This window comes from Schistocerca gregaria, chromosome 2 (assembly GCF_023897955.1).
Source record: "Schistocerca gregaria isolate iqSchGreg1 chromosome 2, iqSchGreg1.2, whole genome shotgun sequence".
Taxonomy (NCBI): Eukaryota; Metazoa; Arthropoda; class Insecta; order Orthoptera; family Acrididae; genus Schistocerca; species Schistocerca gregaria.
Window position 1 is genome coordinate 603,615,569 of NC_064921.1, and position 276,378 is coordinate 603,891,946.

At 40.4% G+C, this 276,378-nt stretch overlaps 1 protein-coding gene across 3 annotated transcripts; it reads left to right on the forward strand.

Annotated features, from left to right (window-relative positions):
* The first annotated feature begins 622 nt into the window (after nt 1-622).
* LOC126334548 (leucine-rich repeat protein soc-2 homolog) lies at nt 623-139,200 on the forward strand. Of its 3 annotated transcripts, XM_049996916.1 has the most exons (11): nt 623-794; nt 49,110-49,343; nt 66,317-67,182; nt 74,134-74,434; nt 81,294-81,458; nt 81,638-81,746; nt 90,129-90,168; nt 106,755-106,807; nt 109,482-109,533; nt 110,417-110,490; nt 138,228-139,200. In XM_049996916.1, exons 2-11 carry the CDS (start codon nt 49,146-49,148, stop codon nt 138,398-138,400), a joined length of 2,031 nt encoding a protein of 676 aa, XP_049852873.1. In that variant the 5' UTR covers nt 623-794; nt 49,110-49,145; the 3' UTR covers nt 138,401-139,200. The 3 variants fall into 3 exon arrangements, with proteins under 3 accessions (XP_049852873.1, XP_049852874.1, XP_049852875.1); XM_049996918.1 differs by lacking the exon at nt 66,317-67,182 and having other exon boundaries at nt 670-794; nt 138,228-139,019; XM_049996917.1 differs by lacking the exons at nt 109,482-109,533; nt 110,417-110,490; nt 138,228-139,200 and adding an exon at nt 109,084-109,475 and having other exon boundaries at nt 641-794.
* Nucleotides 139,201-276,378: the final 137,178 nt, after the last annotated feature.

Consider the following 276,378-nt stretch of genomic DNA (forward strand, 5'->3'; position numbering starts at 1 on the left):
AACTTAGCATAAAATATTGACTGCACTCTTATGTACAATAAAAACTTATTTTAGTTTAGCTACAGTGTCAGAAATGATTATGCCATAGGACAGAACTGGGTGAAAGTAAACTAGCATTCCCTTATTCTGTTCGCGTAATGAGTGAGATTAGATTAGATTAGTTTTTCGTTCCATAGATCCATGCTGAGGAGATCATTGTGTATGTGGAACATGTCAATTAAATTTCCAAACACAAAATAGGTAGAAATAAACATTTCAGTTAAGTCCACGACGATGTTTTCTAACTATTACAGTTCTATGTTTGACCTAGCGTCAACTGCTCTTATTTTCTATATTAAAGAATTATGAGTAGCTGCTACTTATATCGATCGTCGTATTCCTCGACCGTAACTTTCAACGGATATATACGGCCCATCTATATTTCAAAAGCAGTTGTTTCAAATATGTTTAACATGACTCATTGGTGGTGCTCGTCGGTCCAAATCTTCCGATTTGTCTGCGTGCATGAAAATCTATGCTCAAAAATTTGATTAATATTGCTCCAACTCCAACGCTGCAATTACGTTTGTGCACTCTAATACATGCGCAAACGTAGAGTACGCGCAGATAACCTTCTGGAGATATTACCCATGGTGACTGCACCGTTGCGGCTACAATCTTTGACTAAGATTAAACACATATCAGATGTGTATTCATTTGTTACATTGTTTGAAAACGTTGTAAATGTGGATATTATTTTGTGTTTTATATCTGACGTATAATTACGTTATTTGTGTTAACTTCATGTATTAGAAGTAAGTAGTTAATATAGATTATGGCGTAGTGTAAATGGTAGCTTTAGCGGCTTTTACAGTTTTCCGAAATGCATACAAACTGAAATTGAAGACCAACTTTTTAAATCGTCTGTTTATTTATAATACAACAGATCGCTCTCGTGCTCGCTTAATTAAATCATCATAAATGTAGGTGTCACAAACTTGAGTGCGGTGTTGCCGCATGCTAAGCATTTTCATATCCCAAGTATGTTTTACTGGGTGAAAGAGGTCTTACCGAGAGAAATTCTAACAGTTAAAGATACTAATATCTACACAGGAACCATTTTAAACGTGGCCATTAGAACTTATCATTGATAACAAACATCTTTTACTTTTCGGTAGACGGCTTCTGAAATTACATATCACAGAAAAGTACTTTCGCCCGAACTGTAGAATGGTGTATGGGCGACCATCATTATTTGAGGAAAAAATTTAGCATTTTTTAAATGCTCATTGGTTGACAGCACTATAAACATTGGGGTAGTTCACATTTGGAGGGAATTTCACATCAGTTAAGAGAGATGGAGGATTTTACATGTTTTCACACCGGTAAATCAAAATTTTCTGTCTTCTGAATTTTTTCTTAAGTAAGCACTATAAATTTTTCCAGTGTGTACCACTCAACTTAGAAATGTATTGTTTATTCATGTATTGTGCTTTTAAGTAGTCCAGGAATTTGATGTCATTACAATCATATTTGCATGACATTGTAAACATCTTTACCCTGCCTATGTCACTTTCTCAAGACTGTACTCAGTGCCATAGGTGTGAGTACAACAACAGTGTAAAACTTGTTGAGGCAGTGCATACCTTCCACAGCAATTGTAGGTCATTAAAAATAAACTTTCAGTTGATAAGAAATCACAGCCAAAAAATCTGATCAGGTCTAAAATGCTAAATCATGGTTCAATTACTGTCCGCATTATTTAGTTTTGCAGTGTCACACTAATAAATCTATGGACGACTAGTCATTTCAGTTTCTCTCAATTGTAAATGAAGATGTACATAAAACTAGGATTTAAAACTTTATCTTCAGATGCCATGAAGTGAGGAGGATAACAAGAGGTCAGTACATGACACAGCTGCAATAATCAAAACGGCCAGAAGAGTGTAGATGAGTGGCAAAACTTCAGCTTGAACAGTTTTCTTACATTCTAGCAAAATTCACTGTGGGCTATTAAGTGAAGAAGTTAGGAAACCTGCTTTTGAAATGGCCAAAGTAGTTCACCCCACATCCTCGGAAATAAACACTCAAGCTGCTGAGCAGCGATACACAGACTTCATGAAGTGAAACTAATCTGCTCTTAGTGTAAGCAAAATCACGAGCAATAAATCTTGCAAGAGCTACTATTTTTTTTAATCTATTCTTTGGCAAATAGTGTGAAGTTATGGAGGAAAGGATATTCCCTCCTGAGAGATCATTTACAACATTGATGAACCGTGCAATGATTCACATTATTGTGAAAGTGGTTGCTTGGAGAGAACCAAGCAAGCGAGGTGTGTGGCATCGGTAAGGAGGGGGGCAGCTAAATATGACCATCATTTGTGGTATTCACATAGTTGGAAATTATATTCCACCCATGAAAAACTTTTGGAGGGTTCATTCTAAGCCCAACAGGTTGAAAGGCTCTTCTACTCCAGGATCAGTGGAAGTGGTTGATCCAAAACTGGAAAGTTTCTTTATTATTTAAGTCATTTTATTTGTCACATTCTGCCCAGCTTTGAGAAGAAAGTCTTGGTGATGATAGCATATTGCGGTGGACTTGATCAAAAGAGAGAGAGAGAGAGGAGGAGTAGTAGTAGTAGAAGAAGAAGAAGAAGAAGAAGCCTTGCATGCTGTTATATGAATATCTATTATTGCAGAAAACTTTGGCAAAGCTTACAGAAAGGTATTTACACCTGCTAATGTAGTGTCTCATTTTAGAGCAACAGGCATCTGACTGGTAGAAACAGCTTCTGTGAAGAGTTCTTAAGTTTGAGTGTTACTGACAGGCCATCTGGTGGCTCAGCTCACCAGAGAGTATGCATAACATGTGGTGTAGATTTCTTAAATTTTAATATTGAATAAATTGTGAAATTATTACAGTAATTCTGTGTTTGTTTTACTACAGTATGAGGAGTATATTGTAAATTTATAGATACAAGGTACAACAAGGCACTAGTGAGATATATGAGAGTTCTTTTCTTCTTTGCCACTACAATAGTTTTAAGCTAACTTCTAGAAGCTGTAATAGAAAATTTTCTTTCCATTGTGTGACTAGAAATCATCTTTGTTTGGAAAGTAACTTTGTTACATTTTATAAAATTCCTGGGAAGTGGAGTTTCAGATGAGTATAAATTATTAAATGTAGTAACTGCAATGATAGTTATAAAAATGTTATGCTATTTATTTTTATAACAGATCACAGAAAAGTGGTCATAGATACACTGGTGTCCCCCACATTGATCCCAGTAGATGTAATTATTTGGCTTCCCATTCTAATCATGCACATATTTAATCCAGTATTCATCGACCCTATGGTATAATGTGTGTGAGGAATGTCTATTTCTCAAATAACTTGGATTATTAAAGAATTAAAATTTTAGTTCTGATCGCCTTGCAATAACAAGGCAGTGGCAGCCTTCTCTCCTCCAGTGCTTCTAATATTCCATTTTACTATATCATTTTTTGTTGCCTTTGCTCTTTCTTGCCTTCTGCACTTACCTTCGCAAGGAATCTTTTGAAATTCATTGGTTGTATCCAAACCATTTCAGCTATAGCTAGTTGATAGAAATTGATAACATTCTCTCGTGACTTTGCATTTTAATTGTTCCAAATAACTGTGTTTTGGATCCTGTAACCCCCTTCCCCCATTTTCTTCTGTTGTCCTGAGCTATCTTGACTTTACTACTGGGTCCTGAGTTTGAGTAGAGCATGATAGAACTCTCCCCCCTCCACTCTCCTGTAGACTAGGTTAGAAACAGATAATTTGGTTGTGTTGGCAAAGTGCTTAGTAAAAGTTATGTACTGGACCCCTCCCACCCTTGCATTATTATTTGCAAAGTACTATAACAGCAAAGATAAAGCAAATAGAAATCCGTTGCCCATGTAAAGTTTGTGAAAGGAAAAACCACTTTTCCTAGTTAGTGATAATTGCTCCATTGGACATCTGAGGCACTTCGCCCATTAATCTGACCAAAGGACACTTAATAATCATGTTCGTGGTATTCTTCTCTTCTCAGTATATTAACAGATATATGCATACAGCTGTCATGTTGGGCACGTTACCAGTGGTATATTAAGGATAATAAAACAGTTCATTTTGTTAATATGCCCATGGCAGACTAAGTGTGAACCGTATTTTCGCCACAGAACTCACTAGAACAAGTAGTAATGTATACAAATACATTGGTTAAATAAACTGTATTTAGGGGTCTAACAAAAATGTACCGTAGGCCTTAGGTACACCCAACTATTTAACTCGTATTTAGCAGATTACTTTACTTTAACTTAAAATGAAAGACTCTAAGGTAGAAAGCCACTCGTAATATTCATGACACATAATCAACTCTAAATTGATGGGATTGATAGATAATTGAAAACCAAGCAGATTTCTTCATCATTTGGTGTTTGCAAATGCATACTTTTCAACATACAAGGAAAGAAGCTTTTACAATAGTTGTATACATAACGTAAACTCTGTTCAATGATAATGGCACTGGCATAGTGTGCAAGGCATCTGACTGAAGAGGAGAGAACCAATGTTAGGTTCCCAAATGCGTTCTGTACTTCCGTTTTCCACACCCCAGTGTTGAAGTATCTAAAAATAAGCGGATTAATAAAGTAAGAAATTCACTAAGCAATAATAAGTTAGACAAATACATTTCTAAAATCATTTGGATTAGTAAAGAATTAAAATTTTTATCCACATTGGATTAAATTAATTCAAAGTAAGACTGCTACAAATTTGTCAAGAGGGACCACAGAACACACTGTATATCAATTGGGAAGAGTTGTTCTCCATCTGGTGTGAACTATGAGTGTACTCATAGTAAATGTTTATTGTATATCAGCAGAATAAAATTGTGAAACAATCCTGTGATCTTCATTCCACCTGTTTGCCAACTGTGTGATGCTTATTTTTAATCACCAAGTTAAAAAATTTTATTTCAAGACTTTAGAATTGCATTATGCTTTCAAAACCCAGTGGGAATTGTACAATCACAGGATTCAATAACAATTCATAGCATAATGAATTATAAGCTTTCACCATTATCATATGCATGGTATGGATAAAATTTAATTCCTGAAAAAGAAAAATGTTAAATGTAAACAAAGTCTGTTTTCCACTGAATTCTTCTAAGAAATGCTACAGTTGTGTAAAGATCGGATTCATTAGATGTTCTTGGTGCTGTAAGTATAATTGCTTCGACTGTTAATATGGCATATTCTAGGTGTCCATGTAGTTGTTTGAAGGAAAGTGAGTACATGTAGCAGATTGAGTGAAAGAGCTATTGCGAGGATTAAGATTTTAATTCTTTACAAAACCAAGTCATTTGAGAAATTGATTTGCCTATCTTGTTATTATTCCTTATTCTTTTACCTCCCTTTGTATTAACCCCCATACAGAAAAAATATGAAAAATAAAATGCAGAATGCATTTGGGAATCGAACAGAGGTTCTATACTCTCCAACTGTATGGTATGCTCGCTATGCCAATGACACTTTTGTTGAACAAGGTTTGCCTGCAGGTGCATAAGTGGCTGTTGTAAAAGTTTGTTTCTGCAATTTGTAGGAAAAAGTACATTTGTGGGCCCCATGTATGACAATGAAAAATGATCAGTTTTCAATTCGTTGTTGGCCTCGCCAATTTTTAGTTGATTGCGCATCACAAATTTTAGGGGTGGTTTTCTCAAAAATTGGGGATATTGAGTCAAAATATTATATTCTTCCATTTCAGGTTGTACACAAGCAACATGCCAAGTACAAGCTGAATCGGTTGGCCATGTATGAGGCCTTCCTCTTGTTACCAAGGTGCTGAATACAACTTAATTTTCCTGTAAAGCATAATAATTACATTTAATTACAAAGTTTAAATTACTGTAAAAATTCCACACAACTTTTGTACATGCAACAGAAGTAACATTTCTTAAGATAAATTGCATTTATAATGTTTTAGTGGCTGTAATGACTTGGCCAGTGTTACTGGCTGTTAGGACAAATATGGAGTGATAGTCTTTGATCACTGTAAGTTTCTGTAGGCTGATGTAAGAAAAAAGAATGAAAGTACACAATTTAACTTAGTTTTCAGCCTGGAAAACAAAAACAAAAATGCTCACAGTTACTCTTTTTCTTCATGTACAGGGTGAGTAAATCAGGCCTTACGTAATATAGCCAGAACTAGAAAATGTATCAAGGTGTAGTTTTCACATGATTATAGCTGACAATTTGGCAGATGTTATGACCTGTGCAAGTAATTTTTAATACTTACAGCTGTCAGATTGTGACACCAAACTACTAGCTCTCTCTCTCTCTCTCTCTCTCTCTCTCTCTCTCTCTCTCTCTCTCTCTCTCTCTCTCTCTCTCTGTGTCTGTCTGTCTGGTCTCTGTCTACCTTCCTGTGGCTTAGAGCCTTTGAAGAGGACTTAAACAGAATATATGAAAGTCACTCAAGTAGTAACAGGATGGCAGCACTGTAAACCATTGTTGCATCATCATGAGACAAGGTCTTACAAACTTCTGCTTTACCCTACCAAAAGTAAACAGAAAAATAACTCAAGTGCAGTTTGTGTGATTAACTGTAAGTTTGAAGCCCATCAGTTTGTTTTCTGCTGTTTCCACAATCAGATAACTAGCTTATGAAGTTATCCACACGTCCATAATGGATATGACAGTCGAGAAAGTAGAAATGGTTTTCGTTGCTGGTGAATGTATCCAACTGTTAGGAGAGCAGTGATGCGGTAACATGCTGAAACGTGCCCTAATCATGCTAGACCCTCATGTTCTATCTCTGTAAACATTAAGAAAATACAAGAAGCTAGAAATGTGAATAATAAAATGCACCAATGAAAAAGAGCAGCAACATATGTGAGAAACTTAACTAAAATTATAACATCATTGTAATACCTGAGGGGCACGAATTATATTGAGTAGCAGTTGAGGACAGGTCGAGGTAGATGCTGTTGGACCACCACCCCAGGACATGGTTGAGTAATGGCTTGGTAAGTGGATGTTTGATTAGTAAAACAGCATTAAAGAACCAAACATTTATTGTTCAACAATACACAAATGATGTGATGCCATTCCAGGTTGCCTATGGCAGCAGGACAGTAGCAGCGTACAGCCCACCAGAAATGCATCAGAGCAAATCTGTGTGTGTGTGTGTGTGTGTGTGTGTGTGTGTGTGTGTGTGTGTGTGTGTGTGTGTGTGTTGCATCCTGACATCAGCTATGCAGCCAGTTGCCCTTTGCGAAGATACTGGAGATGAGCTGAGTCTCGCTGCAGCCTCTGAACAGGAGAGCGGCTAGCAGCAGCGGAGTCTGCCCACAGGAACCTGGGGTGACTGGGGAGACAGCACATCCCCCTGATGGCAGCAGAGCAGCCACACATCTGGGCCCGTAACATAGGCCACCAAGAGTTCCGCTGATTAAAGCCACCTAAGTACTTTCCATTGGACTCGGCTTGGAGGAACTCCTTGTTCCATAGAATCTTGTAAGCAGCTGATGCGCAGATTGTAGATCAGTAGAGGTCCCTGCTCCAAGCTGGTTGGCTGCAGACTAAGTTATTTCCACTGAACAATGAACAATATTTATATGGGAGTTACCCACCCTTGTTACGCTACTGAGCTTTTTTTTATAAAAAAAAAAAAAAAAAAAAAAAAAACCACTCGTAACATCACTGCAGCCTGTACATAGAGAAATCAGGTGTTTCGAGTTATGTGTAATTTGGCATCTTGGGCTGCCCAGCCTCACTATGGTTTAAAGAAACGGCTCAGTGGTGTGTCCATTGTAATGCGATATCAGCATACTCTCCTTGATGAACTGCCACCTGGCTATTATTGCTTGATCAACTTTTCTCTGCTTCTTGCATTGCCAGGGAAAATGTCTGATTTTTTACTTGGCTGCACAAAATACACTGTTTCATGGTGCAACTGCATTTAATACACAATCTGCATGTCACTAAGAGACAGCGCGAATTTGCAAGCGGGATTAACAAAAGGAGTTATCTGTGTGTACTGCATTCCAACACACATCGTTCTCTTTATATTTGGCACTGTCAACAATTGCATGGCAATGACTTTCAGAATTCTGTACAGTTTTCTGAATGGTGTCTGCAGACTCAGCAAAGTTACATGGCATTGAGCAGATAAAGCTCCACAGTTTGCACTAATTGTCAAGTGAAAACTGCGCTAGCCGAATGAAATAAACAATTATCCTGGCCTATTAGTTTGTGGTGCAGGATTTTTGAGAATTTAAGTGTTGCTCCCTATTTTGGGGGGGGGGGGGGGGGGGAACTCTAAATAGCCAGTAATATCTGCCACAACTAACAGATACACTGCTGCATTTAATGAAAGATTTCCCATTAGGCACCCAGAAACCCATGTGGTACCAATGTGCTGGCCAATTCCACAAAAATAACAAGAGATCTACTTGGAATGACATTTGGAGTGCACTGACTCAAACATTTGAGAAGCACAAACTAGTCCACATGTTCACTACACATCTGGATTTTTATTTGTATAGATATTAAAACCAGATGTTTACAAGCAAATGGTGAGTTCCAAAGACGTGGCATGCCATATTAACATGGGCCTGTGCTGCAATAAGTCCAGAAGAAATTCAGTGTGCTTTATTGACTGTCGGGAACCACGTTATAGCATTTGAAATTGTACCTTCAGGTGTAACAACTAGCTCAGTCTTTAATAGAGTAGCTTTATTCTTTTTTTTTTCAGGTGTGAGGTAACATTTAAAGGCATCCAACACTAGCATAGTTCTCTCACTGAGCAGTACATCACTGTGTGATTGCAAACAGTAGCTAACATGTAAATCATTAATTCTGTAGCCATCCCGCCTCTTAGTTGGCTATGAATCACTAACCCTCTTAAGAAATTTTCTTGGACAAAGTTTAAAACTTCAGAATTGCGTAGGGTGTCAGCTTTCCTTCTCCTCTAACAACTAACATCACGGCCCTTTTATATATATGATACTTTTTGCCCCTTTATAGTCTACTGTAGTATTCATATACCATCTATGTCTGACAAGCCAACTTATGGTGCCACTATCATTCTCCCTGTTCTCTGTTCCACTATTCCATTTTCGAATGGTGGAAAGGAGGACTATCAATAAACTTCTGTATGAGCTCTAATATCTCTGTTATATATGTGGGAGGAAATAATGTTGCCCCAACTTTTTAGGACATATGCTCCCTGCATCCTGGTACATAACGCCTCTCCAGTCACTGAAGTTTGTTGAACATCTCTGTAATGCTTTCATTTGTACTAATCAGTTCTGTGGCGAAATAGTTACTTTTCTTTGTGCTCTTCTCTTTTACGGGAGGCTTCCCATGTTAAATAATATTGTCAGTGTCTGTTTGAGACTGCATATTGAGTGTATTATCAATGCTAAAAAAAACCACCTTACAATGTTGATGGCCTCCCAGAATATTCTCAGTACATAAGAAGTGTATGTGGTTAAGTATTAAAGATGTGGCAATATATTTTACATTAAGATTTTGACAGAGTTTCAATAACCAGTCTTTGATACAGTAAGCTTTATTCTCTCTCTCTATCTCTATCTTTTTTTCAGGTGTGTGGTAACATTTAAAAGGCATCCAACACTAGCAAAGCTCTCTCATTGAGCAGTACATCACTGTGTGATTGCAAACACTGTTTGTGTTTTCCCTTCATCTTGTACATATTGTACCTCAGATTCAATTTTCCAAGTAGTCTTTCAACACAAAATAGTTTTAATAGGTCAGTGCAAGGATAGTCATTGAATTTACCACTTTAGGATGTTCACCAGAGGATTCATTATTTCTTAAGTAATTTGAAAACCTAGTATTTTATTGTTGAATACCTTCTCATCCCATGCAGTAAGTCTCCTCTGACCTGTAGTGCTGGGTGACATTCCCCGAAATGTACCCCATTTCCTAGATCTCTCCAGTCCTTTTCCTTCACCCCTCTTCCTTCACCCCTCTTCCTTCCCCTTCAACCATTCTGCCTGAAGAAGGCTCCAAAAGCTTGCCTAGTTACAACCTTCTTTTATGCGTTTTCTGCCACTGCTTGATGAGTAGACATATGAAAAATCACAAAAAATATTTGTTAACTTACATTAATATATCACCGAGCGAGACGGCGCAGTTGTTAGCACACTGGACTCACATTCGGGAGGACGACGGTTCAATCCCCGGTCCGGCCATCCTGATATAGGTTTTCTGTGATTTCCTTAAATCGGCTCAGGCAAATGTCAGGATGGTTCCTTTGAAATGGCATGACCGAGTTCCTTCCCTAATCCGATGGGACCGATGACTTACCTGTTTGGTTCCCTCTCCCAAATCAGCCAGATATGAATTTATTTTTGCAGGGCTAATATAACTGCTTCACAGGTTTCCATATCAATTTTGATATTTGCCTTTGCTGATATTACACTATTAAACTTCAAGAATTCTTTGAACTGCCTGTTGCCAGGAATCTCAGTTTTACTCCTAATCTCTCATCGACTACAATTTGCTCCTTTGAAAATGGCATGGCCGATTTGCTTCCCCATCCTTTTGTAATTCGAGCTTGTGCTCAGTCCCTAATAATATGCTGTCAACAGGACATTAAACTATAATCTTCCTTTGACTATAGTTGCCTCTCTCACAATGTACATTGCTTCTCTCATCATATAAACATTAATCATTTCTTGTATGATGTGGGACTCACCCACATCCACAATTCTGATTTCTCTCAATAAGTTAACGTGCATCAAATCACTAGCCATTCTCCGATCCATTTCCTCTTTTTGTTGTTTCTTGTTAATATAATTGTGACAGATGGTTTCTGTTGGGCGTTCATGATCTTACCCATATGTAAAATTGCATTGCCAACCGAAGTCTGACAATATTGACAGAATTATTTATGGTGCAAGAGTTATGTCAATATATTGAATGTTTGACATAGTAGTATTGTCCTACACAGACACCATTAATGCTACTTGATACAGGTCTCAGAGTGATGAGCAGTACTCAAGAATCAGACAGACAGCTGTTTGTAAGCCACTTCTTTCGTGAATGATTTTCTTTTCTTTTGTAAATGACTTTCTTTTCTTTTGTGAATGACTTTCTTTTCCTTCAAGTTTTTCCAGTGAATCTCAGCCTTCCATATTTCTTTCCTATTATTTGTTTTATTTAGACACTTCACTTCAGGTTCTGCAGAAGGTTACTCCCAGTTATTTTATGGTTGTTACTGTTTGCAGTGATTTTTCACTATTGTCGTAATTGAACAGCAGTGGTTTCCTTCGCTTTGGCACGCATGTTATGTTAAGTATATTTTCATTCAGTATCACCTGTGATTCTGTGTATCAACCATTGATCTATGGGTCATTTTACACTTCACTAGTTTTCTTATTATGCAGCCTCCCTATAGACAACAGCATCATCTCCAAAAAACCTCACAGAGCATCCATCGTTATCAGCTGGATCATTTACATATACTGTAAACAGTAAGGGCCTTGTAACACTCCTTTGAGCCACCCCACAAATTACCTAGCTACATCTGTTGATTTCATCCCGTAAAAAATAACAGAGTTCTGATCATTAGGAAGTCCTGAATTCATCCATAAATCTGGTCTGACACTCGGTAAGCTGGTAATTTCTTCATTTAATGACAGTACGGAAGTGATCTTAATGCAGTATCAGTCTGGGCCAATTCGTCTACCGCACTCTGGCTTTCATGGGCAAATGTTGCTCAGCATGTCCCAAAAGATGGGTGAATGGTCAGTATTGTTGACCTAGTGTAGTGGGTAAAAGTCCTGCAACTACGTTTAGATTACATTCCCCTGAAAGCTGAAGAGTTTCTCTTTACATCTTTTGTCAGTCTTTGTTCTTGTGAAGGATGTCATAAAATAGAGGAGCCATTTCTGTGCATAAACCTGTGAACTGACTCATACTCCTACAGAATCCTGACTGTGGTATGGTTAATGTCTTCAAAATTTTCAATGTCTTTAAATCCATTAGTTGTTGAGAGGTATGTATCCCATATTCCCTTTTTTTCTTATGTGAAGGAAGGAACCGTAGCTTCAAATTAAAGAAACTTACCAGCTTTTGGCCCTCAGTAGGATTTCATTGATGAAGCTGCATTTTGTAGTTTATTCTCCAATGAGATCAAACACTACACATCAGATTTGTCCAAGCCATGCTTTTTGTGAGTTTATCATACAGATGTAGTATTCTTGTAATGAATATTCAAGTTTGAGTTCCAGAGTTAGTAGGTGATTTTTTTTAGCATGGTTACTCATTGATGAAAATGAAATTTTACTCTTCACGCAGAGAAAAACTGTACCTGCACAGTTGTGTAAAATAACAGAACTGTGAGCATGATGATAATCAGTACCATAATGAAACATCAACATTCAAAAATGGGTCAATAACTACACCATATACAATGACAATTTTCCAAACACTAGTGGTATTCTTGCTCCACTTCAGACTAAGAAATTAACACTTATAGTTTTTATGGTGCAAAAATTGTCTGGTATTTGTGGGGTTGTGCAGATAATATTCACTCTAATTTTTCTTTCCTTATTTCGGTCAAAGAGTGCAGCATAATTCTTGGGTCAATATACTAGTTGTTATATCTCAATGACCCATCTCATTGTGGTCCATCTTTGTGGGATGCTCTGATGTGGAGTGAGAGCGTCACTTTTTTGTCAAAGAGAGTAGTGTCCCACAAAGAAGAGTGCCTTTGGTGTGCTGCAGTCATACTCCCAGACTACATCATTTCTCATGCTTTGTATCTAGAACAGATTATTTGCTCACAACCTAGCATAGTTGCAAGATTTGATTATTGCTTTCTGAATTTGTTTTACACCACCTATGTTGGTTATGTCATATTTGGTCCTCACATTTGGCTTTGACCTCCATCTTCCCAAAATTTTAGAGAAGTGTGTACCATTCCAGCATGATAGATGGTCCACAGCAGGGTGGCAGTTCTTTGAAAACTAGGAATTCTCAGAGAATTAGATTTTACCTGGTAAATTGACAGAATTTCAGGGATTTCATAAAATCTCGGGGTGTTCTGAATCAAGCATTGGAATTTTATTGAGCTGTATAAACCACAAATTTTAAAATACATAATATTTCAAAGTATCAATACAACGAAAGGGACAGTTGCTTCTCACCATATAGCATAGATGCTGTGCAGAAAGGCACAATAAAAAGACTATCGGATAGTTGGCTTTCATCCAACAAGGCCTTTGTCAAAAATAGAACAAACAAGCGCGCGCGCATGCGCACGCACACACACAAAACAACGAACGCAACTCACACACCCATGACCACTCCCCCTGTGGGTTCAGGGATGCACCATGTATCCACTGTGCGATTAGATTAGATCTACTGCATCTTTTATTGTCATGGCTTTGGATCTCCACCTGCCATTCAACTATTTGGGCAAGGATACATACCTGGATACATTATCTCATCTTCCATTGTCTACTGTCCTCTTTCCCCACTATTGAAACTATTGGATCTCTCCGCACCCAATATTCAGCATGGTAGCCAGTCTGTTGCGGTGGGGCTGTCATGTACCCATTTGGTGGTAGCCCCCTGACAACACAAAGATCGCATAGCTGATGCCTGAGCTGCAAACTCCCGATGTATGCCAAGGAGCAGATGCCCGTCATCTAGGGGCATCAGGACTCCTGGCAATGGCCATCATCCAGATGGCCATTGCTGTGTGTGGGTGGCACCTATGGGGAGAGCACCTGATCAGAATGGGTGCAGATGACATGCAATGGAGCAGACCAAGTCATCTTTTGCGGGGGTCCGAATGACACCAGCAGTCTCCAAGAAGGGAAAGGTTGATTACAATGCAGACAGGTATGACCCTAAATCATTTCCCTCCCCAGCAACACCATGGGAGAAACATAGGGCTACAGAGTGAAGAGAGCCATATTCTCCTCATTATTTAGTGTGCAGGAGAACTGATGGGAAGTCCTTTCTGGAACGAAGCGTCTGTTTTTTGTTGAGCACCTGGAGGATAAGTTTGGGGAAGTGAGGGTGCTGTCCAAAATGTGCAACGAGTCGGTTTTGATTCAGGCGGCATCCCCAACCCAGTCCCAGCCATTACTCACTTGTGACAAGGTGGGTGATGTTCCTGTTTAGGTGACTCCCCATAAAAGTCTCAACATGGTCCAGGAAATTATTTTGCATGGTGACCTCCTGTTGCAGTCCAATGATGAGCTACGTGTCAGTTTGGAACAACAGGACATTCACTATGTCTGGTGCATCTATAGGGGGCCTAAAGACAATAGGGTTGCCACTGGTGTCTTCATCTTGGCCTTTTAGGGTGATTTGTCACCTGAAAAGGTCAAGGTGATTGTATAACAATGTGACATCAAACCTTACATCCCTCCCCCTATGCGATGCTTTAAGTGTTGAAAATTCAGGCACATGTGTTCCCTGTGCAGTTCCAGCACCACATGTAGGGACTGTGGACGTTCACTGTGCATCTCCATCCACCTGTGTTAGCCCTGGAGATAACCACTCCCCCTGCTCACCAGACTGCACAGTACTCCAAAAGGAGCAGAACATTATGGAGTACAAGGCCCAGGACAGGCTGTCTTACCGCGAGTCTAAACTAAAATACGAAAGATCGAACCCTGTTGAAATGCTCTTGTATATGCTACCACTATGAAGTTGTTGCCCACCATGGCACGGTTACACTCCTCATCTAAGTGTACTCCAGTGGACCTCAGGGCCGCCCATCTTCATCCACCCTCCTGCTGGCTGGGAGCACGTCTTCTTCTGTTGCTCCCAAAGCTTCTACCTTCCACTGGTCCCCTCCCCCTGTGGTCAAGTGGAGCCACTAGCTGCTGGTTGAAGGGCTTCACGATCTTCCTCTGCCCCTGAAGCTACTTCCGAGAAGCTCTCCCAGTGTGCACCTAAGGAGCAGCTAGAGGGCAAATAAACAAACAAAGAAGTAGTCCATTAGGAAACGGGATACTCTGGTGGCCCCCACACCACCACAACCTAACAGTTCTGTGTCCGAGGATGAGGTGGAGATTCTGGCATCCCCTGAGGACCCAGATCTTGCAGACACCTCGGATGCAATGGTAGTGGCTGTGAATGCTCAACCAGAGGTGGCAGGTGATCCTGAGGTGTAATCTTCTTCCTTGGTCACTTCATGCCATCCCAGGCAAGGGAAGTGTCATTCTCCAATGGAATTGCAGCAGTTTTTTCTCCCACCTGGCTGCATTACAACTCTTAAGTGTTAGATTTGCTTTTTGCGTTGCCCTTCAGGAAACCTGGTTTCCTGTGATGCAGACCCCTGCTCTTTGTGGCTGTCGGGGGTACTACAAAAATGGTACTGACTGTGACAGAGTGTCAGGAGGCATTTGTATCTATGTCCTTACTTCTTATCTGTAATGAAACTGTATCCCTTCAAACACCTTTAGAAGCTATGGCTGTCAGGGTGAGGGCAACACAGGAAATTATCATCTGTAACATCTACCTCCCTCCAGATAGTGAAGTGCCGCTCCATGTATTGGCTGCACTAGTTTCCCAACTCCCCCCACCTTTTCATTCTACTTCTGGGTGATTTTGATGCCCATAACACTTTATGGGGTGGAACCCTGATTACTGGCTTTGGTAAAGATGTCAAGGACCTGCTAACTCAACTCTACATCTACATGGATACTCTGCAAATCACATTTAAGTGTCTGGCAGAGGGTTCATTGAACCGCCTTCACAATTCTCTATTATTCCAGTCTCGTATAGAGTGCGGAAAGAATGAACACCCCCTGTGGGTTCAGGGGTAAGAATAGGCCCACGGTATTCCTGCCTGTCGTAAGAGGCGACTAAAAGGAGTCTCAAACGTTTTGGCCTTGTGAGATGGTCCCCTAACGGGTTTGACCTCCATCCTTCTAAATTTTCCGAAGAGTGAGCCGATTGGGGAAGGGCGCCTTACAAGGAGCGATGTGTCCATCATGCATTACCATCTCTAGCCAGGTTTGTCGTCATCGCTTAGCAGTCCCGCTCACCTACCATCTCTTGGGCGTGGATTTGTTCTTGGGTGCAGTTTATTGCAGTCTGCTATGCTGTGTCGCTTTATGCGCCAATGACGATATTGGACTACATCACCTGAAATCCAGCACGGTAGCCAGTCCGTTGTGGTGGGGCCGCCATGTACCCTGTTGGTTGTAGCCCCCTGACTACACAGGGATCGCTCTGCTGATGCCAGCGCCGTTAACTCCCCACGTATGCCAAGGAGTAGATGCCTATCTCCTTGGGGCATTGGGACTCCCGGCAATGGCCATCCTGCCAGGTGGTCGTTGCGGAGGCTGGGTGGCGCCCGTGGGGAGGGCCCTTGGTCGGAGTAGGTGGCATCAGGGCGGATGACCCGCAATGAAGCGTGGTGCATCATCTCTTACTGGCGGCCAGCCGCCAGCAGTCTCTAAGCATTCCAGGGCTCAATACAACGCAACTACATATGACCCCAAATCGTTCCCCTCCCTGGCTACACCATATGAGGAACGAAAGACTAAGGATGCCAGCGAAACATACTCGCCCCGCTACCTGGTGTGTACGAGAGCTGATGGTGAATCCTTTACATCCATGAAGCCTCAGTTCTTCGTCGAGCACTTAGAGGACAAGTTCGGGGAGGTGGAGGGCTTGTCCAAAATGCGCTCGGGCTCGGTTTTGATCAAATCGGCGTCCTCCGCCCAGTCCCGCCGGTTACTCGATTGTAACAAGCTGGGGGATGTTCCGGTTACAATCACGCCCCATAAGAGTCTTAATATGGTCCAGGGCATAATATTCCATCGGGACCTTCTATTGCAGTCCGATGACGAGCTTCGCGCCAATTTAGAGCGGCGAGGTGTTCACTTCGTCCGGCGCGTACGTCGTGGTCCAAGGGATAAGCAGGTTGCCACCGGTGCCTTCATCTTGGCCTTCGAGGGTGATACTTTACCTGAGAAGGTCAAGGTGATGGTCTATTGTTGTGACGTCAAGCCATATATCCCTCCCCCGATGCGGTGCTTTAAGTGCTGGAAGTTCGGGCATATGTCTTCCCGCTGTACTTCCAGCCTCACATGTCGAGATTGTGGACGCCCATCACATCCCAATACTCCATGTGCTCCGCCTCCCATCTGTGTAAACTGCGGAGAGCACCACTTGCCTTGCTCGCCGGACTGCAGGATCTTCCAGAAAGAGCGCAAAATCATGGAGTATAAGACCCTGGACCGCCTGACATACACTGAGGCCAGGCAGAAGTTCGAACGTCTCCATCCTGTTCGAATGACTGTCTCTTACGCCGCAGCTACTACTGTTATGGCCCCATTAGCTCTCCCTCAGACTGCCACCTCTCAGAGCCGGAATGCTACACCTGCCCCCTTGATGGTGGGGGGCACTTCACTCCCTGCTGCTCCTGCACTACCTGCCTCAGGAGCAGCAACCCCCCAACCATCGGGGACATCAGTCCCCACTTCTAAGCTGGGGAAGCCTCAAACTTCCCCGGCTCGAATAGCACGGAAAGGGTCCCTTGGGTCCCTTCCTTCCCAGGTTTCCGCCTCTGGGAAGGGTGACGTCAGCCAATGGAAGAAAAGCCGACCAGCGGCTGGTCGCAGGACTTCCCGCTCCTCCTCCGTCCCGGAGACTGACTCGCTGGAGCCCTCCCAGCCAATGAAACCCAAGGACCAGAGAGACAAGACGAAGAAGAAGTCCTCTAAGGCCAAGGCACACGCGGTGGCATCCACCCCACTGCTCCCTACAGGCCCTGCGTCCGAGGATAAGGTGGAGATCCGGGCGTCCGCTGAGGACCTGGATCTCGCCGGACCCTCAGACACCATGGAAGCAGATTGTACTGGTCCTCCATCGGTGGCAGCAGGTGACCCAGTGGCGTGATCTGCCTCCTCGGTCCCTTCATGCCTTTTTCGGACATGGACAAAGCGATACTCCAGTGGAACTGCAGCGCTTTTTTCCACCACCTTGCTGAGCTTCGCCGACTCATCAGCAGTCACCCTTTCCTCTGCATTGCCCTACAGGAAACTTGGTTTCCGGCAATGCGGACCCCTGCCCTACGTGGGTATCGGGGTTATTACAAGAACCGGGCAGCTTATGAGAGGGTATCTGGTGGAGTCTGCATCTACATCCTTAACTCTGTCTACCTCTTCACACACCTTTAGAGGCTGTCGCTGTAAGGATGTGGACGCCTCAGCCTATTACTGTCTGCAGTTTGTATCTTCCGCCAGATGGTGATGTCTCGCGTCATGTGTTGGCTGCATTGATAGCACAACTGCCTCCTCCTTTTGTGTTACTGGGCGACTTTAACACCCATAACCCCCTGTGGGGTAGCGCCGAGATTACTGGCCGGGGTAGAGATGTCGAGACTCTTCTCTCGCAGCTTGACCTCTGCCTCTTAAACATGGGAGAGCCGACACATTTCAGCGTAGTCCATGGCACATTTTCGGCCATCGACCTTTCTATCTGCAGCCCCGGACTTTCACCATCCATCCACTGGAGTGTCCATGACGACTTGTGTGGTAGTGACCATTTCCCCACCTTTCTGTCACTACCACAGCGTCACTCTTCTGAACGCCCCTCTAGATGGGCTCTGAATAAGGCTGATTGGGGCTTGTTCTCCTCTCTTGCCACTATCGCACCTCCTTCCCATGACACCATTGATGCTGTGGTTCAGTCAGTCACCACCGGCATCGTTTCTGCGGCGGCATCTGTGATTCCCTGTTCATCCGGGTCCCCTCGGCGGAGGACTGTGCCTTGGTGGGCGCCCGAGATCGCAGAGGCGATTAAAGATCGCCGGCGGGCTCTTAAACGCCATAAGCGGCACCCGTCCTTGGAGAACCTCATCGTTTTTAAACAGCTCCATGCCCGTGCCCGACGCCTTATTCGCCAACAGAAGCAGGAGTGCTGGGAACGGTATGTTTCCACCATTGGCGTCCGTACCTCTGCATCGCAGGTTTGGGCTAAGATTAGGCGACTCCATGGCTATCGGCCACCTGTCTCTGTCCCTGGGCTTTCGCTGAATGGAGTGGTGTGTCCTGACTCCGACACGATTGCGGACCGGTTAGCAGCGCATTTTGCTCAGTGTTCCGCATCTTCGAATTACCCACTGGCCTTCCGCTCCCGGAAAGAGCGGTTGGAAAGTTGGAGGCTTTCCTTTCACACGCGCCACGCGGAGTCGTACAATGCTCCTTTCAGCGACTGGGAATTCCAGAGTGCACTATCTGCTTGCCCTGATACGGCTCCTGGGCCAGACCACATCCACAGCCAGATGCTGAAACACCTCTCTGTGAATTGCCAGCGACGCCTCCTAGATGTTTTCAACCGCATCTGTGTTGAGGGTGTGTTCCCGTCTCAATGGTGAGAAAGCATCATCCTCCCTGTGTTGAAACCTGGCAAGAACCCGCTGGAGGTGGACAGCTACCGCCCCATAAGCCTCACCAACATTCTTTGCAAGTTGCTAGAACGTATGGTGAGCCGGAGGTTGAGTTGGCTCCTCGAGTCTCGAGGCCTTCTGGCTCTGTCTCAGGGTGGGTTCCGTAAAGGCCGCTCTGCCGTCGATAATCTGGTCTCCCTAGAGTCTGCCATCCGTACAGCCTTTGCACGCCGCCAACATCTGGTTGCCGTCTTCTTCGACATGCGGAAGGCGTACGATACGACTTGGCGATATCACATCCTGGCCACACTTCATGGGTGGGGTCTTAGGGGCCCGCTTCCGATTTTTATTCAGAATTTTCTGTCGTATCGTTCCTTCCGCGTGCAAGTTGCTGCGTCCCATAGTTCCTCCCGGGTCCAGGAGAACGGGGTTCCACAGAGGTCTGTCCTCAGTGTCTCCCTGTTTTTAATTGCGATCAATGGGCTCGCTGAGGCGGTGGGATCGTCCGTCGCAGCTTCGTTGTATGCAGACGACTTCTGCCTCTACTACAGCTCCGCTGGCATTGCAGTTGCTGAGCGCCAGCTGCAGGGCGCTATCCGCAAGGCGCAGTCGTGGGTTGTAGCGCACGGCTTCCAGTTTTCGGCCGCTAAGACCTGCGTTATGCATTTCTGCCGGCGTCGCACGGTTCACCCTGAGCCACGCCTTTACCTTGACGGTGAACCTCTTGCTGTGGTAGAGACGCATCGGTTCTGGGGACTGGTATTTGATGCCCGGTTGACTTGGCTGCCTCATATTAGGCAGCTTAAACAAACATGCTGGCGGCATTTAAACGCTCTCCGTTGCCTTAGCCACACCGGATGGGGTGCCGATCGGTCCACCCTTCTCCGGCTGTATCAAGCGCTGATCCAGTCCCGCCTTGATTATGGGTGTGTGGCTTATGGTTCGGCATCGCCATCGGCATTGCAATTGCTGGATCCCATCCATCACTGCGGGATCCGACTCGCCACAGGAGCATTTCGGACAAGCCCTGTTGACAGCTTACTTGTGGAGGCTGGTGTTCCTCCATTGCGGATCCGGCGCGACCGACTTCTGGCCGCTTATGCTGCCCACGTTTGTAGTTTGCCAGGGCATCCCAACTACCGTCTCCTGTTCCCGCACTCGATCGTCCATCTTCCAGACAGGCGGCCCCGGTCAGGGTGTACGATCGCGGTTCGCATCCGGGCTCTACTGTGTGGGATTGAGTTTTTTCCTCTCCCGCCTGTTTTCCGGGTCAATCTCCGTCTGCCCCCTTGGTGTGTGCGCCGACCATGCATTCGGCTGGATTTGGCACAGGGTCCGAAAGACTCGGTCCCTCCTCCGGCCCTCCGCCGCCGCTTTGTTTCTCTCCTTGCCGAGTTTCCCGGATCTGCCGTGGCCTATACCGACGGTTCGATGGTCTCTGGTCGCACTGGTTACGCTCTTACTCTAGAGGATCATTGTGAGCAACGGTCGCTGGCACCCGGGAACAGTGTATACACTGCCGAGTTAGTTGCCATCTATCGCGCCCTACAGTATATCCGCTCCCGCTCAGGTGAGTCCTTTGTCATCTGTAGTGACTCCCTGAGTGGTTTACGAGCTCTTGACCAGTGCTTTCCTCGTTCCCGTCTGGTGATGGCCATCCACGAGTCGCTCCATGCTCTTGCCCGTTGCGGCCGCTCCGTGGTCTTTGTTTGGACCCCAGGTCATGTCGGCATCCCGGGCAATGAGCGGGTTGACACGCTGGCTAAACAGGCAGTGAGTTCACTGGCTCTGGAACTCGGCCTTATGGAGTGTGATCTCCTGTCGCTTTTGCGCCAGAAAGTGCTTGGTACCTGGGGTGACGAGTGGCGCACCCTGCCCACGCCCAACAAACTTCGGGCGGTGAAGGAGACGACCGGTGTGTGGCGCTCCTCCATGCGGGCCTCTCGGAAGGACTCTGTCGTCCTCTGCCGGCTGCGCGTTGGCCACACGTGGCTGACGCACGGCCATTTGTTGCGCCGGGAGGACCCACCGCTATGTCGCTGCGGGGCAGCTCTGACGGTGGTCCACATTTTGGTGGACTGCCCGCTTTTAACAGGACTCAGGCAGACGTTTGCGCTGCCTGATACCCTCCCTGCCCTTTTATGTGATGACTTTGCTATGGCGGACCTCGTGTTGAGTTTTATTCGGGCAGGGGGTTTTTATCGTATGATTTGAGTGTTTGTCCTTTTATTTCCTGTATTGACTTGGGCCTTTGGCCTGTGGTTTTAAACTGTGGGTTTTAATGTCATTTGGTGGTTGGCTTTTCCTTATTTTCATGGTCGGCCAACCACCTTCACACTCGGTGTGATTTTAGTTCCGTTTGTCTGGTCTTTGTCTGTCTTTCTTGTATTGTGTCGTCCCTTGTCTCAGTTCTCCGTTTTTAACGACTGACAGCTTTTATTTCGTGTGATTTTATCGTGGAACAAGGGACCGATGACCTTAGCAGTCTGGTCCCTTCAATCCCACACCCAACCAACCAAGAATGAACACCTATATCTTTCTGTACAAGCTCTGATTTCCCTTATTTTATCGTGGTGATCATTCCTTTCGATGTAGGTCGGTGTCAACAAAATATTTTTGCTATTCATGTGGCTGCACACACTTCAGTGGCACATGGCACATACTCAGTCGTTGATCTCTCGATCTGCAGTTCTGGCCTTCTCCCGTATATCCACTGGAGAGCTCATCACGACATGTGTTTTAGTGACAACTTTCCGCTCTTCCTGTTCCTCTCCCAGTGTCACTTATCTGAACACTTGCCCAGTCAGGCTCTTACGAAGACTGATTGGGCTGCTTTCACTGCCACCACCACCACTGAATCTCCTTTGCATGGCAACATCGACAAAGTGATCCACAGTGTCGCTACTACAATTGTTGCCACAGCTGAATCGGCAATCCCTTATTCCTCAGGTTACCTGTGGCGGAAGTTAGTGCCTTGGTGGTCATGAGAAATTGCTGTGGCCATTTAAGACTGTAGTGGATTCTCCAGTGTCATAAATGCCACCAGTCTCTGGAGAACCTCATTGCCTTCAAACAGTTCTGTCCAGATCTGCCTACTCATCAAAAATGGAAGCAAGAGCATTGGGAATTATACATCTCTACCATTGGAACACGAACCACTCCTTCCCAGGTTTGGACCAAGCTCCGACAACTTTATGGGTATCAAACCCCTACAGCTGTACCTGGAACTTCCACACATGGAGTTGTGTGTGCTGATACAGATGCAATCGCAGAGTGTCTTGCCCGAGCATTATGCTCGCACCTTCGCATTTGAGAATTACTGACCTGTCTTTTGTTTCCTCAAACAGCAGGTAGAACGGCAACACCCATCTTTTGCTCCTTGCCACTCTGAGGCATGAAATGCTCCCTTCAGTGAGTGGGAATTTTTCGGTGCTGTTGCAGACTTCACTGATACATCCCCTGGCCCAGACCATATCCATTCTCAAATGATTAAGCACCCTTGAGCGGATTACCTGCGCCACCTCCTTGCCGTCTTCAAATTGCATCTGGAATGCCCTTATCATCATCATTTCATCCCCATCAACACACAAATCACCAAAGTAGTGTCAATTTGAAAGACTTGCACCAGGTGAACAGTCCACCCGACGGGAGGCCCTAGCCACACAGCATTTCCATTTCATCATGGTTCCAGTGCTAAAGCCTGGCAAGAACCTATTAGATGTGGATAGCTATCGTCCTATCAGCCTCACCAATGTTCTGTGCAAGCTGCTCAGATGTATGGTGAGCCGGCGGTTGTGTTGGCTTCTTGAGTTTCGGGGACTTCTGGCTCCGTCCCAGGGCAGTTTTCACCAAGGGCACCCCACCACCAACAACTTGGTCCACCTGGAGTCTGTCACTCGATCACTGTTTTCCTAGCAACACCACCTTGTTGTCGTTCTTTTTGACCTGTCAAAGGCCTATGATACCACTTGGCGACACAACATCCTGACTACTCTGCATGAGTGGCTCTCCGGGGCCCACTCCCGATTTTTATATGTAACTTCTTGTTGCTCTGCACTTTCTAAGTCTGTGTCAGTGCTTCTCACATTTTGCCCCACATCCAAGAGAATGGGGTCCTGCAGGGCTCTGTCCTGAGTGCCCCACTCTTTTTAATTACTGTTAACGATCTCTCACTAGCAGAAGGGTCCTCAGTATTTCCCCTCCTATATGCTGACAGTTTTTGTATTTTTTTCTGCTCCTCTTCCATTGGTGCGGGTGAATGCTTATTGCAGAGAGCCATATGAAAGGCACACTCACTCACAGCTTTCAGTATTCAGCCACCAAGGCTTGCATCATGCACTTCTGTCATTGTCGTATTGTCCACCCCATCCAGAACTGTACCTCAATGACCAACTACTTGATGTAGTTGAGACTTACCGCTTTTTGGAACTGGTGTGTGTTGCAGAGTGGCTGGGTTTTTTGGAACTGGTGTGTGTTGCAGATTGACTGGCTTTCCCTTTTTATTCTCGTGGTTGGCCAGCCACTGTAATCTGCTTTCATGTTTTACTCTCTTCTGTTTCTAGTGTCTCTCTGTTTTCTTGTCCTCCTTTGTTTCTTTTAGTGTTTGTTGCCTTTCCTTTGTTCTTGTGGCTTTTCCTTTCTTTCCTTTTTGTGTGATATGTTTCGTTTGTTTTGCTCTCACACTTGTGGCATTGTTTTATTAGGAACAAGGGACCGATGACCTTGTAGTTTGGTCCCTTCTCCCGCCTTTAAACCAACCAACCGGTCTGTGATACCTACTTAACTTGGCTTTTGCATTCTCTACATCGATGGATCAGTGACCGGCAGTCTTGTTGGTTTTGCTTACACCCACGTTGGATACACTGAATTGAGTTCCTTGCCTGTTGGCTGCACTGTTTTCACTGCAGAGTTGGTAACCATCTATCAAGCTCTTGAGCATATCCACTCTTGAACTGGGGAGTCTTTTGTCATTTGTAGACTTCTTAAGCAGCCTACAAGCTCTTGACCAGTACTTCCCTTGCCCTCCTTTGGTATTGACTATCCAGTAGTCTCTTTATGCCCTCGGCAGCAATGGACTTTCAGTGACCTTCATTTGGACCCCAGGACATGCAGGGATCCTGTGCAATGAACTTGCTGACCACCTGGCCTATCAGGCAACCAGGAAACTAGCTCTGGAGATTGGCCTGCCAGAGACTGATCTTCAATCAGTCTTCTGCCACAGAGTTTTCGTGATTGGGATACTGAATGGTGCACCCTTAGTGCACCAAATAAGGTATGAATTCTCAAGGAGACAACAAATGTGTGGCGGTCATCCACGCAAAACCACTTGCAGGGACTCCATTGTCGTTTGCTGGCTCTGTATCAGCCATATTTGGCCAACACATGGTCACCTTCTCCATTGTGAGGACCTACATCAGTGTTGCTGTGGCTCCCACATGACTGTCGTCCACATCTTGTTGGACTGTCCTGATTTAGCTGCTCTGTGATGGACTTTTAACCTTACAAGCACCTTGCCTCTGGTGTTGGGTGACAGTGCTTCAATGGTTGGGGTTGTTTTACGTTTTATTCATTAGAGGGTTTCTATCACTCAATCTAAGGGTGGGAGTGTGGCCGTCTCTCCCAGGCCTTCACCCTCCCTCCTTTTTAACTCTCCCTCACTTTTTCTTTGCATTTTGTTTGCCCTGGTGTTTTGTCTTTTCCTTATGTATGTTCATCTTTCCATGTCTTTTAGGCTGGAGATTTTAATATATTGCAGAGTGGCTGGCTCATCCTTTTTTATACTTGTGGTCATCCAGCACAAGCCTCTACTATTCCTTTTAGTTTACATTTTCCTCTTTGGTTCGCTTCTTTCATTTTCTCTTTCGGTGTGGTTCTCCATTAGTTTAACGACCTTCTACTTTCCCAACTTCTTTTTTTAAATTGTTTTACCTTGATACATGTTTGCTTTAGGAAAAAAGGGACTGATGACATTGTAGTTTAGTCCCTTTACACCCCAAACTTTTTTTTGGCAAAGGCCTTGGCCAAAAGCTAACTTTTCGAAAGTCTTTTTCCTTTGCCTTTCTGTGACTCAGCATCTCTGATATATGATAAGTAACAACTATCGTTTTTGTTGTATTGTTGCATTCCTTCCTGGATTTTCCATTGTTTGATATTTCATAGTATGTTAATTACATGAATCTTATTCAATATAAATTATCATTGTTTAAAAACTGCAGTCAAACTACCTTGCCGATAGGAAAGAAAAGTATTTATTGTGAGAGAGCCCCTCCCTACCATTAATTATCAGGAACTTCTTATAATCCCATCTTGCTCCCAAACTTTGAATTCTGTGGTATTTTTCCCCACATTTAAGTAGTTGACCTGATCAGTTACCCGTAATTGGCTGGAAGGTGTTTGTTTTCCCGTATACAGCATAGATGTCCATAGGAAGAGGTGGGGGCGGGGGACACGAGGGGTATTTGCCCAATTCTAGAATCATCACGTAACATGCCGCCAGTGCAGATGGTATTTGCTTTGTGATACATTACCTGTGTTAAAATGGACTGTTTACCAATTGCGGAAAACGTCGAAATTGTGTAGCTGTATGGCTATTGTGATCAAAATGCCCAACAGGTGTGTGCTATGTATGCTGCTCGGTATCCTGGACATATAATCATCCTAGTGTCCGGACCATTCACCAGATAGTTATGTTATTTAAGGAAACAGGAAGTATTCAGCCACATGTGAAATGTCAACCACGACCTGCAACAAATGATGATGCCCAAGTAGGTGTTTTAGGTGCTGTCACGGCTAATCCGCACATCAGTAGCAGACAAATTGCGCGAGAATCGGGAATCTCAAAAGCGTTGGCGTTGAGAATGCCATATCTACAATGATTGCACCCATACCATATTTCTGTGCACCAGGAATTGCATGGCGACGCCTTTGAACGTCATGTACAGTTCTGCCACTGGACACAAAAAATTACAGAACGATGACAGATTTTTTGCTTGCGTTCTATTTAGTGACGAAGCATCATTCGCCAACACCGTAACATAAACTGGCATAATATGCTCTATTGGGCAACGGAAAATCCACGATGGCTTCGACAAGTGTAACATCAGCGACCTTGGCTGGTTAATGTATGGTGCGGCATTATGGGAGGAAGGATAATTGGCCCCCATTTTATCAGTGGCAATCTAAATGGCGCAATGTATGCTGATTTCCTACGTCATAGTCTACCGACGTTACTACAAGATGTTTCACTGCATGACAGAATGGCGATGTACTTCCAACATAATGGATGTCCGGCACATAGGTCGCATGCGGTTGAAGCGGTATTGAATAGTGTATTTCATGACAGGTGAATTGGTCATCGAAGCACCATATCATGGCCCGCACGTTCACCGGATCTGACGTCCCCAGATTTCTTTCTGTGGGGAAAGTTGAAGGATATTTGCTATTGTGATCCACCGACAACGCCTGACAACATGTGTCAGCGCATTGTCAATGCATGTGCGAGCATTACGGAAGGCGAACTGCTCGCTGTTGAGAGGAATGTCGTTACACATATTGCCTAATGCATTGAGGTTGACGGACATTATTTTGAGCATTTATTGCATTATTGTGGTATTTACAGGTAATCACACTGTAACAAGCCGGCCGCTGGTGACCGAGCGGTTCTAAGCACTTCAGTCTGGAACCGCGCGACCGCTACGGTCGCAGGTTTGAATCCTGCCTCTGGCATTGATGAGTGTGATGTCCTTAGGTTAGTTAGGTTTAAGTAGTTCTAAGTTCTAGGGGACTGATGACCTGAGATGTTAAGACCCATAGTGCTCAGAGCTATTTGAACACTGTTACAGCATGCATTCTCAGAAATGATAAGTTCACAAAGGTACATGTATCGCATTGGAACAACCAAAATAAAATGTTCAAACGTACCTATGTTCTGTATTTTAATTTAAAAAAACGTATCTGTTCGTCTACAATTGTGAGCCATATGTTTGTGACTATTACAGTGTCATTTATCGCAAAGCGAAAGAAGTGCTCCAACTAAAACATTCATATTTCGTTACGTACTACACGAATATGTAATAAAATGGGGGTTCCTATTTTAAAAAATGTAGATGGTATCCATTTGACCTATGGCAGCGCCATCTAGCGGGCCAACCATAGCACCATCTGGTTTCCCTCTTCAAGGTAGACAAGTTTTGTTCTTTGTAATTTTTTCGTTTGACGCTTATTTCGTGAGACATTTGGCCCGTCACGATCATTGGACCAGTGCGGCGGTGTTTTCAGCGCTGTTCTGCATCAAGATGGGTGTGAAACTATTCAGAAGTCTATTGAAATAGCGTCCTCAGTCTTTCCCTTTGTTATTTTCTCAAGGCCCTTATCAAATTTCAGATTGCTTGCTGGAATCACAACAGTAGTTCGCAGTTTTCTGTGGACGAATAAGCCACATGATGACTTGCTGAATGTACATCAAATTTTACACAATGTACCTACTGTAGTGCTCTCGGAAGTTACTATGCTGTGCTGTAGGTATGTACATTTATAAAACTACATACACATTCATAAGGGAAACAATCATGGTCACTATAACACCTCTCAGGACTGTAAACCACACACCACTTCAGAAACATATTCCTCCTGCAAACAACAAGCCACTTTGCGAACATACTCCTCCTGGAAATAAATGTCCAAGGAGAATGGCAGAAAGCACAAGACAAAGATGCACAAGCACTTCTGAGAACAATAGACATTCAGAAAGTGGAAGCAAAATCAGTTGATATTCACCAAACTGAAATGCTAATACAGGGTGTATACGACGCGGGACAACCGGGAATTATTTAGAATTCCGGGAATTTTTCATTGTTTTAGTTTACAGTTAAATTTTTGTGATTTTGACTGGTAAGAACCAATGCTCTAACAAAGGATATTATTGTATCCTGCTACTGCAGAATAATACTGCAGCAACAAAACACGAACGGGAGAAAAAAAAAAGTAAAACTTAAGTTGCAAAGGAAGTGCGCTGTATACGAGATGCATTCAAGTTCTAAGGCCTCCGATTTTTTTTTCTAATTAGCTACTCACCCGAAATCGATGAAACTGGCGTTATTTCTCGACGTAATCGCCCTGCAGACGTACACATTTTTCACAACACTGACACCATGATTCCATGGCAGCGGAGAAGGCTTCTTTAGGAGTCTGTTTTGACCACTGGAAAATCGCTGAGGCAATAGCAGCACGGCTGGTGAATGTGCGGCCACGGAGAGTGTCTTTCATTGTTAGAAAAGGCAAAAGTCACTAGGAGCGAGGTCAGGTGAGTAGGGAGCATGAGGAATCAATTCAAAGTTGTTTTCACGAAGAAACTGTTGCGTAAAGTTAGCTCGATGTGCGGGTGCATTGTCTTGGTGAAACAGCACATGCGCAGCCCTTCCCGGACGTTTTTGTTGCAGTGCAGGAAGGAATTTGTTCTCCAAAACATTTTCGTAGGATGCACCTGTTACCGTAGTGCCCTTTGGGACGCAATGGGTAAGGATTACGCCCTCGCTGTCCCAGAACATGGACACCATCATTTTTTCAGCACTGGTGGTTACCCGAAATTTTTTTGGTGGCGGTGAATCTGTGTGCTTCCATTGAGCTGACTGGCTGGATTGAAAAATGGCATCCACGTCTCATCCATTGTCACAATCGATGAAAAGAAAGTCCCATTCATGCTGTCGTTGCGCGTCAACATTGCTTGGCAACATGCCTCATGGGCAGCCATGTGGTCATTCATCAGCATTCGTGGCACCCACCTGGATGACACTGCTCGCATTTTCAGGTCGTCATGCAGGATTGTGTACACAGAACTCACAAAAATGCCAACTCTGGAGGCAATCTGTTCAACAGTCATTCGGCGATTCCCCAAAACAATTCTCTTCACTTTCTCGATCATGTCATCAGACCGGCTTGTGCGAGCCTGAGGTTGTTTCGGTTTGTTGTCACACAGTGTTCTGCCTTCATTAAACTGTCGCACCCACGAACGCACTTTCGACACATCCATAACTCCATCACCACATGTCTCCTTCAACGGTCGGTGAATTTCAATTGGTTTTACACTACGCAAATTCAGAAAACAAATGATTGCACACTGTTCAAGTAAGGAAAACATCGCCAATTTAAGTAATTATAACAGTTCTCATTCTCGCTGCTGGTGGTAAAATTCCATCTGCCGTACGGTGGTGCCATCTCTGGGACGTATTGACAATAAACGCGACCTCGTTTTAAAACAATGCGCATGTTTCTATCTCTTTCCAGTCCGGAGAAAAAAAAAAAAAAAAATCGGAGGCCTTAGAACTTGAATGCACCTCTTACAACAAACAGTGCTCATACAAGCGTCTGCCAACAATAAACTGTGTCAAAGGTTTTAGGAACACTATGCAATGCCTTAGAACAACAAATTGCCTCCTATGAGCATGGCGTGACAACTGTTTAAATTAGATTCGTTTAAGCAGTTGCGGGCTGGCTCCAGCGCATGCGCAGTTGAATCGCATATGAGTAGTACCATCTCGCACTTCTGGTTACGGAAGTGTGGCTGGACGCCGCTACTTAATATTGCCCCTGTTCGGAAATATCGTAGATCCGGGGCTGATGCACAGAGCAGTCCGAGATGTGGTGGGGAAGTGGGTCGTCTCCACGTAACCTGTGTTTACGTTCAGTGATTTTGTTGTTTCCTCTTCGTTTATAAAGCTGTCACGTTAAATGATAACAAAACGGATTTTTGTGGCCGAGAGGTACCAAATTAAGTAAAATACTTTCACATAATTACGGCAGGCTAAAATATGTTAATAGATTCAGATTTTAGTTCCACCTTTGATATCATCATCATTTAAGACTGATTATGCCTTTCAGTGTTCAATCTGGAGCATAGCCCCCTTATAAAATTCCTCCATGATCCCCTATTCAGTGCTAACACTGGTGCCTCTTCTGATGTTAAACCTATTACTTCAAAATCATTCTTAACCGAATCCAGGTACCTTCTCCTTGGTCTGCCCCGACTCCTCCTATACCCTCTACTGCTGAACCCATGAGTCTCTTGGGTAACCTTGCTTCTCCCATGCGTGTAACATGACCCCACCATCTAAGCCTGTTCGTCCTGACTGCTACATCTATAGAGTTCATTCCCAGTTTTTCTTTGATTTCCTCATTGTGGACACCCTCCTGCCATTGTTCCCATCTACTAGTACCTGCAATCATCCTAGCTACTTTCATATCCGTAACCTCAACCTTGTTGATAAGGTAACCTGAATCCACCCAGCTTTCGCTCCCATACAACAAAGTTGGTCGAAAGATTGAACGGTGCACAGATAACTTAGTCTTGGTACTGACTTCCTTCTTGCAGAAGAGAGTAGATCGTAGCTGAGCGCTCACTGCATTAGCTTTGCTACACCTCACTTCCAGTTCTTTCACTATGTTGCCATCCTGTGAGAATATGCATCCTAAGTACTTGAAACTATCCACCTGTTCTAACTTTGTTCCTCCTATTTGACACTCAATCCGTTTATATTTCTTTCCCACTGACATTACTTTCGTTTTGGAGATGCTAATCTTCATACCATAGTCCTTACATTTCTGATCTAGCTCTGAAATATTACTTTGCAAACGTTCAATCGAATGTGCCATCACAACTAAGTCATCTGCATATGCAAGACTGCTTATTTTGTGTTCACATATCTTGATCTCACCCAGTCAGTCTATTGTTTTCAACATATGATCCATAAATAATATGAACAACAGTGGAGACAGGTTGCAGCCTTGTCTTACCCCTGAAACTACTCTGAACCATGAACTCAATTTACCGTCAACTCTAACTGCTGCCTGACTATCCATGTAAAGACCTTTAATTGCTTGCAAAAGTTTGCCTTCTATTCCATAATCTCGTAGAACAGACAATAACTTCCTCCTAGCAACCCGGTCATATGCCTTTCCTAGATCTATAAAGCATAGGTACAGTTCCCTGTTCCACTCATAACACTTCTCCATTATTTGCCGTAAGCTAAAGATCTGGTCCTGACAACCTCTAAGAGGCCTAAACCCACACTGATTTTCGTCCAACTTGTCCTCAACTAATACTCGCACTTTCCTTTCAACAATACCTGAGAAGATTTTACCCACAACGCTGATTAAAGAGATACCTCTGTAGTCGTTACAATCTTTTCTGTTTCCATGTTTAAAGATAGGTGTGATTACTGCTTTTGTCCAGTCTGATGGAACCTGTCCCGACTCCCAGGCCATTTCAGTTATCATGTGTAGCCATTTAAGACCCGACGTTCCACTCTATTTGATGAGTTCCGACTTAATTTCATCCACCCCAGCTGCTTTATTGCACTGCAATCTATTGACCATTTTCTCCACTTCCTCAAATGTGATCCTATTTGCATCATCATTCCTATCCCATTGTACATCGAAATCTGAAACATTGCTGATCTATTTTCACCTACATTGAGCAACTCTTCAAAATATTCCCTCCATCTGCCCAAGGCATCCACAGGATTCACCAGCAGTTTTCCTGACCTGTCCAAAATACTTGTCATTTCCTTCTTACCTCCCTTTCGAAGACTGCTAATTGCACTCCAGAATGGTTTTCCAGCAGCTTGACCCATAGTCTCCAACCTGTTTCCAAAGTCTTCCCAAGATTTCTTCTTGGATGCTGCTATTATCTGTTTGGCTTTGTTTCTTTCTTCAACATAACTTTCTCTGTCTACCTGAGTTCTAGTATGTAGCCATTTTTGATACGCCTTCTTTTTTCCTTTTACAGGCTGCCTTGACTGTGTCATTCCACCAAGCTGTTTGCTTCATCCTACTTTTACACACTACTGTTCCAAGACATTCTTTAGCCACTTCTAGCACTGTGTCCCTGTACCTTGTCCATTCCTTTTCCAATGACTGTAATTGACTACATTCAACTAACTGGTACCTTTCTGAGATCGCTGTTATGTACTTGAGCCTGATTTCCTTATCCTGAAGTTTCTCCACTCTTATCCTTCTACATATGGACCTGACCTCCTGCACTTTCGGCCTCACAATCCCAATTTCACTGCAGATTAAATAATGATCAGTGTCATCAAAGAATCCCCTGAATACACGTGTGTCCCTCACAGCCTTCCTGAATTCCTGATCTGTTATTATATAGTCAATGACAGATCTGGTTCCCCTGCCTTCCCAAGTATACCGGTGAATGTTCTTATGTTTAAAAAAGGAGTTTGTGATTACTAAGCCCATACTGGCACAGAAATCCAAGAGTTGTTTCCAGTTCCTGTTGGCCTCCATATCCTCTCTTAAATATGATGCTGGCAACAATCAGAGCAAAATACCTCCACCTTTGATAGTCAAGCATTAATCGGCTTACAGAACAATGAAGTTATTTTCGCCGGTTTTCTAAAGAGATTTGGCTTTTATTAATCCTTTCTACTGAGGCAGTCAATTAATTTGAAACGAAGTGTTTAATTTCACACTATTGGCTAGTTTCAGTTGTTCGCTGCATTTCAAGTCCACGTATGGCATTATGCTATAATAAAGAACCCAACATGAGTACTGGTACTCCAGAAAATTTACATATGTATGTGCATTTTAAGCCGAATTATGCATTTTAGTATGGTTCGCGAAATCCCGACGCTCTTGAAATATTTTATGATGTCTTGTTTCTTTTATGACAATGTAAGATCTTTTAATGTTTTACACGTACGAATATATGGACTTCCTGCGTCATCGTAGCTGCGCAAGCGCAGTGACGTCAGTTATCTGGCGCTTTGTTGCAACTGCTGAAACGAACCTATTTCTAACAGGTCACGGCAAAATATTGCGAATGGTGGTTTGAACAGCGTTACATTCAAAGCAGATTTCCTTTTACGCAAGATGAACTATGTGCGAGAATGTATGATGAATTTCTTAAATCACAAAGCGTTTGACTCTCATTTAAAAATCAACTCTTTGAGGACGACCATTTGGAAGAATTTCGAGCCCAGATGAGACATTTGCGTCATTATTAAAAATTGTACTGGCACATTTGTGTGATGTATCTTAAAGTGTAACATGCGCAGAAAAGATCAACATTGTATATGGAAGCTTAGCTTCTCTTCCAACTTATTAATGTTCGAGACCAGTATTATATGTGAATGCTATGTATATTAATTTAAGCCATTAACTTCTCTTATTTGTGTATTCGCGCTACTTAAGAGTGATCTTGCTATTGGCTGACTACATCACGTGTGCTATTGCTGTCATCAGCTGGCGAGATCACGTGAATGAGCTATGATGCTTACAAAAGTGCATCGCAAACTCGATTTCAATGCTTCGGAAAGTGACATGCGTTGTTTGGTGGAATTCAAGAATATACCTTTGTAATATGAAAATATGCAGCGTACATGTTGCTCCACATCAAAGGGCTTTCAAAATGTGTTTTTCTGGCTGAGTTTCGTTTTCTAAGGTGCCGGGAAATTCTACATCGGTATATAAAACCATAAACTTTCAAAGGATTGATGACTTTTGCAGTGCCGAAGAAGAGTATACTGTCACTTAACACGGCAAAAGTGTATTTTCACCTGGGAGAAAGTGTATTTTTAACCGGGAAATCCGGGAATTTTTTTTCCTTGTCCACGTGTACACCCTGTAATAGACAATTTGTGACTGGAGGAAGCAACAGAAGCGAAAGGAGAACTCCTAAGACAATCTGCCAATCCAGGTACAAAAGACGAGCGAAAAAATGGTTTCACACAGAGTGTTACAGGCTAAGAAAAGATGCACTAGAACGCCTAAACCAACTAAAAACGTGTGCAGAGAACCCCTGACATCTTATGACTTGTGTCAAAAAACAATATATGTATAAGAAAAGGAGGGAGACGTATGAGGCCCATATATTGCAGTGCACCACAGAAAATATGCAGAACACGTACTGAACAAAGACTAAAAGGCAGACTGGAGAAGAGACAGGAGACAATGCCACAAACATGAAATGGGTCCTGCAGGTTCTGACAGACTATATAGCGAATAGTTAAAACACACTGCCAAATACTAATGCAAATTGGACAATCTCTACAATAAGTGCTTAGAAACAGCCTCCATTCTAGAACAGTGGAGACAATCGATAGCAAAAGTGCTATATAAAGGGAAAGTAGACCTCAAGACCCTAGCAAAAACAAAGCCATGACACTAGAAAACTAATCTTTCAAAGTATTCACAAAAAGAATAAAAGAAACAAATCAACTACACCTTCCCAAAAGCCAAATGGGAGTCAGGAAAGAAAGATCAGTTCTGGCCATGATAGATAGCCTTGGAAAGAGTGTATGGGAAGACCTTGAAGACAGCTCTAAGTTTTATGTAGTGTTTGTAGACTTCATAAAAGCCTTTGATTTTATAAACAGAAACCTAGTGACAAAAAACTAGAGGAAACCCTAAGTGAAAACAACACGGGCATGAATCGTAAGTGCGCCCCCAGGTGGCTCGCTACTCTTTGGGGGCTTCATGCTTGGTTATCACAGGGCCTCAGCCTTTGCAGCATCTTTTCCCGTCCACGCTGCATGCCTATCTTCTTTCTGTTCTTTTTCCCCTCACTTGGCGAACATGTCTGGGATGTTGAAACTGTGGTCTGAATATTCAGTCACCGATATCAGAACAGTCTCTCCACTGTCTTTCTTTCCTTCTTTCTTTTTTTGTTCCCTTTCTCCTATCTTTTCTGTGCTTTGGTGTTTGAAAAGGTTTGTCTTTTCCTTCTTCCTCTCCTGAAGGCCAGCCCACGCATCTGATATGTAACAGGTGACTGGGTAACGCATAATTCCCAGCCCCAGGTTGACAGGTAGGTTTCGCGTGTATCCCCTGACAAAGGCCAGGCCCAGGGAGGGATGATTGCCTGAGGTGCTACATTCCTAAATTGCTGATTGGTCCCTCTGTCAGGTGTTTTGGAGGTATGACCTGAAGTGTGAACAACCACCTAAGTCGGGTGTGCCCCCTTCTGAGAAGGGCCCCCAGTTGGAAAGAGCGCACCATCGGAGACACTAGCAGTCATGGGGGGGGGGGGGGGGGGCTTTCTTGCATTGAGCCAATTATCTTTTTTACTATCAATGTCTACCAAACAGAGAGAGAATGAAGCTAATAATTCAAAGACCCTCCCAGCTGCACCACAGTTCCTCGTGGTTTCACATACTGAAGACAGTCAGTGCTTTGCTATGGTATCTCCATTTATTATTCAGAAAGGTGTTGATGCAATTACTGGCCCTGTGAAATCCTGTTATGTCGAGGCCCATCGAACACTGATTTCTTCCCATGGTGTTATTTACACTGGGCTGCTTGATGGTTTGACTGAGGCAGAAATCCAAACTTACTTCTCTGATCAGGGTTTTTTTCAAGTCCATCAGGTAATGGAAAAAGTAGATGCATCCTCAGTGCCCAAAGACACTCTTTTTCTCACTTTTGACAGAATGGTTCTTCGTCAGAGATGAAAGCAGGCTGTCAAGTTATCATAGTATGACCATACATCCCAAACCAGATACACTGCTACCAGTGTTATCCCTACAACCACACTTGAGAGTCCTGTCGACACCCAGCTAAATGTGTAACTTGTGATAGGGATGCTCACAAGGGCAATTAAGCACGTCCTTCTCCCCCCTGTATCAACTGCAATGGTGACCACGCCACCTTCTCCCAGGATTGTCCCATGTATCTCAATGAGTGGACTTTCCAGGAGATCCGAGTGAAGAAAAATTGGCTAGTCGGAAACCCTACATTCTACCATCTGTCACCTACAGTACTCTTCTTGCTACATCTCACTCCATGAAGGACATGTCCATGCAGACATGTGACCTCAGATTTAGCATTGCAGTTGTGAAATTGTCCATTGTCATGTTAGCATCGTCATCTCCTTGTCTAGCTGTGCAACAATCACCAAACTTTCATCTCACAGGCGAAGTCACCTCTACACAACTGGCAGGCCAGAAAGGACAGAAAGAATACTCCAGTGAAGACTTCCTACATCCCTCCAGTGAGTAAACATCAGAGTCTATGTCTGCCAATCAGAAAGGCTCCAAGAGGTCAAGTCCTTTGCAAACTTGGAGATCCTCTTCGACGGTGTTACCACATGATACCCTCGCTCGGTCGACCTCCGTGTTGCCGGTGCGCACCACCAACTGTTTTTCTGCCCTGGACTCCACAGATCGACAGAGGGAGAATGCCAACACCTCTGTCGATCTCATGGAGCAGGATCCTCCAGCATCTGCACCCTGTAGCAGTGAGTCTTTGAAGGCTGGCTTCTTGCAGCCTCCGAGGTGACCACACTTCATTTTTCCACTCCTCCTCTTTCCTTGTAATGACTCTTTTCCAAAGGAATGTTTGCATCCTTTGATCCAAAAAGAGGACTTATGACTCTCATAGAATCGCAGTGTCCACTTGTTATCTGCCTCCAGGAAACGAAATTGCAGCCTCACAACCGCTTTGAGCTCTCACATTTCTTCCTGGTTCACTTTGACCTTTGTATAAAAATGAAATTTATTGGACTCGGATGGCTTGTGGTGATAGTTTGCACGTTAGAGGAGGAGGACAGAAGCATAAAACAACGTAAAAAAAGTGTCAGTCGTAAACATGTGATTATGTGATACAGAAGGGGAATTTCACACACTGTACAAGCAACTCACAGAAGACGACTCTGCATTTTATACAGTATTTTATGGAGTATAAGACGCACCTTAATTTTAAGCAGTTTTTAAAAAAATAACATTTTTACTAATTTTGTTATTAGATTGCAAAGTCAGACTAAAAAAAAAAAAACTTTGTTTATGAAACCGAATTGATCTTTAAATCCCTGATAATCATCGTCTGAACTTTCTCCTCCTCTTCCTCCTCTTTGACATCATCATTGTCCTCTTCATATATAAGATGGTCTTCAGTGTCATTGAGAGTGTTCTTTATGTTGAAAGATTTAATAATATTTTCTCTCACTCCAGACCATGACTGTTTCATCCTCTGTCACATTTGTTTTATTGTTGGTCATTTTAAAGCTCCCTTCAGTCTGAATTCATGTTGGATTTCATCCATCATCCATTTGTTCCATATCTCTGTCATATACATTTTAAATGGTTTATTTATCGGGGCATTAAAAGATTGCAATTGTGAAGTCAGTCCTCCCAGAATAACAGCAAGCTCTGTATTCCCATGCCTCAGTTTCTCTTTCACAGATTTTTTTCTAATGACTGCTAAACTGATCTAGCACAAGAAGAGAACTTTTCTTCAATAAAATATCTTTCCTTCTCTCCCACACTCTGTTATTTCATAATTTCATGCCAGTCTCATCCACCCAACCCTCATCATGTATATGAACTACAACTCATGGGAGTATTTCAGAAGGTATTTTTTTTTTTTTCCACTTGAAAATTATCATTGGATTAAGTTTAGTAATGTCAGCACAACATGAAAGGACAGTGGTGTAGTGCATCTTTTATTTCATGTCCACTTTTTTTTTACAGTTGTAGCACCTTTCGTGACGACGGTTCTGTTACTTGGTACATTAAATGTTGGAGCAGTATAATCTATATTCACTATGTGGCTTAGTTCCACCTGGGTTTTCTTTCGATGTTGAATAATAAAACAGTGGAAAGATAAAATATTATCTTCATACTCTTATGGAATTTTCTGAGATATTTTGGGTTTAGTTTGCACAATAAGTCAATGATGCTTCATAAACCTGTAGCACCAGCCAACTCTCCCCTTAAAGTCAATTAAGTTCCACTGTAGCATATAGCTTATGAGCATGTATTTGAATCATTTTTGTATTAATTCCAGTGCCATTTTGATGGTGTTCTTCAATACATTTCAGCACATCATCTTCTATTTTTGGCTATTACGCATTCTGTTCTCTATTTGCACATTTTGTCAATGTCATTGTTTTTTTTTTCCCCCTCCAGTTTTTCTTTACTAGCCCACCTGTTGCAAATAGTTTTTTTCTGTTCGTGGAGGGCCGAAAGGCTCTCTGCTGCTCTGTTTCCATGCTCTTCTGCATATGCTATTACCTTCAATTCATAGCCCACATCACATGAATAACTTTTTTTTTTTCATTACAAAACTAGCTGCTAACAAAAATATTGTCCTGTTACTGATAACATACATCACTGTCAGTTCAAGTTCACTGGAACCATAGACTGCAATGGTGTTCTGAGTTTGTGTATGGTGGGGTAGATGGGAGACAGTGTTAGCAAGCTTGTAATGTTTGTCGTGTCAGTACACTGCTGCTGCCAGTTAAATCTAGTATCGTCAAAAAGAGAGAGGTTTCCTAAGGCATTGAATATATGGCCATTTTTAAGACTGGCAGGAATTTTAAATCAGACATAGGACATTTTTATATTAATTTTGAGTATAAGACACACCTGAATTTTGGAGGCAATATTTCAAATAAAAATTGTCACGTAGTCCATAAAATATGGTAGAAAATCGAAGAATCAGTTTTTGCACTTGTTACGTCAAATTGCGTCCAGAATTAGTAAAAGGAACACAGTGTTATAAGCTCCCTTCACATGCCATGAAAAACTGGTTTGTTTAAAGTTAAGTTTAGTGCCAGTTCAGTGCATATTTTTATGCAATAGCCATATCTTCATCAATACTTTTCCCTTTAAAATTTATAGGTTTTCTTTACGTCTTGTATTTGACTTTTAATAGCTCAAGTGCTGTATTTGTTTTGGAGTTAATGAAACCACATAAATGTTGGCCACTGACACTTGCAAAACTGCTTCACGCACAATGAAGAGAGCTACTTAACAATAAATAAGCATGCCACAAACATATTTAAACAAACAGCTCTAATACTTGATATGTACTTCACAAAAAAAGCATTTTACCTCTGTTGCATTGTCTGAAGAGTTCAGTCCATTTCTTTCCGAAACATTACAAAGCCCTGACAGGTTACAAATAAATTCCTGTTTCTGATCAATGTGATTCTACCCACAGTAATTTTTTCACTTCTAGTTGCAGCCATATTGCAATTCATTTCATTGTAAAATATTAAATACTGTACCAGTATGTATAAAAATGCAGTTATAAATGTAGTAGATGGCAAGTAATGCATTACTGCTGCCTCTTTGCTTCAGTAATCTTTCATCATTTATTGTAAACTTACAAATGTTAACAAAGTGAATCAAATTAGAACAAATAACAAACAACTAATATCAGCCAAAAAAAAAAAAGACACTAAGAAATGAAATGTGGAAATCCACATAGCCGTGGATCAGGAGAAAATGAGCTTGGTGGCCATACGATCAACAATGGTCAGATAACGCCAACCTTCAAAATTTTCTTCCTGGAAACTGATGGAGATGCGATGGGGCTGGACAGGACAGCCAATGTGGATGCCGCCATATAAAAGTCATTGCAGAATATTTTTACAGGATGTGACATGATGGCCAGTGTGAATTGGCCTTACTTCTGAGGGTATTGGTAGCTCACTGTTAAGGTATTAGTTTGAATGGGTTGGCAGTTCTTTTGCCTCCATGTCCAAAAATGTTAATGTATCATTGTTTTCGGCTTCTTGCATGAGTTGTTTGTAGGCTGTTTAAATGCCAATGGAAGTTTCCTGACTCTGTTTCCCATACGGCCAGGTAACAAATGTGTCATGTATGTGCCATAGCCAACAATAGGGCATAATGGTACAGAATGATTATGACAACAACATTAAAAGAAATGCAGCTAAGATCAAAAAGAATAAAACAAGAGAAGGAGGTAAGGAAGAGAAGCTTCCGCTACTGCACATAAGGTATGTGAAGGGTGCCATTGGACAGCTAGGCCATGTCCTCTGCCAACCAGGTATCAACAAATTTTCCATAACTGCCACAGACCTTAATGCTGCAAGAGAGTTTGAGTAACAATGCGAGTGTGGAGCTGCCTTTATCGGGGAGACAAGGAGGCCAGTCAGAACACAAGTACCAGAACAACTCTACATGTGATTAGCACAGCACAAATTTAGTGAGAGCAGAACACCAACATGGCTGTGGGCAACCCATAATGTTCCTGGAAGCCCTATACTTGCAAAAGAGTTGTGGATAAGCCAACACAAAATACGAGAGGTGATTGAAATTATTTAGTAGTCTGACAACATTAAGAGAGAAGATGGCTACAAACCTCCAGCACCCTGGCTGCCAACCATCATAGGCCGACAGGCTGGGAGTGGTCATGGGGTAGAAACTCACTGGGCACAGATGAACATCCTAAAGAAACAGCTATATAGCAACTAACAGGTTATTTCCACACCCAGCAGAAAGAAAACCTGCCCATCAGAATCCAAATGCGGATTTGCAGGCAGGTGCCTATCATCGACAAGCAAGATAGTCCACAAATGGCCTCCTCGTGCCCCCTCCCTCATCATGACTAACCTGTTGTATTCTAAGGCCAATCAAGTTCCAGAAATTTTGTATATTAATACCGATTGTTAGCAATAAATCAGTAAAACCAGTCTTGCCCTGAAGAAAACACTTATAATGTGGCCAAAATGTCAGTTTTGTTGTAAAGTATTTTATTTTGTACAGTGATTTGGTAGAACACCCAGAAGAATTTTAATCATACTGAACATTTATGCTTAATCAAAACAGGTAAATACATCAGCATGCATTTTACTCCCTTGAGAGGATGTGTGAAATATCTAGGCCTTCAAATAAACAGTATACTCTGATGAATCTACCATAAAGTCCATGTCAAAGATAAGTGTGAGAGCTCTCTGAACATAGTTCGTGCCACAAAGTGAAACACATGGGATGTGGATCCTTACATATGTATCATGCACTGCTGCAACCTCATCTAGATTATGCCTGCATGTTTTACAGGATGGCCTCTAGAAAGCTGCTGCAGGTGCTTCATAGATACTAATACAAAGCTCAATGATTATGCCTAGTAGTTCTGGGATACAGCCCAATGAACACACTGTTATTCAAAACAGTGGAAACACTCTTATCACTACATAGACAATACCTCAGCAGAAAATTTATTCAGAAACAGCTACAACACTTTGCGGATGTGCTGACAAACAAAGTCTGTGACCTTATAGAGCTACACTGCACCAACCGTTACTGGATATGCAAATCAATATGACCACTTGTGGAGGCGCTTTCATCACTGAGCATTACCAACACCTAGTTCCAAGAACGCAACTGCTACCAAGAGTATGAACTTATCATCCAGGTACTAGACATACACAGCAATCTGAACTACTCTGAGGACCCAATAATGAATAACAGCAATTTAGAAAGCCTTCATCATGTGTGTGTATACTGACAGATCTAAAGGCAAGGCCTGCATTGGCTGTGCCTATGTTGATATTAAAAATAACAAGAGTGAACTACTTCGTCTACCAAAGAAGTTTCAATATTCACAGCTGAACTCTCAGCCATTGACAGACCAATAATTTATGGCATGATCTTAGTGGCTGACCATTTTGTCGTTTTGAAGGACAGCTGTTCTTAGAGAAAACTTATTTGGTAAGTACAAGGGGAAGTGTTACCTTACATACAGAAGAGGTGCTGCTCTATCAGAGTTGTACGAAACTGGTAAGGGTGTCTCATTTGTGTGGATCAGGGGCCATGATGGGATTGTGGGACATCAAAAAGCTGACAAGTTGGCTAAGGCTGCAACAACAACTGGCATACAAGAGCAATGCATCCTTGTGGAAAATCTCGTGGCTGTGGTTAGAGGCTTGACCAAAAGTGACAGAAACAAGGATTGGGAAACTGAAGATTAACTCAAAGGCACCTGGTACATGCGAATATATCTGCATTTACCAAAGACCCAGTAGTATGCTGTGAATGGGGCTCTGAACTGCAGTTTATCTGGCATAGGACCCGTGAGATAGTTTGTGAGGATCATTGACAGGTTGAAATTCATCATAGCTACCATCAACAACATTTTTATATTTTGGAAAAAGTACATTTGTTACATCAGCTGTACAGTTGTATGTTGTATTCTTACCAGTTCCAGTCATTAAAACCATCTTCACAGAAGAAAAGCAGTGTACATCAATGGATCAAAAGTTTTTTTTCAGCAAATACAAGCCAACCAAATGTAGAACATATGTAACTGCTGTAGGGCACAGATTGAATATTTGCATAGCTGCCTCATGTCCCTGACTGTAGAGCAACACTTGTCTTCCACCAAAGAACAGGCTGCCTCCTGTCTGTTCCTGTTGACTGGGACATCTGCAGTATTGTGAATCATGGCTGTAATGTGATCTATGCAGTCCTGGATGCTGTCACACAGCTCAAAAACATCAGACTGTTTAAAATGAGTCTCTTGGAAGATCTGTCCTGTATGAGGAGTCTCAGTTCCTCCAGATCAGTCCTGTATCCATTCGTATGGAGTATGGGAGCCGTTTCAGCTGGTTTGTTTTGATGTATCCCTATCCTGGGAATGGTGAAGCACTTATGAAGTGGAGGGGCTGCCTGGGCATGGTGATCAGGCATTGACATCCATGAAGTCCTCCTCATCAGTCAAACATACCAGAATGACGTCTGATAGTGCCCAGGACAGCTTTTGACTTGAACATCGTGACCCTTCCCCTACTTCCATTACCTTCACTTACGATGGGGAAAGGGGCTGTTGAAAGGCCCTCTGCTTTCGGAGTCCCTTCTCAACACTCACTGCAAAATGTTACTGGTCTCTTTGTAATAGCTTATATGTCTTCACAGCTGCTATGTCTTCACTCATTTTGCTTTGGCATCTACAGGTGCTCGTTAGGGATAGTAATAAGCTAGATATAGTTTGTTTCAACCTTGGGAACAGGTTTCTGCACCAAGGAAGCTAAGAATGGCAAAGACGAGTGCTTTGTTGTCTTATATTCATTTTTGGCACCTGCTTATGGGATCTGCTTGGTCACTTTGATTTCTTGCATTTTGCATTCCCCAACCAGAACAGGACAGTCTCGGCTCCAGACTGGGTGAATGCCAGAGCATTTGAAGTGTCAGCCAGAGCATTTGATGCAGATTGCTGGAAATGAGTAATTGGTCCCAGCTTCATGGGTTGCCTTTCCACACTTCATACTTCTCAATTTCTCCATTATTCCTTCACATCCTATCCACTATCTCCTGTGATGCCCATTCTTCTTTAAGTCTTGCAATGTCAATGTCCATATCGTCACGGCATGTGACCTACTCTTGCTTGAGCTGATGGAATTAAGCAAATCAGTAATTATGTCATAAGTCACACAATTTTTTGTGACTTCCTAAAAATTTCTATTTGCTTTTCCCTGTTAGTCTCGACAGATAAAGGACAATTAGTAACTGCTTAACAGATTTAATGTATCAGCAAACCCTTCAAAGCATTAACGAATTAAGCCCTAATTCAGATGTCCTCCTCCTTCCTCTTGATCACAACAAACACATTCTGATTTACAATTCCTTAAGCCCAATTACTAAATACAGTTTGGTTATTAAGAGGACTAGATTGCGTCATTTGTTTGGATGAGTGGGTGTGGGTACTCCCAGACAATACACCTATCATGCTGGAAGTTGATAAGTTTGAATTTCATCTCAGTCCCATGAGCAGCTTGAGTCATTCCACGCCAAGTACTGTAGAAGTTCCCACATCATCATCACAGATTTTGTGTGAACATTCATATATGTTCCCAATAAATATTGGTAAAGTTTTGCAATCACCAGTTTAATACTTGCAGAGATATAGTAATTTTTTTGGCCCCATGGTGCACCTATCATCAGTGCACCCGTGAGTTTTCGTCAACTTTGAGACATAAGATATCTTGAAAGAAACAAAACTTGTACCACTTTTGTGCTCTGTTAAGTGAAATAATGAAAAAAGTTTTCCGTTTAGCTTTTTATATCTCTAGAAGTAATTATGGGATAAACCTGGATGCACACATGTAATAACTTACCAATACCAGGTCTTAGAATATAAAATTTCATTCTCCTACTCCATTTAAGTGATTTACAAATTAAGGGCAAAGTTGACGATTTTTCTAAAAATGCCAGGAATGGTTACTTTTACAAACAAGTCTCCTGAAAATTTTTAAATCATTTTTATTAAATCATGTTCTAAATCATGAAAATCTAGATTTTGTTTTGCAGTGTGAGTATCTAAGGCCCTAAAAAACGACGACAGGATGGAGGTGCATTGAAGATGGGCCAGTATTGTACTGGTATTGAAATTAAATCTGACGTTGTTCACTAGGTTATTCAGTCATTCAGTACTTTTTGGGGAAGGCAGTATCAAAACTATTGAGGACTAGGAAGTGAGATAAAGTCTGAATAATTCGAGTGACTTGATAAGAGGAGTGTCTTTTGTCATGACTTGTTGGGATATATTTCAGCCTGTTTTTCTGCTGTAACTGCAGAATCTCACTGGTTACAAACCTTACAGTTTAACTGTGCACTACCGAGGCAGTGGGAATCATGGTAGGAAAACTATTGCGTGAGAGCTGCAGCACACATCGTACAAATAGCCTTCAGGTTTTAGACCATTGTCACATTGTGTAGTTTTAAGTTCACAGCAGACATTTTTGGAATATTTTAATATTATAGAAAATTATTTATATGTCATTTTATTGTTTAATGCTATTGATGTACTAGTCGAATTACACCTTAAGGTATAGCATACTTTGTGTTAGTAGTTTATGTGCAATATAAATGTACTGGTGAATTTGTTTTCCTTTAAGCTTAGTACTCCTTTGAAGGCTGTAAGGATACTTTATTCTTGATATTGGCTGTTGACAAAAGAACAATTGAACAGATTTATGCTTTCTCTGTGAGAGGGTGTTCTGCTCCAAACTTCAAAACTTTGACTATAACGGATTGAAGGTGCGACAGTTCAGGAGACAGCCCCTTGCTGATCTGACTATTTCTCACCTTATTCCTACTGATATTCATTACAGTTTTGGTCTTGGTCTTCTCATCTTTACTATTGCAATTGTTCCAGCTTGAAGGCATGAAGGCATTATTTATTTCACTACAATCTTAGCCCTTCATAGGGTTGAAAGAGGGACAGATGACACTGCCCCTCTCCCCCTCCCCCCCTTCCTACATGCCCTTCCCTCCCCCCCTTCCAACCAAACAAAATTTGTCCTGTTAGATGTGACTCATTTATCTCACAAATACAACTTCTTGGTACATGCTCTAATAATTAAATTTTATACAGTAATCCATATTAGTTCTTGAATCTTTCTGTGATTAAGTATGCCGTCAGGTATAAGAATGTTACATCCCAAAGAAATGTGAAGAAAGCACAGGTGTGTAGCCAATCTCCTTTCTGTTAAGAGAACATCATCTCCCTTTCTTATTATACCACTTCATTTTCAGCATGTCTTTGTAACATTACATCTCACTTTCCAGTTTCCCCATAATCTGTGATGTGAATGCATACAGTGCTATAGTGCAGAAGTACATTATTAGAAATTTCTTCCTCAAATTCAGGCATATGTTAAATATTATTAGATTTATTGATGGCAAAAATTCTTTCTTTGCCTGTCGCATGCCCACTCCCTTCCGCCCCCATATTGTTGCTTAATACAGTACATTGAAAATAAAGGGAAAAAAAATGAGACTGAGTTATACGTGGCACAAGAATAGGTGTTTTGGTTCAGTCCAGAACACTTCATGGCAACTGCCTCATTTTCCCATTACCGCTGCTACCTAGCAGTAGTTGTATCATAATTAAGTGGTGAAGCTAAATGTTGCTAGTTGTGTTGGCAACACTGATCCTGGATTATGTCAGCATTTCCTCTCCCACATCTCCCCCCTCCACAATGGCCTAGAACACTCCCTTAATTTTGCCACCACCTATGGTACAAACCACCTGTCTGTTAAGCCACTTATAACTTGTTTAGTCACATCAAGTGGTAATGGGAAGAAAACGGGACAAAGTCAAGTGAGATGTCGAGTAAGAACTTAGAATTGAGGTAAACCTTAATAGGAAGAAATATAAAATAGGGGAATTTTGAGCATTGATCTTATGGGCTTTTCACAGGGGCTACAAATTTATGGCGCAGAATCATGAAAAATATAAAATCAGAGAATGTAAAATTGAAGTTCCGCTATATATAACAAAAACTATGAACTGAAATGTAAGTTGTTTGAAGTATGTTCGCACCATAAACTACAGCACCCTTTTCTCATGTATACTGGAGAACGTTGAACACACTTGTAATGCCATAGAACAATTAAAACCAAGAAAAAGAAGCAAAAATGCTTACAGGGGAGCGAATATACTTAAAATGCCCCATAAAAGCATAAACACACACATCAATTCTGCCATGTCTTGTAAATCTCACAGATACTAAATTTAATCATGAAGAAACACAGCTACTATGGAAAGGTTTAAAACAGAATTTAAACACAGAAGTAAATGAACATTGCATAGAAAATTTGATCATACAATCTGAGAACATAAAGTATCAAGAGCACAGGAAGGACACAAGCACCATGAATGTAGATCTAGCAGCAGAATTAATAGGCAAAGAAATTAAAAACATCATAGATACCAGACATGAACACGATGTAACAACAGAGACAGCCACAGAGTGTAAGAAACTGAAAACCCTTAGAGTAAAAGCACTTAGAGAAAACATGATCATGATGAAGATGGGCTAGGAAAATACAGTAGTTCTCATGTGTAAACAAGAGTACGTCAAGAATTCACTACACATAGTAAAATCACAGAAGTAAAGTCAAATCTTACAGGTTCCACACAAAAATGAAAAATGCACCGAAGACTCTAATAGGCCGCAACTAGAAGATATACAAGTAGCATATATGGCACATATGAACCCAATTACTCCAAAACTGTGGAGCCAACAAAAAATCCTTAAAGTAAACACGCCCTCTAAGCCAGTTGTACATTACAAAAAAAGCATCTACATACCCCTCACCATTGCTATGTTTAACACATTCACATGACAGTGCAGAACACAAGATGACAGAACAATGGAAAATGGAAGAACCAATAAAAGACATTTATTCCTGATTATACACATGTGTTGACATCCTTTGTTGTATAAAATAAGCACACCACAATTCCAGTCAAGGAAACACTCAAGTAATAGAACAAGACTTAGATCCTTCCAGTCAATTACCACAGGAACATGTTTCGCGATAAGCACACTCCTACACCTTATTACTGTCCAAAACTTCTTTGAACTTAATAAAGCACTACTCTTATAAGAGGAAGGATTGCCAAAGGCGTTCCCCATTTCCGGTCAGTTAACAAATATTTTCATAGAGCAAAACAGAGGAAAGACTATTTTAGCAAATAGCACTAGGCAAATACGTACAATCTGCTATACTGTGATGATACATGGATGGCATTGTGTGCATACTAGACGAACCAGAAACGAAGGTTCATTCAGTATTCACAGAACATCTCTGACAATAAAGGCCCCACCCTGCCGCAATATAAAAAGACCAGATTCAGTACCTAAAGACATCTAACACTAAACAAAAACTTTCAAATTTGAAAGGCAAGAACACCGAGTGACCAAAGAAATATTAGCAACCAAATGCTCTTTAAGCCAATAAAACACGGAAGATAAATAACAAACCCTGTAGCCAGCAATGAAACAGTATCACATAAATCAGCATACCCACTTACGACCCCTCCCCACAGTACCGTAAAAGTAAAATAAGCCTCTCCCTCCGCCCCTCTCCCCTTCTAATAAAAAATAATTGTTTACTGTCTTGGCAAACATAACTGTAAGAAAAGCCACAGTGTTATAGTTACCGCTGAAAGTACTTTAAAATAAGGCAAAAGATGCTGCTCTAAATAAGTCTTGTATTACAGTTGCGAAAGACTGTATATATCATGTTACACGTAAAACTGCAGCTGCGGATCCAACGTCCGATATACGATATGTTCTGACATTCTATGGTCTGGCTCATTGAATGTTACCCTTTCATTGGTTGTGCAATATTTTTCTTACGGCTACCTCCTGTTTGGCAACCTCTTCCCATAGACCATAACAGGAGACTAATATGACATCTTTATCTGTGGAATTACAAGCCACATTTTGTGTGAATACAACTTATGTGTCTGTGTTGTAGAGGTTGATCAATGCCTTTGGTATCATCACGCTGTTGATCATTTCCAATTCTTGTATTTGCTCCTCTGCTGTTTCACCAAGGCTGTTGATAGGGTGAATCAATAAACCAAATCTAACCACTGGCTGGGATTGAATTTGAGCTCAAAGACCTTTGAATTAGTGCTCATACATAGTCATTGACATAGAACGTAAGTGGAGGGATGTACCTGTGTGTGTTTTATGGTGTGTACAGGGGAGGGGAAGTAGGGAGGTTTCTGCATGAGAAGTCAAAGTCCGATTGTAACAGCGTTTCAGATATTTCCACAAGTCTTTAAAGATGGTTAGTTTGATCATTTTTAATTATGTTTGTATAGAGATTAATTGTGTACCGTAGTGTTTTAAGTGTAAGACCACAAATATTTAACCCTCAATCTTCAAGTTTTTTCCCACATTTTGCTTCTTTCACCCCTGGTAGTGATTTTTATATGTGAAAAGTCACAAGTTGTACCATGGTTTGGAGGTCCTACCAAAATGTAGGTACTCGTGCAACTACCTTGATTAGCCAATTCAAAAGTATGAGGAGACCACACCCAGTAAAGTTCAGTGAATGCAGCTGTTAATATTAAGTTCATTAGTTTCATATCATGTTTTTATTGCGGAACTAATTTGTTAGCAGTGCACTCCTAATTAATAATTTATCTTTGTATTATCTTCCTTCTACAGGTGATTGATGTGACAGTTTGGGATATACGAGGCGTAATGGGTCCATCAGAAGATGGTGTTCACAGGATACATGAAGATAATGAAGTTGAAAACGACACACTATCAACAGATTGTTCTGTGAACTGCGTTCTCACACTTGACCCCAAATATTCAGATATTATTTCCGATAATTTTTTTGAATCCTCATCTCTTGAGAATGCCAAAGAAGTCAGCATTATTGATACAGAACTTGAAGTAAGTTATCATTTTGTTAACGTGATTCTTCAATAAATTGCACTGTGTTAAGAGATGGTTGTTCTACAGGCCTTTGTGCAATTTTCATATCTGTATGAAAATTAATACAGAGGTATTTGTTGTTCACAGTGTAGCAACAGGTACTTACCTGTGTGTTCCATCAAGTGTTCAGTACACATGCAAAACCAGCGGGTGTTTTCGTGCATGTGTCCCATTTTAAAACATATAGAAATTTAATAAAACACTAATAAATCGATAGTCGCAGGTTCGAATCCTGCCTCGGGCATGGATGTGTGTGATGTCCTTAGGTTAGTTAGGTTTAAGTAGTTCTAAGTTCTAGGGGACTGATGACCTCAGAAGTTAAGTCCCATAGTGCTCAGAGCCATTTGAACCGCTAATAAATTTGCTAATTGTATTAACATAAGCTTCACAAAAAGGAACCTTTCATCAAGTATTTGCTAATATATATATTTATTTTCAAGCTTTGTTGAACTATAATATTTTGATTTCCATTTGGCTAGAAATAGATGAGATTTTTTTTCAGTGATGGAATTAATTGTTAGCACAACTACATCTGGTATCTGTCACTAACACGTGAAGTGAGTTGTGGAGGTAAAGAAGGGAATATCAAATCTACTGCTAAAGACGTATACAGGGTGTGCATAAAGTCTGGGAACACTTTCAGTTATTTATTCCACAAGAACCAAACATGTAGAGGTATCATTCAGATGTCATTTTGCTGTGACTTACCAAACAAGAAAGCACTGGTAGAAAGACACAATAAAAAACACACAAACACACACACAGATTTCAAGCTTTCGCAACCCACGTTGCTTCATCAGGAAAGAGGGTAGGAGAGGGAAAGACGGAAGGATGTGGGTTTTAAGGGAGAGGGTAAGGAGTCATTCCAATCCCAGGAGCGGAAAGACTTACCTTAGGGGGAAAAAAGGACAGGTATACACTCGATGCGCGCGCGCGCGCGCGCGCGCGCGCGCACACACACGCACACACACGCACACACACACACACACACACACACACACACTCACACACACCTGTCCATCCTCACATATACAGACATAGGCAGACATACAGATGTCAGTTTGAGGCTGAAGTACAGAGGCAAAGATGTTGTGGAATGATGTACGAGGGGCAGCAACTTGGAATTAGCGGAGGTTGAGGCCTGGTGGGTAATGGGGATGAGAGGATATATTGAAGGGCAAGTTCCCATCTCCGGAGTTCTGATAGGTTGATGTCAGTGGGAAGTGTCCAGATAACCCGGACAGTGTAACACTGTGCCAAGATGTGCTGCCCATGCACCAAGACATGTTTAGCCACAGGGTGATCCTCATTACCAACAAACACTGTCTGCTGCCCCTCGTACATCACTTGTCATTCAACAACATCTTTGCCTCTGTACTTCCGCCTCGACTGACATCTTTGTCTAACCTCTTTGCTTTACATATACATAATGAGGTATCTCGAACAGAATGACCTCCTCCTTGTCAACTGCATGGATTCAAAAATTATCCATTATGTGGAACCGTCTTGCACCTTCCTCACATGACCTATTGAAAGCTTTGGATCAAGGCAGGCAGGTAGATGGAGTATTTCTTGATTTCCGAGAAAGCATTTGATTCGGTACTACAGCTACACTTGTTATCAAAAATACGATTATATGAGGTATCAAGTGAAATTTGTGACTGTGTTGAGGACTTTTTGGTAGGGAAGATGCAACATGTTATCTTGGATGGAGAGTCATTGTCAGTTGTAGAAGTAACTTCAGGTGAGACCTTTGCTGTTCATGTTGTATATTAATGACGTTGCAGACAATATTAATAGAAGCCTTTGACTGTTTCCATATAATGCGGTTATCTATAATGAAGTACTGTCTGAAAGAAGCTGCTACGTATTGTCACATATTTCTAAGATTTCAGAGTGGTGGAAAGAGTTACAACTTGCTTTAGATGTTCCGAAATGTAAAATTTTGCACTTCACGAAAAGAAAAAATGTATCTTATAACTATAATATCAGTGAGTCACAGTTGGAATGTCCGACCCAGTAGCTGAGTGGTCTGCACGACAGACTGTCAATCCTAAGGGCCCTGGTTCGATTCCCGGCTGGGTCGGAGATTTTCTCCACTCAGGGACTGGGTGTTGTGTTGTCCTAATCGTCATCATTTCATCCGCATCGACGCACAAGGCGCTGAAGTGGTGTCAAATTGAAAGACTTGCACCAGGCGAGCGGTCTACCCGACTGGAGGCCCTCGTCACATGCCATTATACTGTTGGAATCGGGCATTCGTACAAATACTTGGGTGTAACACTTCGTAGGCATATGAAATGGAATCATCACATAGTCTCAGTCATGGCTAAGCAGGTAGTAGGTTTCGGTTTCTTGGTAGAGTACTGGGGAAGTGCAGTCAGTTTACAAAGAAGATTGCTTACAAATCACTCATGTGACCAGTTCTAGAATATTGCTCACGTGTGTGGGACCCATACCAGATAGGATTAATAGGGGATATTGAATGTGTACAGAGAAGGGCAGTATGAATGCTCACAGACTTATTTGATCTGCTCGAGAGTGTCATAAGATACTGAAGGAACTGAACTGGTAAGCTCTTTAAGATAGATATAGACTATCCCGAGAAGGTCTATTAACAAAGTTTCAAGAACTGGTTTTAAATGTGACTCTAGGAATATACTACAATCTCCTATGTGTTGCTCAAATAGGGATTGTGAGAAGAAATCAGAATAATTGCTGCATGCACAGAGGCATTCAGACAATCATTCTTCTCACACTTCATATATGAATGGAATGGGAAGAAACCCTAATAACTGGTACAATGAGATGTTCCCTTTGCCCTGTACCTCACGGTTGTTTTCAGAATGTAGGTGTAGATGTAGATTCATCATCTAATGCTCATAAAGTTACTTGGATTCCTGCAACAGGGAGAATGAGACAAGCCCGCTCAGGCATGGCACATGTTGATAACTTAACTGGCGCCAATTCCTTGTTGTCTTGTTCTCTCTGTTGTGGGAATTTTGCATTAAGTGATGAATGATATGGACTACGGAATAAGGCTGTAGACAGGATAATGTGGAGGTTTGGGTCAGTCGAGGAAGTGTGCACGGCTAGCTGAAATGTTGGCTCCAGATAAGTGGGAAATTTAGATTCGAGTCCCAGTCCAGCAAAAATTTTCATGTCACTATTTGGCAGCAAATCTGGTCCTAATACAGCTGATGTTGAGGAATTCGCAGGAAATGAATTTCAAAAAATTCATTTATTAGTTTCTCCGTGTTATGAGTGTGTCCTTGATTGTGCAACTGTTCATTTAATTAATGAAAACTGCTTCAATTGCTGTTAGCTTTGTGTCCACTACTACAGGTTTTGGCCATTACATTAGGCCATTTTCAATATGTTCTGCAAACTGCCATAAATATGATAAATACAAAAATATTGTACTTGTATATAATAGAAGGGGATAAAACAAGGCCTATGTACTTACAGCATAAGTGCATATAGAATATAGAAACCTACATTGTGCTGTACAAGAGCAATGTCAAGTGATTAAAAAAAAATTACAAGTCTGGTGGCTTTAAAAAGTTATATGCCTGATAACATCATAAGAAAAATTAGTGTGTCAGCATCATAAAGCAATCCATTTTATTACATTAAAAGTATGGGCGTGTCCAGACAAATTCAAAAATATCAAATTGCAGATTTTACCAATAGAAGCTTAAGAATAATTTTAGAATTAATAAAAATGTAAAATAATTGCAGTGGACTGGGGATCCAAGTAGAGTGTAGGGTTATGTCCTCTAGCATGCAAAAATTGAACTGCAGGGAAGTTTCAAGGGCGTTAATGAATGTAGCTTAACTGCATTGTGGGCTGCTTCAAAGCATGTTTAAAAACATCTGGATACAATTACGAACTTGCAGAGTAAGCTTGAAGGAAGTTATCATTAATAGTGTGGTAGATGTCCAAGAAACTGGTGTTTCTAGTTGTGCATTGATCATTAATTGTTGTTTCCTTGGATTTTTTCAGGTGGATGTGGATTTCTAATTCTACATAAATGTCCATAAGGTTCCCTTCTTCATCAGAATACTGAGATTGTTTTCAATTCTGTGCACAAGAGAGGCACATAGTGTACAGTATCAAAAACATTCTTAATTCATCAGTCCTTTCTTCATACAGTGAAGAAGAGATACTTTATAGACATATACGAAGAAACAGAAATCTATGTCTACCTGAAAAATTCCAAGGAAAAGACGCATAACAAGCAATGCACACTTAAAAGCATCAGTTTCTTGGACATCTGCTGCTCCATTATTAGTAACTTCCTTTAAAGTTCCTCCACAAGTCCATAACTGTATCCAGATATTTGTAAAAATGCTTTGTAAGCAGTCCAAACTATGCTAGTGCTTCCTATGGTTCCCTGTGGTTTTACTTTTGTGCTCGACTTGAGTGCGCTGCAAGTGCAACTATTTTAGACTTCTATTAATTCTAAAATTATTTAATTATTTTTAGTCTTTTTATTGGTAAAAAAAGCAATTTGGAATTTTTGAATACCTCTGGAAACAAACCCTCAAAATTAAAGCATGTCAATACTTTTAAAGTAATCAAATGGAGTGCTTTGTGATGCTGACACTAATTTTTCTCATGATGTTATTGGGCACATAACTTTTTAAAGCCACCAGACAAGCATAATGACTCTAACCCAGATTTCCGACTCACCATTAGGCTATCTGTGCACGCCTCCTAGACTGACCCCAAACTCCCACATGACACTCTGTCTTGATAGCTTAATGGTAAGGTGATGGCTTGTAATAAGTGGGAAATCCATATTCGAGTCCTGGTCTGGTGCCAGTTTTCACATGTCAGCAACAGGTAGAACATATACCTAATACATCTGATGCCATGTTATTCGCATTCAGTGAATTTATTTCAATCTAACTTAAGCAGCGGTCAATCATCATCAATGTAAATATCTAGAATAAGTCCCACAATTAGGCTGGTTATATAAGGTTTGGTCTCTTGCCAATGTGGATACTAGTTTTTTTACTATCTTATTAACTAGTATTGGTAGAAGCCAACACAGGCTAACACAAGTTGTTAATGACATTGCGATAGAAGGAAAGTTGCCACTCACCATATAGCAAAGATGCTGAGCTGCGATAGGCACAACAAAAAGATTGTGGTTCCAGTTGTCTGAGACTGCAGACGTGTGTGTGTGTGTGTGTGTGTGTGTGTGTGTGTGTGTGTGTGTGTGTGTGTGTGTGTGTTTTGCTGACAAAGGCCTTAATGGCCAAAAGCTATTATTGAGTGAATCTTTTTGTTGTGCCTATCGAGACTCAACATCTCTGCTATATGGTGAGTGGCAGCTTTGCTTCTCTAATATTGTTACATTAGATCCTGGATTTTCCATTGTTTAATGACATTGTGAATGAGAAACATGTTAAAAATCTAATGTTTTGTGATGCTTGTTAACACTGAATTGAATGACTAACTTTAATGAACAATTGTAAACATGGTATCCCTTCTGAGATACTAGGGTTAAAAAATAACCTACTTTAGCAGCAATTTTTTTCTGACAAACTTCACCCTCATCTACTTCAAAAACTATTAACTCAAAAGATATAAAACTTGCAGGTTTTATATACAAGCTACTAGGCAACTAGCTCAGAAAACAGAGTACTTCATAAACTAAAAACAAGAGATGTAGCTTCTTCACCAAGGGAGAAATGCTGTTGAGACAATATGTATTTTACACTTAAAGTGTCCTTGGGGTAAACAGAGTGAGCTAAAATAACATAAATCCTATATAACACACACACACTGCTAATTCTTCAACTATTTTGGAAAGTTCTGCAACTTTATCCCAGTTCTTCGCTGAATTACAACACTTTGGAATGCTATGACATTGTGCTCCCTTCACTTAAAGACTCTACTCTTCATGAAGTATACAAATTTATATATAGGCTATAACACATGCTTCAGAAAAAAAAACCGTCTGACCAGCCTGTTGCTCTATCAGGCAACAGCATTTACCAATAACCACAAGGTGTTGACTGCATCACATCTTTACTTGTGTCAATAACCACTAGATGCCACTCATTTTTGTGAAATATCACATCTTTACTTGTGTCAATAACCACTAGATGCCACTCATTTTTGTGAAATGTGTGGCAGCTTTGCCCTAGCACAAGCAGCCCAAAATGGCTTTTCATTGTTTGACACCTGAAGTACAGCTGTTTCTGTGATAAGTGTCACAAGTAAATTGAGTCATCATGCTGAATGTCTGACTAAAACTATTGAAGAAGAGGATGAAGAAGTTGAACTAAATTCATGATATTTTCTGTCAAAGATAAAGAAAAGTAACATAAGTGAATCTTCAATTCAGGTGAATGAATACTCCAGTTACTAATAAGAACTAAAAAAGAGCTTGAAGCACTTGTGCCTTTCCAGTTCCTGTTGATCTTACATACTGACATTGTGGCATCTGCGCGTTCTCTGAACGAACCGTATAATTTCATTTCCATGATGTAAAGTCTGGCCAATAAAAGTGTGAACTTAAGTAAACAAGAGTGAACGAAAACATGTGAACAATTTGTTAGGGCTATCCTCAGTTAATTTATATTACTTTTTGCCTGTTCCACGAGCATTTTCACTTAGCAAATGGAAGGAAACATTGAGATTATGTGTTCAATTCTATACTGTTACTATAAAACTGCTAAGCACTAAAGAGCAGATATAAGGCATTATGAGGTTCGTATCCTTGGCTGACTGTCTCCCTTGGTATTTGTCAGGATTATTGTGGGCATTCTATCCATGAAGTACAGAAATACATGAACTATGAGTTATTAGCCAACACCACTTTATTTTTATGAATACATTTATAATAACGTCCTTGCTATGCCGACCCATCATAACTGTGTCTGATGTTCCGCCACGAACAAATACGGGTTTGTCAATGCTCCATTGTGAGTTGAAAAAGATATAAATCTGCATCGGAACCGCGGGCGTTGGAAACTGTTCTGCCTGTGCAGGTGACTAGCAACACGATGCAACTACTTTGTGTGTGAGGTGCTGTGGGTCTGTCGTATACTGACACCACAGGTCGTCAGCATTCCACAATAATATCAGCTTGCACTCATACCCACGTGTGGCAGCTGCATCCAAGTCTGTGGCCCTTACACAGACAACATTAATATGTATAGACTGATTTGTTTCACTTACGAAACAATGCCTGAGCATGTCTGCGTTATGTCATTTTTGGTCGAAATTCAACAATTCAGAGCAAAATTTGCTGCTACATGTGTTTGTTTCACTTATGAAACAAGTACTCATGCTGAATAAGAGGGTAAATGAATCTTGTATGTGCCCTGCAGTTGAAACATCAAAGAAACGATGGGAACAAGTGAGCAACCTGTGAACCAAACATGACTGAATTAATGAACTAATGAAAACTGCTCCAGTTGCTGTTGAGAAATTTATTGTGTCCGCTGTCAATTTCAGCCTTAACATTAGGTTATTTTCAAGCGACTCAGAAAGTTGCCATAAATATAATAGATAAATCTTTGTATGAAAATGGATGCTGGTACATCTGTTTGAAACTAATAGCCTTTGACACCAGTGAAAGTTGTCACATGCAAGGTATGATCAGAAAGTAACAGGGGAGCTTTTTAATTTTTTGGGCTCTATAAATCTAATTTTCAATTATTTTTTTTACCTTATTGTTATGCCTGTTCTTGATGGACATTTGAATTTTCAGCTGTTTTGAATATGTAGTTCATAGTTGAAAGTTGAAAAGGTTATATGTGTTTTCAGCAGTGAATTTTTACTTTTGAAAAAGATAGATAAAAAATTTGCATTACATTTTGTGTGAAAAATGGAATAAAGTGCAACCCTGCATTTGAAATGTTAACTGTGGCTTTTGGAAAATATACTACGAACTATGAGTAAGGCAAGAGTTAACAAGTAATATAAACATTTCAAAGAGGGCCGAGAAGACACTGAAGATGATAACAGCTCTGGACACTCCAGCACATCAGTTACTGGCGACAATGTGGAAAAATCAAGAAAATGATTTTGGAAAATGCCAGATCACTATCAGAGGGGTTGCTGATGACGTTGGCATATTCTTTTGCTCATGCCAGATTTTTTTCCCATGAATTTGGACATGAAACATGTAGCAGCGAAGTTTGTTCTGAAATGGTTGAATTTTGACCAAAATGATATCACGTAGACATGCTCAGGCATTGTTGAATGAAGTTGAAAATGATCAAGAACTTCTAAAGAAGGTTATTAACAAGTGACAGACCATGAGTGTACGCGTTTGACGTCAAAACCAAGGCCCAATTATCCCAGTGCAAAACTACCTGAAGAGCCAAGAAAGAAAAAAATTTCAAGAAATTCTTCTGACTGTTTTCTTTGATTACAATGGGATAGTGCGTCATATGAGTCCCTACTTTATAGCCGTACAGTCAATAAGGAATACTACGTGGAAGTTACGTGCTGTCTTCATGAAGCAATCTGAGAAAAACAACCAGAAATGTGGCAAAACCGCTCATGGAAATTGCGTCATGATTATGCGCCCACTCGCTTCTGCATGATTTTTTTCGCAAACAACAGGCTCATTATGTTGACTCAACCACTGTGTCCACTGGACATGGCTCCTGTGACTTCCTTCTATTCCCAAGGCTGAAGAGAACCATGAAAGGATGCCATTTTGACACCATTGTTGACATAAAAACAGATTTGCTGAGGAGCTGAACACAATAATGACAATGGGTTCCAAAAGTGATCGAAAAAAGTGATCACACAAGTGTGTGTTACTTGAGGGGTGATGATTACTTTGAAGGGGACAAAGTTGATGCTGATGGATAAATAAAAATTCTTTTGAAAAACAAAAATTCATGTTACTTTTTGACCACACCTCATACACTTTTTTTAGACAGCTTTTATGTTATCTACTTTGCTGTAACTTGCCACTGGATGCTACTGGAGCATATCAACACCACTACACAAGCTGAATGCATGCCTGAAGAATTCGGCTCCCTAGAGGTGTGAAGAAAATAACATTGTTGGCTAATATGAATGCGCATTTACTTGGAGATGTTTCTGCAAAAACATTTGCCAAGCAACTTATGGATACGAGCAATGACAAACTTCCAGTTCTTTGTGAAACACAGGAGATATCATTTCCACTGAACTTCTGTCAACTTCAGTCACCATCTAGAAAAGAAAGTTTTTCCAAACTCCTAGAATGACAATTGCCTATGCGAGCAGCTATCTAAACTCCAAAGAATGACAAAGTCAAATAGACTTCCCTTGAAAAAACAAATGCTGGATGTGATTACGGTAACAATAATTAATGGCGAATGTAAAGTAGAAGATATCCTGGATCCACACATTCCAATGAATCGTACCGATTTGCCTCCACTTCCAGTTGATGACAGTTTCCTGTGTGTCTTGCTTTTGCAGTGACAATATACAAAGCTCAAGGGAAGTCACTGTGCATTGCTGGATTAAATTTAGAAAATCCATGTTCATATATGATGCTTCAATGCTTCACCAAAACCATAAGTTACTACTTAACTCCAGATAGCATTTCATAGAGTCTGTGTAACAACCCTCACTGGCCAGTCCAAGTTACGCATTCATTGTCATTTTCTGTGCTGTGCCCATGTTGTTATTTTTCATATCTACACATAAATTCCAACAAACTTGGTCACAGTAGATGCTCTTTACTCTGCTGCTAATTAAAGTCACGTTTTTCGTACACACAACTTTTGTTGGTTTTGTAAAAGGAAACATGCACCACTACAGTACGTAGACAGTTATTTTTTCCTTGCTTAATGCATGAATGATATAAGACGGAAGATCACTGTTATTGATGCAAAGTATCCCGCCAACATGCACCGTATAGTGGCTTGTAGTTGTAGATGTAAAAAATTCCATGTTCAGTCTCATACAAAATCAATACATCCTCCCCCCAACTTTCTCCCACGCGAGATAATGTAGTATTTCTTATAATTTCTTTCAAGCAAGATTATTTCTGCTTTTCGAGGAAATTGCCTAGTTTTAAGTGTGGTTTTTTTTTTTTTTTTAAGGATATAATATTGCTGTCAAACTGCTCTCTGAAGAGCAGAGAAATAGTGTCACAGCATTTAAAATCTCTAGCCTGACAGGTTTTATGCCTTCAGATACACCTTTAGCTGACTATTTCAGCTTGTCAGCTTACATGTGTAAACTGTAGAGTAGCCATGTCTCATTGTAATCAGTACACGTCTTTAAATGAATTCAGACAGGCAGACACCACCTGAATAGGCCTTGAAGACCTAAAGGTACCGACCAGCCGCTGCATCATCCTCAACCCTTAAGTGTCACAGAAATTAAAATTTATGTTCAGTAACACAGGCTACACGTTGCAGACTATTGAGTTTCCTGTAAAACTTGGGAAACTCTATGACTGGCTGAACTACATCATCAGTGTGATCCTTACCATGATTAATACATCGATACTGCTGTATAGATTTGTGGAGTTAGTGCAAAAACCTTCACCCCTGTATAGCAGAACACGGAATAGGAAAGATATTACCCATCATGGAATGATTTACTCTCAAAATTCTAAGATTAGTCAAACATTTTGCATTCTTACATATTATGTAATAAAGATGATTGTAAAATTAGATACTTTTCATCTTATTTAAAATTATGCAGAAGTTGTTGTTCCAGAAGATCATCTAAAGTGGAAGAGAGAGGAGAAATAGTATTGATACTTCACACAACCGTCACCACAATACACACTATTGAGTAATGGAATAAAACTCTTAAATGTAAAATTTTGGCCATAAATAACAGTTGAAGTTTTCCATCCTCCTGCCATCATCTCATTGTCAGACAAAGGGCTCATGTACCAGTGGGAACATGAGTGGTTTAATGTGCTTAACAACAAACTACTACAGGAAGTCGAATGCACCACTAAATGTCAGCCAGTTCAATGGAAGGAAGTGATGCCCACCAGGTTAAGGATGGAAAATTGTCCAGTACCATACAGTTTCCTTCACTGGCAGGGTAACCCATGAATATATGAAGGTGTGGAATACCACGTTCAGTGCAACACATTTTAACTACTTATTTCATATAGTCAGCCATCCGTATAACAGGCTATCTTTAATACATTTTTCCAAATGACTGGAGGATTTTAATACATATGAACCACTATTTGTGACTATAACAATGAAAACAATCGATTTTTGACAAAATAATGTAATTGGATACATAAAAAAGCTACTCACCAAGCGGCGGAAGAACAGACACACACACACACATACATAAAAGAAGGTTATAATTAGGCAAGCTTTCGGAGCCAGTCGCTCCTTCTTCACGCAGAAGGGTTGAAGGGAAAGAAAGAGGGGAGAAGGAAAAGGATTGGAGAGGTCTAGGAGAAGGAGTAGATTTTGGGAAAGTCACACAGAATGAGTCAGGCAAGACTTACCAAATGGGATGAGAAGGAAAGACTGATTGCTGGGAGCTACATCATATGAGATTTGAAAATCTGAGAATTTAAAGGTTGGAAGACAGGGTAACATACAAGACAGAGGTTACTGCTTAAACATCATGCACAAATTAATAAGAGTGAGAAGTTAAGTGTATTATACATAACTGAAGCGAGAGGGGAACAGTGAAAACTAGACAGGTAAGAAAATGAAAAGAAAACTAAAATGGAGAGAAGAAAGTGTAGTTACTGTGAAGAAATTAATGTAAATTAAGGTCAGATGGGTGGGCAAGAAGCAAGGACATTTTATAGCAATAGTTCCCACCTGCAGAGTTCTGAGAAACTGGTGTCGGGGGAAGAATCCAGATGGCACGTGCGGTGAAGCAGGCACTGTGGTCACGATTGTCATGTAGAGCATGCTCTGCAAAAAGGTACTGCTTGTTGCCAGTCATCACCTTCTGCCTATGCCCATTCATCCTAACTGATAATTTGGTGGTAGTCATGCCGGTGTAAAAGGCTGAACAGCATTTACGTAACAGCCGGTATATGACATGTTGTTTCACATGTGGCTCTTCTTTTGCTAGTTACAGGGCTGGTATAGGTGGTGGTAGGGATGGTCACAAGGGTAGGAGCTATAGGGTAAGGAGACTGGTGCAGAAGGATCATAAGGTTTGACAATAATACTGCAGAGATTGGTAGCACAACGAAAATATATTCTAGGTGTGGTGGGCAAAATCTCAGACAGAATAGATCTCATTTTGGGGCATGATTTTAGGAAGCCATGCTCTTGACAAAGTAGCTGATTAATGCATTCCATAGCTTGCCTAATTGTAAACTTCTTTTATGTGTGTGTTCTGCTGCCGCATGGTGAATAGATTTTTTATCTACACAATTACATTATTTTGTCAAAAATTTATAGTTTTCGTTTTATATTAACCCATGTGGCCATTGCTCTTTCTTATGAAACCTTCTTCTCAGTCTTCATTGGTGTCTGTTTTGTACCTTATGTGCTAATCCGTTCGTTTATTTATCTGTACCACCAGGATTAATCAACTCTTTGCCCCTGCATCTTTTCTAGTACCAGTATCGACATGTTGTAGGTGGGTGCATTTTTATTTACATATACCAGTTCCATTGTTGTTTATGAATTTGTATATAACAATTTACGGTTCACTACACTGTAGGGCCTCCTCCCGAACATCTTTGCCGATTTATTCGCATATTTGACAGCTTTTTTTTTTTCCTACCCTCCACTTATGTAGTTTGTACATAATTCTTTCATGTTTTTGTATGTTTGTTTTTTGACAAACTGCTCTAATTGACTTCTACTGACATCTCCCACATTAATTGCCAAGCAAAGTATTTTACATTTTCTCTTCATGACTTTCCCAGCCATTTTTTTCTTCTTTTTTCCTTCCTTTTCAATCTTTATTTTTCCGTATCATATAGACCACTTTTCTGGCAGGAAATAGTCACCCACTCATTACCTCTTGTTAGCAATTGTCTGTTTGCACATTTTCCACATTAATTTTTCTAATTTTTTCCAATTTCTTTTTCTTTGCTTTTCTTCTATTTTTCTATCTTGTATCCACCTTCTGCTTATCTTTTTTTGCCACTCCCACAATTTCTAACACTCCAAACTGTCCTCTCTTGCCATGAAGAATCCCACCTCATATTACATCCATTCTTTTTGAAAACATGCCTTTGTGCTTTCAAAACTAAGGTCCCACACTCTATATTTCTTGAAATTTGCTTGTCCCTTGGAGTTACTCCAAAAAGTCTGACATTGAAAATCCCAGTTTCTGGATGTAATCCTGCTCTACACCAGGCTCTTTTACAGTTTCAAATATTGTTATCTCTATCTGTTACCCTGCTAATCTGTGACCCGCATGCCTCCTCAGCGAATTTCCTCTCCACTCCTACAAAATCCTGCAGTTATGTGCCCCTCATGTTTCCTTGGATGGTATCATCCACCGAGCCAACTTCAAACTGCAACAACATGCCAGATTTCACCTCAAAAATGCGATCTCGCTTTCTCCCAAACTACCTGAACAGTGGTGTTTCCATTCCTATCCAACTGCAGCTCCCTAGACAGCCACACCATCAACCACCACTCCTCTCCTACAAACCAAGCTTGGTCAGCCTCCTTAATATCCCACAGTCCTCACCAGTGTCTCCCAGACTAAGAATAACCCATAATCACAAGAACCAGTCACAACAGTACAGTGTCCTCAACATCTCGTATAAAGCACTCTCCCTTTTTAAATTATCTTTGTTATGTGAGGGTCTCACTACCAGCCCTAAACCTGCATTTGATCATGTTGCTTTGGTGAAGGCCGTACTTTCCTTCACACATAATATCAACTGGAAATATCACTTTGCAACACAATCCCAAAACCTTTCCAACAGCAAACGTGACATTGAACCCTGCCTGAACAGTTCCGATGACAATCCCAACTTGATCAACCACCACTATCTCAAAATCATTCCTTACAAGCCTTCCAAGAATTTCCCACATCCATCATTGCTTCACAGCCTTTCCTCAGGTCCCTAAAACATGACCCTAACTTGTCCTCTGCAGAACTCCAGGCTTCACATTGCCTAAAAGCTTATGACCCCATCATTATCCTTCCAGCAGACAAAGGATCTACCACTGTGGGACTTGATCGAAAGGGGTTTGTTAGTGAAGGTCTACGCCAGCTGTCTGACACCTACACATACAGTGTCTGCCATCAAGACCCCACTCCTGTGATTCAAATTGATCTACAGTTCCTCCTTAAAACCTCAGGCCCCTTACGAGGAGTACCACCTCAATCCATAGAACTTCTCACTACACCCAAACTACGCATCCCCACCTTTTACCTTCTTTCTAAGGTCCCCAAACCCAATCACCCTGGCCTTCCTATAGTTGCTGGCTTCAAAGCAATCACCAAACAAATATCTGCCTTAGTTGATCAGCACCTGTAACCCATAATACAAAGACTACCCTCCTATATCAAAGGTGCCAACTATTTTCTACATGGTCTGAAATCTGTGTCCATCCCACTCCCACCACACACTTTGCTTGTCACATTGATGCCACCTCATTCTTTACCAACATTCCCCACATATATGGCCTGTCTGCTGCTGAATATTTCCTCAGTCAGCGCTCACCTGGTTCTAACACATCAGGGTACGGCCATGGGAGCCAGGATGGCTCATTCCTATGCCAACCATTTCATGGGTCACTTGGAGGGGTCTTTCCTGGGATCCACAAGCCTTCAGCCCCTGGTTTGGTTTAGATAACATTGATGACATCTTTATCATATAGACCTTTAATATTCCTGCTGAATCCTACACAGCTTTCCATGTTGTTGATCTCGTCCTCACTGAACACCAGCTACACGCTTCTGTCCACATTAAACGTACTAGCTAACAACAGTACTTACATTTTGACAGTCGACATCCTTTCCATGTCAAACATGCCCTCCCATACAGCCATGGCATTCAAGGCAAACATATTTGTTCAGATACAGACTCTTTACAGCAATTCACCATCATTCTGTCTGCCTCCGGTAGCTGAGTGGTCAGTGCGACAGAATGTCAATCCTACGGGTCGGGGTCCGATTCCCGGCTGGGTCGGAGATTTTCTCTTTTCAGGGAATGGGTGTTGTGTTATCTTATCATCATCCCCATCGACGCACAAGTCACCGAAGTGGAATCAAATCGAAAGCCTTGCACCCGACGAACGGTCTACCCCACGGGAGGCCCTAGTCACATGACATTAACATTAACCATCATTCTGACCTCAGCCTTCACTGCATGTAATTACCTCACCAGCCAGGTTCAAAAGCAGATTTCACAGGCCGTGACATTCAATCCTGGTACTGCTGATCCCTCCAAAAAACTTCGTCACTGCTGGTCACTCAGTATTATCCTGGTCTGGAATGTCTTAATCATCTACTTCGACAAGGCCATGGCTTCCTAAAATCATCCCCTGAAATGAGATCTATTCTGCCTGAGATTTTGCTCACCACACCTGTAATAGCTTTTCGTTGCTCTCCCAATCTGCAATAGTCTTGTCAGACTCAGTGCTGCTTCTGCACCCATCTCCCTGCCCTGTGATTCCTACCCCTGCTACTGCCCCTGCTGCAGGACTTGCCCTACGCACCCTCCTATCACCACCTACACCGGCCCTGTAATTGGCAAAACATATACTGTCAAAGAGGGAGCCACCTGTGAAATGACATGTCTTATACCAGCTGTTGTGTAAACTCTGTTCAGCCTACCACCAAATTATCAATTAGGATGAATGGGCATAGGCAGAGGGTGTATACTGGCAACAAATAATATCCCGTTGCAGAGCATTCTCTACAACATTACAGTCATGACCTCGGTGTCTGTTGCACCACACGTGTCATCTGGATTCTTCCCCCAGACACCAGTTTCACAGAACCTCACAGGTGGGAACTATCGTTACTACATGTCCTTGGTTCTCGCCAGCCACATGGCCTTAATTTACATTAATTGCTTCTGTCTCAGAATTTCTTCACAGTAGTTAATCCTTTCTTCTCTCCATTTTAGTTTTCTACATCTTTCGTTTACTTACCTGTCTATTTTTGCTGCTCCTCTCCCACTTCTGTTACGTACAATGCACTTGCCTTTTCACTCTTATTATCTTGTGCAAAATGTTTAAGCAGTAACTCTGTCATGCATATTACCCTGTATTCCACCTTTAAACTCTCAGGTTTTCAAATCTCATCCAGTGCAGTCCCCAACAATCAGTCTTTCCTTCTCATCCCATCTGGTAAGTCTCTTCTGACCTGCGGTTCTGTGCAACTTTCCCAAAATCTACCCCTTTTCTTAGAGCCACTGGCTCCAAAAGCTTGCCTAATTGTAACCTCCTTTTATGCTTGTGTGCTGCCGCTGCTTGGTCAGTGGATTTTTTATCTGTCCAATTACATTATTTGTGTCTGCGTAGCCAAGTCTCAGAAAATCTGTTAATGTGTGTTCCTGTGGAAATGTTGGAGCAATTTTGCTTGTAAGAACAGATGTCATTCAAACCATGAGAGGTGTACTTTGATATCCATTAAGAGCAGTGATGATTGTGCTGTCGAAGTCCTAATTACACCACCACCACCACCACCACCACCACCACCACCACCACTATCCTTTCCTTTGTAAAAATATGAACAGGACCATGGTTCTGGATATGCAACCATTGCATTTATAGTGAATAAATAATTATCTGAGGTGAATATCAAATGATTTAAACTTAAAATGACACAACGGAATAGAGTTATGTCTACATTTGTGTTTACTTACAGCACTTCAAAAGGAACCGCTTCACATCAAATCATTTTTCTGTGTGTTCCTTATAAAATACGTGTGTGTATGGTCTCTTATTCATACGTAATGTAAATGTAACTGTTATAAGATGTTCAAAAATCGCCTCTAATGTAGAACAATAATATTTTGTATTGTTTACAGGAGCTGCCTGCATGTTTTACAGCACATCTTGTGAATGTGACTGCTCTCAAATTAAAGAGGAATAAATTCAAGAAATTTCCTCAGAACCTAGGCAAATTAGTCAGAGTTGAAAACTTGGATGTGTCGCATAATTGCATAGAAAAGCTACCTCATGATCTGGACATTGTCCCATCTCTCAAGTGCCTTAATGTAGCTTCAAACAGTATTAAATTTATTCCTTCCAGCGTATGCCGACTGCAATATCTTCAAAGTTTAAATATATCTATGAATGGCTTGAAATCTCTTCCAGATAATATAGGGCTGCTAAAGAGTCTTACATATCTAAATGTGTCAGGGAACTGCTTGGAGACTTTACCGGAATCACTGTGTAAACTTGTAAAGTTAGATGACCTAAATGTGTCAAGAAACAGATTAAAAACCATTCCAGATAGCCTTTCGCAAATTATGAGTTTGAGATCATTGAATGTTTCAGGCAATAACATAACAGAGTTACCCACGTGTATCACCACTGGACTACCACAACTTTCGTATTTAGATGTATCTCGCAATGAACTGATCTTATTGGACCGCCCACCTCGCTGTGCACATTCACTCGTTTCTTTTAATTGTAGCCACAATAATTTGCAAGAAACTCCTCACTGGGTATTTGAAGACAGTTGCAGAAAGTTACAAAGTGTTGATCTAAGTTTTAATTATGAAATGAGAGGCATGGCAAGCCAGCCAGTCAGTGCTCTCCATGGAAGTTGTCCTATTGCATGTCTCAACTTGTCAAACTGCTGCCTAAAGCTCAACACAGTTTCCATGTTGTTTGGTTTGGGCAGTTTGGATACATTGCACATGGGCAACCAGAGAGATGCATCTAAAAGGTATGTCCCCTGTGTGTTTAATACCGTTAAACGCTAAGTTACATAGCTAGATAATTAGATGCAACTGTTGAATGCAAATGTTATTATTTTTCCGAATTTAAATGTTGATAGTGGTCAACATGTTCCGTGTTGTAGTTTCCGCATAAAACTGTAAATATTATCTACAGTTGTACAGTTTATATTTCAAAATAAATTTTATTTAATTCAGTACTCAGTCCCATATATCAACAGACACTTTAAATACATTATTGAAACTGTGGTCTCCAGAGCAACAGACTTCTGCTGTCCCGATCTAGCGAGTTTGAAGGCCTGCCAGAAGGTGCAGAACTCGATAACAGCAAATGGACCTGGCTGCTACGTCTGTGGGCGCTGTTGTTGCAACTGCATGCACTGCTGTGGGCACATGCCCACCGTGCTAGGCTATCAGTATGTTTGGCCTCCATGTAAAACCAGCTGAACAGTAGCTGTGTAATAAGTTGTGATTTCACTGTGCTCTTGTATTGATCAAGCTACACATCATTGTTTGGTTCTGAATTCACTACCTCTTTGGTTTTTGACCTTGGTTTACTCATTGGATTTGTTATTCCACTGTGCCATCTCCATTGTCAGTCCTCCTCCTGTTGTTTTGTCATCTGCCTGTTTGCTCTCAGGCGGCTCGCTGTGGCGCCCTCAGGTGCTCAGACAGTTCTGCTGGTATTTGGGCCTTAAAACTTAGTGCAAATATCTATATACTGAAACAGAATGCTTCAGCTATCCGATTAGTCTGTTTTAGGCATGTTGTTGTTGTTGTCGTCTTCAGTCCTGAGACTGGTTTGATGCAGCTCTCCATGCTACTCTATCCTGTGCAAGCTGCTTCATCTCCCAGTACCTACTGCAACCTACATCCTTCTGAATCTGCTTAGTGTACTCATCTCTCGGTCTCCCTCTACGATTTTTACCCTCCACGCTGCCCTCCAATGCTAAATTTGTGATCCCTTGATGCCCCAAAACATGTCCTACCAACCGATCCCTTCTTGTAGTCAACTTGTGCCACAAACTTCTCTTCTCCCCAATCCTATTCAATACCTCCTCATTAGTTACGTGATCTATCCACCTTATCTTCAGTATTCTTCTGTAGCACCACATTTCGAAAGCTTCTGCTCTATTCTTGTCCAAACTAGTTATCGTCCATGTTTCACTTCCATACATGGCTACACTCCAAACAAATACTTTCAGAAACGACTTCCTGATACATAAATCTATATTCGATGTTAACAAATTTCTCTTCTTCAGAAACGCTTTCCTTGCCATTGCCAGTCTACATTTTATATCCTCTCTACATCGACCATCATCAGTTATTTTACTTCCTAAATAGCAAAACTCCTTTACTACTTTAAGTGTCTCATTTCCTAATCTAATTCCCTCAGCATCACCCGATTTAATTTGACTACATTCCATTATCCTCGTTTTGCTTTTGTTGATGTTCATCTTATATCCTCCTTTCAAGACACTGTCCATTCCGTTCAACTGCTCTTCCAAGTCCTTTGCCGTCTCTGACAGAATTACAATGTCACCGGCGAACCTCAAAGTTTTTACTTCGTCTCCATGAATTTTAATACCTACTCCAAATTTTTCTTTTGTTTCCTTTACTGCTTGCTCAATATTCAGATTGAATAACATCGGGGAGAGGCTACAACCCTGTCTCACTCCTTTCCCAACCACTGCTTCCCTTTCATGCCCCCCGACTCTTATGACTGCCATCTGGTTTCTGTACAAATTGTAAATAGCCTTTCGCTCCCTGTATTTTACCCTTGCCACCTTTAGAATTTGAAAAAGAGTATTCCAGTCAACATTGTCAAAAGCTTTCTCTAAGTCTACAAATGCTAGAAACGTAGGTTTGCCTTTTCTTAATCTTTCTTCTAAGATAAGTCGTAAGGTCAGTATTGCCTCTCGTGTTCCAACATTTCGACGGAATCCAAACTGATCCTCCACGAGGTCCGCATCTACCAGTTTTTCCATTCGTCTGTAAAGATTCGCGTTAGTATTTTGCAGCTGTGACTTATTAAACTGATAGTTCGGTAATTTTCACATCTGTCAGCACCTGCTTTCTTTGGGATTGGAATTATTATATTCTTCTTGAAGTCTGAGGGTATTTCGCCTGTCTCATACATCTTGCTCACCAGCTGGTAGAGTTTTGTCATGACTGGCTCTCCCAAGACCGTCAGTAGTTCTAATGGAATGTTGTCTACTCCGGGGGCCTTGTTTCGACTCAGGTCTTTCAGTGCTCTGTCAAACTGTTCACGCAGTATCGTATCTCCCATTTCATCTTTATCTACATTCTCTTCCATTTCCATAATATTGTCCTCAAGTACATCGCCCTTGTATAAACCTTCTATATAATCCTTCCACCTTTCTGCCTTCCGTTCTATGCTTAGAACTGGGTTGCCATCTGAGCTCTTGATATTCATACACGTGGTTCTCTTCTCTCCAAAGGTCTCCTTAATTTTCCTGTAGGCAGTATCTATCTTACCCCTAGTGAGATAAGCTTCTACATCCTTACATTTGTCCTCTAGCCATCCCCGTTTAGCCATTTTGCACTTCCTGTCGATCTCATTTTTGAGACGTTTGTATTCCTTTTTGCCTGCTTCATTTACTGCATTTTTATATTTTCTCCTTTCATCAATTAAATTCAATATTTCTTCTGTTACCCAAGGATTTCTAGCAGCCCTCGTCTTTGTACCTACTTTATCCTCTGCTGCCTTCACTACTACATCCCTCAGAGCTACCCATTCTTCTTCTACTGTATTTCTTTCCCCTATTCCTGTCAATTGTTCCCTTATGCTCTCTTTGAAACTCTGTACAACCTCAGGTTTAGTCAGTTTATCCAGGTCCCATCTCCTTAATTTCCCACATTTTTGCAGTTTCTTCAGTTTTAATCTACAGGTCATAACCAATAGATTGTGGTTAGAGTCCACATCTGCCCCTGGAAATGTCTTACAACTTAAAACCTGGTTCCTAAATCTCTGTCTTACCATTATATAATCTATCTGATACCTTTTAGTATCTCCAGGCTTCTTCCACGTATACAACCTTCTTTCATGATTCTTAAACCAAGTGTTAGCTATGATTATGTTGTGCTCTGTGCAAAATTCTACTAGGCGGCTTCCTCTTTCATTTCTTAGCCCCAATCCATATTCACCTACTATGTTTCATTCTCTCCCTTTTCCTACACTCGAATTCCAGTCACCCATTACTATTAAATTTTCGTCTCCCTTCACTATCTGAATAATTTCTTTTATTTCATCGTACATTTCTTCAATTTCTTCATCATCTGCAGAGCTAGTTGGCATATAAACTTGTACTACTGTAGTAGGTGTGGGCTTCGTATCTATCTTGGCCACAATAATGCGTTCACTATGCTGTTTGTAGTAGCTTACCCGCATTCCTATTTTCCTATTCATTATTAAACCTACTCCTGCATTACCCCTATTTGACTTTGTATTTATAGCCCTGTGTTCACCTGACCAGAAGTCTTGTTCCTCCTGCCACCGAACTTCACTAATTCCCACTATATCTAACTTTAACCTATCCATTTCCCTTTTTAAATTTTCTAACCTACCTGCCCGATTGAGTGTTCTGACATTCCACGCTCCGATCCGTAGAACGCCAGTTTTCTTTCTCCTGATAACGACATCCACCTGAGTAGTCCCCGCCCGGAGATCCGAATGGGGGACTATTTTACCTCCGGAATATTTTACCCAAGAGGACGCCATCATCATTTAATCATACAGTAAAGCTGCATGTCCTCGGGAAAAATTACGGCTGTAGTTTCCCCTTGCTTTCAGCCGTTCGCAGTACCAGCACAGCAAGGCCGTTTTGGTTAATGTTGCAAGGCCAGATCAGTCAATTATCCAGACTGTTGCCCCTGCAACTACTGAAAAGGCTGCTGCCCCTCTTCAGGAACCACACGTGTGTCTGGCCTCTCAACAGATACCCCTCCGTTGTGTTTGCACCTACGGTACGGCCATCTGTATCGCTGAGGCACGCAAGCCTCCCCACCAACGGCAAGGTCCATGGTTCATGGGGAGGGGGGGGGGGGGGGGTTGGCATACTGAGAGCATTTGTGTGTAATTTTTTGAAAGGATGCATATATTTTCTGCTTTGTGCATGTTAGTCAAACAGACAGAAATTATTTTGATAATATTATGGGAGTCAACTCCTATAGTCATCAGGATAGATCTGGGTAGGATGCAGTGAAAAGGGCCTAAATACACTCAAAAGCATTATCAATTACACATTTATTCAGCAGCAATACAGGATTGTCTTCCAACGTACTGCACCACAGCCCAGCTGGCAGAGTTGTGGTCTCGTCATTTAAAGAAGCCCGGTATATGTTCGACTTAAGGTTCCACCAGCCCACTGAAGTGTCATGTGGAAACAATTGTATCAAGGAGCAGCCATCGACCCATGGATGCCCCCAACTGTATGTATCGATCTCCAAAGTGTTCTTGTTGACATAGAAGATTTGCCCTAAGAAGTCACGGCTGAGGTCCACTTGAAGTACTTGCTGACTCACAGAGATCAGCTCTCATCCCCCTTTTTGGTGACAGGCTCCAGCAGCATTGGTGTCAGACTCAGAAATAGGATGCAGCAGCAGCAGCAGCACTGCCCCACCCTCTATAAGGTGGTTACACAGGTCAAGTCTCCAGCAAGCCTGCAGGGTGGTGGTGCCCTCCACACCCCATCAGCATTGACTGGGAAGTTGGCAGTGTAGCTAGCAGTAGCAGTGTCCTTCCAGCCAAACTCGTGGCCCACAGATGATTGGAGACAGCCAGGTATGCTCAGAGTCGACCTCCACAGCCTCCCATCTCACTGGATAGCTGCAACTGACGCAAGAGCTGAGAGTACGCACTGGGCAGTCAGCAGTCTGCACTCGGCAGTCAGCTGTCCATACATAGTAGTCAGAGGGTGTTAAAGAGGGTGGGGTGTTTTATGTTGCACTTCCCTTGTGCTCTGCGTGACAGAGTGGCAATGACATCATGTGTCCTGGTTTTCCCTTGCTGTCAGTTCTCCTAGGACTTCAAACTTCTGCACTTCACCTTTCAGAGGCTCTTTTCTGCTGGTTTAGCATGTGAATAATTACTGATGCATTGCACTGAGGCCAGTTTACGACACTGCATTGTCATTAGTATGACAGTACCTCTCGACTTCCATGATGTCATTATGCTTCGCTTGCAGACTTGGGTGCTCAGTCATTTTCCCATCTGTGTCTGCCACAACTTGCTCAGCTTTTCCCTTTACCTAGCCGTCTAAGGGTCATTGAGACATGGAGTTCAGCTTTCAGGAGCTGCCAGGGATACTATCCTGGGGCGTAACATCTCCCCCTTCCTTCAGAAAATGTGTCTCAAATTTTTCGGTTTGGAGTACTGAACTGACTGAATGTTTAACCTTTCAGTGCCAACAATAGCCACACATTGTTGCAATGTGTTGCATGAAATCATACAAATGAGCAACCTCCGCCATATACTGAAATAATGTGTTAGTGAACAGATGCTCAACACATGACTAGATGGGATGAAATCAAGTACATATTTCCCATCCTTCTTTTGGATCCAGTTTTGGACTTGTGCAAGCCATGTTATTAGTACGTAATTCTGTTGACTGTTAGGTGTTAACTTACAAATTGTAAGGTGAGTACATGTCTCTATGTGGCCATTCTGAAAAGCAACATCCATCTATGCTCAACAACAACAAAATGATTGTATTACTTGATGGGTGGTTGAGTTATTATGTTTCTCTGTGTATACTGTGGCACTGTTGTATGATCTGTTGTAGCTATAATTTTGTTTCATTTTATCATCATTTGACAGTTTAGTAATCAGTAAAAATAATAGAACTATGACCAGAACTGACCATTTCAATAAAGGTGCATTTGTATATTACTTCAGTCAAAACATGTCATCAGAAAATGAAGAAAGAAAAGAAGAAAGGAACTTCAGCTTTGATTGGCTGGTTTGCATTTCATAACTATACATTGATAATACTGAGTAAATTAAAAATTTAATTTCATTTTGTAGTGACTACACACATTTCATTGGTCTGTCCTGTGGTAGATCTCAGCCAAGTAATTGGGGAGTAACTGATTAATATTATGTTACACCATTTTGTGAAATATATTTTCTTTTCGGTCAAATTGAATACTGTTACCAGGGCATAGTAACTTATTCTTAATAAAATCCCATTGTAAATATTTTTCTTAAATCCAAAAATCAATAGTGGTTATGGTGATGTAAATGGTGTTTCATATTTTCCAATAAATTTGTAAACATTATTCTTGTTTTAACAGTGAAGTACAGACAAATCCTATGGTGTTGCTTCAAAGTGACTTACCTGCTAAGTTCAAATTGCATTATCTACCCTATCCTAAGAATTGCAATTATTCTCTCCATTATGTCTGCAAAAAAAAAAAAAAAAAAAAAAAAAAAAAAAAAAAAAAAAAAAAAAGACTCAGCAATGAAAATTGGCAATTATTAAAAATCCATTATGGAATGTAACAATATTATGAAAAGGATAGTTGCTACTCACCATATAGCAGAGATGCTGAGTCCCAGATAGGCAAAACAAAAAGACTGTCACAAAGTAAGCTTTCGGCCAACAAGGCCTTTGTCAAAAACAGATGACACACACACGCAACTCACTCACACTTGTGATCACAGTCTCTGGCAGCTGAAGCCGCACTTGTGACAGTCTTTTTGTTGTGCCTATCTGTGACTCAGCATCTCTGCTATATGGTGAGTAGCAACTGTCCTTTTCATGATATTGCAGATTATTAAAACTTTTATTTCCCGAAAATTTTCATTTCTTGGAGATACTTACTTCACTATAGAAATAAACTTTCCAATTGTTTTAATTGTATATTACATAAATGTAGATAATCATGTAGATATTTATTTGATGCTTTTTATTCTGCAGGCACGTTCTATACAATATGTTCCTGGTGCTCCCTATCAATGTATTGAGCACATGTTCTTCACTGCGGGAGCTTCATCTTCCTGATGTTGGGTTGACTGACCTACCCAACACCATTGAGCAGTTAGCATCCCATCTTGAGGTGCTGGATGTATCATACAATGAGTTACACTGGCTACCAGAGACTTTTTGCAAACTGAAGCATTTGACACGTTGTCGGCTGTCACATAATCGTTTAGCGTTGCTTCCATCTGAAATAGGTCAACTGACTCACCTGATTCATCTAGAAATCAACTCAAATATGGTATTATGCAATCTTAATCACATACTTTTTAATGTTGATATTGTCAAATTTAGTAACTGCAGGAGACCCACTATTAATATTTAGTGTAAAATTTAGCCCCATCAGTTCACGTTTTGTATTTGTTTTTGACATATGTTTAATTGAAGCTGTGTTCTATACTGTCAGATTTTTCAACTCATATGACTAAATTCTTCTGTGTCTAATTTACGTTTCATTGTGAAAATTAATTACTCGCCCACCCCCTCCTCCCCAATGACATTCATTTACAGAATGTATAACATATTTGCAGCTTAGAACAGAAATTATATTGAAATGTTTCTTTCAAGTGGTAGAATCATACCCCAGAAATACAATTGAATCTTTGCCGTTGAACTGTATATGTACCACTTATTTTGTGTCTTCCTATTTATAATACTCTACCGCTAGGATGTAGCCAGGATTTTGTCAAGGGGTGGGCTGGGGGTCCGATTTGTTAAAAGAGGACATTAAAAAGGCTCTTGCTTTTCATTTTATGCTGAAAACATATTCATTTATTTATTAATTTTATAGGCTTAATTTGCTGTCAGGATGCCTTCACACAAATAGTATTGATTCTACAAAATTATGCAAGAGAAGTGTTCTAAAATTTGAGTACAGTGTAATGTATTATTTCATTCCTAACAAAATGCAGCTCAGTCTTTTTCCTATTCTTTCTTGTTACAAACTTTTCCATAATTAGAAACTATCAGAACAGCACACAGCACAAAAACAACAAACAGTAGCACTTGCATTAAATTCAGCTGTAAGTGAGAACTGAATTGATTTAACAAAACAACAACTGAACTCCAATAAAGGTAACAGTGTACAATAGTTGGTCTTTGCTAAAGTGGTAGCTAGGCAACAGTCAGGTGTGCTGTCAACATATTGATAGTTTAAATCTCTCAATGGCCTTGTAGCCTATCAACAGAGTGTGACTTTTTCATCATGTGATTGAAAATCAAAATATTAGGGGTGATAAAAAAGTTTCCGTTTGAATGCCATATAGTCCAGAATTGGTATATGCCACTCAGGCAAAATTTCCATGGGCATTGAGGCAATCATCCTATCCACACACCAGGTTGAAGATATCTGTTTGAGGAAACACCCTGCTGCATGGAGTAGTCCTTGACTGCTTGCTGCGCGTCCTTGGCTGACAAGAATCATCGACCTTTCAGGGGCTCTTTTAGGAGACCAAAGGTGTGATGGTCACATGGAGAGAGATCAGGACCGTAGGGCAGGTGCTCAAGTGTCTCCCACTTGAGTTAACGTAAGTTCTGTATTACAACATTTGCAATGTGGGGACATATGCTATTGTGAAGCAACAGTACCCCTTGTTGTCCCATGCTTTTCGACAGACATTCCAGCCCATACTCGTTCGTCATTTTCTGATAGATACCTATCAGTGTTTTCTTCGACTTTCCTTTGTCTTGTTTTGGATGCATGTGGTAATAATGTAACCATAGGTCACATTCCCACATTTACCGCAAGGACTTCGGAAGGACACAAACACAACATTAATCCCTTGTCCACATTCTGGTGCCAATGTACCAAAATTGGAGCTGCATTACATTGCAGCAATGCTCTCAAATTGGTGCTTTTTGATCGCCTCTTATACCTTTCCATTTCACTACATGGCAACTGGGTTGTATGTAATTTCATTTCGGCGATAGGGGAGTCCAGATTCCTACCCCCACCCCCACCCCTCCCACCCCAATTTGACTACGTACTTCTCTACTGCAGATTTCTTTTGACAGATAACAGCAGTTTGTCATCTTGCAGTGGAGTGAAAATTACTTCCCTTTTCAATGGAATGTTTTTTACCACAATTTTTTCCAACTGCTGTTCTGTGGTATGCACCAAAACCTGTTGGCGTGTTAATTTTTTGGCGAAGCAGGACAGTTTTTCATTTTATTAAGTTAAGAATTGCCATGGCTAAGACGCTTGACTCATATCTATGGATGAAACAGAAGAAAGAAAGGTCAAGTTTCATCATTATGTTGACATCATTAAAGATGAAGCCCAAGCTTGAATTGGGGAAAGAAATTCCTGTCGTCCTTTGCAAAGTGATCATCCTGGCATTTATTTTAAGTGCTTTTTTTATGCATAAAAATCTAAATGTTGACAGCTGTGTGAAGATTTTGCACCCCACTTCCTCAGAAAACACATCAACTGTCTGTACCATTACAGCACAGCACCTGTATTCAGCACAGCACCTGTATTGGTTACATCCAGAAAAAGTAGGGGGAATGTGTGTGTGTGTGTGTGTGTGTGTGTGTGTGTGTGTGTGCGTGCGTGCGTGCGTGCGTGCGCGCGCGCACACGCACACGCACGTGCACGTCCCCTCCGGTTATAGTTATTTGGATTCTCCGTTCCTTCTGTAAATCACTTCATGTTAAGTACCAGGATGGTTCATTCGATGAAGCCCCGGATATTTCGTTCTTCTTATCTTCCTTCACTTACGATATCTTTCAGGGACTGGTGTCCTTTGACTTTGAACATCACACCCATCAATTTGTTACAAAGCACTCTCTATCATATCCAAATCACATTCTTGACTACTTTGACACAGGTACTACTCTCATTTCCACAAACTTGTTTCTGTTCTTTGGAAAAGGTAAGCAAGTTCTTTGAAGATACTCATTCTAAAACCCAGCTTTCTCAATGTTAAATTAGATTGTTACACTCTACTCTAGTATCAGAGTTTAAAATTACTGTATTGAAAAGCAAATCATCAATTTTCATATTCCCCCAAAAGTCTTGAAAACCTGTCCTGTCTGAAATTGTAAAGGAATGGTACTGTTAGATTTGCTCTGGTATCTGTATAATATTTATCTTATTTGTTAAACAATGGAAAATCCAGGATGGAACAATGACAGTATTATGAAAAGGATAGGTTGCTACTCACCATGTAATGGAGATGTTGAGTCATAGACGGGGGCAATGAAAGGACTGCTAAGCAAGTAATCTTCGACCAGAAGGTGTTCTTCTGAAAACATTTATGCAAACACCTCACACACATGTGACTGTTGTGTGTAGTTATTGAGGCCTGACTGCAATGAATAGTAAATGGTGGGAGAATCAATGTGGGTGGTGGGGGTAAGGAGCAGACTGGGGTCGGTGGGAGGAGGGATAGCAGGGTGGTTGTGGGGAATGGTAAAGTGCTGCTTGTGGGAGCATAGAGTAGGGCACCTAGGAGCAGTCGGGAGGGTAGACGGACGAAGGGGGAGGGAGCAGGAAAGGAGAGAAGTAAAAAGACTGTGGATGTGTTGGTGGAAAAGAAGGCTATGTTGTGCTGGAGTGGCAACAGGAAAAAGGATATATGATGAAGGACAGTGCCTAACAAAAGTTTGTCTCAACATCTCCACTATAAGGTGAGTAGCAAACTGTCCTTTTCATAACTTTGTCATCTTATTTATTCTTTGTTTTGCTTTGAATAATATGCTTGTTAAGGTCAAGTACTCCCTTTTCCAAGCTTCCGTTCTTTCCTCAGTGTTATGTTCTTCATCTGTGAATAAAACTGTATTGCCATAAAATTGCAGATGATGTTTTAAAAGTGCAGATGGTTCAGTTTTCATATGATATATGGATGAGGAAGGAATCATCATTTTAAAATATGGTTTGTGTAGGACAGTAGTTTGTATGTGTTATAATAATGTAACTGCAGAAACTGACAATCAATATATTTTTTGAAGACTGCATTCCATCAGCCCACAATTTCTGCAATCACATTTTGTAACAACCAGTTTTGTGACTAATAGTTTTTTGTGGTAGACTCCTTAGGTAGAGAGATCTGTGTTGCTAAGCAACATCAGTTCAGTTATTGAACTGTAGCTTTCAGTGACTTTCATCATCATCATATGGGTAAAAAACTAAGTGCCGGTGGGGGGGGGGCACTGATGACCTCTGTGTTGTGTCCCTGTAAACTCCACACACACACACACACACACACACACACAGATTGCCAGGAAGTAATAGCATTGCTCATAAATATTTTAGTTATTAGTAGTGCATGGGAAGCATTCTCTTAGTTTTTGCCACGAAGTTGATTTCTGCTGCTTGTTTTTATAAAGGAGTTCCAGTGGGATGCTATGTGTGTAAGATATTCATTTTTGAATCTTATTGTTTTCAGGCTGTCTGACAATGGAAACCTCAGGTTGGAATATCAACAATGTAGGAAAAGATAATTGCTAATTGCTGTAAAGATGACACATTAAGCTGCAGACAGACACCATTAAAAGACATTAACACATAAGCTTTCAGCAAAAGCCTTCATCAGAAAAAGAAAAAGAAACACATGCCACTAATTCACCAAGCAAGCACACGTCATGCACGTGACCGCCAACTCTAACAGCTCAGACCAGAATACCATTCTGGTTTTGTGTTTCCAAACGGTTTTCTGCTTCTGTTGTTGGTATTCCACAAATTGTTCATCTACGGACTGATATACTTTTGACACACTGACGCCAAAGTTGTTTCACAAGCCATATTATTTGTTTGATCTCAGTTGGGAGCTAGAACACCAGTTGCAGTCCATGGTTTCGCAGTATGCAAGAGTTTGCTGGCTCTTGTGGTACAGTAGGACAGTATTGTGGATGGTATCTCTATTTTTCTGTGTGTATCAGGAGTTTTTCTGTGTATTTAATGTGGAAGCAAATCCTAAGTCAGACATACTGCAGCTGTTTTTCCTAATGAGCATTGTCAGAAATACTTCTTGTTTTGTAAATTAATGTACTTGAGGTCATTCTGTTCTGTGCAGGATGATGAAATTTTATCAAATTTCACATGGGTGTTACTCAGAAGTATGTACAAAATTAACATTTAGTTCAAAAATACCCAGTTTCCACTTGCTATCCTGTATAAAATACCTTTATGTGTCACGTAGTTTGCTCTTATTTTCTCCTATCAGCACAGTCATCCTTCATCACTGCATATTTAGAAACAATAATTTGTGTTTTATTCTATGTGTATATTTTGCTCCTCTTTGTTCACACCCTGTAATCATCTTAATGAGAAGCTCCTTTTTACCTGTGTCAGTCATTTCTTCGCTGTCAAAGCCAATAGGGATTCGTGACATGTATTCGGTATCACAATGTGCTCCCAGGGATGTACATAAGCTTAAAGTCCAATTCCTGCAGCACTAACATCCAGCAAATTAGCTAGATGCCTTTTATTTTCTTATAATAGGAATGATAATGCTTGGCAATCTATCAGTACTCTGGTTCTCCTTTCTGCAAGCCAATTTCGTAAACCTTCTTTTTCAGTGGCCTCAGTACCTCTTTCCCACTTCATTGTCATGCTGGAGAAAGGCTGGAGATTTCTTTTTCCTGACTGTTCCCTTTCAATTAAATAACTATGCAACTAAACCATTTGTCTGAGTTGTAAGATAAACATATGTATCTCATATCTCTTTTTTATGTCAAGTTATTGCAAAATGTTCGTACAGATGTAAAATTTCGAACAATTTGCTACATTACACTGAGGTGACAATTCATGGGATAGTGACTCGCACATATACAGATGGCAGCAGTATTGCATACACAAGGTACAAAGGGTGATTCAAATTAAAACTTGAAATGCGCTAATAATATTTTTAATTGTAACAGTGAATGATAAACTTATATGAGAGTGCACCAGACAGGTGAAAGTCAATAGAAGCAAGGTCTGGTAAATAAGGAGGATGTACAGACATTCAGATTCAGTTTCCTGAATAGTCTGAGCTGTCCTATTCACTTTATACAGTCGGGCAGTGTCGTACTGTATAAATACTCCTTTAGTCAGAAATCGTCATAGTTTACTCCTGATTGCAGGGCAAAGTTACTTTTTAGCATGTACGAATAAGAAATAATGGTTACTGTCGTTCACCTATCCATGTAATGCACCAAAATTACTCCATTTGCATCCCATAAGAGAATGAGCAAGAATTTTCCAGCAAACAGTTGACTGCAGAAATTTTTTGGTTTCAGCAGTGACTGTGATGTCATTCCTTGCTTGACCTGTTTATTTCTAATTGGTGACAGTGGACCCAAGTCTCATCGATTGTAACAGTGTTCTGCACTGAACCAGTACTACTCTTCAAACTTGGGGCTATTTCATTCAGAGTTATGTGCCTGTTCTCCTTTACAAGCTCCTCCATTAATGCAGTGTTCTTTTCCGTCACTATGTGGTGAGCCTGCCCTGGTCTTCAGGCTTCCTCCACAGTAGTTACACCACTTTTAAACTTCCTAAACCACTCTTAAACTTGCTGCAACGATGAACACGAATCACCGTACTTGCACTGTCATTCTGCAATGAATTTCAATTGGTTCAGCACCTACACTACACAAAAAATACATCACAGGGCACTGCTCTGTTGTGGTACCTGTTGACAGTGGGCGACCATCGTATTGTGAATGCTGCTGTCTTGTCCTGTGTTGTAGCACCACTCTGCCACCTGTTGCTCACTTTCTGAACTTCAAGAAACACTACTACCACCTACTAACTCCATCTCACAACTTTCCGAAATTTTATTGAACTTTTAAGGTTTACATTTGAATCTCCCTTGCATAAAAAGGCAGTGCATTGGCGGAGCTGTCATTTGCTCTCAGGTGATTCATGTAAAAAGGTTTCGAATATGATTATGCGCACACGGCAAAAATGAATGCGGAATGGTAGTTGGAGCTGAAGGTCAGGAGTATATGTTTATACGTCTGTTTACAGAAAGAAAGTAAAATATATCAGAAATTGTGTGTGTAGGTACAGACTCAGTGGAAAAGGAGCACTGTTTGACTTATTATTCTTTAACAATAGATTCGCCACCTTATATTCGTCATTTCTTGATAATTACTATGTACTTTTTTAATAGTTGGAATCGTTGCCTGACAGCATGGAACAACTGACTAGCTTAATGCTGCTGGATCTGTATGATAATCAGCTCGAGTGCTTTCCAAATTTATTGATGAAATTGCCAGCCTTAGAAGCCCTTGATGTAGACAACAACTGTTTCAGTGCTCACAGCAGTTTTGAGAAGGTAAAGGAAATATGAGTTTCAATATTTCTTCTTGAATTTTAAGTTAATTGCTAATTTATTTCAGTAATTTGTTATTTCAGTACTTACATATGACAGTTTTCTTTCATATCTGAGCTTCCTGTTTACATGTAATCACATAGATTTGTGCTTTTCTCTCTGATGAGTAAATTTGTTTTCAGGTGACTGGTGAAGCAAGTGCTAAATATGAACAAATGAAAACCAGGTTAAGGAATAAAATTCATTCTGTAGAGCGGATAGACGTTTGTAAACCACCTCCAGATTTGTTTGGTTAGTTTACATTTACATTTTACTAGAGCTATTTCAGCATTATTTCGTACACACAAAGTTTTACTTACACCATAACAGGTTTCAGTTATTGAAAGGCTTAACTGTGAAAAGAGAAAACACTCAAAATGTATGTAAAATGCTGAATTCATTAAATTTATTTTGATAAAATGTATACATTTAATACTGTGATCAACAGAGAAATAAAGCTAAAGAGAGTAAATTTAGTATTTTACTAAAGAAAAGATTGTTGCATGTGGAGGAACGTGATGAGAATGGTTATAATCATTTATATAGATTGCCAGGATGTATGTGTGTGTGAGCTACTGCACTCTAGAAGAGAAAACTGTGGAGAAAATCTGAACCAATGAGTCTGTCTTAATGACCTCTAATCTGTAGTCATTATATGCCAATCCATGTTGTTCCAGAAATGACACTTTTTGCAGTGTCATGCAATGAACATTGAAGAGATTGATTGTCCTCACTATCACCCTGAAACAAAAATGATATACTTTCTTACGTACATCCATTTCTGCTTTACTGCATAGTGGGATAACATGTGATATACTTTATACGTGGTCTGTTCAAAAAATCCCAGAACATTTGTAATTTCATGTGTATGGTATGTTGGAGTGAAACACAGTTGGCATCCTGTGTGAGAAGCAATGCATGTGCATTAAATTTCTCATGCAAGAAAACCTTTACTGAGACACACCAAATGATGTAGGAAGCCTGTGGTGATGAATGCTTAAGCCGTACTCAGTGTTACGAATGGTTCACATGATTTAAAAATGGCTGTACAAAAGTTAAAGATGCCAGGACACCCTGCAGCATCTATCGACAATGCTCAAGTCAGGAGTATCAACAAAATTGTGCTTGCCAACCGAAGGTTGACTGTCCAAGAGATTGCAGAAGAATGTAACATTTCACTTGGATAATGTCGCAAAATCCTGACACAGCATCTTGGAATGCATCATGTTGCCGCCAAGTTTGTCTCTCAACTCATGAGTCAAGATCAGAAAGACCTTCATCTCACAGTCTGTGAAGAGCTTTAGAATCGTACAAATGAGAAAGAGGTGTTCCTTAAGGGAATCATTACTGGTGATGAGTTGTGGGTCTAGAGTTACGATATTGAGACAAAGGTATAATCTCCACAATGGGTCAGAAAAGGTTCTCCGAGACCCAAAAAAGCTTGCCAGGTCAGGTCAGGTAAGGTCAACTATCAAAGTCATGCTGATAGTTTTCTTTAACTTTGAGGGATTATTTCATCATGAATTCCTGCCACAGAGACAAGCTGTTAATCGATGATATTATCGGGACATGTTGCAACACCTGCAAGAACATGTGAGAAGGAAATGGCCTGAAAAGTGGTGAGACAATTCATGGCTCTTGCATCATGATAATGCATCCACACACTCATCCCTATTGGTGTGTGATTATTGCAAAAAAAAGGAAATCACTATGCTTTCTCATCTTCCATACTCTCCAGGCCTGGCCCTATGAACTCTTTTTATTTCCGAAGTGAAAAACCCTGTTGAAAGGATGAAGACTTGCAACACTAGATGATATAAAAGAAAATTCACAGACGGCACTTCACACAATCCAGCAAAATGACTAAGAAATGGTGTTGGGAGCAGTGTATCAATTGTGGAGGAGAGTATTTGGAAGGAGGCCATGCACAATAAGCAAAATGTAAGTGTAGGAAAATTTTGTGGACGAAGTTCCAGAAGTTTTTGAACAGACCTCATATGTTAAAATTGTCAAGAACACTGTCAGCTGTAATTTCATCTCCAGTTTATTGGCTGCCAGTTTCAGCATTACAGTTTTCAGTCATCAGGCCTTCCATATCAGCTCGCAGCTGAATTTCCTCAATGACAACAGTATGTATGCCATATATGAAATAACTGGACTTGGCACCATCTCTCTCACACATTGCATTTGCACAGGAGAACACCTCGGACGCAACTGCTGCTCAGCAACAAGTGTTTTGAAGGTGGTGGTGTATGCAAATGCAGTGTGAACAAGAGCTGATGCAAAATCTGTTTATTTCAAATATGACGTATATACTGTTGTCACTGAGAAAATTCAGCCACTATCTGGATTAGAGGGCCTGAGATGATGTATTGTAATGATGAAACCAGTAGCTAATAAATTGGAGATAAAATTACAGCTGACTGTGTTCTTGACATTTGTAACAGGATATACTTTTCTTCTGATTCTCGACGTTGAACATAGACTGTTAATGTTAATATGAGGATATGTGGTCCTTTGTGATTAATATATCTTACAGCTATTTAAGAGGGGTAGGATGTCAAACGGGCTGTCTTGGAGCAGGAGAGACACCATAGGACATTTTAATTTCCACTGTCTATACTTTTATGAATAAATTCATAAAACTTTGTCAGCATGACCAGGAAGGATTCAGGGTTCGCAATCACAGCAGTGGAAGTTCAAAAACATAACAAAATATTTTTTTTTTTACATGTGAAAGTTCATCATTTTTTCACTTCTATTGGCCTCATTTGTTGCTATAGGTACACGTTTCTTCATAAGTAAGAGAGATTCTTCAATGAATTTTGCACAGCATACGAACCATACTTACAGGTGTATGAAACTCTAGAAATTATTTAATTTATGAAAAAATGAATGTGCTGTTATATTTTAAACTTCAATTTAGAAAAAAAAACAAATTTTATAGTTAATTATCTCAATTTTTACCACAGTTTTTAATAGATTTGGAAAATTCTAGAGTTTCATGCACCTGTAAGTATGGTTTGTATGCTGTTTACATGTCTCCCTTACTTATGAAGAAAAGTGTACCTATAGCAATAAATGCAGCCAGTGGTAAGTGAAAAAAAGGTGAAATGCAAATGTCAAATAAATAAATTATTTTCTTATATTTTTGAACTTCTATCACTATAAGCTTAAATCCTGAATACTTTCTGGTAATTCTGAGGAAGTTTAATGAATTTATTTTTAAAAGTATAGACAGTGGAAATTAAAATGTCCTGTGGTGTCTCTCCAAGTTGTCCCGTTTGATGTCCCACCCCCCTTAAGAATTATGCTGCTAGTAAAGACAAATCATACAAAACCACTGTGTAAGACTGAACTATATTCAAGAATAAGTGCTTTGTTATCTGGATGAAAGGCACACATTGAATTTTTTGTCAGTTGCCTGACACTTGATAGAGAGCGAAAAGTGAAAAAGTTCCTGTTTACATGTCTTCATATCAGTAGCAAGGCATCAGTTAGTACCATGTTTAATTAAATTTGATGCAAGTTACGTTGTTTCACACATGAAGATTAAATTTGATATTGTGATCAGGGTTGCCACAGATTCTGGAAATCGGGGAATATCAAGGAATCTCAAACATGTCAGGAAATCAAGGACATTTGAGAAAACACTAGAAAAACCGCATTTTTGTCTTGGTACATGAAATGGGTTTTTTACTGAGGTATCTTGCATCACCACTGGCTGGGTGCAGCTGAGTACATGCACTGCTTCCCCACTCCCTCATTACTAGTGCTTCTCTCCTTCCTGCCACTCCCCTCAGCTTGCGGTCAATGCTGCCACCACTTCTTGCCGCTAACCTAGCAGCTGTCGATGAGAAGCAGTGAGGTATGGGGTGTGGTTTGTTTGGATTTGATTCTCAGAGACTGTAGATGCAGCAGTCGGGACAGCGATCGTGTGCAAGAATTGTGTCTGAGTGATTGTATGAATGTGTGTGTGCTCTCATTTTCTGACAAAAGCTATGGCTGAAAATTTGGTTGTGAGAGTGTGATTATCTTTCCTATGTGTCTGTCTGGCGCTCAGCAACTATCTTTATGGTGAGTTGCTAACTATCCTCATTATTATTGATTCTTGGAGTATTAGAACAAGTTATTTGTTGCATGGATTGATCACTGTGGTCTCATGTCATCAACATGTTGTCTGTGGCTTGTGAATAGCTGGCCACATGAGTGAATTCCCACGATGTGCCAAAACTACAGGCCGTTTCTGCAGGTATCTGTAATGGATTGGGCCTGCCAATCTGAAGCCATTCGGTTCCCACTAATGTGCAGGCCCTGCCCATCGGATCTACTCTCACTGATCTACTCTCAGGCTGGGTCTGTTTGTGTGTGGTGTAATGCAGTGGTTTCCGTGGTTTATCCTTGGACCCAGGACTGCAGTGCTCCCCAGCAGGCCAAAGGCCATGGGCGATGGATTTCGGAAATTGTGACTGTCTTTTATAGCCATTTTATTTGTTGTAGTACATTTTGGCTCTTCAAGAGTAGTTTATATGTTAAAAAGTATGGATAATAAGAAGAAAAAAATTGTGTTGCTGGCAGTTTGTACGCTATGTATTCATATATTTATCAAAAGAAAAATCACAAAGTACGTGTAAAATAATAATCATACCACAGTCGCTAATAGCTGACAGTAACGAACATAGCAGAGTCAACGTTTTATTGGCATTCACCTACAGTGTTGGTTTACACAATTCTTTCCTGCTTAATACACTCCTTTCAAGAGGCCTACTTTTTTCTGAGGTTATTTCTGAAATCAGGGAAGATATTTTAAATCTGTCTTGCAACGCCAAGGAAATGTATATTTTTGTCACCAAATGTGTTTAGTTTTATTGAAATGAAATAAGATCAGTGGTCATAATGAATCGTATATACCATTTGGCTTGCTTTCTCCATCTAAAAACAGTTCATTACAGAAGATTTTGACGTTAGTACTAAAGATTTTTTCTCAGATCTGGAAATGCCATTTGCTTCCAAAATAATTTTTTTTTTTTTTATAGATATTCCTCATTTGCACGATTGTTTATCTTGTACCATAGCTGCAAAGAGAGATTGTCAACTCACATCTTAACTTACGGTTGAGTTCTCAAAATTTTGTCAGGGAAAAATACTAAAACTTGTCATGAAATCAGGGAATTTCACGTGGGGAAACTTGTGCCAACCCTGGTGAATTACATTTGGGGGATTAAAACTGAAATAATTTTCTATATATGAGTCAAAGACACAGTAAAACACAGCAGTAAAAATTTAATTCTTATGAATGACTTACAAAGTCTTCATACCCTTACATTAAACAAAAATTTTATATATTAACTTGCAAATGAAATGTAGCTTAAACTATAAAAGGTGGTCAGAAACAGTCTGAGAAGCTTTAAGGGTGTTGCAGGGTAAGTTGTGCTGAGGAATAATTGTTTAAAAATAATTCGATATGTTTTATCGTTTTCAAGGTAATTAGCATCGAAATTAGCCAATCGGGCTGCTGCTTGCGCAAATTCAAGAAGCCCACCAGATAAAATTAGTATCAGTTGTTCTCATAGCGTAGATGATGGCACATGAGACTCCTTCGCCTTTGGCTTAGGTTTGATCCTTGCTACTGTCCCATGTCCAATTTTGTATCTCTGTCTTGTGCAGTTTTAGGAAACCAAACGAAAAACACATCTGATGACTGTGTGCCTGGCAGGCTGCTTGTGTGTACAATGGCCTGATGGGCAAACTTCCATGGTAATTGAGTTATAAAGCGTCAAAGTTTTTTCCTAAACATTAAATTCTTAGCACAACCTACTCCTACATCTACATCATTACTCTGCAATTCACATTTAAGTGCTTGGCAGAGGGTTCATCGAACCACAATCATGCTATCTCTCTAACATTCCACTCCCAAACAGTGCGCGGGAAAAACGAACACCTAAACCTTTCTGCTCGAGCTCTGATTTCTCTTATTTTATTTTGATGATCATTACTACCTTTGTAGGTTGGGCTCAACAAAATATTTTCGTATTCGGAAGAGAAAGTTGGTGACAGAAATTTCGTAAATAGATCGCGCCGTGATGAAAAACGTCTTTGCTTTAATGACTTCCGTCCCAACTCGCGTATCATACCTGCCACGCTTTCTCCCCTATTACGTGATAATACAAAACGAGCTGCCCTTTTTTGCACCTTTTCGATGTCCTCCGTCAATCCCACCTGGTAAGGATCCCACACCGCGCAGCAATATTGTAACAGAGGACGAATGAGTGTAGTGTAAGCCGTCTCTTTAGTGGACTTGTTGCATCTTCTAAGTGTCCTGCCAATGAAACGCAACCTTTGGCTTGCCTTTCCCCACAATATTATCTATGTGGTCTTTCCAACTGAAGTTGTTCGTAATTTTAACACCCAGGTACTTTGTTGAATTGACAGCCTTGAGAATTGTACTATTTATCGAGTAATCGAATTCCAACGGATTTCTTTTGTAACTCATGTGGATCACCTCACATTTTTCGTTATTTAGCGTCAACTGCCACCTGCCACACCATACAGCAATCTTTTCTAAATCGCTTTGTAACTAATACTGGTCTTCGGATGACCTTACTAGACGGTAAATTACAGCATCATCTGCGAACAACCCAAGAGAACTGCTCAGATTGTCACCCAGGTCATTTACATGAATAAGGAACAGAAGAGGTCCCAGGACACTTCCCTGAGGAACACCTGATATCACTTCAGTTTTACTCGATGACTATTACTATATCTATTACTAGGTGCTGCGACCTTCCTGACAGGAAATCACGAATCCAGTCGCACAACTGAAACAATACCCCATAGGCCTGCAGCTTAATTAGAAGTCGCTTGTGAGGAACGGTGTTAAAAGCTTTCCAGAAATCTAGAAATACGGAATCAACTTGAGATCCCCTGTCGATAGCGGCCATTACTTCGTGCGAATAAAGAGCTAGCTGTGTTGCACAAGAACGATGTTTCCTGAAACCATGCTGATTACGTATCAATAGATCGTTCCCTTCGAGGTGATTCATAATGTTTGAATACAATATATGCTCCAAAAACCCTACTGCACACAGACGTCAATGATATAGGTCTGTAGTTCGATGGATTACTCCTACTACCCTTCTTAAACGCTGGTGCGACCTGTGCAATTTTCCAATCTGTAGGTACAGATCTATCGGTGAGCGAGCGGTTGTATATGATTGCTAAGTAGGGAGCTATTGTATCAGCGTAATCTGAAAGGAACCTAATCGGTATACAACCTGGAACTGAAGACTTGCCCGTATCAAGCGATTTGAGTTGCTTCACAACCCGTAAGGTATCTGCTTCTAAGAAACTCATGCTAGCAGCTGTTCGTGTTTCAAATTCTGGAATATTCCAGTCGTCTTCCCTGGTGAAGGAATTTTGGAAAACTGCGTTCAATAACTCCGCTTTAGCAGCACAGTCGTCAGTAACAGTACCATTGGCACTGCGCAGCGAAGGTATTGACTGCGTCTTGCCGCTTGTGTAATTTACATACAACCAGAATTTCTTCGGATTTTCTACCAAATTTCGAGACAATGTTTCGTTGTGGAACCTATTAAAGGCATCTCGCATTGAAGTCCATGCCAAATTTCACGCGTCTGTAAATTTTAGCCAATCTTCGGGATTTCGTGTTCTTCTGAACTTTGTATGCTTTTTCCATTGCCTCTGCAACAGTGTTCGGACCTGTTTTGTGTACCATGGGGGATCAGTTCAATCTCTTACCAATTTATGAGGTATGAATCTCTCAATTGCTGTTGCTACTATATCTTTGAATTTGAGCCACATCTCGTCTCTACATTTGCATAGTCAGTTCGGAAGGGATGGAGATTGTCTCTTAGGAAGGTTTCTAGTGACACTTTATCCGCTTTTTTAAATAAAACTATTTTGCGTTTGTTTCTGGTGGATTTGGAAGAAATGGTATTGAGCCTAGCTACAACGAACTTGTGACCACTAATCCCTGTATCAGTCGTGGCGCTCTCTATTAACTCTGGATTGGTTGTGGCTAAGAGGTCAAGTGTGTTTTCGCAACCATTTACAATTTGTGTGGGTTCATGGACTAACTGCTCGAAATAATTTTCAGAGAAAGCATTTAGGACAATCTCGGAAGATGTTTCATAATGATTCTGACCAACATTTATATTTTGGGACAAGAGTTGTACACTATATTATGATACAGTGGATGGTAAAGTAAACTGAATTTTCCCTTTGAATGTCAAACCTCAAGACTCCAGTTCTGGGGTCTTTTTGGAAAATAGTGTAGAAGACTCAAAAGATGAACCTGACAGGCTATACAATAAGACCAACTTTTAAAAATTCTGTTTATTAGGTAAGTAAAAAGCTCAAATATGACAAATAATTGTTGAAGATTATAGGAATGAAGACAAATTTTCATACATTGAGCTCTTTATTATGTAAACATTTAGCAAATGTGAATATATCTCTGTTTTAATTTTTTAAAGACGGCACTTTGGATTTTGTGTGTCCAGTTTTCTCTTCATTATAATTTAGTCTCATATATTGAGGATGCTCAAAATAATAACGAACTAATATCTTTGTAAACTGTAAAATAGTCAATACTTATTTGCTTTTCTTTTTCAGACCATTGTGAAGATGAGTCATCCTGCAGTGAATTAAATACGTAGGTATCATGTTTAAATTGCTTAAAATCTTTCCAGGTAAATAAGATTGATTTGTCATTATAAATGTATTCAATTCCTATTCTTATCATGTAACATTAAATTAACATAAGTTAATCAAAGAGTAACTGCATACTCTTCAGCACTAGTAAACGGAAGTCATTTTATTGTGTTTTTATTATGCCAGTGCATCTGAATAATAATAAAAATGGAGACCATCGAATTCCTGAATGATGTGAAAGATAAATTCCAAATGTTTCTCATCATGACCCCAGTCTGTGGCTGCTGCTGCCAGACTGCAAGAAGCAGTCTGGGTGGTGGGGGTTAAGGAGGGGAATTTGGCAGGGAGGGGGGTGGGGGGAGCTATAGCAGGGTAGTTGTGGGGGCTGGTAAAGTGCTGCTTGTAGGATCATACACTATGAGATGGAGAGAGGGTAGGGCAGCAGACAGATGGCGAAAGACTGTGTGCGTTGGTGGATTAGGGGGCTATGCAGTGCTGGAATGGGAACAGAAAAGGGGATAGGTGGGTAGAGGACAAAGAATAACACGTTCAGGCAAAGAGCGTTACAGGAACATAGGATATATTGCAAGGAGAGTTCCCACCTGTGCGATTCAGAAAAGCTGGTGTTGATAGAAAAGATCTAGATGGCACAGGCTGTTTGAAATGAGGAATGTTAAGTTGGGCAGTGTGCTCACCAGCTGGGAGGTCCAGCTGTTTCTTGGCCACAGTTTGTTCGTGACCATTCATGCAGGCAGGTAGCTTGTTGGTTGTCATGCCTACATAGAACGCAACACAGTGGTTGCAGCTTAGGTTATAGATCACATGACTGGTTTCACAGGTAGCCCTGCCTTTGAGCCACGCGAGGTAGCTGTGCGGACTGAGGTGGATGGAGGTTCGAGTCCTCCTTCGGACGAGGGTGTGTGTGTTGTCCTTAGCGTAAGTTAGTTTAAGGTAGATTAAGTAGTGTGTAAGCCTAGGGACCAATGACCTCAGCAGTTTGGTCCCATAGGAACTTACCACCTCCCTGCCTTTGATGGAATTGGTGATGCCTTTGATTAAACGGGAGTAGGGCTTGTGATCAGATGGGAGTAGGTAGTGGCAGCAGGATATATGGGACAGGTCTTGCATCTAGGTCTGTTATGGAGATATGAGCCATGAGACAAGGGATTGGGAGCAAGGGGTGTGTAGGGATGGAAAGAGGATATCGTATGGTTTTGGTGCCAGTGGAATTCCATTGTGGCCACTATGGGAGGGATGGGAAGGATAGTGGGTAGGACATTCTTCATTACAGAGCACAATGAAAGGTAATCAAAATCTTGGTGGAGAATGTGATTCAATTGCTTCAATTCTAGGTGGTACTGAGTCACAAGGGGAATGCTCTTCTATGGTTGGAGGGCGTGACTTGTGGAGGTGGTGCCTTATCTCTCCAGTCATCCACCACCTCCCAAAGTCCCACTGTTCAGTCACAGAGGAGCATTCCCCTCATGACTCACTACCATCCGTGACTGTTGCAACTAAATAACATTTTCTGCCATGGTTTCAACTACCTCCTCATGAAATGAGAAATGTCTTATCCCTATCCTTCCCACCTCTCCTTCAATGGTATTCCACTGCCCACCAAACCTACACAATATTCTCTTTCGTCCCTACACAACCCCCTCTCCCAACACCTTGCCTCATGGATCATATCCCTGTAATAGACCTGGGTGCGAGACCTGTCCTATACATCATCTCAACACCACCTACTCCATTCTGGTCACAAGCATCACCTGGCCCCCATGAAATCAGTCATGTGAACTTGTCCATTCACATAATGGTCACTGACAAACTGTGACTAAGAAACAGCTGGACCACCCAGTAGCGCTCGAGCGCACTACCCAACACAAAATTCCTAATTTTAGTAACTGCTTAACAATCTCTGCCATCTGGATTCTTCTACCAACACCAGCTTCTGCGAACTGCGCATATGAGAACCCTCCCTGCAGTATATCCTACGTTTCCATAACCCTTCTGGTCTCAAGCTTCATTAGTCATATTTCTTTACCCACCAATTTTCTGCCCTCTTCCCATTCCAGCTCTATACAGCCCCCTATTCTACCAACATACTCACAGTCTTTTCACTCCTCTCCATTCCTCTGCCCTCTTCTGTGCTGAGTTCCACCTAACTTCCTGACTGCAGCTAGCTACCCCACACAGTGTGCTTTGCAACACAAAAGCTATCCATGACCATGGTATTTTACAATAAAGGCAAATTCTAATATTCCTCCAAACATTAGAATTCAGAACTTCAAGATGGGAACTTCCTTCATCGCAAATTCTTTTTGCCACCACCCTAATAACTCAGACTGATTCTTATTGAACATTTTCATTCATTATGTGATATGAGGAATGTTGACTGTTAATTAAAGTTATAAAAATGTGTATTTGTAGGTCAGTCACAGAGTCTTCATTTCATGCACTACACATTTCAGTGGTTATACCATCATCATAAAGAGAAAGACATCTTTTACATAGTTGTCTCTAGTGGCTAGCATCACATTGTTTTGTTGTTCCATGTGAGATTGCAATGAGGTTAGGTAATTGGTTGCAAGTGAAAGGAGAAAAGTATATTTGTTGCATTGTTATGCAGAGAGTAGCATATGCGACATTAATCACACAGTGTTTTCCTGTTTCACAAAGATGCTTGCCACTAAAAACAGCTGTGTAAATAGATGCCACCTGATGATGCTGCAACCTTCAAAATGTGTAGTGGATAAAATGAATACTGCTGTGAACAATGCAGAATTTTATTATTTTCATTTTGAGTTTTTCTTCCATCATTTGCAACCTCTTTTCAATTTTTTCAAACCTGCAAGATCTTTTTTGTTTGCTTTTCTCTCTGGAAAATTCTCATCTTTCCCTTCCAGATTACATCTTCTCCACTGCTGACTGTATTATCTTTTTTTGTGTTGCCCGTTCTTGGTCATTATGTGCTTCTATTTTCAGTTTGTCCTCACCATATGTAAGGTTTGTTGATTCACACCAAATTTATGGTTTATTGGTTCTTCTAACTTTTGTGGTTTCTGGTTCTTAAGTGCTGGTCTAACTTATTTATTTATGGACCTATTGAGAATAAAATGGTGTATGAAAAATATAACATTACTGCTGGGAATGTGAGTAAATATAATTATTTAATACTGCTAAATAGTAATGTTCACTTTGAAATCTTATTGAGCAGTCTCACCAAAAATGAATAATAAAAGAGGCACCTCCACCAGGTACACAATATGATGCTTGTACAGAAAATTTAGACTGAAACTATTGTATTTACCTGATTATAAGATGCAATTTTCCCCAGATTCATTGTTGGGAATATACAGGATAGTCTTATATTCACAGATTAAGGTATTTCTGCTGAGATCTATATGTTTACATTGTTTAATGGATCATTATAGGGGTCATCTTACTTTTAGAGATAAAGCTTTGGCCATTGAGGTTTCATACAAATTTATTGTGAAGAATTCCAAAGGGTTGGAGCTTAGCAAACAATGCATGTGTTCAAATAGGTTTGAGATTTCCCAATACACTGAAGTGCTCGCAACAATATTGATCTTTCTCGAACAACCACATGACATCTGACTCGCAGGGCAAGAGCAAGGATCATCAAGAAACTGTTAACTAGCCACAACAACAATTTTGTGCTCTGCTTAAAATTTTTTGTGAAACAGAAGTGGAAATAGCATTAAATTATATCACTTACAAACTTTTGTTGTATTTGAACAGGTTTGCAATAGAAGTTCTCATTTGTGGTGCTTTTTAAGTAAAGGCAACATTTAAAGGCGAAAATGTTGTCCCTCAAAAGCCGTTACTTGATTCTGAACCAAAGACAATATTTTATTTAATCACGGCAAACTGTAATGATTTATCGAGTGGGTTGCGAATGAGAAATTCTGTTGCTCTTCACATCTTAGAATACCGGGCAAAAACATTACCAGCTTTAGAACAAGATGATGACATTCAGATGAAATGAGAAAAAAAAATGAATCCAGAATCAAATGTCTATCAACTAAAAATCACATTTTACTTACAGCAACTGTTATCGCAAGAATAAATTGCGGTGGGAAGACCTGTTCTGATGATAGTACAAACATACATCACTAAATCACGGGACGAGCGAAAGCTGGAGAATTGGACTGAATCGTGATTGTGTTCTTTTATTTACATATTAGTTGCAGTTGTTACATATGATCTGAACTGTAGAAGATATTGTCATCTGTGTTTCACTGTTGCTCAAGCACAACACTACGGTATGGTTGGGGGCGGGGGGCCATGACACCTACTTGGCTGAGAAGTGAGAACTGTGACAAGTGTAAGAGTGAAGGAGTTGCATAGGCATAAAATTTTCCCGTACTGGCAACTGTGGGACTCTACACTGCATGCTTTGGCTTTTTTTGAACATCTACCATGTTTAAATTGCAGTTTATCTGAATCCACTTGCAATCTGCATCAAACTGACTTTAAAATTAGACAAATACTTGATAATTTCTGCAAGAGATGGTAAAAGTTGAGACTGAAGCTAGTGTTTTGTGCAGCAGTGTTGTCGACACTCATCATGAGGTATGACAGGAACGATAGGGGGTGTGTCAGTTACTGGTTCTACACAGCTGGTGAGAGAATGGCGGTAAGATGCTATGTGTGGAAGCAAGAGACATAATAACATTCTCAACTCGGTGTAGAAGTGATGATGATGAAGAATGAATGAAACCAATGACACCGCAGAGAACAGACTAACTAAATAAAAAGAACAGTAAAGATAAAAATTAATGTAAACAATTCCTTCTATTATCAAAATATAGCTAATCAGTAAATGGCAAAGTTTAGTAAATGTCTAATGTAAATGTTTTAGTCAGTTACCTTAGATCAACAAATGTAGTCATTTTGATTAGTCAGAATATATTTTTCCCAAGAAACCTCTGAAAAAGGGGGGGGGGGGGGGGGGTGCGCATCTTATATTCAGGGTCGTCTCATACTCTGGTAAATACAGTAATAAGAATGAAAATATCAAACAAGTTCTTGGGTGATGTAAATTCATCAGTAGAATTTAATGCTCAGCTTTCAGACCTTTATATCTGCTTTCCTGCTGATGTCATGTTGTTCATAACATGTTGCTGTAAGAAACGGTAGCAGTCTTGCCACATCATGGAGACCATCAGTGAAAGTTGAGGAGTTGCAGTGAATTCTTTTATTAGTGCGTGGGTGGTCTGCAACAATGAACAACTTGCGACACAAACTGACGACATCTTTGCTCCCTGAAAACTGGCTACAATCTGCATGACGGCAGTGTTGTTGCACAGCTATTTACACTGTCAATTGTATTGTTTAAGAAATAAACCTCCAAAATTAAAACAGAAAATTAATACACAGAGAGAAACTGCCTAATTAGGTACATTATTTCGTGAGAAGTCTGTACTGGTAGTTTGTGAAATAAACAGTTTAGAAATGTGAAACAAGATAATATATGGAAATTAATAGTGCAAATTATATTTGATAATTTATAAGCAGATTATAAGTTGCGTCATTTTCCCAACATAAATTGGAGTTACAAATTAAGTATGCTTTCATTTAATAGTAGCTACACAGCTACACAAGCCGTGCCGCAAGTGGCCACAGGTCGTAAACGCTCATTATCAGAATGCGACAAACAATGCATGACACAGTGTAATAATGCATTTTCAGCTTAGAGTGACATAAACACCTATAACAAAGAGAACCACACTTATCAGATCAAAGAAAAATAAGCAGTCAATTCAAACCAGGCGAAGCATGTGAAAAAGGAAGGGTACCCGTATAAATACGGACGGAGCGGCTGACGCATAGCAATGGCTACCTGGTAAAGCTTAACTGCTAAGCTCACAACTCGAACCAAACTACTATAGCTGTATCGCCAATCATTCAACCTAAATTGTCTCTCATATTACATTGGACCAACTTTGTTTCGATTTGGAGGTGCGGCCTAAAACTTTTCTCTTCCCTTGAATTTCGAGTCTCAAATTTAAGGGGCAGCTTAAATTCGGGAAAAATTTTGTTTCTTGATTTTGAGTCTCTTTTTTCAGGTGCGGCTTAGATTCGAGTAAATACAGTATATTGTCAAATTAACCATTAATACAACGTACTTTACAGTGAGCACCAGGCTTGATTGAGTAAGCCAGATACATTACATTTTACGTAATGTTCATTTCTAATACAGGCTCTTGCTTATTCCTTGGCGAACTGCCATAACACCTTCCATCAGCAGCTGCACAAATGACATGTCCACTACAGCAAGTAACAACACCCATTCACCACCGTGCCTGTGGGATGTGCAGCACATATAATCTTGGCTCTGCATAAATAAAAGCTCAGCAACAGTGTTTTTCTCCACTCTTCCTCATTTTATGTAAAATAATAGTTTTTATCTCTATATTTGCAAGAATATCGTCAGTTTCTTGAAGAGCCTAAGAGTGTATCACAGCATTTGGTAACAAAATGTCATTTTAACTACAAGGGTTGCATGTTACTTTCCTTATTAATTAGTCATTGCTTAATTTTCATTTCTTATGCAATGGATCCTCTGGTTTTAAATTCTAATAGTTATGTGACATTGTGTACATTGCATCCATCTACTGTCACTTACTCAGTAGAATAAGTTTTGCAGTCTGTAATTTGACTGAGATTTCTTCAATAAACAAATAAATTAAAGAAGAGCTAGCCACTGCAACAAGTAATAGACAATTCATATGATACCTCTCACTGAGGTCGTAGAAAAGAGTGTCTCTTGTTATTTCTTAACAACTAAAGATACAGCAGATAAAGTTTTTTGTAGTGCATTACAGTTTTGCCATTCAACTAATGAGTGGTGTACATGAACATCTGAAGCCCAAAACTACATTTGCTGTTCAGATGGCTATTCATTCTGTATGAAAACATGTGCCTATGAAGGTAAAATCATTTATTTACTGCATAAGTCAGGCAATGGGAAGTTAGATAACATTGTATTTTTTTGGACTTCATCTGCTGTCTGGCTTGCAGACCAGACCCATGTACTTTCCTCTTTCAGGCAGTTCTCATCTGTGGCATCAATACTGCTTTTGCTGCCTCGATTTACCCCTTCTATATACTATCGCAATTCAAATTTCTGGTTGGTTTCACAAACTCCATTTGGACAATCTCTTGAATGTCATGAAATAAGGTTGTTGTGAACTTGGTTCACTATATCTCTGAAAACAGTTTCTTCCAGGAATTTCAGCCTAGCATACACCTTTATCACAGTTGTATTTACTCAGTTATTCCATTTCAAATTGCATTAGTTGAATAAACTTTGAATTTGACCTTCGTACCCAGTTTCAGTGATTGCTTAACAATAGTGTAATCAAACGTACCAGATCTTCATAATGCACATTATCTTAAATTAATTATGGCCAGTCGAATGGAGATGAGACAGATGGGGAAAAAAGTAAGTAAACTTGAAACATTCCTTCTCATCTGATGTCTTGAAGCTTCTGTACTGTCTGGTGGAGTTCCCCCACAGTCAGAGGCCACAAACTCTTAGCACCATGCAGTGCGCAAGACGGATCATGCATAATATTGCTTGTAGACTCCCTCCGAAACATTTGTTGGTGAACCTGGATAATTTGCGTGCCCTCCTACACATGTTCTATCAAGCTGTAAGGGTCAACAGACTCTGTTTGACCTGTGACACACAGTTAAATTAGTCACTATACTAGTACTCAGGGTTACCATAAGTTTTGGAAATCAGGGAATAGCAGAGAATTTCAAATGTGTCGAGGAGGGGGACTGGAAAAATTTCGTTTTTGTCTCAGTAGATGAAATGGTTTGTTTATGAGATGTCATACATCATCGCTGGCTTCCCTACTCCCTCATTCTTACTTCTTCTCGCCTTCTTTCCTCTCCCCTCAGTTTGCAATCGGTGCTGCCACCATTTCTTGCCACTAGCCTAGCAGCTGTTGATGAGAGGTGCGAGGGAGGCATTAGGAGTGGTTTGTCTGGAACTGATTCTCAGCTGTTGTTGAAGCATTGGCTGAAGACAGCTGTCATATGTGCAAGAGATGTGTCTGATAGATTGTGTAAGTGTGTATGCCCTCTCATTTTGTGACAAAGGCTATGGCCAAAAATTAAGTTGTGAGGGTGTGGTTGTCTTTCCTACATATCTGTCTGCGTCTCAGTGATCATTGTTATGGTGAGGTGCTACCTACCCTCATTAGTACTGAGTATTTGCACAAGTTGTCTGTTGCATGAATTGATCACTGCGGTCTCATTTCATCAACATGGTGTCTGTGACACTTGAATAGCTGGCCACATGGTTGGACTTCCATGACGGGCCAAAAATGTAGGCTATTACTGCCAATCTGAAGCCCATCATTTCCCACCAATGTACAAGCTCTGCCCATAAGATCTAGTCTCACTGATGTAGCCGCAGGCTGGATCTGGTTGTGTGTAGCATAATGCAACGGATTTTCGTGGTTTATCCATGGACCTGGGACTGTGGTGCTCCTTGGTAGGCCAGAGGCCACGGGCAATGGATTCCAGGAATTGCGACTGTCTCACCAGAAGTGCATGTACAGTGTGGTGTTTTATAGACACTTTAGTTATTCTAGTACATTAGTAGTTTATATATTAGAAAGTATGGACAATAAGAAGAAGAAAATTGTGGCAGTCACTGTCAGTTTTTACGCTATATACTCATATACTTCTAGAAAGAAAAACCACACAATACCTGTAAAATTATAGACATAACACAGTGGATAATAATTGACAGTAATGAACATAGTAGAACCAACATTTTACTGGTGGCCACCTATAGTGTTGGCTTAAACAACTCGTCTCCGTCATATACACTTCTTTCAAGACACTTACATTTTTCTGAGGTTATTTCTGAAAATCAGTGAAGGTATTTTAAATCTGTCTTGCAACTGCAAGGAAATGTGTACTTTTTTGCACCAAAAGTGTTACATTTTATTGGTAGAAAATAACAACAGTGATCTTAATTAAATACATATACCATTTGGCTTGCATTGTCCATCTAAAAATAGTTCATGACAAAAGATGTTGAAATTAGTACTTAAGATTTTTGCTCACACAGGAGAGAAATAAAAAAATCCTTATATTTTTTTCTTTTCCAGCTTATGTCTTTACTTAGCCTTGAGATCTCAATACTTACCAGGGAAAAATGCTAAAACTTGTCTGGAAATCAGGGAATTTCACTTGGGGAAACTTGTGCCAAGCCTGGTACTCCATATCCTGCAACAGTCTGACTACTCTCTAAAGACTCCCAAGTCCGACCACTGGATCGGACAACAAACACTGCAACAGTCGGTGCACCCTCACCAACTGGTTTGTATCATCCTCTTCGTAAACTATACAGGCTCACAATTGAAAGTTAAAGAGCATAAGAACGTACACAGGAACACCACAGTTCAAATTCTCATTGAAGCAAAATACATTTTATTATCCCTCTCCAAGTCCACTTCATCTGTTAAACTACACGTCTGGCAAGCCAATTGCTCCACACACTGTCAGGCGGCCTTTTTCTAAACAGTCCACATAGGCTAAACAGCAACACCAACTTCAAAAACAGGAAATAGATAAAGAGGTATTCACGCACATGAAAGGGAACCCACCTCTGAACACTTTCTGAACTTTCCATACATAGGGAACAACCTGATTGATCCCTGAGTACAAACGTCCGAAATGCACGTTCACATCACCTCCATCCCAGAGGGCTCACACTAACCTCTTGAATCCTATGAAGGCCACTGATATGTTCCTCAATTGTGTTAGCTGCTCGCAGCTCCACAACATTCTTTCCATGTGCAGACAGTTTGGTTAATCAGCCTCCAGAGTAGAAAGCAGCCACTGTAATGCTTGTAGTAGTACTACTGTAAAGTGCTGCTGCCTGCTAACACTTTCAGTAGTTTGTTCCCAAAGGAAACTTGGAAGTGCTGGCCATTCTGTAGAAAACACTTGCCTCTGAAAACCTCCAGGTCGGGCCAGACTAAGAAAGGACCACCAACTTCGCTCCAGGAGAGAGAACACTTCTCAGTCCCTGGTGGTCAGGAAACAGGCTGTTTTGCACACAATAGCAGTCAGCATTTGCCAATGGTTGCGGCACAGAAATAATCCATTATAGACTGTTTATTATTTCAAAAGTAATTGCCATAACTGTTAATACATATATCATACCATGTGAAAAGACTGTCAATGCCTTCATGGACAAAGTAATTATAACAAGTGACAGTTAGTAGAAATTTGCATATCTGTGAAAAGGTCCATGCCCGAAGCATACAACTACTACCACTGTCATATCTTAGGGAAAGATCTTGCCAAGAATCCGAGAAAATTCTGGTCTTGCGTAAAATCGCTGAGTGGTTCAAAGGCTTCTATCCAGTCACTTGTTAACCAGTCTGGTGTGGCAATAGAAGATAGCTAGAGGAAAGCTAAAGCTTTAAATTTTGTGTGTAAGAAATAGTTTACACAGAAGGATCAAACAAACATACTGTCATTTGAATAATGCACAGACTCTTTAATGGAGGACATATTAATAGGCACTATGGCGTAAATAATCAACTGAAAGAGCCGAAAATACAAATAAGTCGCTAGGTCCGGACAGAATCCCAGTTTGATTTTGCAGAGAGTACTCTGTTTGTCACTGGCCCCTTGCATAGCTGCATTTACTGCAAATCTCTCACACTGCGCAAAGTCCCAAGCCAGTAGAAAAAAGGGCAGGTAACTCTTATACATAAGATGGATAAAAGAATGGGCCCACAAAGTTACAGACCAATATCCTTAACATCAGTTTGCTGCAGAATTCTTGAATATATTCCAAGTTTGAACATAATAAAGTCCCTTGAGGTGGAAAAGCTTATCTCTGCAGATCAGTGGTTTTAGAAAGCATCATTTGTGTGAAACTTAGCTTGTTGTTTTAGCACATGATATCCTACAAACTGTGGATGAAGGTAATCGGACAAATTCCATATTCCTAAATTTCTGAAAAGTGTTTGACATGGTGCCCCACTGTAGACTACTAATGAAGGTGTGAGCATACAGAATAGGTTCCCAGATATGTGAGTGGCTCAAACCCAGTACATTGTTCTCAGTGGTGAGTGTCCATCAGAGACAAGGGTATTGTCAGGAGTGCCCCATGGAAGTCTGATAGGACCTCTGTTATTTTCTGTATTCATAAATGATCTGATGCATAGAGTGAGCTGCAATTTGCAGCTGTTTGCTGCTGACGTTGTGTAGAGGAAGTGGCTGTAGAAGGATAAATGATTTAGGCAACATTTCTAGAGTATTTAATGACTGACATCTGGCCCTAAATGTATATAAATGGAAGTGAGTCAGAAAAACAATCCAACAGTAAGAGTACAGCATTAGTAGTGTATTGCTTTACACAGTCACGTTGGTTAAATATCGACATAATGTTGCAAAGCAATATGAAATGGAATGAGTATGTAAGGACTGTGTTAGTGAAGGCAAATAGTTGACTTGGTTTATTTGCAGAATTTTAGGAAAGAGTGGGGTACCTGTAATGGAGACTGTAGACCACTAGTGTGACACATTCTTGAGCAATGCTTGAATGTTTAGGATCCCCAACAGCTCAGATTAAAGGAAGATATCGAAACAATTTAGAAGCGGTTTGCTAGATTTGTTACAGGTAGGTTTGATTAATGCACAAGTATTACAGAGACGCTTCATGAAGTTAAATCCCTGGAGGGAAGGCTGTGTTCTTTTCGAGGAACACTATTGAGAAAATTATAAAACCAGCATTTGAAGCTGGCAGCTGAACAATTCTACAGCCACAACGTACATGTCGTGGAAGAACCACAAAGTTAAGATAAGAGAAATTAGGGCTCATACGGAAGTGTATAGAGAGTTGTTTTTCCTTCACTTTATTTGCAAATGGAACAGGAAAGGATATTACCTCTTCCATGCACTACACATTGGATTGTGGAGCGCGTGTGTGTGTGGGTGGGTGTTTTTTTTTTTTTTTTAAAGTGTCTGGTCACATCTGGCGTGTGTGTGTGTGGGGGGGTGGGGGGGGGGGGGTCGGGTCCCTCTGAATGATGTGCCTCTCTCCTACCCATCCTATCCTTCATCCTTCTTTCTTCACTGAGGAAGGAACTAACAGTTCAAAAATCTAGGAATAGTTCACACTGCTTTTAAATGTATTAATAGTACTGGAACTTTGTTCCTTGAAGTCAGGCAAGGCATTCTGCCTTGATATCAGTTCAAAATGTTTGCTAATGATTTTTTTCTTTTGATTCAATGCAGAATACAGGTATTCACTCTGTCCAGTGGTTATTTTGCCTATAATTCAACTTTATTTTCAATTGCACAGTTATTGATCACCATTGAAAGATCTGTAGTGCAATAATTTTCAAAGAAAGGAGGACAGTCTAAACAAATGATTTAGAGAAGACTTCCTAAAACATTTATATTTATTAATATGTTGCTCTTTCTGAGGCAAGCTCATTATTACCACACTGATTTTATATCCATCTTTTACTCCTCCACATACTGTAGGCCTTGATGATGTGCAGAGGTTACCATGTATCAACAATACAGATAACTAGTGAAAATCTCATTCTGGAAACATCCCCCAGGCTGTGGCTAAGCCATGTCTCCGCAGTATCCTTTCTTTCAGGAGTGCTAGTTCTGCAAGTTTCGCGGAAGAGCTTCTGTAAAGTTTGGAAGGTAGGAGACGGATACTGGCAGAAGTAAAGCTGTGAGTACCGGACGTGAGTCGTGCTTCGGTAGCTCAGTTGGTAGAGCACTTGCCCGCGAAAGGCAAAGGTCCCGAGTTCGAGTCTCGGTCGGGCACACAGTTTTAATCTGCCAGGAAGTTTCATATCAGCGCACACTCCGCTGCAGAGTGAAAATCTCATTCTGAATACAGATAACTGTTTTGTAGATGCAACCATAAAGATGTGTTTATGGAGAAACCAGAGTAACCTGTTTTCTGAAGAGGTACAGAAGCAGTTTCAGTAGTTTGAGGGACACTAATCTGAATAATTGACCATTTGTAACTTTAGCCAACATGGCATCATTACTTTAGTTCTTCAGGTGGCTGAAAACAAGGAGAAACTACATCCTTTATGTTTCCTGAAGGCATGCAGCTCTGCTGTATGGCTTAATATTGACAGTATCATCCTAGGTAAAATGTTCTGGAGTTAATAGTCCCTCATTTGGATCTTTATGTGGGGACCATTCAGGATGATGTCATCATCAGGAAAAACAAAGCTAGCACTCTCCAGATTGGAATGTGGGATGTTACATGTTACGTCCCTTAGAGGTAGGTAGGTTAGAGAATTTAAAAAGGAAAATAGATTTTCGGCCGGAGTGGTCGTGCGGTTCTAGGCGCTACAGTCTGGAACCGCGAGACCGCTGCGGCCGCAGGTTCGAATCTTGCCTCGGGCATGGATGTGTGTGATGTCCTTAGGTTAGTTATGTTTAAGTAGTTCTAAGTTCTGATGACCTCAGAAGTTGAGTCCCATAGTGCTCAGAGCCATTTTTTGAGAATATATTGATTGAACTTACGTATCATGGGCCTTTAAATGTGTGTGTGTGTGTGTGTGTGCGTGTGTGTGTGTGTGTGTGTGTGTGTGTGCGAGTATATACTTATCCTTTTTTCCCCCTAAGGTAAGTCTTTCCGCTCCCGGGATTGGAATGACTCCTTACCCTCTCCCTTAAAACCCACATCCTTTCATCTTTCCTTTTCCTTCCCTCTTTCCTGACGAAGCAGCCGCCGGTTGCGAAAGCTCAAAATTCTCTTTGTGTGTTTTATTCATTGTGCCTATCTACCGGTGCTTTCCCGCTTGGTAAGTCTTGGAATCTTTGCTTTTAATAAATTATGCACATAGTTATAGGAAGATGAAAGTTCAGTTGTCCGCATACAGAAATTCAATGATGGGAAAAGAAAAAGAATGAAAAACAGTCAGAGGGTGTGGTATTTGGGGGGTGGAAAGGAGTGAAAGGGGGAGCCACCTCGTTGAATTTTGCACAGAGCATAACGTAGCTAGTAGTAGGATTTAGAATCATGAAAAAATATTGTATACATTAAAGAGACCTGGAGTTGCGGTGTTAGTGTGTATAATGTTAAGAGAAAGATTTTGAAACGAAATATGAGACTGCAAACCATTTACAGGGACAGAAAGGCAATGAACAACACATTGAATCTCAATAAATTAAGAGTAAGGTAGGAAACCAGGGAGGTGGGATCTGGATAAATTGAAAGAAATAGGAGTTGAGAGTTTCAAAGGGATATTAGGCAACTATCATGTGAAACAGAGGAAAGAAATACAATTGAAAACAAAAGGGTAGTTTTGACAGATGAGATGGCAGAGGATCAAATAGGCATAACACACTGCCCAATAGAAATTCTTTACAACGCAGCAAATACTGAATTTAATTGATAAAGGAGAAAATATAACAACCCAACAAATGAAACAGGTGCAAGAGAAAAAAAGATCGACAGAAACTGAAGAATATGTAAACAGGAATGATTTGAGTACAGTTCAGTGCTTCAGAAGTAGATGTGTAAAGATACATACCTGTAGGAAAATTAGTGTTTAGAGAAGTAGCTGTATAAAAATCTAGAGCTCAAATGACAAGCCAATACTGAGCAAAGAAGGGGAAGCTTAAAGATGGATAAATATGTTTCAGGGATAGGTAAGAGAAGTTGACTTGAAGACACTACTGTAGAGAGATCAGAAGTAGAGGAAGAGTGAGAAATTTGAGAGAGCAGTAAAAGACCTAACTCAAAACCAGGCACCTGAAGTAGCTAACATTCTCTCAGAATTATTGGAAACCTTGGGAGAAACAGTCAAGACACAACCATTCTATCTGCTGTACAAAATGTATGGGACTGTCAGAATATCCTCAGAGTTCAAGTCCCAATTTCAAAGAAAACACATGATGACCTGTGAATTTACCAAATTATCAGTTTAGTCGTAATTTCAAAGTAGTGATGAAAATTACGTACAAAAGAATCGAAAAACTTGTAGAAGCCAACATCAGGGAGTTTGAGTTTTGTTGAAATATAGCAACACATGAAGCAGCACTGACATTTTGACTTTTTTTATCTTAGAAGGTAGTCTGTGAAAAGGCAAACCTGTGTCTACAGCATTTGTACAGAAAGTTTTTGACCATGTCAACAGAAATACTCTTAGGTATTCTGAAGGCAATGGGCATGAAAAATTGTCTACAACTTACATAGAACTGACATTGCAGTTATAGGAGTTAAAGTACATGAAAAGAAAGCAGTAGTGGTCAGTGTTTGTGCTCTTCAATTAATAAAGTAAACTAAGGGGAAATTTGGAAAGGGGGCTAAGATTAAACGACAAGATATTAGGACTTTGAGGTTTGCTGATGCCACTGTAATTCTGTCAGAGGAAAAGGGCATGGAATAGCAGCTGAAAGCAGTGGTTATTCTCTGGAAATGAGGTTACAAGATGAACATCAACAAAACTAAAGCAATGTTAATTTAGTGTTGCCTAATTAAATGGTGAGGGAATTAGATAGGAAATGACACTAAAAGTAAAAGATTAGTTTTGCTGTTTCGGCAGCAGAGAAACTGATGATGGCTGTGATAGAGAAAATATGAAGTACAGACTGGTTAAAGCAAGAAAAGTATTTCTGAAAAAGAGAAAATTTACAAACATTCAATATAAATTTAAAGTGTTAGTAAGTCTTTTCTGAAGGTATTAATTTGTTGTTACTCTTGTACGGAAGTGAAACATGGATGACAGAAGCATTCAACAAAATTATATCATCAGTAAGCCTTAGTGTTAATCTCATCTTCCTGAACTCGAGTATTTTTTCAAATCTCTCTGTAGATTCATTTACTACTTGTTCATCATACAAATTTGATAACTTTGAATAGAACAGTTTATGCAAACCGAGCGAGGTGGCGCAGTGGTTAGCACACTGGAATCGCATTCGGGAGGACGATGGTGCAATCCCACGACCGGCCACCCTGATTTAGGTTTTCCATGATTTCCCTGAATCACTCCAGGCAAATGCCAGTATGGTTCCTTTGAAAGGGCACATCCGACTTCCTTCCCTGTTCTTCCCTAATCTAATCTGATGAGACTGATGACCTCACAGTTTGGTCTCTTCCCCCAAACAACCCCCCACCCCACCCCCTTGTATAGAAACTATAGTTTACGCAAGTCAGAATTTGGCATCTCACGATAGATCTGCAGGAGTGTAACATGTCCCCATCTTCAGGTTCATAAAAAACAATATGGTAAAAATCCCCAGCCGTGTTCAATCTGAGCTAGTACTCTGTCTCAAATTGCCTCATCATTGATTGGATGTTTAACCCTTACGTACCTTCTTTCCTAGGAATTACACCTTCCTCTGTACTCAAGGTTACTTAGTGGTTCTTGTGTGATAACTGTCATATCAGTGTGAAATCAAATCCAGAAAAAATAAAAAGGAGAAAAATCTACTTCCTGTTCCTGGTTTTGTATTTTTACTACTTTTGTACCAGCATTCTTTCAATTTTTATGTTTGTACATATATTAATATTGTAATAAATTCTGTTTTCAGGAGTATTGAGCTAGATGATGCTTGTGAATCAACTGACAAAAACAGCTTTTCAGGTAGGTGTAATACCCAAATTATTTTCTTGCTGTTTGGTAATATGTGTCAGGATTGTTTCTTCCATAATATTGATTAGTATTGATTTAATGAATTTCTATTTTTGCATAAGTCAGCAAATTTAAATTTTTATTGACGCCATCATTTTTCCATTTGAGGCCTCGTCTAGATTTGAAAGCAATTTCATTTGTTCAGAAGCTGACTCGATAGACCTATCACTTCTGAAGATTTCTCTGTTGGGCTTTGGAATTGTCATTCCACCACAAGGCATTAGTTCCCTCCACATTTAATCCCCAGAAAGGATGGTTGCCTCATCTTTCAACATTGCCGTACTGAAGTCTCCTCTGCTGCTGCCACTGCTACTACCAATACCACTACGGTCTTTGTCAATAACATTGGAATGGCTTCTGTGCTATATGCCATGAGATTGGGTTAATTTGAAACTCAAAAATAAAAGATCAAGAGGAAACTGAGATTGAAGTACAGAGATGTGGCAAAATCTAACATCAAGCAGAGGGGGCACACCAACGACAACAACGTAGAGGAATGGAAGTTTAAGAGCTGTAATTGGTGGAGAATCTTGTTTACTGACCCACTGAATATGATGGAATGACGTGGGATATGATTTTGATATTGCCATAAGTTTGTGATGGTACCTGACATCGTATTAATTGTGCTTTTGTGACCTTGGCAACTATCTGGATTCTTTAAAAATAGCCTTCATTAATTACGTAATACACTAAGTTTCATCTTTTTACTTTGATTATGAGCAATGTTAAGTTTTTTTTAAAAAAAAGTAATTTGAAACATTTGCATTCCATAAATTAGCCTTGAAGTGAATATCTTATGTCAGACTGAACATTTTCATGAGTTTTTTAGCCATAAGTGGTTTATCAAAATTTATTATCTTACAATTCGTATCCTGCAGGATAGATACTGTTTCAAACCTACTGTAATATTTCATATGAATGGTGAGGGGGAAGGGAGGGGGGGATTATGAAGTGATGCGAATCTAAGAATGTGCCACTGTAACACTTGGGAATGGAAGCTCTTCACTACTTTATCTTCACAATTATTTTTTGCCTTTTTCCTTTTAAGAATATAATGTATTGAAATCTCTTTTCACAAGGAAAGTATTTTTTCTACAGTTTAATTCTTATTTGGGTAAGTAGAAGATCGTGGAGTGAAAACAGTCTAGAAGTACATTTTAATAATTAATAAATAATCACATTTGGTAAAAAGGGGTTCATAAATCATTGTAAACTGCATAATGGAAAGTATTGGCCACTTATATTGGTCGTTCCCTTTCGTAATTCATTTGTGTATCAAGAGGGAAATATTGCATTTCCTTCTATGTACATTCTGATTCTTCTGTGTCATTGTCATGGTGCTTATGTGATTAAAGCAGCATGATTATTACACAGTCTATCTCAAACACCAGTTGTCTTAATTTACTCAACAGTTTCATGAAAAATCAGCAACTTTCTCCCATCAGTTCCCACTAATGTTCCCAGAGCAACTCTTTCATTCTTTCTTGTGGCTATATTGAATCACGAGTGGTGCACCATGGAATTTCATTGCTTTATATGAGGCCTACTTGACTATGTCTCCAGTATTGGAGCCATACTCAGAGACTGATCACACTAGATTCGTATGAACTATTTTCTTAACAATTGCACCACTATTTCCCAGAATCTTCCCAATGAAAATAAGTGTTTCATTTATTTCCTTACCAGTGACTTCACGAGGTATTGAAATGACAGGTTCAAGTACACCTACTGCTTCCATAGTGCTGGAGACAGACAACATAATCTGTTAAATATTTTGTTATGAAGAATAAAGGTTATTCTCTTACTATTTTTTCAACGCTTACCTGTGTTTGTTTCCTTTTATTTATTTGTTATTGGTTTTAAAACAACTGTGGCTTCATATCCATGCACTTTAGCAATGTGATTGATGTGATATGCCATAGCAGATATATGTGGTTAGTGTAACAAAAATCCTCTGTTGTGGTAACTATAAGCAGACAAGTTCTTTATGTTCCAGTAAATTAACACAGAAACTGCAATCTGATGCTGTTGAATTCTCTGTCTTGTTTATTGACATTATCGTGCATATGTAAATTTTGTGTCACTTAGTAGTTCATGTAAATATCAGAAACAGAAAATACCAAGTGCTACTTCACAAAAGTACAAAGTGTGGAACAGATATTTCATGTTATCAGTGTTTCTGTACTGTTTAAATAAATTGCAATAGCATCCTCTTCTTCTTTTCACAGCTTGGCTTATTTGACAAAAGAATTGATATGGAAGACTGGTTTTGTGTCACATGCAGTACTGCTCCAAATCAAATCACAATTCAAATGCTGCTAAATTGACACAAAATGTTGCCCATTCAAATTATTGGTTTCTGGATATAAAGAAGTCATTGTTTGTATAGACATGTCAAAACTGTACAAGAAAAGAGGATATGTTACTGAAGTTTGAATAAAGACATGAAATAAAACATCATTTACTCGATAAAACTGTAGCAGAATAATTTCTCTTAAGCAAATTGTCTTTCCGCTTGTGTGGTGCAGATAAGCTCATTCCTTTCACTTACATAGATAACATATATTTGTCTTTTCCCATTGTAAGTAGAGTTGTTCTTTTAAATGTTAAATATTTTCTCTTTCAGCAAAAGATACACCAACTAATGGCCCTAGTTTTCCATGTGCAGATTTAAACAGGTAGGAATATCTAAATATATTGTTTATGTTGGGGAGGGGATAATTTTCTACCTGCGATATGTTTTGTAATCTGCCCCAAACCTCCATACTTTCTTTCCTATTTTAAACTGGGTATAGTGACATTTAAGTTTGGTATAGGGAAGTTCTATTTAAGAGGCTCTACTCAAACTGAGTGTACTGGTATTACATTTTTTTGCAGCCTCATGTGTGCTTAGGACTATTATCTATTTTCAGTTGTCTGTGCAAATTGTACAGTGACCTATTTTAAAAGGTACAAGATTCCTTATACACTCGACATATATTGATCATTTTATAGTTTTTATACAGAATATGATTTGATACGAAGAACATTATTGTTGCCCAGCTACCAAACTCGTGTTAGTGTTCTTCACTGCAGTGTTCTGGTTGAGTAGTCATTAATATACATATATAAATTCATTTGGCTTTGCTTCTAAATTCTGTTTTCAACCAGTCAACTGTATATCAATAACCATTGTGAATTTAGTCTTCACTTTTAGGTTACATTATCTTTCTTTACCCCTCCAGTTTTATTGTTCACTGTGTTTCTTTTACATTTAGTTTGTATGGCTTAGCCTCGTGCCTCAACTTTTAATAGTAAGTCCCTTTGTTTTGTGTTTAAATGTGTGTTACTGTTTTATATTGCTATCACTGTTCTTTTGCCCCTTACATGCATGCTTCCTCTCTGTTCATCTAGTGTCTGTAGTTATTTGAGGCCAGAGTGCTTGCTCTTAATTATATTTAACTAATTTTTTTCAAAGTTCTTACTTATGTGTGTTTGAAAGTATTGTAGAAGTATATCTAAGTTATATTTTATGCTGTCATGAAACATGTACCAATTTTTTAAAATACTAAATTTTTGCAGTGACTGTTTAAAATATGAGGAGGAAGAGGAGTGGGATTCAATTGATGATCCTGATGGTTATTTTGATCCACATGGTAAGTTCATTTCAAGCCTGAAGGCGAGTCTGTGTGGTTCACGGACTTCCCATTATCTCAGTCCAAACATATTAGAATACCCAAAATACATCTCTGTTGCTTGTTTTTCACCATTTTGCTGTTTTTGCACTGGCACCACAAATATTTTTTTAATGCTAGAATGGTCACTGTTGCATGTATAAATTTGACAGTGGGAAAAGGTGCTTGTGGAAAGAAGAAAGATTACACACAACAGAGACATTGTGAATTTTGGCTGTACTGACTATGTTTGGGAGCTGTGACTGTACAGAATAAATACAGGGTGCGGCAGAACTGACTAACTAGTTTCTATCAATTACTGCTGGGGCTGTGGTGGTGGTAGGCAGTTGCACATGGTCTGCCTTTGTTTAGTCATTGACCCCATTTCAGTAGCCAACATAGTCTGGATTGGTGCACATCATGGTTTTGCCGTTCGCGTTTATTATGAAAACAACAGATCTGTGATCGCTACAAAACGAGCTTTTTGGCAACAGTTCAACATTCCACACAACAATGCCATTCCTAATGCAAACACAGTTCGGTCCTGGGTGCAGCAGTGGGAGGAAACTGGTCACACACTAAGAATAGATACTCACGGCCAATGCAGATGTGTCAGAATGCCAGAAAATGTGCAGCGGGTGAGAACAGCAGTTAACAATCACCACAACAATTCTGGTTGACAACATACTGTTGCATTGGGGATTTCAGACTATAGATTTGGAAGGATTAAGCAATGCAATTTGAAGTTCCATCCTTTCAAAATAATCATTGCTCAAGAATTACACCCAGCAGACTACGCCAACCGTCAAAATCTGTGTGAGCAAATGCTTGCTCACATCGCTGTGAATGCAGCTTTCTTCAGTAATGACAAAGTACATTTTCACCTTAGTGGGTGTGTGAATAAGCAAAACCCGAATTATTCATGAAAGACCGCAATGTTCTCCCAAAGTGACAAGTGTGGTGTGTCATATCACTATTTGGTGTGGTAGACCCTTACTTTTTTGAGAAGGAAGGAGTGACCGTGGCTGTGAATTCCACATGTTATGTTTCAATGTTGCAAAATTTTCTGCAACCCAGACTGGATGAGATTGTTGAAGAACATGGACTGGGAGACTTGTGGTTCCAACAGGGTGGAGCTGCTGCTCACACATCTCGAATTTCGATTGATGTTTTGAGAGAGATGTTTCCGGGATGCCTCGTCTCTTCGAGGGGTGATGTCAGGTGGCCTGCATGGTCACCTGATTTGAGCATTTGTGGCTACTTTTATTGGGGATATCTGAAGGAAAAGGTTTTCAAAAGCTGCCCTCACACCCTTCCAGAGTTAAAAGAGCGGATTATTTGACGAAGGGAATGCCATAGCCCGCAAGAGGTGCTCGAAACTTCGAGGATTGTCCACAACAATGTATTGATGCTAACGGCCGCCATCTTGAGGACATTATTTTTAAAACTAAATGGATGTAAAATGGTATATTGTACTAATTTGGAAAATAAAAACATTTTTTTCTCTATACATCCAGATTTACTTTTTATTGCTCCTTAAAACTGCTTAGTTGGTTCTTTCGCACCCTTTATATGTTTTTTCTGCAAACAGTCACTTTTATTTGCTTTTTGTTTAAATGAACATTAAGCAGTGTGTTTTGAGCCAGTTCTGTCCATCTTCAGGCATTTATGCATACAGAACGTTGTTGCTTTAAAATAAATTCTCTTAAACCAGATTAACATTAAACTGTTTAGTGTTCACTGCTGGAGTGGCTGTCAGGGTATTTGTGTCAGTGGTAAGTGGGGGAGGGGGGGGGCAGAAATTGATGTCCAGTGATGTCAACTGGTGGTGTGGAGCCATGTCTCGTTGTTTATTATGATTGATACCACAGCCTTTGTGGGTGCAGATAGTTTAACATCAGTTATAATGTTGCAAAATCCGTGTGATAGACTTTCTATGTGATAGTTGTTCATTTACAAATTTGGCATCCTGAAGCTTCATTTTCGCAGTTGATACACTAAAGGTAACTGCTGATTTTGGAAAACTTAACAAAACTGAAAAAAAGAGTACTGGGCCACAAGGCTAATAAAACTACACAAAAACACATAACTATGAGGTTCATTCAAATGAAACCTAATCAGTGCATCTCTCTTTGCCTTACACATAAGGTGGCCCCACGTAAGTGTAGTTACCATGGCACCATCTATTGGTAGAGAGACTGACATGTGCACGCCATTTGATGTTGCATAGCTGCCAATGTGGTTTCCGGCGAAGAGAAGGTGGTCACACAAGCTATTGTCCACTACTGAACACGCAGGTGAGTAAGCAGGAACATCGAGGAGTGATTCGATTTTTGGAGGTGGAGGAAGTTGGAGGCTCTGAAATGTATTGACAGATGAAGGCTGTGTACGGTGATTATAGTCTGAGTCATTCAAGTGTTGTGGAATGGTGCAAACGATTCCTTGAAGGACGCGAGTCACAAAGACAATCCTCGTGCTCGACAGGCTCTTTGTGTCATTACACTGGAAATGGTTGCGGAAGTGAATGCTTTAGTCTTGGACAACCGCAGAATCACCGTGGATGAGATTCATCAGTTACTGGGTATTAGCATTGGCACTGCCCACACCATAACGCGTCAACACTTGAACTTTCGAGAAATCTGTGTGCAGTGTGTTTCCCACCGGCTGGCTGCCGAACAGCGCAGTACTCAAATGGCGCTGTCTTTGAGTCAGCTGCAACGTTATCATGAGGAGCAATATGACTTTCTGTTATGTATTGTCACAGGTGACAAAATGTGGTGTCACCATTTTGAACCAGAAAGCAAGCATCGGAGCAAGCAGTGGAAACATGCGACTTCACCATCTCCAAAGAAATCAAAGGCCATGCGCACCAGTTCTGATAAGGTCATGATGTCCTCCTTTTTTAACCACAAGGGCCCACTACTTTTCGAGTTTCTGGAACAAGGAACCACAGTCAGTTCCCAACATTACTAAGCCACTTTACAGAACCTTAGATAAGCCATCAAGTCGAAACACCAAGGCATGTTGTCCAATGGCATTATCCTCCTTCATGATAATGCCCACCCACACACAGCCAATGCGGTGACGACGACACTGCAGCAGTTTCAGTGGGAAACGCTGGAACATCCACTGTACAGTCCCGACCTTTCACCATGTGACTTTCATGTGGTTGGATCTCTAAAACAAGCTATTTGTGGACCTCAATTTGCAATGGATGACAAAGTGTGTGTGACTGGGTTCAGGCCTGTATCCAACAGCAGCCTACTAGCTTTTTCAAGCATGGAATCAACTGGCTAGTGTCACAATGGGATAAACGTGCCAACAGTTTTGGTGACTATTTTTGAGTATGTGCACTGTGATAACTACATTTTTGAGTTAAAAAATTGTTACCGTTACTTTACACTTATGACCAGGCTTCATTTGAATGCTCCTTACACAAAGGCAACAAAAACAAACAATATCAAAATAAATATACTTAAATCTAGCAATAACAAACTGCAGAACCATAATGCCCTGGCAGTAAAATCTGATAAAGGTTCCACAAGGCTATTAGGTTGATTGATGATTATATACTGAAACACTTGACTTTGCAAACAACCATATAGTTGAAGTACAGGTTGACACCACAGCAAAGTTCCAGTCTAAAATAAGAAAATGGCTCAACCACAATAAGTTCCTCTTCAGTAAAAATGAAGTGCGATCCCTTACTGTAGTGAATCACACAGCCCCTACAGTGAGAGCACAGCCAAAAACTCGTTACACCACCACATCAGTCAGGCCTCTTGTGAATTCAGGTAATATTCCAGCCTACAAATTAATGAGAGATCTAAATGATGTACATGTTAAAAAGTACGCATTTGAAAAATCATATTCCATAAAGAATAATTATGAACTTATTAATTGTATGAACGACCTGACTGTACCACTTCAGTCTAAGTTTTTATTCTTAGACGTTGTAAACCTGCACAGCAATATGTCAGTAGATGAAATAATGGAAATAATAAGAAAGAATCTGTCGAAAATAACACAATGAGAAAACCAGAAATAATAGAGCTTATAGGTGTATTTTCTTTAGAACTCTCACATAATTGCGTATCTATCAGCAACAAAATTTGCAAGTTGGACCCATGACTAGGAATGGGAAGCCCTCTTTGTGCTCTAATAGCAGAAATATTCATCAACCATACAGAGGATAGAATATTGACATTAAAAGATAGCATCACAAGCAAATATCATTTCTGTAAGAGGTACACTATGTGATCAGACACCTGGCTGAAAATGAGTTAAAAGTTCGTGGTGCCCTCCATCTGTAATGCAAGAACTCAGTTTGGTGTTGGCCCACCCTTAGCCTTGACGACAGCTTCCTCTCTCGCAGGCATTTTTAAAATTAAGTGCTGGAAGGTTTCTCGGGGAATGGCAGCCCATTTTTCATGGAGTGCTGCACTAAGGAGAGAAATCGATGTTGGTCGTTGAGACTTGGCTTGAAGTCGGGTGTCCCAAAACATCCCAGAGATGTTCTGTAGGATTCAGTTCAGGACTCTGTGCAGGCCAGTCCATTACAGGAGTGTTATTGTTGTGTAACCACACCGCCACGGGCCGTGCATTATGTACAGGTGCTCAATCGTTTTGAAATCTGCAATTGTCAGTTGTTCTTCAACAGTGGGAATCAAGAATGCGCTTAAACCATCAATGTGGGCCTGTGCTGTGATAGTGCCATGCTAAAGAACAAGAGTGCAAGTCCCTTCCATGAAAAACACGACCACACCAGAACACCACCACCTCCGAATTTTGCTGTTACCACTACACATGCTGGCAGATGACATTCACCGGCCATACCCACACCCTGACATCGGATCGCCACATTGTGTACTGTGATTTGTCACTCCACACAACTTTTTTCCACTGTTAAATCGTCCATTGTTTATACTTCTTACACTGACATGATGTGTGGCTTATGAGCAGCCACTCGAACATGAAATCCAAGTTTTCTCACCTCCCGCGTAACTGTCATAGTACTTTCAGTGGATCCTGATGCAGTTTGGAATTCCTGTGTGATGGTGTGGATAGATGTCTGCCAGTTACACATTACGCCATCTTCAACTGTCGACAGTCTCTGTCAGTCAACAGACGAGGTCGGCCTGTACACTTTTGTGCTGTATGTGTCCCTTCATGTTTCCACTTCACTGTCACATCGGAAACAGTGGACCTAGGGATGTTTAGGAGTGTGGAAATATGACGTACAGATGTATGACACAAGTGACACCCAATCACCTGACCACATTTTAAGTCCGTGAGTTCCGCGGAGTACCCCATTCTGCTCTCTCATGATGTCTAATGACAACTGAGGTCACTGTTGTTGAGTACCTGGCAGTAGGTGGCAGCACAAAGCACCTAATATGAAAAATGTATGTTTTGCGGTGTCCGGATACTTTTGATCACATAGTGTATGTGGCTGACACTCTTATGCAGTTTGATGGTACAGATTAGAGCATTGCGCAGCTCTGTTAGACCAGTTAGGGCTCGCCTGCTGAAGGAGGGACAGAACCACTCTTGCCTGGCCCCGCATGACTGCCAAATCACATACTCACTCCATGTCTGCTATCTTGACTCCGGACATGCAAATAACTGAGCATGACCAGTCATTGTGAAATTTCACTTCACCTCACCTCCCTGCACTGCATAATTCATATCTCTCTCTCTCTCTCTCTCTCTCTCTCTCTCTCTCTCTCTCTCTCTCTCTCTCTCTCTCTCACTCTCTTTCCTTCCTCTCTTCCCCCCCCCCCCCCCTCTCTCTCTCTCTCCCTCTCTCTAAAACAAAAAAAGTAACATTTCCAAAAGCTCTTAGGTGACACAGTTAATTTCATGCAGCATGAGGAAAATAATTTGACATTCACTACAAGCACAGAAAGAGACTCATTTTCAAATAGAAAGTTTATTCTGCTTGTAAATAGTAAGAAAGTATGTACAAATTAAATAAATACTATCCCTCAAATCTAAGAGACAACTTTGTCTGTAAAGAAAGTATATGAAGAGTAGTATGTATTCACAGCTGTACTATTCTCCCTTTTCATTTTAAGTAAATTTATAATTATTGTTAATCACCAGTAGGTAACCGATTCAGTCTGGGCTCAATTCGTTGTACCAGTTTGTTAATAACTTGCCAGCTTTACAAATACTTAAGTACTGTTCACTATATTCATTTGTTCCTGGGATACGTAAAATAAGTTTTATAACTGCCCTGACACAGCTCCAGGGCCAGACTGCATCCACAACCAAATGGTCAAGCACCTATTGGTGGATTGCCAGTGTCCTGTCCTTGCCATTTTGAAACGTATGTGGAGAGAGGGTGATCATCCTGGTACTGAAACTGAACTGTGTAAACGCTCCTTTCAGATGGTGCCTTTTGCCCAGTTAATCTAATTAATGTTCTTTGCAACTTGTTTGAACATATGGTGAAATGGCGGCTGTGTTGGTATCTTGAGTCTCATTCTGCTGCTGTCAATTTGATATGTTTGCAGCTTGTACCTGGCCAGCTTTTACCTAGCTCCAACACCTTATCACTGTCTTTTTCAACTAGCAAAAGGCTTATGACATCACAAGGTATCATCACATTCTCTTTACCCTACAAGATTGGGGTCTCCAGCACCTGCTCCCATTTTTTGCCGGGAACTTCTTGACCCACCAGACTTCTCTGGTTCAAGTTGGCGCTTCCCACAGTACTCCCCATATTCAAGATAATAGGATCCTGCAGGGCTCTGTATTGAGTATGCCCATTTTTTAGTGGCTATAAATGGTCTAGCTGCAACTGTAAGGACTGCGGTGTTACCCTTCCTATATGCTGATGACTTTTGCATTTACTGTTGCTCCTCCATCATGGGTATTGTTGAACACCGGCTACAGGAAGCCATACAAAAGGTGCAGTCCAGGGCTCTCACCCATGGCTTCCAGTTTTCAGCAGCAAAGACATACATTACGCATTACTTTTGCCGTCGTATTGTCCGTCCACACTAGGGCTCTACCTCAGTGAGCAATTGCTCAGTGTGATGGAGTCTTATCGCTTTTTAGGACTGGTCTTCAGTGTCCGATTGATGTGGCTTTCCCATCTTTGACAACTTAAGAAAACATATTTGTCATACCTTAATACTCTGCACTGCCACAAGTTGGGGTGCAGACTGCTCTGTACTTTTTGCAGCTTTACAAATCTCTGATCCTGACTGTTCTTGATTGTAGTTATGTGGGGTATGTGTCTTAGAAGTGCCTTCAGCGTTGTGTATGCTGGGCCTGATACACCTTTGTGGGTTCTCACTTGCAACAGGTGTCTTTCAGGCCAGCCCTGTGAACAGCCTACTCGTGGAGGCTGGCATCCCTCAACTACAGGTTAAATGCCAACAAGTGCTGCTCAACTATGCAGTATACATATGCTGCTCCCCTGAGCATTCAAACTACCATGTTCTTTTTCCTGATATGGAGATCCACACCCAATCCCCCCTCCCCCTGCAACAAACACCCAGGACTGAAGTCAGGATCTGACCTGAGGAGCTCAGCATTCATTTGCTGAGTATAGGCTTGGCAACCTCTTGAGAACCTACTGCACCTCACTTGTATAAGGCTTACTCAGGCACACGGGGCTCTGTTTGAGTGGACCCATATTTCCCTAGCTGGTCTTGGGACCAAGATGGAATCCTTGCAATCTTCTTCTCCTCCTTCTCCTCCTCCTCCTCCTCCTCCTCCTCTTCCTCTTCCTCTTCCTCTTCCTCTTCCTCTTCCTCTTCCTCCTCCTCCTCCTCCTCCCAGCAGGAACAGGGTACTGTCTGAGAGTACTCACACCCCATCCTCCAAACGAATAAGCGAGGATAGTCCTCCTGATAATCGAAATCAGTTTAATTGTAACCACAGAGCTTCAGGAGTCATAAATTAAACGGTGATAAAGAGAAAGGAGGGGATGTTTGAAAAAGTGTCTCCCTTCTTTACCTATAAAGGCGTGGAAGGACTTGCTGGAAGCCTGAAGTCTATAAAGCGGCTGAGGAATGATTCCCTACTGGTCAAGACTAACAGGAAAAAGCAGGTGGAACTACTTAGGTAGTCTGAAAAAGTGGGTGAATATGATGTAATTCTTGCATTGCATAATTCCCTTAACCCCAGCAAGGGCATGGCCACATGCCGTGACATTATGTACATCGATTTAGTCAAACGTAAACAGGAATGGGCATGACAGGGGATTGTGGATGTAGAGCGAAGGATGCGTAGGAATAATGGAGAAATTGGGAAAACAGCCACCTTCATTGTGACCTTCAATTCTCAAACACTGCCTGACCACATCATGGCCAGGTTTCTTCCGACTTAGGGTTAGGCCTTATGTACCTAATTCCACCATTTTGGTCACGCAGTGCTGAGTTATGGGGGTGAAGCAATGTGTGTGAAGTGTGGAAAGGCAGCCCATGGATCTGGCACTGACTGTCCATCGCCAGCAGCCTGTGTTAACTGCTGTGTCTGGAGCCAAGGCTGCCCTGTTTTTGCAGAGAAACGAAAAATTCAGAAACTAAAAGTCACCAAGTGGATCTCCTGTGCAGAAGCCAAAAACGAAATATAAGGCGATGAAATCTCCTGTCTTTACCACTTCTTATGCTTCTGTAGTGCAGAAACCTATTCCTAAGGTTGATGTTTTAACACCAGTGTACAACCATCCACCACCAGCACCTGTACTTGCATGTGTACATGCCTAGGCAAAGCGAGTAAGGATAAAGCAATCCAAGGAGTTGCCACAGGAAAAAAAAAAAAAAAAAAAAAAAAAAACAGCAGCAGTTCTGTAGTGAGTGTCAAGAAGGCACACGACAAACAGAGTGCCTCTAAACACCCCCTTTCCCCCATCCTCAAAGGGTCAGGTGCAGGGAAAGGTTCATGATGTTCCATCAAAAGCTGTCCCGCATTGTTCCATCAAAAGCTGTCCCGCACACCGTCAGACATTCTTTCACATCTGACTGTTGAGGACATCATGGATTTAGATGCCTTGGATCCAGGCAGCCCCTCCACTCCCCCTTGCTCTACAAGTGCTTCACCTCCGTGGTGAAAAGACAGGGATAAATTAAAACTACATCGATGAAATGGCTGTCATACTACAGGTGGACCTTGGAGGGGTTCAGGATGCATGTGGAGAAACTCCGTCTCTTATCTCAGGGTAGACCACTGTGTTTGTGTCTCCAGGAGACTAACTTCCATCAATCGTACACCCCTGAGCTACAAGGCTATGTACTCGACAAAAAGGGCAACCTGAATAGAGAGAGAGCTAGAGGTGGTGTAGGTATTTTCATCAGTACTGATTATCACTACTCACCCTTCTAACTCACAATGACTTTACAAGCAGTTGCTATATCAATGCATGTGCGTCATCCGTTGACAATATGTTCCTTTTACTTGCCCCCACATGATGTGCTTGATGAAGAGGCTTTAACTGACCTTATTACACAATTCCCCCACCCTTTCATTGTCTGTTATGATTTTAATGCACACAATGTGCTTTGGGGCTCTGCAACTTCCTGCCCCAGATGTAGAGCAATTGAGGGGCTTCTCATGTCGACATGTGCGTACTTGCTAAATATGGGATAGAACATGCATTTCTGCACAGCAGCTGTGTTGTTCTCTGCCATTGATCTCTCACTTTGCTCTCCAGCTTTTGCTCCCACTGCTCAGTGGGAAGTGGTTGATGACTTGCACAGAAGCGATCACTTCCCTTTCTGGATTCACCTGCCAGATTGAGTGGAACCCAAAAGCCAAAAGGAAATCACCGCAATGGGTGCTCAGTAGAGCAGACTGGACAATTTATAGCCAGTTGGCCCAGTTTGAACATTGTGCCAATGTCGAGGCAGGGGTGAATCATATTACCAAAATGGTCCACTGTGCCACTGCAGCATCCATTCCCCAGTCCACGGGATACCAGAAGAGGCAACCTGTCCCTCAGTGGAGTGACGGATGCCGCTATGCTAACAGGACTAAGTGTGCGGCTCTGTGTAGGTTCAAGTGTCAGCCAACTGCAGAGACTCTTTAACAGCCATTCGCATGGCAAGGGCAAAGTGCTGCCAAGTTATTCGAGAGAGCAACAAGAGATTGTGACAACAGTTCCTGAACACCATTAATTGTTCCACGAAGAGTTCTGTTGTATGGAAGACTGTCAGGAGAATTTCTGAGAGAGGAGGGAGGTGCCGCATGACTGCTGTAATGGGGAACGCCACTCTCCAAACCAATCTGCAAGAGTCAGTCAGGTCCCAGGTTTCCAGTGCCGTAGATCAGTTGCTGAGAGGTGCAGTTTGGACTTCCAATCCACCTCTGATGAAGATTACAATTGCCTATTTTCCATGTGGGATCTGGATTCTGCATTGTCTGCAGCTGGTCACGAAAGACTCCATTATAGTATGCTGTGTTACCCCACCGGGCAAAACAAAGATATCCTCGTCACATTTTTTAGTGCCTTTTGAGCGTCGGGTCACTTTCCTGACTCATGGCATGAGGCAGTCTTAATTCATCTTTTTAAACCTGGGAGAAACTGTACATGCTCAAGCAGCTGCTGTAGTGTTACCCTCACTAGCTGCATGGGAAAGACATTGGAGCAGATGGTCACTCGCCAACGTGTCTGTATCTTAGAATCCAGGCAACTACATAGTCACTTCCAATGAGAGTTCAGGAGGTATTGCTCCACCTGTGATAACCTGACCTTGCGTGAGGCAGCTATACAACGGGCTTTCCTACGATGGCATCACCTTCTTGGTACATTTTTTGACGTCAAGAAGGCCTACAATACTACCTGGAGGCATCTTATCCTCGAGCAGCTTCATGAATGAGGTTTTTGTGGAAGTCTTCCCATTTTTATCTCGTCCTTTCTCTTGCAACGGTATTGTCAATACCAAGTCAGTGACACCCTGTTTTATCACTTTGAGCAGGAGAACGTTGTCCTTCAAGGTAATGTTTTAACTGTGACTGTCTTTGCCATAGCTATTAATAGTATTACATCAGTAGTGAAAAGTCCTCTCCAGTGTTCTTTGTGGATGACTTCACTGTGTCTTGCTGTTCTTCAAGCCTTGCAACGACAACACAGCAGTTGCAATTAACTCTGCAACGTTTAGATGAATGGGCGCAGATGAGTGGTTTCAAGTTTTCAACCGAGAAATCTGTGTGAGTTCTTTTTAACCATTCTCGTTCCATTTTGAACTTACCCAAGCTGAGGATGAGGGATACTGTTCTTACTTTTGAAGACACAGTGAGGTTTTTGGGCCTCATGTTTGACTAAATCATACATGGTTGCTACATCTTAAGGATCTGAAGGGGAAAAAAAAGGAGGTCCCTTAAGACTATGCCTTAGCCACAGTACACGGGGAGCAGACAGGACTCATTTGCTGTGGTTTTATAGGGCATTTGTGTGATCTCGGCTATATTGTGGGTGCACAGTGTATGGGTCTGTGAGACCCTCTTATTTAAAGATGTTGGATGTGGTGCACCGTGAAGGGATTCAATTGGCCACTGGGGTATTCAGAACAAGTGCCGTACCAAGCCTCTGTGTAGAGGCTGGTGAATCGCCACTTCACATCAGGCGATGGCTATTTACGGTACACCAGTCATATAAAACACTGTCCACTCCATACACACCCACACACCATACTGTTGCTGCGCCTCTAATGGAAAGGCTTTTTCGTAACCGGCAACAGGTAATGAGGCCCCATGGGATTCGTGCACAGGATTGCCTTCTAGAGATGTGTGTGGCTGGCCTTCATGTTTTACATCGTGGTTAGAGCAGATTCCCACCTTGGTTCCTCCAGAGGTCCAGACTTATTTTAGGCTTGACCAATTTCTAGGAAGATTGTACATCAGATTTTACATTTCAATCTCTGTTTTTTAACATTTTAGATATAGATCATTGTTTCACAGTAGTGTATAGTCGTGAACAAAACAAGCAAGACCCCTCGCCTTTTCGTTACGCTGATCTGCACAGCTTTAACGTCTGCTACACAGCATAACAGGCAAGGCGACAAAGTGCTACCAACATACTATGAACAGGCGTGAAATTGACAAACTATCCAAACTTTGTCAGACTGTTTTCAATCATGTGTATGACTATATTAATGCTGATTAGTGTGTTAAACACAACACGTAAATATAAGATATAAATGAAAGAAGAAACGCTAATTAGTATGAAGTGTGCTAATAAAAATGAATTTCAGCTTATCGAGATAACATAACTGTTTTAGTAAGACAAAGTACCCCACATCGTTATGAATTAGCAAAACTGGTTTTAATGGCTGGGTAGATGGATAGACAGTCAGGAAAGTGAGACTAGTAGGGTTCCAATTTTACCGATTTAGGTGACGAAATCCTAATAACGAAAATAGCTATGACACTTACTGAAAATGAGGGCAGCTTAAATAATTCCCCCCCATTCTTTATTGTAAATTTTCTAGTTGCAGACAATACATCAGCATATTACTCGTAGCTATGCTTTCATTCCAATTCACGTTTACAGGAATGCAAATAAAACCCATTTGCATATACATGTGGTAATTCAGATCCCAGTATTAATGCCACCGCGTTTTAGAAGTGCGAGCATTCCCATTGCTAGGTAGCTTAAAAAACACTTAGGCTAATGAACATTTTCTGGCTGTGGTGAGTCTAATGGAGAATTCGAAACATTGTATAATATGTTTGGCAGCTATGTAGCTGTTTATTTCTTGGAATGGTGCAGAATTATCCTACTAAATTTACAGGCTAATGACAGTATTTTGTTATTTCAATAATCACCCCGAATGATTGACACATAAGTGGTGACACAAAGATTGAAAATTCTTATTTTTGAGTCCAGAAAGCTCTGTGCAACAGAAACTGCAGATCATTTTTCCATTTTCATTGTGAAATTGTCAGCTTATTCAAGTCTGGGGTAATAATAGAGGGCTGTTTGCCTGGGTTGTCTGCTAGCGTAGTGAAAGGTGTTTGCTACTGCAAGGGAGGTCTGGTTTGTTTACGGTTCTAATCTCGATGGAGGCAGATAGACTAGCAGTAAAGCAATTTTAAGAAATTCTCGTGCCCCAATATGTTTTATTGCTACCTTTATTCTGTACTGGCACCCTGTGGATGTAAATATGAAGATCTTGTAGAATTTCATACTTCTTACTGATTACTTTTTCCGCTTCTCTCAATGATTGAATTGGTGTATTTGTGGCACTGAATGATTTTTAACTAAATTTCATCATGAATCTTCAAGCATTGCTAAATTTGCGCACTTTCGTGGTAGGTCAGCAATGGTAATCCAGTATGACTGCTCGGAACGTTGCCACAGACCATTTCGCAGATGAATACGTGTAATATTTTGCTAATTCGTAACGATCTGGGGTACTTTGTCTTACTAAAACAGTTATGTTATCTTGATAAGCTGAAATTCATTTTCATTAGTACATTTCATACTAATTAGCGTTTCTTCTTTCATTTACCTCTTATATTTACGTGTTGTGTTTAACACACTAACCACCATTAATATAGGCATACACATGATTGCAAACAGTCTGACAAAGTTCGGATAGTTTGTCAATTTCACACCTGTGGTAGTATGTTGGTAGCACTTCGTCGCCTTGCCTATTATGGTGCGTAGCAGACTTTAAAGCTGTGCGAATCAGTATAACGAAAACGCGAGGGGTCTCGCTCGTTTTGTCCACGACTGTACATGATGGCTCCAAACAAGGGAACTCCCTTGGCTGCTCTCTTATGTTGCCTGACCATGGCACTTGGATTCGCCTTCCTGATGAGTATACCATTTTCTCAGCAGAGCTCCACATGATCCAGAAGGGCCTGGACCAGATGCACCATATTCAAGGCAAATTGTTCCTCATCTGCTCCGATGCCCTCAGTGCCTTACAATCTTACAGAATATGTATCCAGCTGAGGAGTTGGCCCAGGTGTCATTCTGCTCAGTGCCAAGGCATGTAGGGATATGGGGAAATGAACAGACCAATTGGGCTGCCAAGAAGGCGTGCAGAGGACAATATGTGGCAAATTGTCCTATTCCTTTTGAAGCTGTAATTTCTGCATTACAAAACATGCTGGTGTGAGGTGAGGAATGGCTGGCAGTGACAGACAGTAAGCTGCAATTGGTGAAGTCAACTATCTGGCTGTGGCATTCCTCCTGCCAATTGCTCAGGCAGGTTGAAGTGACTCTTACTTGTCTTTGCATCAGACACTTCTCTCTTACACATGGCTTCTTACTACTAGGAGAGGAGCCCCCGTTTTGCAGTGCGTGTGGTGTGCAAAACACTGTACTCCATATCTTAATGGAGTGCACTTTATATCATGATGCAAGGGCAGAGGCAAATATCGGTGGGGATCGGCCCTCTATTTTAGTTGATGACGAGACAAGTGAGACTGAGAGTTTTAATGTTTTGTGACGTTTGTGGACTCTGACCTAAACTTTTAGGCTGGAGGTTTTAGCGTGTAGCAGAGTTGCTGTTTCCTGCTTTTTTATTCTTGCACTCAGCCAGCAACATCCATCTGATACAGTGTTTTAACTCCTGGTTCCCCTTTCTTCCATTTTGTTAAGGTTTTAATATCGGCGTGATACTTTGTTTCGTTCTTCTGTGTGGGGACACACACTGTTTCTAACTTGTGTTCTTTTAGTTTAAGTGCTGTTTCACACTCTTGTTTTGAATCATTTTCTGACACTTGTCTCAAACTGTTTTCAAGCGGGTGCTGAAGACATTGCTGTCTGTACCCATCTCAACATCTCCACCTCCACCCATCTGAATTCAGGATCACAATTCGCATAGTGTCTCTGCTCTCAACTCCAACTTCCCATATTGTCACCTCTTATCAGGGAGCAATTGCATAGACCACCATGGTGTGTAACCCGTCCTTGAATCTGTTTCAGCGTATCCTTTGGACTGAAAGACTGTTGATCTAATGGTTTTCTGCCACGTTCCCCTAGCCATCCTTGATGCATTTTTGGCTTCAGAAGTTGTATACACTGACAACCCTTCAGTTGATGGACAAACCAATTTTGCCTACACACATGCAAGGTGCCATAGACTATGCTCCCTACCAAGCAGATGCAATGTATTCACTGCAGAATTGGTGCTCATCACTGGAGCCCTCAGTCACGTTTGTTAGTGCACTGGTGTGACCTAACTGGCGGCGGCTCCCTGAGCACTCATCAGGCTTTCCTCTGTACCCATTGATTGTGACTATCCAGTATCTCCACTCTGACCTCCTTCAAGCTGTATGTTCAATCATCTTTGGACCCCAGGTCACATTGGGATCCCAGGGAAAGAACTTGTCGGCTGAGTTAGGTGCCAGAGTGCTTACTCTGGAGATGGAGGTACTGGAACCAGACATTCAGTCAACACTACACTGTTCAAATAGCTCTGAGCACCATGGGACTTAACACCTTTGGTCATCAGTCACTACACTGTCAATTGTTGAAGATGAGTAACATGGATTGGTGTGCCCTGGTTTCTCCAAACTAACTACGAGCAGTAAAGGGGACCATGACCATGTCGCAGGCTTCCTCTTGTGCTTCTTGTGGAGAATCTACCGTTCTCTGTTGGCTTTGCATTGAGCATACTTGGCTGACAGCCACATCCTATGATATAAGGACCCAACCCACTGTGATCCACATCCTAAGGCACTCCGCAGTTTGGCCATCTTAGGGTGAAATCTTAAACTTTTTTACACACTGCGTCTGTTGCTAGTGGAAGACACCACAGCAGCTGATCTGGTTTTAGGTTTTACCTGTGAAAGTGCTTAGTACTGCTCTTGTGAGGTAGGGCACATTGACCTCCATGGATTGTTAAGGGATTGGAGGGGTGCCCCATCAACTGGTCTGACCCAGATGCCAATGGCTGCCCTTGCTCAGTAGTCTGGTCTGGCTCATGCCCTTCCTGCCTTGTTAATTCTCCTTATTCTTTCACATTTGTCATTGGTTTACTGCCTCACCATCATTGTTCTCTTTCCTGAAATTTTATCAACTTGTCTGCATTGCTAGCTTTCTTGTGGTGATGGAGGGTGGAGAAAAACTGGTCAGATGCAGAGACTGCACCTCCCATCGCATAACATGTCCCAGGGGCCTCCAGCTGCTTTCATGGGGGATCATATCAGCTACCTTCACCCTCTTACCCCTGTCTCGCTTCTGACTCTTGGGTTTATTGATTCTCAGTTACAATCGAGTTCATCAGGATTCATCTTCTGTATCCTCCTCTGAGTACTCTTCATGCCTTGACACATATAGGATGGAGGAACTGCTTGTAGTTCTGTCCCTTTATCCTCAGTCAGTCATAGCCTCAACTTTATTGAGATATGTGGATGTAAGAGTTCACAGTTCACAGCTGTTTCTTGCAGCAATTGAATACTAGGCTCAAAGTAAAGACCATAAAGAAAGCAGATATCAGAAGTATCCCCAAGGCTGTGCAAACTATGCAAGAGAAACACAGTGAAGAGTTTTACATTATTTAAAAATTTACCATAATGAAACCATTGGAGACAATGAATTTTCAGAATTAAGTGGCACAAATCAAAGTGAGGATGATGAAGTGCACATGGTGTACATTTTAACAAAACACAACTCTACCTCTGCAACGTCACACGGTGTTTGATGCCTTTCAGTACTATGTAATCAGCCTTAGGCAGCATTCATGCTGTGTGGTGGGATAGGCTGTGATGGGATCTACTGCATGCCTAGCCAGTTTAAGCCACTGCCCAGAGTGTTCTAAACGTGCACCGAGCCAGGACTGAAAAAAGGTGGAAAATCTGTTTCCTAATTTTCATGTTGTACAAACTCTTGACTTTTATGAACTTATTTTTCCCTTAAAAGCTTTATTTTCCTTGTGAAAAAAGAAAATGCTAATTTTTCATTTCAACACAGTTTTTAGATCCATAATGTGTTTCTCAATCAATTTTGAAGAAAGTATGCGATTTAAAAAGTCAGATTTTTGTACACTTGGTAGTGTAGCATCTTAGCTTCTTAATAAATGACTTATCATTTCGTAATCCATAACAGAAATTGTGAAATGATGCTATTTATCAAAACTGTGCATTTGATTTACAAATTTTATTGTGAAAAAGTTTGATAGTGGGTTACTTACTGTTACATGCATTATTGTGAGTGAAATACAGTTAAAAGCACTAAAACAGTTTTTGAAATGTTAGTGACACTGAAATCTGTTGTCATCTGCAAGTAAATGGGACTTACTGAGTGACAGCAGTGCTGTGATCACAACCGTATGGAGTTCATGTGTATTTATCGAAGTGTCAAACACTGCAGGACAGAAAAAAATTAATTACTACCAACCAGTGCAGGCCTAGTGTTGGTCCCTCATGTTATTTGAGTGATCCATGTCTAGAAAACTGCGAATACATACAAATTTTTACCTCAGCAATGACCATTTACAATGGCTGTGGTTTTACAATTGGCCACACTTGACCTTATAAAAGGCTAGCAATTATTTGTTGTCAACATCCTACAGTTAGTAGAATGTACATTTCTTATTTGGAACAAGAAGAGAAGAATATATTAATCTAAGATGAGATTTTGGTGGAATACAGAAAAGCTTGAGACATTCTACTTAACTACTTTCTTGTTGGAAATGTAAAACAGCAGAGGCCAAAAAATAGAATTATATTTATATTGTTTCTACATCAAAGTTGATAAATGAACAAGATATTCTATTTTGAAATTTTCACTTTTGTATTTCTGTGAGTGTGTTTTACGACAATATAATGACATCTCATCTCCGTCCCTGAGCAGTTTAGATTTTGATTTTTCTATTTTAACAGAAAGAAGAATGCAGCCATCAGTTTTTCACTGCCAGCTTGTGTGTGCTGTCGCATAGAACAATGATTTTGACAGAGCAGTGATTCAACAAGTCAACAATTATTTAAGCTCAGAAGAAATTGGAGGTTGTGGACTCGTCCCATGAATAGCAACAGACATTTAGGAGGGTTTTTTGCTTCACATAAAGAACTAAAAACATCCTAGAAAACTTGTGTTCGTATTACAGAATGAATCATAAGACATTTCAGTACATGCTGCTGAACATTCAAGATCAGAGACACATTAGGAAGTAATGAGCATCATCATTTTTGGAATACCTTGCTTTGCTTTCATCAAATGTGTTTTGTCCTTTCTTAGTTTCATTTTCTTTCTTTCTCTCAAAAAAGAAAGGCAGTAGGTTCTTTGACTGGAGCCAATGACTACGTCTCATTCTGAATGGTCTTCTTTGCTTGTGGACAGATAGATTGATAAGTGCACATTCTTGAGATAATGCCATTGGATCACTGGTTCTATTTCACTGACAAGGAACTGCATAGGTCTTGGAATTAAGATGGTTTTTAAGAAATTGTGATGAAACCAAGGCCAAGTGGAACAACAGTTAGATGGTCATTTCCTGAATCACCAGACCTGATTTTCCCAAGTTTTTCACTTTCATCTGAAGAATAATGAAAAGGTGTAAAAAATATAGCTCCTTAGTTCCCTATTACAACAAGTATATTAAAATATATGGACTAAGTAACTTTGCATGTAACAGTACAAAACTTGTAATTTTCAGAATTAAGTGGCACAAATCAAAGTGAGGATGATGAAGTGCACATGGTGTACATTTTAACAAAACACAACTCTACCTCTGCAACGTCACACGGTGTTTGATGCCTTTCAGTACTATGTAATCAGCCTTAGGCAGCATTCATGCTGTGTGGTGGGATAGGCTGTGATGGGATCTACTGCATGCCTAGCCAGTTTAAGCCACTGCCCAGAGTGTTCTAAACGTGCACCGAGCCAGGACTGAAAAAAGGTGGAAAATCTGTTTCCTAATTTTCATGTTGTACAAACTCTTGACTTTTATGAACTTATTTTTCCCTTAAAAGCTTTATTTTCCTTGTGAAAAAAGAAAATGCTAATTTTTCATTTCAACACAGTTTTTAGATCCATAATGTGTTTCTCAATCAATTTTGAAGAAAGTATGCGATTTAAAAAGTCAGATTTTTGTACACTTGGTAGTGTAGCATCTTAGCTTCTTAATAAATGACTTATCATTTCGTAATCCATAACAGAAATTGTGAAATGATGCTATTTATCAAAACTGTGCATTTGATTTACAAATTTTATTGTGAAAAAGTTTGATAGTGGGTTACTTACTGTTACATGCATTATTGTGAGTGAAATACAGTTAAAAGCACTAAAACAGTTTTTGAAATGTTAGTGACACTGAAATCTGTTGTCATCTGCAAGTAAATGGGACTTACTGAGTGACAGCAGTGCTGTGATCACAACCGTATGGAGTTCATGTGTATTTATCGAAGTGTCAAACACTGCAGGACAGAAAAAAATTAATTACTACCAACCAGTGCAGGCCTAGTGTTGGTCCCTCATGTTATTTGAGTGATCCATGTCTAGAAAACTGCGAATACATACAAATTTTTACCTCAGCAATGACCATTTACAATGGCTGTGGTTTTACAATTGGCCACACTTGACCTTATAAAAGGCTAGCAATTATTTGTTGTCAACATCCTACAGTTAGTAGAATGTACATTTCTTATTTGGAACAAGAAGAGAAGAATATATTAATCTAAGATGAGATTTTGGTGGAATACAGAAAAGCTTGAGACATTCTACTTAACTACTTTCTTGTTGGAAATGTAAAACAGCAGAGGCCAAAAAATAGAATTATATTTATATTGTTTCTACATCAAAGTTGATAAATGAACAAGATATTCTATTTTGAAATTTTCACTTTTGTATTTCTGTGAGTGTGTTTTACGACAATATAATGACATCTCATCTCCGTCCCTGAGCAGTTTAGATTTTGATTTTTCTATTTTAACAGAAAGAAGAATGCAGCCATCAGTTTTTCACTGCCAGCTTGTGTGTGCTGTCGCATAGAACAATGATTTTGACAGAGCAGTGATTCAACAAGTCAACAATTATTTAAGCTCAGAAGAAATTGGAGGTTGTGGACTCGTCCCATGAATAGCAACAGACATTTAGGAGGGTTTTTTGCTTCACATAAAGAACTAAAAACATCCTAGAAAACTTGTGTTCGTATTACAGAATGAATCATAAGACATTTCAGTACATGCTGCTGAACATTCAAGATCAGAGACACATTAGGAAGTAATGAGCATCATCATTTTTGGAATACCTTGCTTTGCTTTCATCAAATGTGTTTTGTCCTTTCTTAGTTTCATTTTCTTTCTTTCTCTCAAAAAAGAAAGGCAGTAGGTTCTTTGACTGGAGCCAATGACTACGTCTCATTCTGAATGGTCTTCTTTGCTTGTGGACAGATAGATTGATAAGTGCACATTCTTGAGATAATGCCATTGGATCACTGGTTCTATTTCACTGACAAGGAACTGCATAGGTCTTGGAATTAAGATGGTTTTTAAGAAATTGTGATGAAACCAAGGCCAAGTGGAACAACAGTTAGATGGTCATTTCCTGAATCACCAGACCTGATTTTCCCAAGTTTTTCACTTTCATCTGAAGAATAATGAAAAGGTGTAAAAAATATAGCTCCTTAGTTCCCTATTACAACAAGTATATTAAAATATATGGACTAAGTAACTTTGCATGTAACAGTACAAAACTTGTAATTTTTCCTCACTGATTATGAAATGTGAAGGAACTTCTTTTATAATAAAGGAAAAAAGGAAAAACAAAAAAAAAATCTTGTACAGTGGCACTTGTGATAAAAGCAGATGGAAAATGTCTGCTATGTGTAGTTCAGAAGAAAAGTTCTGTGTGTTGCCAGAACGGCCCAGCTCTCACTGTGCCACAACGGCGTGGCTGCCAGTGTGAACGCCTCAATGAAAAGCAATGGGTTTGATATCACAGCCCGGCCCAGCATGCACTGTGAACACACCACTAGAATAAAATGTGTCTTATGAACAACACCGATCAACTCCTATGATCATTCAGATTTTCTCAGCATGACCTCACTACTCTCCAAAATACCCAAAAGCAACCCACTGATAAGAAAGATACTTGTTTGTTTTGGTGGGATCTCATGTGTTTCAAACAGCATGAATGGTATCAAAAATGTCTGTATTAAAAGCACTGCCTTTGAAAATGCTAGAATAAAACTCGTGGCAGCTGCCCCTTGATTCTTTGCATGAAAGAGAAACTCTGTAACAAACTTTAAGAAAAGAGATACATATCTAATGACCTGGTGTGAAAAAGATTTATATATAGTTTGAATCAGAAGACCAGGATATTTGCTTAACAGGAGAAAAATGCTGGTACTGGTTCTTTAAGGGGACACCTCACCCAGGAATTTAAGAATCTGATATCAGAGGCATAATGTGGACATAGTAAAAATTGCTGGTGGTGTGACCTCACAGCTTCAAACAATGGATGTTGTTGTGAATAGATTTTTCAAGAGCCACCTGCAACAGATAGAGCTGAACCTGGAACATGTTAATTATTGCGCATCCTTTTGCTCATTCAGTTCTGGTATATTTTGTCAAATTTCATACACTATTTGAGTAACATGATGGTGAAATGCTCATGCAAAAAAGTTATAAAGCCTCAATTTCAACCAGGGAAGTTGCAAATGAGCCTGGCACAAACCAATGACATTTGCAATGTGATGAAATTGCTACAAAAACATCCACTGCTGCAAAAACAGTGAAAATTAACATCAGTTGGTATCCATGATAACTGAGACCAGTGTCTTCCGAGAGGCCAAGAATAACAAAAGCATTGGTACCAGTGATGGGTGACTTGACAGTTTTATAGTTTCAGATAAGCAATTTCGTTTGGGTGTGTAGTTATCAGTGGCAAGGTAGTGCAATTCTGTGAGGTGGAGAACAAAATTATGAAGCAGAGTTTGATATTGTGGGCCTAGCAGATATGAGAATCTGTAATTAAAGAAATAAATCAGGTAAACAGGATTCTAGGGATAAATTATGTTATGCCGAAAGCTGTGTAGCTAACATTTTCTATGAACTTTCAAGAATTTTGATTTAGAGAAATGCAGACTACTGTTCTCAGGTGAAATGAGTTGTTTACAACTTCAACCCATCTCCATCTTTTTGATCTATTGTTATATATTTGGCATTGTGTTCTTGTAATTATCTGTGAAAAAAGTGAATGAGTTTTTTTTAATTAGACAGCAACATTAAACTCATTTTGTTACTATACCACCAATAAAAAATATTATTTAAAATTTGTTAAAATGGCATCGAAAGGAAATTGTGTGAAAATGTAATTGATATATAGTCCTTCAGAAATCATTGCTTTGTGAAGAGTATTGTTGGAAAACCATTATGAAATGCAAAACGGCTTGGATAAAATTTCCACTTCATCTAATGAATGACAGCTCTCTTTAAATGTAGATAAATCCAAGATAATGTCTGTCTAACAAACAGAAGGAACTTGACAGTAACAGATTATTAGATTAGTGTTGGAACAGTTTTAACATATCGCATTCGATAAGTACAACCAGGAAATCACCATAGTGCAGACAATTATAACTAGCTTATTTGAATGACTCAAAAAATATTTGTGGAATCATCATGCATTAATAGGGTGTATACATCCCGGGAAGTACAGGAAAAAACCTAGGAATTTTTTCAAACAAGAGAAAACTGGAAAAAGCCATGAAATTTTTTAGAATTCCAGGAATTTTTCATTGTTTTAGTTTCCCGTTAAATTTTTGTGGTTTTGGCTGGTAAGGAATGATGCACTAGCAAAGAATTTTACTTTGGCCCACTAATGTAGAATAATACTGCAGCAATAAAACAAACAAGAGAATAACAGCTAAATAAAAATTTAATTACCAAGAAAATGCACCATTTACAACAACAAAACTCAGAAGCCTTTGCTGTCAGAAAAACGTGTCCAAGGTTTTAAGATGAAGTGTATGCTGTGCTTCATAGCTACAAACTGCTTTTGATGAGCTTGACGCCACAACTGCTTACATTAGGTGCATGTAAGCAGTTGCCAGAGGGCTCATGCGCATGCGCAGAGCTGAAGTTACATACCTTCTCCTGCTTTGGCTGCTTAAAATATTCTTTGCTGTACAATCAGTAGCAGCAAGCAGGCAGATGCTACCCAAAAAATCTTTCTGCTGTGCTCAAGCTGCCAGATTCATGCATGCTCAGAGCAGGCTCGTGTGTGTGTGTGTGTGTGTGTGTGTGTGTGTGTGTGTGTGTGTGTGTGTGTGTGTGTGATGGAAAATCCAGGATGGAATGTAACAACATTAAAAGTATAGTTACTACTCACTACATAGCGCAGATGCTGAGTCAAAGGCAGGCACAACAAAAAGACTGTCAGAAAGTGAGCTTTCAGCCAACAAGGCCTTCCTTGAAAATAGACATGACATATACACTGGCGCAAAAGCAACTCACACACACATGACCACAGTCTCTGCCTGCTGAAGAAAGACGACGAGCAGCAGTACGTGATGGGAGAGTCAACCAGGTGGTGGAGGCAAGGAGAAAGCTGGGGTAGGAAGGGGGATGGTAAAGTGCTGCTTGTGGGGGCATAGAGGGACGAGGCAGAGAGAGAGTAGGGCAACTAGTTGCAGTCGGTAGGTTAGACGGGAATGCAGGGAGAGGGAAGGAGTAAAAAAAAAACAACAGAGTGTGCATTGTTGGAGTAGAAGGTTGTGTAGTGCTGGAATGGGAACAAGGAATGAGCTGGTGGGTAAGGAGAATGACTAATGAAGGGTTGGAGCCATAAGGGTTACAGGAACATAGGATGTATTACAGGGAGAGTTCCCACCTGTGTAATTCAGAAAAGCTGGTGTTGGTGGGAAGGATCCATATGGTACAGGCCACAAAGCAGTCACTGAAATGAGGAATGTCATGTTGGGCAGCATGCTCAGCAATGGTGTGGTCCAGCTGTTTCTTTAGCACACTTTTTCAGTTGCCCTTCATGCAGACAAACAGCTTGTTGCTCCAGTACTAGGTGGTACTGAGTCACGAGGGAATGCTCCTCTGTGGCCAGATGGTGAGACTTTGGGAGATGGTAGGTGACTGGAGAGATAAGGCACAGGAGATCTGATTTCTACAAGGTTGGTAGGTTAATTATGGTGTATTTTAAGAGGGACCTCTCATCACTGTGTTGGCCATAGACAGCTGGGCTGTGTGGAAGGCACTTCTTGGTGTGGAATGGGTGGCAGCAGCCTAAGTGGAGGCATTGCTGGTGGTTGGTAGGTTTGATATGGACACAGGCACTGATGTAGCCATCTTTGAGGCAGAGGTTAACATAGAGGAAGGCAGTTTGTTGAGTTAAGTAGGACCAAGTGGTATCTATTTTTGATGAAGACCTTGTCAGCCAAAAACTCAATTTCTGGCAGTATTTTTGTTGTGCTTATCTGCGACTCAGCATCTCAGCTGTATGGTGAGTAGCAGCTTTCGTGGGGGGTAATTTTGCTGTTTCCTCTTTGTATACAGCTTGTACGACAATTGGAAACAAAACTGATTTCTGGGACTTGGACCTGCCAGGTGAATTTAAATATATTCACATAATTACTTTTTTTTTATTTTCTTTTATTTCCACATATTTTGGCAATTGAGCATTGATCGTCCTGCAGAACACTGAAGTTATTTGTGTCAGTTTGGTAAAGAAATTTGGCTTTCATTAATGTTCTCCACAGACAGTCAATTTATTTAAAACAAAGTGTTTCATTCCTCATTGTCGGTCTGGTTTACCGTCCACTGAATTTCAAGTGAACGTTTTCATCTCCTGGCACATGCTATAATAAAGCACCACACACGAGATAATACAGTACTGGTTCTTCAAGATAATTTGCATCCCAAAAACCACACCTAAAAGCTTAATACCAAGTATGGGCATAACTTCATTGTGAATCTGGACATATGAATGAGCACATTGAGCCAAATTGTGCATTTCAGTATAGTTTACGAAACTCCGATGCCCTTGGAGTATTCTTTGATCTCTTATTCTTGTTGTCATAACGTAAGATACTATATAGGTACAACCATTTGTAAATGTTATCTGGAAGATGACTAAGCAGGCAAATTTGGCCAGTAGTATTGAAAATCTGTTTTCCATGAAACACTGTGTTTTTTGGTCACAAGACCTGTTTTAATGCTTGCCTTGCACCACCTCTAGGCTTGATGTTATTTCTTAATTTTTGTTGTTTACACCTTAAATTTACAGAATGTCATTCGTCAGTAAGATAGACTGGCAGCATACCATGTTTTATCATTGAAACTCCTCACAAGGCTTTATATTTACTCCTGAAGTCAAATACAAACTGCAAGTTATATATTTTCTTGGCTTCACAGATAACCTTGTTAATTTTTATACAGTTTGAAAAGGTTATCAAATACGTGTTATCCTTAGTTTTGATGTACACAAACTAGTCCCTCCCGCCCCCTGTTCCCCCCCCCCCCCCCCCCCCCCTCAAGAAATTTGTATTCCTTCTTACGAGCTTTTTGCAGTGTTGTGTGAATGTAAGCCTTATAGTAAATTGTACAAGGATTGAATGAAAAGTAATACCTCCACTTTCATTAATTGGAATTGGATGGGAATATTTTAATAAATCAAACCCAGAAATAATCCTTTGAATGTGATCTTTAATTACCAATTTCCCTTTTCCACATAATCGTCGGCCAACTGGATACATTTCTGCCAACAATGAACAAATTTTCTAAAGCCAGCAAGGAAGAAATCAACACTCTGTTTCCGCAACCACAACAACACTATCACCATAAACTGCTTTCATTCTCTGATGAATCTCCTTTGGGTCGACACCATCTACTCTCAAGAATTCAATGACTGCATGTTGCTTAAATCGCATTGACGACCATCTGTGCAGGGTTCCGTACTTTACACTGTAACAACACAACTGTTCAACGCTAGGGCTTCCCGCCAACTAGAGCTGTAAAGAAGAGGCTACGGAACAAACCAGCACATGCCGTATACCAATGCTGCCAGTTGTTGAAGAGTTATGAAGGTGGAGGCATTACTTTTCAGTCAACCCTCCTACATAACAATATTTCAGTGTATGAATAATAAACAGTCTATGTTACTCGCAAGATAGCAAAATATTAGAGTACTTTGAGGTGTAGAGTCTAGTTTTTAAATGAACGGACGGGATATAGTAAAACAATTGCCAACTCCATATGTTCCCTCCACACAACACGCTGCAGTGCTGGACATGGTGCCCCAGAACACATGAAATTCTAAACAGAAATACAATCAAGTGCATTATGAGCAGATAATGTCATCGTTGGCTGTGCATATGCACTAACAACTGTTTCGTGCCACACTCTGGCAACTCCCTTATACGAACCTGTTTCTATCAGACCATGGGAAAATATTGTGGATGGTGGTTTGAGAAGCTTTACTGTCAAAGTAAATATGCTTTTATGCAAGATGAATTATGTTATATGTGTGAATATGTTACAAATTTCTTAAATCGTGGAGCATCTGACTCTCATTCAAAACTTAGCACTTTGAGAACCAGCCATTTTGAAAAACTTTACGCCCAGAAGACCAGCCACTTTTGTCATTATTTTATATTTTGCTGGCACATTTGTGTTTTAACATACACTAAAAGGTAAAACACACAAAAGAGGCCACTATTATATGTGAAAGCTTAGCTTTTCTTGTAACTATATTATATGTATATTACTTTAATCCATGATCTTTTCCTATTTGTTTGTTCACACAACTTAGCAGTGAAGTTGTTTGCTGACTACATCACATGTTCTGTGATGACCTGCTGTTATTGGCTTGCAAGACCACATGATGTGAACTATGATTGGCCGACAAAAGTGCATCGCAAGTGTGTAAAACTTGTACCATTCAAAGGATTGATAAGTTTTACAGGTCTGAGGAAAAGTATACTGTCACTTAACACGGAAAAGTGTATTTTCACTCAGGAAAAATTGTATTGTCACCCGGGAAAAACCCAGGAATTTTTTTTCCTTCTTTTTCGCATATACATCCCAATTAAACACAAATTGTGGATATCATGACTGCATCTGTGATCTACCATATGGCATTAAGTTAGAGAGGATACATAATGTACCATGGTGAGTGGGAAGAAAGATTGTTAGTGCCCTTTGATACAAACCTAAACTTTCTAATTTTATTTTTGTACTATTAAGCAATGTGTTTGTTTAATTTTGGTTTAAGGGTATGAATTAGAAACATTACCCCTGCACCTCATGTTATAATTTGTTGAGCACTTTGTTAAATTTTGTGACACTTTTCAACCAGATTAAATGAAAACTGACAAAATGCATGGGTCTTCATTGAATCTCATGTATTAATCTAAGTAGGTAGTGGTTCCAAACTATCAAACAATATTCAAGAATTAGAAAGAGGGTTTTCTAATATGTCAGTTCATCATGAATTAATTTTTGTAGGAATCTTCCAGTATATTTTACCCTTCCTACTACCTTCCCACAACTAGATTTATGTAATCTATTCATTTTGTATCACTTCTGACAGATGCTTTTAGATACTTGATGGTTGTGGCTAATTCCACTGACGAATCACCAATTGTATAGGTGTACAGTATTTGACCCATTCATCTACTTATTCGCACTAGTTATATTTATGTTGAGGGTCAGTTGGCCAATTTTTCCTTGGGTATTACAGGAGACATAATGGCTAGGAGGTAAAATTGCAGTACTGCCAATAGATACAATTACAATTCATAAAAAATATTACTAAAGTTTAAGTAGTATAATTTTTTGTATATCTTTTTCATTTTCAGCGATCACTCCAAGCATACCACCACCCCCGCAGCCTATGCTTCACATGAAAGAAGTATTTAGCAACCAGCTTGATAATTTCTGTCCGAAAGACCTTCATCCTCCGACAATAGGAAAACGAAGACCTTTGCATGGTGTAACTGCAGAAACAGGACAGTTTGATGATGCTGACTGATATTTGAGAAGTTCAGCTTTTCGTAAATGTGCAGAACGTCTGGTTGTTTCAACCCCGATTTGAAGGCATCATCTTAAATTTACAAAATGACTGATGTTTTTACTTCTGTCTACCCATTTTAAAGTTGTAGTAATTTATCGTGCAGCTCAGTTATGGATTACTTTGTGAAGAGTATGACATTATGTTCAGTATGTTTATTTAGAACCCATTAACTTCGTGGAATTATATCAAGAAAAGTGTGGTAAAGCTGTGTTGTTACTGCAGAGAAAATGGTGTGCATGCAGTTTGTAACAGATACTGCATGTTAATTTTAACATATCACATTTTCTAGTCACTGTCGGTGTTTATTACCTACATCATTATTTAAATGTTGAGTTTGTTATTGTACAAAATATTTGTTTTCATGAAGTGTTCTTACACATCTCTGATGAATTGCTCATTATAGTCATTTAGCATATGTGTTTCTGCATATGGTCTGTTACTTTTTAATTTGAATCATTGTCTGAAAACACATAATTTTCCTTGAGTTTCTCGATAATGTGTAATTATATTAATGTATGTTATGTGAGTTGCTTGATTTAATTTGTAACATGTACCTGGCTTTGAGCAAACGAAATATTTTCTTTTTGAAAGCTAATTTAATTTTACTTAGATCTTTCGGACCTACCACTCACAATTGTGTGGTTGTGTTTTATTTACTCATCCGCATTGTAGCCATTATTTGTTGCTGTATGTTTTAGTATGTACAACTCTGGTAATTTTGTTCTGTCTTATATAGATACAACATAGTCATGCTTTTTCAGCTGTTAGTATTGTATTTAGAATTGCAATTTCAGCATTAAACCATTTTCAAACATCTACAAAACATGGTACAACTTAGTGACAACAATGTAAAGTGGGATTAACAGTATGTACAGCCAGTTTTGTTGTTTAACATTCATTTACTTCTAAGATTTTGACGTATAGGTTTACGTTAAGCAGAGATACCAAAGATGTTGAAGAACAACTAGTTAGCAATATTAGTCAATATTCCGTTTTAAATGCTGCAGTTTTAAGTGGCTTGTGTGTATCACATACCTAAAAGTGTGCACTTAATACATTAGAATAAATGTTGCGGGCAATCGTATGTTTGTTTTACTATATATACAACTCTTTAGTAATTTTGTTCTGTTATAATATTGCTAATTAGTTGCTCTTTGATGTCTGTTGGGTCATTCAGTATGTGGTGTGTTTGTTTTTGAAGGCACTATAAGCTACAGTTTCTTGTAGTATTTCCATTGATCAACCTTTTTCGCCTTATGTAATTACACTATTAAAGGTTCCCAAAGCTGTTGGTTATATGACTGCAGTTTCATAGAAGTGCATTAAATGAAGATTTATAATTCTGGCTTATGTTTATGTGAGCTCTGAATCTGGTGACAACATTTATCCGTTTGTTGCACTTAGAAATATTCACATTAACCCTATTTGATTTTATAAATCTTTATAGTGTAAATGGTTTGGTTTTGTGGCTAGTGTGTCTGACTATCATGTGAAACCTGATTCATACAGTATTTCTATAAAAATATGGAACAGTAATATGGTAAAGCAATGTATTTCATTTTTCCTGGTTTCACTTCTCGTGATTGTGTTATTTCCTTATCTGTATTGACACTTTTGCTATATAATTTTATAGTATACTTTTTGTCAATCATATTCAATTGTAGCCATTACTTGTTGGTGTATGTTTTAGTATATACAACTCTTTGGTAATTTTGTTCTATTATAATAGTGCTAACTAGTTGCTCTTTGATGTGCATGTTATGTTGTAATTTCTGCCTAATGTAAACCTATACATCAAAATCTTGTAAGTATATGAAAGTCAACGAAACATGAAAGATATATCCGACTAAGACAACACACTAAGCCAGCTGTGGCAGAACACCAGGATCAGTGCAGCAAACAGATACAATTTCGAAAAGCTCGCGTACTGGTGAAACAGACACTTAAAAAAAAGTTGCAGCTGCAGACCCAGAGGAATTTTGTTGGCTACTTTACATTGTTGCCACTAGAGACCGGATTACATGCATTTGCATGTTGCATTTGCATTCACATTATTGGCTCATTTTCACCAGTTATTGCATATTTTAACTAAAAGCTAGTGACAGTGCATATTTTTGCTCTATGTTTACAATATTTTAAAAATTTAGACAGGCAGTCTGTAGCTCGATCTAGCTTTGATGTTTCACAGATTGACCATGACCTAGAACTGCTTGCAATCACTAACCAAGAGGCCCCTGCCTAGCGAAATCACTACAGAAGAGGAACAGGAACAGGCAGACAGAGTCAGTGCTCCTACACCCGTGCCCCCCAGTTAATCCCCTCCCCGTCTTACTCTAAGCGTCGGCAACAATTAAATTAAACTATGCAAGCTTTTAGTTGCACATCCGTTGTTTCAGTTTAGCTTTCTGTTTACTTGTACACAGTTGAACGTGTTTTTGACATGTAGTGTGTAACGTGTTGTGCATCATGCTGCCTAAAAAACGTCGTTTCGTGGATAGCTGATCATCCACGAACATTTACGTATGACAGAATTGTTTTATATTGTCGAATTTGTGAGAAAAACTTTTCATGCAAAAAAAAGTTTGAAATAGACCAGCATATCAAGACAAGTCTTCGTATCACAGGAAAGCAGAAGAAAGTACCACGACAACTTCTGACAACAGCAAGTTGCAGCAGCATGGATTTTTCTGAAGGTAAACAAAAAAGTCAGTGTAATATGGATCTACATGAAGCATTCATTGCAAGCAATATTCCTCTTCACAAACTTACAAACCCTATCCTTAGAGGCTTCCTGGAAAAATGTTTCTCAAATCAAAATATACCAGGTGAATCAACATTGTGTAAAAATTACATACCAACAATTTATGTAAACGTTCTGGATGAAATGCGCAATGAACTCAAGGACAGCATCATCTGGATTTCAGTTGACAAAACTACAGACACTTTTCGCCATTATGTTGCAAATTTAATTGTGGGTGCTTTAAAAGAAGAGCCTCCTTCTTCGTATTTCATGACCAGCAAAGAACTTGAAAAAGTAAATCATTGTACGGTTGCCAGATTTGTGAATGTGGGTATTGGAAAAATATTTCCAGAATCTTCTGCAGATGAAAGGGTCTTTGTGTTTATTTCTGATGCTGCTCCTTATATGATCAAAACAGGTAAAGCTCTCCTAGTATTTTGTCCCAATTTGATTTATGTGACGTGCTTTGCTCATGGATTACACCGCCTTGCTGAAGAAGTACATTCTGCATTTGTGAATGTAAATAAACTGATTTCATTCAGAAAGAAAGTGTTTCTAAAGGCTCCTGCTCACATCAAGACCTACAAAGAAAAACTACCAAATGTGCCATTACCTCCCGAACCAGTGGTAACTCGTTGGGATACGTGGGTCGAAGCTGTGTTGTATTACAATGAATGTTGCAAGGCCATTAGAGGGGTAGTAAATGACTTCGATAGTGCAGAGGCTTTGGCAGTTTGCCAGTGAAAATGTTGTGTGACGAGGGCCTCCTATTGGGTAGACCGCTCGCCTGGTACAAGTCTTTCGATTTGACGCCACTTCGGCGACTTGCGTGTCAATGGAGATGAAATGATGATGATTAGGACAACACAACACCCAGTGCCTGAGCGGAGAAAATCTCCGACCCAGCTGGGAATCGAACCCGGGCCCTTAGGATTGACAGTCTGTTGCGCTGACCACTCAGCTACCGAGGGCGGACAGTTTGCAAGTGCAAGGAAGCTTTTAATGATTGTGGTATTAAAAAAAACATTGCTGTGATTAGAACTAATTTTTCCCACATACCTGCACGTATTAAAAAGCCTGAAACTTGAAGTTTGGCATTGAATAAATTTATTCAGTTAATGACTAAAGTTATTCTAGTGAACTCTTCATTGCCGGAGGTATTCCCAAGAAAACTTTAAGAAAAATTTGGAAATATTTTAAACAATAACCCAGGCTTTGAACCCTTGTGCCAAATTGATAGTTTTATTAATAGGATGGGTGAACTTTTACCAGAAACAATAATTGCCAAGGTAGCATCCAGATAGAAATACTGCCCAGTTACCTCAGTAGATGTAGAACGGTCCTTTTTTGCTTATAAAAATATTTTTATTGACCGAAGACAAAATCGCACTACTGACAATTGGAACAGTACTTGGCCATTAACGTTTACAATAGTAGAAAAATGTAAAATAAATTGTAAATGATGCTTTGGTCCAATAGTATTAATTAAAAGTTAGTGCTGTTCAAAAAAATTCATGATTGTATGTTGTTTTTTTAATAAAATATCATGGAGCTTTCGAGCATGACTCTCTGCATGTGGTATATCTCTAAGTTGGACATGTACAAATCGATTGTTTCACTGCAATTCACTTGCATCGCATCCACTTGTTACAGACAATAGGAAAGAAGAAACAATTCAAATGCGGTATATGTCTCTATTTTGCAAATTTTTATAAAATAATCCCAGAAAAGCCCCCGTCCTAATTTCTACCAGAAAGTGTTCAAAAAAATGATATCAGCATTCTAAATGTACCAATTTTTCGTGTGGTTGGCACTCTTCCTCGTAATTGATATGCACAGGTTTGACTTTGAGATATAATGCACACAATAACTATCATGTTTTTTATTATTTGATCTTGCATACTTCAACACTTTCCTTTCATTTTTAAGCATTTTTCATACATATTTTAAGGTTTTTATGATGCATATAGTCCAGTCTCTAGTTATTATGTTGTTTTATGTATTGTAGCTGCTTGAAAATGGTTTAATGCCAAAATTGCAATTGTAAAATAAAACACTGCCAGCTGAAAGCAAGATGACACAATTTTAGAAAAAGGATTACAGAAGCTATGGATCAATATCACAAGAAAGTAATAGTGATATCTTGTTAGATACATGAGATATCGTGTCATAACCTTTGGAAATTTTCAAGGTTAAGATTTTTAAATTACTCATTTGACAAATTTTAAATACCGGGTGATCAAAAAGTCAGTATAAATTTAAAAACTTAGTAAACCACGGAATAATGTAGATACAGAGGTAAAAATTTACACACATGCTTGGAATGACATGGGGTTTGATGGGGGGGGGGGGGGAGTATTGCTGGATGCGTTTGGTGATGATCGTGTGCTCAGCCGCCACTTTCGTCATGCGTGGCCTCACAGGTCCCCAGACCTCAGTCCGTGCGATTATTGGCTTTGGGATTACCTGAAGTCATAAGTGTATCGTGATCGACTGACATCTCTAGGGATGCTGAAAGACATCATCCAATGCCAATGCCTCACCATAACTCCAGACATGCTATACAGTGCTGTTCACAACATTATTCCTTGTCTACAGCTATTGTTGAGGAATGATGGTGGACATATTGTGCATTTCCTGTATAGAACATCACCTTTGCTTTGTCCTACTTTGTTACGCTAATTATTGCTATTCTGATCAGATGAAGCACCATCTGTCGGGCAGTTTTTGAACGTTTGTATTTCTTTGGTTCTAATAAAACCCTATGTCATTCCAAGCGTGTGTGGCAATTTGTACCTCTCTATCTACATTATTCCTTGATTTATTCAGCTTTCAAATTTATACTGACTTTTTGATCACCCGGTATTTAAAATTTGTCAAATGAATAATTTAAAAATCTTAACCTTGAAAATTTCCAAAGGTTATGACACGATATCTCATGTATCTAACAAGATATCACTATTACCTGGTGATGACCTGGTATATTCATAGCTATAATGGGTGTAACTCCATATGCACAATTGTAGATATTGGGCCTATGTCACCGGTACATGCTGTTTAATTGATGTTGGACGTTAGGCTTCAGAGCAGATTATGGAAAAATCATATTCCCTTGGCTTTAAACATTATTGTTACAATATGGGAAACTAACATCGAGGAAAGGTTGGTTGGTTTGTGGGGGTTAAAGGGACCAGACTACTAAGGTCATCGGTCCCTAACATCGAGGAAATTTTAACATTATTAGATGAATCCAAAGTGGAAAACTTCAGTGAAGATGACAAATTGTCAAATGCTAGCAGAGTGTGAGAAAGCCTTATATCTTCCTCAGAAGAGGAAAATTTCAATGTTAGTATCTGTAACAATACCAGCTGCTACAGGAATTCAGGACAACTTTCCCAGTCAACACAGTGGGAAGAATCCTACAAATACCTTTAGTAAATTGGAAATCTATTTCCTGTTCTCATGCAGATTGGTACTGTAGTACTTGTTTGAGATTTCCTTTGATGAGCAAGTGATAGCTTTCACTGGGTGCTCTACACTATCCCAGTATGCCCCCAGCAAATCATGTCCTTTGGAAATTAAGAGCTTTGTTTTGGCAACAAGTAAATCTTTAGAAGATCAGTATGAAGGAAGTGGCTCTGACAAATACCACCATACAATGTACATAAATCAGCAAATACAACATATGATAAGGGGCTAGATGGATATCTGTATTGGCCCATTGTTGATGATTTGTATTATGCTTGTAGCTGCAGGGAGAAGAATGGCAACAAGAAGAAAAGAACAAGATGATGAAATGTAATATTTAATTGTGTTTTGTCACAAAAAATAACTGAAAGATATGATCTAAAATCATGAGGGTCCAAAATTTTTTGTAACAATTAGTACACCATTCAATGAATATTTTAGCTACAAAACCACACTTATGTTGAATCCAAGTTCAAGGAGGTGATGTGGGGTGGAGGGGACAAAGAAAGTGGAAAAACATAAATTTGTAGTTGCTAAATAATCTGTAGCTGTGCTATGTATCATTCTTGTAATTGAGGAGGAATGAAATGCTTCAGAAGTGGAGTGAAGGAGGAAAAAAGTGGTCATGCTTTGGAAAGAAAACAAGTGGGCTGCGGTACTCAGATCTCTGAGATTAATTAAGACTGAATCATGCAAAGAAAATAAAGATATTAAAACAGAATAATGGTGATTGAGACAGTCAAGGTATGAGTATGCAATATTAAGCAGCTGATACTCGAATAGAACATAATATCTATAGTAGTTTACATTTCCCAACTATTAATTGTCCGTACCTCTAATGCACAGTTTGAGTGATACTTAGGTAACTTTAACAGAGGTTATAACTGATAAGGCTTGAGGATCTGATAATATTAACATCTACGCCATTTTGGGAAAAATGACACAAACACTGGCTGACTTGCTTTTCCTCTATTATTTTGAAGACAAGAAACTGAAAAACACAAACATCGTGACAGTCTCAAACCTAAGAAATCACAAGAGCTGCCCCAGAATTTTCAGCGTATTTCACTGCTTAGCTGCACATATAAGCTCTCGGAGAGACTTTTGTACAATAGACTTAGTGGGTGCCGGCCGCGGTGGTCTCGCGGTTCTAGGCGCGCAGTCCGGAACCGTGCGACTGCTACGGCCGCAGGTTCGAATCCTGCCTCGGGCGTGGATGTGTGTGATGTCCTTAGGTTAGTTAGGTTTAAGTAGTTCTAAGTTCTAGGGGACTAATGACCACAGCAGTTGAGTCCCATAGTGCTCAGAGCCATTTGAACCATTTTTTGAACTTAGTGGGTGTATTTTAGAACACATTCCAATAAAACAAGCGAGTACTGACTCTTGACAACTTTCATAGAGACCAACATATACAAGAGAATAAGGAACTACCCAGTCATCATGATGAACCTGTCTTACAAAGGAAAAGGCTTCATTCAAGACAGCTGCCATTACAGTACAGCTACAAATAACACCAAATAGAGCTGAAATGTGAACTGCCAATGCATCAGAAATTCCCAAAATGGGAATGATTCAAGAATTATAGCTGTGATACTGTGGGTGTTGAACTGGACTGGCTTCTATAGACAAGGATGCTGGGGCATTGGGACAGTTCACATGCCCCTGGGTCAAATGACACGAGTATTGAGGCGAGGTACCAGGAGCTTTCCCACATCCTGGATGGGAACTTTATTGCCAGATGGAAGATAACCACAGCTAAGACACCATCACATAAAGAACTCCTATCATTGTGGGCTACAGTGCAAGAGAGGCTTGTTGTCAGGGTAGAGAATGTGAAAAAAATTCAAAAATGTATGCCTCAGTGGCAGCAACAATTATCTTGTGACCTCAGACCCTGAAGGAAAATAGAGAAAAAGCAAGTGAGTATGCAAGACAAGACATTATTTCTCAAAAGTTATGTACCCAGAGAAAGGGAAATTAAAAATAAACAGTGTTTGTTCATCTAAGAACATTTTAATAGTGTAGTGGGTGTCAAAAAATTAATCAAATAAGAGAAATTGAAAACAGGTCTACTGTGAGCCACCAAAACAGGAACACCCGTTGTTGATCCCCCCCCCCCCTCCCCCCCCCATCATCAGCATGCCAAAGAGTTCAAGACAAACATCTACAAGAAAAACCTCGACAGAGAAATAGTCGAGAAGATTTTAGTAAGGAATTTACTCTTAAATTTAAGAAAGGACCTAGGGGAAAAGCCATGTTACATCATGTGGCAGACGTGTCTCCTTCCATAAGAAGGAAACTGGTAGAACAGCTATGGAAGCAGTACCTACATTGAATTCTCAGCAATATCTGTTGAAGATTATCCAGTACCAACTAAATGTCCCAAGTGCTTTGATTATGAACACATCTATAAGTTCTGTGATTCAGATAAGGTAAAATTTGAGCATTGTAGGGAAAAAGATTATGAAAGAATAAGTCCCAGGAAAATGAGTCCAGCAGTTTGTATACCATGCAAGAAGTGAGGAAAAATGCATCTCAAAAGGGAGGGATTGTTCTACTTACCAAATTCTATCGAAAGGGCAGATTTTGGATAAGTGCAAAACTCACAACTTCAAAGCTATAAATAACCTAGCAGATACTGAAATCACTCCCCTGAAACCTAGAAAGCATAAATCTCCTTCAAAACAATTAACAGAGGAATTGTGCGCTGTAAAATTTAAAATGATCTTTTGCTTGTTTTGCAAAATACAGATGTTTAGTGTTGCCATTTAGACAGACAACTCGGTTGAAGCACCAACCATTTTGCTGTCTACAGATGCAGGATGCTAGTACTCAATACAATAATAGTGTTCTATTCCATAGGTAGGGAACACCTGTAGACCCTCGAAAGTTGTATAACAGCTATGAGGATATGCTCAGGTTGTCTCGACTATAGTTGATTACTCTAAACACAGCCTTTGACATACAATGCATGTGGGACATACCTTGGTAAATTTAATTATGTATTCTTTTTCCGAATTAGTAGACAGAATTCAGCTAAAAGCAGTGAACCTTCCAACATGTGCAAATAAGCAGCAGTAATCCTTCCAACATGTACAAATAAGCATACTGACTTAATTAAAATAGTATGCAAAAGAAGAATTTGATTTACAACAATTTTACAAGCAATTCGTAATGACACGTGTGTGTTGTTTGATCGTACAAAGTCATGCCCACATTGTTACTTTCATACCCATTATACAGCATTCAGTCATTACGAAAAGCACAGTTGAATGCAATGCGCATTGAGATGTTGCTATATGAATTACATAATTTGTCAGAAGAACAGAAATTCAATGTAATCTGTGTGCAGGAACCACATACTCAATACAAGGAAGACTCTCTAACATGCATATGGCAGTGCAAGTCATAACAGAATGACGATGCCCAGTGGTGGCAGTAACTGTAGTCAACAGTAGATTAAAATCACTCAACTATGTGATGAGCATGCCATAGTCATTGAAGGTATTACCATGGATATCAGTTGGTTTATTGTCAGTATGTGCTTCCAGTGCAGTGATGCAATATACATAAACAACGAAAATTTAAAGCACATTTGTTCTACTTTATGGCAAGCTTGTTGTAATTAGTATCGACACAAACACTAAATCTGTTTTGTGGCACATTGAAGCAATACATGTAATGAATTGGAAGAAGCGATTCTGGAGTTGCAGTTTTATGTGCATAATCTTCCTGGTCACCCTCCTACCTACATAAACAGGGTAGGAGCAAGCTGCAATATAGATGTTACACTTATAAGAACATCAGCTTGGAGATACATTCAACACTCAAGAAATTGTGGAACAGCCAGAAAAATCAACTGGATCACGTGGCAGGTGTTATATATGTGGAAGAGCACGAAATACAACAATTTGTAGATGGTGCACCACTTGCAACAACTGGACATGTGTAGATCATCTGAAAGACATATGTGTAAACTGTGTTGTCTTATTTATTATCTTCCCTTTTTTTGCATATAGTCACCAACTGGTGACTTTTGCAAACAAAATAGCATTTTTGTACAAGCAGTAGGAATTTGTAATTCACATATGCAAGAAGCCACTTACAGGTGATGCAATTGGCAATATATGGGACAGTACTTCATAATGCAACATACAGTTGTTACATAGAGTAGGTATTTCAATTTACAACATGTTGTTACAAAAATAATATATATTACAGTCACCCAGAATTGTATATTTATACACACGATACATTTTGGACCCTGTGAGTCCATCATCAGGTTTAATTTGTCTTAATACATGTTTTATTTCTTCTCCCGAATGAGGTGAAATGCATGTTCCACATAATGCAAGAAAATCATTTTTAACGTTTTAGGGCCAGCAGTTAGGCCTAAATTTAAGAGTAGCTACATTTTAATATCAGTATTCATTCAGTGAGTACAAACATTTGAGAGTTAAGAATGGTTTTAATTCCCTTTTGAATACTTTACCTCTGTGTCATCTTATAGTACTTGGCAGTTTGTTAAACCATTTCTGGCCATTAATCCAAGGACTATGATCTGTTGTCTTTAGTTTAGTTCTGTTTCTGAAGAAGCATTCTTTTCGTCTTGTGTTGTGGGTATGCACATCAGAGCACTTAGTTTCATTATTTTTATGGTCCACAAAGAATGTTATTAATTTGTGTAGATACAAGGAACATACTCTTTAGATATTTATGTTGTACATAGGTTTCCCTTCATGAATCTCTGTATCTTAGTCAATGCATGGTCCTGATTGCTCTTTTCTGCAGTGTTAGGATCCTGTTCATGTGTCTGTTAGCAGCACATCCCCATATCTCTATTCCATGATTAATATATGCAAATATTGCCCTATAATAAACAGTTTTTAATGTTTGTTAAGAGACTAATATTGATAGTTTGCTAATTAAGTGCAGTGAACTGCTGATTTTATTGCATACAAAATTGATATGTCTACCCATCTAAAATTTTTGTCTAGGTATATCCCCAAAAATTTATATTTATCATTGTCTACTTTTTTGATCCCACTTATATATTATGAATACATGTTTAAATGGTAATAGCTGGGATTTGCTAATATTCACTTTAAGACCTTGATCATGGAAGTAAGTAGTTACTTGACCATCAGTTGCAGCCAATGTCAAGTCATTCGTTTGTTTCCAAAAGAACCGAAATGAGGTATCATGTGCATAACTTACTAATTGGGAGTACACAGGTGCCTCTATATCATTCATGTAGACCAGGAAAACGAATGGTCCCAATACAGAGCCCTGAGGTACACCTAGTTTTACTGTTTCATAGCTGGATTGGAAATGCTTGATCTGACCATTAATTTCATAACTCAACTTTGTACAATGTTTAATTGGTTAGATAAGTGATCAGTAGTTGTATGGATGTGGCATTTATATTGTAAGTTTCCAGTTTGCTTAGTAGTAGCTCATGGTTCACTGAGTCAAATGCTGTAGCAAGGTCTAGAAATATCCCTGCTGTCTGGATTCCCTCATCCAGGGCATCATACGTCTTGTGGAGAAATTCAGTAATTGCCATAATGGTACTGTGATGCTTTTTGAAGCCATGCTGTGTTTCTGCTAGTAAATTATTCTTTGTGATATAATCAATAAGTGGTGTCAACAAAACAATTTCAAATATTTTACCAAAAATTGGCATTAGTGATATGGGCCTGATGTTTGATTGCTCTTCTTTCGTTCCTTTTTTATGCACAGGTTTAACTGTACTTTTCTTCAATATATTTGGAAATGTATGCTCCCTGATACTACTGTTGATCATATGGGTAATTATTCCAACTAATTTCTTATTTCATTTTTTAATTATAATACCACTCAGTCCATCCCAGCCAGATGAGGTCTAATTCTTTAAGCTGTTTTTTTTATTTTTTCCTATTCCCTACATACTCACTTCCTTAAATTCAAAAACAAGTTTCCACCCTAGGGTAAGGCTTTACCACCCAAGTCAGACCTGTGTTATTAACTGGATTCACAGCTGAAGATATAAAATATTCATTAAATATATTGCAGATTTTATCTGGATCATTAATAAGGTTTCCTTCATGTTGGATTCTGTCAATTTGAGCATCTAACTTATGGATGGCCTGTGATATCTATTTATTGTACTCCATGAAGTCTTTCCTGTATTTGTTGACTGAGCTGTTTCCTTGTCTATGATTTGTTTTCTTAAATTTGAGAGCTGTTCCTGAAATTGTATTTTAGCTTGATTGTACTTATTCTTAAATATTTGCAATTTAGTTGACTTATTTAAGCTTGATTGTAATTATTCTTAAATATTTGCAATTTAGTTGACTTGTGTAGCACTCTTAGATCCTCGATATTTTGCCCGAGTTGAATCATGTAAGCTGGAAGAGTCAGTCTGGTGTTTTTTTTTTTTCATTTTGGTTGTGAGTTACTACTTTCTTAATTTTGTTTCACTGGGCAGCAAAAATTAAGATATTGTAAAATAATATCATAAAATTTAGCCCATTTGTATTCGACCCTTTTTGCTGAAGAATTTGTTGCCATTCCTCAGATGCTAGTTTACTTTTAAAAGCATTAATGGTTTTCTCTTTTAGTATTCTTTTATGTTCTACAACCTGAGTTCTTTCTTGGGTGCTTGTGTGTTCATAGTCTACAAATTGACATTTGTGGTCTGAGTAGTGGAAGTCCACATTCCAGCATCTAATACTATCTTTTACCTCTTTGCTTAGTGTTATGTACTCTATTCTACTAGTAGTAGACTGAGTTACTCGTTGATCTGAATTTACTGCATTCATAAGATTATAGGAGATAAGGGCATCTATTAGCCTGCTGTTATGGTTATTGCAAGATGTTGCCTCTACGTTCAAGTCACCAAGTATTGTTACCTCGTTTGGGTCACAGTGTCCCACTATTCTACTAAAAATATCTATGAAATGCCCTACCTCTGATTTTGGTGGACAATAAATCCCAATAATTTTCTGTTTCACCTTCCCCTTTCTGCAACCTCTGATATGGAGTTCAATGCCCGTCCCTTCAGTCAAGCCTTCATTATTATACAGGTCTAGATGGTTTAATTTATTTACTTGAGCTGCTCTTTAATAAATACTGCTACACCTTCACCTTTATGATGCTGTTTACAGTAGCTATTTCCTAGGAAATAGCCATCTAATTTAAATTAAATAATGTCCTCAGTTTTCAGTCCATGCTCTGTTAACACAACTACATCCGGTGAATGATCATTTACAAAAGTATGCAGAACATTGAGCTTATTTCTAAGATACTGTATATTTAAGTGCATGAGCCTTAATGATATTTTTAGCTTGTCACTTTGAATTTCCCCGTTCTGGATTGTTTGTATTGGGCCAAATCCGGTTGGAGTTGGCCCTTTCCACTAGTTTCCCTGCATGTTGGGATTTATGGCAGTAGCCCATCTGTTTTCACGAATTATTACGTCAACAGCTTTGTTTAAGTTTGACGCAAGTCTCTTTTTACCCGATAGATTTAAATGTTGACCATGCATTTTGAAACTAGTGTTTTTGTAGCTGTTGACGTCAAGAAGTCTTACGTTTCTAAACTTGGAGCAGAAATGTTGTAATTTTTTATTTATTTGTCGAATTTCACTATTTACACAAGACCAGTCCGCCAGATCAGATCTCAGAGGTAAATTCGCTACTATCACATTTGTAGTCAATGTCAAATAATGTGTTCTTTATTTCAATTTTCTTTGGACTTTGTCACTAAATTACTATTTGTATATGCTTATTAGTTAGATCATTGTTTTGAAATAAACATTTTCATGTTCCTTTGGTTAGTAGTTGTACTGTTACATACACCTGTTTCAAACGTTAGAATATATTATACTGTGTACAAATACTAAATGTGTTATATATAGATTTAATAAGAAAATCATAAAATTAGTCATAAAGACCGTTCAAAGTATATAAATAGACTGATTGTATTGTGTATGACACCTGTCATCCGCGCGTGACCATGTCACGAATTTTCGCACAAGTAACGGAGGGTTAAGGGAAGACTTATCAGGGATCTATCGATTAAAATAAATCAGGAGGAGATTCAAAGGCATACCTTCAACCAGTATTTAGATGTACACTTGGACGAACACAGAACATTCAATGCCCCTAAAGGAATTGTAGCAAGGAAAGAGAATTCATAAAGAATAAAATGATGTGTGACAGAGTAGGTTCCATTTGCCCCTGAGTGTAATTAGACTGTACCACGAGTCTATATTAACTACAGTTGTGGGCTAGTTTGCCAGCGTTTGGGCACAGAGGCCATGACTGTTCAGATCTACTACAACAGTTAGAAAAGTACAGCGAAAAATTCTGCTGTGACATTGCAGAGCCTTCAGCACCACATCTTCCGATTTTCTGTACTCTGATTAAAATTTCTTTGTGATTGACATTTCAGTGAGTTGAGTGGTAGAGGTGGCTGCTGTTCCTTGGGCTTACATGCTTGGTATGTTGCCTGTCCTGCGGGCACAGGCCTTGCTTGCTAGGTGACATGGACGTGCTGGATTTGGAAGGGGGCCAGGTGTAGCCAGCCACAAGGTAGGGGGTGAGATGGGAAGGAGTACCCAATATGCAGTGCTTTCCATATTGCACCTTTGTAAAAATATTTTTATGGGAATAGGCAAAAATATATATGCTGCTGAGGTTAGTCTGGTAAAGTTTTAATTTCTGCACAAAGATGTTGAAAAGAAAAATGTCAGATTCACAATCTTCATTACACGATCATAAATAAACTATTTGGTTAAAAGCATTAATTCTTTCACATCTTATAGCCTGACATTATAGCTTGCATTCAATAGGCATAGTTATTCAGATGTTTTAAAATTAAGAAATGTACAGCACTTAATACAGAGAGCATGCAGAGAAAAATATGGTCGCTTTACATTCAGTGCCCTTTTGATCAAGTGTTACTATATACCAAATGTGTCCATCATACCAGAATTGGTTTCAAAGGTGGAAGGAGGGACATATATCTCACTTCACTGTGGAGAAAATATAATTTATATACTCGCAATATACCACTATACACCTCAGTCGAAGTTGCTCCCATGTATCATGTCAGATTCGTGTTGTTTCATGTTTCTGTTTCTTATGCACTTTGTCATATCAGTCATACCTACAATCTAAGCTGGCATTACAGGTACAGTGTACTGTGACAAGATTAAAGGAAATTAAATTGACTCTCTGGCACATTATCATGAAAGCAAAGTATTGGAATAAAGATCCTGTGTTCTAGTAATGCAGTGATAAAGTTAATAACTCTTAGTTTAGTTTGTCTAGTACTTTTATTAATGTAACAAACTGTTCTGTTATTTTATTTCTATATCCACAAAAGCCGAGAATTTATACAAGTCATTATTCCTTGGTTTTAGTAGTTGATCAGTGTATTAGAACGCAATGAAAATTTGTCTTGGCTAAAGGCCTACAGAATTGGAATCACAATTTTTCTGTAGCTCTTGTTGACATCAAAACTTGGGCAAACCTTCAGTAATAGTTACCATAGACTCAGAATAAACCACTTTTACCTATATATGTCGTAGACAAACTGGTAAAAAAAAAAAAAAGAAAAAGAAAAAGAAAAGTTACCATCATATTACTACCATTTCAATTGTGTTAAACTCATATGGGCTCAACTTAATATGGCAAAACACAAGAAAGAAATGTGCATTGGCAAAAGTGGAAATATAGACAAAAATATGGCACAAACTGAACATTGTCACATACTGATATCATGTTGTCGAAGCATGAAGGAGGTAATAATGAAAGTGAACATGATTCATTTTTAACTGGTCTGCATATTTTAGTAGCATAATGTGTTACCAAGAATTCAGTTGTGTTCACCTTTTACGATTTTCTCCAATTACTTGGAAATTTGTTACTTTGCTACATGTGTGTGACTTATTACTGTTAGCCGCCTGTAATGTGATTACAACATCTTAGCACATTGCTGTACCTACAGAAGCAGTGCCCCCCAACTCTGCCCTCCCCCCTATGTATAAATAAGAGCTGAGTTGCTGACTTGTACACAACATACCATGCACCCTGGGGATCGATAGTTGCGCATATACGAAAAAGAAACAAGTTGTTTACTGTCCGAGCATTGCCAAACACCACACCACTACCATCTGTCAATCACAAATTACAGTCAATCAGAGTATAACTGTGTTACTGGGCATAAGACCACTGAACCTACAGATAATAATATAGACTGTCATCTATTGGTTGAAGAAAAAGCAATATAAAAACATACGTGGAGTTCTCCGAGAACTAGCAATAAATCCAGTAGGAATAAAGAATTTAATATTTGCAGAATGGCAACAGAGATCATCAGACACAGGAAGGAGCATGTTCCAATTACTTCCTGATGCAACTGAAAGGCTTCAGATGACTCATTTTAACCCAATTAGGGGATTACGCCTTTACCTGGATGTGGACCGTATTTGCATATGTGAGTAGAACTGGTAAAAGGGCAACGACCAGCAGTGGCTAGTGAAATCAGCACACCTGATCAAGTCCTATGTGAATATCCCTCAGTTGAACATACAGCAAGGACTTCTAGGCAGGCTCTGTCGAGGTAAAACTATTTACGACATATTAGAGTAAAAGAAGACTTTGATACCTTAAATCTTGTAGCTGATGCTGTCTTGGAAAAAGCAATGTGTAACTGCAGCCAGCAGACACTATGGCTGAGATGAGTAAGAAATTTGTACGATTCTAGGGGATGTGAATTTAGCCTGAATGCTTTAGAGTCACATGGCTCTGTAATGGGATACAGAAGAAGACAGAGAGTAATCAGTGAAATATAAATTATTTGCTTTGTTCCATTACCAGCCATCTGCTGGCAGCAAAATATTGTGGCCCCAACAGGGTGGCCGATTTTGTACAGAATGTAGAGAGAAATTGGATATATTTCCATAGTACTAAATTGTATGTGTCTCCATCTCAGACTATGCTAAAGACAAATAGTGTTCATTTGTAATTGTAGTAAAAATATTGAATTATTAGTATTAGTAACATAATTGTCATTAGTACAGTAGAACTCCAGTTATCCAAACTCTGGCTATCTGAATCGTGAAATAATGATTCTGTCTACGTGTGCTATTCTCCTTCCCTCCATGAAGCTAGTGTAGGTGCAGTGTGGACGTTATCGGGATGATGAGTCACCGTCACCAGGTGGCCGGCGTAGCCCGTTACTTTTCCCTTTGATTACAGGTACTAGTCAGTTTGTGTGTTGTGGAGCTGCTGACCATATGCGTTGTTTTGTTTGTGGGTGTGTTTCTTTGTTCACCATGGCTTCCAAAAGAAACATGTTGTGTCATCATTAGTGGATAAGCTAAAAATTATAGAGCAATCAGGTAAAGGAGTTACAGATAAATAGTTGGCCGAGATATTCAGTGTTGGACAAGAAACAATTTCAGACTTTAAGAAGAGCAAACCTACACTGTTAAACTTTATGTCAGTACTTGAAAATGAAGATGGAAGTTCTTCAAGAAAAACAGTGAAGGCAGCAACAAACAAAAATTTAGAAAATGCCATTCTCAATTGGATTTTGCAGCATTGTTCTATGGGAAACCCAGTTTCGGGTCCGATTCTGTGTTAAAAAAGCTAAGATCTTAGCTCAGAAGCTTCGTTGTTCATCCTTTAAAGCAAGTAACCAGTGGCTAAGAAAATTTAAGTGTCTTGCATGGTGTCTGTAAATTAGATTTATGTGCCGAGTAGTTATCAGCACACTCCGAAGCTACAGAAGTTTCTATTAAAAAATTTAAATTTGTAGCAGACTCCTACCATCCTGAGTTTTTGTACAACACTGATGAAACCAGTATTGTTTGGAAAGCTGTAGCTAAAACTACTTTAGCGTCTACTGGACACCATAAAATATCTCTTCTGTTGATAGGAAAGTACAAAAGCTGAAGAGCATTTCAAACTGTGAAAATCTTCCCCTTTTTTCTAAAAACCTCCACAAGCTTTTTGCAACTACTGGGCCAATCTGTTATCGAAACTGTGAAATGCCATTACAGAAGGCAATTTAAAAGGAAACTTTTGGTAGAGAGCAAAGACAAAGAAAGTGCTTGGGGTAACCACAAAGAAATAAATTTGAAAGATTGTGCTTACATGGTGTCAGAAGCTTGGAGCCTGATTAAGACAGTCACATTAAAATGTGCATGGAACAAGTTGAAAGCTGTATCATCTGAAAAAGAGAAGGAAGTGGAAAAAGAAGCTCAAGAAAAGGAAATGGAAGAGAAAGGAGAAGATGAGGATGACGTGTCACTTGAGGAATTAAGAAATATTCTTTCGAAAATTCCTGGATGTTCAGAAGTTAATGCTGAAGATACAGCAGAATCGACAATGTGTGATTCGTCAGACCCTCAATTTCAAATTCTAAATGATGGTGAACTTACTTAAAGTGTGAAAGAAGAAAGTGTTGAGCAAGAAGATGACCTTAATGTCCAAACTCAAGCAGATATGGGACCATCAGCTAGTGAAGTGAAGTGTCTGGCAGTCTTGAAACTACATTGAAGTGGATGGAGAGTCAGCCCAAGTTTGACCCCATGCAACTTCTCACTGTCAAGCACATGCGCAACATGGCTGACGAAAAGCGGATGAATAGTCAGATAGCTTACTTTGACCGAGATGTTCAGCAATCAATGACTTTTAGCATCTGTACCTTACAGTTTATTATATAACATGTATGTAAAAGTGCTGCATTTTCTTTTTCTTTAAAAATGTTTTTTTCCTCCCATTTCCAATATACAGTACGTAATTACTGTAATAAAATGCATGGACCCCTTTTCTTTTTGAAAAAACACCCATTTATCCGAATTTTTTATTATACTATGGATCCAGTCCCAATTAATTCAGATAATTGGAATTCTACTGTACTAGTAGCATTTGCTCAAAAATCTAGGCAGTGGTAGTAGTACTCGTGGCTTTTTTGTCTTTGTAATAGTTATATGTTATTGCAGAAGTAGTATATGGTGTGGTAACAATAGTACTAGCAGTAAATTTAATGATAATTGTAAATTAGTTAAGATAATTTGAAATAACACAAACCTATGGCTCTGTTGCTGTCACAGTAAAGGAGGAGGGTGGACAGAGGTGCCATAGGGAAGCAATTGGTAGCCATGTAAATGTTAGAGTGACAGCAGTAGGAAAAAAAATAAAGACAAGGAAAAATAGTATTATAGACAGTGTAAACTTAATTGGTGTTCAAAACAAACAAAAACAAAAAAGGATGAGAAAATAGTAGATTATAGTGAAAATTCAAGCATATGTATTCTGCATGTAATGATCCATTGTTGTAATCAATAAAGTGAACTGTGATAGATAAATAAAAATAATTACTGTGGTGGGTGAAGAGTAATTTTTACCCAACAAGAACATTCTTCTTTATGTGATGCCTTCCATATAGTATTTAACTGATAGCAACACAAGAGCCAGTCACAGCTAGTGGGCAGCGCACAACTTAATCCAAGACAGTGGTGGCCTGTGGAGAGCAGAGACCTTGCTGAACCAATTGTGTGTCCTCTGCAATAAAGGAAGGCTAGATCTGACCCAGTTCAAAGCCCAGTGATGGCTCGTAGATTAGCAGTTTCACCTATGTTGGCACTACTGAATGATACAAGAGTGAAGTAGCCGTACACTCAACCATTGATTGAAGGAGTGCTGCTACCAGCTGAACTGTGGAGGCATTTATACTCCATCTGGCTGAATGCATTGGTGGAGGGGGAGGGGGGGGGGGTGGCTCCCATTATGTAGCCAACTGTGAAAATGTTGTATTGTGTAACATCACCAACAGCATTGTGAAGTGCTACATCAGCATTGTTCCAAAGTCTAGCTGGTGGCTGGCCCGCAGATTCTGTGGCTGGTTTCAAAGGCTACCTGAAGCTTATGCCGGAACAGGATATCACTCAGGTCTAAGGCATACCCTTTCTTCCAATAACTCCAAATGTCTCTTATGAATATTTATTTACAGTTTAGACATGTGGTTGGTTGTTGTTGTTGTTTATATATAAGGTATTGCAGTTAATTTGCCTTTAGTCAAGAAATAAAGTTGCTCCAGTTTCTCCTCCTTGCATTATAGAGTGACTGGTCTGGAATAATGAACCGATTCAACCCTTGTCTTTTTAAAGTGTTTGTTCCCCATTGACCTGGAGACTTTCTAGCATCTACTTTTTTGTAATGTTTCACTGTTTGTGTCATCCTTCCTGCAGTTTCTCCACCACACAGCTAACAAAATGATGAATTTCCAAGCGGTGGGAGAGGCTCAGTGGCAAAGTGCCAGACTAAGGATCCAAAGGTCTCTGGTTCGATCCTTGGTCTGTCCATAAATTTTTCTCTGAGTTATAACTTCTTTCACCTCTGACAATGTTTGTTAATGTGAAAAATGCAAAGTTGCACCATGGTCTGGAGTTTGCGTTAAACTGTAGGTCCCCCTAGATAAGTTAGTTTGAAGATTGGAGGAATCCAATAGCATAACACCACCAATAGGACCATGCGTAATAAAGCACAGTGGTGTTCAAACCATCCTTCAAATTGGTGGCAGCTGTACTTATTGTAATGAGAAAGATTCTGCTGGGTGGTGGTGATGGTCTTCAGTCGGAAGACAGATTTGATGCAGCTCTCCGCACTAATCTGTTCTGTTCTAGTCTCGTCTCTGCATAACCGTTTCAACTATCATTGCTTTCGACCTCTATAATTTTCATCTTTTTCTTCTTTCTTGGCTCTACAGCTCATGATGAGCCTTGGCGTCTTCTACAATTTCCTTCTATTTCTCTTGGTTCTTTGCCAATACTCTCCCATCTTTCTAAGATCTTCGATTACTCCATCTTTCCATCTGGCTCTTGGTCGACCACCTCCTCTCTGCCCTCCTGGATTTTCTTGTGATATTCTTTTTGGCACTTCTGTATTATTCATGCGAGCCACATGTCCCGCCACCTCAGTCTGGATGATTGCACTATCCTTCTGATGGGTTGGTCTTTGTATATGATATACAACTCATGGTTGTATCTCCTCCTCCATCCTCCTCTCTCACATATTGGGCTGATAATTCGCCTAAGTACCTTTCTTTCAAATGCATCCAGTGTTTCAATATCTTCAATTGTTAATGCCCAGACTTCAGAGGCCTATGTAAGCACTGGTCGTATAAGTGATTTATACATAGTAAATTTCGTGGCACAAAGTAACAATGTGGACGCGATTGAACCACTGTATTGACCATCTAGGCATGGTTGAACTACAGACAACATGAGCCATGTACCTCCTTCCTGGTGGCATGAGTGGAGCTGATCGGCTGTCGGACCCCCTCCGTCTAACAGGCGCTGCTCACGCATGGTTGTTTACGCCATTGGCAGGTTTATTGACACATGTGAACAGTCAAATGGATTGTGTCTGTGATATATCCACAGTCAACGTCTATCTTCAAGAGTTCTGGGAACCGGGGTGATGCAAAACTTTTTTTGTTGTGTGTATATAGAAAGACAAGAAGGCGAAAAAATTAAAATTTAGAAATTGCAGTAATTAGTCAAAACTATTTGCTTATTAATGCAGAACCTCAATTCATTAAGAATAATTCTCTTTTGAATCACTATTTACAATATATGTTTATATTTGTATATGGCAAGTGGCATTTAAGAAATGAAAGTTAGTATGACGACTTAATTACACTGCATTAAAGTTGAAGTAGATCATTAGCTCATTCAATCAATCACTAATTACCAACAAGATAAGTCAGGTTAATCACAAGTACTTGTGCATACTGCATGATCTCATTGAAATAACATTGCAACGTGAAACCCAATGCTGTAACGCCCCATTGAAATAACAGGTCTAAATATGACACATTAATAACAATTGTCTATTAGCATTTATTGTTCGTGTAATTTGTCATAATGAATTAAATACTGTATTGAATGAATATAAACACAGGTCTAACCAAACAAATGTGATTCAAAAGTAAACAAAATGATAAACAGACAGCTATAACTACTACACAATATTGACATGAAAATGTTCTATTACTACCCCACAGAAATCTACATTCATAGTGGCTGCATATTTTGAAAATATGATACTGTTAGATTTTGGCACACAGTTTACAGGGTTATAAATACATGAAATTTGACAAAAAGCACAGACCTTGGAAAGTAATCCATAAACAAATCACCATATTCGAAAACACTTTTTTTATGGGGAGCACTTCATATTCTTGTTGTTAATCATTTATCTAATACTCTGCTTTAGGTCCCTGCCAATATGTCAAGTTGTAAATCACATGCAAACACACTGGTTCATGATGCACTGGGCCGTGGCATTGCCGCCACCGGGGATACACCACCACAATAACAACAACATTTTCACTGGTTACTCTGCTTTTTCACTGTCCTATATGATGCGATGCAAAACACATATTCATACCTATCGATGAATTATATGGCTGTGGCATTGAAGCCGTAGACTCATCTCTGTAAATTGGTGGAATTGTCATAACAGCAATTCCTGCGCCATGAAGCTAGTTGATCAGCTGGCCACTGATGTCAGCATCCCATGGTTCCGCACTCCACACAACTCACCAACCTGATAAGCTAGCGCAGCACTGAAACAAGTGACAGCCATGCTGCATGCTAGGTCCTTGGAGGTGTTGGCAGCTCCACTGCTGCAGCAGTGACAAGTGTCAACCGCGCTGCGTGCACATCGTTTCATACCAGTGGCTCCACAACAGCTTGCCAACATACAAACACAAAAGGGAATTAAAGCAGTGGGGAAATAAAACACACACAGCATGCGCACATCAATCTGTAAATACAACATTCACGCCACCCGTTCCTGTTATTGTTTATGTATGTGTGTCTGACTCAAGCACTTTACAATGCTTACTAAACGGCACAGAATGTTTAAAACTGATTGCACCTAGCTCACAGTAGCTACCTACTATTGTTCACTATAACTAACTCACAATAGCTACTGACTATTGTCCAATTACTTTCAAACAGGCAAAATAATATGTCCACAAATAACACAACGTTCATTTTTTCACAGAGCATCTCATGTCTTGCAGCACTTCATACAGATGATACATTTTAATGTTTTCTACATGTTGTAGGCTATGATACTGACCAGGCTACACCATTTCAATTTCATCTGAAAAAGGGTGAACAAGTTTTCTAAATGACCGCAGTAGTAGCGATGAAATTATTTTGTCTCTTCATTTAAACTTGATGATTTTGTTTCAGTTCGAATGAGTACTAAATCACCGGCTTTGTACATAATGGGCTTCACTATCTTGTCATGTGCCAGCTTCTGTTCTTGTGGTCCTTTCTTCATCATTTCCAATGTGATTTTAAAGCACTCCCCTTGCATAATTTCATCTTCTTGCAGAAAGGAAACATATTCATGAAAGATACTGTCAGGTTTCTTTCCAGAGAGAACTTTACATGGTGGCAGTCCTTCTGAATCATGCAACAAATTATTAATTACTGTTTCAAAATATGTAAGTCATTCTATCCGTCTTCTATGTTTCTTCCCACAATGTGCATGAAATAGATGTCTGAGTTCACGCATCTGGCATTCAGTCGCGTTGGACGCGGGCCTAAAAGGTGAAATTATGTATATATGCACTCCGTCATCAGGCCACAAGTAGCCCATCGGGACCACCCGACCGTCGTGTCGTCCTCAACTGAGGATGCGGATAGAAGGGGCATGTGGTCAGCACACCGCTCTGCCAGTCGTTATGATGGTTTTCTTTTACCGGAGCCATTACTATTCGGTCGGGTAGACCCTCAATTGGCATGACAAGGCTGAGTGCATCCCGAAAAATGGCAACAGCGCATGGCAGCCTGGTGGTCACTCATCCAAGTTCCGGCCACACCTGACAGCGCTTAACTTAGGTGATCTGACAGGAACCAGTGTACCCACTACAGCAAGGCCATTGCCTAAAAGATGAAATTGCAGTGTGCCAAGTACCTTCATCATTAACAAAATCTTCCCATAGGCGTGACCAAAATTGTGGACCAATATCCGATAAAATGCTCTCTGGCTTGACAGTATTTATGAAGTATTCTTCCCTGAGTTTCTTGATTATGATCTTACTGTTGGCTTTCCTGAGTGGGTAAAGGCATACAGATATCGGGAAGACATCCATCACAACCAAAATCTGAGTAAAATTTCCTTTTGATCTGGGTAGCGGTCAATAGAGATCGAGAGCTACCTTGGATGCTTCAGCGGTTTTCATGGCTTTTGTAATGGCATAGCGTGTTAGATAATCAGTGCAAACAATACTCCATCTACTGTCACTAATAGACATTGGAAATAGTCTGAGAAGGTCAATTCCAAGATGCTGGAAAGCCATTTCGGCTGGTGGAATTGGTATGAGTTGGCCAAGTGGTTTCTGAGAAATGCCTTTTTCCTCTGGAACTCTCTACAGTGTGACACATAGTGACAGCCAGTGACCTGGCCAGAAAAATCTCTTGCGGATTCTATCATAGGTCTTAATAAATCCTAAATGTCCTGCCTCAGGTGTGTCATGGAATTTATGTAGAACATGTAAGCGCATCTGTTTAGGAATCACTGGTAGCCACCTCTTTCCAAACGGATCAAATTTTTCTTGCAAAGTAATCCATTAACTACCTTAAATTGTCCTTTCACATCCTCTGACTGATTTAAGGCAAGCATAATTTGATATATCTTGGCGTCCTTCTGCTCAGCAGAGAGATCCTGGAGTGCAGTGAGAAGTCACTGTCTTCATCAAAGTCTTGATGGTATTGCGCAGGGTTTCTTGAGCGACAGTCAGCATCTTGGTGTTTTCTTCGACTTTTGTACATTATGGTAATGTCATACTCTTGGAGACGAAGTACCCACCTAGCGAGTCATCCTGTTGGATCCTTAAGACCTGTCAGCCAACAAAGTGAATGATGGTCTGTAACAAATGTGGATGGCCTTCCATAGAGATACTGTCGAAATTTGTACATGGACCAGATCACAGCAAGACACTCTCTTTATGTAGTTGAGTAGTTTCTCTCAGCATTTGTAAGTATCCTTGAAGCATAGGCAATAACCTTCTCTTTTCCATCCAAAATTTGCGTCAGAACAGCACCGATCCCATATCCACTGGCATCAGTGTGTAGGTGCTCTCTCATCATACAGACCAAGTACAGGGTCAGTCATCAGAACTTTTTGCAGCACATCGAAAGAATCTTGTTGAGCACCACCCCAGATAAATTTAGCATCAGCTTTTAATGACTCTTAGAGTGGCCTGGCTTTGATACAAAAGTCTTTGATAAAATGTCAGTAATAAGAACATAATCCGAGGAAGCTTCTCACATCTCTAATACATTTAGGAATAGGGAATTCCGTTATAGATCTCACCTTTTCTGGGTCTGGACGCACACCTTCGTTTGACACAAGGTGTCCAAGTATTTTGATTTCTTTTGCTCCAAAGAGACACTTTCTTAGATGAAGTTTCAGTCCGCCTTGTTGGAGACACTTAAGAACAGCCTCAGTCTTTTTATATATTCATCAAATGTCTCTGAGAACACTACAATGTCACCTAAATAACAAAGGCACATCGTCCATTTCAGGTGACGTAGAAGATTATCCATCATCCATTCAAAAGTTGCTGGTGCATTACACAAACCAAAATGCATTACCTTAAACTCATACAGGCCCTGAGGGGTGATGAATGCAGTTTTCTCACGATCAGCCTCATGTACTTTGATATGCCAGTATCCCGAGTACATGTCCATGGTTGAGAAAAACTTAGCCCTCTTCAGACAATCTAGGATATCGTCAATTCATGGAAAAGGGTAAACATCCTTTTTAGTTATCTCATTAAGCTTCCTGCAATCAACACAAAAGCGCCAACTGCCATCCTCCTTCCTGACAAGAACCACTGGTGATGACCATGGGCTCTGCAAAGGCTGAATGATGTCATTCTTCATCATTTTCTCTACATAGTCGCGAATTATTCAACGTTCCGTTGCTGACACACGGTATTCTCTCTGGCTTATTGGTTTATGGTCTCCAATGTTAATCGAGTGCTTCACCATTGATTTGTCTAATTTGCTCTTCATCTGTGAGTTGAAGCATTCAAAGAACTCTTGAAGAATGGCAAGTAGTTTCTTCTGTTGTTCCTTAGTGAGGTCCGGTGATAGTCGAGCTAGAAGATCTTGCCTCATAGTAGTAGTGCCACTTTTGCCCACAGACTCGGCACAGGTGGTTTCTATTTCACTCAGCTGTTCTTCAATTAATGGCTCAGTGTTTGCTACACACATGCATCTTGGGAGGGTCTGCAGTTCTTGGTGACAGTTAACTATCCACAATTCACCAAATCCATTCTTAAACGAAACAACAGAGGCTGGGATGACCAAGTTATTCTCCAGTTGTATGCTTCTCTTACATTCCACTACATGATCCATGGGTTGACACATGGCATGACATGTGACAGTTGCCTTTCTAGTGCTGACTGCAGGAATGACCACTTCATCCAGAACACATAGTCTCCACACAGTGAGATGTGCATCTTCCTGTCCACAGTATCTCATCTCGTCTAGCATAATCTTTGAGCGACCACAATGTATAATTGCCTGAGAAGCTTTCAAGAAGTCCCATCCGAGAAGGACGTCATGTCTACTCTCTTGTAAGACGATGAATTCTAAGGGCTGTGTATGGTCACTTATACGCACATGAATGAGACATCTTCCTGTAGGTTTTACATATTTCGCATTAGCCACCTTCAGCAGAGATGTTTTGCTGTCAACGAATATGGTTTTCTGCAACTGGTGACAGTAACTACTTCTCCGAAAGAACTGAATATGAGGTTCCAGAGTCTACAAGAGCTTTGGCTGGTCAGCCATCCATGAGGATATTGACGTAGTTTCCTATCATTTTTGTAGTGATCGACAGCGGAGGATTTTTCTCTTCAGCAGCCTCACCTCCTAGGATGGTCGCACCCTTTAGTTTTCCAGGTTGCGGTGGCTAGGTGATAGGCTGTAGCTTCTAAACGGTGATGGAGACCTCTATCGGCATGTTGGAGAGTGTCCTCTCCAGCGGCTAGCTTGCAGCGATGGTGACCTACATCGTCCTGCAATCACATCTTCTTATTCATCTTTGTTGTCCCATAGTTGGCGTTGGCTAAGATCAGTCTGCTGTCTTCTGGCGTGGGCATCATCAAATATGCGCTGCCTTTCTTGATAATAGGCACACTATATGTCTCGTTCATCCACAGCGGAAACCTACTGTTTGGTTATCCTGGGTCCTCCAGACATCAGTCTTCCTTGGTGCACAAACAGGTTCGTCATGCAGCATTTCAGGAATATAACTCTGCCTGGGTCTAGACTTTTTCACTGTTTTACAGGGAAATGAAGGACTAGAGATTGGGTTCAATGTCTGTTGCAGTTTCTCCCGTATGACTTTTTGAATCGTCTCGGTTTTTTGCTTGCCATGCTATTCAAGTACCTTCTGAACTTCCTCCTTCACTATATGATGAAGAACACTAGTGAAATCAGTTGCTTCCTCCATCACAGACATCGATACGACTTTTGGAAGCCGTTCAAACTTCTTGTCTGTAATTCTTTTTTTGATGCATTGTCTCAATATACTGACACTACTTTATGAAGCTGTCTGCTGTCAAAACCTCCTTCAGGAGTAGGGCTTGATACATGTCCTCAGAAACACCCTTCATGAGATGTACAACCTTATCTTCCTCCTTCATTCTAGGATCCACTATTTTACACAGCTCCAAGACGCCTTGAATGTAGGATGCTGTAGTTTCTCCTGGACACTGTGCCCTGCACTTTAATTTTCCTTCAGCCTCACACTTCTGTCGTGTGTCGCTGAAATACTTGTGCAGTTCCGCCTGGAACACTTCTCAGCTTGTGAACTTCTCCTCTTTGTTCTCATACCATTGCTTGACAGTGCCCTCCAAGTAGAAAAATAAGTTAGCCGAAAGCACGATGTCATCTCCTTTGTTAAATTTGGCTATACGCTCATATACCGTCAGCCACTTGTTTGAATCTTGGACATCATCACCAGCGAACCTGGAAGGATGTCTCATGTGGTGGCACACAGTTGCTGTTATCGTAATGCCCTCTTCTTCTGTCTCTGGTAGACCGCAATCTGTTAAATTTGGCTCAAACTCGGGTTTCTTGCCACGTAAACAGCGGCTCTGTGGCTGATGGGAGCCACTGTGTCATCGGTAATGTACACTGTCACAAGTTCCAATACGCAGCGTCTCCACTAGGATAATGTCACGTGGAAAAAGGTGTAATTAGACGAATGACAAACACTAACTTCACTTAACAAAGGTTTATTCAGCACTTGCACATATGAGAGTGTGGAGCGAACTGCCTTCATCCAGCACACATACATTATATATACTGCTACAGCACATTCCAGTACAATGATTCTTGAGATTTATAGATACTTCTATAATGTACTCAAACCAAATACAGAAATTGAAATTGTACAGTCTAGGTGAGTTTTGAACTCACAACCCTCCATGCAACAGTTTAGTATCATAACCACTACACCACAGTGCTACTCAATTTCCTCTGCAACAATATTTTTCTGTAACCATCCTCAGTATTTCATCTGCATCCTGTTCCTGTTTGATGTTCTGCATAATATTGTGTATATGACACTCGCCTTTGACATCTCACATAAAGTGAATCCTTATATCTTTATGACGTGATGTGCAACATTAAATGAATCTTGTCCTTCTCATGGCCTTGACAGCGCATCTGCCATGACATTCTGCTTTCCTGGTACACAGTGAATCTCAAAACTGTATTGCTGAAGCATTAATGACTACCAGGTTAATCTGTCGTGCATCAATTTGCAAATCATCAAGAATGACAATGCTTTGTGATCTGTCACTATGACCGTATGCATTACAGCAAATAAAAACTTAACTTTTTGAAACTCCAAATGATGGCAAGTGCTTCTCTTTTGGTGATAGTATATTTTTGCTCCCCACTCATGAGTGTGCAGCTAGCAAATGCCTAGTATGATGTTCAATAACTCCATTAACTTCAATTAACTGATATAATTCTGTGCCAAGAGCATAATAACTGGAATTGGTCCCAAGACTTTTTGTTTCAGTCAGGGTGGTGAAGGATAGGTTCATCACACAGTTGATTTTTTATTAAATAAAATGCTTCTTGATGTTCCGGACTCCATTTCCATATATTATTCTTTTTCAGCAATTCCATTAAGACAGGAGCAGATAAGCAGCATCCAGAAAGAAAAGGAGGATAAATATTACAAAAGCCTAAAAAGACTTAAGTTGCTTACAGCAGTTAGGTGGCAGAAAATTTCTTATTGTGTCTGTTTTTGTTGGATCCGCTTCAGTCCCTCATGATGAAATAATATGCCCTAGAAATTTAATTTGTAAAACAGAATAATATGCCCAAGGAATTTATTTGTGACTTGGCGAATTCTGATTTGTCCAAGTTAACAGTCACTCCAGCTCTCCTAAGTGTTTCAAGTACCCAATGAATAATTGCCAAATTTTCTTCCCATGAAGCATTGCTAATCAAAATATCATCCACATAAAGCATTACATGTTTCAACAAATCTTTGCCCAAAACTTTATTCAGTGCTCTCATAAAAGCCACTGAAGAAATTGACAGACCAAAAGGCATTCTCTGAAACTGGTAACTTCTCCCATTAAAAAGAAATTTCTACTATTCTCCTCTAGCAGTAATTGCCAGTAACTATTAGTCAAATCAAGGCTACTTAGATGTTTGACTCCTTTGAATCTTTGTAACAAAAACACCAGATTTTCTCGCTGATCACGCTGTGGGAAAATTATGCAATTCATTGCAAGGGCGCCAAGAACAATGCGAACTGTGCCATCCTTCTTTGCTACAGCATGTATTGTGTTTGAATATTTGCTATCTGAGCACTCAGTTATTTGATTATTCAACATCCTCTGTATTTGCTTATTAACAGCTCCCCTTTTTGCCAATGGTATTGCGTATGACTTACAAACACATCCTTTAATTAGCCCCAGTATCTTTGAAAATATGCCGACATAGCATCTCAGTACTTCTCTCAATTCTTCTCATTCTGCTTCAGGCAAGTCCACTAATGCTCGAATCTTGGCTTCAATACACTTTAGAGTGCCCTCCTCATTCCTCTCTTGCAGCTTAGCATAGTTCTCTGAATTGTTTAAAAGTTAGTTTCATCTTCTCCTCCATAATGTATCATTCTTATCTTCATGCTTGCAGCACCCTTATCATCATTTACAATAAATCCCTTAAATGCAATTCTTCTTTCTTCATTATCTTCCCTTGTGCACAGACAATTCTACTCAAAATTAGTACTGCATTTTATCTCTGACAACCAATCAACTCCAAGAACTAGTCCAACATTGAGAGAACCAGGAATTAACACACTCTGCTCAAATATATATATATATCCCCTTGAATATTTAGTAATGCTTGTCCTTTAATTGGTTTGCTTCAGTTTCTAACTCCACTGACAATGCATACACCATTAACAGGGAATGTGGAAATGGCTACAAGATTGTTTAATTGCGCAGATATATTTTCAGAAGTAGCACTTGCCTTGCTAACTGAATCAATTAATGCATCCATTACAATACCACATACTTCTACAAATGGCATCAGAATTTCTTTATTAGTTTCTTCATCTTCTCAGCACAAATACTCTGACGTCATTTACATGTTCACACTTTGTGGCATTTGTCATAATGTCTGACCCTTGTCTCTCTGACAGAGTTTTAGAGCTGGTCGTCTCTGAAACTTTGCTTAGTTTAACTGTTCAGAATCTTGCTGATAGCGATTGTGGCATCTTGCACATTCTGGAAATCGATACTGTCTTCTGTCTCTGTCATTGTGTAGTCAGTTCGGTGGATGATTTGACCTGAATCTGTCTTGCACATTGCATCAGTTTCTTCTGTGTCTGTCATCGTCTTGGTGATCAAATACATTTGGTCATCTGCAACTTGGAATTTTTTTCCACAATGGGCCATTAGGATGATTTGGTTAATTATTATTACTGTTCAGTATTGAGCACTTCCATTCAGTCAATTAGCAAACACACTTGCTCCATAGTTAACTGCAGTGTGAGTGCTAACTTCTCATGTGCCAAAAATGACAGTTTCTGGATTAAAATAAGCATCAGCTCTTCTTTAATTGGATCATCCAAGTACGTATTGTCATTCCAGTACCTTTACATAAATTCATGCATTGTACTGTGATGTCTTGCATGATTCGGCAGTGTGAGAATGTTTGATTTTACATCCCATTGTTTTTCTTTTGGCCAAAATTTATTCAAAAATGCTGTTTCAAATTCTTCATACTTGGTGTAAATGTCAGATACACTTTTACCCCAAATATGTAACTCATTCTTCATGTGGCTGATGCAAGTATCTATTTTAGCACATTCCATATAATGCCTTGGAAACACATTTTTGAACTTTTTAATGAACACAACTGTGTGGATGCCTTGTTCCAGTTCATAGTCATGAAATTTTCAACCACCCAGTCCATTGTCAACAATTACTTTTGTCAAACCAACTATATTGCTATCTGGTTCACATAATACTGCATTAATTTCATCACGCAAAATTTCTTTACTAATTCCTTTTGACAGTGTGTCGTCGTTTGTTACCTTTTGTCGTATCTCATCTACCTCATCACTTAGTTCATCACATCACATTTGTACACCATTAACCATCTTAATTATCAACTCTTTGTTGGCTTTAAAAGAACTTATAATTTTGATGATTTCACCATTTTGAGCCTTAACTTTGAAATTAACTGTGCTAACAGACTCTTTCATTTCCCTACACTGTCCATTAACTTGTATTTTAAGATCTGTAATTTCACTGCCAATGGGTTCATGTTTGTCTTGACATTCTTTTTGGAGCTCATCATGCTTTTGTTCAAATGGGCTGGTCAGTTCCATTCGCAAATTACTATTCACATTAGTTAGTGTCTGATAATCAGTTTTGGTTTCCTGATGGAACTTTTTTTGTTTCCTCATAAAATTCTGTTGTTTCCTCACACACCTTTTTATTTTCCTCATTTCTACACTCATCTCTCTGTTTTTCTCATGAACATTTTTGATTGCTTCTAACAATTGAGACATCCAGTCCTTATTGACAATATCAGTTCCTGTTTGTTGGATAACCACCGATGTTGAACTTGTTTTAGGTAAATCAAAACTAACAATACCACTGTCCTCTGTCAAATTAACTGCAGTATTTTCCATCACATTAATTTGTTCTCCATCAACCATGTTATTAAATTATCATCCCTCACCTTTAGCAACACTACTGTTTTGTTCTGAATTAGCCACATTAACACTGTTCACAACAATCACAGTTCGTTACAACTTATTCCTACTCTTAACTGAAAAGTTCACTCACAGTTTAAAAGTCAGTAACACTATTGTTTGTTCCTACTCCTGCTCATTCCTACACAATGTTGAATTCAATTATTTTTGAAGTGCTGCTGTGCTGAAATGCTTCTGACCGACTGTTTGCTGTGTTGTCTTCTCCATTGTCTCCGAAGATTGCAATGCATGCACACTTTAATGAATAAAAAGTATTACTTATGTGTTTATTTTACCTTTAATAATTGACCACACATCTTGTAGAACTATAAACGTTCAAAATATACACTATTGGGTAATTTCCTGGTGAAGTTCATCCAGCCTGTGTTGCTTAAATCGATAGACGCTATCTTTCACAGTTCCCCACAAGTAAAAGTCCATAGGTGTTGTATCTGGTGACCATGGAGGGAACTCAATGGATCCTCTTCGTCCAATCCTATGCCCCGAAAATTGTCACCCAGGTAAGCTCTTATAGCTAGGTGGTAGTGTGATGACGCCCCATCCTGTTAGTAGGAGACCTCTTCATCAGCTCCATAAAGTGCACATATACCTGGCAAAATTGATGTGCATAACATTTCCAGATACACTTCTCCAGTGACAATAACATTAAAGAAAAACAGTCCTACTGAGCCCCTAGACGATAGTCCACATCACACATGAACCCCTGGTAGATTGACCACTTTATCCACATAAATATGCAGATTTTCTGGTACCCAGTACACACTGTTATGCCAATTCACAGTTCCGTCAAGTTTAAATTGTGCCTCGTCACTCCACACTACCTTCATCACAAATTATTCGTCGTCAGTTACCATTTGCTGTCACCATTCGCAAAATTGCATTCGACTATCAGGATCATCATAATTAATTGCCTGCACTTATCATGGAATGTAAACTTCCAGTTTGGAGTGTTCAGAATTCTTCGTACACTTGTACTGGTAACACTTCACAGGCACATTGTGTAGCAGACTTCTGTGGAACAAACGTTTCCAACATGAGAGCCGACAAAGCAGGACTTGTAGCTGTACAATGTCTTCCTTTGTGAATATCACAAATTGTTCCATGCAATTCAAACTTGTCAATGATATGTTTAATGGGTTGGCAGTTCTGTTTCAAACTCCCGCCTTCACTGACATTGAACTTCAGCGGCATTATCAAACTTGAAAAACCACTTCACAATACATTTTCATTGTTCGAATGTGAAGTGTGATCCAGCCATCTTTTTTTCTCAGTACCGAGATGAAAGTACTAACATCTGTTGAGCCAAAGATCATACTACAACACACTCGTAACTCAAATCGAATGACAATATCAGTATCTTGATACAGCCTGACAAAGAGTGTGTACATTTTTCAGGCAGACTCTGTAGAACATCCTCCCAGTTTTGCACCAAACTTAATTATTCGCATATGCTGAAGATGAAGTTTTATATTTAATTAATTTGGCATAATCAGTAATGGCTCCTTTGCATCAAACTCATTGTCGTGCCCTTTGGTTATTGTGAAATCGAATGAAAACTGCTAAATGATAACATGTCCTTTCTCAAATACTGGATTTTATTAATTAAAATACCCTTTTGTAAACCAACATTTATAAACACTCAATAGAAATCAAATACTGTGTGCCATTACACCCATATTCTGCCAGTAACCTCTGGCTTCGCTACCGAGCAACTGTCTCTAGCCTCTTGCACACCCGACTTTCACTCACAGACACTAACACATGACTCCTGGTCACCCACTCGCACACAGTTGATTGCCCTGCAGTCTTTTCTTTACTTTATGATTGCTGCATAGAGTGCATGATTGATACTAAGTAAGGGTACAGCTATGTACGAGTACTGCACCCTTACAACGTGTGACCGACATGTCACTAATCCTTCTAGCCATTATAGCCAATAGATGAATCCTGAGGTTGCTGCTCCCTTGTTCAAGAAGCATCTCGTTTGGCTTTACTAGACTGTGTGGATCCCGTTGCAGACATCCCTACCTTAGAAAACTTTGAGGAAATTCCAGCAGTCAGACCCAAGTGGAGGTGATCGGGAAAGTATTTAATTTTACATTGAGCCAAAATTTTGCTGATTTTGTTTGATACTTTGCTGTCATACAGTAGGTATCCCATTGTTGTATCCTTTTCATTATGTTCTATTTGTTGCTGCCTGGAAGTGTGTCAGATTTGTCTCCCACTGTGTGTGTGCTTGAATATGTCCTTAAAGTGGTTGAGCTCCCTGTGTAGGCTTTCATCATCTGGTATTGTACAGACCATACTGACCAGTATAGGTGGCTCTCCTGGGAGTGTACTATTCTCCTCCACCTCCATAGTGAATTTGATAGCGTTAAAAGGGTTCAGATGTTGGAGGAATTCTTGAGGCCTTGCACTCCCCTGTGACTGCACTACAAATGTGTCATCAACACATCTGAAAAAGCATGTGAGCTTCAGTGCAGCTTTTTTAAGAGCTTTCTCTTCAGAATCCTCCCTGAATAAGTTTGCCACAACCAGTGACAGAAGGCACCTGTAAAAATGCCATCTGTTTACTCATAATCATTACCAGTGAAGAGAAGTAATGTAGATGTGAGGACGGATTCAAAGATTTTGGTCATTGTGGGCTTGAATTTCTCCCTAATCAGCTTGAGGGAATCGGAAAGCAGCACTCAATTGAAGACAGAGACCACATCAAAGTTCACCATACGAACCTGGTTACGAAGTCATAGTTTTTCCTCCTGTTGAATGAAATGTACACAGTTCCTCATGTAGTGCTGTAATTTATTGACATAAAGGCTTCATACTCCTTTTAGGTGTCTGACTATCTGGTTTGTAGATGTACCTATGTTGCTTATGAAAGGCTGTAGAAAAATATCTTGTTTGTGGATTTCTGGTAAGCTGTAGAGCCTTGGTGGTGCAGCAGGTTGTGATCAAACTTTTTTGATAATTTTCTTATGCACGGACTGGTGTAGAAGCTTGATGGCCCACAACACACAACTTCTTCATTGCCAGTTCTCCATGCAGGATATTACACACTCTCTCAACTGAGATGCCTACTGTCTCACAAATTTTTATTCAGTGGTCTTGCATTACCATGTCATGAATTTTGTCTACAGTTTCCTTTGTGGTAGCTCATGGTGTAGTGGCTAGTGTAGTTGCCTCTGTATCACAGGGTCCTGGATTCGATTCCTGGCCATCATTATCATTCATGATGGTGGCTGGATTGGACTGTGTAAAAAAACTGGACTGTGAAGAAATTGGGACTTTGATTGTGCAGTTGAGTGCCCCACAAACCAAACATCATTGTCGTCCTTTGTGGTGACCTTGATTGGATGGCCAAACTCCATTACTTCTTTGGTGCTTGTTCAACAACATTTAAATTCATTGATCCAAAAGTAAATGGTCTTCAATGATGGTCCAGAGTCCCTGTTAACTTCATCCAATTCTGTTTTTAACTGTGCAGCAGTCCAACCCTTCATATGAAAAAGTTTAGTAACACTATGAAACTTGGTTTTCTCAATTTTCATTCACAGTTGACTCGCTGACGAGTTCAGGGGGCTGTCAGCAATGAACTGCACGTTGTACATTGTTGAAATTCTTTACATGATACTTGGAAAAACCAAGCTCACCAACCATGGAGGTGCGAAAAAAAAAGTTCCATTCTTTCATGGAAATTTACCAGACTCATCAAGCCACCCTTGTATAAAACCTGTCAACACTGTGTACCACGAAATCCACAAGACTATTGTGCTCAACTGCCACTATACTTCAAACAATGAATTTAGTTTAATGAAGCAATTGGGAAGCCCATAGTTACAGAAATTTTGCTGTCACCACATGGCACTTTGGCTACATCTACACTGTTTGGAGGAAATGAGGAGCATAATTAAATAAATATACTTGGTTGTCCCATGCCATTTTGTCAACAAATAGTAAGATGATTCTGCAGCTGAGTATGAAAGAATTGGAACCATATTAACATATTGACTACAAATATGTAACATAATGCAATATAGCTGTTAGCAAAGAACAGGGTGAACACCTGCACCATGACATTCTCACCATGCAACCATTCAATAATGAGACATTATTATTAGAAGAACCTCATCCCATTTCTCTAAATGAACTGACGTTAACCCATTTGCAGTGGCTGTGTGTAGGTGTACATCCTGGGTGTTCACAAATTTTTAAATACAGATAAATATCAGAGTGTGAAATTAATAGCATCTGCTGTGTAACAGTTAAGCTTAACAAAATATTTATACAACTTCAGTAGCTGTCAATAATAATAATAATAATAATAATAATAATAATAATAATAATAATAATAGTAATAATAATGTGCATAACTTGCCTGAAAAGAGGAGGAATGTTTTTGTGGAATGTTGTACATAATTAGGTACAGTTTATGACAAGAAAGAAACAATGCTTAAGCTTTCACTACTCTCCATTTCACATTTTTGTGTAAGCGGGAGTTTTTTGTGCTTTTTATTTTTTCGAACAAATGTACAAGATCCCTGATTCACGTATTAAGAAACAAATTAATTTCTGGGCTGAAAATCAGACATTCTTACATTGCTGTTACTATTGTTATACACTTTTTTGTTAAATGCTCACTTGTAGTCACACTTATTTGATTCTGTCGCTTTCTCAAACAGCGGATCTGGTTTGGGAGGCCCTCCTTTCTTTGCAGCTATTTTTTCCTGATAATTTTCTTTTCTGTTAGCACTTAATACATGTTCAACAGAGTTCATGTTGACACTGCACAGGAAAGCCAATTTCTGCAGAGCAAACAACTAATTTCAAACACAAACTGACAGTTGCAGAAATTATTAAATTCAAGAAGTACTCTCTACCAACAAGGTCATTTAACTAGAATATAAATGAGACACTGAGGATCAAAAGCACCCCTCCCCCCCCCCCCCCCCCCCCCCCCCCCCCACTGAGACAGCCTTTCATGAATGTTGAGATATACATGCAATGTGGCCTACAGCACAGATAAACCTGACCCACCATAAGATCAACAGCTGTCAGGAGCATGAATAAATGCTACAGTCTCACAGTCGACAATGATGTGCTTTATGGTTCTCAGTGGATCACTGTGTGATGAACTGTATCTCACTCAGAACCCCACAAAAGATTTTTGTATCAGTACGACTGTAACATAGACTGATGACTGATCTAGTTATATTATACAGTGAGTGAATTGGCATATTTATGGAGTGTGCTATCACCTAGCAGGATTTATGCCAAGCAAATGTGGATAGAAATCTGCTGTAATGTGCTGCCACCTGGTGGCATTGACATAAACTTGTAAGTGAGAGGTAAGGGCTAGCAGTGCACGCCATGAACTGTGCACATTGTTTATCAAATCCATATGTATTTGGCCCATAAGGCAATTACATCACACCAGTTGCGCATACATTGAGCTCATTAAAATGTACACAAGTGGAGGTGTGCTCATGATCCTGATGCTATGTTTCACTGAGTCTAAAGGAGCCGTGTTGCACAGTGTGGTAGATTTAGCGCAGCGTATTTCAGATTAGGGCATCAACAGCAGTCAGTGAAAAAGACCAATAAATCTGCAATGTGTCAAAAGTTAGGCTGTTTATGTGCTCTTGTGCTCTTACACAACAGCCGTCACTGCCCATTTGTGCTCAGTGGTGCATTTATGCACCATGCAGCATTGTTTCTGATGTTTACTCCTTAGAAACAAGTGACTGTAGGTACTAATTCATACCCTTCACTCAGTGCAGTAAAGATATGGCACTATGCATTCAGAATAGTAATACTGGTGAACTGTTGTAGTGTGCAACTGTTTTCGGGGATCAAACTGTTAGTTCGTTTCAGGGAGAAAAATGGCTGCACATCATTACAACAAAAGGTAAGTGTATTGCAAAAATCTTACATGTTTAGTAAACTATTTTTTGAATTGTCTTTGGTTAACTATATTCCATACATGTGTAAGATAGCGTGAGGTTATGCACAATGCTCTCTCTGTAAATGCTCCTTAAATTTAGTCAGTGTGCTAATGCACTGGCCTTAGGAATATACATGTTGCTGAAATGGCAATTCTACTTTTCACCTTCAATTTTATGAATTACTAGCTGGCTCAGGGAATTGATATGAGATTGTGTGGTACTTGGTTTTTGTCTGATGTATAAATCAAATCACCTTTTTATTAACAAATACAATAAGTACACTTTATTTTCAATTTGTATTCAGTCACTGTATCACTTCAACTACTCACACATCACTGTTTGTTTTTATTCACTCACTGCAGTAGTTTTTCAGTTCCTGCCTTTGTCACTGACTAGAAACTGAAGTCAGAACCCACAACGGGTCTTGCTTTGTGTACCATTAACAATTTGTAGTCCCACCAGTGACATATTCCAGAACACACCAAAAAGGCTTCGAATTGTCCAAAATGTTCCAAAACATTCCACAACATTCAAGAGAGTTCTCAAATGTTACACAATAATCTGGGATGTTCCCAAACATTCTGGAATCTTCCCAAATGTTCCAGAGTACTCCTAAACATTTCAGAACATCTGGATCATTGTGGAATATTTGGAAATGCTGTGGAATGCTCTTAAATACTCTTGAATGTTCTGAAATGTTCTTCAGTACTCTCAAACGTTCTGGAATGTTCTAGAAATTTCTAGAGGGTGAAACTTCCCACCCCTTATATCTTCAAAAGCACATCCTTTACTTCAAAAAGGGAACCTTCTTGATGGTTGGAAGATAGAGAGCTACCACTCCATGTAAGACCTTTAATCATATGGACTCGCTTCTGAATTTTATCAGCATGCACAATGTACACTTACTTTTATAATATATATAGATTATACTCATAATTTGTGAGTTGTTTTTTATATCGTTAAGAGCTTATTGTTCTTGTTGGAGAGATCTAAGTATGAAAGAGGTCTTTACTTTGGTAAGTCAGATTTAGAAGATCTTGAAATGGCAATTTTGTTGGATCTCTGCATTGCTCCCCCTGGTGTCAGGGATGACAAAGACAGTACAGACAAATATTTTGGTGGCAAGATCAATAATTTGAATTGCCATCAACTGAAAGCAGAATGTGAAGCAATTGTTATGATGACTAATGAAGATAAAATAATTTGTTTCTGTGATATTGAATCTGTAAATCAAGGGATGGACACCTATAAATTGACTGCAGAAGCTGAAGTAACTTAGGAGATACCAGTGAAGATAAAAATAGTTGGTCCCAGTGAAACAGAACAAATTAATGATGGAACTGCCTCATTCCACATAAGCAAAGGACAAAAACATCTGGCAGTAGATGGTTGGCTTCTGAGTTGCCAGAATGAAATGAAAAAGAAGATGGCTGAACTTCGTTACTTCTTTCAGGGACCTAACCATGTTCAAAGCCTCCTGACTCTATTGAATACATTTGAATTGGTTTTCATTGTTGATTTTATCACATACATTGTGAAACAAGTAGTTTATATGCAGTGCAAAAAAGGAGGATGAACTTTGAGTTTCTGTTGAAGACTTGAAGGCTTTCTTTGCTATATTGTTGGTTAGTGGGTATGCTGTCCTACCTCAAAAATGAATGTACTGGGAGAAAAGTGATAGTACATGGAACTATGCTATATCAGAGCCAGCGAGAAGAAACCATTTAGAAGATATCAGCATAATGTGAATCTAAATGACAATACTAAGCTATATAAGAATGACAAATGGAACTACGCTATATCAGAGTCAGTGAGAAGAAACCATTTAGAAGATATCAGCATAATGTGGATCTAAATGACAATACTAAGCTAGATAAGAATGACAAACTCAAAAATTCAGTCCTACTTGATCACCTCAGAAACTTTTTATTGAGTATGTTGTCTGGAAAAAAGGAAGCAGTGTAGATGAATCTATACACCGTACTTTGGATGGAATGATGTCAAGCAATTCATTAGGGGCAAATATATAAATTTTGGATACCAGTATAGTCTACAAATTCAGATCAGGTTATCTTATAAATTTTGAGATTTATGAAGGATCAAAGGGACCACAAAGATTATTATGGTTTTGGAGCAGGAATCCTTTTACAGTTTACTGAATCTCTGCCTAAGGATGATTGTAGTGGCACTTTGCCCCAGCATCTGTTTGCGGACAACTATTTCACATCCTTGAAAATAGTTGATAAATTTACTGAAATTGGTGTTGGTATAGGTGGACCCATTAGACGAAACAGAACTGAAAACTGCCCACTAAAAAGTGTAGCTGCAGTGAAGAAGGAACACAGAGGCTATTATGAAATTATGTGTGATAAAAATTCACAGTTACTTGTTTGTCACTGGAATGGCAACTCTGTAGTCACAGCAGTGTCAAACTGTAAATTCCATTTGCAAAGTTCAAGGATATTCTGCAACAATGAAAAAGAAAACTGTTGTTCCTCAACCTCATGTAATCAAGTCTTACAATTATAATATGGATGGAACAGATATAATGCACCAAAATGTGAGGTATTACAGATCAAACATCAGATCCAGGAAATGGTAATGTCCCATTGTTTGTGGGGTTTAGATGTAGCAATGTGTCAATTCTACTGTACAGACATTCTGGGAATGAAGAAATGGATCTTCCCATGTTTAGAAGTAGCGCAGCAAGAGATACCTTACAAAAATTTGGGAAACAGAAATGTAATGCAGGACCAAGAGTCACTATAGTTGTTACTTAAGTTTCCTTGGTGGTTTGTTTCGATGAAAAAAAGTCATTTTATTGCTCCTCAAACAAAAAAAAGGAAGTGTGCTCTCTATAAACAACACATAAATCACAGGTGCACTAAATGTAACGTAGCATTAAATGAAAAATGTTTCTATTCTTTTCATTCTAGTAAAGAGAAAGTATGATATTTCATGTGCTTGGTGGTGCATTTGCGCACCAGTTCATATTTTGTAATTTGTATATAGAAAGCAATAAGAATCAGTGTGTCCATATATCCTAGTAATATGAGTAATTTTTTAGATGAAAAAATTTCTGAACAGTAATGGGTTAAACTTTGTAATCTATGGATACAGGATGAATCACCTAAAACATACACCACAGATATTGTGGAAATGGAAGGTGCTGTGGATGTGCAGTTTTCACAGAATAGATTGATAGCCAGGGGCTTGTATTGTTAGCCAATACACAGATAGTAATTACACTTTAGAAACTGTACTTTTTGTACAAACACACAATGCATATTGACATCAGCAACTAAAAGTAGGGTAAATTTAAATGTCTGTGGTGTTTGTTGCAGGAGTGTAGTGCAAGTAATTTACATGATGTCATATTTTAAAATGTTCACCCACCAACACTTGTTGGTGCCATTCAACCTGTGTAGTTGCTAATTGTGATGTTGTTATGTGTGTTCCTTGAGCGCACTACGACTTGCTAGTTAGCTATAGTGTGACAGTCTAAGCAATAGGTCGTAAGTGGATGATGGGATTTACCACTGCAGAAAAAGTCTACATGTTCCTTGTGTATGGAGACAGTAGGAAGAATGCAGTTCATTCCTGTATGGTGTATGCACTTCCCAGGGGACACCACCTTGAAGTAGCACTGTCTGTGTGGGTGGGGAGGCTTGTGTTTTTGTGGGAAGCTGAGGGCTATGATGGCTGTGGGACCAGACTAAGTGGTGCCCACAACAACCTGTCATCCCATATCGATTCTTTGTCCTTTCCCAACTCCTCAATACCCAACCCAAGGTGTGATGCAATCTGTGCCAAGGGGTGCGTGACACATGGGAAGATGTCTCGTGAGTGCAGCATCAGGGCAACCTCCCTGAATAATTAGTGTGGGGTTTCCGTGGTGTGGACCAATTTGATCTCGAACTCTCATGGAATCCAAATGGACATGAAAGAAAATAGTAATACCGAGGGCCAAGTTGAGACCTTAGACACCCAAACATCAGGGCTGGAACCGATGGAAAACATCCCCTCAACTGAACAGGGGACAGACCTGTTCAAGAAGTGGGAATGGTTACTAAGAAGTTGGACCATATTAAGATCAAAGACTTGTCTGGGGCTCAAAGAAGGAAACTTCTTAGAGAACAAAGGCTAAAGGAAGGAAAAGAGTGGCTTCCTAAATAAAAGTGGAGGGAACTAAAAGACCTCCAAGAAAAGACTGTGCCAGGGTGAAGGGAGGAGTACAAACCCCTTCTACATCAAGGGCAGGTAGTAAGAGAACAAGGGAGGAATCTAAGACTCCCACTTCTCAGGATAAGCATATCCACAAAAAACAGAGGCAAGAAATAGAGAAACAGACCTATACTACTGCAGTCTCGGTTTTTAGGATGGCGGTTATCCAGCAAGGCTATCCACTGATAAAGATCACCTCGCAGCAGGAGGAGCTCATACAGATAGCCCTCTTTGAGAAGATTGGGTGGGACGCTGGTCCAGGACCCAAATTTAGGAGAGTCTATCTGGATCACAGTGCTTTTATCTTTGTCTGTGAGGGGGTATGAATAGTGGACTGGCTTAAGGAAAAGGTGCCCCCTAATATCAACATGGGAGGATGCAAATGTGCTGGTAAAAACAGCAGCTGAGCTGTTCAAGACTGCAAAGATATTAATCTGGGTGCCAAAACTTCTTAAGGATACCATTCCAGAGACTGATTGAGAAAATAGGTTATCAAAACCCAAAGGTCTTGACAGAGGATTGGAAGGTAACCAACCGGAAGGTTGCACCAAATGATCAAACCCTTGTGGTGGAACTCAGAGAGAAGTCCCTGAGGTCAATGCAGGAACATGACCTGAGACTATTCTTGGGCTTCTCATAGGTTACTGTCATGGTAATCAAAGACATCAGAAGCAACAATGGCAGCAAGATGGAGACTAACTGGGCTGCAGATAAATCTGCAACACAGTAAAGGGGCCACAGCTGCCCTGAGTCGTCTTCTGGATAGAGGGGGTGTACTGGGCCTTGGTGGCACTGGAGGTAAGCTGGTTTATGCTAGAAAAATAAGAAACTCCAGAATGTGCATTTATGTAAAAAATGGAATCCCCTTCATGCCAATGGTGGACTTTTGTTCAAGGGACTTGGTGACCATCAGGATGCGGCAATGTTGGGAGGGTATCACGAGAGAGTTTGTAATGGTCTCAGTATTCCTTCCTTATGAGGACAGTGCTCCTCCTCCTCAGGAGGTTAGTACACTGATAGAAGCCTGTGCACAACAGGGTGACCAACTACTGGTTAGACGTGATGCTAATGCCTGCAACTTAGTGTGGGGCAGCACCAGCACCAACAGTAGAGGTGAAACCTTCTAGAATTTCTTCTAGCTAATAACTTACAGATCCTCAATAGGGGCGGGGAACCTACATTTAGGAATGTAAGAAGGGAAGAGGTAATTGACATAACCTTTGGTTCCACTTTAATGGGTAGTTATGTCAAACAATGGCATGTGGCTTTAGAGCCATCCTCGTCAGACCACATGTATATTAACTTTGAGGTTGAAATGGGCATTAGGCAGACCATGTCCTATAGGAACACCAAGAGAACAGTTCAATGTATTTTTTCTCAGATAATACTTAGAACTGTTCAAGCTGTTGTTTTTAGTTTTATATCAGACGTGGAGAAAAAAAGTATATGTCATATTTATGTGTTAAGAAGAGCTTGTGTAGAAGAATTTACTTCACTGTTACCAAAGAAGATACAGAGAAAGACTCTCTTCTTATTTATTTCCAAGAATTTGATGTTATGTTGAAGCATCTTACTTCCAGCAACATTTCAGACTGCAGAAGAGACTTCCACAGTCACAGTCCAGAACTTCATCAAACCAAATACAGTTCAGTAAATGTAGATCAGTTGTAAATTGAAACTGTGAAAAGTCCATATTCTCAACACCTTAGGGAACGTTGCACTGTGGCTCTCTAGTGACAGGACCCAGAACAATGATGCTAGAACTGAATCAAAGTCCTGAAGAACATTAATGATAAAGAGAAACTGAGCATTATTCAAGAATGAGGAATTTTAATCAAAGTTTATGAATGTGTTCATGTGCAGATGACATCCCACAACCTGCAGACATGAACTAGATGAATAAAAAATAAAATTAGAAACCTCATATTGTTCCTTGACAAAAATGGAGGAAGGTGTGGAAATTTTCTTGAAAACAAAAATTTAGCAAAAAATCTAGTTCATAGCTACAATTGAACTGATAGTACACATATAAAGGAATCTGATCGATGATTCACAACTATCAGCAATATATTTGATTGTCCAGTAGTGCTGAAAGTTGATTTAGCTGAAATGATGGATTTTGTAACAACATTATTTACTAAAACTTCGTAGTAACGTTAAGTGAGGTGATTGCTAATGAAAGTAAAAGGATAAGGTTGTGAGTTAGTAAAATGAATTTCTTACCTCAGCTCAGTACAGCCGATAGAGACACAAAAAACAACCGAAAATTTAAGCTCCTAGCTTTCGGAATAAATGTTCCTTCATCAGGGAGGAGAGAGGGGAAAGAAAGGGAAGAAGGGAAAGTGGATTTAGTTACTCACAACCCAGGTTATGAAGCAACAGGGAAAGGAAAACAGGGAAGGTAGCAAGGATGGAGGCATGGTTGTCAGAGGGAAGCCAAAGATATTCTACTGCAGGTACTGTGCCAGCTTCAAGCCAAAGAGGATGCATACAGAAGTAAAGAGGTGTATAGTATAAAGATGTAGGATGGAAAGATGCATGAATGGCTAAAGAGGAAAGGGAAAGAGGAGAAGACTGAAAAGTAAATGGGAGTGAGGTTGTTTAACGTAGGTTTAGTCCAGGGGGATGGCGGGATGAAAGGATGTGCTGGAGTGCAAGTTCCCATCTCCGCAGTTCAGAGGGACTGGTGTTGGGTGGGAGAAGCCAAATAGCACGTACAGTATAGCAGGTTCCTAGGTCCCTAGAATTATGCTGGAGGGCATGCTCCGCTACTGGGTATTGGACATCTCCTAGGCGGACAGTTCGTCTGTGTCCGTTCATGCGCTCAGCCAGTTTAGTTGTTGTCATACCGATGTAAAAGGCTGTGCAGTGCAGGCATGTCAGCTGATAAATGACATGTGTAGTCTCACACGTGGCCCTTCCTTGAATTGTGTATGTTTTCCTAGTAGCGGGGCTGGAGTAGGTGGTTGTGGGGGGATGCATGGGGCAGGTTTTGCAGCGGGGTCGGTTACAGGGGTAGGAACCGCTGGGTAGAGAAGGTAGTCTGGGAATATTGCAGGGTTTAACAAGGATGTTACGGAGGTTAGGGGGACGACGAAAGGCAACTCTGGGTGGTGTGGGGAGAATTTTGTCAAGGGATGATCTCATTTCAGGGGTTGACTTGAGAAAGTCATATCCCTGGCGGAGTAATTTATTGATGTATTCGAGGCCAGGATAATATTGGGTGACAAGGGGGATGCTTCTGTGTGGTCTGAGGCTAGGAATATTGTTGTTGGACGGGGAGGAATGTATTGCTCGGGAGATCTGTTTGTGGACAAGGTCTGCAGGATAGTTGCGGGAGAGGAAAGCACTGGTCAGGTTATTGGTGTAATTGTTGAGGGATTCGTCACTGGAGCAGATACGTTTGCCACGAATACCTAGGCTGTAGGGAAGGGAGCGTTTGATGTGGAATGGATGGCAGCTATCAAAGTGAAGGTACTGTTGTTTGTTGGTGGGTTTGATATGGACAGAGGTGTGGATGTGAGCTTCAACAAGATGAAGGTCAACATCCAGGAAGGTGGCTTTGGTTTTGGAGAAGGACCAGGTGAAATTCAGATTCGAAAAGGAGTTGAGGTTATGGAGAAAATTAAGGAGTGTTTCTTCACCATGAGTCCAGACCACAAAGATGTCATCTATAAACCTATACCAGGCCAGGGGAAGCAGCTGTTGGGTCTTCAGGAAAGCCTCCTCCATGCGGCCCATGAAGAGGTTGGCATAGGATGGAGCCATCCTGGTTCCCATGGCAGTTCCCCTGATTTGTTTGTAGGTCTGGCCTTCAAAAGTGAAGTAATTATGGGTGAGGATGAAGTTGGTAAGTGTGATAAGGAACGAGGTTTTTGGAAGATCTTCGGGTGGGCGTTGGGAGAGGTAGTGCTCAAGGGCAGAGAGACCATGGGTGTGTGGGATGTTTGTGTAAAGGGATGTAGCATCTATGGTGACAAGAAAGGTTTCAGGTGGGAGAGGAGTGGGAATGGATTTGAGGCGTTCTAGGAAGTGGTTTGTGTCCTTGATGTAGGATGGGAGCCTGCAGGTGATAGGTTGGAGGTGTTGGTCTACCAGAGCTGAGATACGTTCTGTTGGGGCTTTGAAGCCTGCTACAATGGGACGGCCAGGATGGTTCTCTTTGTGGATTTTGGGTAATAGGTAGAAGGTAGGGGTACGTGGCTCAGGTGGAGTGAGTAAGTCTATGGAAGCCATTGTGAGGCCTTGTGAGGGACCTTGGATTTTTAGGATTTTCTGCAGCTCAGTCTGAATGGAGGGAATGGGATCCAGGGTAACAGCTTTGTAGGTTGAGGTGTCGGAGAGTTGACGCAGTCCTTCTGCCACATACTCCACACGGTCAAGTACCACAGTTGTGGAGCCTTTATCCGCCGGAAGGATTACAATAGAGCGGTCTGTTTTCAGCTGTTTAATGGCACGGGATTCAGCTGGGGTGATGTTGGGGGTTGTCGGAATGTTCTTCAAGAAGGACTGGGAGGCAACACTGGATGTGAGGAATTCCTGAAACGTCTGCAAGGGATGGTTTTGGGGGAGGGGAGGAGGATCCCTTTGAGAAGGCGGTCGGAACTGTTCTAAACAAGGTTCAACACTGGGTCTAGTATTTGGGGGCTGTGTTTGGGTGGTGAAGTGATATTTCCAGTTGAGGTTCCGGGTGAAAGAGAGGAGATCTTTAACCAGGGCAGTGTGGTTGAATTTAGGTGTGGGGCTAAAGGTTAAGCCTTTTGATAGAACAGATGTCTCTTGAGGAGAGAGGGATCTGGATGAGAGGTTTAGAACTGAATTGGAGTTGGTGATATGTGGCATTTGACTGTGGTTATAGTTGAGATTTGGTCTGTGTGGGGTATGTGCTGGGATGGGGAGATTGAGTAGGGTGGCTAGGCTAGGTTTGTTGGCTATGAGGGGGGTTTGTTGACGGTTCTGTTGTGGTTGGTGTTTGTGAGGGATAGGGAGAGGGACCCCACTTCTTAGGTGTTGCACTAGCACTGTGGATAGTTTTTTCAGGTGGTGTGTGGCATGGGACTCAAGTTTGCGGCTGGCTTCTAGGATGATGTTCCTGAGTGTGTTCTCCAAGCAAGGGTTTGAGAGGTTTTGTCCCTTTTGTTAGCTATCACTTACATCTGTCATCTAAACACTTTCTCTTCTTCAGTGTTTTATTTTCGTCACCAACTGTGCTAGTTTCATTTGCCTCCTATTGTCTTGTTCGGTTTATAGTCCACTTCTCTTTTTCTATTTATTGATTTATTTATTTAACATTCCATTATTTAACATTCCATAGTTTTAACGTTCGTTATTCGCTGTTTTCCAGCCAACAATCACTGCCAACAATCTCTTCCACACCTATCAGTATCATCCAATTCCGTCGATTTCGTGTTGCTGGTGATATTTTCGTGCCATTGCCTATCTTTCTCTGCCACAGGAAACATTTTTTGGAACATTTCTGCGCCACCCGCGAACCTTTTTGCGCCACGCGCGATCTTTTTTGCGCACGCACGATCTTTTTTGCGTCACGCGCGATCTTTTTTGCGTCACGCGCGATCTTTTTTGCGTCACGCGCGATCTTTTTTGCGTCACGCGCGATCTTTTTTCGCTACTCGCTATCTCTGTTTTTGAGCAGCGTGTGTTCTTTTCCCCCTGATCTGGACATACTTGCTTGGTCTGGTCAACTTTTTCCGTATTTTTCTTATTCGGTGGTCTTTCTTTGGTATTTAACGTTACCAACACAATTTCTTTCTTTCTCGCCCTTCCTTCCGTGTTTTATTCCTTCTTATGATTACTATTCTAACTTTAGTTATTTAATTTCCCTACCCACCAGTTACCCACTATGTACCCTAATCCTATACCACATTATTTACATTCATTCCGGAAAAATGCATTTACCGTAGCCAAACTGCAATCCCACATACTTTTCCTCCGTTCCTGCTTAACCTTTGGAATTACCCCTAAAGTTCCCATCTCTGGGTGCAATTCCTCCTTCCACCAATCTCTCCTGGACTTCCAGAACCTTCAATCCTTAGCCCTTACCCAACTTGTCCTGAACCTCTACACTACTTCATGTAACCACCACTCCCAACAGCTCCTATCTCTCTTCAAAGTCCTCCACCTCTCAAACCCTTGCTTGGAGAACACACTCAGGAACATCATCCTAGAAGCCAGCCGCAAACTTGAGTCCCATGCCACACACCACCTGAAAAAACTATCCACAGTGCTAGTGCAACACCTAAGAAGTGGGGTCCCTCTCCCTATCCCTCACAAACACCAACCACAACAGAACCGTCAACAAACCCCCCTCATAGCCAACAAACCTAGCCTAGCCACCCTACTCAATCTCCCCATCCCAGCACATACCCCACACAGACCAAATCTCAACTATAACTACAGTCAAATGCCACATATCACCAACTCCAATTCAGTTCTAAACCTCTCATCCAGATCCCTCTCTCCTCAAGAGACATCTGTTCTATCAAAAGGCTTAACCTTTAGCCCCACACCTAAATTCAACCACACTGCCCTGGTTAAAGATCTCCTCTCTTTCACCTGGAACCTCAACTGGAAATATCACTTCACCACCCAAACACAGCCCCCAAATACTAGACCCAGTGTTGAACCTTGTTTAGAACAGTTCCGACCGCCTTCTCAAAGGGATCCTCCTCCCCTCCCCCAAAACCATCCCTTGCAGACGTTTCAGGAATTCCTCACATCCAGTGTTGCCTCCCAGTCCTTCTTGAAGAACATTCCGACAACCCCCAACATCACCCCAGCTGAATCCCGTGCCATTAAACAGCTGAAAACAGACCGCTCTATTGTAATCCTTCCGGCGGATAAAGGCTCCACAACTGTGGTACTTGACCGTGTGGAGTATGTGGCAGAAGGACTGCGTCAACTCTCCGACACCTCAACCTACAAAGCTGTTACCCTGGATCCCATTCCCTCCATTCAGACTGAGCTGCAGAAAATCCTAAAAATCCAAGGTCCCTCACAAGGCCTCACAATGGCTTCCATAGACTTACTCACTCCACCTGAGCCACGTACCCCTACCTTCTACCTATTACCCAAAATCCACAAAGAGAACCATCCTGGCCGTCCCATTGTAGCAGGCTTCAAAGCCCCAACAGAACGTATCTCAGCTCTGGTAGACCAACACCTCCAACCTATCACCTGCAGGCTCCCATCCTACATCAAGGACACAAACCACTTCCTAGAACGCCTCAAATCCATTCCCACTCCTCTCCCACCTGAAACCTTTCTTGTCACCATAGATGCTACATCCCTTTACACAAACATCCCACACACCCATGGTCTCTCTGCCCTTGAGCACTACCTCTCCCAACGCCCACCCGAAGATCTTCCAAAAACCTCGTTCCTTATCACACTTACCAACTTCATCCTCACCCATAATTACTTCACTTTTGAAGGCCAGACCTACAAACAAATCAGGGGAACTGCCATGGGAACCAGGATGGCTCCATCCTATGCCAACCTCTTCATGGGCCGCATGGAGGAGGCTTTCCTGAAGACCCAACAGCTGCTTCCCCTGGCCTGGTATAGGTTTATAGATGACATCTTTGTGGTCTGGACTCATGGTGAAGAAACACTCCTTAATTTTCTCCATAACCTCAACTCCTTTTCGAATCTGAATTTCACCTGGTCCTTCTCCAAAACCAAAGCCACCTTCCTGGATGTTGACCTTCATCTTGTTGAAGCTCACATCCACACCTCTGTCCATATCAAACCCACCAACAAACAACAGTACCTTCACTTTGATAGCTGCCATCCATTCCACATCAAACGCTCCCTTCCCTACAGCCTAGGTATTCGTGGCAAACGTATCTGCTCCAGTGACGAATCCCTCAACAATTACACCAATAACCTGACCAGTGCTTTCCTCTCCCGCAACTATCCTGCAGACCTTGTCCACAAACAGATCTCCCGAGCAATACATTCCTCCCCGTCCAACAACAATATTCCTAGCCTCAGACCACACAGAAGCATCCCCCTTGTCACCCAATATTATCCTGGCCTCGAATACATCAATAAATTACTCCGCCAGGGATATGACTTTCTCAAGTCAACCCCTGAAATGAGATCATCCCTTGACAAAATTCTCCCCACACCACCCAGAGTTGCCTTTCGTCGTCCCCCTAACCTCCGTAACATCCTTGTTAAACCCTGCAATATTCCCAGACTACCTTCTCTACCCAGCGGTTCCTACCCCTGTAACCGACCCCGCTGCAAAACCTGCCCCATGCATCCCCCCACAACCACCTACTCCAGCCCCGCTACTAGGAAAACATACACAATTCAAGGAAGCTGGCACAGTACCTGCAGTAGAATATCTTTGGCTTCCCTCTGACAACCATGCCTCCATCCTTGCTACCTTCCCTGTTTTCCTTTCCCTGTTGCTTCATAACCTGGGTTGTGAGTAACTAAATCCACTTTCCCTTCTTCCCTTTCTTTCCCCTCTCTCCTCCCTGATGAAGGAACATTTATTCCGAAAGCTAGGAGCTTAAATTTTCGGTTGTTTTTTGTGTCTCTATCGGCTGTACTGAGCTGAGGTAAGTACTGGCCAGCCCCTCTATCTCTTTGTTAGTAATTGTTTCACATCTTTATATGAGATTTTCCATTAATTAGTTAAAATGAATTTCTTCATGTTTCACTTTCTTTGCCATGAGTCTCCTCTCGTACAGTTGTATGTACTTCAAATTACACTTGGACACAGAGGGGGGAAGGAGGGGGGTAGGATGCACAGAGAGAGGGATAGAAGGAGGAGGAGGTGGACAGAGAAATCAGGGAGGAAGAGGTGGACAGAGAAATCAGGGAGGAGGAGATGGACAGAGGGGGTAGAGGAGCAATTTAGGATGTATAGATTTAGAAATAGAGAAGCATTGCTGAGTTCGTTAGTTTGTTACAGAGAAGCCCTGCTTTACACTCAGCAGGAGCAAATCACATTTTCTCTCACAGGCATTATAGTCCTTCTTGAGATACAAAAAGGTCCAGCCAGATCAGTAATGTTTGTTCTTTTTAAAATAGTGTAATGCGAGTCATTAATGCCCTCTGAGAAGAACTGCTCTTTTTAAACTATACTCCACGGAAATATTTACATTGTTTTCATATGTCCCTAAAATTCATGTTTAACCTTCAATATATTAGTGTGTGTACCACAATATGCATATGTTAGCAATGTCATGGTGGTAAGGGGAAAGTTATGAATGCTGAGAAGTATTTAATTTAGAACATGTTTAATGTTTTGCAAACTTCCAGGCTAGATGAAAAAGATATTGTGACACCCTTAACTACAGAAGTTAACACTATCTTTGGATAACCTAATATAAAGATCCTAATGTGTTACTCAGTGCTAATAAATACTAACTACAATAAGATACTGGTAAGTCAGTTATAACCAATGCTGGTTAAGTTAATGAAAAGGAGTACTTAAAATGTAGACAAATGGGTAAACCAGGTGTTTGTTATAATGTAGGAGGAAGTTTGTCTCAAAGTAATAAGTGTAGAGGAGTGGTCATAAACAGTCTAAAAAGCTTGTAAGGGTGTTGCAGTGTAGGTTATGCTGAAAAGTATGTGTTAAGAAAAAAATCTGATACAGTGTGCGATTGCTGAATTAGTTAGCCAGTCAGGTCATGGTACACACAAATTCCAATGGCCCGTCAGATAAAATTAGTGTCAGTTGTTCTCATAGTGTAGATGATAATGCATGAGCCTGCTCAGCCTTTGGCTCATGTTCAATCCTTAATACCATTCTATGTCCAATTTTTATATCACTTTCTTATTATGTTCTAGGACACCAGACAAGGAACAGTTTGGCAACACTGTACCTGGCATGTCACTTGAATTTACACATGCAATGGTCTGATTGGGTAATTTCAATGCCAGTTGACTTAGAGAATGCACAATGTATCAATTTGAATGGATAAATATAGGTACTGTATAATCTACATCTACACGAATGCTCTGCAAATCACATTTAAGTGCCTGGCAGAGGGTTCATAGAACCACCTTCCCAATCCTCTATTTTTCCGATCTTGTATAGTGCGCAGAAAGAATGAAAACCTATATTTTTCCGTATGAGCTCTGATTTTCCTTATTTTATCATGGTGATTGTTCCTCCCTATGTAGGTCGGTGTCAACAAAATATTTTCGCATTCAGAGGAGAAAGTTGGTGATTGGAGTTTTGTGAGAATACTCCATTGCAGCGAAAAACGCCTTTCTTTTAATGATGTTGAGCCCAAATCCTGTATCATTTCCGTGACACTCTGTCCCATATTTTGTGATAATACAAAATGAGGTAGCTTTCTTTGAACTTTTTTGATGTACTCCGTCAGTCATATCTGGTGGGTTCCCACGCCATGCAGAAGTATTCTAAAAGAGGATGGATAAGCATAGTGTAGGCAGTCTCCTTAGTAAGTCTGTTACATTTTCTAAGTGTCCTGCCAATAAAATGCAGTCTTTGGTTAGCCTTCCCCACTACATTTTCTGTGTGTTCCTTCCAATTTAAGTTGTTCATAATTGTAATGCCTAGGTATTTAGCTGAATTTATAACTTTTAGATTAGACTGATTTATCGTGTAACCGAAGTTTAATGAGTTCCTTTTAACACCCATGTGGATGACCTCACACTTTTCATTATTTAGGGTCAACTTCCACTTTTTGCACCAATCAGACATTGTTTCTAAATCGTTTTGCAGCCTGTTTTGATCTTCTGATGACTTTATTAGTCAATAAATGACAGTGTCATCTACAAACAACTGAAGACAGCTGCTCAGATTGTCTCCCAAATCATTTATACAGATAAGGAAAAGCAAAGGGCCTGTAACACTACCTTGGGGAATGCCACAAATCACTTGTGTTTTACTCGATGACTTTCAGTCAATTAGTATGAACTGTGACCTCTCTGACAAGAAATCACAAATCCAGTCACATAACTGAGATGATATTCCATAAGCATGCAATTTCAATACGAGCCGCTTGTGTGGTACAGTGTCAAAAGCCTTCTGGAAATCCATAAATACGGAATTGATCTGAAGTCCTTTGTCAATAGCATTCAACACTTCTTGTGAATAAAGAGCTAGTTGTGTTTCATACATGTTGACTGTGTGTTAGTAGACCATTTTCTTTGAGGTAATTCATAATGTTCGAACACAATATATGTTCCAAAATACTGCTGCATATTGACGTTAACAATATGGGCTTGTAATTTGGTAGATTACTCCTACTACCTTTCTTGAATATTGGTGTGACCTGTGCAACTTTCCTGTCTTTGGGTACAGATCTTTCGTCAAGCAAACGCTTGTATATTATTGTTAAGTATGGAGCTACTGCATCAACATACTCTGAAAGGAACCTAATTGGTATACAGTCAGTTTTCAAGAGGATGTTATATCACTCTTACTACAAAGTAGTGGCAAGTTTTGATAATGATGATAGAGGAGGATAGTGATTGCACATCCTTCTCTCCAAACTAGACTCAATGGCTCAATATTATTGAGATCTGGTGACTGTGGTGAAAAGGGGAGATGCAAAAATTCATTGTCATGCTCACACACCTGTCCTGGAGAACTGTGCATGCAATGGCCCTGCCATCTTGGAGCACAGCATCGCCATTGGGAAACAAATGTCATACCATCGGATGGACCTTTTAATCTTACTGTCCCACACATCACCATTAAAGTTCTCATTTTTGCACAAATTTTGAAAACTCTGAAAGGAGTAAGATTACAAAAGAAGAACTTGTTTACTTATCTGGATTATCTCGTTGTTGCTGTTGCTGGCTCAAAATCTTTTTGCGTCTAGGAGTACATTCTTGCTGTTGAACTTTTTGATTTGACATTGAGGGTTCTTGAAGGCAAAATACCTGATGAAGAGCTGCCTGTTGCTATGAATATCTTTTAATTTTATCCCATTCTTCTAAATCACACTAACTTTATAATTTACACATTCAAAAAACTAATAATTACATTATTGACGACAAATTAATAAAAACGTCTACTTCCAATTGAGGCATGCCCACTACTACTTACATTCTGCAGTATTCACAATTCCCAAACAGTTTACAAAGCAAAAGAGTTTACAAACTTTCTCGACAGGAGATGAATCTTTACCAAATTATATCACTGTTTCATAAATAAATCCAGAAACAAATTTAATAATTAGCATTTGATTGCACTATTAATAATATGAATTCTAAGTGTGCCAGAAATTTTGTAATTTGAATTATTCTTAAAAGAAGAGCAATTTTAACTGTTAGTACATATTGATTGAAACACATCAATTTCTTTTTTATACATTTCGAAGAGTAGCCATTGGTTCACATAGCTGCCCAAATTGTCACCAAACACCATGCCATTTTCACTCTCGGGAAATAAACTTAGCCAAAAGCTGGAGACAGTGTGAAACAAGTCTCATCCAATGAAATTACTGCCTTTTGTTGCTTCGTAGGGCAGGTTTTATGGCTTTGGCAGCACATTTTCCTCTTACTGTGTTTGCATTACTGATGTGTGGTTTCGGAATTCCAGCTCATCCTGCGGTTCTCATCTTATGGCACTCATTTTGTGTTGGTTTGGTGCTGACAAGGTTTGCGAATGTGATAGTCAGTTCTGCAGTGACTTCCGCATCTGCCATCCTCTTACTTTTCATCACAATCCTCTTCGATGATATTCTTCTCCTGTATGCAGTATAAATCTTCAATATGTTGCCTCTTGAAACACCAAATACTTCAGCTTTCTTGATTACAGAAGCACACACCATACAAGCACCAACAGCTTGTCCATGTTCAAATTCACTTAGCTCCAGCATAATGCACTCAGAACTACACTGAACACTATTCTGGAGTGACACTTACAACATATTGAGGGCATTGTGCAGGTGTGTGTGTGTGTGTGTGTGTGTGTGTGTGTGTGTGTGTGTGTGTGTGTTGTGTTTCCTTTTTTCTTTTTTTTTGTGAGATGTTAGTGCACTGCTAAGACAAGTGAAATAGGGAGTTAAGGAAAACAAAAATGTGCCTAAATTTGTTGTTTAAAATAATGGGTTAAGGAGAGAAAAGAAATCATGGTATACAAAACTGAAAGATTAATAGGTATTCAAAATGAAACTCCGTCTATGTGGTTAAAGTGATCAAAAGGGATAAAATTAATATATAATACATATAGCAGTTGAAACCAGTTGTGTTAGAGTGGACTGAAGAGAAAGGCTATGGAAAAGATATGGTACAAAGAACTGTGCACAAACAAAACAAAGTAAGTACATGAACAAGCATAAAATTGAAATATAAATTTGTAAAGAACATGCCATGTGTCTATGTAGTTGCATTATGAAGAAGGTACAAAACTTTTATTCACAGATAAAAGAAAATAGGTATTTGGACACAGGGTAAAATGTAAATTGAACTTACAAGGGGAGGCCACAATGTTGTTTGGATCACTGATTTACTTCAGACTTTGTGTGTTTTTAATAATCCTTTAGAACAACATAATGTGCAAGTAGTATTGTGCACTGCTTAGGCAATTTCAAGAACATTGCAAGAGAGATTTTAAACATCGAATATATACCATTATGTTGCAGCTCTCAGCATGAGACAGCAGCAGTCAAGTGGTTGGTGTTCAGGCATCGTAATCACCTGATTGCTAGATTGAGTCCTGCTCATTTTTGGCTTATTTCTTAAATGTATACTTTTCAACACTGGCCATAGTATTTCACCTATATGGCATCTGAAAATTAATATAATGAAAAAATATGTGTATTTGCATGAACTTTTATACTATACACTATGATTGTGATTTTAAAAAAATTGCTCTTACATTATTCATTCATTACATTACTAAGATGTCACTGCCACACAAGTTAAATGCTGGGTGGAGCCTGTCACTGAGTCTGCAGGACGAAACAGCCACATGCAAAGCAGCTCTGGCTACCTTAGCTGACTGCAGGCATATGGGATTTCATAAATAATGCAGACATACTTGTACAGGAAAACTTTAAGCATTTGGCTGTTGTCAACAGTTAAGAAATGCACATGTGTTGATGTATCTGTATTAAATCTTGTGTTGAAGAATTTACTGTACCATTAGCAAAGTATACAATGACAGTATCTTTGAAGAAACTCTCTGAATTTATTTCCAAGAATTTGATGTTACATTAAAGCATCTTACTTTCAGCAGTATTCCAGGCTGCAAAAGAATAGTAGTCTGAGATATCTGCACTCTCAAGAAGTTCATAAAACCAGATATTCAGTAGCTATAGATCAGTTACAAATCAAAACTTCCAAAATTCAAATTTTTAATGTTTTAGGGAACACAGCAGCTGTAATAACTTATACAGCCAAACCTTCCTCATGAATCAATCTGTATCTATTAGTGAAAACCGCATAAACCAGTAGTTCCTGAGATTAGCCTTGATGTACAGACCAAAAACTGTGGTGGACACTTTATTTTTGTAGTATACATAGATGATAATGGTTCTGATGTTTTACGAAAGTGTTTTAATAATACAAAAATATTTATCATACTTTGCTTTTACAAATGTTCACCGATTGCTATTGTTGTGATCTTCAATCCAAATACTTGCTTGATGCAGTTCTCAGTGTTACTCTATCCTACACACACACACACACACACACACACACACACACACACACATTGGCTCACTCCCTTCCTCCAACACTAAATTACTGATCCCTTGATGTCTCATAATGTGTCCTATCAACAGATGCCTTCATTTAGTCAAGGTGTGCTACAAATTTCATGCCTCTTCAATTCTATTCAGTACCTCCTCATTAGTTATATGATTTAGCAATATAATCTTTAGCGTTCTTCTGTGGCACAGGGTATCAAAAACCTCTATTCTGTTCTCATCTAAATTGTTGGTCATCCGTATTTCTCTTCCATAAATGGCTACACTCCAGACATATATCTTTGGAAAAGACTTCCTAACACTTAAGTCTATATTTGATGTAAATAAATTTTTCTTCCTCAGAAGAGCCTTTCTTGGCATTGCCAGTCTGTGTTTTATGTCTTCTCTACTTTGGCCATCATCAATTGCTTTGGTGTCCAAATAGCAAAACTCATCCACTACTTTTAGTGTCTCATTTCCTAATCTAATTCCCTCAGCATTGTCTGATTTAATTCACTAGATTCCTTTATCCTTGTTTCATTTATGTTGATGTTCATCTTATATCTGTTTTTCAAGCCACTGTACATCCATTCAACCGCTCTTCCAACTGCTTTGCTGTCTTTGACAGAATTACAATGTCACCAGAAAATCTCAAAGTTTTTATTTCTTCTCCTTGGACTTTAATTCCAACTCCAAATTTTTCTTGGATATTCTCTACTGCTTGCTCGAAGTACAGATAGAATAATATCAGGGGTAGGCTACAACTCTGTTTCATACCCATCTCAACCACTGCTTCTCGCACAGGCTGCAATCAGCCTTAGCCTTTCACTCCCTGCTTTTCATACCTGTTACCTTCAGAATTTCAAAGAGTGTATTCCAGTCAATACTGGCAAAAGCTTTCTCTGTGCCTACACATGCTTTAAACATAAGGTTACCTTTCCTTAACCTACCTTCTGTGAGAAGATGTAGGGACAGTATTGCCTTGCGTGTTCCTACATCTCTCCAGAATCCAAAATGATCTTCCCCAATGTTGGCTTTTACCAGATTTTTCATCCTTCTGTAAAGGATTCGTGCTAGTATTTTGCAACCATGACTTATTAAACTAATAGTTCAGTAATATTCCCACATGTCAGCACTTGCTTTCTTTGAAACTGGAATTATTACATACTTCTTGAAACCACCTGTCTCATAAATCTTGTATAGAAGGTGGAATAGTTTTGTCATGGCTGGCTCTCCTAAGGCTATCAGTAGTTCCAAAGGAATGTTGTCTACTCCAGGGGCCTTGTTTCAACTTAGTGGTGTGTCAAATTCTTCTTGCAGTATCACATCTCCCATCTCATATTCATTCATGTCCTCATCCCTTTCTACAGTATTGCCTTCAAGTTCATATCCCTTGTATGTGCTCTCTATATACTCCTTCCACCTTTCAGATTTCTCTTCTTTGCTTAATACTGGATTTCCATCCTTTTTTTTTTCAAAAGATTTTTTAATTTTTCTGTAGGTCATATCTATCTCTGCCCTAGTGATATAGGCTTCTAGAACCTCATATTTGTCCTCTAGCCATTCCTGCTCATTCATTTTACAGTTCCTGTTAATCTATTTTTATGTTTGTATTTTTTTTCACTTGCTTCCTTTACTGCATTTTTATATTTTCACCTTCCATTAATTTAATTAAATGTCTTCTCTGGTATCCAAGGATTTCTGCTACACCTTGTCTTTGTACCCATTTGATCATCTGCTGCCTATAGTATTTCAGCTCTCAAAGTTACCCATTCATCTTTTCCCATACTCCTTTCCCCTCTTCATGTCAATCACTTCCTAATGCTCTCTCTGAAACTCTCAACAACCTTTGGTTCTTTCAATTTATCCATGTTCCATATGCTTAATTTCCTACCTTTTTGCATTTTTTCTCTTTTAATCTACAGTTCATAACCAATGAATTGTGGTCAGAGTCCACATCTGCCCCTGGAAAAGTCTTACAATTTAAAATTTGGCTCTGAAATCTCTACCTTACTATTATATAATCAATCAGAAATCTTTTGATATATCAAGATGTCTTCCATGTATACATCCTTCTTCCATGATTCTTAAACCAAGCGTTAGTGATGATTAAGTTATGCTCTGTGCAAAATTGTAGCAGGTGGATTCCTCTTACATTCCTTTTCCCCAGTTTGTATTCACCTACTGTTCTTCCTTCTCTTCCTTTCCTATCATCCAATTCCAGTCCACTATGACAAATTTTCATCTCTGTCAATTTTCTAAATAGCTGTTTTTATCTCATCATACATTCTGTCAATTTCTTCATCCTTTGCAGACCTAGTAGGAATATAACCTCATGCTGCTGTCGTGGGTGTGGGCTTAGTGTCTGTCTTGGTTACAATAAAGTATTCACTATGCTCTTCGTAATAGCTTACCAAAATTTCTGTTTCTTTTTTGCTCATTATTAAACCTACTCCTGGTCTGGTCCTGAGGGGCCCCTGTATCTCCGAGGCTCAAGAGTTGGAGGCCTCCCAGGACCAGACCATTTTTAATTCCAAAAGAGGCCAAAAATCTCTGTCGGTCCATACAGCCAAGGGACATCAGGTGGTCAGCTGCTACGTACTTTGGTCAGCTGGTACGTACTTTTCAATTCAATAAACTTTACCAACATCCGTACCAACTGTCATGTTTTCATATGAATCAGCTCCACAACATTTGGAATTCACAATATCCAGTTTTATGGTGTCATATGATAAGTTTGTTAATTTGAAAAAAAGTGTACGGGACCTGGAGATGGCAAAATGAAATGCCGAAACTGGTTGCTTTCAAAATAAATAAAATTCTTAAAGTGTACGGCTGTTGGTAAAGTTTATTGAATTGAAAAGGCCAACAAATTTTCAGTAAATAAGAGCCAGTTTGGAGTTGGAGACTTAAGAATTATGCAAAAAACAAAAATAAAAAACCATGAAGAAATTATCCAAAAGGAACAGAAATTGGTAGATTTAGAGAAAAACAAATGATTACAATTTCAGAATTCAGGAGAAAGAGCTTCACAGATTGAACAAGCCAATAATGCATTGACCCACATCTAGTTCTTATCCAAGCAGTTATCCAGTTATCAATCTTGGCATTGATTGGCATTGAGGGATACTCTGCCCAATTCTGTCCAATTGGCATGTTAGATTACCAAAATCCTGAACTGGTTGTAGGGCCCTGCCCATAATACTCCAAACATTTTCAGCTGGGAACCAAGCTAGGATATGGCTAGCATGAAGACAAGCAATATGAACTCTCACCATGTGTAGGTGGGCATTATCTTGCTGAAATGTAAGCACTGGGTGGCTTGCCATGAAAGACAACAAAATTAGGTATAGACTACTGTTGAGTGCTGTTGTGCTGTGAGCATGTACGATGACAACCAAAGATGTCTTCTACAAAAATATATGGCACCTCAGACCACAACGCCGTGTTGGTAAGCCACATGATGTTGACAGTCAAGTTGGTATCCCATTGCTGTCTGAGGCATCTCCAGATAAGTCTCCCGCCTGGAATCCCATTGAATTGAGGCTCGATAAACAATGAAGACATGTCTGGAGTTGCCCTGGACACTAATGGGATTTCAACCTGTCACCCACCATGTGGCTCGACAAAAAGAAGTGATGGTGTGAGCTGCCATTTCTTTTCATGGCAGAACCCCTTTGGTTGTCATCAGTGACACCCTTCCATCACAACGACACATTGATGATATTCTACACCCCATTGTGTTACCCTTCATGGCAAACAATCATGGGCCTACCTTTAATCAAGATAATGCCCACCTGCACATGGTGAGAGTTTCTACTGCTTTTATTCATACTTGCCAAACCCTAACTTGGTCAACAATGTCCCCCTATCTCTCCCCAGTTGAGAGTGTTTGTAACATTATGGGCAGGGCACCCCAACCAGCTAGGGATTTCGATAATCTAATGTATCAATTGGACAGAATTGGGCATGGTATCCCTCAGAAGGATATCCAATAACTCTGTGTCAGTGCCAAGCCGACTATATGGTTCCATAAGGACCAGATGACTTCTTGCATAAGGGCCACAGGTGAACTAATGCATTATTTACATGCTCAATTTGTGAAACTCTTTCTCTTGAATAAATCATTCAGTTTTTCTGTTGTTGTGATCTTTTTTTTGTCTGTTGGAAAGAGGGATGTACAAGGGTAATGAGTTCATACAGGAACAATGGTAATCTTGTTGTGCTTTAGTATATATGTAATTATGTGTCTTCAGAAACTGGAGACGTTATTTGGTTCTTTGATATAATGTGGCAGATTGTCCCATGGTCAGGTTCCTGCTACTGAGGAGGACTTCAAGAGGGTGACTGAGTGATGGAGTGAGACAGAAAGGATTTTGTTCTGATGGGAACGGATGATTCTGCCATGTTGTTCAGACAAGAGCATTAAGGTCAAGAAGAGATATGAGGAACAGTGTTCATTGATAAGACAGTAGAGAAAACAGGTGGTATGGAAATATCTGCACTTTCCTGCACACAGCCACGATAGCTGTGCATATAATGGTGAAACATGATCAGATAGTCAAACATTACAGATATAAAGTACACAGGCATTCATAACAAGTTCCAGGTGCCTTGAGCTTTCCTGAGAAAGGCCTTAAATTCGAGGGGGGGGGGGGGGGGGAGGGGCGGCACAATTTTTCTGTAGATTTCAACCATGCAGGGAAATCCAGGAGGTCATAGCCGAGCATATAGCAGGATGTTCAAAGTCTCTGGTTTAATCCTTCAATTCAACTCAAAACTAGGGCCCATGATCAATTCTGGGGACAATGAAACACATTGTGAGCACTGTTGAAACCCCACACACAAGGCTGGTCTTCTCAACCTTCTATGCCAGTCAGTGGATGACTTCAGAGCCCAGATGACAGGCATTGTTTGTTCCAACATTTGTTGGCAGTTCCCCCCAATGGCTGCCAAATGGCCTCTTCAGAGTGATGAATAAGGCCAGACCCGAAGACAGGAGGGAGGGGGAGGGGAAGTGGGGACCTAAGTCTCTCAAGGTTCGGATCCCCCAGGGTGCTAAATTGGCGAATATCAGAGTTTATATTGCAAAACAAGTTTTGTATTGTACAATAAATAAAAGAGCATTACTCCATGCTTAAGGACTTTGTAACTATAAGTCTAAGAAGCTGACCTTGCCTAGGGCATTGGACAGGTCACAGGTGGCAGATAGTGAATATTTCATCACATGTGGTGGACAGCTGTGAATACAGAATAATCAGTCCCAGAGCAAGGCAAAATAAAACACTATCCATTTTGTATCTGTCTTTCCTCAACCCCACCTAATTGCAAGTACAACCATTATGGAGCATTTTGATAATCACAGTATCAGCCCAGGTGGTCAATCCACGGCCAGTATTACTGGCGCAACAGGTCATTCGGATTCTGGGGCGGCCAGGTTAAATGCAGTGTGATTCAACAGATGAAGTTGGAGTCCTCAGGCCAACATAAAACCAAAACAAATACATTGTTTTGCAACACTTAACACACAAACACTTTTGCAACCAAGTGGACTTGATAAATTGAGAGACACATTAGAAGAACAGAAGATTCAAATTTTGGCACTTCAAGAAACATAAATGATGGACAATAACACCATGTATTTCAGCAATTATTGTCTTTTTAAAAGTAAAACTGATAAAAGAATAGTTTATAATACACCCCATCTAGGGGATGCATTTGCAGTCTTCAAAAATATTTTAAACCCAAAAATGGAGGTAAACCACATTAGTAATAGTCTAAAGACAGTTTCTCTTCAATGCATAAATAAAGCATACACTTAAATTAATGTCCATATGCCATTCAGTGAGGAAACCTTAAAAAATCTTGGCCAAAGACTTTTTGAAACATGCAAAACTTTTAACCTTAAAATCATGTCAACACATTTTGAAAAGAACCCTTCTAAACAAAAAGCTTGGTGGGCACTCATTACATTTATTGGGGAATTTCAAATTGATCATGTAGCAATTTCATACATTAACTACAAAAATAATTTAAATGTCAAAGTTAGGGGGCTAATATTGGTTTTGACCATTATTAAACGTGAATAAAAGTAAAACTTCAAACAAAATTTAATTCCACTTCAAAAGAAACAAAAACACCTTTGGTGGAACACAGATTGTGAAACAGCAGTTAATTCTAGGCATGAGGCATTCAAAAACTGGAATAGTAACAAAACTGAAAATACATACAGTACCTTTCTAACTGTAAGAAAAGGAACATCTAAATTAATCTGACAGACTAAAAGAAACTACAAAAATGCCCAACTTTTAGAAATAAAAAAAGGCTTCCAAAGGAAAGTTTAAGAAACTTTCATAAAACATTCAAAACAAAACTAACCAGTTACCAACATCAAAGTTTTTGCTTCAAAAATGAAAATGGCAGTTTGGCTCTTAACAACCAGGAAAATTGTAAGACACCTTCTAATTATTTTGAAAAACTGTCCAGAACCAGCAAATAAATTCCAACCACAGAAAACTAATAATACCAGGCCTAACTCTAAAGAACATGACAAAATCGAAGTAATTAAATGAATTAAGAGGCTTAAAAACTATATAATCCAGAGAAGATTATATAAATGCAGAACTATTAAAATCAGCTAACATTATAAATGAATCACTCAACTAATAAGACATATCTGGCAAACTGAGAAAATACCTGAGTACTGGGAAACTGCACTAATTCATCCATTGCATAAGAAAGGGGACAAAACTGATGTTAATAATTACCAAGGAATCTCTCTTCTCCTGGTCACACACAAAATTTTGAAGCAGTGTTTACTTGATTGAGCCCAAGTACAGTTAGAACCTAAAATTGGTGAATACCAAGCAGGCTTTAGACCAAACAGATCCTGTCCAGAACAAATTCTTAATTCAAACCTAATTCAGAAGCACCAAAGGATTTCTGGTAACAATATTGTGTGTACATTTGTGGATTTTGAAAGGCCTACAACTCAGTTGATTGTGAATCTCTTTTAAAGATTTAAAGGAACAAGAGCTAGATAACAAAACTCTAACACTGAGTAAGGAAACATTAACTGACACTAATTCTAAAGTTAAATTCATGGGAGAAACTTCTGAGCCATTTGATATAAAGATTAGTATTAGACAGGGAGATGACTCTCCCCATTACTGTTTAACTGTGTTTTGGGAATGGTAGTTACAGAATGGTGAGAGCAAAAGTTGAGTTAAAATACAGATTAATCAATCAAGTTAGGTAGAAGAAATAATAGAGTAGATTACCTTGCTTTTGCAGATAATGTGGCAATTTTAACTAGGGATATTACCAAAGCTAAAAAAAATTGAAATTCTTGAAGAAGTTGTGGAAAAAGGAATGCAAATATCATCCGAAAAAACAAAATATATGACATGCAACAAACAAGCACCAAAGTTTTTGAACAGGAAACATGGAAAAATAAAAAGGGTTTCTCAGTTTGAATACTTGGGGGAAATCATAAAGAAAACAGTCTATAAAAGCAGCAAATGAAGATTGACATCAAAAAATGGCTACTGCATTGAGATTAACACAAAATATTTATTTTAAAAAATCACTTCCTAAATTAAGTAAACTTACGTATTATAGCACTGTTGTCAAACCTGAATGTCTTTATGGAGCATAGACTTTAATATTTTAAATAGAAAGGGGAATATTGAAGAAATTCAAAAGAAATAAAAACAGATTATTAGGAAAATATTAGGCCCCAAAATTACTGATGGATTTGAAATGTTTGTGGGGCACTCAATTGCGTGGTTATCAGCACCCGTACAAAGTCCCAATTTTTACACAATCCCAATTTTTACACAGTCCCATTTTTTTTACGCAGTCCAATCTAGCAACAGTCACAAGTGATAATGATGATGATGAAATAAGGAGGACAACACAAACACCCAGTCCCCAGGCAGAGGAAATCTCCAACCCAGCCTGGAATCGAACCTGGGACCCCAGGATCCAGAGGCAGCAGCTGTGGACATTTCTGATGGAGAAACTTACAGGCTGATTTTGAGGAATCTACCCTGGTTATTGTCTGCTCACCTATTTTTACTACTATTTCCTCATCTTTGGATGTTGTGTAGAACTGAACATAGTTTGTTTTACAGTAATTTCAAGAAAGACCATTAATGTTAAACCAGTTCACCATGTCATTTAAAACCTTATTTGCTGTTACCTCAAGTTTATCTACTGAATTATCAATAATTAGTATAGTGTCATCAGTGAAAATGGTGAATCTACAATATTCCGTACAGAGAGGGAGATCATTTATAAATATAATAAAAAGTAGGGGGCCCAGAACTGAGCCCTGTGGCTCTCCACATGTAATGGGACACCATCATGACTCTCTACTACAACTTTTTGTTTCCTGTTTGACAGACATGAGTCAAGCAATTTCCCTGCTGCACCACTTATACTGAGATGTGCAACTTTTTGTAAAAGAATTTGGTGAGTTATACAGTCAAATGCTTTTCACAAAATATGCCAATCATTTTCAGTTTTTTGTTGATAAGGTTCCAAGAGTTTGCCAGTAAATGCAAATACTGCATCTGAAATCCAAACTGACTTTTGCTGAAGATATTGTGTTCACTGAGATGCTTAACTATCCTGGCATGCATTAGTTTCTCTAAAACCTTTGAAAAGCTTGTCAGCAGTGATATTGACCTATAGTTAGCAGTATTTGTCGTATCCCCTTTCTTATACAGCAATTTTACAACTGCATACTTAAACCTCCCCGCAACTATTCCTTGCTTAAGTGACACATCAACAATATGACAAAGGACTTTACTTACATGGCTGGAGCAGTATTCTAATAATTTGTTAGAAATGTTGTCAATTCCAGCAGAGTTTTTACTTTTCAGGGATTTAATAACTCTTTCAATTTCTTGAACAGTGACTGTTTTTACCTTCATGTGTTGTACTTAAACAGGTACTCTAGCTTTCAAAAGATTGATGGCTTGCTTCATGGACCCCTGTAAACCTATTTTTTCTCTTACTGTTAAAAATTGTTGTTGGATGTGTCTGCAACTGTTTTTGGATTGCTAACAAGATTACCCTCACTTTTTATTTGGATATTTTCACTATAAACTACATTTTTCCCTGCTTCCTTCCTTACAAATTTCCAGATAGTTTTTACTTTATTTCTCAAGTTGTCAATTTCTGCTTCAAGCACATGTTCTTTGCTGCCTGAATGGTTTTATTCAGAACTTTATTGTAGATTTTATAGTGTGTAATCCTACTGTTATCATTTGAACTCCTGGTTGTAGCATATAGTTCTCTTCTTGTTTTACAAGAGATTTTGATGCCTTTAGCGATCCAAGGCTTGTTTCCAGATTGGAACAGGTTTTCTCTCACTGATTTTTTAGGAAATGCTTCTTCAAAAAGGCCTGTAACTTCATTGATAAATATATTAAATTTTGAATTAACATCAACTATAGCATACACAGGAGACCAGACCACAAGCTGTGATTGCTGATTAAAGGTTTCAGTGGTGTGTCTGTTTATAATACTAAATGTTTTCCAAATGAAATTTTCTTTTCTTTATACATTCATTTGGTTTAGAGTGAGGAATTGGCCTTCATGATCAGAGAGACCATTTATAATATTTTTCATGGTTAAATTATTGCAAATATCCTTATCTACAAATACATTATCTATTAAAGTGCTAGAGCTGGCAGTTACTCTAGTTGGAGTGTCCACCACTGGTACTAAATTGTAACAGTACATTAATGTTCAAAGTCTGTCTTGTTTCTATTTTCTTTTAAAAGGTCCACATTGAAGTCACCCATAACAGTGACAGATTTAGTTTTCCTACATAGGTGGGACAGAAGTGATTCAGTTTGTGTTAGAAATACATTTAGATTTCCAGCAGGTGCCCTGTAAACAGCCAGAACAATAACAGTTGCACTGTCTGCTGTTAACTCGATGTCACACACTTCAGAATGTTGTTCATCACAGTATTTACTTAAATCTAGGGATTATACACTATATTATTTTTTATAAATATTGCAACACCACCTTTTTCCATAACAGATCTACAGTAATGAGTAGCTAAACTAAAGTTCTCTATCTGTAGCAAGTGTATTCCATTCATAACATGATGTTCTGAGAAACACAGTACATCAGGCTCACTTTCACACTTGTCTTTTAAATTTATTATCAACTGGTCTACTTTATTCTTGAGGTGACATATATTTTGGTGGAATAAAGTCAAACTTTGATTTTTTCAAACACTTGCTGAATGAATGGTCTACAAAGCTCCATTGACAATGCTATAGACAAGGCTCTTGCATGAATCACTGCTGTTTACACATGAAAATGCTGATACCACTGCAGCGTTACTGGCACCAGATATTTTATCAATGTACAAATTCGTATAATACTTCACTTTTGTCTGAAAGTAAATTAAACCAGTTTAAAAACTAAAACTAAATGGAATGTAATTACAATTTACAATAATTCATTACTGAGTAGCATCCAAAGATGAACTTATGCATTTGTTAGTTGTATCTGTTTCCTCTCTTACTGTTAACTCATGTTTGAGCTGTCATCCAGTTGTGTAGCTGTCGTGGTCTTGGGCTCCTGATAAGTGTCTTCGTCACTATTTTCCAAACCAATTTATTACTATTCTTTTAGTCTCCTACTCCATGAAAGAATAACAATGCTGGTATTCTTTCACAGTATATTTAACCTTTGCACATTCATTCATGATTCATATGATACACATTTTAGTTCTTTCAAAGGTATAGTAGAAAACAGGAAACATGGATTACCACTATTTTTTTTTTGTTTTACTACCTTCCAGATAATGTTGACTGTACTATGACATTATAGAAGGTGTGTCACAATAGCTGTTACTAGTTTTCTGGAATAACAGAAGGTATGAACTTAAACATTTTTCTTAATAAAGCAATATTCATAATCTGTCATTTTGAACTTGCTCTGGGATAAAATATAAAAATGCTGAAAGGATTGCATTGCAAAATGAGTGTGAAATTTGGAGCATGATCTTAGAAAAGGCAGATCACACAGGTGGGTTCCCAACTGTTTTCTTTCTAGGAAATTGTTATAATTTATATACAATGAAAATTGTAAATATATTTACATATGTTATTTAAATTCATAGCTACCACAGTCGAATTCTCATTGAAAGTGTGTGTGGAAATCAGAAATAAGAATGCAGAGAGAGTGCACACCGGAATAGAGAGCAGTTCTGAATTGCCGTCAATTCGCGCATGCGCACTAGGTTGCCAAACTTGTGCATGTGCAGAAGCGTGTAGCGCAGCCGCAGTTCTTTATGCTTCTTATTTGTATATGGCTGGGTGTCTAGAGGCAAATTACAGTTTTTCATGTTGGAGATTTTCCACATTTTTTTCAGTAAGTAGGTTTTCATAAATGCAGTAAAAAATAGTAAATTTTTTGCCGGTAGACTTTCTTTTATACTAGCTGTTTGTGAAAGCTTAGCCAGCCGGGGTGGCCGAGCGGTTCTAGGCACTACAGTTTGGAACCGGGTGACCGCTACGATCACAGGTTCGAATCCTGCCTCGGGCATGGATGTGTGTGATGTCCTTAGGTTAGTTAGGTTTAAGTAGTTCTAAGTTCTAGGGGACTGATGGCCTTAGAAGTTAAGTCCCATAGTGCTCAGAGCCATTTGAACCATTTTTTGTGAAAGCTTATTGTTCTATTTATTGCTTCATATTCTAGAAATGGAATGGAACAAACAGGCTTTAAGCATCCTCATTCAGGCATCCAGCTAAGAAAAGTGTATGTACAGCCCGCAGGACCCACTGTATCATAATAAGTTATGTCGGCATCGTTTATTTCTGAGTAATATGCATATAATGTTACACGATGATTCTCAATTTGTATGTCAATGCCTTAACTTACGAAAGTTCATGTTTGATTTTATTGCATCTCTTGCCTTATTTCAACATGCCAGGAAAGAGAAACTGGCAGTGATAGGCAGTAACGTTCTCGCAGTTGTGCTCAACGCAACAGATGAGGACTGCAAAACTCACTTCATGTCACTGCGGTCGCACTTTTGTGGAGAGCTAAAAAAAATTAGAGCCAGTGATCATAGTGGTGCAGGGGCAAGTGAAGTTTACGAGCCTGCTGTGTGGTGGTTCAATGCTTTTAAGTTTTTAAAGGACTATGTGACACCGAGGAAAACGGCGACAAATGTACCAAGCCATATGGTAAGTACGAACATTTTGTCGTCTTCCTTTATAGGAATTCTGCTTTGTGTAAGACAACTTATTCTGATTTCAGATTGTAAATGGATATTCCAACTCAAGTAGTATTTATGCTTATATTAGTGAACAGTATTTTGGAAAACAAATCAGACTTTAATACTACCATGTGTATTCGTATTTTTCAGTGTTATGAGCGGTTCACAATCTGCTATAGACTAACATGGGCCTTTAATATTTCAGATACACAGTCACTCTCATCAAATCCATGTAGCTCTTGTGCAAGTATTTACCTACATTTAAATAAAAGTTGTAAGCAGTAATTGCTATTTCAGGATACTGACTTGACCATAGTTACTGAAGAGACCATAGTAAATAACGGATATAGTGAAGATGACAACACCAATGTAAGTGCATAAACAGTATTCTCATGTATGTCAATGACAGTTCATTGGCCATGAAGCTCTCTTGACCAAAAGAATGTAACATTTTGCTTATAATGTATCTATTTGCTCCAACAAAATAGTACTTCACTTTCATACAAGTTACTTACATTAATTATATTTTACACAGAGAACTTTAAACAGGCCACTGTAGTTTACTTAACCACTTTAATGTTAGATATTGTAATCTGCATGTAGCCTAACACTGTATCAGTTTTCTATTTCCAGTACTCCCAAGACATATTTACTGTGGAATGGTCAGAGGTAAGTACTCCTGTATCAACACCATCACCTCTAAGTGAGCAGCCTTGCGCTTCAGCAAGAAAGAGGTGTAGGAGGGACACTGAGGATGAATTAGCCACCTCAACATTGTCAGTCTTGAGAGACATTAAAGTTTCAATTAGTGGCAGCAATGAAGATGACAAGTTTGAGCAGTATGTTGCTGCTGAATTGAAGAAATTGAAAAATCCAGCAATTAAGGCTGACATGAAATTGAATGGCATGAAATCTATCATGGATGGCATATGTAAAGAAATACCAAGCGAGGTGGCGCAGTGGTTAGCACACTGGACTCTCATTCGGGAGGACGATGGTTCAATCCCGTCTCCGGCCATCCTGATTTAGGTTTTCCGTGATTTCCCTAAATCGCTTCAGGCAAATGCCGAGATGGTTCCTGTGAAAGGGCAAGGCCGATTTCCTTCCCAATCCTTCCCTAACCCGAGCTTGCGCTCCGTCTCTAATGACCTCGTTGTCGACGGGACGTTAAATACTAACCACCACCACCACATGTAAAGAAATCTGTAACTGATTTTAAAGTTCAGGCATTGCATTTCATTGATGAGTTATTTTTAAATAAAAGATTGCCTTTTGTATATTATTACTGTTAAAAGTTGTACTTCTTAACAGCTTCCCACTGCCATGACACATAACCTGTTGTACTAAAGAATTCACAAAACTTTTCGTGCACTTCCCTGGCACACAGTTACGTGTGATTTCTACTCTGCTGAGGTATACTAGAGAGAGATTTCTCTCCTCGCCAGGAACCATTGTTTATGTTGCACAAGTCTGTGTTTTCTGTATCAGCAGCTGTCAGATATGTGGTGTCTGCCCCTTCAATCAAGTAGTTGCACAGTATGCATAAATCTGAATAATTAATTCCACTTTCTCAACAGGTAGTCGAATTGTACTGAGAAGAACTCTGAAACAGTTGGCCAGAATTCCGAAAGTGTTTTCCACTACTCGCCTCCCTCTTGACAGTCTGTAGTTAAAAATCTGTTTGGACTTCTGGTTCTGGCACTCTCTATAGAGTTTCATGATATACAGCTCCAGGTGAAAGGCATCACCAGCAAGAACCACATACGGCACATCAATGTTTGTGCCAGGAAGTGATTTTTGCTGTGGTACCTCCAATCAGTTTTCCGAAAGTGCACTGCTAATCAGGTTGTTTGCATACAGCCCCCCATCACTCACTCTTCCATTGCACCCAATGTCAATTAAAGAGAATCGGTACCTAGAATCAACAATAGCTAGTAAAACAAAGCTGTGGAATTTTTTATAACTGAAGTATGCTGATCCAGCAGTTCGTGGTGGGGCAAATGCTATGTGTTTCCCATCCATTGCTCCTGAAAATAAAAGCAAGTAGTTTTATATAGCAGTACATAGACTTGCAGTGTGGGAGATAAAAAACTGCCTAAAGCAGCGTCTGATGTACTTCATTAAAAGAATTTTAAATACACTTCATTATTGTCAGATTTTCTCCATATTAAGTAACTTAATTCTGTGGCTTACCAATGCAGTTTGGGAACTGCCACAGTTCAGCAAATTCTTTGGCAATTTTATTCCACTCTTCTTCTGTTGATGGTGCCTGTAATGTTATATACCTAATTACTGTCATATATATATATATATATATATATATATATATATATATATATATATATATATATTTTTCCGAACTCGAAAAAATAACACAAATGTACCTTTAAGTAATGGTCCTTTAAAGTGTCACAAATTTCAGTGCATACATCCACAACAACTTTTGAAATGGTGGGCTGTGCAATTCTGTGGCTGGAAGCCAGACTCTTAGAAGATCCCACAGTCGCCAGGAACCGTAATGTTACAACCAGCCTGCAACATAACAGGGCATGTAACAGAATTATATGAGACATCTTGGTTGGTATGATCACAAAACATATTGACATATAATTCTTACCATCAAGAAGGTGAGATAGCCTCCCTCATGACTGTATCACACTTTTTGATTATATACTCTATCATAGACAGCAGTTTCTCAAAACAGGTCATGCCCATCCTAGGAAAGTTCCGAAATTCTTGAGGCTCTTCAGGCCTCAGTTCTTTCATTAAAAGTGAATATATTCCCCTGCCTTCTTCCCTTCCTTTCAGCCAGAGTCGAACCCAACAACGTCTGGCTTTTCGTTTTTGTCGCTGTTCTGCCCCAAACTGAAGATTTTCTGCCACTGCCAGGCCAATAGCTTCAAAAACAAGTGGATCTTCCATGTGTAATATGCTGTATAAATGTAAATTTTGATATACATATACCAGTGTAACCAAATGTCATAATATAAAAATATTGAGTCTGTAATTCAGAACATTACTAACCTACATAAGAGAAAAAAAATTTTAATGTTAAAAAATATATCGGCTCAACCACTTGTTTATAGTGTAAAACACTAAGATTGATGCGTTTCGGAAGTCAAGCTTCCATCATCAGAATAATAAAAAGTAAAAGAACCTGTTAAAACTCGCTAAAATGGAACATGCACCAGCCACAATAAAATTAAAACACGTGGCTACTTTCTTGTTGCACGGGTCTTCCAAGGTACATCTCCACATAGTCGTCAAAATATAAAAAACTCTAAAATGGTGTCGCCTATGGTGTTCAACACCTAACCACGCAGCTCTCTCTTCTATCATCGTAAACTGCCCATGCATCTTAATAAGTAATGGTAAAGAAAAAAATTTCTTATTAAATACGTACATTGAGCTCACATAAATAATTTGAACATATCCAGTGTATCATATACTAGCCCCTGAGTTACACGCGGTAGAACGGACGATTTTAGAAGACAGCAGACACTTATGTTTTCTTTTCACGTGCATATTGTCTGCTGCTCGCGGATATCATCTGCTGCTGCTGCACATGTGTACTAGGTATTTCCTGCGTGGATGGTGTTGAGGAGGATTACCAGGTTGGTTGCACCAGTAATAACACCCCTTTAGCAGTAGTTCATTTATTAACCTTAACACATACAAGGATCACAAAGAACTGAAAATTGCGGAAGAGCCAAAGATAATGCTTAGAGTCCAACAATGAATGCATATCGATGTTGGTGTCGATTTCATCGGCGCCACATAGCCCCTCTCCCCTGCAGTGCGGAGTACTCTTGAGAGGCCGGGGGGGGGGGGGGGGGGGGGTGACTATGGCGTCAGCAGGAGTGGTCTGCAGGAGCCAGACCACGGTTAGCTCGACAGCGTCGTCGGGGAGCTGTGTGGGTAGATGTCATGAGGGAAGGTTCGGCCACCGAACCTGGAAATCATTGAAGCGAGCAGGGAGTGGTGTGGCGACAGGTAGGCCAGCAGTTTGCGGGTGGAATGGAGCGATGATGACGATGTCTCCGGTGGGCATGACGAACACATGAAGGATGTCCAGATCGACGTCGGGCAGGAGGGGAACACATTTCACCAGGTGGCAGGGAATGGCGGAAGTTGTGTCGTGAGCACTGGATGACGAGAAACACATGACAAACAGTGTATAATAATGCAGTATTATTGAGATATCATGGATTATGTCTGGGGGACAGGGAAAAACACCTCGAGAGAGGGCACGTTCAAGATGGGGGGGGGGGGGGGGGGTGAGAAACCTTGACAGGGTGAGGCAGGCGACATTGGAGAGGTCTCAGGGACCGGCTATGGGGCTCGGCGCGAGGGCTTGATTGTAGGTAAGCTCGACGTGGGGAGCATGTGGTCACCGAACAGAGTGCGTGAGACCAGAGTAGAGGTCGATGTTGAAGGAGAGCTTGACGATTGTAGCTGGAAGTCACTCAATCGAGTGTGTAAGTCCGCCGTGGAGGGAGTGGTCGGAGCATCGTGAACCATGACAGTGAGTGGCGTGGTCGTGGCCTGAAGGGGGAAGGGGGGGGGGGGTAGAAGAAGGCTTGACATGAGCAGGCTTAAGTCTGTTGAGAGAAACTGTAACAGCTGAATCTTTCATCTGGATGTCATAGGTGTTGACTGCGCACCAGAGAACTCAGTACGGGCCGGTATATGGAGGTTGGAGGGAAGCACGGACAGTGTCATCTCGGAGCATGATGTACTCGCAATTGTCCACAGATTTCGGGATGTGAACCTTAGGGTGGGAATGGCTAGTGGGCGGAGGGATATGGAGATTGATCAAGTGGCGTCTGACGCGGTCCATGAAGGAAGCTAAGTCACACTGAGGGAGAGAAGCGGATGGGCTCACAAGTTCACCAGGGAGAACAATGTTCTTGCCATATACAAACTCACCTATTGTGCCTTTGAGGTCTTCCTTATAAATCGCATGAATGCCGAGCAGCACAAGAGGAAGGGCCTCCGTCCATATAGAGTCCTGGCATCGAAGAGTTGCTTTGAAAGTACAGTGCCAGCACTCAACTAGCCCATTATTTTGCAGGTAATATGCTGTGGTATGGAGGCGCCTGATGCCGCAAATGTTACAAATCTCATTGAACAGGGCCGACTCAAATTGTCTGCCCTGGTCAGTCGTGATGATAGCTGGAAATCCGAAACGTGATACCCGTGACTCGACGAAAGCTCAAGCAACAGTTTCTACCGTAATATTGGGGAGGGGGACAGCCACAACCCAGTGAGTTGTTCGATCGATGAGATAACACTACGAAAGCTGTTAGAGGAGGGGAGAGGGCTGACAGTGTCAATATGAATACGCTGGAAACACCCAGGAGGGATCAAAAAGGCGCTGAGTTGGGATGAAGTGTGCTTGTGTACTTTGCAGCATTGGCACTGCAGGATTGTGCCCATTACTCACAGTCCCTGTTGACATTCCTCCACACAAAGTGCTCTGCTACGAGGCAGGCGGACGCACAAACACCGGGGTGGGCTCAATTATGCAATGTGTTGAAGACAGCTCGACGGAGCGTGGTTGGGATGAGGGGGTATATCGTGCCCGTACTGTCATCATACCAGATCTCATCAGAAATGCCAGGGAAGGTGGTGCGGACAGAGTGTAGTGAACAAGTAGAGTCTGAAATCATGTTTTGTGTTTCCTCATCAGCGGGTTGGAGGTTAAGCAGTTCAGAGAGTTCTAATAGCGAAAGGATGGCGTTGACTCGTTAAAGGAAATCAGCAACTATATTGTCAGCACCCTTTGTGTGTCTGACATCGGTGGTGAACTGAGATATGATGTCTATGTATCTGAAGCAGCGAGGAGGTGGGTAGGCTGGCGGGTTTGTAAAGGCCGCAGCCAGGGGTTTGTGGTCCATTAAAACATAGAAAGGGCGCCCCTCAACATCAGTCTTAAAATGCTTGATCGCTTCGTAGACCATGAGCAACTCCCTGTCGAACACGGAATATTTCCATTGTGCATTGGTGGGCTTGCGGGAGAAGTACTGCAGAGGCAAAATTTGGCCGTCGATTGTCTGGCTAAGGACAGTGCCAATAGCAGTATCCCTTGTGTCTGTGGTGATGAAAAGCTGCATGTTGGGATAAGGATGCGTGATGGTGCAGGTCTCAGCAAGAAGATTTTTGAGGGCAGTGAAAGACTCAGTCCTAGCAGGGGTCCATGGAACGGGCCTAGATCCAGAAGTGTTGGTGCCTGCCAAGGCGTCCGTCAGTGGAGCCTGAATCTCTGCAGCTCGAGGTAAATGTCGGCGATAATAATTAACCGTCCCCAGAAAGCGAAGGAGCTGTTTGAATGATGAAGGTATGTGTAGGTTTAGTATTGTTTGTACTTTCTCTGGGGGAGGTGAAATGCCATCGGCAGAGACCCAAAAACCAAGAAAAGTGACAACGGGTTGATGTAGCTGCAATTTGTCCTGTTTGATCTCGATGCCTGCTGCTGCGTGAGTGTTCATAACAGTTTGCACATCTCAAATGTTGTCCTCGACGGAGGAGCTGAACACAAGAATGTAATCAAGAAAAGAAAAGCAGAATTTTAGGTCGAAGAGCACTTCGTTGGTGAAGCTTTGCCAGGTCTGGGTTGCGTTTTTCAGACCGAAGGGCATCAATCGAAACTGAAATAATCCGATTGGGGTGGTGATTGCTGTCTTCTTGACGTCTTCAAGTGCCATGGGGATCTGGTGATAGGTCCGTTTGCAATCAGTGACACAGAACGTGGTCCAACCTGCGAGGGAACTGGTAAAGTTGGCAATGTTGGGTATGGGGTAGGTGTCATAATTATTCGTGCGTTTAGTCGATGGTAGTCTCTGCACATGAGCCAGAACGCGTCTTTCTGGGGTGTCATATGTATGGGCGTAGACCAGCTACTGGTAGAGGGTTCAATGACACCGGACGTTAGTAGTTCAGAAATCTGATTTTTAAGGTCAGAGAGGCACTCAGGACAAAGTTGATGTGGTTTACTGGAGATCAGGAGACCTGGCATGAGGCAAAGCTTGTGAACCATGTCATTGGTGATGACAGAAATGTTGCCGGCTGCACAGGAGGCAGTTTGTTTATAATGTGTGATGGGCGGGGCAGGCGAGGTGTAGTTGTGGTGTTCGAAGCCACTCAGCAGTTCCAACGGGAGTCAAGGCGGCGAAGTGTCCCAGGAGTCAATGTGACAAGATGGCCGCTGGTCCAAAGCAGTGGCTTCGTGGTCGGGTGAGCTCGGTATAGCTTGTGAGCCGTTAGTGAGTCCATTGTCTGAGGGCACGGCTTCTGGCAGCACGGTCATGGGCGTAACGCTTGGCGTGAGTGCACTGTTTGTGTTGTCAGTGGCGGTCGCACACCGGCACGCAGGAGCCGATGTTGCATAGTTTGAGGTGCTGTCTGCGAGACGTGGGGTAGGAGCTGTTAGTTCAGGAACACATGATGCTCGTTGTGCATGCGCACTTGTGTCCATCTGAGTGTCAAATTCTGCCTTGTTAGAAGGGTATGGCACTGTGGAACTGTTAGTACACGTTATGGTAGTCTTGATAGCACAGTTGGGAGGGGTAGTGGGAGATAAACACACAGAGGCTCAGTTGCCGGGATTGCAAGCAGATTCGATGCGCACTTACTGACCTTTCTTTGTCCTTGTTGTAGTGTCTGTAATTCCTTTGCTGCATCGGAGAGCTGGAGCTGTGTTTTATGGAGCCTGAGGGAGAACTCGAAGTTTTCCTTGCGTAGGCGAGTGACGTGTTCAAGCTTGACAAGGCACTTGTGGGTGATTTCTTGTAAAGTCGTCGACAGAGACAAGCATGTACGGATGAGATGAGCCCATTCACTCCCTGTATTTTTAACCCTGCCACCTTCAGAATTTGAAAGAGAGTATTCCAGTCAACATTGTCAAAAGCCTTCTCTAAGTCTACAAATGCTAGAAATGTAGGTTTGCCTTTTCTTAATCTAGCTTCTAAGATAAGCCATAGGGTCAGTATTGCCTCACGTGTTCTAACATTTCTATGGAATCCAAACTGATCATCCTCGAGGTCGACTTCAACCAGCTTTTCCATTCGTCTGTAAAGAATTCAAGTTACTTTTTTGCAGCTGTGGCTTATTAGACTGATAGTTCGGCAATTTTAACATCTGTCAACACCTGCTTTCATTGGAATTGAAATTATAAAAATTATTCTTGAAGTCTGAGGATATTTTGCCTGTCTCATACATCTTGCTCACTAGATGGTAGAGTTGTGTTAGCTCTGGCTCTCCCAAGGCTGTCAGTAGTTTTAATGGAATGTTGTCTACTCCCGGGGTCTTGTTTCGACTTAGGCCTTTCAGTGCTCTGTCAAACTCTTCACTCAGTATCATATCTCATATTTTATTTTTATCTACATTCTCTTCCATTTCTATAATATTGTCCTCAAGAACATCGCTCTTGTATAGACCCTCTATATACTCCTTCCACCTTTCTGCTTTCCCTTCTTTGCTTAGAACTGGGTTTCCATCTGAGCTCTTGATTTCATACAAATGGTTCTCTTTTCTCCAAATGTCTCTTTAATTTTTCTGTAGGCAGTCTCTATCTTACCCCTAGTGAGATAAGCCTCTACATCCTTACATTTTCCTCTAGCCATCCCTGCTTAGCCATTTTGCACTACCTGTCAATCTCATTTTTGAGACGTTTGTATTCCTTTTTGCCTGCTTCATTTACTGCATTTTTATATTTTCTCCTTTCATCAATTAAATTCAATATTTCTTCTGTTACTCAAGAATCTCTCCCTGAAACTCTGTACAACCTCTGATTTAGTCAGTTTATCCAGGTCCCATCTCCTTAAATTGCCACCTTTTTGCAGTTTCTTCGCTTTTAATCTACAGTTCACAACGAATAGATTGTGGTCAGAGTCCACATCTGCCCCTGGAAATGTCTTACAATTTAAAACCTGGTTCCTGAATCTCTGTCTTACCATTATATAATCTATCTGAAACCTGTCAGCATCTCCAGGTCTCTTCCATGTATACAGCCTTCTTTTATGATTCTTGAACCAAGTGTTACCTATGATTAAGTTGTGCTCTGTGCAAAATTCTACCAGGCGGCTTCCTTTTTCATTTCTTTGCCCCAGTCCATATTCACCTACTATGTTTCCTTCTCTCCCTTTTCCTACTACCAAATTCCAGTCACCCATGACTATTAAATTTTCGTCTCCCTTCACTATCTGAATAATTTCTTTTATCTCATCATACATTTCTACAATTTTTTTGTCATCTGCAGAGCTAGTTGGCATATAAACTTGTACTACTGTAGTAGGCTTACAGCCGTTCGCTGTATCAGCACTGCAAGGCCGTTTTGTTTAGTGTTACAAGGCCAGATCAGTCAATCATCCAGACTGTTGCCCCTGCAATTACTGAAACGGCTGCTGCTCTCTTCAGGAACCACACATTTGTCTGGCCTCTCAACAGATACCCCTCCGTTGTGGTTGCACCTACGGTACGGCTATCTGTATCGCTGAGGCATGCAAGCCTCCACACCAATGGCAAGGTCTATGATTCAATGGGGGGGGGTTACTTTTGCTATTACAAATGATAGCATTGTATTTAGAGATATTTTAGAATTTATATTATTGTAGGCGATAGACTTCCTGTCACTAATGATATGTCCAGACTTTTTTTCTACATTTTAATTGTTTTGGGAAATGATTGGTTTAATGACGTGTCAATCTGCTCGCTGTTTTGTGCAGATTTTTACCTTATAAATAATCGAACCTTGCAGTCTAAATTTATTGTCATAAAGTCTGATCAATGTTTTAGTATAATGCAAATCATTCTATTGCATAATTAAACTTTCCCTATTTAACATGTTATAACAGGGAAAATAATTATCATACAAGTACCAAACTTGGTAGCATTAACGTCCAGAGTAAGGGGTGCTTGATTTTCATGTGTCACAGCACCACCATCCAGTTCCAACTGTGGCCACCAGGTGCCATGATCAGACACCATGATTCATAGTCTCACACACCTGACCAGTCGCAGTCTACTTGTCGACGTGTCAACATGAACTTGGACAAAAGCAGCGTAGCTGCATTTCGAGAATACCGCCAGCTGAAAGGATTACAGAAAGGTGTCCTCTTTCTCCATCTGCTGTGCAGATCACAATGAAGAAGTTCCAAGCAGCTGGAGAACTGGGTGTCACTCTGGGAAGAGGCTGACGACCGGTAACATCACAGGTGGTTGATGAAATTGCTGTTGCTGTGGGAGACAACACTGCTTGCAATTCCCGATCGTCAGGCAGTTCAAGTGTTGTGTCATGACAGTTGAACATCCCACGGTCCACTGTACTTTGAATCATTCCCAAATGGTATCCGTACAAGATCCATATCGTACAGCAATTTGCACAACAGGGTGCACAATGATGGGTTGGCTTTGCTCTCCACTTTCTCACAAGGATTGAAGTTTACGAGGGCTGGCCCTTGACCATCCTATGGACTATTTTTCTGTGATGGGTGAAGTGAACACATGGAATTGCCAAGTAGGGGTATCTTCACCTCCAGTCACTGTGTATAAAGTTCCTCTGTATGGTGAACGTGTCACCTTACAGTGTGGCTTCGTGGCTACTTTCGTCATGGTTCCATTCGTTTTTGAACAAGTTGGTGCTCAAGGACCAATGTTGTGCAGTGTGGCTGGCCAGCACTACTGCGATATGCTTCGCCAGCATGTCACACCTGCCCTACAGGAGGGGGAGACTCGTTGAACTCAACAGTTTTCATTTAAGATGAGGCCTCGCCACACATTGCTCATGAAGTTCACCTGCTTCTCCGAAATACATTTGGAAATGATCGGATTATCAGCCGATCGTTTCCAAATGATTGGCTCACATGATCATCTGATCTTACTCCCTGTGATTTATGGTTGTGGGTCTACCTGAAGGACAGGGTTTACCAGGGTAATATTCATACATGTGCTGATCTGAAGTGCAGCATATCAAGAGATTTATCCGCTTTTGTAGAAGTAATGGCACTGGTATGTAATGGTATGATGTACCATACCATAACATTAAAAGTGTTTCGATTGAACTGCTTCTGCATTATTTCTCTTCCCCATGTCCGTAGCATTAATGCTACCACGTTTGGTACTCATACGGTAATTAGCTTCGGTGTTATAAAGTTTTAAATAGGGAAAGATTAATTATAACCACCCGGTACTTCATATTATCATTGTCCACTGTCACCAAATGTACCTGCTCCCAGCAACAACTCTGGACCTGATGACTACAAAATCGGGTAATGTAAGAATTTCATATCATCAACAGTAGGAAGATTAATTAAGAATTGAACTTATTATAGTTTCAAGAGGAATGTATATTATCTACTTTAATCATAAATTTACGCTATTACCGATTAGTTAGTGACTATAAATTCAAAAAGGTTTAGAAAACTGATATTTTTTACCACAGGTTTTTCTCTTGTTCTAACTGCTTCAGCTCTTAGGAATATTTTAGCTCAACAAATTAAAAGATAATTAGCAGGGTTAGTTTAATGTTAATTGTTCATTGTTGTGTAAAATATTGCACTGCAGCTCCACTGTGCAAGCTGTTCTCAAACACCTAGTTTTATGCTTGTAAGCAGGTGGAAATCGTCCAGATTACTGTCACAGTTGGCAGCTGCTGTGAAGATTAATTATAACCATCCGGTACTTCATATTATCATTGTCCACTGTCACCAAATGTACCTGCTCCCAGCAACAACTCTGGACCTGATGACTACAAAATCAGGTAATATTGGGAGAGCTTCTGAGAGTCGTGTACTAAGAGTACCAAAGCTAATTCAGTTACTATACCCACCTGTGAAATGTGTCTCCTTTGTGGGAAATAGAGGATCTGTCATTAGTCGTCCACTCAACTGCGAGTGGCATGTCAATGGTAGGTTGAGGCATTTTGTACATGGCAATCAGGAACCTGGGAGGAATCAAGGTGTTAGACCAACCCCCTTGATCAACAAGTTTGAGGTGCTGTCTTTCACTGAAACTGAGCCTGAGCCACAGGGGCTCCATTCTCTTGTTGGGAAACCTGCTTTGTCCTGTGTCAAGAGGAGGCAAATGCAAAAGGGTAGGGGTCTATTATTCATCTGTCGTTCAAACGTATGGTGAATAATGGCACCCCTTAAGCCCATATTACAAGATGCGCGAAAGCGTACACCTATGCACCAGCGCCTCTAGCGTGCATACCTGTAACTACATACTGGTTCACATCCAACCAAATACAATGTGGCGCAGGTGAAATCGACACCAACATTATGCATTCATCATTGGACTCTAAGCATTATCTTTGGCTCTTCCGCCATGTTCAGTCCTTTGTGATCCTTGTATGTGTTAAGGTTAATAAATGAACTACTGCTAAAGGGGTGTTATTACTGGTGCAACCAACCCGGTAATCCTCCTCACTGGTGACTCCGAGTTGTAATGTCTTCAGTTTTCACCATTTTACTGTGTCCGCAACCTCCACATCGATTATTTTCACATGTATTACATCAACAGCATTCGAACAATGACTTTGGCCCAGCACCTAACGCCGGATTTTGTGGTCGACATGCATCGTGTTGCAGGTGATGTACACCCACCAGGACTACAACATGATGCCTCTCACTCGATGATTTCGCAGGACGTTTTCGAGTTTGAAACAATAAGTTGACATCTTATTCAAGGCACTGAGAGATTCTTTAGAATAAAAGAGCATTTATCTTGATTTAGCTCATACACAGCAAATGTTATGCTTGGAGAGCAACATCCATTTTTTTCGAGCCTACAAAGAGACTTCCCACATGTAGCATATATTGAATGCTCTGTCGTGTGACTCATCTTTGTGTTTCAAAAGCATGCTTAGGGGCTCAAAGAGGCGTCGAGGATCTGCTGAAAAACTTAGATTCTCATTTCAGTAAAAGTTTTGGTAGCAGAGAGACATTTCAAGAATTGCTAGTGTTTTTTTTTTTTGCACTGAAATACACAGTGATCTATATCCTTGTGCAACTAGATGGTTTTCTGTCAAATAATGTACAGACCCCCCCCCCCCCCCCCCCTTGAACCATGGACCTTGCCGTTGGTGGGGAGGCTTGCGTGCCTCAGCGATACAGATAGCCGTACCATAGGTACAACTACAACGGAGGGGTATCTGAATGAGAGGCCAGACAAACATGTGGTTCCTGAAGAGGGGCAGCAGCCTTTTCAGTAGTTACAGGGGCAACAGTCTGGATATTTTACTGATCTGGCCTTGTAAAACTAACCAAAACAGCCTTGCTCTGCTGGTACTGCGAACGGCTGAAAGCAAGGGGAAACTACGGCCATAAATTTTCACGAGGGCATGCAGCTTTACTGTATGGTTGAATGATAATGGCATCCTCTTGGGAAAAATATTCCGGAGGTAAAATAGTCCCCCATTCGGATCTCCGGGTGGGGAATACTCAAGATGATGTCATTATCAGGGGGAAAAAAACTGGCATTCTACGGATCGGAGCGTGGAATGTCAGATCCCTTAATCGGGCAAGTAGGTTAGAAAATTTTAAAAGGGAAATGTATAGGTTAAAGTTAGATATAGTGGGAATTAGTGAAGTTCGGTGGCAGGAAAAACAAGACTTCTGGTCAGGTGACTACAGGGTTATAAACACAAAATCAAATAGGGGTAATGCAGGAGTAGGTTTAATAATGAATAGGAAAATAGGAATGTGGGTAAGCTACTACAAACAGTATAGTGAACGCATTATTGTGGCCAAGACCTACTACAGTAGTACAAGTTTATATGCCAACTAGCTCTGGTGATGATGAACTAATTGAAGAAATGTATGATGAAATAAAAGAAATTATTCAGATAGTGAAGCGAGATGAAAATTTAATAGTCATGGGTGACTGGAATTCGAGTGTAGGAAAAGGGAGAGAAGGAACTGTAGTAGGTTCATATGGAGTGGGGCTAAGAAATGAAAGAGGAAGCCGCCTGGGAGAATTTTGCACAGAGCACAACCTAATCATTGCTAACACTTGGTTTAAGAATCATGAAAGAAGGTTGTATACATGGAAGAACCCTGGAGATACTAAAAGGTATCAGATAGATTATATAATGGTAAGACAGAGATTTAGGAACCAGGTTTTAAATTGTAAGACATGTCCAGGGGCAGATGTGGTCTCTGACCACAATCCATTGGTTATGACCTGTAGATTAAAACTGAAGAGACTGCCAAAAGGTGGGAATTTAAAGAGATGGGACCTGGATAAACTGACCAATCCAGAGGTTGTACAGAGTTTCAGGGAGAGCATAAGGGAACAATTGACAGGAATGGGGTAAAGAAATACAGTAGAAGAAGAATGGGTAGCTTTGAGGGATGAAGCAGTAAAGGCAGCAGAGGATCAAGTAGGTAAAAAGACATGGGCTAGTAGAAATCCTTGGGTGATAGAAGAAATATTGAATTTAATTGATGAAAGGAGAAAATATAAAAATGCAATAAATGAAGCAGGCAAAAAGGAATACAAACGTCTCAAAAATGAGATCGACAGAAAGTGCAAAATGGCTAAGCAGGGATGGCTAGAGGGCAAATGTAAGGATGTAGAGGCTTATATCACTAGGGGTAAGATAGATACTGCCTACAGGAAAATTAAAGAGACCTTTGGAGATAAGAGAACCACTTGTATGAACATCAAGAGCTCAGATGGAAACCCAGTTCTAAGCAAAGAAGGGAAAGCAGAAAGGTGGAAGGAGTATATAGATGCTCTATACAAGGGTGATGTACTTGAGGACAATATTATGGAAATGGAAGAGGATGTAGATGAAGATGAAATGGGAGATATGATACTGCGTGAAGAGTTTGATAGAGCACTGAGAAACCTGAGTCGAAACAAGGCCCCCGGAGTAGACAACATTCCATTGGAACTATTGACGGCCTTGGGAGAGCCAGTCCTGACAAAACTCTACCATCTGGTGAGCAAGATGTATAAAACAGGTGAAATACCCTCAGACTTCAAGAAGAATATAATAATTCCAATCCCAAATATAGCAGGTGTTGACAGATGTGAAAATTACCAAACAATCAGTTTAATAAGCCACAGCTGCAAAATACTAACACGAATTCTTAACAGACGAATGGAAAAACTAATAGAAGCCGACCTTGGGGAGTTTGGATTTCGTAGAAATACTGGAACCTGCGAGGCAATACTGACTGTATGACTTATCTTAGAAGAAAGATTAAGGAAAGGCAAACCTACGTTTCTAGCATTTGTAGACTTAGAGAAAGCTTTTGACAATGGTGACTGGAATACTCTCTTTCAAATTCTAAAGGTGGCAGGGGTAAAATACAGGGAGTGAAAGTCTATTTACAATTTGTTCAGAAACCAGATGGCAGTTATAAGAGTCAAGGGACATGAAATGGAAGCAGTGGTTGGGAAGGGAGTAAAGACAGGGTTGTAGCCTCTCCCCGATGTTATTCAATCTGTATATTAAGCAAGCAGTAAAGGAAACAAAAGAAAAATTCAGAGTAGGTATTAAAATCCATGGAGAAGAAATAAAAACTTTGAGGTTCGCCGATGACATTGTAATTCTGTCAGAGACAGCAAAGGACTTGGAAGAGCAGTTGAAGGGAATGGACAGTGTCTTGAAAGGAGTATATAAGATGAACATTAACAAAAGTAAATGAGGATAATGGAATGTAGTCGAATTAAGTCGGGTGATGCTGAGGGAATTAGATTAGGAAATGAGACACTTAAAGTAGTAAAGGAGTTTTGCTATTTGGCGAGCAAAATAACTTATGATGGTCGAAGTAGAGAGGATATAAAATGTAGACTGGCAATGGCAAGGAAAGCGTTTCTGAAGAAGAGAAATTTATTAACATCGAGTATAGATTTAAGTGTCAGGAAGTCTTTTCTGAAAGTATTTGTATGAAGTGTAGCCATGTATGGAAGTGAAACATGGATGATAAATAGTTTGGACAAGAAGAGAATAGAAGCTTTTGAAATGTGGTGCTACAGAAGAATGCTGAAGATTAGATGGGAGATCACATAACTAATGAGGAAGTATTGAATAGGATTGGGGAGAAGAGACGTTTGTGGTACAACTTGAGCAGAAGGAGGGATCGGGTGGTAGGACATGTTCTGAGGCATCAAGGGATCACCAATTTAGTATTGGAGGGCAGAGTGGGGGGTAAAAATCGTAGAGGGAGACCAAGAGATGAATACACTAAGCAGATTCAGAAGGATGTAGGTTGCAGTAGGTACTGGGAGATGAAGAAGCTTGCACAGGATAGAGTAGCATGGAGAGCTGCATCAAACCAGTCTCAGGACTGAAGACCACAACAACAACAATGTACGGATAGGGTACTGGAACAGTGTAATGCACTTGGAAGATCCATCTTCAACTACAAAACTGTACTTTCAGCGGCGGATAACGCATTTACTTTGGCATATTTGGTATTCATGTCGTCTCCCTTATCTTCCCTTTTCCAACACCTCGGTGAAATGAGTGTTTTGTACCCTTAAAAACTGGAAAACTGGTCTTAGGAACAGACTGAAAACTGAAACAATAGTAGCACTGATGGCTGCAATAGAGGTGATAGAAAGCAAAGGACATATGTTTTTTTCGAGCCGACGAGAGACATGATGAGTAACAGGGAATGGCATCACATAGCGCCAGGATACATTTCTGCAACTATTTTTGAAACAGCGGATTTTTGAGGTAAAATCAGGTAATTTGATGATCCTGGGTGGGTCATTGAATTGAAAAGTTTTGGCGACACTGCATACATTACATGACTGGCAAAGACGTAGCTTTCACTGAAGCCTGACATTTGGTGAGAGAAGTGGCGTGGTAGCAACACGATTTTCTGAGAAGAAATGACGTTTTAAGTTTCACAAGGTAATATAAAGAATTTCTAGAGATGTGCAAATATTTGCGTACTAGTTGAGTTTAAAACTTACAATGTAGAATCGTGTTAAGAGAAGAGCATCTGTTTACATATAAGCATGTTTAAAACAGACTGTAGTTTTTGTAACAATACTCAAATGAATAAAGACACTTGTTTTCAATGACAAATAGAACGTTCTACTTATAGGAGCACTTTCATAATGAGCCCACTATTCAAAGAAAAGCCGACGTTGATCATAATTGATTAAAAGCACATCACTAAGATGCGTCTGTTAATATTAGCTCATTAAATCCCCTGAAATAGATATAGACTACTCAAATACTGCTGTTATTTAGGATGAGACAAACTGTACTGTAATTATTTAGGATTATATACAGTACAAAAACAAAAATACATAAGATGTTTCTAGTTATGTTTGCATTGAGACGTGTTCCTTTCCTTGTTATCTCCCGTCTGCTGTACGAAAAATTACACCCAAATACGACACATGTACTGACCGTAATGTCAAAACTCTACAGGTAAAATAGTTGTATCAGTTTATTCCCATTTCTTATGGATATAACCAGCTGTTTACAAGTCCTTTGCAGTCGCTGCCATACTGCTATTCTAAACTACTGGCTTAAGTGTTAATGTTTATGTTCGCACTGTACTTAACGAATTTTGGTATATTTGACGAACCTGTCATCATAAAAACTGAAATTGCGAGGTAAATTCTGAGTAACTATATTAGATTATGGACATATTATAGGTGGGTGTTCTGATGCATATTATGTACATATATGTTATTTGAACTACAAAAAATGCAAGGGGAGCAGGTGATAGTTGTAGAGTGCTTCCCACACGTCTCTTATAGGGTGCCTAAAGGATGCTGCTTTCTTGGTTAGCTATACAACAATTCAAGCAAATCACATTAATAGTTTTTATTACAATAAAGAGATTGAAAATACTTAACTTTGTATTTACAACGAGTTGTCGCAAGCGATGGGCGACATGCAAACAGTCAGTGTCCTTCACTACATACAATGTTCATGAAAGTTTGTCCCACAGGCTGTCGTAGTGCTCTGTTCTAAGGCGCAGTTTCTAGTAGCGTCCGACTTCTACTCTCCGGCCGAGGCTGGCAGGAGCAGCATCTTCTCTTCGGATAGGGGCAGCTCCTGTTGTGGTGCCGTCCTCGTCAGCGGACTATTACCTGACGTCATCCCACAGCCTTCTCTGCTCTTGGGTACTTCAACTTTGTGTCGTCACTTGTCGTTAAGCCTGAACAATAGTGACTGCCAATATGTTTTGCAGTTCGTAATAGGCGCATGTTTTAAGAATGTTGTTTTTATTTGTTTCGTGATTGTGTATGCTGCTTCATAACTTGATTACTGACTGAAAGAAATTCAGATTAAATTCTGATCCAAACATCCCAATGATGATCTGTGTGCCTTCAAATATGGAGTGTTTATAAATTAATATCAGGGTTTTAACGCTTTATAATATTTATTACATTAAACTTACAATTATAAATGATATATCAAATGAAATAGCAACTCAAACTGTTGTATTTGGCACCAGTGCGCATGTGTAGTGAGCAATGTTTCCGCCACAATCTGCTAGACAGTGGTAGTAGCAAAGTTGGCAGGCTACTAGTGAACAGAAAGCGTTTTGTGTTTTGCAATTTGCAAAGACCGAATCTGTAGTTACTGTGCAATGTGCATTCCGGCTGAAGTTCAGTTGTGATCCTCCAAATGTTAATAACATTCGTAGATGGTATCATCAATTTGAAGATACCGGCTGCCTTTCTAAAGGGAAGAGCACAGGATGACCAAGAGTTGGTGAAGAGACTGTTGAAGGAGTGAGAGAGTCATTCACTCATAGCCCAAAGAAATTAGTCCGGAAGGCTAGTCGTGAAGTACAAGTTCCCATGACGACTGTTTGGAAAGTTTTAAGAAAACGCATACAACTGTGTCCTTACTGTTTATAATTATTACATGCTCTAAAACCTGCAGACCATGGATTACTTGCCGACTTCACAAACGAAATATTATTTCATGATGATGGAGATTTTCTGGTTCATGTTGTCTTCAGTGATGAATCCACCTTTCATCTTAGTGGACATGTTGACACACAATGTGTGCATCTGTGGCTCTGAAAATCCTGATGAGGTGGTACAAATGCAACGAGATTCCCCTAAAGTGACTGTTTTTAGTGCCGTATCCCAGCGGACAGTTTATGGGCCTTTCTTTTTTGATGAACCTACTGTAACTGGAACTTCTTACCTTGACACACTAGAGCAATGACTCTTCCCTCAGTTGGAAGAAGCTGAGCCAGAGAACTTCATTTTCCAGCAAGATGGTGCGCCACCTCACTCGCATAGCAAGGTACACCATTGGTTGAACTTCACTGTACCCAAGCACTGGATAGGCCACAAGGGGCCCAATGACAGGGCTTGCTTCGCATGGCCTCCACGTTCACCTGACCTAACGCCATGCAATTTTTTTCCCTTGGAGCTTCATCAAGGATCCTGTGTATGGGCTTCTGCTACCAGCAGACCTCCCTGAATTAAGAAACCAGATTGAAGCAGCTGTTGCTACAATCACTGAAGACACACTTATCACCATTTGGGAAGAACTCGGCTATGGACTTGATGTGTGCCGTGTGACAAATAGTGCTCACATTGAACATTTATAAGGTTCTTGGTAAAACTGTTTGAGTTGCTCTTTCATTTGACATATCATTTATAACTGTAAGTTTAATATAATAAATATTATAAAGTTTTAAAATCCCGATATTAACTTTATTAAACACCCTGTACTTTAAAAACATAGATAATTGTTGGCAGTATCCTACTGTTTTGAATCTTCTTCCTTCTGGGAATTTTGTTTTGGTATTTTGTATTGATGCCTTCCACGTGCAGCCTGAATAGATACGTCCTTGTAATTGTCACAGATTAAATGTTTTCCGTTTCCCTAGACTAACTGCAGCATCTGGAATGGCAGTAATGCCGCGTAGAATTTGCCGAGCAGTCTAGGGCGCCATAGTCACGGACTGTGTGGCTGGTCATGGCAGAGGTTCGAGTCCTCCCTCAGGCATGTGTGTGTGTGTGTGTGTGTGTGTGTTTTTCCTTAGGATAATTTAGGTTAAGTAGTGTGTAAGCTTAGGGACTGATGACCGTAGTAGTTAAGTCCCATAAGATTTCACACACATTTGAACATTTTTGAACAGATTACTTTTTTTTTTAACTAATACATTCATTGGTTTCGCCAGCTAACAAAGCTATTAATATATATATATACACCAAAAGACAACGTGACATCAGCCTTTACTGTTACGTCACTGGCCAAAGCCTCTTGATTGTGCACATTAACATGCAATTAATAATCGGCTGATTTGTGAGAAGTGTAATGTAATGGGTGAGAACTTGTAACTTAGCATTTTACCCTTAGATATGATTTCACTGTCATCAGAAAATGTGCTGAATTTGATTATTGACAAAGAGCATTATGCATCCATGTTTGGCAGAGAGCAGGCGTTCATATCTATTTATTGTGTTGCACGTACGCTACTAACAACTGTGACCTGTTACAGTTGCATCTGTAGTGAGAAGGTGTGAGGCTACTACATTACAACTTTTTTTTTACATTGTGGATATTAATGAATCTACAACATGCTTCATTTGGATCAATCAAACAAAAATCATGTTGGTCTAGTTTGGGACACTCAAGCAGTACACTGCCTTGTTCCTTATATAACTTCTTAAAATTTGAAGTTGCCTTCATATGTGCCACCCGTGAATTGACACTAACACAATCTTCACGGTACAGCACATGGTCGTTGTTTAAATTATACAGCTAAATGACGATGTGCAGATCTTTTCTTGTCATTAAGTCTCCCCTGTATTACTAGAGATACAAAAGATCACTGAAGACTGAGGCATGAGCAGCAGAAATGGGCACCCTGGACACGCAAAGGATCGTGGTAGCGAGACCGTAGAGACATCTATCAGTTTGCTTGGTAATGGCCAGTTCGTATTGGCGAGTAATGTTCATGCCGGCGGCCAACACTCGGCCCCGCCAAACCCGCAGTGAATAGAGAAAATGAAAAGAGATGTGTGGAGCACTTTCGTTCATCGAATATCAACCGATGAAAAGCCATGTCATGCATTGTGTTCACCTCCACCAAACACTTGGTGTACATATAGACAAGCTGAATTTTCTGGCACGCTGCATGAATTTATATATAAACATTCTCTTCCTTTGGCAGTAATGGAGGCAATCAAACCTATTTACAGAGATTTGAGATTGGCAAATCCTGAGCTACTAAAGAAGTGTTTACATGGAAGACCCAGAAAGTGAATGAGTCCTTCAATAATGTTGTGTGGTGGAATGTGCCTAAAAATGTATTTGTTGGCCTTATGACTTTAAACTTATGCTGGAATTACACTATCATATTTCTCTGACAATGGTCATCTTCTGAATTTATCTCTGAACAAAATAATTGATGCTGACACAGCCAAGGGTCTTATTCCCAGAGTACCAGTCTCTCCTAAAATTTATGGTGTTCTAAAGATACTTAACGAAAGTTATCCTTTGAGGCCAGTAGCAAATGGCATCAATTCACCTACTTTCAATTTGGCAAAGTATCTTGCCTGCAAATTAAGATGTCTAGTTGGCAAGACAGAGTCTTATGTGAAGAACTCGTAGCACTTTGTAGAATGCCTAAAGTGGGAAACAATTTTACCTATGGACATCTTGGTCAGCTTTGACGTAAAGTCAGTATTAGCGGTGGCCGAGTGGTTCTAGGCGCTACAGTCTGGAACTGCGCGACTGCTACGGGCGCAGGTTCGAATCCTGCCTCGGGAATGGATGTGTGTGATGTCCTTAGGTTAGTTAGGTTTAAGTAGTTCTAAGTTCCAGGGGACTGATGACCTCAGCAGTTAAGTCCCATAGTGCTCAGAGCCATTTGAACCATTTTTCAGTATTTACAAACATGCCAGTAGATGAAGCTATCTGCATCCTTCAGGAGCATCTCCCGCCAGACATATGCGACCTGGTTCAGTTGTGCCTGATTGCAACGTACTTCAAATAGCAAGGATGATACTACGAGGAGACAGACGGCGTAGCAATGTGGTCTCCCCTATCTCCGCTGGCAACCGACATATTCATGGAAGCCTTTGAAGCAACGGCTCTCAGTTCAGCTCCTTTACGCCCACGTTGCTGGTTCAGACACGTTCACTATACGGCCTCATGGTGAAACGGAGCTACACAAGTTTCACGAATATTTTAACAACATGTACGGGAAGGTACAGTTCACACTCGAAGTAGAAAAGAATGGTGCAATTCCATTTCTAGACGTATAAGTATACAGGAGAATGGAGGGCACACTGGGGCACAGAGTATATCGCAAGCCTACACTTGCAGACAGGTATCTGCATGCCCAATCCTACCACCACCCAGTGCAGAAGAACTGTCATCCATTCTTTGGCAATCAGTGTGCAGCGCTTAAGTGATGCTCAAAATATCACACCTGAGCTTAATAGGCTAAGCACATCGTTTCTAGCCAATGGATACAGCCATAAGTCGATCCACACAGCCTTGTCGACAAACACAAGTAAGAAAGATTAGCAAGAAATAGACAAACTGCAGCCAACAGTGTGCTTACCTTATGTGAAAAATGTACTGTCTGAATAGGCAAACACCTTCGCCCCGTTGGGGTGCAGCCTGTCTTGTATAGTGGTCGTAGGATCCAGGACGTGCTAGGCTCCACCAAGGACAAGGTGGACGCATTACACACTGCAGGCGTTAACAAGGTGGAATGCGAAAGTGGAGAGACTGGTAGGACAATAGCAACGTGCATTCGGGAACACAAGTGCCGTATTCGTCTTGGACAACACAACAAATCTGCAGTGGCAGAACATTAGCAAGACTGAGCAAAAGAAATAAAATTCAGCGAAGCCTGTGTGTAGGCCATGTAGCCGATTATGACAAAACGCAAAATCAGAGAGGCCATTGAATTACTTAAACACCCGAACAACATGAACAGGGAGGATGGACTCAGGCTTGCCCGATCTTGACTGCCAGCAATCAGAGCCCAACAGACTGCACTGTCAACACAATGCACGAGCGCTACCGGTGAGCAACTGCCGCCGCGTGGCCGACGTTGAGCAGTTGGTAAATAGCAGCCAACCTCTCATTCGACCGTGACCACCAATCATGGCACATAACACAAGAGCCAATAGACAACAGAGGTCACGTTCTCCCTTCACCGCAATAACCTATTAAAATAAAGTTCCCTCTCCTTCTTCCTTAAGTGACCAATGAAATTAACTACCTTTTTAAAATTATGACGTAATGGCAAGCACAGTGAACAGTAACAACAAAATATAAAGGACACTGCACAGCAAAAACACACCATTAGACCCAGAAGAAGGGCACTGCAATTGTTGCCGAAATGTTGGTTTTTCTCCAGCATTATTCATTATGATGCAGTAAAATTCCCGGAAAACGTTTATGTCCACACACAGACTTGTTCGCCGAACCGTCTCGGAACGAGCTGGGATCGAATCCAGTCAATCTTTCCTCCACAAATTAGCAATACATCAAGGAGATGTGATGAACTGCTGCAACACCAGTAGGTTGATGGTGCTGTTGAATATAACTGGAAAGGGATACTAAGGCAACTGATGATAACGTCTAATGTAGATATCTAAAAACTATGAAGAATCTTTAGCTCCCAGAATTGAGGTGATTCTTGGAAAGTGTTTCACTTGCTGTTTGACCAGTGTGCATTCTACAAAGCACTGTAGATGAAATTTCAATACATTTTTAATAAAAGTTTTCATACGATAATATTCCACAGAGAGCACACCATAATCCGAGCTTATGTAAGTGCTGCTATATCCTACTCGTGTAGTGAAAATTGTTTCCATTGGCCGTTGACATTTGTAGCTTGTACTTGTCAATGGAAACTAATTTGTTGCTATTAATACTAAGCTAACTAGGGAATGTTCAGTGGTCCTTTGTGTCATGTTGAAACCTGTTCTGATTTTTCTATCATTTGCTGTTTAAGTCAGATTTAGTCTAAATGCCATACTTTAGGTGCCAGCATTAACTGGAAACTTCCTAAATTGAATCACAGCTGTGTGTTGTTTGCTTCACAGATGTGCTTCCTCTTCTGTCAAAGTGGCACACGTGTGATAGTGACAAGCGGAGTACTGCCTCCCTCCTCACAAAATTCCGTATTATGGTAATGAATAGTTTCATGTAAAGAAGTCATGCGAAAATTTATTAATTTACATTCATATAATGTCTAGTCTGTGTCCGGAGATAGTAGTAGTAGAGCAATGTCTGTTCTGCATCGTTTTGTTTGTGTGTGTTGCATACAGTCAGGGCTAACTTGACTGATTAATGACCCCCTGGTGATTAACCCATTATGACGCCCTGGGGATAATCAGTCCCTCTGAGAAGCACCCCTCTCACTCTTTCCCCACCCCTCTGAGAAATTCCCAATCTCTTCCCCCTGCCCCTCGCTGATGAAAACACACTTTTGATGTCAAATTAATTGACTAATTAATTAAGTGGATCAATTAATTACTCCCTCCTGCTTCTGGAAAATTCCCCAGCCCTCCCATACCCTCTCCCACTTCTCCCCTCCCTACCCACAAAGAAACTGGCAGAGCTGTTGGTCATTACTCTGTCCAGCAACTGTACTAGTTACATAATTACACTGTTGAAGATTGGAAGTGTTGTCTTGTTGGAAAATTTTCGTGTGTCTGCTACCCTTGGTGTGCAGGGATCGACTGAGCTAGTGCACAATGCCACCACCAGAGGACGAGCCACCTCCCACCCCATGCCTCCTCCATTCCTGCCCCTCCCAGAAAAAAATGTTGAGAGACGAAGAATCTCACAATACAAAATGGAAGTCAATTTCGATTACACAGCAGATAATATATTATTTGTCTATAAAATTCAATTTTCAGAGGCTGCATCTCTTCAATTGGTGGGAAAAGCTCATAATTCTCTGCTGTTTAATTAATCTTGGCAGACGCAGGTCTTGTAAAATACATCAAAAACAAGTAAAAAAATGTAAATAGATTGAGGAATTCTCCCATGAAATTGACATCAACATAACTCACTGCATGTATCTACACATTAAAGACGTCCCGATCACATCTTCACAAACATATACACACACTGTCTGCTAGGCTGCGCCACACAGTGGTCTCCACCACAGTGTTTCAAGCTGGCTGAGGTTAAGCGCACATCTCCTAGTACTAGCACACTGAACGTACAGAATCTGTCAATCAATATTGAAATTATACAATGCATACTCAAGGCCAAAGTGCTCCACTGCCCGTGACAGTGAACACGAGCTACATTTTTTGTGAGCATCTGGCAGTCACGTCACCCCATAGCTGTGGTCCCTTTTATCTTTATTTGGAGGGGCCCCGTTTGTTTGGAAAATCCCACATGAAGTGACCACTCCCGTTTGCAGGACATGCACAGTCTGCTCCCAAACACACAGCTTCTACAACAGGTCAGTGGAAGCAGCTGCTCTATGTGCTTGTCCTGCTGTGCACCTACTGACTGAGTTAGTTCACAATACCACCAGCTGAGGACGCTGGGAGAAGCGACCTCCCCACCTATCCTCCCTATAATCCCCTCTTCCCTTGCCCCTCATTCCTCCAGTTACTTTCTGTCAAACAAAGCATCAGGTGACGGCAATTCTTTGATACAGGTGGTGCCAGCTCTTTGATACTGATACCTGGGTAATCCCTGTTTAAACACATGCCTTCACTTACTCTCCCACCTCGTTTCTCTCTACTTCCTTCCAACAAGCATCTTTCATGTACCATACCAACCTGTCATTTGTCCTGAACAAAGCAGTGGGAACCTGCTAAAACCCCAGCTGTGGATTTTTTGGAAATAGTCCATTCGTGCTATCTCCACTCTATCAGACTGACTGAATAATTAATTAAATCGATACACTTTGTGTGGGATAGTTTTTTCTTGCTTCCTGTTGGTGGATACTAGGACTGGTATTTGAAATACTCCCGGTGTCAACTCACCATTATTAACTAGTGGATTATGATTATAGCCTAACAGTTTAGAATAGTTTGACCATATGAAACTAATAAATGCTGATTGGTTAATATTTGCACAGGAGTTGTTTCGTATCACATCCAACAAAGCTAATTAGGATGTCAGGTAGCAATAATCGGTACATACTGTGTTGTTAAGGTTCTATACATATACTGTCAAAACAGCATGAATGAGGTAGTTACTCCCTCCATTTGACAAGATAACAACAGTCAAATCATCACACGTCACCTATTAATACCATCACATGCCAATATTCTTCATGTAGCAATGAATGCACATTCCTCACAGCAATCCAAATCGTTGGTGATTGGTGCGGTTGTTGTGCAATCAATCACGGTGCACAAATGAACACATAAAACACATCAACAAATCACTCATGTAATGCCATTTCCGTATTTGCTTGGGGGTCAGGCCCATAGTGTTGGATGATGCACACAGCCATTAAACCCTTGTAAATGTGGTTGGCTGTCCCTCTAAAATCCGCCCCGTTTTGTTTGACAGTCAACAACTTCCTTGTTCGGAGTCTCAGCAGTGACTACTTCGTGAACTGAGTGCTCGATTATCGATAGTACTTACAGAGACCTGCGTGAGGCAAAGATGTATCGTACCCAGTACGTAAGGGGTGGTTGACCCATTACATATTCCAGGATTCGATCCCGTAACTGCCTGGTTTCCAGACCCTACTCTTCATCCCTTCTGGATTTTCCTTGCATTCTGTTGGAGGGTACCGGCACAGCTAGGTCATTTGGCAGGCAATCCATTATGCTGGAGGTAGCTGAAAATGTCAAATTTCAGCTCAATTGGAAGCAGTGTCCTTAAACAACTTGTGGCTGATGGCATGGGGTCAGACTGGTATGTGTGCTTGCACTTACACTATCAGAAACAAGAAATTTATCAGTTGGGAATTGACATTGCAATAGGTTTTTCTGAAGCACTATATAATCCCTAAGTTGGTTGTCTCAATTACACCAGAACAAAGAATGAGGAGGAGCAGGAAGGGTCTACCATGTAGTAAGATAGTAACAACAATGAACCGCTCCCACCTTCTTGCTGCATAAAAGAGTCCACTGGACTGTATTGAGAAGCAATCAACATCACAGACTTAAACCACATTCCATTCCATTAGTAATTGTCACAGGTAGATGTCAGAGACCACTGAAATTCTCATACATCCTGCATGTCCGTGTCCACAGGCAGCATCCCAGGCCAGAGATCATACAGCACTAGTCGCCGTCATGGACACATGTCTCAGTGATCGTACCAAGTCTGCAGCTGAACTCAGCCTGCTGGAGAGGACCACATGGCTGTGGAGGGTATCCAGGATGGCTGGAGTGGTAAGAGTTTGGGTGTTATCTAAACATCCAGTATTAACAGTTGTCAGTGACCGATACTGAATCTTCTCAAATACTCACGTAAAAATTGGAGAATTCCTGCAACACAGCAGGCTGCCCAACACATACTGAGTATTAGTTCGCTATTCACCCGCCCAGAGAGCGGCACATTAATGTCAACTGCATCCCCGTATCCCATTTCACCTGTTCAGGAGGCTCAGTGGCGTCTCGTGCCTTAAGCTGGAAATGTCCATTAGTTCTGGCTACCGGTTATCTCCACTATGCACCTGCAAGCCAGGTAGAGCCCTCCTAGGACACCAGCTACATATTTCTCAGAGTAATCATAATTAAAGATTGTGATCATAACGCCAATTTGGAGGCATTCGATAATGAGTGAAGTATCAGAAATACTTTCTCCTGATGAGTGTGGCTCTGGAAATATCAATTTTCCACATAAATCTATATTATTCTTATGACTACACATAACTGCCCATGTAAAATCTTTCATTCCCCTTATGGCTATCGATGCACTGAAATCGCAATTTTCCACACCATGTTTATACCTCCCTTACCAAAGGACATTGCCAATTTCTTGCTCATGTCAGAACACCGACCACAGTGATGTTATGTTCCAACAGTATAATATTCCTGATTATCTTTTATAGGTGTATAGCATCCGAAAAATTATGGTATATCCACACTTACACCAGGCAGGTGTCATTTCACATGGTCTGCCATAACTACCCAGAATCAAAACCCCACCACTACATTGTCATTACCACATATTTGTGGAGGAATAAAGGGCATAACTGCAATTAAAAAACCGTCGCGTCATCAATTTATGTTATGTACGTTCTTGCACAATAGCCAGCGATTGGCAGAACAGGAAGAACTGATACCTCCAGCCAAGTCTCAGACCACTGCTAATTCTCTCGAAATCCTATCATGATATGACAGCACTGTTCCATTATTAGAAAGATGTCCAGTCCTCCATCCGTCACCGACAAGATAGAGAGTTATCACAACGAGAAAAAAAATCACAGAAACTTACAGGAGAAAATTCACTATCATGCAGAGTATACACGGACTGTATAATGAAATTCAGAAGCATAATACCTACAATTCGTCTATACTGAATGAAAGTCTATAAATATCCCCCAGTACATGTGCAAGTTCCCTTTACTGTATTCCTATGATATCCACGCTAGAAATACAAAAGTGTAATGGTGTCAGAGTCTTCACTGATGCAGAGTCCCTTTCTCTCTCTCCTTGTTATTTTTGTAACAAACAACGAAGTAAAACTACAAGGTATAAAAACTTCACTAAATCACTTAATAGATGACTCAGTAAGATATTACCACGTCTTGCTCTTCCAGTATATCGGAAACCAATACCGTCTGTGCGCTGACATTGGCCATGTGTGGAGACCCCACTAAATACACATGTATGGTTCCATTGGAACAGGCGGCCAGTGATCAACGTCGCTACCAAGAACATGTGGAAAGTTTTGTCACCTATACTGGAGGAAGACCATGTCCCACAACTTATCAATCACAAAAGAAAGTTACTGTATTGTTGTTTCATAAGCAGTTTGATACACTGCTTTTTGCTGTAGCACATTGAAGCAGTGTATGACTACAGCTGTGCACACATCCATACATTTTGTTTTCCTACCATGCCTTTGAGGTCTGTGTTAGGTACTAATCTGACGTTAACATGTTTTAGTCCACTGACTCTGACAGGAAGCTGTCATCCACCAGGTAATTTATGTATACTGTGAATAGCAATGGTCCTACGACACTCCCCTGCGGCACACCTGAAATCACTCTTACTTCGGAAGACTTCTCTCCATTGAGAATGACATGCTACATTCTGTTACCTAGGAACTCTTCAATCCAATTGCACAATTGGTCTGATAGTCCATATGCTCTTATTTTGTTCATTAAATGACTGTGGGGAACTGTATCGAACGCCTTGCGGAAGTCAAGAAACACGGCATCTACCTGTGAACCCGTGTCTATGGCCCTCTGAGTCTCATGGACGAATAGCGCGAGCTGGGTTTCACACGACCATCTTTTTCGAAACCCATGCTGATTCCTACAGAGTAGATTTCTACTCTCCAGAAAAGTCATTATACTCGAACATAATACGTGTTCCAAAATTCTACAACTGATCGACGTTAGAGATATAGGTCTATAGATCTGCACATCTGTTCGACGTCCCTTCTTGAAAACGAAGATGACCTGTGCCCTTTTCCAATCCTTTGGAACGCTACGCTCTGCTAGAGACCTACGGTACACCGCTGCAAGAAGGGGGGCAAGTTCCTCCGCATACTCTGTGTAAAATCGAACTGGTATCCCATCAGGTCCAACAGCCTTTCCTCTTTTGAGCGATTTTAATTGTTTCTCTATCCCTCTGTCGTCTATTTTGATATCTACCATTTTGTCATCTGTGCGACAATCTAGAGAGGGAACTACAGTGCAGTCTTCCTCTGTGAAACTGCTTTGGAAAAAAACATTTAGCATTTCGGCCTTTAGCCTGTCATCCTCTGTTTCAGTACCATTTTGGTCACAGAGTGTCTGGACATTTTGTGTTGATCCACCTACCGCTTTGACATAAGACCAAAATTTCTTAGGATTTTCTACCAAGTCAGTACATAGAACTTTACTTTCGAATTCATTGAATGCCTCTTGCATAGCCCTCCTCAAACTACATTTTGCTTCGCGTAATTTTTGTTGTCTGCAAGGCTTTGGCTATGTTTATGTTTGCTGTGAAGTTCCCTTTGCTTCCGCAGCAGTTTTTTAACTCGTTTGTTGTACCACGATGGCTCTTTTCCATCTCTTATGATCTTGCTTGGCACATACTCATCTAACGCATATTGTACGATGGTTTTGAACTTTGCCCACTGATCCTCAACACTATCAGTACTTGAGACAAAACTTTTGTGTTGAGCCATCAGGTACTCTGTAATCTGCTTTTTGTCACTTTTGCTAAACAGAAAAATCTTCCTACCTTTTTTAATATTTCTATTTACGGCTGAAATCATCAATGCAGTAACCGCTTTATGATCGCTGATTCCCTGTTCTGCATTGACTGTTTCAAATAGTTCGGGTCTGTTTGTCACCAGAAGGTCTAATATATTGTCGCCACGAGTTGGTTCTCTGTTTAACTGCTGAAGGTAGTTTTCAGATAAAGCACTTAAAAAAATTTCACTGGATTCTTTGTCCCTGCCACCCATTATGAACGTTTGAGTCTCCGGCAAATTAAAATCTCCACCCAGAACTATAACATGGTGGGGAAATCTACTCGAAATATTTTCCAAATTATTCTTCAGGTGCTCAGCCACAACAGCTGCTGAGTCCGGGAGCCAATAGAGACATCCAATTACCGTGTCTGAGCCTGCTTTAACCGTGACCTTCACCCAAATCATTTCACATTTCGGATCTCCGTCAATTTCCTTCGATACTATTGCACTTCTTATCGCTATAAACACGCCTCCTCCATCACTGTCCAGCCTGTCTCTGCAGTATACATTCCAATCTGAGTTTAGGATTTCATTACTGTTTACGTCTGGTTTCAGCCAACTTTCTGTCCCTAGTACTATATGGGCATTGTGGCCGTTTATTAATGAGAGCAGTTCTGGAACCTTTCTATAGATGCTCCTGCAGTTTACTATTAGCACATTAATATTGTTATTCCCTGTTGCATTTTGCCTACTCCTGCCTTGCCGCATCTCAGGAGACGTCTTGTTGGGCCTAGGGAGGGAATTCTCTAACCTAAAAGACCCCCATGTGCACTCCACAAGTACTCCGCTATCCTTGTAGCCACTTCCGGCGTGTAGTGCACCCTACATTTCTCCACCCGATAGCGGAGGTCGATAAATTTGCACCCCAGCTCTCCGCAGAATCGTCTGAGCCTCTGGTTTAAGCCTTCCACTCGGCTCCAAACCAGAGGACTGTGATCGGTTCTGGGAACGATACTAGAAATAGTTAGCTCTGATTCCACCCCGCGAGCGAGGCTTTCCGCCTTCACCAATTCTGACAACTGCCTGTACGAACTGAGGATGACCTCTGAACCCAGACGGCAGGAGTCATTGGTGCCAACATGAGCAACAATTTGCAGTCGGGTGCACCCAGTGCTCTCTATCACCGCCAGTAGGGCCTCCTCCACATCTCGGATGAGACCCCCCGGCAAGCAGACAGAGTGAACAATGGCCTTCTTCCCCGACCTTCCCGCTATTTCCCTAAAGGGCTCCATCACCCGCCTAATGTTGGAGCTTCCAATAACTAATAAACCCCTCCCCCCATTTGCCTGCTCGGACCTTGCTGAAGGAGCAGCCACATGTCCACTCACAGGCAGAGGGGGCGATGCCACACGGCCAGCCTCCACATTTACCCTCCGCCTCGTGCGCCGCGAACGCCTCTGAACCCGCCACTCCCCTTGTGGACAGGGTGGCCCAACCGCGCCCAGTACCCGCGAAGATGTCTCGACAGGAGGGACAGTGGGTGAAGTATGTAACACCTGGGGTGTACCTTGCGACGCACCAGACTCCCCACTGCAGCTACACTCCGAGGCAGCACTCTGAAGACGGCTGACCGCGGCCATCATCACGCTCAGCTGTTCGTGAAGAGTGGCCAGCTCCTCCTGCATCCGTACACAGCAATCACACATCCTATCCATCCTAAGGAATCAATTTACTGAAGAGACTTAGTCAACTTTTAACTAGACTGCTAATTCACTAAAGGCGGCTGATTATTGACTAAACTGTGATTGCTAGCCACTTCTTGAAGAAAACAATGAAAATAGCACTATCGGTCTCTGACCTGTATTGAAAACAAACACTAGCACTACTGGCACTATGGCTGACTAGAGGGACTCTCTCTGACTGTATTCAAAACAAACACGAAATCTATGGAACACTATTAGTAGCACTCGACAATTTAAGCTTCCTAAAAGCAAAAACACACGGAAGAAGAAGTGACAAGTAAGAAAAATACAGCTAATACTTAAATTAAGGTAGCTCGCTGCACAGCAGACGTGAAGCAGACGGCGGTTAGGACGACACTGACTACTCCATAGTGGACATCGTCAAGCTGAAACTACAAATCCATAAATTATCGTCAGACTACAGCTTATCTGGCACTGCAGTTCCAGTACAGTACTCGTGGCTGCTACATCGCGGTCATGAAGTGGGGCCGAGGTAAATTATAGGTAAACAGTGCAAGTGAGGCTGTTCGTTATTAAAATTAAAATTAAGAAATAGAACTGTCATAATGTAACATACATAGAAGTCTGGTTAGATATAGATGCTGGTGACAAGGACATCACTTCCTGTAACAATCTTCTGATCTGGAGGTTAACGATAATCATTATTCTGTGGTGAGTGAATATCGAATTTTCAGCATCACCTCGATTTTCCAAGCAACATTGAATGAGAAAAAAAAATTGACACTGCTTTGATTATAAATTGCGTGTACAGTATACATTTGAATAATAATGACTAGTCAAACTGAGAATAGTGACATAATCATTGCAAAAGAGAGTGGTAAGCAAGAGAGTGCTGCTATGGATATCATTAATAAATTGGGACCAATTAGCAGAATTCAGTATGTAGATGCACAGGCAACTGAAGTTTCTAAATTGAACACGAATGTTGAATTGCATGAGGCAAGAATAGATAATCGTATTGATGCTGTAGGAAATGCAGATGTACATATGCAATTTTTGCAACAAAATGTAGACAGGTTTATTCAAAAATCTTGATGGTAACAATCAAAAAATAAGTGCAGATAATTAAAAATTGAGTGCAGATTTGAACTAAAACTTGATGATAATAATTAAAACTTGAATACAGATCTGACAAAAAATCTCAATGATACTAAACAAGAACTCAGCTTGGATTTTAAAAAAAAGGTTCAAGGCCAGTTGCAAGAAAACTGGAATGGCAGGTATGCAGTCGTAAGGGGTATACCGATGGCAGCTATGTGTGACTGGATATGCATGACAAGAGTGGGAAGATCAGATAGGTCAATGGCTGCAACATCGTCAACAAACTCAGTCGGGAGGACTAGTGCTTCATCATGCAGGACCTCGGCAAGTGACGCCTAAAGTCTGCCTTATAAGTCGTGCGGATTCCTAACACGACCCAGAGGAGGATGTCAAACCATTCACCTCCCTGGCACGTAAGGGCCACGTTCAGAGTCCTGTGCCAATACTCAACGAGCCTGTTACTCTGGGGCTGGTATGCTGTAGGTGTGAAACTGATCCATGCCACAGAGCACGCAGAGTTTGTTAAATAACAGTGATTCAAACTGTCTATACTCATAAGTGATGATGGAAGTAGGGCACCCAAATATAGCTATCCAGGAAAATACAAATGCTCATGCTACTTAATCCAGCATAATGTTCGCAAGAGGGATCACCTCCATGCACCCATGCACCATGTAATCATGTAATGTGGTCAATGATTGGCAAGATATGCAGGATGTACATAAAGTCTGGGAACACTTTCAATTATTTATTGCACAAGAACGAAACATTTTACAGATATCATACACATGTCATTTTGAAGAGAAACCCTTAAAGGGTTTTTTTTTTTTTTTAAATTTATACCGCCACAGCATAGTTTGGTAATTTGCCAACAGTCAGTGCTAGTTGCAAACATGGTGAGTTCAGGTGCGGAGCTCGACAAAAACAAGTGTGCTACAGCTGTTCAACGGATATTTAGAACCAAGTACGGTAAGAAGCCACCGACAAGTTAAGCCATTTACCTTTGGCACAACAAATTCGTTACAATGGGTTGCTTGAGCCCGGCGAAGAGAAGCGGACGTCCCAGTGTGAGTGAAGTGAATGTGGAGCACGTACCAGAGACATTCATAAGGAGTCCGAAGAAATTGATGCATCATGCATTCCGTGAACTTGAAATGGCTCCACTGACAGTGTGGAAAGTCCTGTGACAGAAGCTGTCTATGAAACCATTCACATTGGAACTAGTGCACAAGCTCAATGACGACCAAAAACACAAGCATTTTGAATTTTGTTTGCAGTTGCAACATTGAGTGAGGATGGGTATGTCATTGTTGATCGCTTAATTTTTAGCGACAAAGCTACTTTTCACACTAATGAGAAAGTGAACAGGCATAATTGGTGAATATGGGGCACAAAGCATCCACACAAATGTAATGAATTTGAGCATGATTCCCCAAAGGTAAATGTTTTTTGTGCCTTGTCACGTCGAAAACTGCACAGGCCATTCTTCTTCACCAAGAGCACTGTCACTGGATATTCCTACTTGGACATGTTGCAGCAATGGTGATGTTTAAATGCAATCGGACTCTCCGTTCATCTTTCAATGGGATGGGGCTCCACCCCATTTTCATCGTGAAGCTTTTGGGTACCTGAACATGGAGCTGCCACATTGATGGATCGGCTATACTTACAGAAGGGGACAGCTGTTTCATAAAATGGCCTCCCTGATCACCAGATCTCACTCCATGTGACTTTTTTTCTGTGGGGACACATTAAAGATCTGGTGTCGGTACCGCCTCCACCACATGAAGTAGCAGAGCAACGGGAGACAATACGGGAAGCGACTATCCCAGTGGATGATGCCATGCTGGGACGGGTATGGCAAGAATTCGATTACCTTATTGATGTCTGCCGGGTCACTCATGGCTCGCATATCGAATGTTTCTAAAAAAAACTTTCAGAGTTTCTCTTCAAAATGCAGTATGTATGACATCTGTACAAATGTTTAGTTCTTGTGCAATAAATAATTGACAGTGATCCTGGACTTTATGTACACCTTGTAATTGGTACTATTAGATACCAGTAACAGCCCCATGAGGTCTAGGTGCACATGTCGGAGACGGCCTCTAGGGACATCAGATTTACCTAGCGGATGATGTGTATGTCTGTCAAATGTGTTGCGCTGACATGGCACGCAGGCATGAGCCCACATTTGGCAGTCCTGGCCACACAAAGTATTTGGCGATGAGCCTCATAGTAGCCTTAACACCAGGGTGTGAAAGATTATGCAAAGCAGCGAAAACCTGGTGGTGTAAAGCAGCCAGGAAAATAGGCCGAGTGATGCCCATAGATGTGTCACACGATAACGCCCTGTCTCAGCCCGGTAGGGTGCAAGAAACTGTCTGCAGGGAAGGGGTAGAGTCTTGACATAGGTTCTGCAGTTCAATATCATTGTCCTGTAAGTGGGCCAGTTAGCCAAAATTGACAGGGGATGAAGTGGCGTTGACACATGACAGATAATCAGCCACAACATTTTCTGAGCCCCATATATATTGGATGTCTGTCATGTACCAAGAGATGAGATCCATTTGCCAAAACCTGCATGAGGAGGATCAATGGCAGGGCTGTGAATGGCGTCCACAAGGGGACGATGGTCCAGGATAATTGTTGTATTCCTTCCTTCTGTGTCTGTGAGGGAATATTTAAAGCCCTGCTATACTGTAAGAAGTTCTCTGTCGGAAGGGGACCACTTACATTGAACTGCAGATAGTTTTTTGTAAAAAAAATGGAATGGATGAGTTGTGTCACCCATATGTTGTTATAGAACCGCACCAATAGCAAAATCACTTGTGACCACCATAGTAGAGATGCGAGCATCTGGCAAGGAGTGGGCAAGAGTGACAGCATGCTCTAGTGCTGTCTTGAGGCTCTCAGACTGCTGTACAGAGTGATTACCGGAAGTTTGTTTGCCAGCTAGAGCATCTGTAACAAGGGCTTGGGTAGCTGCCGCCAACAGAGGGTTGTGTCTGATAAAGCTGATGGTCTCTAAAAACTAGCGCAATTCGCGAAAATTTACCGGGAGTGGTAGACTGTGAAGGCAGTTGATCCATTCATGTGGATGACATATACCCTTACAGGAGACACTGTACCCGAGAAAGGTAACAAAGATGTGTCGAAGCTGTAAATTATCGTGAATAATCTTGACTCTGTTAATTGCCAGCAAGCCCTGTAACATGGCCAGGTATAGCTCATGTGCCTTGTCAGAGGAGGAGAAAATGAGAATGTCGTCTAGATATGGATAGCAGTAAGAGCAGTTAAAGAGAAGTGAGTCAATGAAACGTTTTAAAGTTTGAGCCACGTTTTTAAGGCCTTACTGCCAGTAACAAAATTTGTAAAGGCTGAAGGGGATGATCAACAATGTTTTGGGTACATCACTCTGTTCCCTCGGTATTTGTAAATATGCTCTGCGGCGGTCGAAAACACAGAAAATGCTTGCTCAACTAAGTAGTTGGGCCAAGTCCTGAATATGTGGGATTGGATGGTTGTCTATTACGGTGTGCACATTAAGACGACGATAGTCACTGCAGAGGTGCACTGTGCTGTCCTTTTTGGGGATTAAGTATTGGGGAAAGACCAGTTACTGTCCAATGCTTGAACAATTCCTGCCCACAGAAGTTCATCCATCGTAGCCTTAGCAAGGCTTATTTTGTGTGGAGGGAGGCAGTGATGCACTGGGGACGTTGGGAGAGGGGGGAATCTGTCATGAGAACTTCATTTGTAGTCCCACTCATAGTAGCGTTCCTTTCACCTGATGAACACAGCAAGAGGACGTCTCGAGTAGTAGTCAGAAGCACACAAGGGTCACAAACTTGAGATACCGTTGGAGCGGGCGAGGGCAGGCGCGCCAGAGTCATATGAGGCGCATCGCTTCTGTCGAAATACGGCGGTATAGACAGTTGACCTTAAGATGTTGCGTATCCGCAAGTACCTACTTAGCCGTCGAGATGGTGTGGTTCAGTTCTGCATTGTAAGTGCTCGGATTGGGGCTGAGAGATGTAAGCAGCGAGGCAGTTCGCCAGAGAAGAGCACTCGACGAGAGCTGCGTCAGTATCGCCGGAAGGCTGAGGGGGAGCTGAGTAACGACTGAGCGTGCACTCTGTGTGCTTGAAGTATGGTGCACTGAAGCAAGTGACAGGAGGTCAGGTGACAGGCTGAAGTGAATCAGGAAATCAGTACCGAGTACCAGGTCTTCAACGTCGGCCATGTGCAGGGCCAACATGTACGGTTCTCTGGGGATGAGGTTAATAGGTAACACGACCATGTCGCCGACGCAAAGTGTCGATTTATTGGCCACTCGAAGGACAAGTTTGGTTGGTGTTAATGTGCTACAGTGAATGATAGTGGAACAACACAAACATCAGCTCCCATGTCGACAAGGAAATGACGATGCGAGCAGAAATCTAAGATGTACAGACGCCCTTGGGGAGTAGAGGATCGAGTAGAATGAAACGTCTCTAGGCGCCCTTTGTCATCCTCACAAGCTATGGCGCCTACTGTGGCCTGCATTTGGTGTTTGAGAATGCATGAGGTGGTCGGCTGTTGTGGGAGGCGTCCCTGAAAGTTGTATACGGAACCAGAATAGCGGATATACTGGCTGTGTGGGGTGCACTTGAGTCAGCTGGGACCGCTACTCTTCCCTTGGCAGCCGGGGCGAGGGGAGTGGGCGGGGGGTGGGGTGGGGGGGTGCTAATCAGCTGCAGTCGGTGACCTTCATTGAGAAACAGCTAGTAGGTTCTGGCCCCTAGATGCCTGCAGTTCATTATGCTGCTCAAGATGAGCCCACGCCAAACTCTACCACTACACTGCGTGAGGGATCTAGGTGGCGGTGTCAAATATTTGCGTATGCCTGGTCAGCCAACTGGAGTTCATCTTTGCTTCATGGTGAGCTATGAGGAAGCAACTGTATTAGTAATTCCTGTGGCAGTTTATCTAGCAACAATGCCCAGAACGCTACGTCCAGCATGACTTCTCCCGTTACTTCAGCATGGAGGCATCATCACAGCTGGGACAGGTTCTGTCACCTAAACTTTCGTCGTAAATGATTCCATTGATTGCATCTGCTGCCCTACATGAAAAACGGTTGATGAGGAGTACATGAGCAAAAGCGTATTTATTTCGTTTGCTTGGTTTTAGCAACGAGTCACTAATAAGATCAGTGTGGTCAGGCAAATGGTTCACCAAACAAACAAGACGTGTGATGTTATCCACGAATCTGTATATGTCCGACAAGTTGTCTGCCGAGGTATATCACATCATGGGGTTGTCCATCTGTATCAGTGGCATCTTCAGTAAACGGCCAGGAGGGAAAGCTTGTGGCAGCGTCAGTAGGGTGCGGACTGCATGAGACTTTGGAGAAGTAGCATCTGCTGGCGTTGGCTATGCAGCAGTGACAGGAGCGATGTTTTAGTGAAAGTCTGGTACTTGTGCCGGCGCTATGTAATCCCCAGCACTCACGGATCACATGGAGAAGGGCCTGTATGGCCACATGACACACACACACCACAGCTGGCATGGAAGAATTGTGAAGCCTGATGGGTAAAACAAAAGCAGCAGTGCTGAGATGTATTGCCGGTGATCCATCGTCCATGGTCAGTGTAGGAGGGGCCAGCACATGACACCAAGTAAAGCCTAGAAGAAGCATCAATGACCGACTCAGATGGATTCTCAAAGGAAGATGGGAATTCGTGACTGAGTGCCAAGTGTTGGTGCTGAACCATGGCTGGTGCGTCGCCTGTGGTCTACATGCCATGGTAGGTCGAGAAGATGTAGGGTATCATGGCGCGGTTGACTCAGGTGTCCTTTTTTCCAGTGCAGAAATGGACACATTAAATGGCATCACATGATCGACGAGAAAGTCGACGGTGAATGTGTGTGATGTTTGTCATGGCGGGTCACACTGGAAAGGGGGAAGCTGTGCATGTGGGCTGAAAAATTGGAAAGCTGAGTGATCCATAGTGAAGTGAGGTAGAAATTCCGGAGAGAGGAAGCAGAATATTGTGCAGAAGAAACTTCCTGGCAAACATAGAATCCAGTAGCAGGTGTCATTGCTAGTGTGTGTTGCACCTGGAGTGGTGTGACAAAGGATGTTAGAGTCACCTGTTATGGCAGAGTAAACACTGGAGAAACGAGCATTCTCATTGTATTGGTAATAACCATACAAAAAACATTGCGCTGCACTGTCAAAAGTCAATTCTGCGGTAGTGGTGCGCTGCGCTGTCAGGAAAGTTGGAAGTTGAGTCATATTTTGAGCTGGTGTAAATCTGGTAATAAATGATACACAAATTGAAAAGTACTCAAGTGACTGGGGGTCACCGATGTGGATATTTGATCGGCACTAACAAGCCTCTTGATAGAAATAACCAACACTCTTTATTCATGCACAAGAACCAAAAAGTAACACACATTAAGCAGATACTAACATAGTCCACAATAAGATCCAAAGGTCACTAAATCCAAAGACAGAGCACTCCTCATCTATCGTCACTGGTGATCGATAGTTGCCGCAGATGAAAAGTGTGCATGTAGCATAAAGACTCATGTGCCACCCAAAGGCCAGTAAAGGGTGTGTGTTACGTGGTCTCAGAGGCTCTCACAAGTGATTATTACAAGTGGTGCCTACTTCATGGTGTTGACAGTGCTCCACATCAACCTTCATATATAGCATGCCAAGTAAGCATTTGATCATGTGACCATGTGGTAGACACTATATCAAAATTTTAAAGAAATCTGTTGCATCACGTGACAAATGGTTCATTTGTAAGTATAGGATAAAAATCCTCCCATACTCACATTGTTCACTTGGGTGATAGTAACAGAGTAGATGTGTTTATTCATAAAAAGGTTATCAGTGTCTGAGTGTGTGCGAAATAGTATGAACCGTCTATAATAGTGTAAATAGGTGTGTGACTCAGTTGACTGCATGCTATTTGTGTGTGTGTGTGTGGGTGGGTGGGTGGGTGGGTGGGTGTGTGCGTGTGTGTGCATATGTTTCACGTTACCGGTATTAGTGTGATAAAAGGTATCTCACTATACATGTATAGCCTTTTCCCTGTGTCTTCGCCCATGTAATCATTTGACACCTTTATTGCAGACATCTTCTCCTCATCTGTCTCTCTGTCCATATCTTCCTCCCTCACTCTCTGTCCATCACCTATCCCCCTCTTCTTTTCCACCTGTTCACTGCCTGTCTGTACCTTCCTCATGCCTCCTGCATCTCCTGCTTCTCTCCCTCTCTCTTCATCGCATCATTCCACCTCCCCCTCTTTCTGTCCATCTCCTCCTTCCTCTTTCTCTGTCCACTTCATATCTCCTCCTCTCACAATCAATCTCCTCCCCCTCTCTCTCATTTCACCTGTGCCCATCCACATGTGTACACTTTGGAATGCAGCTAATACTACCCACACAAGCAAGCAGCCTACATGTCAGGGCAGAAGAATTTGTTGCCCATATATCCACACCTACTGGAGCTAGATCATTGTAAACCATATGTATACTGCCGCACAGGCTAGCCGCATGGTCTGAGGCATCTTGCCATGGTTCACACCCCCCCCCCCCCCCAAGTTGGAAATTTGAGTCCTCCCTTAGGCGTGTGTGTGTGTGTGTGTGTGTGTGTGTATTGTCCTTGTGTAAGTTTATGTTAGATTAAGTAATGTGTAAGCCTAGAGACATGACCTCAGCAGTCTGGTCCCATAGGAACTTATCACAAATTTGCAATTTTTTTAAAATATTTGTATTTATATATGCTGCCAGAGGGAGTTGTAGGACTGGGTTGAGCTGTGAGTGGTTCTTGCTCCTTGCTAAAATTATTTTTATTTTATTTAAAGAATTTCTGAATATTTAGTTTCTCATAAAAATGACACAATTTAGAAATTTAAAAGACAATTACTTTTTTCAGACCAAAACTGTTACAGCAAGGGTAAAGAAATACATACATATTAAAAGTTACACACAAAACTATTGTGCAAGGAGCAAATTCTACTTCAAATCTTTAACAGAATTTTTGTAATAAAAATACAATCTAAATAAGCATCACCTGCAACATGGCAGTTAAACAAAGAGTGGTTGATTGCATAGAATATGATGAAAATTCAAATGAAATCAAAAGAACACACATCTGAAAAACTTAGGGAATCGAGAATTGAGAGATCTGAAGCACAGTTAAAAGGCAAGTGCTGCTTTTAAACGTGTTTTTATCAGGCTGAATTCACTCAGTACACACAGAAGCACACGCCACTTTATAACATCTTCAGGCCTCCACCTTAAGAGAACAACCCTGTCTAGTAACACACTCATAGAGACAATTATACTGTCTCCAGGTTCTACTTTGGTAGCAGCCATCCAGACAACCCCAAAGCAAACTGTGCCCAGTCTTGCCATATTGTAAGTCTCCAGCCAATAACCACTTCCTTGTTGTTGTCATCTATCACGACAGTCCATCACGCAGTTCAATCTGACAGCTGCTTCCATAACTGAGCTCTGGCCCTGGCAGATACTTACTCACCATCCAAAACTAAACTAATTCTACTGCTAGGTGTTCTGTAAAGGTTTGCTTGGTGGCATCACTGTCATAATACATGCAGCACAGCACCATCAACGAGCTGGTCAACCATGAATGGCATAGCTTTCAATGTGTGGTGGTTGCATAATGTCTTGTGACGGCACTATATATGTATATGAACTCTGGCTATGTATGTGTGTGCTTATATATGAGTATATACATATTAAGGAGACTGTATGTATGTCTGAGATCTTCTCGCAGACCTTGAATCGATTCCAGTCAAATTTAGCCCATAAAAGGAAAACTTCACTAGCATTATTATTGGGGGGTTTATAAACCTCTAGCTCCAAATAGGAGCAGAGATACATGCAAATATGTGTGTTTTCTTCAGCCACTCCCAAATAGGCTGCTGTGCACAACAAACATGTTGCATGCAAATAGTATTGGCATGTTTTATGGACCTGCTTTACTGGGCAGCCTGCATATCACGAGCAAGAAAACAATTTTCAAAACCCTGATACGCAAGCTGCTTGGCATGACAGGTGTGTTTTGGCAGTAGTGTCTGGCTGGTTATCGACCTGTTTTGTGGGGGGTTATAAGTGTGGATGGGCATGGCTGGGTGGAGTTTGAGATGGATAGTGGGCAGAATGAATACAAATAGGGTGTAGGAGGGATGGATAAAATAAGTGGGGGCAGGAGGTGATATACAGAGATACAGGGGCAGCAGTGGATGGATAGGCAGAGGGGGAGGACAAGATGGACAAGGAAAAGGCGAGAATGAGATGCTCAAAAAGAAAAGGGGAAAGAGGTGTTGGACCGAGAGAAATGGAGTAGGAGGGGCAGAGAACGGAGGAAAGAGTAGTTGTACAGAAAGATGAGGAGGAGGAGGTTGACAGATAGAAGGGGGTAGGAGGAGATGAGCAGAGACAGGGGAGGAGGGGATTGGCAGAGAAGTGGGTAGTTAAGAGATAGGCAGAGAGAGGATGGAAAAGTTTCCAGACAGAGAGGGTGCAATGATAAAATGGGCAGAAACAGGAGCCAAGGAAGAGATGGATCAGAGAGGGTGGTGAGGAGGGGTTGGGTTGTTTGAAGGAAGAGACCAAACATCGAGGTCATCGGTCTAATCGGATTAGGGAAGGATGGGGAAGGAAGTTGGCCATGCCCTTTCAGAGGAACCATCCCGGCATTTACCTGGAGCAATTTCGGGATATCATGGAAAACCTAAATCAGGATGGCCGGACGCAGGATTGAACCGTCGTCCTCCCGAATGCGAGTCCAGTGTGCTAACCACTGCGCCACCTCACTTGGTACGTGGTGAGGAGGGTATGGACAGAGGGACGCGCATCTTTTCCAGCCTCCAGTCCTGAATAACAGGCATGTTGGGAGGGAACAATATCTGCCTGCCAAATCTAGTTGCTTTACAGGACAGCCTACATGTCAGGGACAAGAAACAATTTGGGCTTCCCAGCACAACAGGTGTGTTCTGTAGTGGTAGATTTGGCCTTTTAATGGACCTCTTCCTAAGATTTCCACAGTCTATAAGTTGTCCTACTCCTTTGTCCACATGGTGACTTCAGGCACTACAGGAGAGTCAAATTTATAGGCCGAGGTCGTTAACAAGTACGAACAGTTTGGTACTTCACTCATATGGATGGCTGCGTTGTTGTCTTCGTAAAGTCTAGAGGTTTTCTTTGTGTTTGGATGAGACTAACTGGTTTGTAGGGCGACGTGGTATTTTTGTTTTTAGAGAGCAAACATTACATTATTTTTGCACATCACTATTTAATTCATTTATTCACATTTAACACTTCTACAATAATATGAAATAAGACATTGTTTTACAGCACATCTGTATCGCCACCTCCTCCAACACCCGCTCCCGATCCAAAGACCATCAACCACCACTTTCAAAGCTCGACCTCCCTCCCACATGACCAAAGATAACCGTCTCTTAGTTGTTACACTCGCAGTCAAAGGCTATATTTACATAAAACATTACATGTAAAGAAATTACTGACATACATGATTTTATGTTCTGTTATAATACTACCCCCCCCCCCCCCCCCCCACACACACACACACACAAGTCCATGCATGGCATGCATGGGATTGTGTGTCACTATGGAATAAAATAATCTAATACACACATCATGATAAAATTTCCAGTTCCGAAAGTTAGTAATAAAATTGGTTTCCCAAGTGATCTTAGTTATATATATATATACTTTCCAAGATATACAATTTGAAGGTTACATTGGCTGTATTGAGTAATAAGTGTAATGAGTTTATAACTAACAATAAAATATGGCACCTTAAATTTAATTGATCATGGTAGCTGCAGTGCCGCGTTAAGATGGGTACATAATTATATAGTATATGTATACACTCAAGTTTACTTCAATACTGACTTAAGGCATCTTAGTTAACATTATCAGTGGTTTCTTTAGAATGTATTAAGTGAACTGTGAAATGATGCATCTCTCACAATCTTTTAATATTAGTGCTTCAATAAAATACCTTATAGCATAGCTTGTGCCCAAAACAACCATTAAATCTAAAGAAATTATTATTCTAAAATAAACAGGTTCTTTTAACCACGTACATAAAATAGACATAGTTCAAAATATTGTAATACTTATACACAATGTTAAATGTTTGACTCTTAGGGAAAATTCATGTATGTGTGATGAATATAATCACATGGTGGATCCAGTGCAAATTCAATTATGTGTGATCAACACTGTATTTTCAGAGTCAGATTGGTTCACATATTTATGATTTAATGTTCCTTTATAATGAGGTAGCTGAGACGTTCCATATATGATTGTGACTATCATTGCAGTATCCTCACATTGTACATCTATGTCAGCTTTATAGATCAAACTATGACAAACTCTACACTTAAATTGTGTAAGATTGTTAGTATTTATACCTTAACTTTACATCATTATTAAACAGTGTTTCATTTTTATTCACTCTCTTGTGCTCAAATAGCATATTGCCATGAATAGAAATTATTTCAAATTGTGTAACAGCGTATGGGATAAATTCCTAACAGTTCTTCATTCACTTTAGCATTAAATTATCTAAACGATTACAAAATATTCTCCCACAATATAAACTTCAAAATTAGTATCACATAATCTTCAATCCATCACAGGGGTTTCAAATGTAACACACCAACATCTGTCTGCATAATGCTCTAAACCTCAATATATTCTTAATTTGCATAATTAAAGTTCATGACTATCCACTATATTTTTAACACACTATAATATGCCTGGTCTTTCAATGCACACTCTCATAATCTGACAAGCACCTCCAGTTTGCTTTATCCATTAAATAATGTTCCATCTGACATAGCTTACAAATGACAAGGTTTTGTCTTCTTACACACAATCATTATTCATATCTTATTACTTTAAAAGTGTCCACATCATTAACTTTGGTTTTTGTTAAGAGACATTACTATGACACTGAAGACTGCTTCGTAGTCTGAGACACTAATCTCATACCAAATTTAATGAATGGGTATATTAGAGAACAAAGAGACATTAATACAGACATAATTCACATACACAAAATCTACTTCATACTTTCATTTGACATAGTCCCACACTTTGACATGAAGTTTTCCTTGAATGATAAAGCAATAAAGTGATATAGTTGGGCCAGTCAACTAGTTCTTTCCGAGCAGCATTTTACTTATTAATGACTATTTTATGGGTCATGTTTGTAGGGTTTTAACTCTGTAACATTGCGCGGTCCAAATAACTTCTTGGATTTTGGGTAGATTAGCCTATAGCCATTAGGGTGCGGGTTTTCCGTGATTTCAAAGGTGCCTATATAGATGTCGAAAAATTTCTTTATTTCAGAACTCATCAATTTAGATTTTTCCTGTGTTTGTACTAAAACCAGATCTCCTCCTGAACTGTACTCCTTTACTTCTTACATCATGTCTCCATTTTCTTACCTCTCCCTGCCTTTTCATAGTGTTCCTAACAGCTGACTCTCTTTCCTGGGGTGTCATAGTTTGACAAGGTGGGAAATCAACATTCTCAGAAATCAGATTTGCAGGTTGTCTATTAAACATTACTTCATAAGGTGAAAAACCAGTGGATGAATGCTGTAGGCTGTTCATTATATCCTTGAAGTCAGTAACATTTTCAATCCAATTAACATGATTTTTACTACAGTGTGTTCTGCAGAGCCTTCCAATTTCCCTCATGTACCTTTCTGCTGGGTTACTTGATGGGTGACAAACTGAAATCAAAATATGTTTTATTCCTGTATCTTCAATAAAAATTTTCCATAATTTAGATGTAAACTGTGACCCATTATCAGACATGATGGCCTGGGGTATACCAACATTTGTGAAATAATGAGTCTTCAGCTTGATGATAATTTGTTTACTGGTTGCTCTCTTTAATGTATACAATTTTATAAATTTAGAGAAAACATCAACTATAACAAAGATGTAACTGTACCCTCCCCTTGATCTTGGTAGTGGTCCATATAGATCAATAGCTGTCAATTCAAGATTTTTATTTGGTAAAATGTTTTGCATCAATCCTTTAGAAGCCTGGTTACTCACTTTTACCCTCTGACAATGATCACAGGTTTCAAGTTTTTTCTTCACTCTCCTACTGATATTATAGAAGTATACATTTTCCTGTATCTTCTGTATACATTTTGTTGCTCCACAGTGTCCGAAGCTTTCATGTATGTACCTGATTAACATGTCAATACATTGCTCAGGCCAGCATAGTTTCCAATTGTCTAAGTCAGGTCTAGGTCTCCTAAACAAAATCCCTTTTTGTACTTTATAATACTGATCTACCTTTTCTCCTCCCTTTTTCCCTATATAACTTTTAACCAACTTCCAATTTTCATCATGGTTTTGGCTTCTACGAATATCATTATAGATTTTCAGTATTTCAGCTTCATCTTTTACACCCTTTAAGTACATAAGTTTGAACTCTTTCTCCTCTTTTCCATAAGTATTTTCAACATCTGCACCTACTGGCAGTCTGGAAAGGGCATCTGCAATGACGTTATGTTTACCCTGAATAAATTTGATCTCATAGTCAAACTGTTGAAGGAATAAAACCCACCTTGTTATACGGTCATGATAGAGTCTGCACTCCTGAATGTAAGATAGAGCTTTATGGTCAGAGAAAGCAATTACCTTGTGCCCTAACAGATAACTTTTAAACTTATTAAATGCCCAGTGGATGGCAAGTAGTTCTTTCTCTGTGACTGTATATGATTTTTCATACTTTTGTAAAACCCGGCTAGCAAAAGCAATAGAATGGTGTTCTAATTTTCCTTCTACTTCTATGTTTTGAAACAAGTGTGCCCCTAAACTTGTCTCACTACTATCTGTCATTATACAGAATGGTAACGACATAACAGGTCTATATAACATCTGACTTTGGGACAGTTGTTGTTTTATTTCCACGAATGCATCCTGACATTCTTGTGTCCAATCCCAAACAGTATTCTTTTTTAGTAAGTTACATAAGCAGTTTGTATTTAAAGCTTGGGTACTAAGAAATTTTCTATTGAATCCAGTGAGACCAAAAAAAGGGCTTGAGTTGTTTTTTTGTTCTTGTTGGTAGGGAAGCTTACAATGGTCTCAAGTTTGTCCTTATCAGGTAAGATTCCCTTTTCTGAAATATTATGCCCCAAAATTTCAGTTCATTAACTCCAAAACAACATTTTTTCCAATTTTACAGTCATTCCCCCTTCCCTCAATTTTGAACAGACTTGTCTCAGAAGGTTTAGATGATCTTCCCAGGTTTTTCCAGTTACAAGAATGTCATCTACATATACTATTAATTTTGAAGACAATTCAGCACCTAATACAAAATCCAGTTCTCTGATAAATTCAGCCACAGATACATTCAATCCAAAAGGGACAACACAATATTGGTAACTTTTGCCACCATACAAAAAGGCAGTATAGTTCCTAGAATCAAGTTCAAGTGGTATTTGGTGAAAACCAGATGTCAAGTCTAGGCTACTCATAAATTTTACATTATCAAATTTGTGCAGAAGTTCATCCATATTATCAGGATGGTCATTTTCTCTAATCAAGAACTTATGAAGGTGCCTAGAGTCAAGCACAATTCTAACCCTACCATTTCTCTTAGACACAACTACTAATGGGTTGTTGTAAGCACTTCTACTTCTTTCTATAATCCCCCAAGTTTCCATTTTTTGGATTTCCCTTTCTACATCTTTTTTCCTGGAGAATGGAATGCCATATGGTTTTAAGAAGAAAGGATGATGATCTCTAAGTTGAAGTCTGCACTGATAGTATTTTACCTTCCCTGGTCTCTCACTAAATGTATCCTGAAATTCCCATAACACTTCTCTTAACTGATTTTTCTGACTTTCACTTAGATTTACAGCTTCCTTCAATTTGACTTCGACTAATTCTTCGAAATTTTGTTCATTTATAAGGGCAAAGGGTGTGTTATCACTTATGGGTTGATTATCTACCTCGCTTACAACAGCTTTGATAAGATTGCAAGAATTACTACAGTTAAGGATGAACATTTCTGTTTTCAGAATACTATTTTTCTCAGGTTCAGTAATTATAACACTCTTATCTTCCCAAGAGAAGCTTACACCCACTTTTAAGACCCAATCCATGCCAAAAATGATATTTTCTTCTAACCTTGGGACCACAAGGCAACCCTGCTCAAACTCCACATTTTCAATTTCAAACATTAACAATACTTGACTCTTAACTACCTTATTTTGCCTACCAGTGGCACCTCTGATTTTTACCCCTACAACCGGCATTTCTATAAAGTTCTTACCATCTCTAATTTTATCTCTAAATTATTCTGATTTGCAAATATGGGGCTTCCTGTATCAATAAGACAGTGTCCTTCCCATTAATTGACTCTTATTTTAATGTATGGACAGCCTAATTCCTTTTCATCTGCCTTCCCCTCAGGGCCTTCATATAATAAATCTTTTTCAATTTCTTTATAATTTCCATCTACTTCCTCCCTTTCAGTCTCCATCAGGTTTACCTGAGTTTTGATATTCTAAGCTACTAGTGTCAAGTTCACACTTTGGCTGAACACAAAATATCTCCCTACTGTTTATGTACCTTTCACTCAGACTCTTTCTTTTACTCTCCCACCAGTGTGGGCATAAAACTCTACTAATTACACTTAGATGATACCAAAACACTTTGCTACTACCACTCTCATTATACTGGTTCCACAGGATTTCTAAAAATTGCCTTCCTTTACTTTCAATATCATGCAAATCTAATTCTTTCACAATATTTTCACTTTTGTTATCACCAATTTGATTAACCATGAGATCATCAGGACAGACATGTAGCAATTGATTTTCAGCTGTCACTTCATTATTCTTGTCATATTCCTTTGATTCATCACCACAACTATCATCAAGTTTCAACACTTCATTATTTATTTCAATAAAAACATTGTACTCACATTCTGGTTTGCTTGCCATACTTGTCACATCAATAATACTAACATCATCACTACTATGGTATACTTTACTGCCAGTTTCATCTATTTCTCTCTGTTTCTCACTTTCTATGGTTGATTCTTTTTCCTGTTGCTTAGGTATATCATCAGCTGATTCACTATTACCTTCTTGTGTGAACAACCCCCCCAGTTCTGAACTAAAACATTTATTACTCTCTTCATCGGTAGCTTGCTCTCCCCTTTTTGCCCAGCTGTAAAAATCATTTAACATCTCCTCATCCAGAATTGAGTCAGAACTTTGATCTATCCTATGTTTATTTTGTGGTGGTCTACTGTGCCACATAGCATCCCAAAATTTTTTATCAAAATTTATATAATTCGCTTGATATTCCTGGTTTTTAACCTGTTTGTTAATGATACAGTTATTTACACTATTGGGTTTTGTGTGAACGTTAGTGGTCCTATTATATTTAAATCTGTTCGCCCCAAAGCTGTGGACCCTCATTGAGGCGGACCGGAGTTTTCCGGATGTCTACCTCTACTGTCACCCCTCCAATTTGTATTCATTCTGTCGTTACCTTCCCATCTGTTGTTCCTAGTTACACCACTGTTTTCCCAGTTACTCCCTCTCCCATTAGCATTGTACTCTCTTGTTCTATCAAATTGGTGTGCATTCCGAAAATCTATATCGTCCCTTCTAGTGTTCTCCCCACGGTAATCAGAATTCCACCTCCCACTGTAATGGTTTCCATTACTAAACTGTTGCACATTTCTCTCCATTGCCCTGTCTAATTTGTCTATATATTTTAGAAACTGGTCTAAACAGTCATCAGGTCCATGCACTAATTCCCACTGTATTCTTTCAGGTAACCACCTTTTAAGGGCATCAAGTTGCGTCATTTCGTCGAAGGGTTTATCTAGATGCACCAATTTCCTAAGTTGATCCCTGCAAAAGTCTTTCATTGAGTGGTTTCTGCCCCTGAAACTAGGCCCATTTAAAAATTCACTTTTTATTCTACCCTGTTCAGTCTCAGACCAAAACTTATTTAAGAAACTCTTCTTAAAATCATCAAATGTTTTCCACTCGTCAAAATGTTGGTTTGCCCAAGACAAAGCTTCTCCCTCAAGGAATTTTTTTACAAACTTAATCTTTAGAGTATCAGACATGCCAGGAACAAGGTTGTCAGAGCAGTGTTGTAAAAAGTCTACAGGGTGTAAATTATCACAAGGAAAACTTTTTAACAGGTGAATTACTCCACAGACTCCCACCATTCATACATAAATTTCTAGACACAAAGTTATCTTGCATTTCAGTGAATCTCTTGTCTATTACACTTAAATTACATGTTACAGACTCTTGTATCTTATTTAATTCATCATCTAAGGCGTTAACTTTTGATTCTGTATCTAGACTTAATTTGTCTACTCTCTCCTCCACAGTTCTTTGAGCTGCAGTTAACCTTTCAATCTCTTTTCCTTGACTTGAGCTAACTGTGTCCAATTTATTTACTAAGGTCACAAACTTATTTTCTATAGCCTCAATTTTGGAGTTCACGCCCTTCAAACTTTCTCCTAATTGAAGTTTAAAATTTGAGATATCTTCTTTCAGTACATCACCATTGCCCAATCCTGTTGATCCGGTTTTCTTTCATTTTGTGAGTCATCTGGATCATCACTTACACCACACATGTTCAAGTCTAACGTTTCTCCCACTTCCTTTTTAACTTCTTCTGATAGTGTCATGATGGCACCACGTGTTTGGACACAGTTTTGATGAAAAGTTTAAAACAAAGCAGAATTGTACTTATCTTTTCACACCACGACATCGATCACAGGTCCACCTCTTCGATAAGCCAGCACTTTCTTGGTTCTCACACTACTTTTTCTGGTCCAGGAAACGTGTACAATGTTATTCATGTTTTACGAATTATAAAATTTATAATGTTCCGCAAATGAAGCACAATTAGTCTCATCGCATTTAACTGTGATATCCCGGACGAGCCACCAAGTTTAACGGACCTCTTCCCAAGATTTCCACAGTCTATAAGTTGTCCTACTCCTTTGTCCACATGGTGACTTCAGGCACTACAGGAGATTCAAATTTATAGGCCGAGGTTGTTAACAAGTACGAACAGTTTGGTACTTAACTCATATGGATGGCTGCGTTGTTGTCTTCGTGAAGTCTAGAGGTGATGCCACTGCGATGTTTCTACGGTTTTCTTTGTGTTTGGATGAGACTAACTGGTTTGTAGGGTGACGTGGTATTTTTGTTTTTAGAGAGCAAACGTTACATTATTTTTGCACATCACTATTTAATTCATTTATTTACATTTAACACTTCTACAATAATATGAAATAAGACATTGTTTTACAGCACATCTGTATCGCCACCTCCTCCAACCCCCGCTCCCGATCCAAAGACCATCAACCACCACTTTCAAAGCTCGACCTCCCTCCCCCATGACCAAATATAACCATCTCTTAGTTGTTACACTCGCAGTCAAAGTCTATATTTACATAAAACATTACATGTAAAGAAATACATAATTTTACGTTCTGTTATAGCCTGCTTTATCGATTTGCTTTGTAATATGGCATGGATGTCAGAGCCAAATAAATGATTTTCAGGCCCCTGATATGTAGCGTGCACTGTGTGACAGGTTTGTTATGGGTGCTCTATCGACCTGCTTTGTTGTATTGCAGCAGATGGGGACAGGTTGAGATGGATAGAGGAAGCGATGGACTGGGTGAAAGAGAGTGGGAAATGGGCACAGAGAGAGCATGATGGGGAAATTCATAAGAGGGAGATGGAAATTATACAGGGTGAAAAGTATTTAAACCTACAAACTCTGGGAGGTTGTAGGGGTCATCAAAACAAATATTTTTCCCTAATGTCATTTTTTCCTACGAGGATTATTTAAATCTGTGGAGGCCGTATTACACTCTTCAGTTGTAGGCAACTGCTGTCCACCAGTGTAGTAGTGCATTGTCTCTGTTTACTAATGGAGCGATACACCTGGAGTGAGTACACTAATATGGTTGGTGCATACTATGTAGTGCACCACAACGGGCGAGCTCCACAGCAGGTTTATCAACAACAATATCCTAATCGCCGTATCCCGCATCATACGACCTTTGCTGCTGTGTACCAACATCTGCGTAAGACCAGGTCATTTAGCAGATTACCAGGACAGGGATGCCATTGCTCGGTAAGAGTGCTGCAATTTGAGGAAGCTGTCTTGCAGCACGTGCAGCAGGATCCTTCAATAAGCACTCGTGCAATTGCACACAACATGGGGACGAATCAGACAAATGTAAGAACAGTCCTTCGAGAGCAATTGTGATGTCCATTTCACTTACAGTGTGCCCACAACCTAGAACCAGTTGATTATCCACCCAGAGCACAGTTTTTCCAATGGTACCTGGAACAGTGAGAAATGCATCCTACATTTCCATCCTTTGTGTTTTTTACCAATGAAGCAACGTTCGGGCGTGATGGAGTCTTCAACATGCACAATTCGCATGTTTGGAGTGTGATAACCCACATGCCACAGTTACTGGCGCTCATCAAGTGCGGCTCTTCGTTAATGTGTGGGTTGGTGTTGTTGGGGACTATTTAATTGGGCTGTATCTGCTGTCTAGGCCCTTAAATCGCAGGCACTATTACAATTTTCTCATCAGAGCATTGCCAGAATTGCTGGAAGACGTCCCGCTCCCTACAAGACAATGCATGTGGTTCCAACATGACGGGGCACTGGCACATTTCAGTCATCGTGTGCGTCGATTCCTGGACTGACGGTTCCCAGAAATGTGGATTGGCAGAGGTGGTCCTGTACCATGGCCTGCTCGATCGCCAGATATGTCCCCTCTGGATTTTTTTGTGTGAGGGGAGATGAGCAACCTTGTTTACGCAACTCCTGTTGCATTAGAAGAGGATCGGTTGCCCGGATAGTAGCAGCAGCAGGAACAACTCAGGATACTCCTGGGGTTTTTGCCCGTGTCAGACAGAACATGATCTGATGTTATAACCTTTGTTTATGTGTCAATGGAGGCATTTTTGAAAATCTACTGTAATTGAAATTGGGTTGTGTTAATGTGTTGTCTCTTGATCATAAAAAAAAATCGAAAAGTTTTTGTTGATTTAATTGATTTGCCACCAGAGAAATCTTCCTTTACCGGTTTAAATACTCCTCATAGGATAAAATGACACAAGGGAAAAATATTTGTTTTGATGTCCCCTACAATCTCCCATAGTTTGTCGGTTTAAATATTTTTTATCCTGTAGATGGATTGTGGGCAGATGGAAAACAAAGGAGAAGTGGAGTTGATAGAGAGAGGTGGTAGGATGAGGTGGACAGGTGGAAGGGAGGAAAAGTGGACATGGAGAGGGGAGAGGAGATGTGTTCAGTATGTGAATCAAATGCATATGCATGTGAAGCTGCAAGGAAAAGGTTAGTCCATATATGTGTACATATGTGTATGTATGAATTTGTAAATGTTCCTTCCAGACCTTTGGGCCTATCTTATCAATGAGGGGCAGGAAAAACATTTTGTGAAAATAATACAAGCCTGCATTATCGATCTCATTTGTGGGGGCTATACATACAGATGGGCATGTCTAGGAGAACGTCAGTATCAACAGAGGAGATGATGGAGAGGGAGAAGGGGGGCAGGAGGTGATGGATTAGGAGAGAGAAGGGAAAGAGAGAATGGATAGGAAGTGAGGAGATAGTAGGAGATGTAAAGACAGAGAATGAGGAGAAAGAGGAGGTTGCCAGAGAGAGGTAGGATGATGAGATGGATGGAAAGAGGGGAGGGAATGAACAGAAAGGTGTGGGAAGGTTAGATGGGCAGAAGGGGAGGTGAGAAGATGATGGGCAGTAAGAGAGGGCAGGAGAAGATGAACTGAGAGATGTGTGTATTATATGTGACATACATATATACAGATGAAGCCATGGGAAAGTGCTAGTTGTATACATAATTCTGTACATATGTATGTACATTTAGCAACTCCTCCTAAGCCCTTGACCAAATCGGACAAACAAACTCTTTGCTGTGGGAGAACTAACATAGGGGTGATTATAGTGTTCTATCTTCAATATTTATGGAGATACAGACATGTTTTTTTTAAGCTGCTGCTGTATAGCTGTCTTGCACAATAGGTGTGTTGTGTGTGAATCATGTCGACCTGCTTTTCTGGACAGCTTAGACACCTGGGGCAAGAAACAGTTTTCCAGCCCCCAGCATGTAGGCTACCCAACACAACAGGGATGTTGTGATGGAGTAGTATTGACCTGTTTTTTCGGTCTGATTTATTAGCTGGCTTTGCATGGCAACCTATACATCCAAGCCCTCGGCATATAGGCTGTGCTGCCCAAGAGGTGTCTTGTGGAAGAAGTACCAGCCTGCATTATTGTCCTCTTTTGCGGGAGCTACATGTTTAGGTGAGCATACCTGGGGGAAGAAAGTGATGGACAAAGAGAGGGATGGAGAGAGAGGGGGCAGAAGAGGAGGGAGAGGGGGCAGGACAGGGTAGGTAAAGAGAGAGGAGGAGAGGAGACACAACACAGGGAGGGAGGAGGAGGTGATGGACAAAGAGAGAGGGTGGATGAGATGGACAGAGAGAGAGGATGGTATGGACAGAGAGAGGTGTGGCCTGAGCTCCCAGTTGGTGCACATCGACAGCGCAGAAAGATACGTATGTAGCTTCTTTTCTGTGTTTACTTCGTAGATTCTTACTTAAATTGCGTGTGAGTTTCGTATAGGGGGTGTAATTTCGAGTTTTAGTTACTATAATCGTAAATTCAGGCATATTGTAGCGCAGTCATTAGGCATTTGTACAGGTTAGTTCATACACTCTTTGGGTGTTTCCCTTGTGTTATCTAGGCACGGACTCGTGTTTCAGTAACTTTTGTTCAACATTGATTAGAATGGACAGCGACTGTGATTGCTGTGTTTGGATGAGGAGTGAGTTGGCATCCCTTCGCTCACAGCTGCAGGCGGCGCTGACTTCAGTCACGCAGCTTGAGGCTGTTTACAATGGGCACCACTGTGGGGAGCCAGACTTGGGTATCATGGGGGTGTCAACCTCGTCCCGTCTGTCCCCAGATTGGTCTGCCGCTGTGGTTGCCCCGGTTGCTGCCCGTAATGGGGCTGAGTCCTCTCTTGTGGTTGATTGGGAGGTCGTTCCAAGGCGTGGCAGGCAGCGAAAGACGTCCCCGGAGGCTGATCAGAAAGCTTCCCCGGTCCGTCTGACAAACAGGTTTCAGGTACTGTCTCTGGCTGAGCCAGATGCAGTTGCCTGTCCTGTTTCAGAGGATGATACTCAGCCTTCAAGGTCTGGGCAATCGCAGAGGGTGGGCTTATTGGTAGTAGGGAGCTCCAATGTTAGGCGTGTAATGGGGCCCGTTAGGGATATGGCAGCTAAGGAGGGGAAGAAATCCAGTGTGCACTCCGTGTGCATTGCGGGTGGAGACATTCCTGATGTGGAAAGGATCCTTCCAGAAGCCACGAAGAGCGCAGGGTGCAGCCAGCTGCAGGTCGTGGCACATGTCGGCACTAATGACGTTTGTCGCTTTGGATTTGAGGAAATTCTCTCTGGATTCCAGCAGCTATCTGATTTGGTGATGGCTGCCGGTCTTGCTTATGAGATGAACGCAGAGCTCACAATCTGCAGCATCATTGACAGAACCGACTGCAGACCTTTGGTGCAGAGCTGGGTGGAGGGTCTGAATCAGAGCCTCAGATGATTTTGGGACCATGTTGGCAGCAGATTCCTTGGCTTGCGCCATAGGGTGGTGGTGTTTTAGGTTCTGCTGAATAGGTCAGGAGTTCACTACACTCAGCTGGTGGCTACACGGGTAGCGGAGGCTGTGTGGCGTGGACTGGGCTGTTTTTTTAGGATAGAAGGCCTCGGAAAAGTACGGGGTGGGCTGCAATCTCAAAGCGTGCGTGGCAAATACAGGACGTGCTTGGATCAAGGAACAGTCGGAATTGTAGTTGTGCTGGGAAAGTCGCTGAGCTTCAAGCGCTAATAGAAAGCACTGAAGATACAGAAAGCTGGCTAAAGCCTGAAATAAGTTCTGCAGAAATTTTTACAAAGTCTCAGACAGTCTTCAGGAAAGATAGATTAGGCAGAATTTGTGGTGGAGTGTTTGTGTCTGTCAGTAGTGGTTTATATTGTAGTAAAGTCGAAGTAGATACTCCGTGCGAATTCGTATGGGTGGAGGTTATACTTAACGGCCGAACTAAGTTAATAATTGGCTCCTTCTACCGACCCCCAGACTCTGATGATATAGTTGCTGAACGGTTCAGAGAAAATTTTAGTCTTGTAACAAATAAATATCCCACTCCTACGGTTATAGTTGGTGGGGACTTCAACCTTCCCTTGATATGTTGGCAAAAATACTTGTAGGCAGAAAACATCTTCCAAGATTGTCCTAAATGCTTTCTCCGAAAATTATTTTGAGCAGTTAGTCCACAAACCCACGCGAATTGTAAATGGTTGCAAAAACACACTTGACCGCTTAGCCACAAACAATCCAGAGCTAATAGAGAGCATCATGACTGATACAGGGATTAGTGATAACAAGGTCGTTGTAGCTAGGCTCACTACCGCTTCTTCCAAATCCACCAGAAACAAATGCAAAATAATTTTATTTAAGAAAGCGGATAAAGTGTCACTAGAAGCCTTCCTAAGAGACAATCTCCATTCCTTCCGATTGGACTACACAAATGTAGACGAGATGTGGCTCAAATTCAAAGATATAGTAGCAACAGCCATTGAGATATTCATACCTCATAAATTGGTAAGAGATGGAACTGATCCCCCATGTTACACAAAACAGGTCCGAACGCTGTTGCAAAGACAACAGAAAAAGCATGCGAAGTTCAGAAGAACACGAAATCCTGAAGATTGGCTAAAATTTACAGACGCGCGAAATTTGGCACGGACTTCAATGGGAGATGCCTTTAATAGGTTCCACAACGAAACATTGTCTCGAAATTTGGTAGAAAATCAGAAGAAATTCTGATTGTATGTAAAATACACAAGCGGCAAGATGCAGTCAATACCTTCGCTGCGCAGTGCCGATGGTACTGTTACCGACGACTGTGCTGCTAAAGCAAAGTTATTGAACGCAGTTTTCCGAAATTCCTTCACCAGGGAAGACGAGTGGAATATTCCAGAATTTGAAACACGAACAGTTGCTAGCATGAGTTTCTTAGAAGTAGATACCTTAGGGGTTGTGAAGCAACTCAAATCGCTTGACACAGGCAAGTCTTCAGGTCCAGATTGTATACCGATTAGGTTCCTTTCAGATTACGCTGATACAATAGCTCCCTACTTAGCAATCATATACAACTGCTCGCTCACTGATAGATCTGTACCTACAGATTGGAAAATTGTGCAGGTCACACCATTGTTTAAGAAGGGTAGTTGGAGTAATCCATCGAAGTACAGGCCTATATCATTGACGTCGGTTTGCAGTCAGGTTTTGGAGCATATACTGTATTCAAACATTATGAATCACCTCGAAGGGAACGATCTATTGATACATAATCAGCATGGTTTCAGAAAACATCGTTCTTGTGCAACGCAGCTTGCTCTTATTCGCACGAAGTAATGGCCGCTATCGACAGGTGATCTCAAGTTGATTCCGTATTTCTAGATTTCCGGAAAGCTTTTGACACCGTTCCTCACAAGCGACTTCTAATCAAGCTGTGGAGCTATGGGGTATCATCTCAGTTGTGCGACTGGATTCGTGATTTCCTGTCAGGAAGGTCGCAGTTCGTAGTAATAGACGGCAAATCATCGAGTAAAACTGAAGTGATATCAGGAGTTCCCAGGGAAGCGTCCTGGGACCTCTACTGTTCCTGATCTATATAAATGACCTGGGTGACAATCTGAGCAGTTCTCTTAGGTTGTTCGCAGATGATGCTGTAATTTACTGTCTAGTAAGGTCATCCGAAGACCAGTATCAGTTGCAAAGCGATTTAGAAAAGATTGCTGTATGGTGTGGCAGGTGGCAGTTGACGCTAAATAACGAAAAGTGTGAGGTGATCCACATGAGTTCCAAAAGAAATCCGTTGGAATTCGATTACTCGATAAATAGTACAATTCTCAATGCTGTCAATTCACCTAAGTACCTGGGTGCTAAAATTACGAACAACTTCAGTTGGAAAGACCACATAGATAATATTGTCGGGAAGGCGAGCCAAAGGCTGCGTTTCATTGGCAGGACACTTAGAACATGCAACAAGTCTACTAAAGAGACAGCTTACACTACACTCGTCCGTCCTCTGTCAGAATATTGCTGCGCAGTGTGGGAGCCTTACCAGGTGGGATTGACGGAGGACATTGAAAGGGTGGAAAAAAGGGCAGCTCGTTTTGTATTATAATGTAATAGGGGAGAGAGTGTGGCAGATACGATATGCGAGCTGGGATGGAAGTCATTAAAGCAAAGATGTTTTTCATCGTGGCGAGATCTATTTACGAAATTTCAGTCACCAACTTTCTCTTCCGAATGCGAAAATATTTTGTTGAGCCCAACCTACATAGGTAGGAATGATCATCAAAATAAAATAAGAGAAATTAGAGCTCGAATAGAAAGTTTTAGGTATTTGTCTTTCCTGCGCGCTGTTTGGGAATGGAATGGTAGAGAGATAGTGTGATTGTGGTTAGATGAACCCTCTGCCAAGCACTTAAATGTGAATTGCAGAGTAATGATGTAGATGTAGATGTAGGTGAAAGATGAGATGGACAGACAGGGATGCAATGAGATGATGGGCAGAGAGAGAAAAAAGGGGGAGATAGACCAAGGGATGTGCACATTATATATGACATACATGTATGCATGTGAAGCCACAGGGAAAATGTGAATGTATATGCAAAACAGGCTGCTTGTATGTATGTACATATGTATGTCTGTGATCACCCTCCCAACTGCTGCATCGATTTCAACCATATTGTGTGTACAACGAGATAACTTCACAAGCATCGGCACTATGGGATTAATAAATTCCTAGCTCCAATACGAAGAGATACACAGACAAAAACTTGTTTCTTTAGCCCCTGTCATTAGCCTGCCCTGCATGACAGATGTGTTGTATAGGAATAGTTATGACCCGTCTTTTAGACCAGCTTTTTCTGATCAGCTTACAAATTGGGGCAAAAAACGGTCTTCATGTCTGTAACATATCCCGCTGTAAACAACATGCATGTTAAAATGGTAGCAGTAACCTGCTTCATCAACCTGTTGTGCAGGACAGAGATGGACAGAGAAAAGGACAGAGAAAAGGACAGATAGAAAGGGAGAGGAGATGCACAGAGAGAGGGGAGGAGAGGAGAAAATATACAGAGAGAGGGGTAAAAGGATATGGGTAGTGTAGGGGGAAGGAATGGACAGAGAAAGAGAGAGGAGAGAGGAGAAAATAGATAGAGAGGGGTAAAAGGGGGTGGGCAGTGTGGGGGAGGGGGAAGGGGATGGACAAAGCGATTGGAGAGGAAGTAGATGTGCAGAGAGATTGGGGAGGAGGAGATTGGTAGAAAGAGGGAGGAGAATGTGGACAAAGGACAAGGGGAGCAAGAAATGGCTGGAAAGAGGATGCAGAGGAGTTGGACAAAGAGAGGAGGCAGGAGGGCTGGAGAGATAGAGGAAGTGGGAGGAACAGCTGGACAGATAGAAATGGCAGGGTGATGTGGATAGAGGAAACGTGAGGAAGAGGTGGACAGACTGAGGGGGAGAAGGAGATTTGTGCAAGATGTGTGTCAAACACTTATCCAAGAGAGGGAGGTGTAGATGAACGCAAAGAGAGGGAGGAGAAGATGCACAGAGAAAGGAGTTGCAGGAGGCAGGTGGAAGGTGTAGAGGCCATGTGGGCATGTGGAAAAGAAAAAGGGGAGGAGAAGATGGATGGAGAGAGATGGGAGGAAGAGGTGAACATGGAGATGATCTATCTGTTATATACAGACATATAAAGTGGTGTGTGTGTGTGTGTGTGTGTGTGTGTGTGTGTGTGTGTGTGTGTGTGTGTGTGTGTGTGCGCGCGCGCATGCGCCTGTACATGTGCACATGCATGCTTGTGTGTGTGTGTTGGGAATGGAGTTGTCTGCACAGAATGTCCACCCAAACACGTAAATCGATTTCAGCCAAATTTTTCACAAAAAAAGAAGGCGTCACAAGTATCAGCATTGTTAAGTTTATAGCTTCCTAGATCCAATAGGTTGCCCTGTAGGTTGCGTGGAAACAGTATCACCTCTCAAATCGACCTTCTTTTGCAGGGCAGCCTGTATGTAAGGGGCAAGAAATTGCTTCTTTTTTTCCCCAACTTGCAGGTTCCCTGCATGACAAGTGTGTTGTGTCAGAGTATTATTGGCGTGCTTTACTTTCCTGCTTTGCATGGCGGCCTGTATGTCAGGGGAAAATAAATGATTTTCAAGCTCCTGGTGTGTAGCCTGCCCTGCATGACAGGAGTATTGTGGGGGTAGTATCAGTCTTCTTTATTGAACTATATTGCAGGGGCTACAAGTGTTGATGAGCATGGTTGAGGACCAGTTGAGATAGATAGAGGAGAGGTTGGACAGAGTAGGGGGAGAAGGAAATGGATAGAAAGAGGCATGGAGGGGGTGATTCACGAGGCAAGTGAAAACTGTAGAGGGGTAGTGGATGGTTGTAAATGGAAGACGAGGAGGTAGAGACGGAAAGAGAGAAGAGAAGAAGGATATGAACAGAAAGATATGGTGGAGGAGTAGGTAGATGGATGAGGAGAGAGTTGAGTGGAGATGAACAGAGAGAGGAGGAGGAGGAAATTCACATAGAGATAGGGCAGGGGGGATACACAGAGAGGTGGGGAGCAAGATATGGTCAGAGAGAGGAGGAGGAGAAGGAGACAGGAAGAAAGATAGGTTAGGAGGAGATGGGAAGAGAGGGGGAAAGGTAGTGATGGACAGTGAGGCGGGCAAGGAGGAGATGAATGGAGTGGGGAGAAGAGTATAGACAGAGAGATGGTGGAGTAGATGGTCAGAGGGAGAAGGAGAAGATGGGCAGATAGAGTGATGAGGAGAAGTTATACATGTGGAGATATGAGCAAAAACATTTTCTCAGACTCTGCCAGATAGGCTGACCTACACAACATGCGTGTTGTGCAGGAATAGTATCGGCCTGCCTTATCGACCTGCTATGTACGACAGCCTACACATTAAGGACAACAATTGCTTTTTCTCATCCCTGAGGTGTAGGCCGATTAGGGTGTCATGGTGTATTATGGCCTGCTTTGTATTACAGTGTACACATCAGGGGCAAAATATGGTCTTCAAGTCCGACTTGTAGGGTGCTCTGTACAATAGGTTTGTTGTGGGAGTACTACAGCCTGTGTTATTGACCTGTTTGCAAGGGTCACGCATGCAAAAGGGTATGGCTAGAGAAATTTTGGAATGGGTAAAGGAGAAGATAGACAAAAAAAAAAAGAGGGACAGAAGGGCATGGACAGGTGGAGGTCAGAAGGAGGAGGTGGATAGTTTGAGAGGGTGTGAGGAGATGTATACGGAGAGGGGGCAGGAGGTGTTAGACAGAGAGACATGGGTACAAGGTTATGGACAGAGAAGGAGTTGTGTAGGGAGAGGGAGGAGGAGGAGGTGAACACAGAGAGGGGGAGGAAAATATATGTACAATATATAGGGCATTAGGTGCAGAAGTGCAGATATTGTGATCATTGGTACCTTAATATGTAACCACTTCAGTGTGTTAGTTGTTCTTTCTTTGCATCTAATAGTCTTCCCAACCACATTACCCAATTTACTAACTGATTTTTCTGCACAGTTATAACTTCACCACTAAGTGGACTACATCTGCCTGTATACACTAAGCATTTTGCATCCATGCATCTACAGTTCAACACCTGACTTACTGCCCAGGGGAAAATAAGCATTAACGGCTTAGTTTTGCCATATGTACTTGGCAATACTTACCAACCTAAGAACTACTACTCCTCATAGCTATAATTATTAGCCTGAAGGTGAAGTAAATACTGATGTAATGTTATTCAGTACATTGTCCTCAGTCACAAATAAAAATATCTGTGCTTATACCACTGACACCCTGCATGTGTAGGAAGAGTAAGCAAGTGAAGCTGCCCAAAAACACAGGGTGTGAGAGAAATGGACCTTCTGGCTTGGACACTGCCAACAATAATGTAGATGAGGTGACAAGTGGACCCTCAGCCAGTAGGAAACCATTTTATCCATTTCCCGCCATTTTTAAGACACAATTACCCTAAAACAGTAAGGTATGGGGAACCCTAACACTTGGCATTTGTGGTGATAAGGGTGACCTTGAAAGTGACCGTTGCTGATGCTGATAAGGGTCATAAGTAAGTGTACTTGAACAGCCTCTGTCTTGAAAGCTGGCTCACCACAAGTGAATGCAATGTTATAATCTTTAAAAGTTGATTCCTCCGGAAATGAACCCAGTGATGACAATGCATGAAATATGTTAAGGTATGGAAAGCCAAATGGAACCATCTGAAGAATATTTTCCACTGTCTATACCTAGTGGAAGAAGATGACAACTCGGATACAAAATCTCAAGAACACATCAGAGCCATACAAGAGGCCATGAAAAACGGAACACTATCCATAAGGCAAATAGGTTGGAGTCCACAAGTACCATGGAATAAGGGACTCCAAAGACTGAGTACCGAAACCAGAAGGGCAAAGATTCTACCAGAAAGGCTGCACTGTAGAAGAAAGAGCTTGCAGATTGGGCAGATACAGAGGCATTTAAGCAGTAATTTAAAGACTGCTTTTAGCATGCAACAATAGAGAGCTGGAATCAATTCATTTCACAGAACCTAGATCTTGAACCTTGGAATAGGCTATATAAAATTGTCTGTCAAAAGATAATTCTAAATTCAAAATTTCTATAATAATCTGATACATTCTATATCACAGTGGTATACTCATGTCAAAGATCAATGGAACTCCAAAATAAATAAAATAAACAATTAAATAAAACTATTAGCATAGCCAGTTATAATTTAAACCACCAGCGCAAACAATAAGAACATATCATAAAGCTGTCCTAACTGTGATCATGTACTATGCAGGTGCTTGGGTGCACAGACTTTTGCTCATAACACCAGTATGAGTAGTTAACAGGGTGCAATGCAGAACATTTATTTGGTTGATGGAAGCTTTTCACACTGTGTCAGTTGAGAGATTGCTAGTGATACTCAGAATATGTCCTCTCAATTTCCAGATTTCTATATGGTGCAAAAAAAGTGTCAATGGACGCTAAATCATGAAAAGTGTGAATTCATCCACATGAGCACTAAAAAGAATCTGCTAAATTTCAGTTACACAATAAATCACACAAATCTAAAACATTTTTTTTTTTTTATTTTCCTCTATGGTAACAAACTTGTTGGGTCCTCAGACTCCTGGTTCCAGTCAGCAATGACCATCTTCAGATCTATCCTTAAAACATGTCCTAATATGGTGGAGACATGGTGGCATCATCATTTTATATAGGTGTGATGATGCTAAGCTGATACTGTGTTTATCTTTTAATGATGCCACTATGGCACCATTATATTAGTACATGATTTTAAAACAGAACTGAAGCTGGTCATTGCTGACCAAAACCAGTAGTCTGAGTGCCAAACAAGTTTGTGATCGTAAACAGAAATAAAGAAATTTATCTGCACTTTCTAGACCACTGTTCTATTCACAGCCATGTTGTGGCCTGTGAACCTAAAGGCTGTTATCTCAACTAAATACTTAGGGCCTACAATTACAAATCACTTAAACTGGAATGATCACATAGAAAATGTTGTAGCGAAAGCAAATCAAAGACTGTAATTTATTGGAAGAATACTTAGAAAATGTAAAAGGTCTACAAAAGAGACTGCTTGCACTATGCTTGTCTGTCATCTACTGGAGTATTGCTGTGCAGTGTAGGATCTGCGTCATAGGACTGACAGAGGGCATCAAAAGTAGTATTAGGTAGGATAAAATAAAATATATTGTAGAATTAATTGCCAATGTATAGAACTAAAAGAAAGTTGTTAACAGTAATAATATGTGAAAGAATAATAACACCTACATTTAAATTATATGTCTAGTCTATAATGTAATAAATAGATGAACTCTTTAACATGAGATGCCACCTAATTTAAATCAGATAATAATGTGGAGAGTTGTATCAAACCATTCTTTGGACTGAAGATCTATGTCTACATCTACATTTACATGCATACTCAGCAAGCCACCATATGGTACATGACAGAGGGTACCCTGTATCACTACTGAAAACAATGACTATCTATATACTTCAGAATGAACAGTAATTTCTCGTGTCTAATGTTCAAGATACTTTTGTGAAATGTATATTGGCAACAGTAGGATCAGTCTGCAGTCAGCTTTAGAAGCTGGTTCTCTAAATTTTCTCAGCCATTTCTTGAAAAGAATGTCACTTTCCCTTCAGTGATTCCCATTTGAGTTCCCAAAGCTTCTCTGTAATACTTGCATGTTGTTTAAACCTACTGGTAGCAAATTTACCAGCCTGCCTCTTAATTGCTTCAGTGTTTTCCTTTAATATGACGTAGTGTGGATTCCAAACATTTAAGAAGTACTCAAGAACAGGTCGCACTAGTGTCCTATATATGGTCTTGTTAATAGGTAAACCACATTTTCCTAAAATTCTTCCAATAAACCAAAGTTGACCATTCACCTTCCCTACCCCAAACCCTCATATGTTCATTCCATTTCATATAACTTTGAAAGAAGACAGCAGCAGCAGTGACAACAACAACAACAACAACAACAACAGCTGGATAATTTTATGATAAGGTTGACTACATGCTGCCACAGCCAGAGAAGATGGATGTGTTTCTGGCCCATCGATCTATTCGACAGTATGCAAATGAAAATTAGTTGCAATGAACATTCTGAAAAGCAGCAGCATACATGGTATCAAACCTACATGTTAGGTGCCATGTATCTAGAGATGGCTTCTATACTCATGATTTGTGTTTATAAAATGTAATATTTTATTTCCCAAAGAAATTGGGTGGCACAGCATAGATAATGTGCTGAAGCTCAGTGGTCAGAAGCCAACTGCTGGAAAATTTGCTGATGGTTGTCAGACACTATGAATTAATTGTTACAAAGTGCTAGTAGCACTGTCTATTTGCAGAATTTTTATGGTTCCTGAAATTTAATATGAATCTTATGGCAGAACAGATTCAATCTGGGCAGACTCAGATTGCCGGACAGAGAACAGTTTTGGTCTGGGCATAGTCAAGTTGCCAGACAGACAGCAGAACTGTTTTGTTCTTGGAATAGTTGAGTTGTCAGACTGAGGTATGGTAAGTCAGCTTGATAGTTTGGTTTCAGATCATTACTGAATGTTTATCAGGATGATTTTGAACAAGTTTTCAAAATTGAGTTTTTTCATGTTCTTAGAGATATTGGTATATATTCCTCATCTGCATATAGGCAATGAATGAAATCAGAGTTATTGGTTGATACAAGGGTACTGTGCTAGAAGAATATTGGGTCAGTATAACCTACAATGGTCATAGCCTGATCATTTGTTGATAACAACTCAAATGCAATTTTATTTATATGTGGGGAATGATGTTTAGATTGGCATCAATTCTGCTGTGTAGTAGTGGTCTTGTGCAGAGTAATTTTGAGTGGGAGTGGTTTCTGTTTGGTTTATGTGTGAAGGATTTACTTAGTTGCTTTGAGTACTGGTGTGAGACTCAAGAGCAGAGGTGTTGTTGTAGCAAGTGCTATGTCATTAGTTTTAATTGTTAGCAAGCCATATTTGCTGTTAACAAGGCTATTTGACATACAGTTTTCATTGTGGTGTTAAGGAATCATTAAATGGGACAATGTGCATTGCTATTAGGCACTTTATGGAAAGCTGAATTGAGTATGCTACCACTTCTGTGACAAAGCTTTGGATATGGCATTAGTTAGCCATCAACACCTTAAGTGGTCTGCATCTTTATACGAAAACAGAAGAGCTGTGCCAGCTGCATAACTAACTATATTGCCATAATCAATAGTGTTTGTGATGTGATTTGCATATAACAATGAAAGTAATGGACAAAAGTGGATCCCTGTGTGACAGAGAAATTTAGAATTCTTGCTTCAGATCTTTTCTTCTCTTTTGTTGTTTTTCCAATTTCTGTATATTGATTCCCATTTGTCAGGTATGGTATGATTCGATCTCCTGTGTTCCCTTTTATCTCATATACTTCTCATATTTCAACTACAGATTTGTGGTCTACACAGATAAATCCCTTTGTTAGATGCAGAAGTGTTCCTACACATTTATTTCTAGAGTCTAGGTTGTAGCTATGAGATGAGATCTGTGGTTGCATCTATGGTTCTTATTATTAATTTATATTTCAACATAAATGTAATGAGTCTCTATGCATCAATGCATCCAAATATTTTTAATGTGACTGCTAGAAGAGCTAAGGGTCTACAATTAATTGGTTCATATTAATTTCCCTTTGTATGTATTGGTTTTATCAATGCTGTCTTCAAGCAGTTTTGAAATATTCCTTCAGAGAATAGTGTGTTGAATAGTTGTATATGAGCTTTCTTGAGTTCCTGCGTGTTATATTTAATTTCTATACATGATATTTACATGATATTCTATACATGATATTTCATCAATCCCATCTGCATAGCCGAGTGCATTAAACTACTTGTTTCCAGGACACTGGGAGGCAAGGTTCATAGATTAATGATTGTAGCCAGTGTGTTGGTTAGTCTGTATTTGGTTTTTAGTTGGTTTTCCACAGCTACTCAGGTACATACCAGGCTGGTTCCCGTGTCCTGCCTTTGATACACCATGTGCTTACACTTTGAAAAATGATGTGTATGTTTGATTATGCAACTATACTGGATGCATATGGAAAGAGTACACACATTCCGGACAGTGCTTCCAAGTGCCTTTGGGGTTGGTGACCCCATCACAATAATGGATAGTTATCCATGAAATTGGAGAAGTCTCATACCACTCCTGACTTAGCATTGGCCAGATAAAAGACACATGAAAGGAAGATGATAGTCTATCAATTCCAGATGATTTTGTTGTTTTGGGTGTTTTATTATTTACGGTCTTTCTTGTTCTTCACTGAAAATAGCGCCATAGTGCTTTCATGAAGATTAATAAATGTTTCCCTTGTGTTACTGTATCTGAAAGTTGTTTTTTGCTCTTAGTATTGTGTCTCCTGTGGCAGAAAGATCACTGAAGAGCTTCATGACAGTATTCTCTTCTGTCATTGTTATTTTTCTGACAATGAGCTGTATTTTGCCATGTCCTGTAAGTCAGATTGCAAACAATTTGCATTTATAATAATCCAACAAGCCTCCGCCTGTATTGTCAGCACTACTTATGTAAAGTTTTGTCTCTTATTATTTATGTGCTTGCATTACATTGGCATTTTCTAAAAAAAATCTTCTGTAATGCACTTTAAAGTTTTCATCATTCCTAGTTTTATACATCTCACTGAGGGTTTGGATTGTTTCTAGACACTAAAATATCTTTTCTTAATCATTTTCTATTTTATTGTTGACTCTGCTATTAGTATTTGTTTTTGGGCATGTTATATGAAGTAAATAAGAAAAGATATTCATAAAATATGTTACTTTAAGATCGGGGCTTATGGGTGCTCAACATCGGGGTCATCAGTGTACTTTATGATCCAGCGAAAAATCTTTTCCAACACTTCCCAACTTCCCATACTTCATTCATCAGTTTAAGCCAACGACTGTTAGGTTTTGTTTATTTACACTTGGGTTTTCCCATTTTTTGCACATATTCTTTTGTGATGAAATAATTTATGTATATATTGCACCGTGGTTTGGCAGAGCAGTTTCTGTAACTTCACTTTTGTACTGAAAGTCACATGGGTTTGTGAATATGTGGTGTATTTTGCAGTTGTACATGTTGGATTTGACATTGTCTTGTTTAAGCCACACCTCATTCTATTAAGGAGTTCCCTATTGTCACTGGACTCTTGTGATATATTTATATTTAGATCACCTAGTGGGAAACTTTAGCTTAGGATGATATGCAAGAGTTTTTGGATATTTCAGTGAAAATGTCTATACATCCACTCGCAAGTCTTTAAATGCTTAAAATGTACATTGAGCAACTACTTAAATTTATTTTCTGCTCTGTTATGTTTACTACATTT

What these genes read in the sequence shown, in the direction of transcription:
- LOC126334548 (XM_049996916.1), top strand. Translation starts at nt 49,146, where the DNA reads ATGGGTCCATCAGAAGATGGTGTTCACAGGATACATGAAGATAATGAA. An exon ending in CAGAGAGATGCATCTAAAAG is followed by an intron (nt 67,183 to 74,133) that starts GTATGTCCCCTG and finishes TTTATTCTGCAG; the next exon opens with GCACGTTCTATACAATATGT. An exon ending in CCATGTGCAGATTTAAACAG is followed by an intron (nt 109,534 to 110,416) that starts GTAGGAATATCT and finishes AAATTTTTGCAG; the next exon opens with TGACTGTTTAAAATATGAGG.